Below are 287,568 nucleotides of genomic sequence, written 5' to 3'. Positions count from 1 at the left end.
TACTGGGTTTGTTCTTTATGATCGCCTTTCCCACACAAACACATTCTGTGTGTAAGTTGATGTTTTGCTTGATAATCTGAAAATCAAAGTTGTGTTCTCTGATTGGTCCCATTTTCTGCTGCTCATCTCGAGATTTTTTAGGCTCTTGCTCGTTCTAGCTTTGCTTTAAACTGTTTCCCATGTTCTTCTAATAATGTTTGCTACCTATGTGTATGTAAACTTGTGGTTTTAACTGTATTTTTGGTTCACCAAATAACCAAAGATCGTGTTGCTTATGTGAAATGGAAAAGTGCTGCATTTTTTACATGTTTGTATTTCTGTATGTTGTCTGTCAGATTCCCAGGAGCTATTTGATCCTACAGGAGGCAGTGATAGCAGAGAAGAAGAGAAGACATGCTGAAGGAGAGGTCCAGTACATGACTGAAGCTCAGTTACTCAGCATCATTGAACAGAACCCAGAGAGTGACATCAGAGATTATGAGGACCTGCAAACTGGTACGCAGACTGGAATGGAAACCCATTTCATGTTCTAACACTTGAATAATGTCTTAACTCATAAATGTTTTCAGGAGACCAGAGTGTTTATCCCATTTTACAGAGAAAGGACCTGGCTATGACTCTCTGCTTTTCTCTTCTTTGTACTTTGTCTAGCCATCAGTTTCCTGATTGAAACTGGAACCTTGCTGCACTTCCCTGACACCAGCCATGGCCTGTGTACTCTGTACTTCCTGTGTCCTGTGTGGCTGTCAGACTGCTTAGAGAGGATCGTGCATCTGAACTCCTGTCGGCCTGTCCCCAGGAATGGAGTGATCAAAGTGGAAGACCTCAGGGTGAGCCTTCAGTGTCTGTTGATGTGTTTAATGCTGATCTGAAGCTTCTGCAGACTCTCCTGCTGTGATCTCTGCTGTACAGAAGCTGCTGGCTGGAACAGGGTTCACCCAGGAGACAGAGGAGCAGTACTTCCAGTTTCTGGCAAAGTTTGAGATAGCTCTGCCTGTTGCCAATGACAGGTAAAACTGAGCAAATTTATTGGAAAGAGAATTTTTTTCCTATATTTTACTTGTCAATATAAAAAGTAGTAATGGAGACTTTTATTCCAGAGTTTATAATTTTTTCATCACATTTTAATCAAAAACAAAACATCAACAAAATAAGCAATATTTTCAATTCAATTCCTTTTTGCTGCTAAATTATTTAATAAACAGACATATGAGGTCAACAACAGATATTTATAGTTTAATATGTTATTCAGGTTCTTCAACCATCATGTTGGTGCAAAGGGTTTTTCTACCCCTTCATCTTTCCAGAGTTTCAGGAACTCCTGATCGTTCATGGAACTTCTGTAGAATGTTCAATGAGATACTGATATTAGCATCGGGGAAGTCTGTGCTACTACATGTTTAGCATTAAGATAATATTTTAGGCTTGAATAACTTCGCTGATAGGCTAACTACTTTTAGTGCAACTTGCACATGACAGGTTTTTTTCCAACCTTTCATCAGATTGTTTTTTTTAAGCAAAAAGAGAATGCCAAGTGTGCCAAGAGAGAAACAGCCTCGTCGTCCATTGATGTTATTTGCTGATGTCACTTGAGCATCAGATTTATTCGGGTATCAGAAGCACAACACAAAGGTTCTGGCAGAGAGGAACAGCTCAATTTAAACAGGAAGTAAACATAAATCTGATCCATCTGCCTTGACTGAACCAAACAATAACAATAGTTTAAAAGCTGGAGTCAGCATTCAATATGCTCACCGTTATAAACTGAATCATCTAGAAGAAGAACGGCGCCTGATAATGGAGTGAATAAATATACATTTTCCTGTTCATCTGCATTCTTGTTGTGTCTCTTCCTCTAGATACTTGCTGCCACATCTCCTTCCTCCAAAGCCAGCCATGGATATCCACAGCTTCCACCGGCACACCAACAACACGCTGCAGCGTCTCTTTAAGATGAGCTTCGTTCCCGCTGGCTTCTGGGAGCGCTTCATTGCCAGGATGCTCATCAGCCTCACAGAGATGGACCTTCAGGTGAGTGCTCCACTAGAGCCGCAGTAACCACTGTGTCACTGTAGGGACTTCTTCACGATTGACACATATTGTGGTATTCCTGCAGTCGTTTGATTCAGCCATAAACAGGAGCCTGAACCGCAGGAGTTCCCTGATCTATAGCTTCGCTGGCAGCCAGCAGAGGAACCGCTGCAGCACCTTCAGGGTCCGACGCAGCCAGACTATCTACTGGAAGGAGGGGCTTCTGGTCACTTTTGATGGAGGTTACCTCAGGTCAGAATGGGGGATGCATGAACGCTGACATTTACAGAGGAATGGTAGAGCACAGCTGGGCAGAAGGACAAAGTTGTTCATCAGAATTCAGAAAGATATGTCAACATTTGTCAAAAGAATTTTGACAAAGAAGAAATTTTTCACAAATCTCAATAAAGAACTGTTTCCTCAATCCATGGAGCGACCTTTAACCTCATCTCCAGCCAAAACCCAGAACTTCTTAAAGATTTGCACACCATTGGAGCATCAGCTGTCAAACATTAGCTGTTTACAGTCAGGTGGAAAACTTACAACACCGCATAAAAGCATGTGGATATATGGATATTTAATAATAATTCAACAAAACAGATTCAAGTAATAAGTCTTTATTTAAACTTAAAAACCATTTCAAACTTTACCCAGCACTGCGAAAGAGGTTTGTCCTGTTTAGAACCAGTTAGCCTGCTGTGCTCCTGTCTGTTGGACTGAAAGCAGACTGCTAGAGCTGTCTGCCGTGTTTTTATTGATTTGGTATTTGGTGTAGAACAAATTCTCATTTTCAACAAAAATAACCTCAAAACATGAAACAGAATCTCATACAGCAGAAAAGAATATCATAAAATACACAAACAAAAAATACAGCCATGTATTTGGTATATTTGGAGTAAAATCCCAGATGTTGTTCTCAGTGGGATTCTGTGGACTAAATGGAAGACTGCAAATAACTCACAACTGAAAGTGACGTGTGGGGCAAACTTTCCTCAGAGAATATCATAGTCTTACTGTTATTTACAAGAAGACAGGGTGTCCTAACTTTTTATATTTTAGAATACAGATTATTTTTGTTTGAGTAAAGCAGGGTAATATTTATGCTTAATTTAAACCACTTTCTTGTTCCAGTTGTAAATAACGAGCTTAGTCATCGACATGATAATATTATTTGTTAGAGAACAAAAATAAAATAAGGTGTTCTTGTTTTTCAGCATATTCTATTGGACTAATATAAATAAAATGTAAAAAAATACACACCAAAAAACAGCACTTTCAGCTACTCTGCTAGAGCTCATTTATTAAAAAGACTGATTGAATTTCTAAGACCTTGGCTGACGGAGGCCATGTGCTCATGTTTGCAGTGTGGAGTCGTCGGATGTTAACTGGAAGAAGATGAAGAGTGGAGGCATAAAGATCCTCTGTCAGTCAGACATCAGAGACTTCTCTGCCATGGCCTTCATCACTGACCATGTCAACTCTCTGATGGAACAGTGGTTTCCTGGTCAGCGCTCCTTTCTTCTCATACTTGTAGTTGAAAAGGAGGACAACTTCTTTTCACTTTAGGATGCTGTCCTGCTCTCATTTAAAATTTACACAGAAAGAAAATTAGTGCTGCTTGCACGTGTGATGTTTCCTAACAAAACACTTCTCGCTCTCAGATTTAATGCTTCTCACATGGAACCGTTCTGCTTCTGTCTGAGAGCCAGGAGAGAAATGTCCAGTGATTAGCTCACTCTCTGGTCTCTTCTCGATGCTGATCTTCACTGAATCGTAGTGTTGATCCCAGCATGTGTGAACTCCAGCCAGTGCTGAAGGTGTACAAATGCCACTGACTAGTAGGATTCACCTAAACCTTGTGTGAAGAACTACCTGGCAGCAATCCATTTCATGCAAGACCTTGTTCTGTTTTTACATATTTTTTTAGCTTTCTTGATGCTAATCAGCTGCTTCTAGTAGTAAAAGCCTTACCTTGTTGCCACGGTTACACACCATAACGATTCTCCTGGTTATTTAGCTTAGTGTTGCTTTTGCATCCATTAAAACAAGTAAATATTACTTTGTCTCCCTGTCCCTGCTCTAGCTTTGACAGGCACCCAGAGTGATGGGAGTCTCCTCATTGAGCAGTATGTGCCCTGCTCCCTGTGTGCCCCGAGGGACCAGCAGCAGCAGCAGGAGCAGGCGGAGGACGGCAGAAGAAGAGAAGCTGAGGTTCATTATTTCAACATGGAGGACTGTGTGCTGGCGGCTGTGGAACAGGAACACGTCGTCTGTCCTCAGCATCCGGAGCAGCCGATCCCTCTGCAGGAATTGGTCCCAGAACTGTTCATGACCGACTTCCCGGCACGGTAAACCGCTCTCATTAAACAAACCATACACTGCAGACTTATGGACTGTTGATCCTATGTTGAGGGAAGTCACTAAACATAGCATCAGGACTTTAAATGAGTCAAATATAAAGTCTCTTATTAGTAACAGTATTAAATGAGTTTATTGATTTTCAGTGGAAGACGGGTTGTTGCAGTGAGAGGTTCTATGATCAATAAAAGTTGACATAAATAGATTGTATTTCTTCTGTTCTCCTAATGCTTTTTACAGGGTTGTAGTAGATTGACACATTTAATATTTATTTACTTTAAACAGCACAATACTGACTGAGTAATTATGGCCTCATCCATAACAGAAACATCATCCCTGACCATCGCAACTTGATTCAAGTCAAAGTTTAGTTGCACCTAAAGTGCTAAAGGTACCATTAATGTTGGCTTGATGAACATCATGACTCACAGCTCAGCCAGGTGTTAATGGGTAAAGGGAAATGCCCATTAGCACATGCATGAGTGGCCCAGACAAACAGCACACATTTCTGGTTCTACAATCACTGCAGCATGTTCTGAAAGCATGCACAGCAGAGCTACAGCTAAGCATTACTTTAGAAAGTGATTATTCTGACGATTAATCAATAAATTAGATTTATAAAGTATTAAAAAATGGCATTGCATACATAAAATGGTAATAAACAAATACTTCCATTTTTTTCTTATATAAGAAAAGAAACACTTTATTGCCTAAAATATAATAACAGAATTTCTTTAGTAAGCACTTTGTAGCAAAGGAAGCATCTGCAGCTTACACATCCTCCTGACATCAACATGAGAAGTTCAGGTGTTTCTGGACTGAACATCAGTACAGAGCAGGGCTGACATGTTGAGTAGTTTTTGGATCGACCAGTCATAACTGGACCACAAAAGGTGCTTGATAGTATTTTTTAAGCTAAAATTGACACTTGAAAAATTCTAGTTAGATCATGTATACAAAGTTTTTTTTCTTTTTTTAATGGAAAATGTATAGGGTTTTTTTTATAAAGTTTGGCATAATTACTGCTCTGAGTGTGTTCTTTCAGCGAAATTTTCTTTTTTAAGTCTTAGCAGTTAATCAGTTACTAAATTGATGATTATTTCAATAATTGATCTATCATGATTAATCCGATTAATCATATCACCCCCAATGCGGACTCCTGTAATCTGCCCAGATGGACATGCACTATGGACATAACACAGTTATGTGTAAAGGAGGGTTTCTGGTTCTATTTGTGCAACATGTGGTCATTGCACATTATACATAATATTATAATGCAGAACTAAACACTGAAGGAATTTCCCAAGGGATGTCTATAGTTTAGGCATGCAGCTTATTAATTGGGATACTTACGTGTGTGTGTGTGTGCGTGTGTGTGTGTGTGTGTGTGTGTTAGGCTGTTTCTGGAGAAGGCTCAGCTGGAGCTGTGTGAGGAGGAACAGAACATCCTTGGTCAGGGTGGCAGTGGGACCATCATCTACAGAGCCAGATACAGAGACCAGCCGGTTGCTGTGAAGCTCTTCCACTTTAAGAGATGTCGTCAGCTGTCAGCCACCAGCGATACAGGTGCAATAGCTTTCTGTGATAGCTTTGTTTATGAAAGAACCCATCTGTTTGGAGAATAATTTTACATAAAAATAGCAAATTTACATGTTTAATATAAACTTAGCTGTATTGACCATAGGGCTAGTAGAGCAACTTCAGGTTTAGACATGCTGATTACTTCACAACCATTATATAAAACCCAGCATATGTTCAGTTACAAATATGTTGTCTCATTTTAATACAGTAATCCAGTGTTCCCCAACCCTGGTCCTCCAGGCACACTGACCTGCATGTTTTAGATGTTCCCCTGCTTCAACACACCCCATTCAGATGATTGCAATTCAGCAAAACCCTGTTAATCAGCCAACAATTGAAATCATGTGTGCTGAAGCAGGGGAACATCTAAAACATGCAGGTCAGTGTGCCTTGAGGACCAGGGTTGGGAAACAGTGCAGTAATCTATGTTCTGTTGACCTTTGACCTCCTTCCCATGAATGAGTAGAAATAACAGTCGATACAGAATCCAATACATAAAGCACTTAGTTGTTTATTTTTTTTTTCAGATTTTTTTCAGTTCCTAATGTTTTCATCAAACTTAATGTTTAGATTATCCAACAAATTTTAATTTTAATTTCAGAAATTCAGTGTCACATTTACAACATCAAAGATTTTATTTATTAAAGGGGACATGTCATGCAAATTCCACCTTTCCAGCCCTTAAATATTTTTTTTTTGTACTTTTGACTGTTCTCCCGGTGCTGCGTAGATATTTTTATACTCATTTTGGGTTATAGTTTTCAGTGTGTTCATTTTTCTCTCTTCATTACAATGTTTTTCTTGTTTATAGCATCACCACATTTGCTGCGGAACTACTAAGTAAGTAGTTCCGCAGCATAAAAGGTTATGATTTTAGAGTAATCAGTTTTGTGAATCCGCCATTCTTTTTTCTCGCATCAGTTTTGTAATCCAAGTTCGGTTCTGCCAAAGTTGCAAGTTAACAAGTCAAAACGTTCAGTTTTAGCATGGATTAGCACACGGGATTCTTTGCATCGCCCCCCGGTATCAGAGCCTCACAGTGTCTGGTTAAATTAGATTTTTCTCTGCAATGTATCCACTACAGAGAGGAAAATCCATTTGCACGGATCCCTCAAGGACGATTGCTTTAGCAGCTTGTGCCAGTATCAAAGAATTTTCCAAAATACTTTGTCTGAATGAGGCCTCAATGGCCTTAGTTTAGGTCAGAGTTCATTCAATTAAATTCAAAAAGTACTTTTTTTTATGCCAAAGAAAAACTAAATGTTGTCATAATTCAATTCGTCCAATTAGCTGGTGATGAAGATGCTGTGAGCAGAAAAGATCTGCAGTAGCAGTCCTTTGAATCTGAAGATGCCTCTGACTGAAGACTGTTGGTGTATGACAACCTGTCATGATATGCTAACAGCTTGTCATGAGTGGGTAAAGGACATCTTTCTTTGCAGAAAGAAAGATGTCCTTTACCCACATCTTTCTGCAAAGATGTGGGTAAAGGAAGTCTAAGAATGAGAGTTAACCCTTATAGTGTTAACTTTTTTTATATGGTGGAAATATGGATAAAACATGTTAGCTGCTGCTGCTATCTTTTATAATATCCCTTAGTTTATTAAACACATGACAGTAACAAGCACTTGTTTGGCTCTCAGACACCATGGTAAAGCACCTGCAGTTCGTTAAGGCGTGTTGCAGCTTCTCTGAGTTCCGTCAGGAGGCCAGCATGTTGCATTCTCTGCAGCATCCCTGCATCGTGGCTCTGGTGGGCATCAGCATTCATCCCCTGTGCTTCGCGCTGCAGCTAGCGCCTCTGGGCAGCCTCAACACAGTGCTGGAGAAGAGGCACAAAGGCAAATGCTCTTACAACCATCTGTCTGCTCATTTCCTCAGAATGCCTCCAACATTTTCTCACTTGAACACTTTGTGTCTCTTGCCTAGGCTCAGAGTACATGCCTCTTGGTCACATGTTAACCTTTAAGGTAGCGTATCAGGTTGCAGCAGGACTGGCCTACCTCCACAGAAAGAACATCATCTTCTGTGACCTGAAGTCGGACAACATTCTGGTGTGGTCCCTGGAGGTGTGTATGCGGCTTCCTGCGCCAGCAGTCTGGAGGCTTGAGGGCTTCTGCTCATTAAACTTTGCTGCTCCAGGTTCAGGATCCCATCAACGTTAAGCTGTCTGATTATGGAATCTCTCGGCAATCCTTCCATGAGGGGGCGCTGGGAGTGGAGGGAACCCCAGGATACCAGGCTCCCGAGGTCCGACCGGGCATTGTATACGACGAGAAGGTATTTATTACTTCCCTTACAGCTCTTACAGATCTTTACAGCTTATAATGTAGTTATGCCAAGCTGCTGGTCTTATTGTTCTGTAGTGCTTGAATGGACAATTCATTTAGACTTTCAGTCTCTATAGCTGGTAGAAGCAAACTGCAACGAACATCTGCTAAAGATGCTTTATTAAACATGGATTATAGGCTGGGGGTATACATGTACCACACACTGTTCAGATTTTTATTTGCATGAAAATAATTTTAAATAATGGGATCATACATTATTTCGCAGAAATTTAAAACATGTTGGTCTATCTATCACAAGAAACACCTCCATCCATCCATCCATCCATTTTCTTCCGCTTATCCGGGGTCGGGTCGCGGGGCCAGCAGCTTCAGAAGGGAGGCCCAGACTTCCCTCTCCCCAGCCACTTCTTCCAGCTCCTCTGGGGGAACCCCAAGGCGATCCCAGGCCAGCCGAGAGACATAGTCCCTCTAGTGTGTCCTGGGTCTTCCCCGAGGCCTCCTCCCGGTGGGACGTGCCCGGAACACCTCACCAGGGAGGCTTCCAGGAGGCATCCTGACCAGATGCCCAAGCCACCTCAACTGGCTCCTTTCAAAGTGGAGGAGCAGCGGCTCTACTCTGAGTCCCTCCCGGATTACCGAGCTTCTCACCTTAGAGAAGGGAGAGCCCAGCCACCCTGCAGAGGAAACCCATTTCGGCCGCTTGTATCCGTGATCTTGTTCTTTCGGTCATGACCCAAAACTCATGATCATAGATGAGGGTGGGAACGTAGATCGACCGGTAAATCGAGAGCTTTACTTTTTGACTCAGCTCTCTTTTCACCACGACGGACCGGAACAGCGCCCGTTTCACGGCAGACGCTGCCCCAATCCGCCTGTCGATCTCCCACTCCCTTCTTCCCTCATTCGTGAACAAGATCACCAGATACTTGAACTTCTCCACTTGAGGCAGGACGACCCCCCTGACCTGGAGAAGGAAGTCTACCCTTTCCCGGCTCAAGACCATGGCCTCGGATTTGGAGGCACTGAGCCTCATCCCGGCCGCTTCACACTCTGCCGCGAACCGCTCCAGCGAGAGCTGCTGATCACGATCTGATGAAGCCAACAGGACCACATCATCCGCAAAAAGCAGAGATGCGATCCTAAGGCCACCAAAACGGATCCCCTCAACACCTCGGCTGCGAATAGAAATTCTGTACATGCAGGTAATGAACAGAATCGGTGACAAAGGGCAGCCATTGGCGGAGTCCAACTCTCACCGGAAACGAGCCCGACTTACTGCCGGCAATGCGGACCAGACTCTGACACCGGTCATACAGGGACCTGACAGCCCGTATCAAAGGGCCCGGTACCCCATACTCCCGGAGAACCCCCCACAAGGGCCCCCTGGGGACACGGTCGAACGCCTTCTCCAAGTCTGCAAAACACACGTAGACTGGTTGGGCGAACTCCCATGCACCCTCCAGGACCCTGCTGAGGGTGTAGAGCTGGTCCAGTGTTCCACGACCAGGACAAATACCACACTGCTCTTCCTGAATCCGAGGTTCGACTGTCCGATGGACCCTCCTCTCCAGGACCCCTGAATAGACCTTTCCAGGGAGGCTTAAGAGTGTGACCCCCTCTGTAATTGGAGTACACCCTCCGGTCCCCCTTTTTAAACAGGGGGACCACCACCCCAGTCTGCCAATCCAGGGGAACTGCCCCCGATGTCCATGCGATATTGCAGAGTCGCGTGAACCAACACAACCCTACAACATCCAGAGCCTTAAGAAACTCCGGGTGGATCTCATCCACCCCCGGGGCCCTGCCACCGAGGAGCTTTTTGACCACCTCGGCAACCTCGTCCCCAGAGACTGGAGAGCCCAACCCAGAGTCCCCAGGCTCAGCTTTCTCAACAGACGGCATGTTGGTGGGATTGAGGAGGTCTTCGAAGTATTCCGCCCACCAGCCCACAACGTCCCGAGTTGAGGTCAGCAGCACACCATTCCCACTATAAACAGTGTTGGTGCTGCATTGCTTCCCCCTCCTGAGACGCCGGATGGTGGACCAGAATCACCTCGAAGCCGAACGGAAGTCTTTCTCCATGGCCTCTCCAAACTCCTCCCACGCCCGAGTTTTTGCCTCTGCAACCACCCAAGCTGCATGCCGCTTCGCCCACCGGTACCCATCAGCTGCTTCTGGAGTCCCACAGGCCAAAAAGGCCCAATAGGACTCCTTCTTCAGCTTGACAGCATCCCTCACCGAAGGTGTCCACCTACTGGTTCAAGGGTTGCCGCCGCGACAGGCATCAACAACCTTGCGCCCGCAGCTCCGATAAACCACCTCGGCAATGGAGGCACGGTGCATGGTCCACTCAGACTCAATGTCCCCAACCTCCCCCGGAACGTGTTCGAAGTTCTGCCGGAGATCGGAGTGAAAGCTCCGTCTCACAGGGGACTCCGCCAAATGTTCCCAGCAGACCCTCACTACACGTTTGGGCCTGCCAGGTCTGACCGGCTTCCTCCCCCACCACCGGAGCCAACTCAAGGTAGTGGTCAGTGGACAGCTCCGCACCTCTCTTCACCTGAGTGTCCAAGACATTTGGCCGCAGATCCGATGAAACGATGACAAAATCGATCATCGAACTGCGGCCTAGTGTGTCCTGGTGCCAAGTGCACATATGGACACCCTTATGCTTGAACATGGTGTTGGTGATGGACAATCCGTGACGAGCACAGAAGTCCAACAACAGAACACCACTCGAGTTCAGATCGGGGGGGCCGTTCCTCCCAACCACGCCCCTCCAGGTCTCACTGTCATTGCCAACGTGAGCGTTGAAGTCCCCCAGTAGAACAAGGGAGTCCCCAGGAGGGGCACTCTCCAGTACCCCCTCTAAGGACTCCAAAAAGGGTGGGTAATCTGAACTGTTGTTCGGCCCGTAAGCACAGACAACAGTCAGAACCCGTCCCCCCACTCGTAGGCGGAGGGAGGCTACCCTCTCGTTCACCGGGGTAAACCCCAACTTACAGGCGCCGAGATGGGGGGGCAACAAGTATGTCCACTCCTGCCTGGCGCCTGTCACAGTGGGCAACTCCAGAGTGGAAGTACGTCCAGCCCCTCTCAAGGAGACTGGTTCCAGAACCAGAGCCATGCGTCGAGGTGAGGCCAACTATTTCTAGCCGGAACCTCTCAGCCTCGCACACTAGCTCCGGTTTCTTCCCCACCAGAGAGGTGAAGTTCCACGTCCCAAGAGCCAGCTTCTGCAGCCGAGGTTCAGACCGCCAGGGTCCCCTCCCTCGGCTGCCGCCCGTTACACACTGCACCCGACCCCTTTGGCCCCTCTGACAGGTGATGAGCCCATTGGAAGGGGTACCCACGTCTCCTCTTCGGGCTGAGCCCGGCCGGGCTCCGTGGGTAAAAGCCTGGCCACCAGGCGCTCGCCATCGTGCCCCACCTCCAGGCCTGGCTCCAGAGTGGGGTCCCGGTGACCCGCGTCCGGGCGAAGGAACGCTAGATCCAAGGTTGTTGTACATCATAAGGGGGTCTTCGGGCTGCGCTTTGTCTGGTTCCTCACCTAGGACCTGTCTGCCTTGGGTGACCCTACCAGGGGCATAAAGCCCCAGACAGCATAGCTCCTAGGATCATTGGAACACTCAAACTCCTCCACCACAATAAGGACAAGAAAAACGAGAGGACAAGAAAAACCTGTACAACACATAATGATATTTAGATATTTTTCATACCTGTGGCAGATTCAGGCTTAGTTTTAGCAAAATGTTTCTTCTGATTATTTTTTTGGAACCCAGACTTATAGCTCATGCAGAATCAGAGGAGGGAGCTAAACATTAGGGTGATGGCTTTTCGACTTGGAGCTCATGAATGAATTTGGATAAACCAATAATATTTTATCTGCTTATTGTTGATAAATCTACATCGCATTTTTATAATGAAAGTAAATGAACAAGGGTAAAATATGTTCCTCTTTTTTGCTTGACTGAAATGATTTTAAATCTGAATCTGCCAGAAGTTTGGATCATTTTTGGGTGGAGTTGTGATATTCTGTTCCTAGAGCAGCTACTCTTGTTCCTGGGCCTGTGTTTGGACATTTCCACTGTAACGCTGCTGAATGCTTTCTGCTCTCTCCCGTCCATCCAGGTGGACATGTTCTCCTATGGAATGGTTCTGTATGAGCTGTTGTCTGGGCTGAGGCCGGCTCTGGGGAACCACCAGCTCCAGATAGCCAGGAAGCTCTCCAGAGGCATCCGGCCGGTGCTGGGCGGTCTGGAGCAGGTCCAGTTCTACAGCCTCCACACCCTGATGACTGAGTGCTGGGACACCAAGCCTGAGAAGGTGAGTCCATCAGCAAAACGCTGAAGGTTTTTGTCTTGTTGTCTTCATGGATCCTGTGATGTCACATCATATTACTGACATGTCATTTCATGGACACACCAGGTCATTTCTAATATCTAGACAGTTTCCGAATTTGTTACGTAATGCTACAGTATGTCATTTTGATTAAAAATCATGTGTTTTATACATATTTGTTAAAATTGTCACTATGATGTGACAGTTTGATATGAGAAAATCTATGAAAAAAAGTCAAGCAAGTCTAGCTCCTACTGCCATTTGCAGAAATAGACCACTCAGTCAGAAACAACCAATCAGAGCCAGGAGGCATGTTTTAGCGCTGTCAATCTTCCTCTTATACACATTGCTCACATCCTCCCCCTTGCTTTCTGCTACGCTGCAGCTGGTTCTACACAACTGGAGCTTCCCACAAATGCTAAGGCTAATTAGCATGGTCAGTGAAGATGGCAGATAAGTGATTTTCCTGGAATGGTAAATTGCTTCTCTGCCATTAGCACATTGAGCAACAAGTACATGAGGTTGATTGACAACACTAAGCCCCTCGTCTTGGCTCTGATTGGTTGCTTTGGACTGAGCATCTGGCAGCTGGACCACAGGGAGAAAGCAGACGAGACTCATTTTTTCACAGAATATCTGTCTCATATTCTATTGTCACAACATAGTGACAGATGTAAAAAAAAAAATTCAAAAAAGTTACTTATTGTGGCTTTAAGGAGCATGCCATGTTTTATTGGTTTTATTTTAAAGTATCACTTATTTTATTCTCATTTTCTGGCGTTTGATTTTTGGATCATACAAAACAGACTCTATGTTACAAACTGAATCCAGATCTTCTTCTCACTCTTTCTCTCTTCAGTTTTATATGTTGAATTCTCAGCCCCACTTACCCTGTTCCCCTAAACACAAATTCCAACTCTAGCCCACAGTAGACTTGGTAGACCATAACGGAGTGGGACCTCTCTGGTTGCCTGTCAGATCAAGAGACCAGAGAGGAACTGACCATGATCAGGACCGCCCGTCCTGAAGAACTTTCATAAAACCTGCTAACTGTGATCCTACAGCACCTCTGTTATGCTGAAAGTATTATATTGTTTTTTCTTCGTAATATAATATGTCACTATTAAGGCATTTACTGCCCAGCGGTAAACTGTGGTGTAATTATGTAAACTAAAATATCTACATGTGGTGCATGCAAAAATGAGGAAGTAAAGCAGGAAGAGTTCCAAAATGTGCAATACTTCTGAGGAACTAACACTTAATGTCACTCCCTGCTAATTAGGAGCTACTTTTATTTGTAACTGTAAAACTATAAAAGTTATTAATCATGAGAACCGTAATTTTTAGTAAGCATAGAGCCAGATATAGTCAGTTTTTCCAAGGGGAGTATCACGAGAACTTCAGTGTACCAATCCTCTACTTTAGGACAGTTCCTAGAAGTCCAGTATTTGAGGATCATTTTTCTTACACATATAAAAGGATTTCAATCAGCTTAGCGTTGTCGTCGTTTCTTTTGCCATCTACTGTAGCTGTGAGAATGCATGAATGAGCTTGGATGTAAACCAAAACCGTTCGGTCCATGTGTGGGCTGTACCAGGGATGTACAGTAGAGTAATTGTGCAAACTATTTTAAAAACAGAGGTTCCTGGAAATATCTAATATCTCGATTTTATTTTGTTTTTATCCTATAAAGCATTCATGGGTGTTCTGAAAGCACTAACAGATAAAATGCATAAATTAATATGTTCAACCATATTGCATGTGTGTGTTTAGAGGCCAGTGGCACTGCGGTGTGTGAGACAGATGGAGGAGCCCAGCTTCCCCTGCCTTAGGTATCTGTTGTCCTGCGACAGCCAGTCACAGCTCTTCTTGTCCCAGCTGCAGGGATGCAGTGCTGTCTTCTGGCACGGAGACAACGAGGACAGGTTTGTCTCCATTTAGATGTCTCCTCTTCACTGCTCTGGAAATCAAATGTTCACTCCGTCCTTTTAATCAAGCAAAGCATTAAATCGTTAAAGAACAACATGGTGATGCCAAACTCTCAAAAATATTGGCCTTGTACTGAGTCTTCTAACCTGACAACAATATTATTATGAAATGACATATTTTAATTTAATCCTTATATTTTAAATACTGACCCAACAGTGAGCATGGTATGACTGAAGCCAAACACACTCATTACATTTTATTCCCTCATTTAACAGATGGAGACAGCAACATGATGAGATTTACCAAGAAATTAATCTTTCTATCGACTACACTGGAAAGTGTGTCCATGTACATATATGGTCAAAGGTTTTGGCTGCAGAATAAACTTTTTTGGCTTCTAGTAAGGGTTCACTGATTGGTCGACACATTTCCGTAGTTTTGGGAGATCAGCGATCAGCCGATAATTCGATGAGAAACCGATCTCATCTTCCTCCAAAAAGCTCTGACAGTCAGCCGCTGTCCCCTCCTGCTCTGCCTTACAGAGGGCCGCCTGTCAGAGCCGCCCTTCAGGTCACATCTGAACATATGTGGCTAACAAAAATCCTCTCACTGATCCTCTCACTTACCAATTTTGTTGCTTTTCTTAGCAACTTTTCAGACCTCTCTAGCAACTTTTTTATTTTCAAAATGGCAACTAGCGACAAACTTCTTTCTGTTATTGGAGAGCAACGCTCTGAACTCTTTCTTTATGTTAGAAAGCAGTTAAAATGTGTTTGTGTTGTTTCACAGGTATTGCTCAGGTTTGACAGTATCTGCAGGTCAGGCTTTTAAAGTTTGGTGAGCCAGAAGATTTTTAACACAATTTACACTGAAGAACATCCAATAAGCTTAAAATACATGAAATTCCTGTAAAGAGGGAACATTTCCCAAAATGACTGTTTTTCATCATAACACTTTTTTGTCTCACTTGGTGGCTATAGATAAAATCCTGACTGATGATTTTCATTGTGAAAATTGTGTTTTGTTGGCTGCTATTGAGAATTTAAAATGTGCAATGAAAGCAGCTTTATGCCCACATGCAGTTGTCCGTTGTCCCCTCACTATCATCATCCTGGATAAAGAAAGGAGTAAAAACTAGATTGTTGTCTACTATCTGTAACCTCAAGTAGGTTCATTCTGAGCTTCTGGAACTCCACAGTGTGATCAGTGGTAGTCTGGTTCCTCACTACAGACTCAAGGTGACTGGGCAAGTCTTTATTTTGGGGCAGAAAACCTTTTCGGTCTCTCAATAAGCTGCAGTGTTTTGCTAGCTCTAGGAGTGTGTGTTCACCAAACACACAGCTGGTACCAACGTGTCGAATGGATCAAACTCTGGATTATATTTGGTGCTTCTGATTGTTTGGTCTTACGTTCTTGTTGGTTTCCCATGCATTGTGCAGAAACTACAGTGTGGTGAATGTGGAGAAGGGCCAGGTGGATGTAAAGAGGATGTGTTGTCCTGGCAACAGGATCAGCTGCCAGATAAAAATGCAAAATTCTCTATGGATAGCTACTGAGGTATGAACAATAATAACACTAATATTTATATGTGTTTTGGAGTATAATCAATGTAGGGTTTGGGCTGATTCTTTCTGTTCTTATCTGAAAGGAGCAGGAGGTGTTTGTCCACAGCCTGAAGGACATGTGTCCCCTCAGTCAGCCTCAGAAACGCCTGTCCTGTCCAGCTGTGGTCACCTGTCTGTTCCACGTTCCAGCTGCAGAGCAAGTCAGTTCCAAAGGCAGCAGACACAAACATACACAAATACACACAAACACACACAAATACACAGCTCATCTGTGTTCCTCTTAGCTGGCCCAAACATGTTGGCCAAATGGCCCATAATAAGCAAACCAGTGGTCTCCAACCTGCGGCTCCAGAGCCACAAGTGGGTCTTTGGACACACCACAGTGACTCAGATGATCTTTGCTAAAAGTGATAAAGAACCATTTTCTGACATATTTTATATATAGATATCATAAAAAAGTGACAATTTAAGTAGTTCTTCAGATGCATTTGGTTTTACTGGAAATCTTTCTTAGAGCAAGTCTTTTTGTCGTTGGAAACTGACGTTTTTTTTCTCCACAAATATCAAAATACCACCCCATTTTTGCCAAAAAAAAAAAGTTTTTCTTTCTTTGCCTGCATAAGAAAGCTTCGGAGCTTCTTACTGCTGTAAGATACTAACATGAGACTCTAGAAGTAGTAAACTCTTTCCAAGCTGGAGAGGTTTGCCCTCTGAAAAGACCAGAATTGCTCATTGGCCACCTGGATTTATTTTTAGCCAATAAACCATTGCTGTACAACCTGCCTGGTTTTTAAGACAACAAAAAAGGAAAAAAAAAAAAAAAATTAGCCATGTTTTCATCTACTGGTTAGAACAGAATCAACTTTCATAATTTGCCTGGCCTACTTCCTAAACAAACAGGAAGTAGAGGTTGAGGACACTTGAAAACAACAGAAAGAGTCTTTCCCTCCAAACTGAAGGTTTACAGTCAGATATTTTTCAGAGATGAAAAATGTTTGACTGTAAGGCAAAATGTCTATGCCTTACCAGGTCTGTGCCTGGTAAGGCATAGACCCAGCAGTGTATGTGAAGATTTGCTACAGCAGAACTTATTTGGCTGATATGTTTCATCTCTCCTTTGGTGCATTAACTCTTTATTGGAAAATCCAAAACTACCTCAGCTAGCATAAAAATTGTTTTATGAAATGTAGGATGTTTGAATTTTATTTTGAAGTTCATCATTTCCATCAAACTTTCCTAATGCAATACTTCAAAATGCACATTTAGAAAAGTTTATGGAAACACTCCTTGTGACAAAACTGTTAAAATGGAAAGAAACTGCTGCATTACCCTGTCTGTGCTGAGGTGATGATAACAGGACACGACAACCAAACACCCACAGGCGGTCTGTCCTGGTGCCCATGCAGAAGCTCTGTTCATGAAAAACGCTCTTGGAAGTTCATACTTATTTTATATATAAGACTTTCTGACATTAATGAGTTAGAGCTCCAAAGGACAGGAAGGAGAGCTTAGCTGCCAAAGATAGTAAACATAAACCCACTATTATGAACAATGAGTTGGTTACACTTTACTGCTGACTTTAGAACAGAATGTAACCAAAGTGAAACAATCTGTTGTTCATCATGAGTGCTTGATGTTGAATGTTGTGTGCACTAAGATATATGTTCCTGTTTGACATAAATAAAGTGAATGCCCTAAATACCCAACTGATCAGAATACCTTAGCCCCTCCCACCTTCCTTAAAGGGTCATAGTAATGTCACACACACACACACACACACACACACACACACACACACACACACACACACACACACACACACACACACACACACACACACACACACACACACACACACACACCACCACCTCCTTCTCATATTTTTACGGGTTTGTATTCTGGTTTGACCAAGGCTCATTCATTTGACACAACAAATGTGAATCCAAACAGCAAAGTTCCTGATCCTAATTTTTGTTTTAGACTATTTAATGAGACTATAAAAACCTTATTATGATGTAATTATGAGAAACATATCACTTTAAAATTGCGACAGATCTGCTTTTTCCCATTGCTCAATATTCATCAAAGCAACCTGCTTAACTCCAGGAGTGGAGTTCTTACAAGCCATATTAGAGCTTGCAAGAATTTACAAGCTCTAATATGGCAGTCTGCCTAATTATCCTGAATGTGTGCTGGTTATGCAGAGCAGTATTTACCTTCTTGGATGTTTTATCCTTTCGTTACATTTACAAATAAACGTTAATGAACAAAATGTGGCTTTTTGACAATTACTGTAAAAAAACAACAAACCTTTAATGTTAAATAGAAACTTGATACAGATTTGACTCTACTCGGTTTGGCTGCGACTTATTTAAATTCTCTCTGACAACAATCGATTACTGACCGTTGTTTACGCTCCGCAACATTTTTCTCTTGCATGGTCCACGTGTTCAAACAGAAAAAGGGAATCACTCATTCAGTGTTGTGACTCCGACAGCATGGAATCAGTTCCAGTCTGAACTAAAATGTTGGATCTTATTTCATTGGAATTTTTTCAAGCGGTTCTTAAAAACACTCAACGTGATTGTATTCATCAATGTCATTGCTTTTAATCTGTTTTGAAATTTGTTTTAAACTTATGTATTTGTTTTAATTTTCTTACTTTTGTGTAACCAGGTCGTTGTGTGCTGCTGGTTAAATAAATGAAGAAATGGCAAGGAAAGAAACTGATTTCTGCAAAATAATGAGAATTAGATCAAAATATTTAACATAACATAACATTCACTATTTAACATGTGATTCCATAAATATCCACCTTTTTAAGGTGACTGACTTATTTTAATAAGACAGTCAAAAACAAACAGGAAGATAACACAGAAATAACAAATTTAAAAATGACGTATTTCCCTAAAAGTACTAGACAGTGTGCATGAATATATTTCCTAATATGGTAAACAGAGATGTTTTCCTTCTCTACCCAGAGCCTGGCCAAGGTGTTTGCTGGGATGTCTGACGGTTTGGTGGCTGTCTATACCTTGGTGGACGACCTTCCTCTGGACGGAGAGATGTACCTTTGTTCACACACCTTAAACAAGACCGTATTTGGCTTGAAGGACTCTGACCCGAGGCAGAGGCCCTACCCCGTCCAGAGCATGGCTCTGCTCAGCAGCGGCTCTCAGGTGACCATGAAGCCACATTTTCCCTCTTTATCATGGTTCAGATCCCAGAGCTCATCATATAGTTTGTGTTTTCCACTCCTGGAGTTAAACTGATAGTTTGTTGTGTGTGTTTTCCAGCTCTGGTTCTCTAACGGACCGGGCCTGCTGGTCATTGACACCAGCAGTCTCCAGGCAGTGCGAAGGCTGGAACCGTACAAGGCTCCATCGTCCGTAGTGAGCATGACCACTAGCTTCAGTCTGTGTGGAGAGGAAGCCGTGTGGACGCTGGATGACCATAGCAACACGCTCAAGCTGTACTACGCCGCCTCATATGAGCTGTGTGCCACCTACTGGTAGGTGTTTATCAACCCATTTGGGTCACAGAGGCAGCAACCAGTGGTCAACAAAATGTCCTTTTAAGCTACATTAATCTAAGCAGACGGATAGCTTTTGATGGTCATTTCTTGCTGAAATAGACTCTTGAAATTTACTTTGGAGTTCTGTTTTTTGTGAATTCAGACTCTGTTGGGTTTTACTTTCTCATTTACAATAATGGGTTGCCAGTGTAAGAGAACTATTGTAAGCATACAGCACATCATAAATATCTGAAATTGTGCTAAAATTAAACATAATTGCATAAAACAACCTCTTCAGAAATTATAAGTAATTTTTAATGATTTATGGTTGGAATGGTTCACGTCAATAAATCACAGGATTCTGTACTGATTACATTAACTTCCAGATGAGCCTAGAAACTACATGCTAGAGGTGTATCCATATGAAAATGGATCCACCTCTGGGTCCATTTCAATATGCAACATTTATAATGCTGATAACTGATATTTATTGATATTATAGAGGTAATGGGTATTACACTACCATTTCAATATCTTCAAAAGAAAAACGACCGCACTTCTGACTTCACCAGCCCTTCCCTGCTTCAGTTAAACTCCCACAATTCTGTGCTGGATCATTGTCACATGACACCAACAGCAACCAGATGGAATTAAATATCGGTTGTTAATATAGGCCCACTTTTATCAGCTTGATAATGATATGTTAAAAAATGACTAATATCAGACTAATACCGATGTTGGTGTCGATATATCATGGAACACATGCTACTATTGAAAATTAGTATCATTGTCCGCTTCTTGGATTGACATTTACCAGAGGAGTAAAGCTACACTAAAAATGTTTGTCTTCATTGTGTTAATTCTATGTTTAACTGCTGTTTAGTTAGGAATATAACAAAGTTCTGCTCTCCTTTGGATTAAAAGATCCATTTAAAGACAGTTAACATGTTTAAAGCTAAAAACTGTCTGCTGCATTATACAGGAAATGATAGTGAAACATGTTCCACTGTCAGATTTATTCTCCAGTGGAGGTGTGGAGCCTCCGGTTTACCAGGGGGATTATTGATCAGGAATGTAGCACTCATCTCTATGTTGAAACATAATAGAGTTTTGTTTTGATTGCTTTTTTTTTCCTACATTGAGCTGTGGAGACAGAAACCCCTTACGGGACGTGTTTGCCGTGCAGCGTCCTGCTGGGATGGCCGCGGCGGCAGGTGATGACATCAACACTACGGACCAGAATGGGAAGCTGGAATGGTCTAACGGAGATGTGACGCTGATTTTTAGTGAGGAGGCAGGCACACAAATCATCCAGCACCAGGATTCTGTGACAGACTACTGCTCCCTGTCGTCTACCTGCTCTCTGGAACCGCCACAGTCAAACTGTCTGAGCGCCACAGACTGCAGCTCACTTGAGAGAAGAAGCTGTTCACCGTTGGCCCAGAACCTACAGGCCCAACTGGAATCCATAACTACTAACCTAGACTGTGCAGGGGAAATAAACTCTGTAGTCCCTGAACTGCAGGCCTTTAATCTGCTGCCAGTGAATGGGACGGTGTGGATCCCCAGGTAAGAGCGGTTCACACACCTGGAGGCCTTGTGATGCGTCTGATCCAGCTGAGAGGAAAACTGTTTCTATGGCCTTCACTTTTCTAAATGTTAAATATAAAATTAAACAACACATAGCATAGATCTTTCCACTATTAGCTACACTGCAAAAAAAACAAAATCTTGCCAATTATTTTTGTTCTAGTTTCTAGAGCAAATATCTTAGTAAACTTCAAATAAGACAAACTAACTTACAAGTAATTTTTCAGCAAGATATAGAGGCCTGTTTTAAGTAAATAATTCCTTAACATTGATGAAAAACTACTACTTCCATTGGTAGATTAATTCACTTATAACGAGGTGTTATAAGTATGATAATAATACTAATGATAATCTGCCAATGGAACAAGTAGTTCTTCAAGATATAGAAAACAAATTGTCTTCAGTTTCTCCCTTTCTTCCTGGCTAGTGACTGTCTGCTGCAGGGAGACAGTTGGTACTTCTATGAAAGAAGCAGAAAATTTCAACACTCAACTTTGGAAAGAAACTGAATTGTTCTCCAATCTAACCTGATGCTGAATGTGTGTGTTTGACAGGCGTGGAGGTGATTTGATAATCATTGAAATCCAGTCCTGTGGAAATCAACTCAGGGGACGTGTCTCTGCTGTCCTCAGTCCACCAGGACTGTCCTCTCTGGGGTGAGTTATTCAGCTATTGTCCCTTCCTGTAGGAATCAGGGTGTTGTGATGGGTCGGTTCCATCACTGTGGAAAAAACTCTTCAGCAGTAACCAGGCCTGGTGAACGGCAAGCACCTCAGAGTCCTCTGGACCTCCAAGGTGGGCTTGGTGATGGTATTGAAGGAACATGCTGAAATCTCTGAATGTTGGAGTTTTCCTAGCAATTTATTTTCCCTTTTTTTTTCTTTGTTATTTTAGGATAATGTCTGCTCCTTAATTTTGCGGTTTCAGAGGACAGCTCACTGCCAGCTCCAGTTAGTTTAGGAGCAGATCTGCATTTTGAATCACATGGCATCAAAAATGAATTTAATTACATGTTTAGAAACTATAAGAATTTCCATAATAAATAAATTAAAACTCATTGTTTTGTTTTGATGCCTAAAGGAGTTTTCTCTGCAGGTTCTTGGTTCCCTGTGTGTTTACAGTGACTCATAAAACAATCTGTCGGTGGGGGATGGGAGTTGAAGGGGATGGGGGGACCATACTTTGAAGCTGTGTTTCATAGAAACATTTCTGTCTGTTAGACAAATTAGAACTGAAGCTCAGTTCATTTCAGAACTTTTAGTCCCATGCAGCATGTTGTGTGGACTTTTGAAAGTTTTTTTGCTGCAGCCTGCTGCCCCCCCAGGCCTCCTCCTCTGCAGTGATCCTCCTTGGGTTCCCATGGTCTGGGGGTATGGGGGTTAGGAGGAGGGGGGGTTGGATGTCTGTAGCTCCTCACAGCTGCTATTGAACATTCCTATGAAGAAACCTTCTATTAACTAACACACACACACACACACACACACACACACACACACACACACACACACACACACACAGACAGGTGTTTACAGAATCACTCTATGCTGAGTTGTGGTTGCCACTAAATACATCTGGTGTTGATCAGTTGCATGGCTCTTCAGTGTCGTTGCTGTTATATGTTGTAAATCTGTTGGGCTTCTCTTTGGCTCTTGCTTAACAATACACATAAAAAAACAGAAAGGAACTTTTCTGTATTAAAGCTGTAGTAGTAACTTTTATAAGCAATATGTTTATAAAAGTTAAACTGTCATGTCATGGCAGATAATCTGTGAAAAAAATCAAACTCCTCTACCTCCTTCCTGTGGTCCTACTGCCATCTGCAGTACAACCAGTCAGAGCCAGGAGGAAGGGCTAAACGCTCTCAGTCAGGCTTGTGAATGTGCTGCTCATACCCTGCCCCTTCCTCTCCATTAGTTCCGCACAGCAGAACTCAGGCTAGTTAGCTTAGACACCGATGTTGGCGGATAAACAGTTTTCCGCCATCATGGTGATTTCCTTTTTTTTATACCATTTGCACATCAACACACTAACATAAGCTGAGGTGGAAACATTTATTTTACAAGACACATGTAAGAATCTGTCTAAAATCAATGTTTCATGTAAATTAAAAGCAGTGTTTCCTGATGGAAAGTTTAGATTTAAATTATGTTCATAAGAGCTACTTGTACAGACATCGTTTCTGGGCGTCGCTATGTTGAAATTGCGACTTCTTTACTAGAACGCTGTTATGTCGGGTCTGACTCCAAACCCAGGTAACTGGAATGATGAATGACAGATCAGTCCTGATACTCTCTCCTCATCTTTTAGTGCCTTTAAACCCTGAGAAGCACATGATCCTCATCCTGTACAAGCACTTGGCTACCACAGGCTGTAAATCTAGTGCACTGATGGCTTTTAAATGAGCTGCCTGTGAGTTTCTAGGAAAGGCAAATGACGTTCCACCGGCTCCTCACCCCCATCTATTTCTCCCCCCCACCTCAGGACCCTGGAGGAGGCAGCGCTGGTGGCTAAGGACATGGTTGTGTGTGGCTTCCAGCAGAAGGAAAACACGGAGTGGTGCCTGGTCGTCTGGAGGGCCTGGGGCAACCAGGAGCTGGACGTTTTCTACCAGTCCTGGGAGGAGCTGCACCGTTCTGAGAGCAGCAGCAGGAGGAGGAGGTAGCTGCTCAGCGTAGGGTGGGGGCACTGAGCAGGACGGACACCTTACCCCCCCTCCCTCCATATACTTGAAAAAAGACATAACATTTCTGTCTGACATTACAGAACAGTCATCGTTTTTATTTTAAGCTAGTCAGATAAATTACTAAAAATCATTTCTTTTTGCTAAATGTCAGAATAATGAGAAATATAATTTGTTGTATTCAGATGGTTACATATAACATCATCACTACTCTTTTAACAATTTGGGAAAGCCTCATCTTGATGGTTAGTTCTTCATATCTGATATGGATTATTATAAGGTCGAACTCTGCCTCCATGTGAGGCTTCATGGGACAATCAGAAAACATGAGATAAGATCCAGGAAGATGCGGTGGGCCTTCCTGATTCCTGACAGAGTCATGAAGGGAATGGAGGGAATGTCCCCCATGACCGCAGACAGGAAGCAGACGCTGCAGTCTCAGCCCAGCACGCATTGAGGTTCATGGTGAGGCGTCAACTCCTTGAATCACATCAATGAATCTGAGCTCCAATAAAGAAGCTAATGTTTCAGTTTTGACCTTAACTGAAGTTTTTTATTCTGTTTTAATCAAGTCCATATAATTCTACAGTACCATGGCAAGAAAAATACAAAGTCATTTCATATGAGGTCAAATTAGATTTATTTAGGATTTAAATATTTGGCTTTTTTCTTATTAAAATTGAAGCTTATGTATGATCAAATCATCAGGGTGCATAACCTCCACAAACATATGTCAGTCTGCTGTAAAAGGTTTTTCTTCATATCTAAAACTGGCAGCTTTAACAGAGATGACCACCAGGGCTATTACCACTGTAAGTTACTGTATTTATTCCTGATTTCTTTTCAATGCACAGAAGAAGACAGCTGTTGGCCTCTGTGTCTGTTTGGCTCCACACTGCCCCCTATTGGTGAGGCTGGGGTCTTTGCCAGACTTTAGAAAGGACTGACAAGGGCAGCAGTTCAGGGCCAAAAATATATCTTTTCTTCAACAAATGCATGTTCAACAAACATTATATTTTATATAAAACTATATTATATATAGTATACAATATTTAATTATCTTAAAATTCTTTAGTAAATTTCTTTGGGAACAACATGGAGCTGCTGGCTGGGTGACATATTAAACCCACCATGCATCAGTTCATACACACTGATATATAATACAATCTATTAATATATTGTAATTTTGCCATTCATCACCAAATCTGGTTTTAGCCCAGCAGCCCACATGGTGCTTTCTGTCTCACTGAATCAGAACCAAAGCAAAAGACCTGCTGACTGTGTAAAAGTATAACTTTCCCAGCAAAACATGTTCTGTCCAGACATGGAGTGAAAGGTCACTCAGGGAGGAAGAAGCCTTGCCCCTTACAGAAATGGTAAAGGCAGATTACACTCTGCACATGCACACAGGAACAAAGACCTGACGACACTAAAAAACAACCATGGATCAGCAAAATGAAAGGGAGGATACCTGAACACCATCCTGACTGATATATGGCAGCATCATGCTATGTGGGTGATTTTCTGCAGGAGGAACTGGTGCACTTTAGTGGACATTGTGGGACGGCTTCCTCTGGTCCCTCAGTGGACCAGCTGCCGTGTTTCAGTAATCGTAATGCAGCCTGATGTGACTGCGAGGCAAACTGATCCAGACCTGAAACACATTCTACCCAACACACTCTGAGAGCTCAAGAAAACCTCTCGTTATTTTGACATATAGTAAACGGAAATATGTTTGGTAAACATGAAATGTTTCATCTGATTCCATGTCTGACAGAGCGGAATAAAAACGTGTGTGTGTTTTAATGTGTGTATGTGACCTGAACCAAAGCACATTAGAGGCCATGGAGCAGACCCCGGCCCCCCAGTCTGCCTCCAGCTGCTCGGCTCCCTCTGTTTACTCCTCACATATTTCTGTCTACTAGAATCCATCCAAACTGAGATGGTGGAGCTTCACAGGAACATTCCGGTCCTCAAACACAGACTGAGCTCTGTCCTGCTGGGTGGGTGGATCGCTCTAGGAACAAGATCCAGGATCCTCTTTGGACCTGAGCGCTGCCAGATGCAGATTCATCTGGACCTGAGGCTGAGGACAGGAGCTGCTCCCTGTCCAGCTGCTGCTCTGTAAACGCATCTGGAGGCCGACTGCAGCTCACTCCCAGATATTAGGCAGAAATAAACAACGAAGTGCAGCAGCAGAAAAACAAGCTGTCAGACACTGCAGCATCTCCAAACATCCCGACACTCTCATACAGTTTGAATTATTGACCAAAGGAGCCAGGAGTTATTCATTTACTAGAACTGCATAATGGAAAATATGCAGATGCTCAACATTGTTATTGTATGAAATTATGTTCAATACATTTTTTGTAAATAAAAGTTCAGTGTTTTTCTCAGACTTGTTTTTAATCACTTGGTGAGACGAATCTTAAAACGACATTCACTCACATTGACCTTTTTTATATTTTAAACTTTAATAATTTTTTTAAAGGATCTTAATCCACCAAACATAGCAGCTGAGGAAGAACACTGCACCGTTTGGAGACGGACAGACTAAAACAGCACTTTCAGCTTTGAGCTAAGGAGTAAGATGACTTTAAGTCGTTTCTTATCCTGAAGGTGTCAAGTGTCATTTTAATATGGCAGAAGCGGAGATGATACATGGAGTCGTGTTAGGAATGTCTGGGATTCCCAGATGCCCAGTAAACAATCTGCTGTAATAAATAATGGTGATGCGTTGTTTTCCTGTGTAAAAATGAGCCAGCGCGTCTCCATGACGTCCTCCATGGACTCCAGATGGGAACAAAGCAGGCTGCAGGCTCCTGGCTGAAGAGCTCTGCACACTTCATCAGTGATGCTCTTGTCACTTTCAGATAGTTCTGATGTTCTCTGTATGTGACTGATGTGAGTAAATCCTACCACTGACTGACCTGTTCAGGTCAGAACATTCTGACCTCGCTGCCTGAAGCGCAGGGTGGATGGGTGTGTGTGAAGGGGAGCTTAGGAGTCACGTGACCTCCGATAGGTGGATGCAGTTGAAGCTTGTTTTTAGTCAGTCTCTCATCAAACACTAGAAAGCAGTAGAGATACAGCTTTAATAAGAACTACTTCAGGCCGAACTGTATTGATTATTTTTATTTTATAGATTACTTCCTGTTTCTATATAACGCTGCTCCTAATGTGATTCTGCAATAGATTTTTATTTACAGACATGTTCCTGTAGGGGGCGCCAAATACAGACTCCAGTCGGCGTTCTCTCTTGTCCAGCAGTTACTAATAAATAAAGGCCACTAGTGCCAATAAAACTTAAAAAAGCAAGAAGTTCTTAAAGGGACGGTTCAGGCTTCTCTTGGGTTTGTTTAAAATGGATTTCTGTCTTAGAAAAGTCATAACTAATATTCATGGATTTCATTCAGTTTTGTGATGCATGACTATCTGATGCAGGAAACTGCAGTGTGTTGAAGTGACTCCATGCACTGCTAGAATAACATCAGGGTCACATTATGTCTGTGACTTTTAAACATACTCTAGCCCATTGTTAGCACTGCTGCTTAGCAACAAGGTCCTTGGTTCAAATCCTGGCCTGTGGACTTTTTTGATATGGCTATTTAATGGTCCCTAAAATTGCTCCTGTGTGTGTGTGTGTGTGTGTGTGTGTGTGTGTGTGTGTGTGTGCGTGCGTGCGTGCGTGCGTGCGCGCGCGCGCGCGTGCGTGAGTGAGTGAGTGGTGACGACGACGACCTGTCCCAGGTATTCCCTTCTAACCCAGTGATAATAGCTGGAGAATGTTATGGACAACAGATGGAGGCTCCATTCTGCTAAAAGATGCTTCATCCATTAAAGATGTGGATTAATGAACTGCGTCTTTGTTTTGTTGAAATGACTAAATGTTGGTTTGAAGCTTTCAGCTAAAAAGAGTTCAGGTATGTTTGGACTGGAATATTTTGTCTTCCTGGAACTCATCTTCCCAGAATATTAACTGGATATGTTTCCCCTGTGAACCCAGCGGAAACATGTCCGCTGAGGGGCGGCAGAGGCAGTGACAGAAACTATCTTTAATAGAAGTCAGGAACATCAGACAATACATCTGTTCCAATTGATCCCAGTTATATTCCTCCTAGTTCAGATTATTCAAATTTGTTTAAAAAGTTTTCTATAGTCATTGACTTGCAGCCTCCACTCCTAGATGAGCATAAAGTGACAACCGCTTACATTGCTGTTGACTTTACAGCAACGCCTCATACAGAGCATGCATGTAGCAACAGTGGAGAGGAAAAACTTCCCTTTAACAGGAAGAAACCTCCAGCAGAACCAGAACCTGGATCAGAATAAGCAGTAAGTTAGAGAAGGCAGAGCAGAAACAAAAACACAACAGCTGTGATCCAGAGGAGTGAAAAAGTATCAGCTGCAGTCGCTTCTTTTGTGGCTTCATGAAGGAAACAACAAAGCAGAAAGTCAGAGTTGGTTTCCATGAACTCAGGATGAAACAGAGCATTTACACTAGCAACTAAAGCTCAGTCAGGGGCTTTTCATTTTGCCAGGTACATCATCTCTAGGATCTAACCTCTAATGATTTAGAGAAAGTTAACACTGACAAATATTTCATAAAGTCTGAGAGCCTTAACACCAGTATCAGGATCAGCTATTTGTTTCTTAATCTTAACAATAATGATTCACATGGATTGTAACTGTTTTGTGGCAAAAAAAGAAAAACAAATATACTAATTTAAAGATTTATTTCCTCCTTTGTTCTGTTTTGTCCCTCTGCAAAACCCTCTTTAAAAGTTCCAAGTGAAATTTCAGGTAAATGAAGAGCTGCAACGTTTTTATCGGGGTGTTGCAGTGCTGAGTTCACCTTTTTTATATGAAATGAACAGTTTTAGCTGTCCAAATTCATCTTTGGCCATAATTCAATTATTTTTTATATTAGTTTTGAAAAGACCGCAAAAATAAATCATACAAATAAACTTTGGACTGAATCTCAGCAAAACTGTTCAATGTCAGGTTGATGGCAGCTTAGAGATAAAATATCGTTTGGTACCAAATGATATTTTTATATAAATCAGAGCTGATTAAAGTGGTAGGAATCTGACTCTCTTTATCCAGTGGTTAGAACAACATTTCCATCTCATCAATTCTAGCTCTTCTAAAAGTTTTACCTCCCAGGAAAAAAAGCAAACAGGAAGTAAATAGATACGATGTCACACCTCTGATTTCCTCTTATCTTATACTGCCTTTAATTAGAAGTCAAACACATGAGCAGAAAACACCAGCACTTCTTCACTGATGTTCAGTCAGTGCTTCTGTCAGGTACACAGTTTGGCTGAAAATGGAAAATAAATTCACAGATTCTGACAACCTGGCGGCCATGAAAAGACCAGAAGTTTGCACACACACCCACAATTTCTCTGTAGGACAGAGATCATGGCTTTGTAACAGAACGTTGACCTATTGACCTGTTGACCTGCAGCCTCTCTCTCTCTCCTGAGGGACATCGTCCTTCTGGACTGGTTTGAACTTCCTGGTTGATGTCTTTAGATGTTACAATATTTTCCACATAATGTTCTTTCCTCATGATGCCATATATTTAATAAAGTGGGCCAGTTTCTCAAACAGCAAAACAACCCCACAGCATAACACTACCACCCCCATACTTCACAGTTAGGATGGTACAACAACAGTCATTATGTCCAAATAGTTCCACTTTAGTTTCATCAGATGACAGGACATGTCATCTGATGAATGAACAGGACATGGTTCGGTGTCACTGTGGACATTTGTAAACTATAATCTAACTTTTCAGGTTCCATTTGCAGTAATGGCCTCCTGCTCTCTTGCCTTTCAGCCCATGTTGCTTTAGAATATGTTTCTCTGTGGATAATGTCTGCCTCACCGGCTTCTGCAGCATTTTTTTAATCTATGTGGTTTCAACTGTAAATGATTTGTAATAGAGAAAGAAACTAATCTGACGCAGACAAAACAGCAAAACCAGCTCTCTTTCTTGTAAATTTCTATTCATTTCCACATTCTCATCACCTCGTCTACTGACCATCATCACTTATGGACAAAGTTGTTCCTTGTTCAGTTTAACAGCTGTAGCAAATCTTAGGATTTCGTCAGATAAGAGCATAATACTTCATTAATGGCTACTTTAGAAAAAAAATTTTTTTGTTCATGATTTTTTTTGACAGTATAGAACAGATTGTGGTGCCTGTCAGGATGCGGTGGTCGGATCATCTGAATGTGCTTGAGCCGCAGCAGAGAGGAAAACATTTAATCTCAGTGTTCTTCTCTTTAGACGCCATCATGCTCAGCAGGTTCTGCATCCGTTCTGCAGACCACAGAGATGATCGACTGAATATCAATTTTCAAATCCATAAGCTGATAAATTCACTCAGATTGCATGAAAAGGATCCCAGATACAGTGTCAGTGAATTGAAGGCTTTTGTGGGACTCAACATGAAGAACCTGACCTGACGGTAACTGAACCCCCAGATGAAGCTCAACTCTGCACATCGGCTGTACAACAGCTGAACGTCGTTTTACAACAATATAATGCAGATGTATTCAGCTGGAACCTACTGCCAGAAAAACAACCACATGATCTCTGTGTCCCTGTTTGAGGGTCACAGAAGTGGACTTCCTGCAGAACAGAAATCCTCTCTGATCCCTGCTGGTGAGGAACAACGTGTCTCTCCCTCAGCTTGAAGCTCCTCCGGCCTTTTCTCCGATTTATGCTCTTCTGTAAAGGGTCACAGGATGACTGCTTTAGCTCTTTGGAACATTTAGCTTCCATATTCAGGAACCAATGCTCTGCAGTGTCAGGGCCTGAGCTTTAAAAAGCAGCAGTGAATCTACCAGAACAGACATTATTTACATACTGAAGGTGTGCTGCTGACTTAGATGCACATTTCTAATCAGGCCAGTCTGAATCCTAGGAGCAGCTGTATTGGTAGCATCAGTGTGTTGGAGGAATGTGTTGGTCCTGAAGGTTTAGCAGGATCCTGTCCTGTTACCTGAAGAGCTTCAGCTGCATCATGCTGCGTTCTCTCACCAGCTGCCAGCAGACGGATTGCTGAATGCTGCCATGCTGCCTGTTCCTCTTTTTTAAAGAAAACTACAAAGAACTCAGAGATCACATGAGTTCTGTGGTCAGTTTCTGTTCCTGAGTTTGTCCTTGAAACGATCAGCGACAAGGTTAAACTACCCATCACTCCACTTTCATTTCCCCATTTTATTATTGCTGCACATACCAGGAATAACTTAGTTTATAAAGTTTTTAAAGCCATATAGATTCTACACTGTCATTATTAAAGGTGGAGCCACACCTGAAAAGCTGTCAAACTTAATTCACTGAGTAAAAAACATTATAGGTGAATTCCAATAAGATTCTGTTTATTTTTATAACACCAATTCTCAACAGGTCATCTCAGTTGATCCTAGTTATCAACTGAGTTAATGCTGCCATCAGCTAATCGTTCTCACTCTCCTGCTTTCAACTTTTTACTTTCATAAATGTAGAAAATAATCCAACATGTTAATCTGTTTTTGCTCTTTCTTCTCAACCCTCCAGTCAACTGATCCTGGCTCTGGTTCTGCTGGACGTTTCTTCCTGTTAAATGGGCGATTTTCCTCTCCACTGTCGCCCCCTGCTGATCAGGAGAAATGAATGCTACAGGTCCATGACGCAAAAGAACCTAGTGCAAAACATTTGTGAAGTGATTCAAGTCATAATACAATTATATTCGATTTACTTTATTTAATGACATGAATTGATACTAAAACTACTTTTTGAAAGACATTGTTAGCACACAGTCACAGAGGTGTGAAAAGTTTAAGTTCAGTTTAAAGGTGTAATCCCCTCTTTCTGAGTGGAAGTAATCTCTTTGTTTCTTTATTTAAACTTACCGTATTTTCCGCACTCTAAGGCGCACCTTGAATGAATGGCCTATTTTAAAACTTTTTTCATGCATAAGGTGCAACGCATTATAAGGCGCATAGAATAGACCAGGGGTGTCAAACTCCAGTCCTCGAGGGCCGGTGTCCTGCAACTTTTAGAAGTGCCTCTGCTGCACCACACCTGAATAGAATAATTAGGTCATTAGCAAGGCTCTGGAGAACTGAGGAGGTAATTAAGCCATTTGATATAGGTGTTTTGTACCTGTGGCACATCTAAAAACTGCAGGACAGCGGCCCTTCAGGACTGGAGTTTGACACCCCTGGAATAGACGCTGCAGAAGAGGCTGGAGTTATGTTATGCATCCACTAGATGGAGCTGCACTAAAGTGAATATCAACAAATAGGCCGGTCACGATGTTGTCATGTGTGTCAATGTTATAATTTAATTTGGCTAAGAATAATTATTGCACTGTCAATGAATGACTTCTAATAGATGTTCTATATTTACCAGAGGAACACAGTAACGCCCTTCATGAGCTCAAACTGATAAAAAAAAAGAGGATGGATGCTCTAAACAGTTTAGACAGAGTTGTTTTTGGTTTCACCGCTGTTTACCTACTATTTTTCCTGCTATTCCAAGTATTCTTAAAAGATTGTCTGTTAGTCTGCAGCTCATGTGACCAAAACAACCGAGGAGATGAAAAGCTAAAGAACTCAACAGTTAAAACTTGAGATGACTTAAAACTTAAGTTAAATTTTTAAGTTGTAACATTTTAACTCATTTTAAAATTAGTTAAATGAGTTAAAATTGTTAAAATTGTAATGTTAACAATTTTAACTCATTGTTAAAATGTTAACATTACTTAACTAGAGGTAATGTTAGTCAATGTTACCTCTAGCTAACTAGAGGTTTTGCACGAGTTGCACTTGTTAGGTAATCCCAAGATCACTGGGTCTTCTTAAAAGATAGAGTGACATTTCTTAAAAAATGTAGCCAGTGTTTTCAGCAAATTTGGGCTGACTGTCCAGGAATGATCCAAGGTATTTAAAATTTGCCATCGTTTCAACAAGTTGGCCAACGAGTGAAACTGGAACCACTTTCTGGTATTGTTTATGTCATTTAATTAGCTCTACTTCCTTAAGAAAATTAAAAGGCTTGGTGTTTTGTGAGGGACTTTATCTTTTGCGGTTCCAGTTATGCGAGAATTAATAATAAATAATAAAGACTTTGGTATTCTGATTTAGTAATGTATTTATATTAGTTGTGCTACCACCCCCACCCCACTAGAGGCACTAGCAGGCCCGAAAAGATGTGCAAAAGAAGCAGATTTAGAAGTACACAGAATGCAACGCAAATTGTTTAAAAACTGAGTTGCGCTGAAGTAAATAAAAGAGAGAAGTTCAAATACATGCTGAGAGAGAAACCCCTTCCTAAAGATAAAGATACATCACAGATTTAAAAAAGAAAATTAAACCCCGGATAATATAGGAAATAGCGCCCCATTCACTTCCGAAGTGCAATGGTCCCATTTCCAAATAAGGTAAGAGACCGACAGTGGTCCGTCCCCGCCACTTTCTATTTGCTGCAGCGAGGTCCTTCTCGGTAGATAGGTCAGTCAAACTTTATTAACAAACCAGAGTTCTGACAACTATCCCAGCATGCACCACGCGCTTCTTCTTCTACGGGCGAAAATGAAGTCGGCGGCCACAACAGGTCTAGATGCTAGACCGGCTCAATATTGGTCCATAAGGCGCACTGTCGGCTTTTGAGGAAATTGAAGGTTTTTAGGTGCGCCTTATTGTGCGGAAAATACGGTACTTCAGGCTTTCGCCATCTTGTCTTCAGGAGGTCCAAATAATTTTCAGTTGTGTTTAAAGGTTTTCAAACCCAGGGAGACTGACATTTTAGCATTTTCAAAGAAAAATAAACAACATGGAACAAGGTCTGACATAAGTTTTACCTGATAACTTACACAAAGGCTGCATCATGGGGTTAAAATGTCTGCCAACACTAACCATCCATCAGACTTTAATCAAAAAGAGGGAAATTAGGGATCCTGTTGAAAGCAAGGGTGTGTTCAAGTTCAGGGTCTGCATCCTTCGGAGGCTGCCTTTGATCACTGCGATGCAACGAAGGCTTTCTAAATTACAAGGCTCTTCCAAACGCGGTTCACAACTACTTCCTTCATTTCTCTGGATTCGAAGGAGGGGTCTGGTGTACTCTGAACAGAAATACAGCGGGAGAGGAGTACAGTTTTAAATATTAGTATTGGAATGTGATGGAAAGGAAATTAAAAGCTTGAAGTGGTTTTTGTAGCTCCTTTTTGTGGTCATTAAAGGATGTGGCCCATGCCAACAGGCTCTTAAAAGGACATAGCCCTGAATTTAGACACAAAGAAGAAATAAAGATCCAAAATTTCAGCCACATCTATCAGAATTAAGTATCTTCACTTGATACAGAACTCCATGAAAAACAGTTTGGCTTTTTTTTTTATTTTTTTAAATTGTACAAGGAGGAACATGAAAAAAGTGAGGTTGATGCTGGAGTCACCAGAAGAAAGGCGCCTGCTTGGACTATACCAACCAGCAGAGATAAGCCAGAAACCTGGTGAGAGCAAAGTCAAACTTTAAGGGTCAACAAGGCTTGTGATGGGAGGCACCATGTTCCTACCATACATCTCAGAGCTGGAACGCAGACAGACGGGGTGAAAACATTCAGCAGTGGAGGATGTTTGTCATGAAGAGTTAGAAGCTTCAGAATCAAAAAATAAATCCTTCCACCCAAACAAGATTTCAGGGTGTTGAAGGGGACAATACTACAATTTAAGAACACAAGTATGTCCGTTTTAGTTTGGGTCATGATTTACAATAAATAGCTTTACCAAACTATTTATCATGAGACACTCTAGTATTTGTATTAATCTTTTGAGAAGTGCTTTATAAAGCTAAGTTGAATGTTGTCCTGTTCCATCTCGCCCTCCCCCCTCCTTCGGGTGGCTGGAGGAGGTGGGTGGAAATCCCAACATTGGTTCTCTCTTTCTGTAAAGGAAAGAAGCCACCCTGGACCAGCCCTCCCTTAAGCCATGGCCAGACGTGATTTACATTTTCATTAAGCGCACAAGGAAGCAAATGCTTGGGTGCATCTGCATCTAGAACTTGTTGTGAAATAATTCCAGACTAATAATGATGGAGGAGCCCAGGAATGTCCCCAAGGCTGGATTCCTCAGCAGGAACTGCAGCTGCATCATTGTGGGCATGGTTTTCCCACACCACCAGCCTCATTAGGCATTCATGGAGCAACGAGTCTGATGACAGTCATGAAAACCTGGGAGACAAGATCAAACAGGCCTTATTTCCTATTGCAACACTACAAAAACTGCAGACACACCCACATCACTGAGCCACAACACTTTATTCAATAAAGTCATTTAGAAAAAGGAACAGCAACATGTGACTTAAGATGGCCGACAAGAGAGCTGCTCCCATTTTATGACGCTGCTATGACGACCTGAGCGGCTTCAGTCTGTTAGAAAGGCCTGAAACACACAGCCTTTACACCATCACACACCTGAAGGACGCTACCCACACACACACACACACACACACACACACACACACACACACAGTTCTTTCTCTCTATTTCTCTCTCTCTCGCACACACACGCCCACGCACACACATACACACACACACACAGAACAAGGGGAACATCTAAAGCAGACTGCAGATCTATCTTTGGTGAGAAGTTTAAAAATAGGTTTGCAAAACTGAAGAAACAAAGGGCTATGTCATTACTACTGATGCGGTTATACAATCTTTTCAATATACATTGTTCAAAAATCAGAAGGTAGAAAAGAGAGCCTGCAAATTCAATAAATTAGAAAACAAATTGTGAATTGCAGATATCAAATCCAGCAGTAGAGTTTTTTAAAAAATCATAAAAAACTGAAATATATAAAAAAAGGAAAAAATGGTAACAGTGTAACAACATCTAACCAAAAAACAAAGAAGGTAAAAAAGACACTGGAAGTCTAACAGAGAACAGCTCTGATTGGACGTTTGGCTGGGATCATGTTCAGGCTCTGCCTTGTGTAAACATTCCCAATCAGGAGGGGAATTCTGCTCCGAGTAATCTTGGTTGGTAAAGTACACACACCAAACAAACAGAATGCATTACAAGCATGACTGTGTACTTCCTGAGGTACACACAACCAACCGCTGCGTCCTCAGCACTGATGGAACCCATCAGTGGAGAAGAGCCTCAGGTTCTGGTTAGCACCCACCAACGCTCCTCCTATGATCAACAACATGAGTCCAGGCTGCCTATGTGAAAAACAGTCAAACAACGCCGAACAGGAAGTCTTTCACTGCAGTAAAAATAAATAGATGAAAAGTGAGTTGTAAAGCGGAAGTGAACGGCCATGGTGTGTTTTCATCATGCTGTCCTGACCGAGGCATTGCTGCTGGCCAGCCTCCCAAAGCCGTGGTCGTTCTTCTCCAGCCAGAGCTCAGACAGCTGTTGGGTGGAGCCATACGATGAGGCCTTGGAGCCCAGGCACATCTTGTACTGCTTCGCCTCCAGGTTGGGGTCACATATGACCGGGTGGTGGACATGCACGATCCCTGTGTCCGTACTTCTGAACAGCTTGATCCCTGACTGGACAAATTTATTATAAAGGTCGACGTCCTCTAGCCCCCATCCCTGTATGGAGGTGTCGAAGCCCCCGGCTCGGATCAAGTCCCCCTTATAGACGCAGACGATCCCAAAGCCGTAGGTCCTCCATAGCCCTGTCTTGGAGGTGAAGACATAGTGGTTGTTGCTGGGGACCTTCCCAGAATACACCACTTTGGGGTCATACTGGCTGAAGATGATGGGAAAATAGGCCTGCTCCCCCAAGGCGGTGTTGGTCCGGCAGCGCTTCAGGAAGTCGCTGGAGAAGAGTAGATCTACGTCACAGTAGAAGAGCAAGGAGTCGTTGGAGAAATGCAGGGAGCCCACTTCCAGAGCCAGAGCCCTGGAGAAGGAGCCGGCGACAGGCTTTATCTCCATGTCAGCTCTGGGGTACTTCAGGTGGTACTCCCTCATCAGCTCCACCTGCTTGACCCGCTCGGTGTTATTGTCCGTGCTGAACAGCAGAATCAGCAGCTTTACATTCAGGTTGGGGATCAAGCAAACTTTCTCAAAGTTAGCCATGAAGCGCACAAAGATGTCGTAGCGGCCCGACAACGGCACCAGGATGTTAACTTTGCTTTCTTTGGGCTCCCTCTGATCCTGTCCTGAACTAGTGAGCTTGAAAGGCACCAGCATTTTCAGAGAGTTGGACAGAAAGGACAGCGAGTCGGACTCCTGGTTGATGTGGCTAGCGAGAGCCCTGGCATCCATCTCATCCTCTTCCCTGAACTGGATCTGGCTGAAGGTCTGCTGAAGGTAAGCATGTCTCCTCACAGGAACCGTCATGGTCTTCCCTTTGTGCTTCTTGTACAGCAAAAGCAGATCCAGCACGTATTCTGCCCCATACAGCGGGTTCACCCGTCGGTAGCCGTACTGGATTTCTTTGAAATCGATGACCCTGCCTCGAGTTTTGGCATTGGCATTGATCATCTCCATCACCTGCATGATGATGTCGTCCAGAGCCTGCCTCTGAGAGGAGTCCATCCCGCGGCGGGGTGGCTGGCTGTCCGAGGAAGAGAACAGGTACTTCCCCGTCAGGAACTCCCATTCCAGGACTTCCTCTCGTTGATGGGGATGAAAGCGCATGAAGGACGGAGGAATGCCCAGCTGGAGGTCCTCTCGGGTGGGCTCAGCTGCTCCATAGCGCCCCATCTGGACGATCTCTCGGTGCAACTGAATAGTTCTGTGGCGCAGGTCTGCAATCTTGCGGCTGAGCAGGTAGCTGTGCAGGCGGTACTGGTAGGGTGGGTTCTTGTTGGGGTGCAGAGTGATGGCTCGATGGATCTTGCTGTTATGGAGATCTCGTATGTAGCCCTTCTTGTTTGGTTCATAGTTCTCATAGAAGAGTTGCTGCATCTGTAAAGACAGGAGACAGTTTGCTGTCAGAACACTCGAGGTTCAAATTCAGGTCACATTGCAACAGTCTCCATCTGTCCACATAGACCACTGAACATGAGGAGACAGAGAACTAATTCTCTCCTTACTGTCTCCAGACCAGTTACCAGACATGAATAATGCAGCTGGCAGTGGAACATGAAAAATTAACTTAAGGAAACCAGGGCAAGTACAAACATACACTGAAAATACACTTCATTAGGAGAGCAGTGAACCAGCAGGGACTAAAGTGTTGAAAACAGATTTTACTGCTTAAATAAGGAGTGTCAATACTTCTGGAATTTTGCACCAAATCCAGATCCAAAATGTATCAATATAACCTATCCAACCGTTAAATAGATGCCTCTTCGTTGAATAAATTCTTCTTTTCACATTGATTACTCCCTCCAGGATTTCATGATTGTTTTTCAACATTTTTGCAACCAAAATCTAAATTTTCAAGGAATTTTGTAATATTTACACTGGTATGACTTTGTTACGTTTATCATATTGATCACAGAGTATAATCTCACAAGCCAGGCCAGTGTAGTAGAAGTAAGAAACACTGCCACCAGCAGGTGGGAGTTAGCATCACTCAAATCCAATGTTTCTGACCATTTTTGGGGAAAATTTGCAATACAGTAAACTCAAAATTATGAATTTGTGTGGAAAAAAACCAACAATCTAATGAAAACAGAAGCACCAGACCATTGGTACTCCAGCTGTGTGTGGTTCCCTGCAGTGAGCTGATAGATGTGCAGGTGACAGTAGAAGCTGCGCTGTAAACGCTGTCGTCAACACAAAGTCAGAGATGATGGATGGTTACAGACGGCCACAGCAGCAGACAGCCTAAACAGAAAGAAGCTCTCCTCTAGACATGTTACCATGGTTTCATGAAAGCTCCAAGCAGCTTCCAGCTGCGGTCCAGGCTGAGGTCACACCCATGACCTTGTCCGGCCGTGTAGACTCACAGACTAGACACAAGCTCTATGTTGCCAATGTTTGCATTAAATTTTTACAGTGCCATGTTTTTCCTGATGTATCTGAGTTGATAGTGATGTTGGATGAAAGCCCAGATGGCACCCAGCAGGTTCATCAGCTGGCAGCCAGCTGGTCACAACCCCCACGTCCCTCCCCCCATAGCTTTAGTCATGAGGCTGATTCTTCACTGCTGCAGTCATTAGTTTCATTTCTTCACACCCATTAATCTCACATCATTTCTTCACTATTCGTCACTTTTCTAATCTGAGGGAAAACTGTTCCACAAAGCTGAAGATTGAACTTTTTATTTCAGATGTTAAAACACCTTAAAGGCTTAGCTTGTTTATTTTATGTGGGCTTGTGTGGAGTAGATGATAGTAAAAAATATCATGCTCGCAGAAGCCAGCAGACTCAACACGACCTCAGCAGACAGCTAGTGCAACAACAAAGACATGAGGCTTTATTTCTGAGGAAACAGAAATAAAGCCTCATGTCATTCAGTGTGCGTCATTTATAATGTTTGAAGATTTCTGTTTATTAGGCCGACTTCTGAGCAGTGGTCGGTAAACCCCCCAATGAAAATTCCTCCCAGGTTCCCCAGACTGAAAAAGGTCTACATCACTCTGCTTTGGTTCAATTCAGACGCACTGGAGGGTTTTCAAGCACAAACCTCCTGATTGGGGTCATGGAACCCTAATCAGATTTAAGGGTGCCTTCACACCAGACCTGTTTGGTCCGCTTTAACCCAAGTCTGGTTGGTTTGGGGAGATGTGAATGTGGAATCAAACTTTGATGTGGACCAAAAAAGTGACTCTGGTCTGCCAACAAACCTTGGTGTGGGTTCGGCTGAAGTGAACTCTAGTGCAGTTTGAATGCACATGTCAACACCATGACCACTCCAAAAGTAGAAAGTGGACAATTCTTACAGGGCATTCTGGGTAAATACAACCCAAACAAACACACAGGTTTGGCACTAGTGGGAGAAATGGCTTGTAGACTTTTATCAAAGACAAAAGATAAATCTGACGCCACTTCACTGTTTACGTCTCATGAAAAATGAAGTTGTGTTCAGTGTTGTCTTCAGGGGTTTTTGTGTTGTTTCCTTCAGTGGTTCTTGGTGCAGCGCCACCACAGGTGAGGAGTGGCATATTTTGCTCAAAGGATTTGGTGGGTTTGACAGATTATTGTGGAAAAGAACCACAGCAGCTGGAAATGGAACAAATGATGCAGCTTTGGTCCCAGTTGAACTGAGGGGTCCACTATCATGTGGGAAAACACCAGTTCTGTGTTCTAGGTGTGAGTTGGATAATATTTTGGTGCTAAAAGAAAAACTAAACTACCTAACTCTGGGGTTGTAGCTCCACCAGCTGGGTCAGAGGCCTCACACATTCTGTAGCTAGGTTTAATCTGCAGGACAAAAAGCAGGAAGTCCCCCCCTAAAACACCCCTCCACCATCCAAACCTAATTGGAGACTGGCCGTCTACTAAACGCTGGTGATGTGTCCAAATTCATTTTCCGCTCCAGGAAAAGTTTCTCCCAGCAGGACAGCTCCACAGTGGGACTGGGATTGACCCGCTTGGTGGGCAGCAAGACAGCATGTGACTAGATCTAATTCAGACAGACACCCTGTGACTGTGACACCCAGTGGATCAACAGGACACACGAGATCTTTGATTGCCTTATAAAGGCTTATAGGGTCAAATAATTCATAACACACAGATGCACCACTTCATACCACAGAAGCAGCAGCTCATCAATGTCCACAGCTACAGAAAGTAGATAAGTCTGCAGATGAGAAATAGATGTGCATACTGACCACTCCAGAACCACACACACAGATCAGTAGACAACCTGGATAAAGCGCCATGCCCAGGGGCACATGGACAAGCGGCAGGAGAGATCTGGACTCAAACCCCCAACCTGGATTCAAAAACAACTCTTCCCACTGAGAAGAGTTGTTTTTCTCAGTGGGAAGAAAACAACTTCCCACTGAGTTGGGAAGTTGGGAGCTGCCAATAGGTGGCAGCTCCCACAGTTGCCACCTATCAACAGTTACTGTCAACACAGCAACTAGGGGCATTTTTCATACAATTTATTATTTATTGTAGAAAATTTTGATTAATGACACTGAATGAAAAACAAAATTGACAGTATTTTCGGAAAAGTTAGCTTTACCATTTTCTCCAGTGTTCCACAAGAGCACCAATAAATATCAATAAGTTTGAAAATATGAATAAATGAAGTCTCTATATGCAGTTTAGTGATATAAATCTGTAACAAGCGGCATCAAGAATTAAAAGGCATTGTGTTTGAACATTTTCTTATATTTTATTTTTAGTAAGCTGCAAATAACAAGTAAAAAAGAAATTGGTGGATGATCCCCAAAGGACAAACTGAGGAAGCAAAGCTTCACATCCTCAGGACGAAGTATTCCACTGGTTCCAACATGTTCCTGTCAGGCCTGTAGCAATAAATCAATAAATCAATTTATCACACGGCAAATTTAAACAACTTCAGTAATTTCTATTTATGAGTTATTGTGTTTCTTTCTCTCTTTCTACTAAACACTGGATGATAAAAGTCTTCCGTCTGATGCTTTGGTCTCAATCAGTCCTTTTTTGAAGGACAGTTTTGTTTACAGAGATTTTACTTCATAATTCATTTTATTTATTGTTTTGTTTATTTATTTTGGATATCTAGTATATATTCCAGTTCCAGTGTTAAAGTTCATAAGAATTTAAAGTTTATTGATCTTTGACAATATGTTGTTGCATTATTATGTCTTTGCCATTATATTACTTTAAAATGGTCTCAAAATGACAATATTATTATTCATAGCAAAAACTTCTGGGACAATTGATCATCTAGCAAAATGTGTTATTGTGGGGAAAACAGCTTGTTATAGTGGGCTCAGCAGGAGAGATCTGCCTGGTACCTTTACAAGCCAGAGACTGATGGAGGACAGGTTTGGTTTACTGTGACTCATATTTTGACCAACTCCAGGTAGAACAGAGAAGAAGACAGGAAGTTAGAAACATGCTCTCTGATCAGAACCATCTAACTCAACAAACCAGTCCCAGAAAGACAGCTCATAGCTCAGCTTGCTATGAACTAAGCAAACATAATGCTTTGCTTAGTTCATAGTTTATTCAAAACAAATCTGAACAACTCAATGAAAAGCGCAACACAGGGGTGCTGAGGTGGTGCAGGAGTTAAGCACAACCCACATATGAAGGCCTTTGTCCTTGATGTGGCGTTGCAGGTTCGACTCCCTGCCGCATGTCTTCCCCTTTCTCTCATTACCCATTTTCCTGTCAATTCACTATCAAATAAAGGCCACTAGAACTAACAAAAACTTTTAAAGAAAAACAACAGTAAAGTGACACAATCATGTTTGTCAGAGTTCCCGTCGTAGCTGAAACCTAAACCCTAAATTATAGAGGGAGAAGCTCTCCATTCATCTGTTTCATCCCACAATACAAGGGTCATTATCTTGATTTATGTCATTATTACTCAGTTTTGCACTGGATATCTTATTACCCCAGAATTAATAAAAGCAGGTTCTTTGGGTTTGTGTGTTGTGTAAATATTAAAATAGTCTTGATGGTAGAAAAGAGCCTTTGTTCCTTAAAGCCACCTGGTTTTATCTGCACATGTTCCCAGGGAGAGATGGGAGATAAGCTCCATTAATGGACTCAAGAACCAAAGAGAGCAACGCCTGCAAGAACAAAAGCCTCTCTCACATTACCACCCAAAGCTCTGGCAAAGTCTGCAGCACTGAAATCAGGCTGGACAGTGCAGAGGCCTCACTGCTGCAGCACGCATACAATTAGAACCTAGGGATGGACAATAAATCAATAATAATCATCATAACAGACATCATCAATATCAATAGGTAATCTGATTTTACTGATCTCCGATCCAGAACCACAAAGCCTTCTGGGGGATGTAGGCATAGGAAAGACTTTAGCTGCTCAGCCTCTCACAGCTAGCTAAGGAAAGTAGATAGCATCAACTAATTCACTCTCTCTTTGGTTACCTAGCAACAACCTATTGAGTAACTTGTGCAGCAGCAGTTCCAGGTTTTGATGCTATGGCTCAAAATTGCTTTAAAAAAAAAAACGGCGTGGAATGAAAGGAGAAAATGAGAACAGCAGCTGGAGAGGAAGCTGAGGATAAAACAGGGGCAGGAGAAAAAGCAGTCCCTTCCTAAAACACCCCTTCAGCATCCAAATATCTGACAGAATATCTGGCAGAATTTCAGATACTTAAAACAAAAAAACGTATTATTGTTATTGACTGATATTAAACCCCTTATATTGTGATATCGTCCAAAATAATGAAATAACATGTCAGAGCATGTTCTTTCATTATCGAATTAAAATATTCCAGAAAAATGTCAAAAAGAAAAAAAGGGGAAACCTCTAGTTTGTGAATTAGTCGAGCCTGGTGCAACTGCTGCGTAACTGCAGCAGGTTTGTGGAGCTGCTGCAGCCCAGAGAGCAACCAGATAGTGAGAGTTGCCAAGGGAGGTAAATACATGGTGTAGCAACATTTGGTGACAACTCTTTTCACACATGTACACAAAGATCAATGAGTCAAAGCCTACAATCTTGAGCCGAGGCCCCGCCCAGCATTACCCTCCACTGCAAAAAAAATCAGCTCTTTCTGAGGTCCACTCTTTCATTTCAGCATGCAGTTACAGAGCTGGAGCCAGAGCGTGTGTAAACAGGTGCAGGGTGTGTGAAGCAGGTAAAACACAGCCTCCAGTCCTCACAACCTCACTGGAATGTAGAAGCCTGGTTCATATGTTACCGATTACATCCGACTGTTCCAGAACCCGCTGATGGTGGAGGCAGTGGAGGTTTATCAGTCGGTTCAATTCCTGCTCCGTCCGCCTCTGACATTGTGTCCTTGGGCAAGACACTCCACCCATGTTGCCTGCTGGTGGTGGTTGGTGCATGGCAGCCCCACCTCTGTCAAACTGTGGCTACCATCAATTAGCTTGATAAAGCACTATACAAGTACAAGAGCTATTTACAGGTCATGGAAGGCAGTGTGCTGCATTAATGCCTCAGCTCCACTGCATTGTTGTTTTTGGTAATGCCAAAAAGTCGGCTTCATAAAAAGTTTCAATATAAAAACAGATCTTAAGAAATAGCAGACAAAAATCTACAATTGATGTCATCCAGAAAATGTTTCTGTGAAACATGGTCTCTGGTGGCCAGATGATAATCTGTTAACATGACTTGAAGGTCATGTCTGTGATACAGCAACAGACTTCAGTCAGAGGCTTCTTCAGATTAGCTGCAAGACTGACTACTACCAGAGACCCTCCCTGACCACAATGACTCTTTAAGATACTTGGATGATATGAGTAATGGCATTTAATTTCCCTTTGAGATCAATAAAGTATTTTTGAACTGAATCATCATCATTTTACTGTGAACATTTCACAACATTGCAATCCTCACTTCTTTATTCCAAAACACAGCAAACAGTAGCGTTACACTGGAGAAAAACTGATTTTCTTATTGCTGATTAAACGTTTTAAGCCGGCTTGAATTAGTGAATTAGTCAGGCATCCACAGGTCTCCATCAGGTGCTTGATTTTGCAGTGGTAGCCCCCAGGCTCTGGTATTGGCCCTCTGCTGTGGGGCCTCCACGCTCTTCAACAAACTGGTTTTGATTTAAAATATGTTTTATTGATGGGTGGTTTAGTGTTTTTCTCTGGTTGAGAAGAATTTTGTAGTTTTCATTTTGAGAGGCTCAGTAGGTGTAAACATACCGTGCATCATTTATCTGCCTGTCTGTCAGGGAGGACACACAGAGGAGACTCGGTCTGTTCAGTGTGAGTGTGTCGAAGAATGCAGAGAGGTGTGTTTAGCGATGCCTTTGCTTTATAAGGCCATGACACCAGCAGGTTTGCTCTGTGGTGTTCTTGCTTATCAGACCAGCTAATAATAGCAATACAAGTGGACCACTGCCTCTTCACCATGCAAGCTAGTTTTCCACTAACCACCCACTAAGCCAGTCACAGTAAGCTTTAATTATTTAATTGCACAATAAATTAAAATAAGCTTGACTATTTCCATTTGGAGAGCAGGCATTAAACAGATGCTCCCCTTTAAAGCTATAGCATGCAACTTTTATTTAAAAAAAAAAGTTTTACATATTTGTTAAAGCTGTCACCATGCTGAGACAGTTTGTAAATATTGTTTTATTATTATTTTTAACTCCCGTCTTGCCTTTCTAAGCTGAATTATGAATATTTTATTGAATACAATTGTGGTTTCAGAGACTTCATAATCCATTTTAATTATTGTCGTTTATACATTTTGGACATTTAAATTGTTTTATGGTCTCTGTTAAATGGTCTTTAGAAGGTAATGCTTTTTTTATCTTTGAGATAGTGTATTTGCATTAATATGGCATTATTATTAAATTAGCTGAAAATGGTCTCAAAATTATGGAAGCCCACTTCTGCCATGAAAAAAAAGACCAACAGGAAGTCATAATTTTGACTTTCAAAGTCATAATTATGAGATTCAAAGTCATAATTTCGACTTTCCAGGTCATAATTATGAGATTCAAAGTCATAATTTCGACTTTCAAAGTCATAATTATGAGATTCAAAGTCATAATTTTGACTTTCAAAGTCATAATTATGAGATTCGAAATTATGACCTTGAAAGTCAAAATTATGACTGAATCTCATAATTATGACCTTGAAAGTCGAAATTATGACTGAATCTCATAATTATGACCTTGAAAGTCGAAATTATGACTTTCAAAGTCGAAATTGTGACTTTGAAAGACAACCTTATGACTTCGAATCTCATAATTATGACTTTGAATCTCATGACTTTGAAAGTCAAAATTATGACTTCCTGTTGGTCTTCTATTTTGTCTTCCATGGCGGAAATGGGCTTCCATACAAAATGACATCCAGGAAAATGCTTCATCAGGACAGGCCTAAGGGGCATTGACAAAGCTTTGTGCCTCTGATTTATTAAATCTCAAATAATTTCTGCAGCTATCAGCTTTTTGTTGGTGCAGCATGCAAACTGAATGCTGAAACTCAGAACTGGTGCATATAGTAATCAGTTCCACGCCTAAAACAGCAGCAGCCTGCCAGAGGACATGCTGGGTGTGGAACTCTAATTACAACCCTGTCCCCGTTTGATCCCACCGACCTCACATCCACCCAGGCCCCAGGTTAGCACAGCTCCAGCTGTGTGCTGGGGTTAAAGCTACTGCTCCAGATGTGACCTGCAGCTGGCCTGGGGAATTATCTGCAGGTTCCTTCCAGCAGCCATGTCACAGCCACAGATTGGAAAGAAATATCTTCTAACCCCAAAAAGATGAAAGATCTCATTGTCTTGCTTGGTGGAGAGCTGGAGAACAGCTGCAAACATCTTCATCTGATCAAACTGTTCCCGTCATGGCTGGTTTAGGTGGAGGAGGGATGGTGTTGATGGACAGCAGATGCCAGTTGAAGGTCCCATCCAGCAAAGTTCTGGAAGTCTTCCTCCAGAACCAAAGCCATCTACTGAGTTTTCTGGTTCTGAAGGGCTTTAACAGAACCCTGGGTGGGGCTTTACGTCAGGGCCTGGTGACGGGCAGCAGGTGTCCTGAAGTTCAGCTAGGCTGGAGTGGGGGGAGGGGCAAACAGTGTTAACTGGATTTACACAGCTTTGTACCATCTTGACGGCACAGTCCAGACAGAGTCCAATACCAACACACACACAAACCCACATGGTACCGCAGAGAACTTCAGCTGCTTCCCTCTGTCTAATACAGCTGGGACTGCTGGGTGAACAACACTCCTTCTGTTCTCCATCAGTCTATAAACATTGTGTCATGGTTTGTGCCCAGAATAAACCCAACAGGACCAAACAACCTTAGTGATGGAAAACCACATTCAGACAGAAACCACATTCAGACAAAATGTCTGAATGTGGCTCTTGTTAGCCAGTGATCAGGATGTGATCACTGGCTAACAATTCAATTCAAGAATACTTTATTGATCCAAAGGGAATCTGAATGTTGTTGTAACTCATATCATCAAAGTTCTTCAAAGAGTTGTTGTGGATGATGATGGCTGTGAGCAGGAAAGACCTCCAGTAGCAGTCTGAGTTACAGCAGATCTGAAGCAGCCTCTGACCGAAGCCAATGTTGTATCAGTGTGAGAAAGCAGAAGCTCAGGGTTTTATGAAATATCATTGTTTGCACACAAATGAATTCCTCCAGGAAGTTGCAATGGTAAATGGACTGAACTTGTATAGCACTTTTTCTGATCATTTTGACCACTCAAAGCGCTTTACACTGGAATCACATTCACCCACTCGCACTGACAAACGCAGATCGGTAGGCAATTTGGGGTTAGGTGCCTTGCCCAAGGGCACATCGACATGAGGCAGGAGGAAGCTGGAATCGAACCTACAACCTTCCGATCGGAAGACGACTACTCTACCCATACAGCCCCAGTCGCCCCAGTCACAACTATTCATGCAAATTCATAATTTGCTAATTTTGCATAGACTTAAAATTTTCACCAGTCATCGCAACTTTTCTGCAAATCTGACCAATCACCTCAATGCTTTATTATATATTCCATTCTTTCAACACTAAAAGTCAGCTGAACTTTGACCAGTCACAACTTCCTTCTTATTTAACTTTGTGTTTTATGAAAATAGAACCTGCCAGATGAAAGCATGTGATGCTACCCTCTTACATTTGTCTTTTTTTTTCAGTGCAAGTGGTTTATGTTAACTTGAATGACCAATATAGAATTCTTCTTTTGTCCTTTGACAACTCCTCTGGACATGATTCTATTTAATTAAGGCTGCCATTTCTGCCTTAATTACTGAAATGTTATTTGGATTTTAAATACTATGTTAAAATCTTGTTTATATTGGGAAGGTTATGTGCAGCAATTCCAACTTTTTTGTGAGATCATGTGGCAAAAAAAAATAAAAAAAAAAAATTTAAAGAATTTGCGACTGACTACATCACTCTGAAAAAGATTCAACTATCACAAAAACGTCATCACCTCCAGGAGGGACTGATTGGCACATTACTCAAATCTAATGTTTCAAAGGTAAAATGGAGCTGGAGGAGCCCGTTCAGAAACAAACTGTCCTAAGGTCAACAAGGCTTTTACATGACCTTTTTTGTAGTGTATGTAAAGTACTTGAATTGACTTGTTGTGTTACACAAATAAAACTTCCCTGCCTTTTATTTGCCAAGCAGAACTTCAACAGTTTACACACAACACAGCAAACAGATTCTTTTGGATGGTGTAGATATGAACACAGAAATCACACCAACCTGAGACCAAACTCTACAGAGACCACCTCCAAATGCTCTCAGTAACGTCCAGAGTTCTTCCTCTAGCCAGGTTTGTGTTGCTTTACGGGATGCGATAGAGTAGAGAAACTTTCAAGACATTTTCTCAAAATCTTTTGGTATTCTGTTCTTTTGCTTGAAATAGTCCCCAGAATCCCACTAATTGTTTGATTAAACTGTGTTTTCTACTTCTTTAGAAGTTGGTTCTCCTGACCTGGACATATCTGACCAATAAACAGACTGAACATTGTCACACGGTGTGTAGTGAGAGGGTTGGTTTTGCTTGGAGTTTTCTGTGGGTAAAGAAAACACAAACCAACAGAAAAAGTTACGGGTTAATTGATTTAAACCGCAGCGAGCCAACAGTTCTCCAAGAACTGCATCCCAGAACCTTCAAAAAGCAGCAGCTAATACTCAATTACCCATTAAACAAAGTTTGTCCTGGTGAGGCAGCTGTAGTGGGTCAACAGAGTTTTATATGAAATAAAGAGGTGGATGGGAAACAAGGAACTGAGAGTTAATGGAGGTCAAGGTTTAACACAAAAAGCAAGAAAAGGTGACTGAAAAATCCTGAATCTTTCCTGATTGGACTGGAAGCAGAGGAACGGTTTCTCTTCTGTGAGCCTTTAGTTTTCAATTGGTTACTGATGCAAATACACTTAAAAACCAGCAACATATTTCAATGTAATTCCCAGCAACTGGCAACATGACTATTTCCTGTAAGGTCTCATGAGGTTACAGTGGAGGAACCTCAAACAGACAACAGTTCAGCTGAAATAATCAGTTTTGGCAACTATTTATTATTGAGTATCATTATTAGCATTAATAACCCTACTAATGACAACATATAGTTTGTCTGTTAGTGTTTGCACAATCTGAAGTGAAAAACAGTGATTCCCTTGTTAAGAGCCCAATTCTGTTTGGAAGCCATGAATCCTACAATACTTCGACATGTACCACCCACCTAAACATTGCTGCAGACAAAGCACATCTCACTATGGCAACCACACTCTCCAACAGCCGTCGCCTCTCTCACCAGGACAATGTGCTCTGCCACTCTGTGAAACTTGCTAAATAACAGCACAAAGAGAGCCATAAGGCCTGCAGGCTGGACAGATTCTGGACAGAATCTGTAGGAAATGCTAGAACAAGCTTCCCGACATAAACCCAACCCATTCTGGTACAGCAAGTCAAGCCCTGCATGGTCCTAAGTCTCAGCAGGTGCTTCTAATGTTCTGGATAATCAGAACCCTGCTAACCCTACTGCCGCTACAGATCCTACAGCAGACTCCATGCTAGCAAATAGCAAAGTCTCAAAGGTCCAACATACTGAACCTTAGAGTATGTTGACTGGGTTTCGGACAGTTGACACCCAGTCATCTGGTTGCTGAACATTTGTATTCACTCGCACCTTTCAAAGAACAGCGCATCCCACAAACCTCAGTACACATCACGCCACTGCCCACCGGGGTTCCCCCTCTCTCCCTGCATTCTCAGTTTTGCATTTATGAAACGATCACAGAGCTAAGGCCACACTTTTCGGCAGACAGCCTCCTCTGTGAACCATCCATCCATCCATTTTCTGCCGCTAATCCAGGGTCGGGTCGCGGGGGAAGGGAGGCGCAGACTTCCCTCTCCCCAGCCACTTCTTCCAGCTCCTCCGGGGTAACCCCAAGGCGTTCCCAGGCCAGCTGAGAGACATAGTCCCTCCAGCGTGTCCTGGGTCTTCCCCGAGGACTCGTCCCGGTGGGACGTGCCCGAAACACCTCACCAGGGAGGCGTCCAGGAGGCATCCTTACCAGATGCCCGAGCCACCTCAACTGGCTCCTCTCGACGTGGAGGAGCAGCAGCTCTACTCTGAGTCCCTCCCGGATGACCAAGCTTCTCACCCTATGTCTAACTCTACACTTTTCCGGCTCAAGACCATGGCCTCAGATTTGGAGGCACTGAGCCTCATCCCGGCCGCTTCACACTCGGCCGCGAACCGCTCCAGCGAGAGCTGCAAATCACGGTCTGATGAAGCCAACAGGACCACATTATCTGCAAAAAGCAGAGATGTGATCCTAAGGCCACCAAAACGGATTCCCTCAACACCTCGGCTGCGCCTAGAAATTCTGTCCACTGAACAGAATCCGCGACAAAGGGCAGCCTTGGCGGAGTCCAACTCTCACCGGAAACGAGCCCGATTTACTGCCGGTAATGCGGGCGAGACTCTGACACCGGTCATACAGGGACCTGACAGCCCGTATCAAAGGGCCCGGTACCCCATACTCCCGGAGAACCCCACACAAGGCCCCCTGGGGACACGGTCGAACGCCTTCTCCAAGTCCACAAAACACATGTAGACTGGTTGGGCGAACTCCCATGCACCCTCCGGGACCCTGCTGAGGGTGTAGAGCTGGTCCAGTGTTCCACGACCAGGACGAAAACCACACTGCTCTTCCTGAATCCGAGGTTCGACTATCCGACAGACCGTCCTCTCCAGGACCCCTGAATAGACCATACCAGGGAGGTTTAAGAGTGTGACCCCTCTGTAATTGGAGCACACCCTCCGGTCCCCCTTTTTGAACAGGGGGACCACCACCCCAGTCTGCCAATCCAGGGGAACTGCCCCCGATGTCCATGCGATATTGCAGAGTCGCGTGAGCCAACACAACCCTACAACATCCAGAGCCTTAAGGAACTCCGGGCAGATCTCATCCACCCCCGGGGCCCTGCCACCGAGGAGCTTTTTGACCACCTCTGCAACCTCGTCCCCAGAGACTGGAGAGCCCAACCCAGAGTCCCCAGGCTCAGCTTTCTCAACAGACGGCATGTTGGTGGGATTGAGGAGGTCTTTGAAGTATTCCGCCCACCAGCCCACAACGTCCCGAGTTGAGGTCAGCAGCACACCATTCCCACTATAAACAGTGTTGGTGCTGCATTGCTTCCCCCTCCTGAGACGCCGGATGGTGGACCAGAATCGCCTCGAAGCCGTACGGAAGTCTTTCTCCATGGCCTCTCCAAACTCCTCCCACGCCCGAGTTTTTGCCTTAGCGACCACCCAAGCCGCGTGCCGCTTCGCCTGCCGGTATCCATCAGCTGTGTCTGGAGTCCCACAGGCCAAAAAGGCCCGATAGGACTCCTTCTTCAGCTCGACAGAATCCCTCACCAAAGGTGTTCATAAAACGGGATCAAAGGTTCCCGCCGCGACAGTCACCAACAACCTTGCGGCCGCAGCTCCGATAAGCCGCCTCGGCAATGGAGGTACGGAACATGGTCCACTCAGACTCAATGTCCCCCACCTCCCCCGGAACATGTTCGAATTTCTGCCGGAGATGGGAGTTAAAGCTCCGTCTCACAGGGGACTCCGCCAGACGTTCCCAGCAGACCCTCACTACACATTTGGGCCTGCCAGGTCTGACCAGCTTCCTCCCCCACCACCGGAACCAACTCACCACCAGGTAGTGGTCAGTGGACAGCTCCGCACCTCTCTTCATCCGAGTGTCCAAGACATACAGCCGCAGATAAGATGAAACGATGACAAAATCGATCATCGAACTGCGGCCTAGGGTCTCCTGGTGCCAAGTGCACATATGGACACCCTTATGCTTGAACATGGTGTTGGTGATGGACAATCTGTGACGAGCACAGAAGTCCAACAACAGAACACCACTCGAGTTCAGATCGGGGGGGGGCGTTCCTCCCAACCACGACCCTCCAGGTCTCACCGTCATTGCCCACGTGAGCGTTGAAGTCCCCCAGTAGAACAAGGGAGTTCCCAGGAGGGGCACTCTCCAGTACCCCTCTAAGGACTCCAAGAAGGGTGGGTAATCTGAACTGCTGTTCGGCCCGTAAACACAGACAACAGTCAGAACCCGTCCGCCCACTCATAGGCGGAGGGAGGCTACCCTCTCGTTCACCAGGGTAAACCCCAACGTACAAGTATGCCGACTCCTGCCCAGTGCCTCTCACCGTGGGCAACTCCAGAGTGGAAGTACGTCCAGCCCCTCTCAAGGAGATTGGTTCCAGAACCAGAGCCATGCGTCGAGGTGAGGCCGACTATTTCTATCCGGAACCTCTCAGCCTCGCACACTAGCTCCGGTTCCTTCCCCACCAGAAAGGTGACATTCCACGTCCCAAGAGCCAGCTTCTGCAGCCGAGGATCAGACCGCCAGGGTCCCCTCCCTCGGCTGCCGCCCGTAACACAATGCACCCGACACCTTTGGCCCCTCTGACAGGTGATGAGCCCATTGGAAGGGGGACCCACATCTCCTTTTCGGGCTGAACCCAGCCGGGCTCTGTGGGTAAAAGTCCGGCCACCAGGCACTCACCATTGTGCCCCCCCTCCAGGCCTGGCTCCAGAGTGGGGCCCCGGTGACCCGCGTCCGGGCGAGGGGACGCCAGATCCAGTGTTCATCTCCATCATAAGGGGGTCTTCGGGCTGCGCTTTGTCTGGTTCCTCACCTAGGACCTGTCTGCCTTGGGTGGCCCTACCAGGGGCATAAAGCCCCAGACAGCATACCTCCTAGGATCATTGGGACACTCAAACCCCTCCACCACGATAAGGTGGCAGCCCAAGGAGGAGCCTCTGTGAGGAGCCTCTGTGAACCACAATGAACAATTTCCATCCAGGAGCTTTAAACCAAGTGACATTTTTAAAATCATCTATATACATCAAATATGTTGATCAATTACACTGAATCAAAAGCAACTCTAAACAGCTGGTTTTTTAGTCTTAATTTAAAGGAACCCAGTGTTTCAGTAGTTTTCTGGAAGTTTGCCCCAAATTTGTTGTGTATAGAAACTGAATGCTATTTTTACATGTTTGGTTGTGGTTCACTCACATCATGTTTCATACCAACCTTGGATGTGGGTTGTATTTAATGGTCGTCCAGTATTTGCTGCGACTCCAACACCGACTAGGAGTTTCATCTTCCTATTATATATATATATATATATATATATATATATATATATATATATATAAAATCAGTGACGTGCGGTCAGTGACTGTTATCATGGAAAATAATATATAATAATAAAATCATTTATATATTGCTATTTTCACCCTGTGGTTTGTACTCTAAAGTATCTATTTTTTACTTAGCTTAACCAATTCTGATTAGTTTTTTCTTAAAAATTGCTGAATTGTCGCATTTTCCCATTCAAATGCTCAGAAGCGAAGCCGGTGAGGCAGCAGCGAGCTGAGCCTCACCTGAGATTGCGCAACCTCTCGCTAACTGCACTGGTTGCCAGTCTATGGGAGCATGTTCCTCCTGTCTGTACGCCGGCAATAAAATCGCTAAGAAACATTTAAGATATGGACTGATTTTTCATAATTTCGCTTATGTATATAATGTACAGTGTTTTTTGCCACTAACTGTGTGTGTATCGTGTTTTGTGTGCGGAGGAGCGATCAGAAACGGCAGAGAACAGACTCGAGGTGAGGCAGGCAGTTCTCTTGCCTCATGGCAGGGGGCGCTCATGATCCCAGATATTGTGACTGCACAACTGCAGAGTAAGACACAGTGAGCTAGCCATACAGTAAATAAGTAAAGTACAGCGATATATTTGTTTTCTTCTCTCTTCCGACGTCAACATGAAAGACTACATTTCTACACTTAAACAGTTTTCTAAAGTGGATTTTCAATTGAAGCAGGAGATAATAACTAAAGGAAGACCAACACCGGAGCTGAAAGTTTTACTTCGAGACAGTTTGATGATTCTCAAACAGAGTAAGACATGCCGATCGACTTGGCTTTGGATGAACGGATATTTTTGTGCAGAATTAGCGGTGCATGGATTTCATTGATAAGTAAAGGTAAGACAGCAATAAGATGTTTTTGTTTAGTTTTTTAATGAAATGTGCGTTTTGTGGGCTACAGTTTACGTTTAAATAATTCAGTAAAGTGGAAGCGGTAGCTAATCTACCACAGCAATTATTTATTAATAAAACATTAAGCCGAAAACGTACTACAACAACAACTGGTCTGTGTGCAAAATTCTTGAATGTTTTTTGGTGTTAAATCCTAAAACATGAAGTGGCATTGTTGTCAGTTGCTATGGCAACGAGTCTGCGTAGCTTGGCGAATACAGATCACGTTGCTATGGATCATAGCACGAAATTAATACCTACATTTGTAAGTTTCACTGAGTTAACGCGGCTATGGATGACATGTAAAAGATTAGTCTTTTTTGCCCCCACAGCGTTGTTTGCATGCACGAAATTTCCGTAGGTCCAATAACATGTGTGGGTAATCTGAACTGCTGTTCGGCCCGTAAGCACAGACGACAGTCAGAACCCGTCCCCCCACCCGTAGGCGGAAGGAGGCTACCCTCTCGTTCACCGGGGTAAAACCCAACGTACAGGCGCCAAGATGGGGGGCAACAAGTACGCCCACTCCTGCCCGGCGCCTCTCACCCTGGGCAACTCCAGAGTGGAAGTGCCAGCCAGGGGCTGGACGTACGGTGAGGTTCATTCACCAGCAATGAACCTCACCGCACGTCACTGATATATATATATATATATATAATATATATACACACACACACACACACACACACACGCACACAATATATTTGATATTGAGCATATCCAATATACTTTAGCATACCACTCTGTGACAATATGAAGAGTGAGCCTGCAAGCTAATTCCCCCTGAGCCAATCAGATTGGATCATGAGAAGGAGGAAGTGCTACAGTTGCCTCAATTTTATTGAGATGACACGTTTCCTCCACAGAGGTTGACTTGTTGACTTTTTCCATAGTACAGAATGTTTTTGAAGTGCAGCTTATGGCTGATGACTGCACAGGAAGAGATGTCACACGGCAAACAATTTACTTGGTGTCTGCATTTTTGGGATTCCGTGATCACCAGCAAGTATAAAGTAAACCTTAGTGACTGCTATGTCTCCTCTAGTCTCTGCTCAGCAACATGAGCCCAACACGACGGTGGAACCTGCTAAGGCTCTCTAACAAAGGCTGCTTTCTACAGCCCAAATCCACACTCAGCACTCTCTACCAGACACAAAGGATTCCTTCTTCATCCTGTTCATCCTGCGCGTTCAGCTTCTCGCTCATATTTAAGAAGTGAGGACACACAGAGGCCAAGGAGGGTTTCTGGACATACAGGATCATTATGCTTCTGTCACTCAACTCTGTTATGGACATTTATACAGAAAACCCAAAGACAGCTGTGACGCCCCTTATAACTGTCCCTTAAAGATGAAAGCACTGAAAGAATAAAAAATTAAGCCAAACTAATTGTAATATTTGCTGCAGTTTTTGTGGAACATAAAGAATATTATACATTTAGTTTCAGAACAATATTCAGATGTAAATGATAAAAAAACAATATTCTTTATAAATTGATCATATGAAAGGCTTTGGATGTTTTGCATTTTTCTCGCAGCAGAGTTTGTGTAGAAGGATGTCAGTAGGTGGCCATCAACAAAACTCAAGCTTTGATTTTATTTAGCCATTTTTATTTGAGCAACTGTTTCAGAGCGAGCTCCACAAGAACCATTAGAAGGTCCTTGCTTTCGTTCTAAGCCGGGGGCTTCAGGTGTGGAAGAGGAAACAGAGGAGCCGTTTGTCAGGAGGCTGATCCAGAGAAAAACATGTTTCCCCGTTCTGCATTCTTTGGTGTGTTTATCACCGAAAAAAAGCACAGAGCGGGTGGCAACACGTATTCAGATCATGAGACAAGATGATTCAAGATATTTAGGTGACAATAATAATATAAAATAATTAAATATTTTTATTCAGATCATCTTCAAAGAGTTATTGTGGATGGTGATGCTGTGGGCAGGAAAGGTCTCTACTGGCAGTCAGTCTTGTAATGAAACTTCTGACTGAAGCCTCTTCCTGTATGACAGTCTTATGATTGTCATGACATGCTGACTTGTTAGGTTATTGGCAGCAGAGACGATATCCCTGAGGACACACTGTTGGTGTCTTGGGTGACACCAAATGTCTCTCTGGGTTAGCAGAGCAACCAAGAGATTTAGAGTCCTATAAACCTCTGTCTGCCTGAATGGTTAAAAAGCCGGGCAGAGAGATGTTGGAGTAGAAGGTATGATCCTTGATCATCATGATGGATGGAAGAGTTGGTTGGAACTTCCTCTTCCTGCTCAAAAGTCTACAAAAAGAACAAACCAGAAGCAACACAACAGAGCCACACCAACATGCTGCCACCACGATGCACCAATCCAACTGGATTTTAAAGATGCTTTAAACAGTACAATCTTATACTTCAAGGTATTTTAGATTTAGAAATAGAAAACGTTGAAACACCCCTTTACTATAGCACCAAAAGGAAGCTCCAATGCAGATGAATGTTTTATTGTGTCCCAGTGGATAAAAATCACTAAAATCAATTTCTTACTTAGGGCAACATTTTCTTGTTACCAACTGCCCCAGTACTGTTTAATGCTTTTTAAGCCCAGTGGAGTGAATCACTTTTCCTACCAATTCTTATTAATCAACTCTATCTATTTAAAACAACTCAAGAGCTACTTTCTATTTTCCTACAAAATTAAAGCCTGTGCATAAATTCAGGGACACATTTTTAAACCACTCAGCTTCATGTTTGTGGCTCCTGACAGTTGAGTTTTTTTCTACTGACAGTTATGGTGACAGAGCAACTGGACAGGCTTTTGCAACACAGACTTCCTTTTACCTAGAAATAATACCTACACAGGGCGGTGCAGTTTTTTGATAAAAATGAAAACATTTGTTACTGACCAAGAAAATCCTCATCTGCACTATTATATATAACAATACAACGGATTAAACAACACTTAACTCTAAACATTAACCACACCATGACTTCTCCTCTCTCCTGCTTCATGAGGAGACATGCATCAGCGTCACAGCCAGGTCACACACTGTGCTGCACACTTTGCCATGACACGTGATGAAAGCAAACTATGAGCAATGAGCATGTACTCTGTGTGCCTTTACCTCCACTCTTTTCTTGTATTACATTTATTCACAAATATAATTTTAAATTTAATAAAAATGTCTGTTGCAGTGCATTATAAGCGAGCAAAGCTGTAAAAAACAAACAATTCCCACCAACAGACTATTGTTCAGGGTAAAGAGCCATTCAAAAGAATGGGATCATTTGTGAACGTCACATAACTTTTTTTAGCAGATTGTTTCACCAAAGGGCTTTCATAAAGTAACTCATGTTTTAACTGCATCTTGCTTGGATTACTAAACTCTGTATGCTGGACTCAATAAATCCTCAGCTCAGAGGAATGAAAGCTGTTCAAAGTGCCACTGCACACCTTCTGACAAGACTAATGAGCTGGACTGAGAAGCAGGTCTTTATATTGGGATTTCAAAACTTGACTACCAGGACAGAATGACAACAAGAAAAGATTTAAATGTACGAAGATGTTATTCCATCTGCATATGAATAATGTACGGTTCCTCACTCAGCTGCATCCATGTCTCTTAAGTGTAAGAGCTTCAGGCCCTTCAGCTGAAATAGATTCCATTTTATGGAAGATTGGAGCCATGTAGGTTTTATTTTAATCTACTTCTAAGAACCTCAATATGAAATTATGTCCATGAAAAAATAAATGGCATAGATTTTAGTTGCAGTTATTAAGCCCCACAAAGTGAAAAAACTAGTTATGTAATCTCTATCAGCCAAGGACAGCTATGAGATTCTGATGGTATGAAAACTTTACACTTCACTTTCTAGATTTAAACTACATTTACAACACGTGTGTAATGAAACGACCGTAACAACATTCTTTGCTTTTCATGCCATTAATAATACCAATGTGTTTAGTGTGGAAGGTCCTGGTGAGTGTGGTTGGACATCAGCCTCAAACCTCTTAAAGGTCAAGCGTCCACAGTAAATCAACCACCAACCCCTATTATGCACCAGAGTCACATTATACAAGTGAATCCACTGAGATCATTGGCTATGTGAGCTTTCAGAACGTGAAGCTGGTTGTAGAAACAAACAGGCATGAAGCAGAGCTCTGTCTAGTTTCTTATACAGACTGGATGTCCTAATGTATTCAGAGCTTTAAAGGTAAAGTTGTTGAGTTGCAACGTCAGTAAGTGACTGACTGCATCCGATTCTGCTGATCATCACATCTCAGATCATAAGGACACTGGATGATGATGATGATTTTTAGAACAGCACTACTCTCAGTGATTCTCTCTGGTTCTGGGTGCTGCGTAGCTAAAAGGTTTTTTGGTGCTACTTTGTTACTTTCGGCCAGTTGTTATGATATATAACCATGGCAACAGGGTATTGCTTTTACTACCAGGGGCAGCTCAAATCATACCCGAACTATGACCCCAAATCCGAGGAGGTGGAATGGAGGCTTCGTGAATACAAAAAGAGATGAAGGAAGTTCAAAACATCTCTTCCATTTATCGTAACGACCAAGGATCATTTCCCAGACTCTCTCTGCCCCGCCTTCTAACCATACAATCAGACAGATTTACATAGCAGCAGCAAAGCAAAAGACATGGATTAGCCGAGCCGCCAACAACAATATTATATCCAGGACATAATATTGTGGAACATCATCTCTGCTGCCAAGCTGAAGATCTGTTAACATGACAGTAATTAGACATGAGATCTTTCCTGCCACCCACAATGACTCTGAACATATTTGGATGATGTTTTATGACATTTAATTTTCCTTTAGGATCAATAAAGTACACCTGAATTGGGTGGCTGTTAGGTGTACTAGATATTTCCCTTAAAAGAGCAGCTGTAGACGTGGTAGGAAACAAATGCCTTCTTCTGATGACCAGAGGATTCCTCCCAACATGAGAACATGTAGTCCTACAAAAAAGTAGTTGGGTTAAGATGTTCAACTTGACTGAACCCCTGAATTCTGTGCTAGGATATCAGAGTTTTAATCCACCAGAATGAACAAATTATTTAGCAGACATAAGAAGTATTCAAATAAATCAATGACTGCTCCTCAGGGGTTCATCTATAAAGAGGAAACACATGGTGACAACCTGTATGGTCATTGTAAGACTCTTAGACTCTAATCTCCTTTAATTGGATAGTGAAGGCTTAGAATCAGTGCTGTGACTGACTGTGATGAGCGTCATTATAGTGCACAGAGAATGGCGCCACCTGAGGACCTCACTACTTTTCGTATCCCACATACAAATCATAGAGAAACAGTCTGATATGATTACATTACTGATTAGAAACACATTGTACACCTTTAGTAAGAAGATTCAGTTCAGTTTAACCATATACAATATATACATAATTTTTAGGCATTTTATGAAAACAGCTCAATTCAATCCAGACCCAGAATGCTGTGCAGTTCTGGATCGAATTTCAGTGAAATGATCAACATTTTATTTTCTATTGATATTGATTTATCACAATAGAAATTATCTTTTTATTGTCCAGCCCTAGATGAGCACCAGCAGTGGAACATGTCTGGAGTTAGCACTGTCACAATAAGCATTAACTCAATAAGTCACATGATAATATAAATAATTTTAATAATTTCCATTATTTATTGTTCTCTTTTTCTCTCTCTCTTTCTACCAAAACCAGATGACAAAGTCTTCAGTCTGGTGCTTCGGTCTCATATAGCCCTTTTTTTGCAGGACGATTGTTTCCAGAGATTCAGTTTTCATTTTATTTGTTGTTTCTGTTTCATTTATTTTGGATATTTAAAATGTCTTCCAGTTCCAGTGTTAAATGTTTGTTAGGATTTAAAGTCTCTTGATCTTTGAGATTGTGTTCTTACATTATTATACTGTTACCATTATATTGATTGAAAATATTGTAATTTATCGCAATAACTTCTGGGATAATTTATTGCTCAGTAAAATTTGTCACCATAACAGGCCTACTGGGAGTTAATGACATGGAAAACACACAGGCTCAGCATGACTGTGGTACCTCCACATGGTACACTCAGGGTCGTCCACATGTTTGTATCCAGACTCAACATGCCGACTGGAGGCAGTAGGAATTTGACATGCAAGTCATCCTATTTCTGCTGCTGCCTCACGCAGACACCCCTGAGCAGAGCACAAACCCTGACTGCTGACGTCAGAGACAGGTTAGCAGGAGTAATCCTTTGGTCAGGCTGGTTTCTAAAGACTGGGCTCAGGTACCGTAATTCTTCATGTTAGACCCTGAAAGGTTATGGTTCATCAAATGTTCTCTTGCTGTCTCCTTACACCACATAGCTGCTAACACATTTCCTACCACTATTACCAAATGTAGGCAAGCAGCAGGTCCAGGAGCCCCCGGACTGATCTGCTGAACACTGAGTCATTCCTCTGACCGTTTATTGCACATCACCTGAAAGTAACAATACTTCCAGTCACTGCTGTCCCCGTGGTTACCCTCCAGCAAATCAAATGGTGAAGTCAAAGCATTTTTAGCTGCAAATAGTTGTTGAGGAATCCAGAAACACTCCGTTTCTACCTGAAACATCTAGCTGAATTAAACAGCTGCTCTGAAGCAGTCTGTTTTGTGGCAGTTTCCACACAGGGTAGCACACAGCACACTGGTCCATTTCAAACCAGCATTCAAAATCACACTTCTAATAAAATAGACCATTTAACAGAATTATTCAAAAAGCAGTTTCTCAGTGGTGGACTGCGCAGAATCAGAGGAGCTAAAAGAGAATGCAAATGACCAGAGAGTGGCTGCCAGGCGCAGGAAAGCTTAGAGAGCTCTGAAAGGCCCAGCTACTCTGGCTGCTCCGGCTACTCTGCACGCCACTGAGGAGACTTCAGGATTAGGACGTTGACTCAGCAATGCAGCCTTGTGATTCCCATTAACTGAGTTAGAACTGCAGATTGGAGCTGGCGCTCTTTCAGTGCTCCTTAAAATAAAAGGCTATTGTTAACCCCCCCACCCTTCTGGATATTAAACTGCAAAGAGTGTGGAGGCCACACGGTTAAAGCACTGTTAATGTCATGTGTGCCATGATCATCGAGAGCCAATAAAAATGATAGTTGGTAGAGAAACGTTTGACTCATTTATGGCCTGCACCACTAATGGAGAAGTCAGCTGACTGCGATGGCCTACAGTTCTCCAGTGGACGATCACAGACATCCTCAACAAGGAGGGTGACAACAAAGGTCACTGATAAAACAAGATGGTTCTGGCTATAGACTGGTGTATCCAACGATTTTAAAAGAGAAGCTTTGATTCAGTAAATCATGTCAAAGGATCCCAGACCAAGTCCAGATACACTAGTGTGAAGGCATCCTATATGAACAGAAGTAAAATCTTGACGTATATAGCCCTGTGTCCTGGATCTGTTTAGTATAGAAACTTTATAAGTTTGTATATTACATGGGTACTTTTTCAATGATATCCCAAAGTATTGATGTGCATGTATCAGATGCTGCTTCTAGCCCTCAGGTCTCTCTGCTGAATCATCACAGACAGAGTCAGGAAGCAAACCAACATTTCCTTTTCCAGTTCAAGCCAAGAAGGAGGAAAAAATGAGCATTCTGCACATTCTGTATCCAAGTGACCTGCTAGCAGAGGCACAAGCTGTCTGTTCTTTATGCTGCAGAGCTATAATTCCCACTAATTCACCACTCTCGCCTCCACTTTCTGTTTATTTTTGAACTGTGAGCAGAAACATTCATTGGCGAGCCATTTCACAGCCGTAAGTGACAGGAGACGGGTTTTGGACGTGGTGGCCACAGGATGTCTGAAAATAGCCGAGGCTGACCACATACTGAGCTCTTTGAAAGGCCTCTACAACCTCCACTGCTGCTCAACCTTCAGGCTTTGGCCTTCCTTTCCAGGAAGGCCAAAGCCACCCCAGATTCAGCGGCCATGACAGCATGTTTTCCCAGCCGCAGCGAACTGAGCACAGCTGTTCTCCGACAATCACAGAAACTGTCACCAGTTGGGATTTTAGGGAAGCAAACACACACCGGCCTTCAACATTTTGGGTGGAAACGGTTCCTGCATCGCCTGCTGAAATCCCTAAAGTCATTTCCACCCATGAACACTGGAGACGATGAGAAGGATGTCCAGATGATCTGCTGTGGATGCTTCAGTCACTGATTCCCCGACAACAGCTGGAGATTTCCTGATACAAATGAGCTCTCCCAGCAGGAATGTGGAGAGAGCCGTCGGTCTAACCTTGATCCTCCCACACCGGTGGGAAGAAATGATGCTGAACTCTAAAACCTTCTATCTCAATAATTCAGACCTTTAATAACTCATATCCTGATATTTGATCATAGATGCCATCTAAATGATGTGCTGCAGGCAGAGCAGAGTGAGGCTACAATTCACATACAAAAAACGAGCATGGAACTTTAAGTCAATTAATTTGATTAATTTAACTTTATTAATTTATTTAATAATCGATTAATCGCCAACTACAGTGAGCTAACTAAAAAAAAAGGTAATTTGCTGAAAGATCAACACATCGAGGCAATTAAGCCAAAACTGTACAAAAATATTTACATCTTGCATTTAATATGAAAAGAATCTTCAATGTCTGTAAATATGTTCTGCACAGAATTCAAATGGCAGCTTAGCTTCATCTGGTTCAGATTCTGTAAAAAAATAAAGTCTTACTGACCACCTATTCCAATATTAACTGTTTAACATCAAGATAGTCACCAGATTATCCCCTCTCAGTTCAGTTCAGCAGCCTGAGCTTTTCATGTTGGCGTTAGGATTGTTCAGCTGCAGATGCTTTGCTACAAATGATCAAGAGTTCATTAAAGAAATGCTTGTTAGTGACTTCTAGGAAGTAAATGTTTATTTGCATTTTAAAATGCATTTCTAACACTCTATAAATGCGGCTAAATAAAAAATTTGCAGAAACTGCTAATTTTTCTTTAACCAATTAATCTTCAGAATAATTGTTTACTAAAATGATCGTTAGCTGCAGCCCTAGTAGTGTATGCTAAAAAAAATGTAGAAATTAAACTGCATCTTCCCTTCATTATATTTGTAACAAAAAACCTAAGAAAATCTACTTTAGTCAAGCATGTGAAAACCAGAGAGGAGAGGAGGATGTCACTGATAAACGGCAGAGCGAGCAGACGGATGAGGAGCTCCTCTCTTCCTGCCAGAAAAGTCTCTCTCTACAGTTACACTTTTCTTCATAGGCTTCGGTGAGAGCTCTCTTCAGATTCACTGCTACACTGACTGGTACTGGAACCTCCAGCCCACAGCATCACCATTCACGACTCTTTGAAGATACATGTATGACATGATTGTGACATTTAATTTCTCTTTTGGGGTAACTATAGCCAACAATCTGACCTGCAGCCCACTCCTGTCATTCATGACAGTAATTACAAAGTGCCTGGGTGCTTAACAAAGAGGTACAGCAGAAAACGTTAGTCAGGATTTCTAGACTCAGTTCATGAGAAAATTTATCATCAATATGAGAAATGAAAGCTGAGACTTCAGTCTCCCATGGAGACGCAGGTGAGGAGAGCCAGGGAGGATGTCAGCAGGATGAACCCACAGACAAGAGCGTGTTGAGGCATCGCTCATCAGTGTGTGGGTGGATGACTTTATCCGCCGTGTCGGTGGCTATGCTAACTAGCCTGGCTGTGTTGTGGTAAAACTGTAGCTTAGCAGAGAAAAAAGTGGTGGATGATCGCTAAGCCCCACCTCCTGCCTCTGATTGGTTGTTTCTGAGCGAGTGGTGTATTTCTGCAGACTGCAGTAGGAGAACTGGGAGGAGGCAGAAGAACTGGATTTTTTTTTTACAAATGATTTGTTTTATGACGAAATAGCAATTTAAACAAATATGTAAAAAAAACAACAACACAAAAACACATATTGTGTATAAAAGATGCATCCTGCAGCATTAGCCAAAAAGTGTGGGTGAAAGGTTTTGATTGGTTCCCAGCAGAGCGTTCCCAGCCACTGGTGTGAACTTCCTCTCTGGATGCTCTGGTGATGTTCAGCAGGGAATCAAGTTTCCACAACGATCTCTGACGTCAGGCGGATGACGTGTGGTGAGCCTCAACTGAGTACTGATGGCAAAGCTCCAAGACTCTGTGTTGTAATGTCAGCATTATCTCCATGGAAACAAAATGGTAAATATTGTTAACGACGTGAAAGCAGCGGGGGCTAAGCGGTGGCGCTGCAGTATGGCAGAAACTGAGTTTTTCCTGGAGAGCAGTCATCACTCACACACTGCAGCTCTGTTCCCCAGTCATTAGCTCATATGTCGGGCCATTAATACTTTTTTACAAACTAAACTACTTCTCTGGAAATGAACAACTGTAAATATTAGTTTAGAAGATAAGGATGGAGAGAGTGAACAGTGAGGGATAAGTAGTTGAGTTAAAAAGGTTCAACATCTGAAATACAAAACCTCCAGATCCTCCAGGACAGAGTTACAGCCTTAGGAAGAAGTATTCACCCCTTTCACTTTTACCATCATCACTCCTAAATGTTTAAGATCAATTCAATTCTAATTTCAGACAAAGAGAAGCCAGGTTATGTCTTAAAATGATGATTTCATTCAAGTAAAAAAAGTTCCCCAAACCAACCCAGGTCTATGAGAAAGATGAACAATTATATTAGTAATCCATTATTCTGATGATTACTTAGATAAAATTTGGGCAAATTCAGCAGATTTTTCATTTTACCACTTAGGTTTATTTCTGCAACATTAGAAATGCATTGAAAGATGTAAATAAACAAATAATTGAATCCCATTTTTAACTAACAAAAGCAACATTTTATTGCCTGAAATACAGTAAAGAATTCCTTTCTTTGAACGCTTGATAAGAAAAGGATGAATTTGTAGCAAAGGATGAATCTGCAGCTACACGATCCTAACATCATCATGTGAAAAGCTCAAACCTTTCATCACAGCGTAGGGCTGATCTGGACTAACAGATGAATCGTTCAAAAGCAAAAGGTGAGTGAAAAGCTCTATAGAAAAAACTCTACTGGATGGAGGTAAAAGTATTCCTACCTCATAGGACCAAACACACTGGACTTTGGCGAACCTCCTCACACACCGGCCCACCTCCACATCCTCATGGGTGGTGTACATCTCCTGCAAGCATTCACGGATGTGTGGCACCATCCTCCTCAAAACCTCACGGCTCATGATGACACCCGGACCTCCCATGCAGAAGTTCTCTCCAGGTTCCAGAGCCAGCTTTCCGAGCTCATCCCGGGCTCCCATCCCAGTCTGGCCCAGAAAGATGGCCTCACTGCTGTTGAGGCTCCGCAGAAAGCTCTCCAGCCGCTCGCTCTTGATGTACACATCGTCGTCGGCCCTCATGAACCACTCGTACTTGTCCAGGTAGTGGTCGTGCATGTACTTTAGCATCATGAAGGACTTCTTCTGAGGTGGGTAGGAATCATCCACATTCCTCAAAGCCACAATCGGGATGGGGATAGATGTGTCAGAGCCCTCGCTGGAGAAGAACTCCACCCTACCTGGGATGGTCTGGGCCCAAGTTCTGGAAACAAGATAAAACACAGACACAAAGTGAGACAGAGCTCAGAGAGCAAGAGCTAACATTAAGATGTTTGACTTCATGTGGGGGTGACAGAGACTAAATGGCTAAAACTTGAAGTTTACGTATCAAATGAAGGCTATACGTAAACTTCAATGGTTACGTATAACCTTCAAGTTCAGTTGCATAGCACATTTCAGCAACAAGGCAATTCAAAGTGTTTACATCATAAAAACATCATTCATCAAAACAGACCTGACCAGAACCAGAAGACCTGAAAGATCTGGAATGTTGACACAACAACAACAGATCTTTATTGTATTATAGTGCTAAACCGTTAAGTGATTTATAAACCAACAGCAGTATTTTAAAATCTATTCTCTCAGTGAAGGACTGTAGAACTGGGTGATGTACTCAGTCTTTCTGGATTTAGTGATTTTTTTAGGCAGACGTATGAAGACATCGTTTCAGTAATCAATGTGACTAAAGATAAACGCATCAATGAGTTTCTCTAGACCTTGCTGGGACATTAGTCCTTTAATCCTGGAAATATTCTTCAGGTGATAGAAGGCTGATTTTGTAACAATATTTATGTGGCTCTGAATGCTCAGGTCAGATTTCAGGCCTGATCTCTAGTTTCAACTGTGGAAACTAGTTTAACTCTAGATTGTCAAGCGCAGAACTTGCTGATCCACTTTGCGATAACTCTGGATCGTCCCTCTGATGGCCAAAGATAATAACTTCAAACTCAATCACTCCAATTTCCTCCTATTTCAGGTCACTTAGAATGCCCTAAACCAAGGCTTTTTAAAGTGTGGTCTAAAATTAGCAGGACAAGCCCCTGAAGACTGGAGCTGGAGACCCCTGTTCTAAAGTCTTGCCTCTTCAGGAGAGAAGGAGTTCACCTACAGGCTGATACTATCCACATTCCACCAGCAGCATCAGCAGGTTCATTCAGTTCTCCTCGGGGTGTTGAGATGTGGTGACCAACTGGCCTCCTTTTTATCAAACTTTAATTAGCCTATTAATTCTTTATCAAGCAGCCAGGTGCTGCAGGCATTCACATATCAGATAGACTTCAGAAGCTGGAATCAGGAACTGCTCTTGTTCCTGTGAGACAAACTGTAGCTCACACTCTTCACTTTCTACAACTCTGGTTTGTCCACAACAGTGGATCAGTCCAGGTCTGGTGATTCTGTAGCACAGAAAACTCAAATCCGCCTGAATGGCAGAGATCAAACTCCCACCAGAAGGTGGCGCCAACAACACAAAGGAGAAAAGCAAAGAAGACTCATCCTCATTCACATTTTACCAATGAGGGCTTCCATGGTCCACCGACCCCAGAAATGATAACCTCACAGCATTAAACATGCCAACTGAACAATGAGTGGGAATTCAGTTCACTTCTAATAAAGACACGTAACAAACAATAAACGAGGTCATAACAGATGTGTTTCATTACACACACTACAAACCATTAGAAGTTCAAGTAAACGCTTTAACTGTGGATCTGAGTAGGGCTGAAACTATTAACCTCGATGAGTCAGTTATTGAAATAATCATCAACTAATTTAGTATTTAGTAAATTGATTAATCATTAACTTGTGCACACAGACTCAATAAAGGGCTGTTTGCTAAAAGAACAGCACGCTCAGAGCAAACCAAAACTGTACAAAATATATAACTTTGTATTTAATTTGAAAAATATGTTTCACTCAGAACAGAACACCTCAAGTTGCAGTTTCAGCTTCTCCTGGTTCATATTCTAAATATAACACATTTTGCTATCCAATTATTAATCTGTTAATTGAAAAAACACTCAGCAGATCAGCCACACTATGTGTTCAGTCCACTAGCAAGGCCTGATGTTGAATTTAGAAGGATGTTTTTAGCTGAAGATGCTTCCTTTGCTACAAATGATGATGTTCACTAAAGGAATGCCATTTCTGCTTTTTAGGAAATTAAAGCTTTGCTTTATTTAAAAAATGATCTAAATTTGTCTATTTTCATCTTTTAATGTATTTATAACCATGTATTAAAAAGGCGCAAGTTTGTTAAATGAAAAAGCTGCAGAATGTGCCAATTTTTTTTATCTGATTAATTGATTGATCAGCAGAATCAACAGAATTATTTAATATAATTTGGTTACTGACTTGGATCTAAGCTCATTGTTGCTTTCTTGTCAACTTCCAGCCAGTGTTTATTCCAGTGTTTATTAATATCATCCCATTTTCAGGAAGAATTTCCAACTCAGATCTTTGAAATTCCAACATTTGAGTTTAAATGGAGCCCAGCATGTGAGCTGGTAGAGAGAGTGAGTGGATGTGTTCTGGGCCTTAATGTGTTGTGCAAGAAGACATTGGAAAAACAGTTAAGGCCTTAAAGGGCCACTATTATGCAAAAATCACTTTTTGCATTTTTCTGTACTTCCATTTTGGCATCTCCTGCTTCTAGAAACAGTCCAAGAGCAGGAAAAATAAAATAAAATAAACACCCCGTTGATGGGAATAAGTAAATGTCCTGCTGGTGTTTGCAAAACAGCTGGTTTCAAAAACCTCTAAACCGTTGTGTCACAATTTGTTACCTTGCAGGAGTCCTAACAAAACTACCAACCTGTGCCTGTTCTAGGCAGGATTTACCAAAAGACTTGGACTGTTCAACACAAATCTGGAAACGATGGTTAACTGTTGCCGATCACACAAACTGATCACCTGCGTCTTATTTCTCAGCCTGCCTGTACAGCTGGTCTCTTTCCTTCACACTGCGCAAACGCGCAGCAACAAATCCTAAGACATGTCGTGTGGAACTATAACGCACTGAATGAATGGGGAAGTTTGCATGTTGCGGCGGAAACACGCAAACTTTGTGCGTTTCCACAAAGTTTGCGTGTTTCCGCAAACTTTATGGCATCTAATATGCCATAAAATAACAATGCCATACTTGACGGCGTTTGGCTACATCGAGGCTCACTTCAGTAAAAAAGACATATGGAGGATCAGATAGCAGGTAAAGCAGCGCACAACTACAAACACTCACCCGGATTAGCATGACGGTCAGAAAGCCAAACAAATAACCCGCAAAATTATTTAAGTCTTCGAGCTGCGATGTAAGACGCTGGTTCTGCTCTCGCTGTTGAACCGCTGCTACGCGCTACAGGTAGTAATATTTCACAGACAGAGCGCCGCTTCTGCTCCACCTGGTAGTGACTCTCACACCGAACCTCTGTTTAAAGCTGCATCATCTAACTTAAAAAATACATTTTACATACATATTAAAACCTTCTCTGTCCTAACATGAGACAGATAATCTCTGAAAAAATAATCGATATCCTCCCTGTTCTGCATAATTATTCTGCTCAGTCAGAAACAGCCAATCAGAACTAGCAGTAATCAGCTAGCTGCCATGCTATCAGGAAAGTTTCATTCAGTAACTCAGGATTGTTTATTGTAATGGATCCTGCCTTTGAATGTTAAGTTTTATACTTGAATTTTTTTGGCAACGTTGAGAGGTTTTATTTCGACTTTTTGCATTATTTAGCCTCTTTACAGCCTTCATATGTTTTCAGTCTGTTAAAGATAGTATTACCGATAGCAGGACAATTTGCACAATGCCCGTTTTGTTTTTTTTCTTGGAAAAAGTTATTAAAAACAAGTTTTTGTCTAAATTAAGATGAATTCATGGTTCCTTTTTCCACATAATGTAACCGGTAGTGCTTATGATTAAAAAAAATAATTATGTGATTGGTATCTGTGATCGGCCGTGATCGGCCCTCATGGGTGATCGGAATCGGCAGGAAAAAACCTGATCGGCACATCTCTATAAATAACCCTTGAATGATTTGAAATGTCCTCCAAGCCTGTAAATGGTGGTTCCATTTTATTATTACCCATCTTATTTAATCATCCCCCTCATCTGTTCAGCCATCTGTGCACCTTTGTTTCAAAAAGCTAAATATTAAACCTCGACAATAAAACTAGTTTTTAGCAAATAAACAGTGCCACTTGCTTTTGAAGATGTTGCTGAGAACTCTGTGAGCTGAGATCATCCAGTCCTTTCACATTCTTTTCTACAGTGATGATGTGGAGTTTATCAGTTGCTTTATTCTAGTACAAGCCAGTAAACACATGCTGCCAATCAGCCACTGACAACTGAGAGTTGAAATTGCACCAGAAACCATATGCAAATTATGCAACAGCAAAAATGTTGAGTTCATGTTGCAATATGACATGAAGTCATTGTGTCGAAACGCCTGTAGCTCAGTATGTTACATAGAATCAGGAGTTTGAATTAACAAATACAAAACAATCCCATCTAATTTACATTATGTAAAAAGGGGAATACAAATGATTAAGAAAACAAAGCATTGTGGTCCAGTAACAACTCATGAAATCAGCTGGAAGACTTCAGGATTAGTAGCTTCTTGGATGACCAATTAAACAACAGGAAGTGTTCCATATTAAGAGTAACAGTACGGAATTGATTAAAGCATAAAGTTCTTATTTAATTTGATTAAAATCAAGATATATTAGCATCTATTTTGGACTACACATTTGAACATCCAACTCCAGACAGGAGGAGTCAGTGCCTCAGCAGTCATGAACCTCGCTGTCAGATGGAGACTCTAGACTAGTTGAATGATCTCAAACTGCTTTGCTGGAGCGCCAGAATACAACTTTTAGAAGTGTCTCTTGTCCAACACACAGGAATTAAATGGTGAAACTGCCTCACCAGCATGCAGTCAGGCGCTACAGAGCTCTGCTAATGAGCTGATATTGGACCCAGGTGTGCTGAAGCAGACAGAGTTCCAGACACCGACCCTGGAGGACTGGAGTGCGAGACCACTGCTTTACAAATTATAAATAATAATAATCATAATAATAATTTTGATTTTCTTTATTTTGTAAGTGTTTGGATTCTGTTGAAAAATTGCTGGTTTAACAACTTTTGAGTTTGATTTCAATGCTTGGATTTATTCTTTTTGATGACAAATGACCAAACTAAATAACTAAAATACAGCAAATATGATGGTGCTTTAAATGGTGTCTCCAACCAGAAGGGTGGTCCACTAAGTCTAATGGTTTGGGGTCCCTGCAATCTAGGGTCGCTCCTGTTTGGAAAAAGTTGAAATATTCCATGTAAGTTTAAGAATAAGGATGACCAGCATCTGTATCATCCTCATCCTCTGTTTAAGCCCGTCAGCCAGCCAGAGTGCTGGCTCATCAGCCCTCTCCGTACCTGTGTGCTGCCACGGCCCGGCTGTTCAGGTATTTCTGAGCCGTCATCACACCCACGAATAGGAAATTCTTGGAGCTGGAATGCGGCTTCACCGTCGTGGGGGAGCCGTCCGCCTGCGATGCCCACAGAACTCCTCCGTGTTCGTTCCTGAGCCCCCCGTGGAGCCCGCAGGCGGCGGGGTTGGCTTTGCGCTTCTGCCCGGCTCTTTTCAGCTCGGTCGCCTTGGGTAAGATGAGCCTGGAAGCCAGCGTGAAGCCGACCACCAGTCCCAGCAGAACACTAAACCATGCTCTTCGGCTTCGACCTGCCATTCCCCCAAAACTTAACCAGCTCGTCGGAAAATGCTGTCTGGTTCTAAAACAGCGGTTCTCGAAGAAAAATGTCTAGGAAATGAAACCCAGGCAGTAAAAGACGGCAGCTAAAAGTGGCTCGGTGGGGTTCCAGTGGCTCACACACACAGTCTAGGAGCAGAAAAGCGCTTTTCTTCCAGATGCCCACGTAGCATCTCAGCAGACTCCTCGAAGCCGCTACCTGAAGCTCCGAGCCCCGCCGCTGCCCGCCCCAACCAGCCAGCAGCCCTCCACCGTCCACCGCAGGGGAATCACTGCCGAGCGACGAATGTAGCGGCTTGCATTGCAGCGCGGATCCTGTCAGGTTTGTCCCCCGCACGGTAGCTGGAATGTCTGACAATCCAGATCGCTGATCTCGAAGGGTTTAACACTGGTTTGACCCAAGTGCGTTTCCGTAGAAATGTTCCGACGCAGCGTACCACGTTTTACCGGAAATCCTTTCTTAACCACCAGAGTTATGTGCAGTACATCTAATGTGGGGTTTTAACTGTGTCGATGATTATTAAAATGTGAGCAGAACCCCACAGGGTTGCTTAAATCTGTGGTTAATATGCTGCTGCGGGCTCCAGCTGCGACTGAAAATTACCGCTTTAATATTTAGTGCCAACCCTTTTATTAAAATGTTTCTTAGGTTATTTTTACGTTGTCGTTTAAGTCAGGACATAAAGCTAAAAAGAATAAAGAGTAGCACAGCTTATCTCGTGCGCCACCTAGCGACTAAATTAATGTGAATCGCGCTTTGGTTTTGCATTGAGGGAACTGAAACAATCTTGTTTCGCATCTTCTGTATTTTTAGATAATAGTCCATGTCTCAATGATAACAGAATAAAAATAAAAATATTTAAGATGTTCTTAATTATTTAACTTTGTTTGAAAAGTTCTTAACCCCTACAGCTCTTTGTGGAAACTAACATTTGCATCAAACCCTGACTGTGACCCATTCCTGCTTCTGATTTTCCTTCTGCTTCTTAAAAACTCACCACAAGTTTTAAATGTGGTTCAAATTTGGGGCCACAGTTCCAAACCTCAATATTAAATTTTAACCATATTTTATATTTATATTGTGAAACAGACAAACACTTCTAGCACATTTGCCCGTTTCATCATAATCGGTCTTCTGGTTAGGAAGAGTTTCACCTGTGCTGATGTGACTCAAAAGAAGTTTGGGGCAAAAAAAAGACAGTGTTTTTGTTCTATATAAAGTAAACCCCTTTAGTCAATAAAGTTATTTGTAATAAAAAGTATTCGCCTGGTCACTTTGAACAAAATCTATAAACAGGATGAATTATTACCAAGAAAACTGAAATTAAGAACTCTGTTAAAAGCACAAGATTTGTGCCACTGCCAACTATTGGTAGAGTGTTTCTATTTAGACATGGCAGCAGTAATAACACCAATATATATTTGAAGCTAAACTGAATTAGTCATTTACAAACAACCTCTTGCAGAGCTGTCCAGATTTTCCTGGGAAGACCTGAGTGGATACATGAAAAGGTACATTCCTTTACATGGATAGGAAGCGTTTCCTTTGTACAACTTGTACATGATGTGCCTAAATAACAGTGTCACATTGGCCTGGTTCCACAGGATTCCTTCATTCTGTGGATTAGGCCTCAGTGGTATGCCGATTTACCCTCACGAAAACGAGACTGTTCAAAGAAGCATTTTCACTTTTTTTTCCCACATCATTTTACTCTAAATTGTCTTTTGTTTATTTTCAATATCTTCATTTTTGTGAGGTGACCTTGAGTGCTCCGAAATATTATTAGAAATGGTTCAAAAGCATCTCATCTTTTGGGGGATGCTGTACTGTACCAAATTGGTCACTCTGCCAACATGCAGGGGGAAAGCTAAGAAAGCTATGCATTTTTTTTATACATGACTTTGACTGGGCCATTCTAAAACAAATGGAATAAAAATACACAACCTTAACATCAGCATTCAAAATAAATACAATTCCCCATGTTAGTTAATATAAAGATGAACAGTTTACCTGCTGGTCAAACCCAGCTCTCCCAGCTCAATGAATGGAGTTGGGCAGAGAAACAGACACAAGGTTTCTTACACTTTAATTTGTTTAGAATCACACAGTCAGACAGAATATAAATATGTACTAGACACAACTGCTGCTATGACTTTTCCTCAAATCTTTCAGAAATACACAACTACCATGAAAAAGCACCCTGACTGGGACAGATCAGCCAGACCTTCTGGTTAGAGTCCATTTCAAGGAACGGCTTCATGTCAAGCTTCCAATGACACCAAGAACTGAGTCCATGATCTGCTGTCATCTTAACAAAAGAGCTACTGAGGAAAGGAAAAGTGTAGTACACCCATTAAAATACACTTTTATAATGTTCCTTCTGAAATAATTAAAGCTGCAGTATGCAATTTTTACAAAAAATATGTTTTAATATTTGTTGAAACTGTCACTACTTCATGACAGTATGATATGAGACAGATGTTCTGTGAAAAGAAATTGACCTATTCTGCTCCCAGTGTGAGCTAGTAACAACCAATCAGAGCCAGGAACAATATTAGTGCTGTCAATCACAATTTTGTGTGGTGCTGCTCACCCTCTTTTTCCTCTCCTTCCTTTCTGCTATGCTGCAGCTAGCATAGCATGTTGTAAATGCTCATGCCAGATAGCATGATCACAGATGACGACACATAAAGGGTTTTCCTATAACAGTAATTACAAGCACATTTAGCAGCAAGTACATGAAGGATGACTGACAGCACTGAGACCCTCCTCTGGACTCCAATTGGTTGTCTTTCGTTTGGAGTGATGCATTTCTTCAGGTGGTAATAACAGCTCAGGGAGGAGGTGAAGGAGATCAAGCTTTACATAAATAATCTGTTACAAACTACACAACACTGATAGTTTTAGCAAATTTGTAAAAACATATTTTTTATAAAAGTTATATACAGCAGCTGTAAAGCTTATGTACTATGTTAAAAAATTTGGACCCAAAGGAAGAAGGAATTGTAATTGGAACATTTTTACTGCAAGACAAAAATATTTGTAGTTTTGTTAGATTGTGCAGTGAAATCATGTTAATGATTATGTTTCTCAACAGTCTCTTGTGTGATTTTTTAAATGGGTGTACCAACTTCACCAGTATTGATGTTTAAGCAGTGATCTGGAAGCAGGAGCTCTGTTTCATTGTCAGCTTGGTCCCAGCAGTTAGGGTGCAAGTTAGTCTGGAGGCGGTCAGAGCACCTCCACCCTTTAACCTCATCCGCCCGCGGAGGGTCCCCTCCTCCCTGGCCGCCAGCTACAGGAGCCTCCTTGTCCCATCAGGGGATTGTAGTCTGAAACACAGAGACAAAAAAAATTAATTCTGAGTTTATTTTACAGATACAGAAGTGAAATGTGTATTTTTATCCAGCAATCAGGCTGAGTAGAACCAACATTCACTACACTTCAGCTGCAGCTTCCGTCTCTACACACTTAGTGCTTCTAGACACCAAAGTCTAGCGACTCAGTCGGATTCAGGCATGGATTCTGGACCGGGTTCAGATGGACCCTCACGACTCAATATGTTTGAGCTCTGGGAGACGTTAAAGCTTGGGATGTTTCTGTAGAACCTAACCCAGCTTTAAACCGAACCAGAACCTCCTCCCTGACCTGCTGCTGGGTTTCTTGGTCTCCATGGTGTTGGCTGTTCTCTGAGGTCAGAGAACCAGAACATCTGGATTCATACTGACAATAAATTTAATGGTTTACTATTAGCTGCCTTCTGACTGCATTTAATTAATTGAGCTAACTTGTTTTGAGGGTATATGAGTAAAGGGGGCACACTTTTAAATTATGATTTGTTAATTAATTTTATTACCATGGATCATTTTCCTTCCTGTTTGGGAAGAAACTGCTTCACACACACAAACAAAAAATACTGCATCAATGTAATCCTTGGCAGTTCCAGTGCCGATTAAACACCATTTGCTTACATATTCTAAACCTAATAATGCATGTTGTGGTTCTGCTGCAGCACACACAGTCTGATGATGAAGGCTGCAGGTGGTGAGGTTCTTACCGCTGGAGCGCAGTGGCTTCTTATCCATCTTTGGTTTGAGCCCAGCTGCTGCTGCACTCGCCTCCTCTGTGTTCTGCAGGAATCACACACACAGTGAAACTAAAGCAACATGAATGCAGCTGGTTTATTCCAACATTTACTGCTCACTTGTTCTCTCACAGCAGAAACCCAGGTTCCTGACCTCAGCCTAATATTCTGTCCTGAGTCGAGACAAGGTTAGCTCACCCCAGATAGCTTGTGTCCTTTGGAGCTCTTCCCCTGCTTCATGCTCTCCCATTCCTCAATCTTCTGCCTTCTCTTCTCTTCTTCTTGCTGTTGATAAAACACCGTGAGTATAAGTCTACCCTGGTTCAGGTGGCCCACCATGCAGCCCCCACTGCACCTCTCTCTGCTTCTCCTTAAAGGCAACAGCTTTGGCATCCAGCTCCTTCTGCATCCTCAGCCGAGCTGCCTCCATGGCCTCCTGTCTCTTTGTCACTAGAGATGCATCTTCCGGAATAAACAAGGAAAATCATGTTTGCAACAAATTCCCTTCATATTTTTCACTGACATGCCAGATAAAGGAGTCACAATAACGTTGTATTTCCCCCGGCCCCTCCAGCCGTTGCTGTGCACTGATGGCCAGCTGGCTGAAAGTTGGCCAAATTTAGCTTTAAAAGTATTTTTAGTTGTGAGAAATTGAAGTAATCTTGAGTGAAATTCAAAGCTGTAGCACATAACATTTTGTTCTAAAGCTAGAGTCAGTAAGGCAGGAGCAATTGCCTGTCTAATTAAGCAGCTAACATTAGCTTTTTATACTTTCATAACTCTATAAAGAGGAGAACAGCTAAAGGTGGAATATCTTGTACAACAGTTGCTAAAAAGAAACTATGACTGACATTAAGCAGGTGTTGTTCAACGTTTCTGCCTTTGTGCATTAAAACCAAAGCAACTATAAGGAATTGTTCCTACATGCTGCCACCAGGAGCAGTGCCGTTCTAAAGGTCCGATTACATCAGCTACAGGAAGAAAATTAAACTCCTCATTTCCGTCTCAACAAAATCAGGAGAGCATTTAACAAGAACATGCTGGTCCTCCCTCAACATTTATGCTGCATGGAACCAAAATATAACCAAATATTTGGTTATATTTTAGCATGTATGCTAAATGAGCATGTATGCTTATTTAGCATTAATATTTGTTGAAACTGTCACTACTTCATGACAGTATGATATGAGACAGATGTTCTGTGAAAAAAAATTGACCTATTCTGCTCCCAGTGTGAACTAGAAACAACCAATCAGAGCCAGGAACAATACCAGTGCTGTATGCTCATTTAGCAATGCATGCCAATATCTATTGCAGTCCTTCTCAATATTAATATAAAATGGGGTTTTATTGTGAAAATGTTAAGAATTACAATGTACTTTATTGATCCATGGGGAAATAGCTTATTTGTTGACAAGCTACTCCCATCCAAAGTGTTAAATATTAGCAAATTAGCATTACATATGACATATGACATTATAGCAATTAGTGACATAATTATTGAAGTTGATCACCGTGACTTACAGCCAGAATGGCTCCGTTATTATTATTTTTTGTTGTTAAATTCTAAGAAACTATAAGTAGAAATGCTTTTAGAAAAATGTCTCCACTTGAACGTTGTTACGGAGCTGATACTGACCTTGCAGGTTGTGTGGAACGGAGTCCTGACGGCTCTGGCCGGTCCTCCTCTTCCTCAGATGCTGAATGAGCAGCAGCACTGTGACGGTGACAGCCAGCAGGTACCACCCGTACAGGGACAGGAACTCCCCAACTGCCGGGGGACAGGGAGGAAGTGTTTCAACTATGCCGTGTGCTTCCCAACAACAATCCACTCAACTTATTACTGTCTAATTTCCTGACGTGTGTTTCAAGTAGAAAGACTTAACACTGTTAAACAGCCCTTCTTAGCCAGTTTCATACTTTACACGTCATGAAGCCGAGACCGGAAGTGTTGTTGCTAGTTACCTGTGAAGCTCAGCTGACTCAAGTCCTGGTTCTTCAGAGGAACCTGAGAGTTGTCATCGTCGACGTCTAATATTTCCACATCATCATCCATTTTACCCACCCACACACACGCAAACACACACCGTGTTGTTAAAGGCACAAATCACACAGAGAGTCTGTTTTAAGCTTCCTGCTGCGGTGCAAACGTCCTTATATCAGCTCCATCTAAGCGGAATCCCAACTAACTGACACAAAACCAAAAACTATCTACTCTCTCAATCCAGGACATTCACGGTGACGTGTTTGTTTTCGCAGCAATCTCTTCTTCATCTGGACAGTTACTTCTGTACTGGCGCCGCCACCTGACGCGGAGGCTCAATGATGACGCTTGGCTGAAGTTGAAAACGGAGACTGCTTGTTTTGGGAGCTATAACAGTCTCATTCTTCACAAATACACGGAACGCGACTTATAAATGCACAGAACAAGATTCACACTTGTATTTTTGATACAAACACAAATATATCTTGATTTAATTAATGTTTATGACATCCACTAGCAATTTCACAGATCCGTCTAATATAATTCATACTAAAACAAAAATAGCTAGTTTCTGTATTGTTCTAAGAATCAGATACAATGAAAGCCCGTCCTGGTAGATTTCCTTTATTCATCTTTATAAGTTTATCAAACCCTTCAAATGATACCACAAACCAGTTTCGATTTAGCAGAGATGATTTTAAAAAAAAAAAGTGGACAAATTTTTAATCCTATTTTGTTAGAGGGAACAAATGCTGTTATGCTGAAATTACAAACTGGAAGCGGAAGGTTCCTGTGTTCTTATGGCAAGCTGTTTTAACATAAATTCGGTTTCGTCTGACTATCCGCAATTACATTCCAGATATCTAAAAATGCATTTTGACTAGACAAAACTGCATTTTGACTATCCGGAATGGTAATTTAAAATATCTGTATTTACATTCTGACTAGTAAGATTAATAATTCAAGACATCTTGAATTACATTTTGACTAGTCAAAATTCTTTAAAGATATCTCAAATAGCGTCACTGGATCTGTCATTTGACGGGACACATATCCGTTAGATGACGTGGAAGCCCCTTTGTGGTGTTCAAACAGTTGCCTACAGAATTTTATTTTTTCCTGCACAAAATTGTCAGTAAATGTCACAAATTAGAAAGAGCTCGACAACAATGTTGGAAATGCGAAGATAGCAAAACTTCATAAACTATAAGACTGCAAAGAATTTCCTGTTTATTCATTTCCGACGAACCGAATGCACTTAAAAACAGCGTTGAAACGCTAAATCTGTTATTGTCAAAGCATTTTCAACATGAAAGTGGCGCATTTTCAAACATCTTTTTCCGTATTTTCTATTTTTTATTGTTTTATTAAACTTTCAAATTGCTACGTAGGTCAGGGACATTTTGAGTAGACAGAATACTAATTCAAGATATCACTAATGTCATTCTGACTAGTCGGAATGTCAATTTAAGATAAATAGAAAAGCTGTGTAATTCAAGATATCTCTAATTGATTTGGAGATTTCTGAAAAGGAATTTTGACTAGTCAAAATTACAATTCAAGATATCTTTAATTTAGTTTTGGCTAGTCATTATTTGCTGTTAAGATATCTATAACTTAGTTTTCACTAGTCAAAACTACATTTCTCCTATCCAAAAATACATTTAAGACTAAAATTGAGATATCTTGAATTTACTTTATGACTAGTCATAATTTAATAATATCTGAAATGTGTATTTCAGATAGTCAGTAATTCATTTTAGATATCTTGAATTGAAGTCTCCATACAAGTCAATGGTAAATCTGACGTCATTTCGACTAGTCAGAATGTAATTGGAGATATCCATCCATCCATCCATCCATCCATCCATCCATCCATCCATCCATCCATCCATCCATCCATCCATCCATCCATCCATCCATCCATCCATCCATCCATCCATCCATCCATCCATCCATCCATCCATCCATCCATCCATTTTCTTACACCCTTGTCCCTAATGGGGTCGGGAGGGTTGCTGGTGCCCATCTCCAGCTAACGTTCCAGGCGAGAGGCGGGGGTACACCCTGGACAGGTCGTCAGTAGATATCTTAAATCGCTAAAACGTCTAGTCACAAAACAATTTGAGATATCTGGAATGTAAGGGCGGTAAAACTGAATTTATCATCTGATGGCTGCTGGAGATGGACACCACCAACCCCCCTCACCACCCTGCAAGGATCAGTGTGTTCAGATCATGGATGGAAAGATTTTAAGGTAGTTTGTCTCCTGAAGTCCACACTTAAAACAGCTTCATAGTTAATGCCAACATCAACTGACTCTATGACATTGCTGACTATTTCTTTACTACTTCTAACATAAACAGGCAAAGAAGACACCCAGAAATGTTTTTCCACCCCAGGCATCACCGGATGCCAGGGGATGATGATTGGGACCGCCCAATCATCATCAGTTCTGATGATGTCACATCACAACGTCTTAAAATTGTATTATTTTTTTATTTGCCATTTTTCTGTTCTCTTTTAATACAAATACTTTCTCTGTTTAATTGCTCTATTGTTCTTTTTTGTAGGTTTCTGTAAGTTTCAGTGAACGGGAATGTTCTGTCGTTGATCCTCACTTTCATGTTTTATTGTCACACTGAAATTTTCATGTTCATGTGTTCACTTTTGACCTGAAAACTTATAATTTATGTTAAGTTTATAATGTTTTAATTCAAATTAGACAGTTTTAAAATGTCTGTAATAAAACAATATTTGAATTACCTTGAACATCTTGTGTAATTAATCTTCCCATGTAATTTTAGCCTAAAACAATGTAAGTACTGTAGTGTAGTTATGCATGTCATGTACAAAATAGGTACGTTTCTTTTGTTTGTCTCAACTCTCCTTGTTGCTCTGCCATCTCTGCTGGTAGCTGCTTCCTCCTGAAGGAGATCCAGGTGTTCTGACGGTTCTCCATCATGTCAGCCTATTTGCTCTACTTCTGCTCCCTGGTAATCAGATGTTATAGCTTATAGCACATAAATGTAGATAAATAACAGAGTTACTAACGAGGACGGTACATACACATAAGGAATTATTTAAAACAGAAATGTTACTTTATAAATACATAAACAGTTTTCTTTTTACCACCCAGCTATACAGAATTATAAATAACTGGAATAGTTGTGTAAATTAAAGACAAAATGTAATTACTTGTAAGTTTTAGACCTATGCAGGCTTACAGCCATGGATAAAATATCACTATCGTTTTCTTCAGGTTTATTGTTCATTCTACAATTAATAATTCATAACAATTTGATTAGAGAACTGATATTTAGCCATTTTACAATAGGATGTCATATGACATGTTTTATTATCTCACAATGAGGGAAACAGATGCAACAGCAAAATGAGAAACAATCGAACCACGTAGATTCACACAAAGATAAACAAATGACGGTAACATGCTGTACAATACTGAGTTATTTATAACTGTAATGTGCAACTGAGTGTCTTCAGAAAATGCGCATGTTGTGTTTGAGCAATAAAAATACAGCAGGCTTTGTGTTTTAAATGTCGTCCATGACTGTATGTATGCAACCTTAAATGTAGTAAAAACCAGACAGATATATCTACAAACTGCTCACCTGGCTGGAGAGCAGCAGCGGCGTTAGCTGCGTCTGAGTCGGTGTTCACCGTGGGGCTCCGAAGCCTCTAACGAGGCTTTCCATTCTCTCCACTACGGTGACAAAAGCGACTCATTCCTCACGGCTCCATCGAGCTGCCACTGAATATTGAAATCAGAAGCAAAGAAAAAAGCCGGCATCTTTTAGTTCACCGCTTGTTTGTATCTTCCATCACTTCCGTGTTGCAGCGAGTTTCAAACTTTGCGCCTTCATTTTTCTTCTCTCTTCGCCTCGATCTTCTGACCATGCCCTCCGCCAATCAGTGAACAGCAGCGAAGTTTGCGTCACCTACCAAACCCGGGCTGGCCCTGCTGACCCTGCTCTGAAGCAGGACCCAAAAAAGCAGCGCCAGCCCCGTTGAAAAGGCCGGTGGAAACACAAGAAAAGCGAGAGGAGCCGAGCCGGGCGGGCCGGTGGAAAAGGGGCGTAAGTACACTTGAAGTTGTTCCAAAAAAGTACGCATAGTATACTAAGATATACTATTAGTTGTAATTTAATACTATTTAAATACTACTAAAGTATATTAAGCACAACATTAGTTGTTCCAAAATAGTACAGTTTAAGTACATCGATAAAAGTATACTAAAATATATTAAAATTTATTATACTAAAGTATACTTTTTTTCACCTGGGTGGGTAGTTCTTGAATTGCTACAAAATAAAGCTGTATTCCTTCAGCCCACTGGCTGCAATGTTGACACCTTGAGATTCCATGAGACCTAAATTCTGAACATCATGGCATGGAGTGTATCCCAGTTTTCCATGTCTGGCATATAACCATTCAGTTTAGCTTTTAAACTTGTTATATTGATCCTGTGTCCAGACAGAGGGATAATCAGTAGGCAGCACCATGACCTGTTTGTGCTGAAGATCCTCCAGCTTCCACTTTGTCTTCCTAACATGGCGCCTCCTCACCCTGACTCTCATACTGATAGGAGGGACCACAGAGCTCTGCTAGGTAGTGATGGGTCCAGCAACACCGACGCGCCGGCGCATGCATCAAGTCCATAGACCAACACCAGTGTCGGTGCGCATATTGGTTTCAGCAAGTCACGTGACCAACACAGGAACTGTTTCGAAATGACACTGGATGCTGTTAAGGAAGAATTTTTATATTACTGTTAAATTTAGCAAAACTCTGGCTCTGATACTTCCTTTTGATCCCGGGTTTTCTCGCGTGGCCACGTGCGGGGACAAAAACACAACAATGCGTGTTGACGTCACAGAATTACAGGATTTAATCCAATCAGAAGAAAATATAAGATAGTACAGGAAACTGAAGAAACACAGATACAAACATTGTTACCTGAGACAAGAAGACAAAGAAATATCAAGGACGTCCTTGGAGAAAGAGCTGGTGCAGAAGTAAAATAAATCAGCTTTTTTTTCTGAATTCTTTCCCTTGTGCACAAACTTTTATACCTGTAGGTGTGTTTTCCTCTTTAATGTATTCAAATAAGGCGTATCTCTACTTGACCAATTGGAAGACATCTCTGGCCCTTTTAAATTTAGAAAAAAGTCCTGCAATTTGTTCACAAGATCAAACACCTTTTGTTAAATAAGGTGGAAGCAGACTCTCCGAATTCATGGTGGTTTATGGCTTTCACAGATCAGTGTGAAAAGCTAGAACTTCCTACTGATTGTTTCCCAACAGACAAAGAGCAGATCGGAGATCTTGACAAACCATCTGCTTTAACTACAGTAAAATATATCAATAGGTCAGAATATGTTATAAATTTTAAAACTATAATTATGGTATTTCAATCAAGTCATGATAAATTCTAAAACTAACTTATTTTAAATTTATTTTCTTAACACTATCCGGCCTCCTGCGGCTCTACAGCCATCTGGGCAAAGAGAAACAGATGCAGGAACCTCAGGTAGCTGTGAAATTCTGGTTTCTCTTCTGCTCTGCCAGGAACAAACCTTTAATACTGTACTTTTAATTCAATGAAAAGTTCTCCAAAAACCCAATTTGTTCTTCTGCACTCAGCATCTCCAAAGTTTAGTCCTGATATCAAACCAAAAGCAATAGATAATAAACAGAAAATAATGAAGTACAATTCCTGTTTCTAATTAGGAATTAGAAACAAATAAGAATTAAGACATTCATTCACCATAAACCTAAGTATTTTCTAATACTAAACAAATCATTTTCATGTGATTCTAATATAGTCAGAAATAATACAATTTCAAATACATTCATCATTAACTAAATTAATTCTAAAACAAGATAATAGAATTTTTAGTCAAAACATGTTATTAATAACTAAGAAAAATGTCTTAAATTAAATGTTAGTGATTTAAAACATTTTATGTTCAGTTTTTTTGCACCATGTCAGATGTTGGTTTTGGAAGACTACTCATCCTGGTTACGTGAACCGACCAAAGTTCCCTTTCTCAGAGTAATTCAAGTGATTCTGTCCTCCACCTTCCTGCATATGTTAATTTATGACCTCCTGTCTTTAATGATAAGACCCCAGGGGTCTGAGCCGAAATTCTCTTGCAGATTCTCTATTCTCCTTTGTACTTTAAATACTTCGGGTTTTAAATCACTCACACAAACCTGTTCAAACTTAAGAAATTCGTTCTAAAAGGTTTAAACTGTGTTAAACACTCAAAATAATAATTTTTCTCAACAATGCCAAACTGTGTTTATAAGGAAGCGAGTCTGTCAAAAGCATTTTTTACATCGTCATCTATGGAGCAGCTTCAAAGGAAATGTTTCTGCAGTGTGGGACCATTTTGATTGGAAAATATTGGAAAATAAATTTGTTTTCATTTTTATCGTTTCATCCGGTTCTTGTCAGTTTCTACTTAATCTATCTGAATCCAAATTCAGCTGCAACTGACTTTTAGTTAACCTGCAGAACATAATATGAAAGTAAAGTGTCGCATGTGTTTAACTATTTAAATAAATCCACCTTTTCAATTCAAAGCAGCTTGGAGTAGACGCTTTAATGACATGACTGCGGATCACATTAATAAGGCCCGATTGATGCACACGCACATCCGCTGACCTGAAAACAGGTTTTGTTCTTTGGTTTCAATGTAGAGTTTTTATTTATTTTCTGTGTAATAACTGTAAAAAATAAAGGTAACTACTTCACGGATTTCGCTTATCAGGGGTTATTTTTAGAACGCAACCCCTAAGAAAAACAAGGGTTCGCTGTAAATGTAGTTTACTTAATTTTTTTCTACAGCAGTTTTGTCAAAAAAGCGTAACAGGCTTAATTTCAAAAGGTTGTAAAAACTTTTTTTTTTTTATAAAAATTTGTGGAAAAAGAAACAGTCCATGCATCCTCATTCCAAACACATTCACTTAAATTTTCACTTTATGGTACATGTTCACATTCTTTATTGACTGTATATCAAATATATTTTAAATGTAACTGAAGATATGACATAATACAACATATAATATTCAATAAAATACAAAGACTTAAATCTTATTGTACAGACTTGATCAAATCACTACGTTGCCTGTAGGAATTTTTAATGTCCAGAAGGTGTCAGTATTGAGTGACACAGTATTGACACAGTATCAATACAGTGTTGCTATGAGTCGAAACGCCTCATGACGCCTCATTTACCCATCACTACTGTTAGGTTAAAAGCACATCTGTCATGATTAGTGGATGAGGTGAGTGGTGAGGAAGGACGCAGGCAGACCCAGGTAAAGATGATGAATATAATGATAATTGTCCACGGGACAGAACAATGGAGAGCACAAAGAACACACGACGGCCCAGAGAAACAGACTGGTAAACACAACGAGGATCCGACGAGGAACACAAGACAACAGGTGGGACTAAATACACAGGGAGGGTAATCAAGGAACGAGACACAGCTGGGATCAATCAACGGGAAGACGCAGAGACTCACAGGACAGAAACTGAACACAGAAAACCCTAAAAATAAACACAGAAACACGGATCACGACAACATCTTCTGAAGTTGGGATATTTTTCCTCCAACAGGTTCCAGAGGAATCACCTCAAACCAGATGTTGGACTGGATTTTATTTCAATGATATATGATATTTATTTTGCAATTATTATTAAGCGCTCTTATGAACACAGCGGTTGATTAGTTGATTTTAAACTTCTGATCTGTTAGTTATTTTGATAATGGAATCGAAACGCACAGAATTGTGCAACACCTTGTTGAAACAATAATCATTGGGATTATTATTGTTGTTGGGTCATTAATTTGAACACATTTTGTTGATTTTTTTTTTTATAAGGATAAAAGCCCAGCCACCTTCTTAAGCAGTTCTCCACTGACCCCCTCTAGCTCCGCCCCTGAATAAAGACTTTCATATTGTTTTGTCTACACCTCAGACCAGTAGGTGGCGGTAAAAGTGCTTTAGGACTGTTTGCCAACCCCCACTTATTACCGCCGAAGAAGACAATAAAAACACGAAGAAGAAATCTTTGTTCTGGCGGCAGTGTGTGACACGTTCTGATTAGTTTGGTGAAAAAAACTTGTTCCGCCTAAAGCCTGGCTTTGTTGTCGACATGGTGAAGTTATCTGCGGAGCTCATAGAGCAGGCTGCTCAGTACACCAACCCGGTGAGAGACCGAGAGTTGGACCTACGAGGTAAGTCTGAGCGCCTCCCTCAGAGCGGCATCGGGCCTCGTTGCTTTTGACTTCATTCAGTCGGAGAACACCAGGATAGGAAGTAGCTGTGTCTGCGGACTCCCAGTACCAGGCTTTGCAAGGCGTCCAGAACGGCTGCTTCACTTTCTGCCTTTTTAATTATGCTGCCTGACCCGGAGAAGCTAGGCTGCTAACTGCTAGCATGGTAGGAAGTCAGAGTCAAACTACAAGGAGGACACTTTCTGGAGTTTCCAAAACGGCTCTGAATGCTAAGTGAAAAAGCAGCTGAGGACCTGGTGTGTTTGCATATAAATTATTCACGTACTTTAACCTTTCCTGTGTTTTACTCTAAAGGTTATAAGATCCCGGTTCTGGAGAACCTGGGAGCGACTCTGGACCAGTTTGATACCATTGATTTCTCTGATAATGAAGTGAGGAAACTGGACGGCTTCCCTTTGCTCAAAAGACTTAAGACGTTGCTGATGAACAACAACAGAATCTGGTAAGATTTCAGATCCAGATCGAAATGATCAGATGCTGATTGGAAGTAACTGGATCCTGCCTGGTTAGTGTTAGACCCGACTGGTGGTGCCAGTGATCCGAGGCTGTGGCCAGGGTTTCCAGCCCAAACACAAAGAAAATCCAGACAAAAAAGGGCTCAATCTCATATAGTCTTATGGGTTTTATTTATTGTTGTTGTGTTTTAATTTTGGATAGTTAAAATGTCTTCCAGTTCCAATGATAAATGTTCTTTACAGAGTTAGTTTCTTGTTTTTTGACAGGGTGCATTATTATGCCATCATCTATGAATTACTTGAAAATAGTCTCAAAACAATATTATCGTCATCATAATAATTACTGAGACAACTTGTTGTCCAGTGTAAGTTGCTATTGTGACAGGGCTCGGTTATGTGAGGTGTTAATGTGGCTGTTGTCTCTCATGCTGCTGTTGTTCCACCAGTCGGATTGGAGAGAACCTGGAGCAGTCCCTGCCAGATCTCAGAGAGCTGGTGCTCACCAACAACAACATCCAGGAGCTGGTGAGTAATGTTACCATGGAGCCCCAGTTCTGCTGTTTGGAATGCCTGCATGGATGAAGGGTATAAAGTCAGAGCAAACACAAGAGACTGTTGAATGAAAATTCTGACCAGAACTAGGGCTGCACCAATTGCAGTTTTCTAGCCTATCACCGATTATGATCTTTAAAAGGCCTAACCTGCTGGTTCCAGTTCTGGCCAATACTGACTTTTTTTACAACAACAAAGTTTCTGAGTTGGCAACAGTGGGATCACTATTGTTAACTGCAAACGTGCAGACATGACCTGGTGGGTGGGCTGTCAGTCAAACCTCTCACAGCAAAGCAATAGAAGACAGTGGCTGATTTTTAGACCTTTACTGAGAAAGATGAGATCAGTGGATAAGATTAGCTTCACATTCAAGTATCAACTGATCACCAATCTCCCAAAATTAGGGAAGGATATCGGGGCACCAGAACAGATGAGACTTCAGTGGATCAGCAGCTTATCAGGCTGAATTGGAGGATCAAGGGTTGCTGCTGTTTGGGTCATTTGCAGCGTAGAGTGTTCAGCTGGGAGGGAGCAGAGGACAGATCCTTGGATCCACGGATCACTTTGGATTCTCTACTCAGGAAATTAGAACATCCTGAAAAAGTACAGTATTTTCCTGTCTGTCATTCCAGAAAATGAAATTCATATTATATAGATTCATAACATACAAAGTGAAATATTTCAAGTCTTCATTTTTTCCAGAACTAAAGTGCTGCTCAGTGGTCCAGGACCACAGCTGATTTAAACTGAGTCCTCCAGCTCTAATCAGTTACTGAACCTTGAGGTCTGACCTCTTGAGTTGTTGGGTTCCTGAAAGATCATTCAGGAACATCACAGTTTGAGCTCATCAATACATTGTCGTTGTTGGATTGTTCTGGTTTCTCTTATACCAGCATTATGATGCAAGTTAAAAAGTCTATGCTTATTTTGTCTCCATCCTGCCTTAAAGGCCACATTTAGGCAGCTATTAGGAAAGGCTGCTTAGACTCAGAGCTGTTAAGTTGTATGGAAGAGGACTAGGGCAGCTAAAAATAACTTTTTTCTGAGATTCCGAGTGGCCCTAAGCCTTTTCCTTACTGGTTAGAAGTACATCCTGTTGAAAGTATGATCTGATGCTGCTCACACATCTGGGCAATTTGGGGTCTAATTAAAGTAAAGTTGAAACCTGTCTATATTCATCTCCATCAGACTTAGTTCTCCTTCTGCTCTCCTTTCCCATCAGGGAGACTTGGATCCGCTGGCCTCTGTGAAGACGTTAACCCTCCTTAGGTAACGCTCTCACACACATGTTCAGCTCTATATAGTGCTATCTGAAGATTTAACTATCTGAAGAGATTTATTTTTTTGTGCTTGAAATAAGAAAATTTTACTTAGATAAAATAAGTTATAGACTTGAAGTTTGCTTGGTAAATATTGATATTCTAGTTTCTAGCAGATATTTACTCTTAAGTAATATTTTCTTAATATCAAGCCTTTATATCTTAATGAGATAATTAAGTACAAAAAACACTTAAGATAAGAAAAATATTCTAACATAAACCCTCTTGGTGAGAAAAATTATCTTGTCAGAAAGAAAACAAGCATAAATCTCCTTAAGTAAAACATTTAATCTTACTAAGATTTCAGTTTTTGCAGTGAATGGGTCTGAGTGTCTGACCCCTCTTGGCCATCACCTCCAGACATGCAGCTCTGTCCTTTCTGCCTGCAGCTTGTTGAAGAATCCTGTGACAAACAAGAAGCACTACAGGCTTTACGTCATCAATAAAGTCCCACAGATCCGTGTGCTCGATTTTCAGAAAGTGAAGCTCAAGGTAAGGTCTGGCAAACCCAAAATACCAATGTATGTTAATAAAGATGAACATGTTCCTCTGACTGTGTTGTTCCAGGAACGGCAGGAGGCAGAAAAAATGTTCCGAGGCAAACGAGGCGTTCAGCTCGCCAAGGACATGGCCAGGCGAACAAAAACGTGAGTCTGATTCGACAGCAATGTCTCAGGACCCCTGATGAACTGCTTCCTTTCAGCAAACCTGAACTACTGTTATACATTGAAATACATGTAGCGAAGAGGACAACAGTTGATTCCGTCCCAGTCTCACAGAGGAGTAGAAGGTTGCCTAAATGAACCGTGTCCCTTTCAGGTTTACTCCTGGGGTTGTTCAGCCCGAGAAGAGAAGGACGGGGCCGTCTCAAGCTGATGTGGAGGCCATCAAGGTCAGTTTGTCAAGTGGGATCTCTGACCCCTTCTAGTCACACAAAAATAGAAGTTTTTCCCACTTTTCCCCTTCGTTCTTCTGTCCTTTTATAAAAGGACTGATAACTACATTATCTATCAGTAAACACCATCTATATTGATAATCTAGATAATGACTCTGGGTCATTATCTAGCTCTAGTAGGCTCCATTTGGAAGGCCTCACTGCTGCGAACATATCTGTAATCAGGGTCATAGTTTGTGTTCACTTTTTAAAAAAATATATTGCAACTGCACAGCCAGCATGAGGTTCTGATTCATTTGAGTAGAACACAGGTTGTGCTTTAGCTTCCTTTCTCTGTGTTAATGATCTGCATCGACTCCAGCCTAGATTGTAATAACATTTCAATAGTAGTTTTATCTGATCCCAGTGCAGAATTGGACACAATTGATCGTGACATTTTAATGTCCTCTTTAGCAAATTGGGTTGGTATTTCTGGCATAGTGCTCAGCTACCTTTCAATGTGAATGAAATTATCTGTGGAGTTTCCCAAGGTTCCATCCTCATCCTCTCCTCTTCAACATTTACAAGCGTCATTGAAATTCTATGCAACAATCAGACAGAGTATCACATATATGCTGATGACACACAATTGTACTTTAGTCTTTCACCAGCACATTAAAGTTTGGTGCAAATACTCACTAAATGCAGTGAACAGATTAATACAGTTGGATGTGTCAAAATCTTCAACTAAAAAATGATTAATCCTAAGTTTTAGTCTTTGAACCAAACAAGCATTGACTAAAACCAGCCCCCTCCTTCTGTTGGTTTAAAAAGCTTTGACAGAACCAGGAGTTTGGGGTGATCATGGATCTGAATCTGAATCTCGACAATTGCATCTAATTTCTGAAAAAGACAACATATGACTACCTAAAAATATTTCCAAAACTAGATGACATGTTCCAACAGGACTCTGAAAAATGAGTTCATGCTTTTGGTTTTAGCAGACTCAATAATTGCAGCACAGAAGGATCTGCATTTCAGTCCAGTTCTGATATCTTCACACTGCCTGCTTATTGCTCACAGAATAGTTTTAAAATCTGTTAACAAACCACTTAGTAGTAAAAGCCCAGATTACATTCCTGATCTTCATCTGCTGTAAACCATGAAGATTTTAATATTTGAATCAAACCTACTCTGCATTACAAGAGTCAAACCAAAACATGCTGATCAGCGCTCTGGATTCACCGCAGGAAGCTGGAGGAACTGACAGTCAGTTGGAGGGTTGGATGGTGCTGAAGTTGTGTAAATGTGTGTTTCAGAATGCCATCGCCAACGCTACATCATTGGCAGAGGTGGAGAGGTTGAAAGGCATGCTGCAGGCCGGACAGATCCCAGGACGAGATCTCAGACAAGGTGGGTTCCAACCTGCTGTTGCTGTCCTGTGTGCTTCTACTGACAGACCCGCTCAGGAGGATGTGTGGAGGTTCTGAAGAGGCAGGATTGTTCCCTCAGAGAACTACTTCAGCACTGTTTCAGAACCACCAAACAAGTGACTGAAAGGTCAATTTGAGCAAATAATCTGCTTCCAAAGACAACAAACCAAGTCTGTCCTGGTTTATTAGCTTTGGTCTCCAGGACTCTTTCCCTCAAACATGGAATTATTTTTTCTTTTCAGTATGAAGTTTTGTCTGCTGAAGTCTTAGAGGGAGTTAACAGTCTGAAGAGTAAACCTGCTAGGAAAGAATTTCTTCTTCTTTTTTTTTTTTTTGACATCTCGGCTTCTGTTTACTGCTCAATTATAATCTTCTGTTTACTGCTCCAAATATAATAGAATATAAAGAACCCAGCTGTTTACACAATCCATCAATGATAGAATGTGGAGCTGCATTCTGTTGTCACAGGCCTGAAGTTTCACATTTCTCCATCACAATTGAATATGCTTTCCAGACCCAACGAGGTCTCAGCATCACAGCAGTTTGATATGGTTTCTATGTGATGGTGAGATATAATCTCATGTCTCTTTATTTGTTGAATTAGATCCCAGTGGGATGGAGGAGGAGGAGGAAGAAGAAGACTATAATGGTGCAGAGGCGCATATGGAGGAAGGTTACGGAGACGGCATAAACAACGGGGACCAAGCAGAGGATGAAGACATGGAGGATGAGCCTCATGAAAACGGCTCCTGAACCTGCTAGGTTTTTTTTTTTCTTTCTCAGATTTCTGGTGTCGCACTGCAGTGTGCTGTTTTTATTTTGTATATTGACTCATTAAACAGATTTCTTGTACTCTCTGAGATTGCATTCTTTTGTCAAATAAAATCTCACTTTGTTTTTTTTTTCTGCAACCTTTGCTGCATTCTGTTGAACTTTTCAGCAACATCAGAACTTTTCAGGTAGTTGAGGTCCAGCCTCCTGACAGGAGGGTTCAGAAGCTGAAGCAGAGCAGCTTAGTGGTGCAGAGCTCCAGTTGGTTCAGACAGTGGATGAATAGATCACAGGACTTGGTTTTTATATATTTTGTTCATTCTTTTTTTCTAAAATAGAAGAGTATGAAAGTAATCAAACCCCATGAGATTTTTCACATTACCAAAATAAGCTATCATGGATTTGTTTACAATTGATCAGAACAAAGTAGCAACATTCTGAATCAGGAGAAAAGTACTTTTGTTTGTGCTTATTTATATTTTTTTGCATTTAATTTATTTGACTGGGATAGTGCACATTAATTAACTTTGTCAAGTTTTGGCAGTGTAAATATGCAGGAATTGGAACAATGTAATAAGACGACACAAAAAACACCTCACTATACAATTCACAGGACAGAACAAATGTAGTTGTAAAGAGCAAAAACATCAAAAGATTTACACAAGAAAATAACCAACAAACAGGATACAAACCCTCCGCTATGAGCAGTGGAAGACATGCTCATAGCAAGTCTTCCACATGATTAGCTAACCAGCTAATCAAGCATTGGTTGATTAGCTGGTTAGCTGTCAACCAATGCTTGGAGTTTCTGTAGCTTCCATTGCCTCTGACCAGCATCAGAGGTAGTTCCCTGAATGTGAGGCTCTGATAGATGCCACCTTCTGGCTTCAGAGTGGTTTAGCACCCATTTCTATTAATTCCTCAGTCTACTTCAGAACCATATGTTTATACTCTTAAGTATTTTTGAGTTATTTGTTTACCGGTTTTACAAATTCTTTTGATCAAAATGGCTAAAACTCAATCGGGTTAAACAAAGAGCATCTGAAAACAGAAATCTTCAAATCCTACTAGAGATGCTCAACTGGATTTACATCTGGACTTTGTCTGGACCATTAAAACACATTATTTTCTCTGATCTAACCCATTCCATAATATCTCAGGCTGAATGTACAGGGCTGTGGTCCTGCTGGAGGATGAACCTTCATCCCAGTCTCATTTTGTGCTTCTAGTCTTCCATCATTGTTGAAGGAAAGCATCCCCGCAGCACCATGTTGCCACCACCATGATACTGGGGATGTTCAGTAAGATCAGTGAGATGTGGAGTGTTTTCAGCCAAAAAGTTTCACGTTGGTCCACAATGCTTGAACAAAAATTATACAATTGAATATGTCATTATTATTATGACTGGTCAAAATGACAGACAACAAAAGAGTCTAGTTTAATCCCTAGTTCAGTCCACAGTGACATGTCCTGATGACAGTCATTTGTTGGCAACTCTGCTAATCCACCTCATTTGCTTTTGCTGTTCCTCTTTAAATCTCCATCTGATCAGAACTCCTTTTTCTGGATATTTAAAAATTGTAAGCAGTGAAACAGAATGGTTGTCAGAATTTTATGTTGCTTCCAAAATGTGAGATCACATTAAAATATTAAGCAAACTATCAAAGTGTCTCCAACAAGTTTATTATAGTAAAGGAAATGTTGTTCAAATGCCAACCATCCAAAGTAAGAGACTTTTGTGCAGGTATCTGTTTCTGTGTCCGATTCTCCCAGCTTGGTTTGAGGAGGTTCTTGACATCAAGATGAATCCCATCAGTCAAGCATTTTCCCCGGACACCTGCTGTGTCTTTACTCAGTGGCTCCAGCCACATCCTGCTCTCAGTTGATCTATTAACTTTCGGTATTTGCCCAGGACTTTAGAGATAAAGCTCTCAAAGAAACAGCAGGGCACTGCTAAGAAACCAAACACAACATGGCGCTGAACAGAACACAGTACCTTTGGGCAAGGCGGTACCACACAGCAAACATCCCCAAGTCAGCTCTTTCATGAACTAAAGGGTGGAGAGAAAAAGGATTCATGAAATCCCTGTTAAACAAGGATGTTTACAATGCAGATTTAATCCAGTCTGATATGTTAGGAATAGTTTTGTGATCTGTCTCTCAGAAAGAAATAGAAAGAGAAAAAATCCTTAATAAAGTGTCTATATTATTAATATTTATTGAAATGAGGAAAATTAGAGGTTTTAAAACAGTCCAAAGCCATCTCCTAACTGTTTGTCTCAAAGATTAGTTAATGTTGGAGATTTTCCTTCTCAGAAGAATTACTCTGCTGTGTGGAGATGGTAAGTTATGAGGTACAGCTGTAAAACATTAAAGTTGATGCTACATTTATATTGTTTATATGAAACCCCAAAGGAGAGAAAAGGATGTGACCTGACAGCTTAACTCATGACGTCATTTATTCAAGACTGATGACGCAGAACCTTTTCTAATGGATCAAAACAGCCGTAGACGCATTGCATGCACCTAATGTACTTTATAAAATCAGCGTGTTCAAAAAATAATTACTCTTAAATTAGAACTTCTAGGGCTAAGTACAACTCCGTCATTCAGACTGTAGAGGAAGTCAAAATGTTAGAAACAGTATAAATCAAATATCACATATTGATAAATGTAATCCCTCCAGGTTAACAGGGGTAGGTGATTAAATGTGTGCCACAGGATGAATATCCTGCACTGAGGGAGCTGAGTCACTCACTGACGCAGGCTCCCACAAGCCAAGTTGAGTTCAGTTCCAACATGGCAAATGTAGACCATGATACAATACCTGAGAAATTCTAGCAAATAACTTCAAACTATTATCTGTACCTTTTTATCCCTGCAGTGGTCATTGGGTAAGAGTCAGTGTTCACCCTGGAGAGGTTAGGGGTTGAGGTTAGGACAACACAGAAGGTCAGCCATGCAGACACACACTCATACCCTAACAGGTATATCTCTGGACTGGAGTACCCAGAGACAAGGGTGTAGATCCCATCTCATTATTGGGGGAAGACCATAAACAAGGACATTTTTTAAGAGCAATTTTGGGGGGGTCAGCAAAGTTATAGTAAAATGTGCTTTAAATTTTTTTTTGTGTTTTCAAGCTGCACCATCAAAAATGACTAGTGAATAACAAAAGTGTTTTTCTCAGTAAACAACCTGTTGAAACCCATAGAAGTAAAACTAAGATTCAAATGTTGCTTAGATATGAGTTTGGTTCAGAGTCACAGATCTAATCTCTGATACACCTTTACAAAACTTAAAGCTCTGACTAAAAACAAGTTTTAATAAGTAGCTCTACTTAATAAAATTCCTCATAAATATTGATTTATTGCTGTGGTTCTCAATACAAGTCATGTGTTATTTAAATTATAAGTTGCTTTAAACTTTTATTATTATTATTTCATGTTAAAACTTATAAATATGTAGGAATTGAATATTTTGGAAGTATCATAACCGGAAAAGGGTAGAGTGCCTTCTCCGGGTCAGGGGGGTCGTCCTGCCTCAAGTGGAGGAGTTTAAGTATCTGGGGATCTTGTTCATGAATGAGGGAAGAAGGGAGCGGGAGATCGACAGGCGGACTGGGGCATCGTCTGCCGTGAAACGGGCGCTGTACCGATCTGTCGTGGTGAAGAGAGAGCTGAGTCAAAAAGCGAAGCTCTCGATTTACCGATCAATCTACGTTCCCACCCTCATCTATGGTCATGAGCTTTGGGTCGTGACCGAAAGAACGAGATCACGGATACAAGCGGCCGAAATGGGTTTCCTCTGCAGGGTGGCTGGGCTCTCCCTTAGAGATAGGGTGAGAAGCTCAGTCATCCGGGAGGGACTCAGAATAGAGCCGCTGCTCCTCCACGTCGAGAGGAGCCAGTTGAGGTGGCTCGGGCATCTGGTCAGAATGCCTCCTGGACGCCTCCTTGGTGAGGGCACGTCCCACCGGGAGGAGGCCCCGGGGAAGACCCAGGACACGCTGGAGGGATTTACGTCTCTCAGCTGGCCTGTGAACGTCTTGGGGTTCCCCCGGAGGAGCTGGAAGAAGTGACTGGGGAGAGGGAAGTCTGGGCCTCCCTTCTGAAGCTGCTGCCCTGGCAACCCGATCCCGGATAAGCGGAAGAAAATGGATGGATGGATGGATGGATGGATGGATGGATGGATGGATGGATGGATGGATGGATGGCATAACTTAAATTTAAAGGTTAGCACCAGAGTTTTCTAGAAAAATATTTATATTTTATTTTGTGGTTTTAAATGCTCCACGTTGAAGATGGTAAGAAATAAAGGCATACTTTTTTTTTTTACTGTCAGCTCTTGTAGCCCCTCTGCTGTCGGCACCCATATAGAACTGTCGGCTTGTGGTAATGTTCAGCCGCTCCCTCCCAATTCAAACTCTCTAAGAGTTAGAGAGCTAAATATATTTGAAATATTGGCTACCTTCGACAGAAAAAGGAGCTAAGTCTATGAAAGCAACGTAGCAGTTTAGCTAGATTTCCAGGGCATAACATGGCAGTTTATTATGACTCAGCCAAAGTAATAAAATAACTAACTGCACTCTGATTTTTATTAATGTGTTTCACTCTATTGAGCAGTGAAAGTAAATAAAACGTGTTACATGTATTTTGCTTTAAGTATTTATTTACTGGAGGGTTTTTAATGTTAGCGCTACAGAGCCACAGCTAACAGCCAGCTCCCCACTTCAGCAGCGCAGCTTCTTTTTTTAATGGCGGTTGGCAAACAAGGTGCATTACCGCCACCTTCCAGGTTGGAGTATGGATCAGAAGCTCATAGCCTCCTCATAACAGCAGCGCAGCTCTTCTTCCTCCTACACTTTGAACTGAACCATTGTTCTAACAATGGTGGGGGGAACCTAAAAATTATTTCTTAGATGAATGGCAGATTTACTTCTTTGTTTCTATTGCCTTTATTCTATTGACATTGTTTAAGTACAAGGGTTTCTTTCATGATTTCTTTGGGGGGGGGGGACCATTCTAGACTTTTCCAAGATTGGGGAGGTCCGGGCCCCCCCTGGCCCCCTCCTTGGAATTACTCCTATGCCCAGAGAGGACCATCATATGCACAGAGAGAACAAGCATTGGAACAGTGCAAACACTAAGGAAAGCATGTATCCCAACGTAGTTTCTAAATCAACAAATAGGTTCAAAACAGAAGTAATTGCTGTTCTCTCTCAGTGGTTGAACATAGATTAATGACATAAGCAGGAGGAAAGGTACACCATGTCCACGTCAGCAGTCCACCACAGACAACATGGTCTGTAATATAGATATATTACTGCTGAAATATTGTGCATTCTATTTATTCCTTCATTTCTGCCACTCGTGACAAAAACAAATTTATCAAATTGATCATAGACCTAAAAGACAGAAACTGTGTAGCATCTTTGATTTTGTTTCATTCCTCGTGTTTTTGAAAATTGAGCTGTCCAAGCATTTAGATATGGTAAATTTTATTTAGGTAACAAAGCAAAACAAACAAACAAAAACAGACCCAGACAGCATCAGTTCTGGTTTCTTTTTTTTAATCGAAGGTAAAGATCAGCAGCTATTACTCAGATGTTACTCGATGTGTAGAAGGAGCTGGGAGAAGAAACATGCTTCCTGAGTAAACAGTTTGTAATCTTGTGCGCGTCCAGCTCCACCTTTGCTGGAATATTATAAAAGGACTTGTTCTCCCATTGAGTTCTGTCATTGAGTCAACCCGTAGGACCAACATGGGCTCCCAACGGTTGCAGCCCAGATCATGGCTTGTCTTCCTGACTCTGCTGGTCGGCTCTCTGTCTCAGACTGGTAACACATTTCACAGCTTCACTAACAACTCAAGTAATTCTACATAAAATTTTTTGGGTGTCTGATGTAAATGTTTTATCCTGAGAATTTTCTTCTACTTTTAATACTTTAGTGTCTAATTCACATGTTTTTATAGAAAGGACAAATATTTTAAACTGAAAAATGGAAATTAAAATCTTGTCTAACTGATTTGGTGACCTCGCAGATACCCAGGTTTTATTTACTGAGATTTGATGATGAAGCATAAATATTTGATATTTAAAATATATAATAATGTGTTCAACTAGTCAGTTATAATTTCTTGTTTTCACCACAGTAACGATCGTCCCTTCTCTTCAGACACTGGATCTGACTTCAGGTAACCATGCAAACACCAGCATTTTGGGGTTTGACTACTACTATCAGTATTTATCAACTTGTTTGTCAATTCTTTTCTTTCTAACGTTCTCATTCAACAGCCAACATGTCTCACCTTGACCAAGTCTGCACAACTTGGGGAAACTATCACTTCAAGACCTTCGATGGGCATTTCTTCCAGCTGGGCTCCACCTGTAACCATGTGTTGGTCTCCCACTGCGGGGGAAGCTATGAGAGTTTCATCATCCAGATGAGGCGGGGCCTGGTCAACAACACCGCCACCATCAGCAGCATCACCATGAAGCTGGATGGCTCAGTGGTGGAGCTCTCCAACAGCTCCGTCATATTCAACGACCAGATGTGAGTTCAGTCCAGATCTCGTCTCTGGTTCATGTCATGTTTGCCACAGACTGAATCTCTGCAGGAAGAGTTACAGCTACGGTTAAGTTACAACTTCATATTTACATTCATTGCTGTTTATCATTCTCATTGTTTGATATATATATATATTAAGAGTTTAATCATAAACTTGTGTCAAAGTTATTGGAAAGCTTAGCTTTTCAGATCAGTTTAAGGTTTAGTTTAGGGGTGTTTTTTTATTTAATGGAAAATGTTTGGTACAACAGCTGGAGATAGGCACCAGCACCCCTCCCGACCCCACTCAGGGACAAGGGTGTAAGAAAATGGATGGATGGATGGATGGATGTTTGGTACAACACACAGTAATTATGATTTTAATATCATTAAATTCAGGCCACAAACATCCAGCTCATTTTTACTCAACAGACTCTAAGTACTCAGTCTTTGACCAAAAACATGAACTCCTTTCTTTTTTTGTAAGGAAAACATCTGAGAAAATTTCCACAACTTAATGTTTATAATCCCAAAATAAAATATTTACAATAAAATCATTTTGAATTTTAAAGTGGAAAAAAATATGGCCACTGAATGCTTTCAACTTGGTGATTTTGGCCCACAGCTCAAACAGTTTGGATACCTCTGATTTAGGCAAATAGAGAACTGAGTTAACTTAGAGCTGGAATATCTGACATGAAATCCTATGTTTTTCTCTAAGCCAGCTCTTTGCACATCATCTCTATGTTTGCTTCTGCCCTACAGTCTCACTGCTCACATACGCCTCATACCAAGATCTCTGATCTACCTATGGCATTACTGTTGTTAATTTATGTTTTTAAGTTGTTAATTTACGTTTTTAAGTTTAGAAGGTGAAAAAATATCTCAGCCAGTTAAAAATGCAGGATCCTTTTGAAACAAAGATGGAGAAAGTGACAGAGTTGTTTTCAGCTGCTCACCTTCTGTCTAATGCACCTGCACAGTAAAACCTCTGCAGAGTTCATGTAAAATGCTGTAAGCAGACACAACGCAGTATGTTGTGTGCATTGCTTAGAAAGGAGCAAAAAAAGCTCCATTAATAAGACAGAAGAAAAAGTGTTTGTGTTTTATTTTCTTTTCTCTTCTTTTCTTTTCTTTTTTTCTTTTCTTTTCTCTTTTCTTTTCTTTATTATTTCTTTTCCAGTGTTGTTCCTAAAGTTTGTGGGTTCTCAGAACTTGTTTTAAAATGTTAAAGTTCTTCAATTAAAAGATCTTGAAGTCAAAATGGAAGGGTTTACTGAACATGTTTTCTGACTGATGTTGCTTATGTCTAATGTTGAATTATTTTGCCTCAAAATGTTTCCTCAGTTTTTAGCTTCTGCTCTGTGGCTCATCTTGTTCCTGTGTGTTTGCTGCAGGGTGTCTCTGCCACTTGTTGCCTTTGGAGTGACAATCAAAAGGACCACATCCAGCATCTTTGTTGAAGCCAATCTTGGAATCAAGGCTATTTGGAATTTGGATGACTCCTTAGATGTATGAAGGACACAAACAGACTAAGCACATCATTAAGTCTTTCCAAGCTAAAGTTATTCAATCTTTTACAATTAACACAAATATCTCAGACGTAAAAACAAAACAATTAATTCTTTTATGTGACTACATTTCACAGAAAAAGTAAGAAAACTTGTGTTTGAGGGATTACTTCTTTGAAAGCCTATGCCACATGTTGAATGAAAATGTGTTTTCTGGCTGAGCAGCAGTGACTCGTTTTATCAGACTGGAGGTGAGGACTCCAGGTAGGCCTGTCTGTCCTCAACATTCCCAGATTCCAGAGGTCGTTTCTAATAAACCCAGCCATGTGGAGGACATGTTAGAAGACAGAGTTTGCTCCCAACTAATGGGGATATGGAATTTCCTCCAAGCACGGCCAGAGAGGCAATTACTGCATGAGAGCAATCCACGAAAAATAATTCAGAGCTAAACTCACAAACTGATAAACTCTATATTTAAGGTAAAATTGACAGGTTTTTCAGTGGTGTAAAATTATAATTTCAACAAATAAAAACAAATTCAAAACAAATTTATTTCTTCACTTTTTGTACTAAATGTAATTATGTTGGAGCATATATAGCTCTGCCCTTTGTTGTTATGAAACTAAATGTCTGCATTATATAGTACACCTTTACTAGGAAGACTGTTTATAATAAACTCTGATACGTATATTCCTCCATGAACATGTTTTAGTGCTCACACGTCATATAACTTCATCTCTTTATGTGTCATGTCTTTACAGATTGAGCTGGATAGCAAATATCAGAACCAGACCTGCGGACTGTGTGGAAACTTTGATGGGATAGCTAATGATTTTATGAAAGATGGTAAGGTCATTTAATGGTAACTCAGCATGGATGCTGGTAAGGGTGACTGTGGCTCTGTAGAAAGAGTAGTTGTCCTGTGATCGGAAGACTGTAGGTTCAATTCCAGCTTCCTCATGTCAATGTGCCCTTGGGCAAAGATTCTTAACCCCAACTTGTATGTGAATGTGACTCTAGTGTAAAGCGCTTTGAGTGGTCAAAATGATTGGAAAAAGCGCTATATAGGTTCAGTCCATTTAAAATATTGCAATTAATTTAGCTTCTACATTCTATGAGAAACTCTGTACTTTTCCCAATGACAGACTTTAGGATTGAGAACGTAACACCAGATTTCAAAAGAAACCACTTTAAGCTTTCCTTGGCTGTGGGCTGAAGTTTCTGGGGAAAAAGTTAATGTTTTCTGCAGCTCTGAGTTTATTTTTGATAGATTTTGATTAACTTGTCTGTAAAATAATGTGCTTCAATGTCTTTGTGCTTTATAAAAGATGATGAGAAAATACTGTAAACCCTCTGTTGTTCTGTCAGTTATTTAAGAAATCTGGATAAGTAGCTCAGTTTCAGAAAGACATGGAAATTATATCCATTTATGTTTTTCCTTAGTTTGCTGAATTCATTTACTTATTGATACACACCAAGTTTGGGTTGTCTTTGCTAAATATTCTACAATGACATCTAATGTGAGAGTAGTTGCTGGTTTGTGACAGGATGGTTACTGTGTGACTGATTGTAGGGGCTGTGCTGTCTGTAGTGGACTTGGCTGAGACTTACAAGGTAAACGGGCCCACTGAGACGTGTGTGGAACCCGACCTCAGCCCGATCCGGAGCTGTGGGGATAAGGTAATGATCCATATCATCATCAGTCACATATTAATATCAGAACACTTCATTACTTTATTACTTTACCTTAGCAACAGCAGACCCACATACTGAGCTGTGACGCTGAAGTTAGCGTCTGATTTAGAGTTCCAATTCTGCGGTTGAATGAATGAAACAGTTTACATTCAACCCCTAATTGACCAGAAGCCTCTATGGACTGAGTTGACCACAGACTGAAAGTGTTTATAATTTTTACCCCCAGCTGCTTTGTGAGAAGACCTTCACCAACGATCCGTTCAGCAGCTGCCAGAACCTCCTGGATGTGGAATCATTTACCAAGGCGTGCATGGCAGACATGTGTAACTCAGAAGAGAACACAGAGTCCATCTTGTGCAAAACCATCTCAGAGTTCTCCAGACAGTGCGTCCATGCAGGTGGAAGACCCCAGCCTTGGAGGAACGAAACCTTTTGCTGTAAGCTCAACACACGTAGTCTGAAGATTAGAGTCCTTCTTTGCTATTTTGTTTTAAGATTAGCTTCCTGCAGTTGATACCACAAAATGAAACAAACCGTCTTCACAGACAAGCGATGCCCATACAACATGGAGTTTCTGGAATGTAGCCGGCCATGTCAGGACTCCTGCTCCAACCCACAGGCCAGTCAGACCTGTGACAACCATTGCCACGATGGCTGCAGCTGCCCTGCAGGTAAAGACACACTCATGTTCTAATACAAGCATCCATGCTGAGTTATTTATTGTTCAGGCAAATTAATGATCATCTTTCCTGCCTTCAGGAATGGTGTTTGACGACATTGGTAACACAGGATGTGTCACAGCTGATCAGTGCCCATGTCTCCATGGCAACCAGATCTACCAGTCAGGAGAGTCCTACTCATTCAACTGTAGATCCTGGTAAGCTGGGAACATATGTAACTCTACCAGGTCCATATATGGAAAGAAAATCTGAGTTAGCCAGTAGCATGTTCCTATGTGACGGGTACATAGTTTGAATAATTAATTTGAAATGCATTTTATACTTTCATGCTAATGTTTACAAGGTCGTTTAAAAAAGTATGTGTCATAGCTTCACATTAAATATGTACTTTCATAGTGAGTATCTATTTGCCAAACAAAACGTTTAACTTTTAAAATTATTTTCAAACAAAATATTTATTTTCCAAATAAAATATTTAACTGGCCCTAAAAGTTTTGCTTTCTAACTAAATAGATTTAGTTAGTAACAAATATTTAGATTTCTAGCTAGATAATTACCTTGTAAATATATAGCTAAATTAGTAGGGCTGTAGCGATACAATAATCTCACGATACAATACGATACACGATATTCAACTCACGATACAATATATATTGCGATATTCAGCAAATGCTACAATTCAATACACTTTTGCGATTTTCTGAAAGATTTTAGAGGGACAGAGTGATTTTGGTGACATTTTGTGACTGTTGGAGTTGGACTGAATTAATTTAACTGAAAACTGATTAAAATCACCAACTACACAATACCTGGCTCTGGTTGGACATGGACACAGACTTAAAGTCGATAGCTGGACAAAATGAATTACAGAAGTGGTGAGGAAACATGTTTCTTTTAATTGAAACAGTACAAACTGAAGCTTATGTGCATTTGTAAAGTAAATAATACCTTTTTTTAACCTTGACACAACATCTGAAGGAATCACTCTAAACCTGATAACCTAATCACTCTCCCGGCGAAGCAAGCAGTGAGTGAACAAGGTGACAGATGGATGTTACGATACTTGTGGATGAATATTGATTTTTTTCTAGGAAAGAAAATATCGATATATATTGCAAAATCGATATTACACAGCCCTATAAATTAGCGGAAGTGGATTATCAAAATGAAAGCCGGACTTTGCGGACCCCATAGTTAACCACAGCAAAATCAGTACTGTTTTTAACACCAACACCTTTCAAGTCAATTAACTAAATTTTGTGTATGAATTTAACAGTGTTTGTGAGAGAGGCCACTGGACGTGTACGGAGGAAAACTGCTCGGGAACCTGTTCGGTGGAGGGAGGAGCTCACGTTACCACCTTTGATGGGAAAAGCTACACCTTCCACGGAGACTGCTCCTATGTTCTGGCTAAGGTATAAAGAGCTTTATACCTCTGTATACTTGGACAATGATTAAATTCATTTTGTAATGAACATATTTAGTGCTTAACTACACAAGTGTAACATCAGCATCAAGGCATGCTGGTTCACCAAAAGATACTTAAAAAACAAATGAAGGATAACAAACCAGCTTATGTTGTCTTAACTATAGTTTTAAAAATTAAAGTAATGGGGGTGCCCAGAGGACACCCCCAATACCTGTCACTGTTAGAAGACAGGTATTGTTGCCTTGCAGCAATAAGGTCCTGGGTTCAAATCCAGGGTGTACCTACCCTGGTCTCCCAATGACAAGACTGCTGCCAATAGCAGCGCCTCTTCCACCCTGCCAGGATTAGGAGACAGAGCCAACGCCTGGATGGATACCCTTAAGGCTTCTGTGTTAGAGATCAAAGATCCCGGTGTCTAATTGTTTTTTTCTGTAACTAGAAGAAAATACAGATAGCAGCAGGCAGCCATCTTTCAGTCAGCTAAGCAACAGTGTGCAGTAGTGTGTGTTGCCCTCTTAGCTATTTGCAGTCAGAAACAACCTTTTAAACTCACTATATATCTTGATGCTGGTAACCAGTCAATGCTCACACTAAAATGGGTGTGTTCTAACTGGGATTCCCATTTGGGCTGACAGGTTTTGTGTCACTGTGTTGCAGCAGAGTGATGGCTCCCTGTACACTGTGTTGGTGGACCTGGTCAAATGTGGTCTGACAGACAGCAGGACGTGTCTCAGAGCTGTTACTTTGGCCCTGGGCAGTAATGCCGTGGTAAGACACCGACACATTAATTCCCCGGGTTATATTTCTGTTGTTTTTCATGACATGTACGTAGGCACAATGCTAAGACTTTCAGATCATTGGATTGTGCCCACAAGCATCTACTCAAACTTGGGATAGAACTTGTAAGAACTAGTTCTAACATTGTCACTTTAAAGTTAAAATACATAAATATATAAATATTAAGACCACAGATTTTTGAGAAAACTAATAGAAAACAATAGCTGAAGCTAAACAAAAAGATCTGGAACAACATATATATATATATATATATATATATATATATATATATAATCTGCTGTCTTTCCACTTAATACCAGGTCATCAAAATTCAAGCATCTGGGCAAGTCTATGTCAACAATATTCTTTCTCAGCTTCCATTGTTTACATGTAAGTGAATATTATTATTACTGTCCATCTAACACACCCACACACAATGTCCATATACATCTACTTGTAGTATTTTATTCTGCTAAGGTTGCAGACTTTTTAAGCTGACATTCAGTGTGCAGCATCATGGACTAAAACATATGACATCTATGATCAGTTTTTGAAGATAATTAATGAAAGAAAATGGAGGAAAATTAGAGAACTCGGACACAACAGACATGTAGGCACAACACCAGAGAAAGAGTGAGACAGAAACCCACAGGCTGTTAGAAGACAGTTTATCGCCATAACACACCATATGAACTGTGATAAACATGTTGATGAAATGAAACTTGTAGGACATGTTGCTTCAATATTGACAGCTCACTGAATGCTATGTGTCTATGTGTTCTGATCTCTACAGCTGAGCTGAGCGCCTTTTGGCCATCCTCCTTTTATGTTGTAATCAGCACCAAAGTGGGAATCCAAGTGATGGTCCAGCTCTCTCCTGTGATGCAAGTCTTCGTTTCAGCTGATGTGTCACTCAAAGGAGCCACATCCGGTACATCTCCATGTATTTAGCTGGATGTAAACATGCATCTTTCAGGTTACCAAAAGCTCATCTCTGTCCCACAATGCTCCACAGGGTTATGTGGGAACTTCAATAACATAATGAGTGATGACTTCCGGGTCATCAGTGGACTTGTGGAGGGAACCGCTGCAGCATTTGCCAACACATGGAAAACCAGAGTCAGCTGTCCTGACATCGTGCCACGCTTTGGAGATCCTTGCAGCCAGGACATTAGCAGAGGTACAGATGATCTCCTGCACACAATGTTATGTTGAATGTTTTAAAGACAACCCAAATTCAGAGAGGTAGGCAACAGGTGATGTTTGAATATTTAATAAAAAAAGATGAACCAGCAAACTTGCAAATATACAAAATTCCAGAACCGAACAAAAATAAACCATAGCAGAAAGCCAGCCAGGAGGCACGAGAAGAATGGAGGGAAACCAGAGCAGCAGTGGAGAGGTTACAGGGAATAAAAGGAGGAACCAGCAAGGAGTAACTGAGAAAGAGGTGCTTAAGTACTGGGAGCTTGAATGCTGGAACAAAGGAACTGGGCTGATAGCTAATGGGTTGCAGGTGTGAATGGCAAGAACAGGAGGCAGACTGAGGAGAGAGAGAGAAAGTGGCATTGGAGGCGAGAGAGTAAGCAGGGGACAAGGAAATGAATCTAGCAATTAAGCAAATATTATAAAACTAGAGTAACTAAAAATAACTAGACACAAGAAATAAACATAACTAGAATCACTGCGAAAGGACTGAATTAAAGAAAAATTGAAACTGAACAAAATAAGAAACACAAAATAATGACACTAGAATGAAATCAAACTACAAAACAACCTAACAACCCGGGATCCTAACACACAATGTATCATCACAGCTTACCACAGGCCCTCCAGGATGTTGGGTTATGCTTTTGTGATTGTTGTGGCCTAAAATTACTACTTTTGCAGCACTGTTTCCAAAAAGTTACAGTCAATGTTTAATCTTAAATTTTGCCATAACATGATCTTACAAAAAAGGTTGAACATAACCTTCCCAATAAAGACAGAATTTTAACATAGTTAATATTTAAAGTGCAAACAACATTTTCAAGTACTTTCTTGAAATAGAAGTCTTAAAACAAATAGAACCATGTCCTGAGGAGTTGCCGAAATGCAAAAGAAAGATTTCATAGTGATCATTCAAGTTAAGAGTCTGATTACACAGCATATGCAAATCCTAGTAGAGAAATTAGTAGAGAAATAGAATATTTCAAAAATGTTTTTGGCAGAAAAGCAAGACACATGCTTTCATCTTGCAAGTTCAGCTTTCAAGAAACAGGAAGCTAAATTAGAAGGCAAAAATCAGTAAATGAGATCTTGGCCAATAATTTTAAAATAATAAGCAATGACAAGTAAGTAAGTAAATTTTATGTATATCACCATTCAAAGATCAAAATCACAAAGTGCAGATTAAACAAAGTAAAACAAAGATACACAGATAAAACATGATGCCAAAATAAAAAACCAAATTAATCAGTAGAAAGGTTTTCTGGACAAAATCTACTTTCACATTGGTACCATCAGCGGCAGCTCGAGTTTGAGCTTTAGTCCCAAAATCTCAGAAACATGTCTATGTGTGAAGTGACATCAGCCTGGATGCCTTTCATCAGAGAAACACTACTGTTTTTTTTCAAGATACACATTTTGTTATGACTTCTTTTATATTTGTGTGTTTCAGAGAACTATGCACAGTACTGGTGTTCCAAATTGACTGATCCACTGGGAGTGTTTGCCCCTTGCCACTCTGTTGTCAGCCCCAGCTCATACAAAGACGTAGGTTTGCAAATGTGAAGCATTGAGCGTGTATAAAACTCTTCTACTGTCATAGCCTTCTCCATGTCCGCTTTGTGTTTGAGCAGAACTGCATGTACGACGGCTGTAACTGTGAAAAAAGCGAGGACTGCATGTGTGCTGCGGTCTCCTCATATGTCTACGCCTGCTCAGCAGCAGGAGTCCACATCAGTGGCTGGAGGGAAACCACCTGCGGTGAGCAAAAATTAGTGAACATCTTTTCACTATTCGGAAACATATCCTTCTGCTGGGTAGATCGGAGTGTTTGATGAACCTTTTCACATTTTTTTCAATAGGAAAATTTAGCGAATCATGTCCGTCAGAAACAGTTTATGAGTACAACATGACCTCCTGTGGTCGGACGTGTCGTTCCCTCAGCCAGGCTGATTACTCCTGCCAGGTCAACTTCACTTCCGTGGACGGCTGCGGCTGTGCTGAGGGAACCTACATGAATGAAGGGGGACAGTGTGTGTCCAGTGCGAGCTGCCCCTGCTACGATAAGGACACCTTTATTCCTGCTGGACAGGCCATCATCAAAGATGGAGTAACATGGTAACGACTCACAGATGCTCATTGGAGATTTTCATATTCACATAAATATGAACCGTTTTATCATCAAAGAACATGTGGTTTAAAAATAAATTGTAAGCAAATCCCCTAATCTTGCCCCCTATGCCAGTCCAAGTCCTTTAAGTCCCAGTAGATTGTTTACTAAGTTGTCATGTTAAGCAAACGTAAATACATTTAATTTGACAAACTTTATTTGACTACATGTAACAAATAAATTTTTTTTTGTAAAGTTGGTGCTCCATTTTCTTCTGTTCAGTAAACTGACAGAGAGTAGGGCAAAAACATGGAGTTTAATGCAGTCAGCTTGTAATGCCTTGTCAAGGCTGTTTGGGGTCAGATCACTACATCCCCACATGACTCATATGATTCATATCGATTCTGTTTGTTTCATCCACAGTGTCTGCAGACATGGGGCCCTCAGCTGCTCAGGAGGAGCCAGACTACAAAGTAGGTTTCTATACATTACATCTATCTATGGGAGGGTAATTTTGTGATGTTTATACAATTAACACCTAATTGCAACCTATAATGAGGTTTGTAAACAGTGCAATGTTTCATTCTTTAGCAAAGGATGTCTTAGTCCATAATCTAATAATCATAATTTAACAATCTGCACTCAATTTCAATCTTCAGCCTCCACATCATGTGTCGCCCCCATGATTTATTTTGATTGCTCCACTGCTCAGCCTGGCACCACTGGAGCCGAGTGTCAGAGGAGCTGCAGCACGGTAGACATGCCTTGTGTAAGTACAGCAAAGCATTTCAGTTCAAAAAAGCATTTTGATGTAAATCCACGCGCCTTGTTCAGCCTAACATCTCTTCGTTCTTGCCGGGAGCAGATCAGTACAGGCTGTACATCTGGATGTGTGTGCCCAGAAGGCCTGCTGTCAGACGGAGCAGGAGGCTGCATCAATGAGACAAGCTGTCCATGTGTCCACAATGGACACGTCTACCAGCCAGGACAGACTCTCACAGTGGACTGTAACACCTGGTATTTGAGGCATTTCTGACCTTTGACTTTAAAAACTGTAGCACAGATATTAACTCTTTCATGCCAATTCTCTCCCTTCCAGCACTCACATCTGACATTCATATATTTGTTTGATTTATTTCTGTTTGTATGTCACCACAGCTCATGCAGCGGACGAACGTTCACTTGTACCAACAATGTTTGCAATGCAGTTTGTGGGATCTATGGAGATGGTCATTATATTACGTTTGATGAGAAAAGGTTTGACTTCAGTGGAGAATGCGAATACACACTCCTACAGGTAAGAAGGTTACTGGACAAATCAACATTGTTTATTTGTCAGAATTAAAATCTTTAAATGTGATGTATGTTGATGTACAAACCTGTCACTAATACACACTGGCCCAATAAATAAACATCCTTGGACACTCACCTTTTAGACATATTGAGGAGTTGAAATTAATCTTTCTCTAGCAATAGAAGTGAATTCTGGAGCCTGTTAGCGGAGAAAACTATCAGCTGTATCAATAATTGGCTTTTTTTTTATTATAAAAACACAAAGGAAATCCTATGACTGTATTACTGTCTGTTCTCACTCAGGATTATTGCAGCCCTGGTCAGGGAAACAGAAGCTTCAGTATTATCACTGAGAATGTTCCATGTGGAACCACTGGGACCACCTGCTCCAAGACCATTAAGATCTTCCTGGAGGTAAACACACCACACTCATTCCATCTACACCTGTGATCTAGTTGTTAATATCTTCCAACTGCTGGACAAGGAGACAAGATTCTAACAGCATGACAACCTGTAGCAAAAATACCACTGCCTCATCTTAGCATAGTCCTAATCTTTCTTCAAAAACCAGAGTTTATTTGTAAAGTTTTTAGAATGCTATGTATTAGTATGTAGGGAGTTGGGAAAAACATAAACCCTGTCAATCTTTGACTTGTGGAACAAAATATATACAAGGAGAAATAGAAGTTTCATATAGAGTCTTTGCAGTGTTTAACATTTTATGTGTTTTTTGTTTGCTTTGTAATCTTCATGTGTACAGGATAATGAATTCCATCTTAAGGATGACAGTTTTCAGGTGATAAAAGGAAACATCAATGTTCTCCCTGCTTCTGTACAAAAAATGGGTATTTACCTGGTGGTGACCATCCAATCAGGGCTGGTAGTCATGTGGGACCAGAAAACCAGCTTTTTCATTTCTCTCAGTCCACAGTTCCAGGTAAACCATTAAGTGTGTGTGTTGTGATTAACTAAATCTCAGCTTGGTTCTTTAGGTTTTATTTTAGATGACTGCAAGCTGGCCGAATACAAGAACACACTATCTTGCACATGAACACAAATCCTTGTATCATTTTGTTTGATATTTAGACCAACACTGATCAATGCTGGATATTTTTACTGAACTGGTAATGTACTTGATGATGATAAGTTCAAATCATATCAAATTTGTGACTGTTCTGTTTTCACCATGCCAGGGTGAAGTGTGTGGCCTTTGTGGGAACTACGATGGCAATAGTAAAAATGATTTTACCACACGCTCTCAAGAGACTGTGACAGATGTTTTAGAGTTTGGGAACAGCTGGAAAGTGTCATCTAGCTGCTCTAACGCCCAGCTTCTCAGTGATCCCTGTGCCTCCAACCGCTACCGGGCAGCCTGGTCTCAGAAGCAGTGCAGCATCATTACCAGCGCCACCTTCCACAGCTGTCATGCAAAAGTAACATGCACACAGCACAGCTACACCTAAATGGATCCATGTTTACATAAATTAAAAACTCCTTGGGAGATTAGATAGTTTTTTCTTCTCTTCATCTTTATCACTACATGCACAGATTGATTCTTTCTTTGCGTGGTGATCCAACTACTGTTTATCTATCTAAAACATCCTGTTTTAGAAAAAAAAATTACCAGGCACTGTTAGATGAAATTCCACTCAGTCAATGTTATGTTATAACATGCTTAAGAATATAAAGCATTCATAAACAGGACAGAGTAAAAGCTTTGAATAAGGCTCATAGTAGAGTCTGTTAGAGTCCACGTATTTGTTTTGTACCAAGGATAAGGGATCCTGAACAGTGGAGAGACAGTCTGGCTTCTAACCTTTGGTGTATATCTTAACTTTACCGCATGATAAAATTTCCACCACAAGCCTAACAAACCTTATTTTAGAATGTTTTAAACATGAAAAAATTGATGGGAGAATATTTGTAGTTATTCTACAAAGTCTTCTATTTATTGGCCTCTTTTGAACTTCTTTCAAAATATGTAACAGTATAGCTTACATGAGTATAATTAGAATGAGAAAGACAACATGTTTGATGTAACTGCTTTGTGTTTAAGGTCGATCCTGGCCCATACTATGATTCTTGTGTGAGAGACTCCTGTGCTTGTGACACTGGAGGTGACTGTGAGTGTTTCTGCACCGCTGTGGCTGCGTATGCCAAAGCTTGCAGCACAGCTGGAGCCTGCATCAGCTGGAGAACTCCAAAGTTGTGCCGTAAGTTTGATCATCACAACGGCTGTCATGGTGATGGAGCTATTTGATGATGTAACAAAATCAAAAATTGGATTTTGTTTAATTTTAAGTTAATTTCAGCTTTACAAAGCACCAGTTCAAAACTTTAGTAATCTCAAAATGCAAACAAATAAATCACATATAAATCAAATTAAATACATATTTCAATATAACTGACTTTTTAAATACCAATGAAATTATTCCAATTTGAATGAAGTAAGCCCTTAGACAGTGTAACAGGGAGTTTCCAGTTATATCATGCGAAACTTCATTTTATATCAAAGAAATGATATAAAATGTCCATATTTTGTGTCTGCTAGCTATTTTCTGTGACTACTATAACTCCCCTGGTGGCTGTGAATGGCATTACAAGCCTTGTGGAGCTGACTGCATGAAGACATGTAGGAATCCCTCAGGAAACTGTACCAAACTCATCACTCACATGGAAGGTAAACATGTGTTCAGCATGCTAGTTAAAGGACTTGTAACTTTACTTACATCACATTTTATTAAACAGTATTTCAGATAAGACAAAGTATTTTGAACATAAGCTAAATAAAGTTGGGTTACCGTTACTAAATAATATTCATACCACAACATAATTTCCCTATTATGTATAGTAATCAAATCATTAAGAGTGAAAAATTAAGATGCCAGGAAGCCAATGTTTAGTAAAAAGTGACTTGTTTTTCCACATTGCAGGAGGCATGTGTTATGTTTTCACCGAGTGAGTTGTAAAAACATCATGATGGAAAAGTCAACTCTTCACTTTACACCTATATTGGACATTTCATTCCCCATTAATTAACATATGTATTTTTGTATTACATAGGTTGCTATCCACAGTGTTCTAACACCAAGCCATTCTTTGATGAAGACACAATGAAATGTGTGAACTGGGACCAGTGTGGATGCTATGATGACAAAGGCATCCATTACAGCACAGGCGAGAAGGTTCCATCCAACAGCTGTTACACTTGGTATGTCTCATATAACATTGATCATTGTATTAGCATAACTGGTTCAGTAAACAGTAATAGATTGGTGATTATGTGTATGCTATCTGATTCATACATGCATTGTCATACTATATAAGGTTATATAACTAGACTTTGTGGGTTTGTGTGGTCTTTATTTTGGGCTATGTTCCATTTGGGGTCTCACACAATGCGAATACACATCTTAGTTAACTAAAATTAACTAAGATTCACACAATGTGAATCTTAGTTAAGGATTTGTATTTTGCCCCAACTGTAATTTAGCATTTATGTTTGTTATTAATTGGACAATTCCTTGAACTGTCTTCTCTGCTGAACCTAATGTTTGTTATTTGGGGTTATTTTTTGCCTATGACAAAAGCTAAGGCAAAAAGGTATGTAACTTAAGTATTTATTTATTTACTTATTTATTTTTTACATATTTGTTAAACTTTCACTTTTTTGTGGCAGTTTGACAGAAAAAAATGAGCTCCTCTGCCTTCTCCAAGTGCTATCAGTAATTATTAAGAAATAAACTGCACATTCAGAAACACCCAATAACAGCCAGGAGGAAGTTCTTAATCTTATTTAGTAACAGTAACCCAGCCTTGGTCTGGGCCTCCTTACTTTGGCTGCTACCCCTGCGACCTCCCTCCAGATAAGCGGATGGAGGGAGGGAGGGAGGGAGGGAGGGAGGGAGGGAGGGAGGGATGGATGGATGGATGGATGGATGGATGGATGGATGGATGGATGGATGGATGGATGGATGGATGGATGGATGGATGGATGGATGGATGGATGGATGGATGGATGGATGGATGGATGGATGGATGGATGGATGGATGGATGGATGGATGGAGGGAGGGAGGGAGGGAGGGAGGGAGGGAGGATGGATGGATGGATGGATGGATGGATGGATGGATGGATGGATGGATGGATGGATGGATGGATGGATGGATGGATGGATGGATGGATGGATGGAAAAAAGAAAGGAAAGATGTTCTTTGTACTGTTGATCAAGCTTGTGTATTCACAGCCGAGGCAATAGCATTATCCCAAGAGTAGAAACTATCATGAATGATAGGCTCTACAGCAATGATGGCCCATGAAGAACTCATGAGCAATTTTTCTGTAACAGTAAGATATTTCTCTGCCATTAGTAGATTAACAAAAGTTGTTGAATCCACAACTGGAGTACCAGGAATCATGTCAACATTAGTACATAGAATTTTAATGTGTGAATATCTTCTTCCTGGCACTGACAGGTTGTTTTGACAGGGAGTGGTGCAATTATGCACATTGCAATAGTTGCTAAAGGAGGAAGTGGAGGAACGTGATTTTTTTCCGTCTGTATCATACCACATAATGACAGTTTTAATAAAAATGTAAAAAAAAACAAATTTTTAAAGGTAAAAATTACGTATTGCAGTTACATTGTGGAACCTTTATTTGTGTGAGATATATTTTTAGAGAAAATTTGAAAAAAAAAATACAAAAGAAAATATTCTGTTTTTAATCAGTTAATAAAAAAAATTGTGGGATTAACACAATGTTCTATTTTTCAAAGCTCCTGTACATTATCTGGGATAATATGCATCTACAGTGTTGATTGTGAGTATATGTTGTAATTTACAGTAATCAGGATATCTAATAAATGTCAATACTGAAATTATTTTGTTTAGATTAACAATGTAAAATATCTACCTACAGCATGTACATGCACAATTAATGGAAAAACTTTCAGCTACGGTGCCACAATATACAACACTTCGGATGGTCTGGGAAACTGCATTACAGCTGAATGTGGCGCTAATGGAACTATATCAAGAAGCATGTACATATGCATGAATACTACAACCGTTGGGCCTACAACAACTCCATTTACATTTAGCACAGGTTGGAGACTGACAATAATTACTGAAAAATGCTATGATATTGTTTGATTTTGAAAAGTTTGCCATAAATGTTTTATTATATGTTGGTCTTTTTTCTTAAGCTTTAAGATCTACGTTAACAATAAACATCACATCAAGAACAAAAGAAACAACTAAGCTGAAAGATGAAACTACACCACAAATAACATATGCCACAACAACAATAATGACAGCTAGGCAAAAAACAACTCTTGTTACATCGAAACCCTCTGTTGTTACTAAAACCACAACAACTTCCAGAACCACCGGAGCAATTACAACAAAAGCTTCTAAAGCATCTACAACCCAAGCTCTCTCAACAAATGTAACTACAAGAAAGGCTGTTGAAGAACTTGTTGAATCCACAACTTCAGTACCAGGAATCATGTCAACAAGCCAAGAAACAACACTTGTTATGTCAAAACCCTCTGTTGTTACCAAAACCACAAGAACAACTTCCAGAACCGCTGGAGCAATTACAACAAAATCTTCTGAAGCATCTACAACCCATCTTCACTCAACGAATGTAGGTACAAAAAAACCTGTTGAAGCAACCTCTGATCAATTAACATTCTCCACCACAGCAAATGTTGAAACCACAATTTCAGTGACAGAGGCAGCAAGCAGAAGGAGTGAAACTACAACTGAATCATCAAAGCCATCTCTTCTTACAACCACTACAGAAGGCCCTATAACATCCACCCAGAGAGCCACAACTGAATCTCTGGAAACTACGCTCTCAGAAACAACAACAGTGAAGATTGGAAAAACAACCCCCTCGGATGTTGGCACAACAGGTCCAGTGACTGGCTCCATAACAGAAGTTGCTGAATCCACAACTTTATTACCAGGAATCATGTCAACAAGCCAAGAAACAACACTTGTTACGTCAAAGCCCTCTGTTGTTACCAAAACCACAACAACACCTTCCAGAACCACTGGAGCAATTACAACAAAATCTTCTGAAGCATCTACAACTCATGGTCACTCAACAAATATAGGTACAAGAAAACCTGTTGAAGCAACCTCTGGCCAAATAACATTCTCCACCACAGCAATTGTTGAAACCACAACTTCAGTGCAAGAGGCAACAAGCAGAAGGAGTGAAACTACAACCGTATCATCAAAGCCATCTCTTCTTACAACCACTACAGAAGGCCCTATAACATCCACCCAGAGAGCCACAACTGAATCTCTGGAAACTACATTCTCAGAAACAACAACAGTGAAGATTTTAACAACAAACCCCTCGGCTGTTGGCACAACAGGCCCAGTGACTGGCTCCATAACAGAAGTTGCTGAATCCACAACTTTAGTACCAGGAATCATGTCAACAAGCCAAGAAACAACACTTGTTACGTCAAAGCCCTCTGTTGTTACCAAAACCACAACAACACCTTTCAGAACCACTGGAGCAATTACAACAAAATCTTCTGAAGCATCTACAACTCATGGTCACTCAACAAATATAGGTACAAGAAAACCTGTTGAAGCAACCTCTGGCCAATTAACATTCTCCACCACAGCAATTGTTGAAACCACAACTTCAGTGCCAGACGCAACAAGCAGAAGGAGTGAAACTACAACCACATCATCAAAGCCCTCTATTTATACAACGAGTACAGAAGGCCCTACAACATACACCAAGAGAGCCACAACTGGTTCTGTCGAAACTGCCTTCTCAGAAACAACAACAGTGAAGATTGGAACAACAAACCCCTCAAACGTTGGCACAACAGGCCCAGTGACTGGCTCCATAACAGAAGTTGCTGAATCCACAACTTTAGTACCAGGAATCATGTCAACAAGCCAAGAAACAACACTTGTTACGTCAAAGCCCTCTGTTGTTACCAAAACCACAACAACACCTTCCAGAACCACTGGAGCAATTACAACAAAATCTTCTGAAGCATCTACAACTCATGGTCACTCAACAAATATAGGTACAAGAAAACCCGTTGAAGCAACCTCTGGCCAATTAACATTCTCCACCACAGCAATTGTTGAAACCACAACTTCAGTGCCAGACGCAACAAGCAGAAGGAGTGAAACTACAACCACATCATCAAAGCCCTCTATTTATACAATGAGTACAGAAGGCCCTACAACATACACCAAGAGAGCCACAACTGGTTCTGTCGAAACTGCCTTCTCAGAAACAACAACAGTGAAGATTGGAACAACAAACCCCTCGGATGTTGGCACAACAGGCACAGTGACTGGCTCCATAACAGAAGTTGCTGAATCCACAACTTTAGTACCAGGAATCATGTCAACAAGCCAAGAAACAACACTTGTTACGTCAAAGCCCTCTGTTGTTACCAAAACCACAACAACTCCTTCCAGAACCACTGGAACAATTACAACAAAATCTTCTGAAGCATCTACGACTCATGGTCACTCAACGAATATAGGTACAAGAAAACCCGTTGAAGCAACCTCTGGCCAAATAACATTCTCCACCACAGCAATTGTTGAAACCACAACTTCAGTGCAAGAAGCAACAAGCAGAAGGAGTGAAACTACAACCGTATCATCAAAGCCATCTCTTCTTACAACCACTACAGAAGGCCCTATAACATCCACCCAGAGAGCAACAACTGAATCTCTTGAAACTACATTCTCAGAAAGAACAACAGTGAAGATTTTAACAACAAACCACTCAAACGTTGGCACAACAGGCCCAGTGACTGGCTCCATAACAGAAGTTGCTGAATCCACAACTTTAGTACCAGGAATCATGTCAACAAGCCAAGAAACAACACTTGTTACGTCAAAGCCCTCTGTTGTTACCAAAACCACAACAACTCCTTCCAGAACCACTGGAACAATTACAACAAAATCTTCTGAAGCATCTACGACTCATGGTCAATCAACAAATATAGGTACAAGAAAACCGGTTGAAGCAACCTCTGGCAAAATAACATTCTCCACCACAGCAATTGTTGAAACCACAACTTCAGTGCAAGAGGCAACAAGCAGAAGGAGTGAAACTACAACCGTATCATCAAAGCCATCTCTTCTTACAACCACTACAGAAGGCCCTATAACATCCACCCAGAGAGCCACATCTGAATCTCTGGAAACTACATTCTCAGAAACAACAACAGTGAAGATTGGAACAACAAACCCCTCGGATGTTGGCACAACAGGCCCAGTGACTGGCTCCATAACAGAAGTTGCTGAATCCACAACTTTAGTACCAGGAATCATGTCAACAAGCCAAGAAACAACACTTGTTACGTCAAAGCCCTCTGTTGTTACCAAAACCACAACAACTCCTTCCAGAACCACTGGAACAATTACAACAAAATCTTCTGAAGCATCTACGACTCATGGTCACTCAACGAATATACGTACAAGAAAACCCGTTGAAGCAACCTCTGGCCAAATAACATTCTCCACCACAGCAATTGTTGAAACCACAACTTCAGTGCAAGAAGCAACAAGCAGAAGGAGTGAAACTACAACCACATCATCAAAGCCATCTCTTCTTACAACCACTATAGAAGGCCCTATAACATCCACCCAGAGAGCCACAACTGAATCTCTTGAAACTACATTCTCAGAAACAACAACAGTGAAGATTTTAACAACAAACCACTCAAACGTTGGCACAACAGGCCCAGTGACTGGCTCCATAACAGAAGTTGCTGAATCCACAACTTTAGTACCAGGAATCATGTCAACAAGCCAAGAAACAACCCTTGTTATGTCAAAGCCCTCTGTTGTTACCAAAACCACAACAACTCCTTCCAGAACCACTGGAACAATTACAACAAAATCTTCTGAAGCATCTACGACTCATGGTCACTCAACAAATATAGGTACAAGAAAACCGGTTGAAGCAACCTCTGGCCAAATAACATTCTCCACCACAGCAATTGTTGAAACCACAACTTCAGTGCAAGAGGCAACAAGCAGAACGAGTGAAACTACAACCGTATCATCAAAGCCATCTCTTCTTACAACCACTACAGAAGGCCCTATAACATCCACACAGAGAGCCACATCTGAATCTCTGGAAACTACATTCTCAGAAACAACAACAGTGAAGATTGGAACAACAAACCCCTCGGATGTTGGCACAACAGGCCCAGTGACTGGCTCCATTACAGAAGTTGCTGAATCCACAACTTTAGTACCAGGAATCATATCAACAAGCCAAGAAACAACACTTGTTACGTCAAAGCCCTCTGTTGTTACCAAAACCACAACAACTCCTTCCAGAACCACTGGAACAATTACAACAAAATCTTCTGAAGCATCTACGACTCATGGTCACTCAACGAATATAGGTACAAGAAAACCCGTTGAAGCAACCTCTGGCCAAATAACATTCTCCACCACAGCAATTGTTGAAACCACAACTTCAGTGCAAGAAGCAACAAGCAGAAGGAGTGAAACTACAACCGTATCATCAAAGCCATCTCTTCTTACAACCACTACAGAAGGCCCTATAACATCCACCCAGAGAGCCACAACTGAATCTCTGGAAACTACATTCTCAGAAACAACAACAGTGAAGATTTTAACAACAAACCCCTCGGCTGTTGGCACAACAGGCCCAGTGACTGGCTCCATAACAGAAGTTGCTGAATCCACAACTTTAGTACCAGGAATCATGTCAACAAGCCAAGAAACAACACTTGTTACGTCAAAGCCCTCTGTTGTTACCAAAACCACAACAACTCCTTCCAGAACCACTGGAACAATTACAACAAAATCTTCTGAAGCATCTACGACTCATGGTCACTCAACGAATATAGGTACAAGAAAACCCGTTGAAGCAACCTCTGGCCAAATAACATTCTCCACCACAGCAATTGTTGAAACCACAACTTCAGTGCAAGAGGCAACAAGCAGAAGGAGTGAAACTACAACCGTATCATCAAAGCCATCTCTTCTTACAACCACTACAGAAGGCCCTATAACATCCACCCAGAGAGCCACAACTGAATCTCTGGAAACTACATTCTCAGAAACAACAACAGTGAAGATTTTAACAACAAACCCCTCAAACGTTGGCACAACAGGCCCAGTGACTGGCTCCATAACAGAAGTTGCTGAATCCACAACTTTAGTACCAGGAATCATGTCAACAAGCCAAGAAACAACACTTGTTACGTCAAAGCCCTCTGTTGTTACCAAAACCACAACAACACCTTCCAGAACCACTGGAGCAATTACAACAAAATCTTCTGAAGCATCTACAACTCATGGTCACTCAACAAATATAGGTACAAGAAAACCTGTTGAAGCAACCTCTGGCCAATTAACATTCTCCACCACAGCAATTGTTGAAACCACAACTTCAGTGCCAGACGCAACAAGCAGAAGGAGTGAAACTACAACCACATCATCAAAGCCCTCTATTTATACAACGAGTACAGAAGGCCCTACAACATACACCAAGAGAGCCACAACTGGTTCTGTCGAAACTGCCTTCTCAGAAACAACAACAGTGAAGATTGGAACAACAAACCCCTCGGATGTTGGCACAACAGGCCCAGTGACTGGCTCCATAACAGAAGTTGCTGAATCCACAACTTTAGTACCAGGAATCATGTCAACAAGCCAAGAAACAACACTTGTTACGTCAAAGCCCTCTGTTGTTACCAAAACCACAACAACTCCTTCCAGAACCACTGGAACAATTACAACAAAATCTTCTGAAGCATCTACGACTCATGGTCACTCAACGAATATAGGTACAAGAAAACCCGTTGAAGCAACCTCTGGCCAAATAACATTCTCCACCACAGCAATTGTTGAAACCACAACTTCAGTGCAAGAAGCAACAAGCAGAAGGAGTGAAACTACAACCGTATCATCAAAGCCATCTCTTCTTACAACCACTACAGAAGGCCCTATAACATCCACCCAGAGAGCCACAACTGAATCTCTGGAAACTACATTCTCAGAAACAACAACAGTGAAGATTGGAACAACAAACCACTCAAACGTTGGCACAACAGGCCCAGTGACTGGCTCCATAACAGAAGTTGCTGAATCCACAACTTTAGTACCAGGAATCATGTCAACAAGCCAAGAAACAACACTTGTTACGTCAAAGCCCTCTGTTGTTACCAAAACCACAACAACTCCTTCCAGAACCACTGGAACAATTACAACAAAATCTTCTGAAGCATCTACAACTCATGGTCACTCAACAAATATAGGTACAAGAAAACCTGTTGAAGCAACCTCTGGCCAATTAACATTCTCCACCACAGCAATTGTTGAAACCACAACTTCAGTGCCAGACGCAACAAGCAGAAGGAGTGAAACTACAACCACATCATCAAAGCCATCTCTTCTTACAACCACTACAGAAGGCCCTATAACATCCACACAGAGAGCCACATCTGAATCTCTGGAAACTACATTCTCAGAAACAACAACAGTGAAGATTGGAACAACAAACCCCTCGGATGTTGGCACAACAGGCCCAGTGACTGGCTCCATAACAGAAGTTGCTGAATCCACAACTTTAGTACCAGGAATCATGTCAACAAGCCAAGAAACAACACTTGTTGCGTCAAAGCCCTCTGTTGTTACCAAAACCACAACAACACATTCCAGAACCACTGAAGCAATTACAACACAATCTTCTGAAGCATCTACAACTCATGGTCACTCAACAAATATAGGTACAAGAAAACCTGTTGAAGCAACCTCTGGCCAATTAACATTCTCCACCACAGCAATTGTTGAAACCACAACTTCAGTGCCAGACGCAACAAGCAGAAGGAGTGAAACTACAACCACATCATCAAAGCCCTCTATTTATACAACGAGTACAGAAGGCCCTACAACATACACCAAGAGAGCCACAACTGGTTCTGTCGAAACTGCCTTCTCAGAAACAACAACAGTGAAGATTGGAACAACAAACCCCTCGGATGTTGGCACAACAGGCCCAGTGACTGGCTCCATAACAGAAGTTGCTGAATCCACAACTTTAGTACCAGGAATCATATCAACAAGCCAAGAAACAACACTTGTTACGTCAAAGCCCTCTGTTGTTACCAAAACCACAACAACTCCTTCCAGAACCACTGGAACAATTACAACAAAATCTTCTGAAGCATCTACGACTCATGGTCACTCAACGAATATACGTACAAGAAAACCCGTTGAAGCAACCTCTGGCCAAATAACATTCTCCACCACAGCAATTGTTGAAACCACAACTTCAGTGCAAGAAGCAACAAGCAGAAGGAGTGAAACTACAACCACATCATCAAAGCCATCTCTTCTTACAACCACTACAGAAGGCCCTATAACATCCACCCAGAGAGCCACAACTGAATCTCTTGAAACTACATTCTCAGAAACAACAACAGTGAAGATTTTAACAACAAACCACTCAAACGTTGGCACAACAGGCCCAGTGACTGGCTCCATAACAGAAGTTGCTGAATCCACAACTTTAGTACCAGGAATCATGTCAACAAGCCAAGAAACAACCCTTGTTATGTCAAAGCCCTCTGTTGTTACCAAAACCACAACAACTCCTTCCAGAACCACTGGAACAATTACAACAAAATCTTCTGAAGCATCTACGACTCATGGTCACTCAACAAATATAGGTACAAGAAAACCGGTTGAAGCAACCTCTGGCCAAATAACATTCTCCACCACAGCAATTGTTGAAACCACAACTTCAGTGCAAGAGGCAACAAGCAGAAGGAGTGAAACTACAACCGTATCATCAAAGCCATCTCTTCTTACAACCACTACAGAAGGCCCTATAACATCCACACAGAGAGCCACAACTGAATCTCTGGAAACTACATTCTCAGAAACAACAACAGTGAAGATTTTAACAACAAACCCCTCGGCTGTTGGCACAACAGGCCCAGTGACTGGCTCCATAACAGAAGTTGCTGAATCCACAACTTTAGTACCAGGAATCATGTCAACAAGCCAAGAAACAACACTTGTTACGTCAAAGCCCTCTGTTGTTACCAAAACCACAACAACTCCTTCCAGAACCACTGGAACAATTACAACAAAATCTTCTGAAGCATCTACGACTCATGGTCACTCAACAAATATAGGTACAAGAAAACCCGTTGAAGCAACCTCTGGCCAAATAACATTCTCCACCACAGCAATTGTTGAAACCACAACTTCAGTGCAAGAGGCAACAAGCAGAAGGAGTGAAACTACAACCGTATCATCAAAGCCATCTCTTCTTACAACCACTACAGAAGGCCCTATAACATCCACCCAGAGAGCCACAACTGAATCTCTGGAAACTACATTCTCAGAAACAACAACAGTGAAGATTTTAACAACAAACCCCTCAAACGTTGGCACAACAGGCCCAGTGACTGGCTCCATAACAGAAGTTGCTGAATCCACAACTTTAGTACCAGGAATCATGTCAACAAGCCAAGAAACAACACTTGTTACGTCAAAGCCCTCTGTTGTTACCAAAACCACAACAACACCTTCCAGAACCACTGGAGCAATTACAACAAAATCTTCTGAAGCATCTACAACTCATGGTCACTCAACAAATATAGGTACAAGAAAACCTGTTGAAGCAACCTCTGGCCAATTAACATTCTCCACCACAGCAATTGTTGAAACCACAACTTCAGTGCCAGACGCAACAAGCAGAAGGAGTGAAACTACAACCACATCATCAAAGCCCTCTATTTATACAACGAGTACAGAAGGCCCTACAACATACACCAAGAGAGCCACAACTGGTTCTGTCGAAACTGCCTTCTCAGAAACAACAACAGTGAAGATTGGAACAACAAACCCCTCGGATGTTGGCACAACAGGCCCAGTGACTGGCTCCATAACAGAAGTTGCTGAATCCACAACTTTAGTACCAGGAATCATGTCAACAAGCCAAGAAACAACACTTGTTACGTCAAAGCCCTCTGTTGTTACCAAAACCACAACAACTCCTTCCAGAACCACTGGAACAATTACAACAAAATCTTCTGAAGCATCTACGACTCATGGTCACTCAACGAATATAGGTACAAGAAAACCCGTTGAAGCAACCTCTGGCCAAATAACATTCTCCACCACAGCAATTGTTGAAACCACAACTTCAGTGCAAGAAGCAACAAGCAGAAGGAGTGAAACTACAACCGTATCATCAAAGCCATCTCTTCTTACAACCACTACAGAAGGCCCTATAACATCCACCCAGAGAGCCACAACTGAATCTCTGGAAACTACATTCTCAGAAACAACAACAGTGAAGATTGGAACAACAAACCACTCAAACGTTGGCACAACAGGCCCAGTGACTGGCTCCATAACAGAAGTTGCTGAATCCACAACTTTAGTACCAGGAATCATGTCAACAAGCCAAGAAACAACACTTGTTACGTCAAAGCCCTCTGTTGTTACCAAAACCACAACAACTCCTTCCAGAACCACTGGAACAATTACAACAAAATCTTCTGAAGCATCTACAACTCATGGTCACTCAACAAATATAGGTACAAGAAAACCTGTTGAAGCAACCTCTGGCCAATTAACATTCTCCACCACAGCAATTGTTGAAACCACAACTTCAGTGCCAGACGCAACAAGCAGAAGGAGTGAAACTACAACCACATCATCAAAGCCATCTCTTCTTACAACCACTACAGAAGGCCCTATAACATCCACACAGAGAGCCACATCTGAATCTCTGGAAACTACATTCTCAGAAACAACAACAGTGAAGATTGGAACAACAAACCCCTCGGATGTTGGCACAACAGGCCCAGTGACTGGCTCCATAACAGAAGTTGCTGAATCCACAACTTTAGTACCAGGAATCATGTCAACAAGCCAAGAAACAACACTTGTTGCGTCAAAGCCCTCTGTTGTTACCAAAACCACAACAACACATTCCAGAACCACTGAAGCAATTACAACACAATCTTCTGAAGCATCTACAACTCATGGTCACTCAACACATATAGGTACAAGAAAACCTGTTGAAGCAACCTCTGGCCAATTAACATTCTCCACCACAGCAATTGTTGAAACCACAACTTCAGTGCCAGACGCAACAAGCAGAAGGAGTGAAACTACAACCACATCATCAAAGCCCTCTATTTATACAACGAGTACAGAAGGCCCTACAACATACACCAAGAGAGCCACAACTGGTTCTGTCGAAACTGCCTTCTCAGAAACAACAACAGTGAAGATTGGAACAACAAACCCCTCGGATGTTGGCACAACAGGCCCAGTGACTGGCTCCATAACAGAAGTTGTTGAATCCACAACTTTAGTACCAGGAATCATATCAACAAGCCAAGAAACAACACTTGTTACGTCAAAGCCCTCTGTTGTTACCAAAACCACAACAACTCCTTCCAGAACCACTGGAACAATTACAACAAAATCTTCTGAAGCATCTACGACTCATGGTCACTCAACGAATATAGGTACAAGAAAACCAGTTGAAGCAACCTCTGGCCAAATAACATTCTCCACCACAGCAATTGTTGAAACCACAACTTCAGTGCAAGAGGCAACAAGCAGAAGGAGTGAAACTACAACCGTATCATCAAAGCCATCTCTTCTTACAACCACTACAGAAGGCCCTATAACATCCACCAAGAGAGCCACACCTGGTTCTTTCGAAACTGCCTTCTCAGAAACAACAACAGTGAAGATCGGAACAACAAACCCCTCGGATGTTGGCACAACAGGCCCAGTGACTGGCTCCATAACAGAAGTTGCTGAATCCACAACTTTAGTACCAGGAATCATGTCAACAAGCCAAGAAACAACACTTGTTACGTCAAAGCCCTCTGTTGTTACCAATACCACAACAACTCCTTCCAGAACCACTGGAACAATTACAACAAAATCTTCTGAAGCATCTACGACTCATGGTCACTCAACGAATATAGGTACAAGAAAACCGGTTGAAGCAACCTCTGGCCAAATAACATTCTCCACCACAGCAATTGTTGAAACCACAACTTCAGTGCAAGAGGCAACAAGCAGAAGGAGTGAAACTACAACCGTATCATCAAAGCCATCTCTTCTTACAACCACTACAGAAGGCCCTATAACATCCACACAGAGAGCCACATCTGAATCTCTTGAAACTACATTCTCAGAAACAACAACAGTGAAGATTGGAACAACAAACCCCTCGGATGTTGGCACAACAGGCCCAGTGACTGGCTCCATAACAGAAGTTGCTGAATCCACAACTTTAGTACCAGGAATCATGTCAACAAGCCAAGAAACAACACTTGTTACGTCAAAGCCCTCTGTTGTTACCAAAACCACAACAACTCCTTCCAGAACCACTGGAACAATTACAACAAAATCTTCTGAAGCATCTACGACTCATGGTCACTCAACGAATATAGGTACAAGAAAACCCGTTGAAGCAACCTCTGGCCAAATAACATTCTCCACCACAGCAATTGTTGAAACCACAACTTCAGTGCAAGAAGCAACAAGCAGAAGGAGTGAAACTACAACCGTATCATCAAAGCCATCTCTTCTTACAACCACTACAGAAGGCCCTATAACATCCACCCAGAGAGCCACAACTGAATCTCTGGAAACTACATTCTCAGAAACAACAACAGTGAAGATTTTAACAACAAACCACTCAAACGTTGGCACAACAGGCCCAGTGACTGGCTCCATAACAGAAGTTGCTGAATCCACAACTTTAGTACCAGGAATCATGTCAACAAGCCAAGAAACAACACTTGTTACGTCAAAGCCCTCTGTTGTTACCAAAACCACAACAACTCCTTCCAGAACCACTGGAACAATTACAACAAAATCTTCTGAAGCATCTACGACTCATGGTCACTCAACAAATATAGGTACAAGAAAACCGGTTGAAGCAACCTCTGGCCAAATAACATTCTCCACCACAGCAATTGTTGAAACCACAACTTCAGTGCAAGAGGCAACAAGCAGAAGGAGTGAAACTACAACCGTATCATCAAAGCCATCTCTTCTTACAACCACTACAGAAGGCCCTATAACATCCACACAGAGAGCCACATCTGAATCTCTGGAAACTACATTCTCAGAAACAACAACAGTGAAGATTGGAACAACAAACCCCTCGGATGTTGGCACAACAGGCCCAGTGACTGGCTCCATAACAGAAGTTGCTGAATCCACAACTTTAGTACCAGGAATCATGTCAACAAGCCAAGAAACAACACTTGTTACGTCAAAGCCCTCTGTTGTTACCAAAACCACAACAACTCCTTCCAGAACCACTGGAACAATTACAACAAAATCTTCTGAAGCATCTACGACTCATGGTCAATCAACGAATGTAGGTACAAGAAAACCCGTTGAAGCAACCTCTGGCCAAATAACATTCTCCACCACAGCAATTGTTGAAACCACAACTTCAGTGCAAGAGGCAACAAGCAGAAGGAGTGAAACTACAACCGTATCATCAAAGCCATCTCTTCTTACAACCACTACAGAAGGCCCTATAACATCCACCCAGAGAGCCACATCTGAATCTCTGGAAACTACATTCTCAGAAACAACAGTTAAGAGTGGAACTACAAACCCCTCGATAGTTGGCACAACAGGTCCAATCAATGTAACTGTTCCACTCACAACCACTCGTACTTCAACTCCTACACCTACAACTAGCTCAATATTTGAGTCTTTCCCGACACATCATGGAAGTACAACATATTTTTTTCCTTCAGTATCAACACAAAAATCTCCCCTCCGTACAACAAGGGTTACAATTCAGACAGAGTCTACAAGAATATCACCCTTTAATACACACTCTGAAACAACTTTTTCTGTAATAACCGGACAGTTACACACAACAAGCATACTTACAAACCCATCCATAAAAAACACATCAGCCTTAACCACTGAAAACGCAGTGAGTGCTACAACTGTCATTGCACCCATTACACAGACACTCCCAGGAAGTACAACAGTTTATCCACCTACATCAACTACGCAGACAACCGGAGCCACTTTTCCTTCATCTTCACAATTTACCACAGCTTCTTGTGTGTGTAATGTTAACGGAACATCTCATCATCCTGGTATGTTCTTTTGCATCTTAATGTTGTTTTTCTTTATTTTTATAATATTTTCAACATTTAGCATTTTCAGATATGTGTAATTAATATATCCCGACCCCACTAGGGACAAAGGTGTTTAGAAAATGGATGGATGGATCTATTTAATATAAAAAATATGAATAATCCTTTATAAATTAACAGTTTCATACATGAAATTACAAATCCCTGATAAAATCACAAAATTTTATAGATAATACAGGGTGGCCCACGAAAAAGTAGCTGCCACTTTGGCAGAAAGGCAGGCTACTTTTTTTTAACTTTTTCGTACACTTTTCAGAGTGTACGCTAATAACCCGAAAACTTTACAGCTGTTGAAAGACAATATTCGTAATGCAATTCAGATCATTGGTGCCCCAGAGTTGCGTCGCATATATGACAATATGTTAAGGCGTGCCCAAAACTGCATTGATGCATAAGGGGATCATTTCCAGCACTTTCTGTAAAGACTGAGTAAAGATTTTGGCATTTCAAGTTCTTTCTTTACGGAAGGCCGCCAGTAATACTATAGTAAGGCGGGCTACTTTTTTGTGGGCTACCCTGTACAAGTAGACACACTACTGGAAGGCAATAGTGTGTGCCTATCTATCATTTGTTTTTTATCTGCTACATAAACAATTTCGTCATTAGTGACTTTTTCATTACAGAATTTAAAACAAACTTGTCAGATTTATCTGGCACTGAATCCTGTCGTCTTGTAGTTTTTTTAGGGAATCAGATTTACAGACGACTTTTGAAGACTTTATATAAGGCTGCCAAAACAGTTTTATAAAATTACATTATATGGGTAATTATTACAGGAATAGAGAGTACAGATATGTTCTCAAACTTATCTACATTTCATGATACTCTGTACAGCTTTTAGATTGATAAGACTATTTTTGTTTAAATTAAGTAATACATTTCTAAATTCTGAGTACAACAGCTAAATCTTTCAAGGTTGTAATATTTATCTTAATATAATAAATCTTCAGTATTCACATTTTTGATCCTTATTTCATTATTACCCTTGCATTTAAAATGTAATGAATCCATTTTTTATTTAATGTTCTAAACTTTGCTCTATAATCTTTTATTCACAGGAGACTTGTTATACAATGTTACTGATGGCCTTGGGTGGTGTTACAGTGCATATTGCAATGCATCCTGTGAAGTTGAAACCCAATCTAGCCCATGTCCAACCACGTCAATGTCTAGCACTACTGCACATTCTTCTACTTCATTACTGAGCTCATCAACAAAGGCCCCAACTTCAAGCTCTGGAGACCTGACCACAGTAACAACATTAGCATCTGCAGTTACTCTAGAGTGCTCTGATGTGTATCCACCAAGACAAGTAAGGCATTATAATGTCATCAGCTAAGGTATGCAATTCATCAATAATTGGTTCCGACACAGACAGATATTTTTGGAATAGTCAGAGCACAAAGTACGACCAAAGATATCCAGATCCCGATCAACTGAGGGAATATTACAAATAATCTATGCGTCAAGATATATACATTTCACAAGTCAATTCTGCAGTATACTTTTCATCATATTGGATTACGATGACAAATGTTCTGACTTGATCTATGCAAAATAATTGGTATTTCCAGTCCCAGACAACACTGGAATTTGTAAGAACAAAGCCCTTCAGTGATAAATGATAACTCACTGCTGTATTTGACTTTTGATTTATTTTTTTCCTATTAGAATGGAGAGTCCTGGAATACTAGCAATTGTACCACATCTACTTGCATCGAAGGCAAGGTAACGGTCACAGCTACAGTCTGTCCAAATGTAACCCTACCCATCTGTACCAATGGGAGGAAACCTGTCAAGATTTATGAACAAAATGGATGTTGTTTCCACTATGAATGTGAATGTAAGTTTAAAATTGAATTGTTATGTAATACTTTGTCTGCTTTATATCTTTATATCTTTGCATTTAGTGTTCCATTTGAACCAGATGAAATACCTTTGTAGCATTAAATTATCATTTCATATATTCTTATTAATTAATAACATTTCACAAAAATACAATCATATTGGCAGCACTTGCTAATGTCATGTTTTTTAATTTTTGAGCATTTTTCTTTCTCTTCCTGAAGGTGTATGTAATGTGTGGAGTGGATCCAACTACATGACATTTGATGGACAAATGTATAATTTTCAACAGAATTGCTCTTATTACTTGGTTAAGGAGATTATTTCAAAATATAACTTAACGATTACTAGAAGCAATAACTGTGACCCTTCAGACAGCACATTCTGCCCTCTGGCTCTAAGTGTCACATATCAATCAGTAAAGGCAGTTTTGACTCAAGTGAAAACTTCAGGAACACCAACCAATGTGGTAAGCAGCAGTCTAACTGGAACAATTTCAGCTTGTGATATTTTTTGTATAGATAAGATGTAATAAATATTCTGCATAATATGACGTAATTGACAGTTGTTACGACTTCACAACCTTCCTTAACTTGATATTTTTGTTGTTTTTGGGGTTCTACAGGTGTATGTGAATCAGAAACGTGTCTATCCAGCATATAGAAATTCTGTCATGCTACTTTATGGCACAGATATGGAGATCACAGCAGTGATACAGGATATCAACACAAAAATTGTCTATAGGGGCTCCTCCTTCAGTATTGACCTTCCTTATTCTCTGTTTGGGGGAAACACTGAGGGACAATGTGGTGAGTTATCAGAGAGCTTACTATCAGTCATGTTTAGTGATGATTATTTGGACATATGAAACAAAAGATAATGGATTGGATGGGAAAATTATCTCACTTGGAAAGTTAGGGGTGCATTTATATTTACACTTATTTAGGATGACAGTATCTGAGAATGATCCAAAGGTCAGTGAATGAAGCAAGACCCAAATCAGACATGACCTCATTTTGATTCCAACCCAAATCAAGTAGGTAGAAAAATTTTAAACAACCTTTGTTTGTTTTGTGTAAACTAGACAGTCCCTGCCTATTTCTTTTCTGTACATTTTCTGTTTTAGAATGAATATCAACTGGTTAGATGGTCTTTATTTACACTAAGAGGTTTAAGAATATTTCACGCTTACAATTGTGCAATTTTACTGTAAATATTGAAATGGATGTAATGGATATTTTCCTTCTATTGTGACAAATAAAATGAAACATATTTATTCCATATATTAAGGATGGAATATTTATGTCCTTCCACAGGACGAAAGAAACAAGCCGACATGTTGTCTGAATTGCTTGTAAATTTCCAGGGAATGACCAGAGAATGACTTCTTTGAGTTTTCTAGCTCTGCCACTAACTGCTTTCTTTGTTGGTAGGTACCTGTGACAACTCGCAGGCCAATGACTGCCGTTCTCCAAATGGCCAGATAGAAAGCTGCTCAGAATCTGCAGGACTCTGGACTCTCCCCGGGACCAGCTGTGTCTCCCCAAGCCTCCCTTCAGTTACTGCAACAACACAACCTCCAACTTCACAGCACCCAAATCCAATAACACAACCAACCTGCAAACCTGCCATCTGTGAGCTACTTATGAGCAGGTCAGAAAAACGCAAAACATGCAATTTATTTTTCATAAATCTTGTAAAATTCAGCTTGATTTAAAGCAGAACTCACAATATTCTCAAGGGGGATCTGTCACAGGAATGTGGTAAAATATGTTAAGCCATTTAATTTGACAAGAAAACAAATATCCAACCACTCGATATGAAATTTGTTGACTTTTAGCAACATTGATTTATTACAAAAACCACAAACTAAAAAAAAAAAAAAAAGTTATTCTGACAAATAGATCAGTAACCAAAAGTCCCTGCAAAATAATATTAGGTTAGATTTAAATCACTCAGTTTCAGTAAAGAAAACCAAATGGTTAAATGTCCAAAAATTCCTGTTCCTTTAAAGAGAATAATGTCCACAAGAGAGTTCCATATCCTCAAAAAACTAAAAGTCCTGGAAGAATTTCTCAATTTAATCCAAAGTTCCGATCCAAAATGAAAAATACAAAGCGTTAACTCCCCTCCCCCCAAAAAATGAGAAAAAAAAAGAGTGGTACTACCAAAAATCCCCAAAAAGAAAAGTCCAGATCTCACCGGGAGTGTCTTTCTTTCCCCCCCCGGTGGCGTCCTCTCGCAAACTGGCTTCCTCTTGCATCTTGCAGCGTTTCCTGGGTGCAAGCTCCGATCCAGCTTCTAAAGCCCACGATCTGCGGCGCTGGGGCAAACTTTGATTGCTGTTTTATATCTTTCCTTTCATTTGTTACTTATCAGTCAAATCAAGTCTCCCGCTGCACAGATCTGACGGTGAGCGTCTTCCTCTCCGGTTGCGCCGCTGCGCGCCGACGCACACGCCCCTTTTTATACACTAATTTCAGCCACACCTAAAACCAGCATGACCCTGCCCAAAATCAGTTTTAAAAGTGGATATTCGGAATAATTTTACAATGAAATAACAGTAACTGTTATACAAACCAGATGATACATTTACTCTTTAATGTATTTATTAAAAAAACAGAAACATAGTGGTTATGTTAAAATCTGTCTTTATGTTTATTATATTTCAAGTGATATTTGCAAAAACTTGAGATTAATTCCAGTCGTTTTTTCTGCATCTCCTAGCTTCATATGAATGGAACTAAGTCTTAACAGACAGGAAGGGTGGAGCTGTTTTGATTCTTTCATGTATGTTTGAGAAATCCCTTAATTTGATCTGACACAGAGAATCAGAATCAGGGTAAGTCTCTTACCCTCCTTTGGGTAAGAGACTGGTCAAATTACAAACATGTCATATTTCAAAGTCAAATTTATTTATACGTTTGATATGTACAGTGTTTTTATAATAACTGAAGGTAACATAATTACTTGATTGTGCTATAAAAAATGGAACCTTGTGCCTGGAAAATACACAATGCTCTTTAAGGGTCATGCAACACTTGCTCTAAGACGGGGGTTGTTATTACGCAATAGTCAGCCACACCAATACCTCCTCTCAGACTCCTACTGACTGACTACTGACCAACTCTTCATCTAATGAGTCCGTGAAGCCTCTACCTCCTGAGTATTATCACAGATGAGTTTATAGAGGGCATTCTGTTTAAGCTGGAAGTGAGAAAGATGCGTTTAGACTCTAACTACCTTCAGATCCTGAGATTATGACCTTTTACAGTTAATGGACCAGACGTCCAAATAGCCGTTGGTAGCCCAACTCCAGAAACCACCCCAGTTAACGGTAGCTCTTTCTCTATCAATAACGTGCACTTGTTACAGTCTAGATGATTTTAGAGACTCGGCACGAGTCCCAAGGTCATTATTCATCATAACTAAAAAAACGTCTGAAGCCCCCCCATTTCACTAGGATCATGAACATTGATTTTATATTAACCAGAAGAATTGTTATCCCTATGACTTAATTCATTTAACTGTCCAGAACATCAAGTAGACTTTAATATTTTATTTGCAAGCTTTAGCAGGGGAAAATGATGTACAGCTACTTCAATCAAAGTCAAAAAATCAAAATATAAAAGAATTTTAGAAAACACACTTCCATGTGGTCCCTATACTGTGTCACTAAACCTTAAGAGAGGCTTTGGGATGCAGTTCCATTCTTCCCCAGATGCTGAGTTGATCTTGGCAGCAGAAAACTTTAAGTTCCATGGTCAGGGACCCATCTTGCCGTAGCAGAGTCCTCTTTCAGAATAAATCCAAAGTTGAACTGGTGAATGTTCTTCATGAGCTCAGTTCTTTATCCATAGGTGAGCTTTGTCTATCCTCCATGTCCGCTGCAGCATCGTTGAGATGTTTCTTGGGTTGATAGGCAGATGTCGAATCAGAACCCCGGGTTGTGGATTATCGGATCTTGTTCCTTTCTAGAGCAGCGCGAAGTCTTCACCTGCTTATATTGAATTACAGTTTTAAGAAATTTGTGCCTGCAACTGTTTTAGCTATTTTCTGCTGTTCTAATATGCAACTATGGTCTTTCTAGTTTATTCACCCCATGCCACTCATTCATATCCCCTGCACCGTTTGTGAGCTCTTGCACCTATGGAATTTGTAATGGTGGTAATGACACGTGCTCCAGCCTGGAGGCGTATGCTGTTGAGTGTTCCAATGCAGGAGTCTGTATTGACTGGAGGAGTGACACCAACGGAATGTGTGGTGAGACATTTAGTCATTATCACATATATCATCTTTTGGAGATCTGGAATATATTAAAGTTAACATGATTATATTTTGTAGAGCACAGATGTCCAAACAACAAAGTGTACATGGCTTGTGGCCCGTCAGTAGAGCCCACATGCAATGACAGGTCCAGTAAACATTTTCTCACTCTACTACATTTGTATTATTTGTTGCAGGTTCCTTATTGTTCTTTGTAGATGGTAAAATTCAGAGATAAATAAACCCACACTTACACTTACTTAAACTTGCACAACAGCTACAAATCTCAGCATGTCCAATATAGGATTTCATTTTGCATCAGAAAGTAGTGCATAACTGTGAAGTGAAATAAAATGTCCAAGTCTTGCTTTTATTTCTCAATTGAATTTAAGTTTGGACTTTGACAGGACCATCCCAAAATTTGACCATGTTTTGATCTAATCATTTAGCAATGTCTCTTTTCAATCAATGATGAATTGAACAGAGCCTTACGAGATGCATTGTGTCCAAACGTTTTGTAACATAGACCAAAAATTGTTGTACTTGCAAGCCAAAAAAAAAGAACTAAGCTAAAAAGTAATTTTTTTGTCTTTTTTTGTAGGAAAATTATGTTATTCTCTACAGATCCAAAACTTCAAAAGGGTTTTACACGTTTGCTATATAAAAAGAAAGACATCTAATTTCCAAATTATTTTATCTCAGTTTAATGTATTGATTCTCTGGTATAAAAACAGGACTTGGGTCAATTTTTTTCAAATCATTTGCACCATTTGGTTTAATAAATTAGATAAAAGTTGATTTGGGTGCAGCAAAGTTTGCTTTTTGGTTAAAGTATCTAGATAAATGTAGTTCTACTTAGAAATGTTTGGTTGTAAAAATACTAACACTCTGTATTGTACTTAACATTTTCTATTGTAAGAAAAATTTGTCTGTAATTATTTTCCTACAAAATGTGAAAAAGTTCAAAGGGTGTGATGGGTGAAGATTAAAAATGTAATCAGACCCCAGCAGTGACCCACCTTTCCATTAATCCCATCAGATACAACAGGAAGTTTCAGGCAGATGTGACATCATCTGCCAACTACACACAGGAAGGCTGCTTCTGTCCTCAGGGCACCATGTTGTTCAACACAGTCTATGACACATGTGTTGCCTCCTGCGGTAAGATGATTGAGAAAAAAAGCTTGGAGTGAGTCTTCAGAGAATTTTAGGTTCAGACTGACTGAACAGTCTTAGTGTTTTGATGGGAGATCCATTTTTATCATCCTTTTCTCATAAAGTTCAGGAAATTACACATAAATTAACAGCTTTTAAAACACTTGTTTATACAACTTACTTTCTTATGATGTTGTAAAGGACTTTGTTTTTATGCTTTTTTTATGAACAAGGTTTTTATGAAGCACTTTGAACTCCCTTGCTGCTGAAATGTGCTCTATGATGAAACTTGATAGATAGATAGATAGATAGATAGATAGATAGATAGATAGATAGATAGATAGATAGATAGATAGATAGATAGATAGATAGATAGATAGATAGATAGATAGATAGATAGATAGATAGATAGATAGATAGATAGATAGATAGATAGATAGATAGATAGATAGATAGATAGATAGATAGATAGATAGATAGATAGATAGATAGATAGATAGATAGATAGATAGATAGATAGATAGATAGATAGATAGATAGATAGATAGATAGATTCCCTACTAGTTGAATAAAACAGCTGGTAATAGCTGTAGAAAATAGAGCTGAGAACACATTTTGTTCAAGTTACTGACTTATTTCAGAGTTTTGAAGAAATGAGCCAGTCAATGGAGCTCAGTCAGATATATTCCCCAGTTATTTTACTTGATTCCTCCGAGCTGGGCCCTGCCCTCACACCCAATAAAGCAGCAAATTATTTGTTAATCATAAATACTCTCTGTTCCCCTTTCTGTGGTTTGATTGCAGACTGTGTTGGACCAGATGGAAAACCCAAACAGGTGAAAACTGCGCCCAATCACATATCTACATGTACTCCATTAAATCATAACCGGTGGGTCTAAATGAGCTCATCTGTACCCACCAGCCAGGGGAAACATGGACCAGTGAATGCAGCAGCTGTGAGTGTGACCAGGACTCCATGAGTGTCCGCTGTGAGCCGGTCATCTGTCCTGAGGTCCAGAAGCCCAACTGCAGTGAGCCCGGCCAGCAGCTGACCAACTCAACCCAAGGCTGCTGCACCACGCATAGCTGTGGTCAGTTATGTTACATGATATCATGTAAACACATCACTGCTAACTGAACCTGGTAACCGATAAATAAGGCTGTAAGCTTAAACTTCCATTAATAAAAAAATATTGTATATAATAGAATCAATGATCACCTAAAACAGAGTTAATACTTAGTTAACTCCAAAATTATTCAAGATTTAGCTTCAATTTAATCATTTTGTTTTTACTGAAAAGTTTTTTTTCTGACTGGATGTGATATTACTATTTTGCAACAGAGTCCAGACGTAAACAGGGAGTCTGTGAAGAGATGAGGATGATATGAAGACCTGACTCATGTCTGTGTCCTGTTATCAGGAGTTTAAAATGCTAAATAACCTAATCTCTTTTCACTGTGTAGCCGTTGTGACCTCAATGATAAACTCTGATAATGATCCTGATGTTCTTTATGTTTTTGAGTTAGGTGCTGCTGTGAGCAGCTGATTGGTTGTTATTGTGAGCTCAGACTTCCTGGACAAGGTCCAGCAATAAGAGCAAACAATACGAATCAAAACTTCAGAACTTCTGCTTTGATACTTGTTGTTTGTGATGACAAAGTTTAATGCAGTTTTACAGCAGCATGTCTTGCCATTGCCTCCAATAGAATGCAACCTGAACCTGTGTGCTGGTCCTGTGGCCTGTCCTCTGGGCTTCCAGCTTCATGTGTCCAACAGGAGCTGCTGCCCATCCTACGAGTGTGGTGAGTGACTCCAGTCTGGACCAGTTACTGCATCAGTTCTGGATGCCGGGAGAGGATTTACCTCCTGAGTAACAAACAAAAAGGTCCAACATGATGAAAGACGTGACGAAGCAGGCAGCCCCGTTCTCCCTACAGTCTAACTACCTCCTGCTTTTCTTAACTTCCCTTATTAATGACAGTGAAATCTGCAGTGTATCTTCTATGTATTCAATGTTTGATTTAAATCAGTTTACAACCTGCTAACGATCTGATTCTTCACATGTTAAACCACAAAACTGATGCAACTAATTCATATTGAGGAAAGTAATTAAACATCTATGGTTTTTCATAAACTGTACGTATGTATATGAAGAACTTTGTTAAACATCAATGTTCATATAGTCGTTTTAAATACAGATTTCTGCTCACTTGAAATAGAACTGGATCATTTATTTTACATAATCATATTAAAACCCAACTTGTCTCCTTTCTGTCTCTAGTTCCTAAAGGTGTGTGTGTCTATGACATGACTGAGTTCAAGGTGAGGAAACTAATCTTATTGAATGATTAGGTCAGACTGTTCAGTTTGCTATCAAAGGATTTATTTTCTCTATTAAAACCTGACACGTTCTGTTCTGTTCATAACCATAATAAGCCTTTTCTTTTATTTCATCTTTACCACAAAAGAACGATGTACGGTGTCTCAGTCATGCCCACATCCACTCCTGCTGGCCTGTTTGGTTAGTTCCTTTAGGATCCACATTGAGCCTTAGCAATGCTGCTACTCTTCTTACAGTGGTTCCATCACTTCATTACATCACTAAAACAATTATTAGGAATTAAATAAACACAAGATTAAAAGACACGGAAGACAAAAAAAACTGCCTCACTTGTCAGCCTGTGACATGGTCACAACTAAAATGTTGTAATCTGAACTTTCAATTGAGATGATTTGGATCCTAAGGTTGTTTTAAGTCAATAATTAATAGATAAAATAGTATTTAGATTTTTTTTCACTTAAAACCAGAAAAATGTCTTATTAGCGAAAACAAATCAGCCAGTGAAACTATTTTATCTATATTCAAACATTATTGATGTTTATTTATCTTGGTAAAAAGCTACTTAGTTATTTGTGTCTTATGTCATGTATTTTACATATTTGCAGTAGAAACTAGATGGAAACACTTTGTACAATTTTGTGTTTTTGCTGTAGCATCCAATATCTTTTTACATTTTTTGGACTTTACCTGTCAGACTGTTCAAGCTCAGTCGCTGTAAAAAGAAGCAAATCTCTGGAAGAGCTTCTTTAGAGTTTAACACCTGAGGAAAGTAACTAAAGCTGTGTGGCTTTACAGCCTGGTGCCAAGATACCGACACCGCAGACAGTAACAGAAGCTCCACTGGAGGCATCAGGAGCTGCAGCGCCACCAGGGACAGGAGGAGATGGACAGGAGTCGTCTTTCATTCCTGCAGCCTGCCAGGAGTGTTACTGCGGCCTCGACACACACCCCACCACCAAACTCAATGTCATCACATGCAGACCTGTTGTCTGCCGCACAAACTGCTCTGAAGTAAGAGAATTCACCGAACATCACTCAGGATGCTGCTGCACGCATTATTATAGTGGATCTGGTACCAATCAAGCTCCTACAGGTTACCATGGATGTATTCATTCTGTCTGTCTGTCTGCAGGGGTTTGAGTATCAGCCTGCAGCAGGTCAGTGCTGTGGTTCATGTGTACAGAAAAGCTGCATTCTCACCACTTCTGGGAACAACACAGTCCACATCATTGAGGTCAGTAAACATACTGTGTTTACTGTACGTGCTGTGAAAATAAGAATTGACCTATTAATCACAGCAGTATGAAGCTATGTAGCCTTTAGCGGTACAGAGCAGATCTTTCATTCCTGACCTTACTGTACATGCTGTGTGTGTTTTAAACACGTTCAGGCCTGCTGCTTTTAGCTGACTGCTCTTCATTTCTACTCAGGTCAACAACACGTTTGTCCCACCTGGTGATAAGTGTGTGCAATACACATGTGAGGAGATCAGCGGACAGAGTGTGATGAAGGAAACAAGGACCAGTTGTCCTCCTTTCAACCCCCTGGACTGTGAACCTGTGAGTTCCTCAAATGTAGACAAAAATGTGGACATCAAAAACCCTAAACTAAACTCTCATGTTTGATTTAATTTGAAACTATGGTAAGATGGTGGCAAAGGAAGAAAAAGAGAAAAATCTTATTCAACAAAAGAAAACTTGGACTGATGGATTCCTTGTTGTAGACACAAAAAGACATACACAACATCTCACACTGCTTGGGACACTGAGTGTGTATGCTGTATTTATTTACATGACTTTCAGTTAGCAGTTGGCATTGCTTTTTGGGGTGAAGCCACTAAAGTTTGTGTGAGAGAATCATCACTTTTCCTTCTATTCTAAAACCTCAAACAAATTGAATATTAGGTGATTCTTCAATGTTTCTAGTCAGTCATCTCAGAAAATGAAACAGTCATTTTACAGAAATTTATTATACATAGAGTAAAGAATTTCAAGCTTTTATTTTTTGCACTTTAATGGATGACAGGTAAAACAAAAATCTGTTTCATAAAATCAAAATATCACATTACACCAAACAAAAGCAGATGTTTTAAGCACAAATGCCAAGTCTATACATTTCTATGCACTTGATTGTTCCTCTGGCATGAATTACTGCTTCAACGCAGCGTGACATGGAGGCCGTCAGCCTGTGTAGGTAATGTAGGCTCAGCATGTTCTAGCAAACTGAGGAAGATCATAAACCAGCAACACCTTTCATAACTGACCCAAACTGACCAGCTCATTGGAGGAGTTAAACTTCCAGAACCTTCCAATCACTTTGTGGTAATACTGCAGTTCTCACCACAATGTCAGATCCCAAGGTCAAATATTTTAACATTAATCAACTCAGTGTGCTGCAGAATAGTAAAGTGGAAGTGAAAGGATTTTAATGTGTAAAATAAAAGTCTTGCATGCATTCATGTTCAGCTTCTTTTACTGTTGAGCCCTTAAAACCTGAATCATGGAATCACCACAAAGCACAGTGATTGCTGTATTATGCAGTAGTGTTAATGCTTTTTCAAGAGACTGTGAATTAGCTAAACTGATCCAGATGGACATAAACTCCCCACCGCTTCCATAAAGCTCTGCTGCCCTCTGCTAACCCGCCTTGTTGTCCTGCAGGGAACTGAGACGACCGATGCCTCTGGCTGCTGCACAACCTGTAAGTTTCCACATCCTGCATGGAGGCACAGCTGCAACACAGAACACACAACACAGAACACACAGCATACAGCACACAACACAGAACACACAACACAGAACACACAGCATACAGCACACAACACAGAACACACAACATACAGCACACAACACAGAACACACAACATACAGCACACAACACAGAACACACAACATACAGCACACAACACAGAACACACAACATACAGCACACAACACAGAACACACAACATACAGCACACAACACAGAACACACAACACAGAACACACGGCACACAACACAGAACACACAGCACACAACACACGACACACAACACACAACACACGACACACAACACAGAACACACAGCACACAACACAGAACACACGGCACACAACACAGAACACACAACACAGAACACACAGCACACAACACAGAACACACGGCACACAACACAGAACACACAGCACACAACACAGAACACACAGCACACAACACAGAACACACAGCACACAACACAGAAGACACGGCACACAACACAGAACACACAGCACACAACACACAACACACGACACACAACACAGAACACACAGCACACAACACAGAAGACACGGCACACAACACAGAACACACAGCACACAACACACAACACACGACACACAACACAGAACACACAGCACACAACACAGAACACACAGCACACAACACAGAAGACACGGCACACAACACAGAACACACAGCACACAACACACAACACACGACACACAACACAGAACACACAGCACACAACACAGAAGACACGGCACACAACACAGAACACACAGCACACAACACAGAAGACACGGCACACAACACAGAACACACAACACACGGTGTATGACGAGCTGTGGTGTGTTCCAGGTCGGCTCCAGAGTGTCTGCCAGGTGGAGAGTCAGCAGATCATAGTTGAGGTGAACCACTGTGTCAGTGCTGCGCCGGTCAATGTTACATCATGTGTGGGACACTGCAGGAGCTCATCTATGTAAGAATGTTTGGCAATATTTCTGGAGTTCCTAATCTTACACTGATGCATAGAAGATGTTAGGCATGAAAACAGAGAAATGTTTTGTAAATACCTTAAGGTAAAATGAGAATAACTGCAGTTAGTTTGTGACTCCACTCTATGAATGGAAGGATTTTACATTGTATCTTGCAGAACCTGGATAACCAGACTTAACTGTTGAGTTTGCATTTTATTTGCATGTCTAAATGTATTTGTCATTTGTCAGCAAACTGAAATACTCTATACCCCTATCATGTCAAAATTTGTGAAAAATGTTTTTACTAAACAAACATCTATTCACATTCAAATGCTAAATTTAGTCTAAAGAACAAGTTTGGGGGAAGAGGAGCCATTTTAAATAGAGAACAGGTAGAAACCATGCGGTTAGAGGCTGACGCTGTCATTGTCTGTGTGAATTTCTGCAGGTACTCACCTGCAACAAACTCCATGACGCACCAATGTGAGTGTTGCCATGAAGCCACAACCAGCATGAAGCAGGTGGAGCTGATCTGTGCTGACGGCTCCACGCTGCAGCACAGCTACAGCCAGGTGGAAAGCTGCCGCTGCAGGATGGAGACATGCTCAGCGGGCGCCACAACCAGAGCCCAGCGCCGCAGGAGGCGCTGACCTGCTCCTCATTCAAACCACGGAACTACTTTTTCACACTTTATAGCACAATATGCTCTTCTTCAGAGTCTGTTAGAATTAAACTATGTCTGTATTTCTCACTGGTAAGAAATAAAATATGTCTGCAAAATAATGTTTTGTATGCAGAACCTTTGTGGCACATGGGGAACATTACTGAATGAAAACACAGTGAAGATTGGAGGAGCTCAGGCTCCTCCAGGGGGGGTGGGGCATCACTACAGGCTGATGTAGCTAAACAATCTAAATAAAATGTGTGAACCAGAAATTTAGCACACTGATTTATGCAGTTATAATGAAACAAAGAGATTTTTAAAATAGTTTTATTGAAGAAGCTGTTGTTGTATGCACTGTTCATATAATCACAGTGGTTGTAAATACAGTCATGGCCAAAAGTTTTGAGTATGACACAAATATGAAATTTTCACATGATCTGCTGCCCTCTGGTTTTCATGTGTGTATGTCAGATGTTTTCATCACATACAGAAATACTCACAATATGATTGCAATTGTAACAAAATCTTTTATTGACAGTTAGAATGACTTAATGCAGCAAGTCAATATTTGCAGTGTTGACCTCTCTTCTTCAGGACCTCTGCAATTCTCCCTGGCATGCTCTCAATCAACTTCTGGACCAAATCCTGACTGATAGCCGTCCATTCTTGCACAATCAATGCTTGCATTTTGTCAGAATTCCTAGGCTTTTGTTTGTCCACTCGTCTCTTGATGATTGACCACAAGTTTTCAATGGGATTAAGATCTGGGGAGTTTCCAGGCCATGGACCCAAAATCTCTGTTTTGTTCCCTGAGCCAGTTAGTTATCACCTTTGCTTTATGGCAAGGTGCTCCATCATGCTGGAAAAGGCTTTGTTCATCACCAAACTGCTCTTGGACGGTTGGGAGAAGTTGCTCTCGGAGGACATTCTGGTACCATTCTTTATTCATGGCTGTGTTTTTAGGCCAGACTGTGAGAGAGCCGACTCCCTTGGCTGAGAAGCAACCATGAATGGTTTGATGATGCTTTACAGTTGGCATGAGACAAGACTGGTGGTAGCGCTCACCTCATCTTCTCCCAACAAGCTGTTTTCCAGATGTCCCAAACAATCAGAAAGGGGATTCATCAGAGAAAATGACTTTACCCCAGTCCTCAGCAGTCCACTCCCTGTACCTTTTGCAGAATATCAGTCTGTCCCTGATGGTTTCCTGGAGAGAAGTGGCTTCTTTGCTGCCCTCCTTGAGACCAGGCCTTGCTCCAAGAGTCTCCGCCTCTCAGTGCGTGCAGATGCACTCACACCTGCCTGCTGCCATTCCTGAGCAAGCTCTGCACTGCTGGTAGCCCGATCCCGCAGCTGAAACACTTAAGAGACGGTCCTGGCGCTTGCTGGTCTTTCTTGGGCGCCCTGGAGGCTTTTTGGCAACAATGGAACCTCTCTCCTTGAAGTTTCTTGATGATGCGATAGATTGTTGACTGAGGTGCAATCTTTCTAGCTGCGATACTCTTCCCTGTTAGGTACAGTGGCCGACAAGTGCAAATATGCAGCAACAGAGAAAACATGCAAACAAAAAAAAAGACGCGCACAAATGAAACGCAGAAAACATAAAAATAGACGCAAACAAAAAGCAAATAAAATGCAGTAAAAAAAAAAGACGCAAACAAAAAAGAATACAACCACAAATGAAATGCAGCAAACAAAAAAGAGAGACGCAAAAAAAAGAAATGCAGCAAGACTTAGTTTTAATCAGTCAAACTACTGGGAAACAGTTTGCAAGCTCTTGACGAAGGGAAATAAAATTTAAAAACAGAACGAGCCGCCTTAAGATTAACTAGTGACAGTCAAACAGGGTCCTCAACGCAGATGTTTGTAAAAAATTAGGTGGCTTTGTCGTTTCCTGATCAAAACGCGACAAACGTAAATAAACAAATATGAAAATGTCTCTACTTTCTCTAAGAGCTCTTCAAAACATAATGGTATGAAGGAATATTGAAGAATACATTAAAAGGTCACTAAAATATATCCCACTTCAAAAGGAGACTGTACTAAACAGTCAGAATTTGTACTACCACCCAGCATGACGATCATTTTAAGTCTTTTCAGTCTTATGTTGACTGACATGCTCTGCAAACATATTAATAAATATAAACAGTTATAATATCATGCAAACTAATTCATTGCTCATTTTAATGGAAGCCACATTATTTCGTTTTCACTTTAAGACTTCACTCGGCTGCAGAAGCAAAGCTGTGCAATTTGGTAATCTGACAATATTCTCATAGTTAAAGTTTGTCTGGCAAACCTGTTAAACAACATTACCTCCAAAATGTTGGCAACAAGTGAATTATATTGTGTATTTTTGTAGACAATAAAATAAACTGGTCCAAAAAGTGAAACAGACGATGGCGCTGCTAACTAAACTCGTACCAGCGGTCACTGAGTTCAGAGCAGGCGCCGTTTTAACCACTAACCTATGACGTCAGCGGAGAGTCCGACGTTCCTGCCCGTCATTGATCGTCATCTAACGACACCCCGCGCTTTAGGAACAAACCTGGATTAACTGGTGACACTTTCAGAAACTCAGTTCGAGTGAAGATTTAACCTGTTTCTGATGGAAAAGTATATAAGACAATTATTTTTTCAGCGATGTCTCATATGGTTGAGAATTACGGTCACTTGATGAAAAGAATAAAGACGTTTAGTTAAATTACGAGAAAAAATATTAACAATAAGGAAGAAATGACACTGCCACATAGATCTGCGGTAGCCATGTCTTCTGTAAATGAGCTATGAAATAAAGTGTAACATTACAGAAACAGTTAAGATTTTGCTATAGTTTCTGTGGATACCTATTTGAAATATCACAATATTAGGAATGTGTGGAAAAACTACACAGCCAGTCGATCTTTTTAAACATTTCATTTTTAATCCCAAGGCTTTCAGGCATTAATCTTTGCTTTGAGATCTGGTCATGTCCAGTGGCGGAGCTAGACCTTTAAAGTTGGGGGGGCCAAGGGGGGGCCAGGACTGCCTCTGAGGGGGCAAAATTTAATATGTGTGTATATATATATATATATATATATATATATATATATATATATATATATATATATATATATATATATATATATATACACAACACAATATAACTCCAAGTAAATCAAACTTCTGTGAAATCAAACTGTCCACTTAGGAAGCAACACTGATTGACCCCACAAGGGTCCCCGTTGTCAATCAGTGTTGCTTCCTAAGTGGACAGTTTGATTTCACAGAAGTTTGATTTACTTGGAGTTATATTGTGTTGTTTTATTGTTCCCTTTATTTTTTTGAGCAGTGTATATAATTAAAAAAAATAACCAAACTGAATATTTGGTTATTTTTTAAGCCCCTCTGTCATTTGACATGTTATAATTAGCACCTTTGACTGGCGCACATGGAAACATGATAGACTTTACGCTAAAAGTTCATCGCAGAGGAAACTAAAATCAATCAAATAAAAGATCCTTTCTGAATATCATCTCATGGACACTGAACTAAATGCGTCTTTCTGACCGGGAGCTGACAGCGTGTTGAAGAGTTATGGACACCTTGGTTAGGAAGCTCTGCTTTGACAGGTAATTTGACAGGTAAAAATAGTTCTGGTCGGACCAGAATTATTTGCCTGATGGTGGCTCGGGCTTCTAATGAGTTTACATTTAATGAGTTTTGAGCACACAGAGAAAACCTAAAGAGAATGTTATGATCTACTTATTGTAGTTTAAATAGAGGAATAACAGCTGACTGTTGAGAGAGGAAAGAAATTAAAGTGCAGATCCGTTTGGCAGAAACAAGCGCAGAGCGCTGGGCAATAAATGCGCTTAAATGCTCCACCGTTAAACTCCAATTACTCACACACGAGATGACAAACGCCAAATATACAATATATAGTTACACTGCTTACGTTAATGGTGTTTTAAAAACAAAACCAGTAAAAACTTAACTGAGTTAATATGTCAGATTTCCTCCTCAGCCTCATCTTGATAAGAACAGAGAGCAGTCCGCTGGTTTCTGTCCAGACTGTGATCAGCTGACCACTTGGTGCGCAGACAGTTTCAACTTTACGCACAGAGAACATCGTGGAGCTCATTATCAATCATTATAAGAACAATATCTGTCAGAGAATCATCTCTGATCTGGACGCTTTAACGGACCAGAGACTTTGGAGCGTCTAGCGCAGCTGATCCGCTTCTGCTGGTTTTTCTCCCGCTGAGGGATCAGGAAACGATCAGAGTTCTGCCGTCTTCTAATCACGTCATTTCGTGAAATGTTACCTGATTTCAAAAACGTTCTTGCAGAGAAATAATAAATGTTTCGTTTGATGACTACAAATTGGAAATAAAATTATTTTTTTCTTTGACGGACAACGAAAAAACTCCAGCGCCACCTCTGCTCCAAACTACGAACATTGTCGGCCCCTCTTCGGTTTTTTTCTCTTTTTTGCGGAGGATCAATAAATAACTTATTGGTGTTTTACCATCACCACCAGGTATGAAGTGCTTTAGCCATCGAGTTGCACCACAGCGCAACAACTGAAACACCCAGGAGAAGAATTTCAGCTTGTTTTTACGAGTATAAAGGAGGCTGGTATCGCGCCTGATATAAATCTATTTATGTCACATGGACTTAAATAAAGTTTTATACATTTTCTTTCATATATTTATTATTGTTTTTCTTCTTTAGATATTAGGTTGACTTAGAATGATTCCAAATAATGTACAGGAATAACCTGGTGCCGTTACATGTCAATCATCAGGGGGGGCCAATCAGATGACAGGGGGGGCACTGGCCCCCCCTCTGGCTCCGCCACTGGTCATGCCACATTGAGATCTATTTCAATCTTCCTTTGACGAGTAAGTGAGGAGTGAGCGTCGCTCCTTCACCCTGACGTACTTATAGTGAGGTGCGGTATAGTCCGGAAAATATGATAGTAACCATGTTACATATCTAGTCAGTTTAGTTTCAAAACTGGGAATCCAGTTTTGAAACTAAACTAGTTATGAGACTTGCTTATACTTACACTAGTTTCCCAATATTCAGATCAGTAAACTCAGTGGCTTTTTCAAAGGTCAGCAAAAAATTATTTAGATCTGTTTTTACTTAAATTTGTTTTGTGTATTTGTTATTTCGTTGAAGTACTTTGTGATTTTTATCTTGAAATGTGCTATAAAAGTAAAAAGTTTTACTTTGATCCTGCAAGGAAAATTTATCTCTACTTGTACAAAATGAAGATGTTCTGTTACCTACAAAATCTCATCTCAAAAAGTTAGAACTACAACTTTAAAATCCTGGAGATTGTTTAACAGGTGCTGCTACATGGGTACTGGTATCCATGTATCCTTGTGTCTGTGGTGTGTGTTTGTGTGTCAGTCCTGTCAAACTGTGTTAAGTTCTATATGAAACTGATGAAGATAAAACTAATGATTGTTTCAACTTCAAATGAACAAAGAAAAACTTCAAAGTATTTTGGCCTCAGAAGCTTTATTGGCAAGCTAATCATGGAACAAAGCAACATCGTCACGCTGCATTTCAGACACTACGGTTCATTAACAAGCCACTGCACAGACACTTTTAGATTTTATATCAAAATAACTTTAAAATACTTTTCTTAGTGTTTTTAAAGATACATAGACAGTTGTGTAATATTTCATAATTTCCTTATGATGGATCATTTACCCCAAATTTTGTATTGTATAGATTTCTATATAATTTATAGATTTTTCATATAGCTGACATTTTATGGCTAAATGTGAAGGAGGAGCTGTACAACACAGAGACACAAACACTATTCAGCTAAAAATGCCAAAACAACCAGCAGATTGACTCGATCAGTGCAAATCGAACCCTGAAGTCGGCAAACCTTCAACAACTCAAACCAAACATCTACACACTCCACCGCCGAGTCCAACCTGTACACACCTGGCTGCTTCATCAATGCAGCAACTCAGAGTGTGCATCTACACAAACTCTTCTAGGCTAATTGAACTGAGAGGAAACGGACCTCTGACCAGCAGCCGGTGGATCAATCTCAGGGTTAAAGTTCTTTGGGAGAAGTGTGTGTACATGTGGAAAGCTGCAGTAGTCTCTCTGTGGGCGATAGCTGACTGGTCATGGCCTCCCTGCTGCATCATGCATGTATCTGTTGGAATGTCTGCTGCCCGCTGCGCCCTGCTGCAGCTGCAGCTACAGCTCCTCGGTCATCTGCAGGAGGGAGTTGATGGCGGCGTCCTTGTTGCCCTGCTGCGCCTCCAGCACCGTGCGGACCACCTCCTTGTCCAGGTTGGGAAACATGTCCTGAAGAGCCTGCAGATCCTCCTCACTGCACGCCGGGCCCTGGCCCCCCATAGCTGGCATGCTGCTTGGTACGGCCATGGGCACCACACCCTGGTTATAGACTCCTGGCACCCCTTAGGATACCAAACAAACAGTGAGGCAGCAGCCATTGTGTGTGTGTGTGTGTGCGTGTGTGTGTCTTACCTGCAATAGGCACATAGCCTACTCCTTCCTGATAGACAGAGGGCATTAGAACGACAGGCTGCGTCATCATTGCTGCTGGTAGGGACTGGAATAAAGAGACAATCACCATTAGAACAGACGGTTGCTATGGATACTTGTGATACTCATTGTAGTGAACTTGTTAGCTTTCTCACTCAATCTAAGCTCCATTATGTGGAAATAATGCAAGGCTGGTCTTTAGGCAGCAGCTTCTATTGGGTTTATGTTTATGCACCATCAGAGGAAGGAGTTATGATTTTATCACAGCAGCAAAATACAAACATCTGGAGTATCTAGAGCGACGCGTCACTGCTGGGCTTTCCTCAACGTGTTAGCACCGAGTGTGGGACTAGAAAATATCTATCACTATAGAAATGTGATGATCAATATCAATAAAAAATACGTCCAATAGAATGTTCAATAATTTTACTGAACTCCTGATCCAGAATCGCATGGCATTCTGGGAGATGCACGTAAAGGAAAGGGTCACTCTTTTTTTTTTACCTAGCAACAACCTGAATCTGCTGCGCAGCAGATTCACCACTGTGATCCCCAGAAGGCCCTGAAGCCCCCAGTAACAAATAGTGTTTACTGTTACTGGCATTAAACAACTCTTAGTACAGTGTGTGTGTGTGTGTGTGTGTGTGTGTGTGTGTGTGTGTGTGTGTGTGAGGGGGGGGGCAGAGTAAAGCCTGGTGGTCTACCCGGGAACCTGCAGTTACCTCAACTAAAAGTTCTATTTAAGTCCCATCAATAATACTGACAATGCTGTTGACTCAGTTTACTTGAGATCTTACAGAATCATTCATAGACTAGAAATATGTTTTGGCCAAAGATCTGAGCTGAAACATTCTGACTGTAACCATGGGAGCAGCAACTGCAACAACAGCAATTCATAAAACTATCTAAAATCAAAACTTTACCATGAAATATCAATACTGTCACAAAGTTTCCTGGAGTTCTAGTTAGTTAACCTATAGTATTGTTAGAGTAAATCTGTAGAACAGCAGGTTTATGTTTTATTCATCTTCTGTCAGATTTATAACAGACATGGAAATCATTCAGAATATCAACCAAGTCTTCAGACTTCTGACTATTACAGTTTCCTAAAATCTGATCTCAAGTCATAAGAAACAACAGTTAGTGCGTTACCTAAACATGCCTCCATCTCTAATACACATACACGCATACACACACACACACACACACACGCACAGACACACACACCGGTCACTACTGCTGATCTAGTTTAGATTTTATTTTAATTCCTGGAGAAGTTGGAAATAAAACTGTTAGCGTGGTTCACCTGTAACACTAACATCTTTATTTCATCATGTTGGATTAGAAAATGTGTGTCAGTTGTTAGACTGTGTGTGTGCGTGTGTGTGTGTGTGTGCGATTGCACTCACAGCAAATGACATGACCAGGTTAATCATGCCCTCTTTGTCGTCTCCCTGCCTCCCACTGAGGCTGAACCACTCGTCCACCACGTTCCCGTCCCTCAGGCCCTCAGGAATGGTGACGTGTGTCCAGGCGATCCTGTCATCCATGGAGAACGCTCTCTGCACACACACACACACACACCCACACACACACACAATCTTCTCAGACCAGTTCAGCCAATTTAGGATCTTTTCACTAGAACACACAGCTCCCATTTCAAATATTTATTCATATTTTCAGAGACAGACATTAAATAAATTTTGAAAACATAAACTTGAACTGTTTTATTTATTTAAACTGAATTTATTTGTTCAGATGGTTGAACTACAGTTCAGCCCATCAGCAGTGTCCACCTACAAGTTCCAGTTTCATCTCTGTACTTTAAGGTTTAGTTTTTTTGTTGGTTATTTTTCATCAATTCTTGGTTAATATTTGGATTGTATAGATGATTAACAATATACCACAGACCTAGACCGTCTAGACTCCAGATCAATAAATTAAGGATCTAATTTATTGTGCAGTGATCCACTTTTTTCAGTTTCGATACCAGAGGTTTAGTATCAGACGATACAGAAAATCAGCTGAATTGACTTCAAACATTTTTTTATATACTGATGTGCTGCCCCAGTACAGCACACGTAAATACACCGATAGATTCACAGGTTTGGTCAAGCATGTAAAAACAAGATAACTTTAATTTGTTCAGTCAGTGAAATAAGCAATATAACAGCAAATATATAATGTATAATAAGGAAACTAAAATTAATAAAAACATTTTGTTGACTGTCTTGGTCAAACAATAAATATAAACTGCAACAAACCTTTTTTCAAATTGTTCAGAAAGGCCAATTAGGCATTCTAAATATAATGCCAAATAAAGCATGATGTCACCAATACCTGATCCAGAATTGTTTTTAATTTTGGGACAGATTCAGATATTAATATTGGATCAGTGCATTGCTATAATAAAATCAACACAAAATATTTTCTTCAGGTAGATATTTTAAAAAATAGAGTAGTATTCATATGATCCAGGACTCCACAAAGCAGGAGTGCTGCTCTCTCCTGCTGCTAGCTCCACATTTGTGAAAAAAGATTACAGCTATAGGACTTTAGTTTGTCTTACAGGGGTGGATGCTCAGCTGTGCCCCCTGCTGGCCAAAGCTCCTCACCTCATCAAAGATCTCCAGGTAGAAGGAGTCGACCCCTGGTGGTACCGTACACTGGATCACTTTGTTCCAGCGTGGGTTCTTTGCTCCGTTATGAGCAGTCGGAGTCTCGTAGACCGCATAGCCCAGCCTGACCCTGCAGTACGGATCCATCCGGGTCATCCCGTAGTTTTTAGCCAGCTTGGCCTGCACAGGTAAACACATAGCAGCGTTAGTAAGGAAGTAAATACAAGCTGGCTTCAATAATTTAAAACTGTATAATGGAGTAAGTGTGTCCAATGGATGGGAAAAAACGGGTTCAAATCTATGATGAGGACATAACGCAAAACACTTTGATATGTTCAGCCTAATAAATGCAATTTACATGAAGAATAACAAATTGTAGAGACATTAACATACCCAGCTAAATACACTAAGTTGCCGCTTGAACAGTCCATCTTACCTGGACTACAGTGATGCTGAGGCGGCCCACGGTGTTCACCGAGCCTCCGTATTGCAGCTGGTGGGCCGTCTGGGCGTCCAGCTGGACCTGCTGCTGCTGCTGGGTGGGAGCGATACGCAGGAAGTCCTGCGGCAGCTCCCCAATATACACCTGGAGACACGACACACTGCTGAGGACGAGGCAAGGCCGGCACCAAACACGACTAACAAGAAGGCCTGGCACCAGAACTAATTCTGCTGGATGATAAATTGTCCAAAATTATTGCAATTTATGCCCCAGTTGATTTATTGGATTCAATTTCCTGCATTTTGGGAGATTGGTGATCAGCTGATACTTACATGTTAAGCCAATCTCATCTCCAATCTTATTTACAGCAGCAAAGGTCTAAAAATCAACCACTGTCCTTTTCTGCTCTCCCATGAGAGAGGTTTGACTGACCGACTGACACCACAAGGTCATGTCCACCACCCCACTGTTGCAAAGTCAGCTGTATTTAAAAACATTTCAATAAAAAAAAAATTAATTATAATCTGCCAAAATCACCAGGTTATGTTTTATAAAGATCTGTAATCGGCAATCGCCCAGAAAATCAGTGCACGCCTAGTGCAATAAATAACACTGTTGTTTTGTGATAAATTTAATATAATATAATGGTAATCACATTACAAATACACCCTCTGGTGTTGGTTGTTAGCTAGTATAACAATCCCTTAGTCACTTCACAATGTTAGGAAAGTTATCCTAGCCTGCTGCAATTACTCTGCTGCATTAAGCTGCTTGTCAACAACAATTTTACAACCTATTACATAGGGATGCTCTGATATAAAAATTCAATCAATATTGATAGCCAATATTAATACTGCTGTTACGTACTGTAGGAGCCATTTCTCCATTTTCAGTTAAATCTTAGAATTTAGATTATTTAGTTCATTTTTATTTGCTTATTTTCTAGTTGATTTATAATTATAATTTTGTTTAATTTTTTATTTAGAGTAAGTTCTTTGGTTAGTAATTCACTTAATTAGTTAATTTCAGCTGGGATGTGGGTGTTTCACAGTATAAATAGGTGAGCTTTAGGTAGCTTATTGTGCATGTGGGTGGCCATAAGTTTTTTTTTACCAGTCTATGGAGTCGGTCTACCAGTCTCAGTCTCAGTCATCAGTCTGTCAGTCAGTCAGAGAACAGGTGCCGGAGTCAGAGCAGGAGTAGCAGAATCCTGTGAAGCCTGTAACTTTTTGTCTGAAGAGTGGAATAAAACAAACAAAGAACTACATTTTGACTTTTTGGACTGCGTAAGCCAGAATCCACAATGCATGAGGTGACTATTTGAGTTGGATTTACCTTTTGTTTCGATCACCTTTAATTCTTGAGTTCTTTGATTTTTGAACTTTCGACAAATAGTCACTACCTGGGCGATAATGGACATTTACCAATATCATACTGATTATATTCCTTACACTTACGACGCTGTAAAAGAGATCACACCGACTTCATTATCTGCTTCAGTTGAATACTCCATAAACTTGCACTGCATCACACTTCCATGCTTTCCAAACAAGATTCTAAATTACATTTGCAGCATGTCTGTTGGTAAATGGAAATTTAAATGATGTGTCATGTTTAGTTGAACTAAATGTTGTTTGCCCAGCCCAGGGCACCACACAGGCTAGGAAAGCCCATGCCTGAGTCATCTGGAAGGTTGATGGTCAACAGCTCTTTAATGTATTTTATCCTGATTTTAACTTATGTTTAGCACATCCACTAGTCTGAATCTGTTGTGAGCAAGGAAACGCAGTGATTAAGGAATCTGAGCGCGGCTCAGCCTGAAAGCTAATCCATCATTGAGGTTAAAAACAAAAAGCAGACATGATGCGATTTGATGAATCCCTAAACGTGGTAGAAGAAAACCATTTGTCGGTGTGTCTGTGTGTCATGATGTGACCGCAGCAGCTCAGATCTGACAGGGAACTGAGCAGAGAAATGAGAAGCTGTCCAAGATGCGGAAAACATTCAACAAGAAGATGAAGCTAGCTCCGACAGGACAGAGGCTAGCTGACCAACAGCTAACTAGCGGGCAATTAGACGATAAATCCGAGTAAATTGAGTCTGTCAGAGGCTGAGGCTGAGCTGGGAGCCCGGCTGGCTGTCTGTCAGTCAGTGAGAGACGGAAATCATTACACAAGTTGCACCTAGCTGTCTGTCAGTCAGTCAGTCCTGGAGTTAACGCAGTCCGTTACCTGTCCCCGCTGGGTGCTGATGGTAGTCGCCATGTCGTTCCTCCAAGAACTGGACTCAGACACTGTCGAGTCGTGACGCTTCTTGAAACTATTTCAAAAGTGACTCATTAAAAACAACCGAGCTTGTTTTTGGCCTGAAACTGAGTCCGGAAATGTCTTGCTATTGAAGATAATGGTGCAGTGCTGCCCCTAGTGACCGGCGGTCTGCTTCCTGCTTGTTCTCGCTTTGTAGCGCAGTACCGCCGCTAACCAGCAGAGTGGGCCAGAATCAACTATTTTCCCCAGTCAAAAATGCAAAACAGAACAAATTTACTAAGTTCGTCTCCTGTAGCTATCTCTACAAAATACTTACCTCCTCCTTTTCAATGCAAATTGTAAGATGCTACTTTTATTTACTTTTAAAACCTGATAGAAAACATTGCTTATTAAACATCATCTTTCTATGGTGTATTCCTCACAATTTAGAACAACTTAGGTAAGTTTCAAATAAATCTTGTTCGGTCACCAAGCAAGATTTTTATATTAGATATTTTCTTAAATTTGTTTCTTTCAATCCCTTTTTCAATATGGACACTATTGGGTAATACAGACAGCTTCCTGTCACCCAGTGACGTTGCTACCAGAGTAACAATTTTTTTCATATGCTTCACACCATATCTACCATTTTCAGAGCCTGCATTGCCAGAGCATCTACTGCTTCATTGCCTGTATTCCCATCTGAGAAGGGATCCACATAAATCTCAGTTGGATGTTTCATTCCATGAAGTTATGTTCAGAATTCCAGCAAGCCTCTGGGGGAAGCTTGTGGGAAGAAACCCAGAACCTTTGGGTAATACAGTTCAAAAGCAATGACTGAGGAAATGTATGTTTGATTTTGAGGACATTAATAAATAAGTTGCCATTTAGCAAATAAAAATAATTTTGGTCATTCTAACTGACCCAAAACAAGAAAGGGTAGGTCTGATTTCACTTCAGACTGGGAAAAAAAAGGACATGTCATTATGCAGTGGTCATAAATGTCAAGTTTCAACTGATTGTCATTGACCCGATTGTCATTGTCGGGTCCTTGAGATAGATATGAACAAGCTTTATGTTCACATCTATGGACCCACTCATCCAGGGTCAGAGTCTCTCAGGGCAAAACAGAGTCTTACAGACCTAACAAGCACCCACTCATATTCAGTCATGTTTTTGGACTGTCAGGAGAAGCTGGAGTACCTGAAGAGAACGCAAGCATACAATGGGAGGACATGCAAAATAAATGCAGAAAAACTCCAGAATCCAGGACCCTGTTTGCTGCAAAGTATCACTACTAGGAACTACCGTATGAAGATTGCCATTTTCATAACATGTTGAGATTATGCTTCAAACTATTTTCTTACTTCTTTGAGATTAGATAAAAGTGAATATATGTCTTGGGAACAGACATGACATTGGTCAACTCAAAGAGTTGGATCATTCATTTTAACATTAAAATTTAGTTACATCCATCGTCTCCCCGGTTGTCTGAGGAGGTTAGCACGGATGGTGCTTCTAGTACTTGAAGCACTAAAAATTTGTTGGAAAAAAAAAGACAAAAGCCAATAAAATATGAAATCAAAAAGAAAAACTGTATTCCAAAAAAACAAAATTCATATTGGTAAATTACACAAACGTTTAGACGTACAGTGTGTCTTTGTATATCCAGTGTGTTCAATATTCTGTTAACAGCTGGCACAATCTACTACAATTTCTCTTTCAAACAGATGTGAACACACCATTCAGGCAGCTTATGAGTGCAAGAATCATTCCACATAAGGCAATGTGTTGTGTATGGTTTCCAGAGCAAAGCAGCGGTAATGTACCACACGACAATATGAAAATATTGCTTCATCTGACAAATAAAAACATTCTTAGTTGAATTTTTGATTGAATGTTAGACTCCACAGAAAAGTCCCTGGAGCCCGGTGTGAAATGAGTTCAGGAATCAATGTGTCCTGGTGAGCCAGACTGCAGGGAAATGTCGGCTCATTGGTTGTCCTCAGAGTCCTGATTGTAGCTCAGGTGGCTCCGCTGAACCTCCAGCTCCTCTGCGCTTACCATGGCAGGATCTATGGCAGCATATCTGGTTCCATGGAACTGACGCAAGTGAATCTGAAAAGTAGTAGAAACCAAAATGCCATCATTTAAAATTTACATCACATCAAATAGGTACTGTTTTGTGGACAGATTTCTGTCTGCAGGGAAGAGGACTTTGTCTAAAGTAGAGTCACTCTCATTACTTTTGTGAAAAAGTCACAATATATCATAGACATGATGTGATACTCATAAACCTGTCTGGTCCTCTTGTAAACACAATCTGCTTTAGAATAAATTTCTTAATTACATTTCATCTTAAATGAAATATAGCCGAGGATCAGACCGCCGAGGTTCCCGCCTTCGGCTACCACCCATCCCACATTTCACCCGAACCCTTCAACCTCTCCCACAGGTGCTGAGCCCATGTGAAGGGGTACCTCATCTCCTCTTCAATGACCCCACTCTGTTTCCATTGATGCTCCCTCACACAGACAAAGTGCATCTTTGGGTTGCACTTTGTCTGATCCCTCACCTAGAATCTTTTGTCTTGGGTGACCCTACCAGAGGCATGAAGCCCCTGACAACATAGTTATTAGAAGCTCTGGACGCTCAAAGCCCTCCATCACAGAAATGTGGGAACCCATGGTGGGTTCCCACAGTTCTATTCTGTTATGAATAGAACTGATTCTATTCATAACAGAATGAGTGAACAGAATTTCTAAGCGCAGCCAAGGTGTTGATGAGATCCGTTTTGGTGTTCTCAGGATCATGTCTCTGCTCTTTGCAGATGATATGGTCCTATTGGCTTCATCAAATCCGGATTTACATCTTTAGCTTGAGCAGTTCACAGCTAAGTGTGAAGTGGTTGCAATGAGGATCAGTGCCTCCAAATACGTGGTTGTGAATCAGAAAAGGATAGACTGCCTTCTGCAAGTCAGAGATGAGCTCCTGCCCCAAGTGCAAGAGTTTAAGTATCTTGGGATTTTGTTCAAGAATGACGCAAAAATGGAGCAACCAGGACACACTGTGGGGAAAAGAGAGCTGAGTCAAAAGGCAAAACTCAATTTACTGGTCGGTTTACGTTCCCACCCTCATCTACAGTCACATCTCTGAAGCTCTGGGTAAAGACCAAAAGAGCATGATTGCTGATATAAGCGACCGAGATGAATTTTCCCTGTAAGGTGTCTAGGCTCTCCCTTAGAGACAGACTGAGAAGCTCAGTCATCTGTGAGGGACTCAGAGTAGAGCTGTTGCTCCTCCATGTCAAGAGGAGGCAGTTGAGGTGGCTCAGGTGTCTGATTAGAATGCCTCCCTAACTAACAGAGGATGACCTGGGACATACTGGAGGGACTATATTTCTCAAATGGCCTGGGAACATCTTGGTATTACCCTGGAAGAGCTGGAACAAGTGACTGGGAAGAGGGAAGTCTGGGCCTCACTGCTCGGGCTGCTACCCAACCCCCACATAGGTGGAAGATGATGGATGGATAAAGTCACAAGATATCGGTCCTTTAAATAGAAAATAGTTCTCAAATCGCAAAAAGACTCACCTTTCAGATTGATCCTTGTAATAAATGACAGATTAATATTTACTAAAGATGATACATTTTTGAAACATTAATAGAGTTTAGCAACCTATTACTCTGTAAGGTGTAATAGGTTCAGCTTGTCCAGGTATGTTCCTGCCTGAACAGGGTTTAAGTCAGGAGCCCAGTTAAGGTCAAGATCAACTTTGAGGTATTTGCAGATAATTCATCCAGTAAATGACCAAAACAGTCCGTCTTTTGGGCAGGTGATAAAAATGCTTCCCAAAGATTGAGAATACTCCCAGTAAAAAACCTTCTCTGCATCCTAAGTTACAGATCTTCCTCGGTACTCAAAACAATGAAAGCTTCCTGGCATACACGCAGGGTGTTGGTCAATTTCTGGTTGCAAAAAATAACTTTACTCACTTCAGAGAGAATGCAAATATTGTAGATTAGTGGGTTAAACATTGTGAATCAGAACCAACCTGTATGTAAAGATTGACCTCAGCGCTCCTGCACAGATATGGGAAGTTTCCTCCGGTTTTCAGATGTGCCCGTCTAGCATTGGGATACAGTTTATACATCTCTTCTTTGGCTTCCAGTGAGAGGGCGCTCTGATCAAACACCTCAACATCAACAACATAGCTAGGTCAGACATGCTTGGAATACACAGGATAGAATCAAATAAAGAAGATAAAAAAAAAACAACAAAACTTACATCTATGATGGTCACAGCAACATCTTTTATTTTGTGAGGCTCAACGTAGGAGTTCTGACAGTTAAGTGTTAGCCTTGAAGCTAGCTCGCTTTGGCTCAGACTCTCCAGCTGTATTAGGAAAACACTGACTGATGTGGTTAACACATAAACACAAGCATGAAGACAGGATTCAACTGTTAATGTCATTATTAAAGCTGACTGACATCCATGGTTACATACCCTATCTACCATGAAGTCGATTGCATCTGCCATCTTAGGGTCTACAGGTCCTTTAGCAAAGTTTCCCAGGACGATCTTCTTCAGTAGGAAAGCTGGCATGAGCCAGAAACTGGCAGCAACACAGAAGGAGCATGAATAAAGAGACTCTAAAATGAAACCATCATGTGAGAGTGAGTCAGTGGCACCTGTTTGCAGTCCATGTCTGGTGAAATATGGACGTGTCACTGAATGAGTTACACAGGATCAAAGAGTGCACTCTGGGAGACTTGTGAGTATACTCTGCAAACTTCTGAGCCAAGAATCCTCCCAAAGACGCCCCGAACAGGTGGACCTGAGAGTGACATGGGGTCAGCGTTACACAGACGTCATACACACGTCACACACATAAACCAGCCATATCAGGCCATGTCACTTCCAAATGCATAACCAAACACAACAAAAGGTGTGATACCACCAATGATCATGGGGACGGTGTGGCACACCTCATGCATGACTAGTGCAAGGAACCAAGGAGAAGAAGACGGAAAAAAACAGTTAATGTTCTCCATCCACATACCTTGATGGCTGCACAGAAAACTGCTGTCTACTGAAAGCCTCTTCTGAAGTTTTTTCAGAGAATGTGAATTATCAAAATGTCCACCTTTATTTTCCTCTGAATGAACTGTGTTATGATGGCTATACTGCCTAACACAATGGCAACCTAACAATACATTAAAAGCATGAGGCTGTCTTTTACTCGACACGGTAACAGACAGGGGGACTTATTATTGTGCATCAGGAGACATAAATGGGCCGCAAGGGATCTATGAAAACAAAGTTGGACCTTGTCCAGTTGAAGGTGATCCAGAAGCTTCCGGAAGCCATCACAAAACTCCATGAGGTCCCAGTATACCGGATACTGCAGCTAAAACAGAATAACATATGATTATAACAAATATTGGTAAGCAGCCAATATTTCTGATCACTTATCAATAAATTTGAGATTTGATACAAAAACAAATGTAAGGCATCAGGAATGGCTGAAAAGAGTCACAACAGCTTAATCTAGAACAGGAACAGGTTTTGCACTGAATTGGCTCTGTAAGAAGATATGGTAACCGCGGCGGAGGGGTCAGTTATTTAACCAGTGGGTTGCTGGTTCAAACCCCAGCTCCATCCATCTTAGCCGTTGTGTTCTTGGGCAAGACACTAAAACTTTAGATTGTGAAAAGTTTATGTTTGTGTATTTCTACATAATGTCAGAGGTAAGATATGAGTGAAGCAGAGATGATTTATCCTCTTGTAGATGCCAGTGATCACATGAGCACTCCTGCTGTGGTGAACTCACCGAGATGACCCTGTACCCCCAGCTAGTCAGGGCCTGCACCTGCTGGAAGAACACCTCCGCAGTCCCACTGACTGGAGGAAGGAAGATGATTGGACACCTGATACTTTTTGGGCCGGCATCATACAGAGACCACACCTTGCTGTCGTCATCGTCAACAATAATCTGGAAAACACACACACGCACGCAGACAAATACACACACTTGTTCTGTAAACCTGATGGTTGCATTTATCTTAAAAATTATGTATCATACACTATTACACCATATTGGAAAGAAACAATTTTTATTAAATGCCCATAAAAGTAATAAAAATTCCACATCATGCATTACTATTCTACCTGGTCGCTGCTGTACACACATTTCAAGACATGATGGTCCTGACAGCTTAAAGCAGTAGTCTCAAACTCCAGTCCTGAAGGACCAGTGTACTACTGTTAGAAGTCTCTCTGCTTCAGCACACCTACAGTGGGGCAAAAAAGTATTTAGTCAGCCACCAATTGTGCAAGTTCTCCCACTTAAAAAGATGAGAGAGGCCTGTAATTTTCATCATAGATGTACCTCAACTATGAGAGACAAAAGGAGAAAAAAAATCCAGAAAATCACATTTTCTGATTTTTAAAGAATTTATTGGCAATATATGGTGGAAAATAAGTATTTGGTCAGCTACAAACAAGCAAGATTTCAGGCTCTCACAGCCGTGTAACTTCTTCTGTAAGAGGCTCCTCTGTCCTCCACTTGTTACCTGTATTAATGGCACCTATTTGAACTCGTTATCAGTATAAAACACACCTGTCCACAACCTCAAACAGTCACACTCTAAACTCCACCATGGCCAAAACTAGAGAGCTGTCAAAGGACACCCGAAACAAAATGATAGACCTGCACCAGGCTGTGAATACTGAATCTGCAATAGGTAAACAGCTTGGTGTAAAGAAATCAATTGTGGGATCAATTATTAGAAAATGGAACACTTACAAGACCACTGATAATCTCCCTCGATCTGGGGCTCCACGCAAGATCACACCCCGTGGGGTCAAAATGATCACAAGAACGGTGAGCAAAAATCCAGAACCACATGGGGGAACCTAGTGAATGACCTGCAGAGAGCTGGGACCAAAGTAACAAAGGCTACCATCAGTAACACACTACGCCGCCAGGGACTCAAACCTGCAGTGCCAGACGTGTCCCCCTGCTTAAGCCAGTACATGTCAAGGCCCGTCTCAAGTTTGCTAGAGAGCATTTGGATGATCCAGAAGATGACTGGGAGAATATCATATGGTCAGATGAAACCAAAGTAGAACTTTTTGGTCAAAACTCTACTCGTCGTGTTTGGAGGAGAATGAATGCTGAGTTGCATCCAAAGAACACCATGCCTACTGTGAAGCATGGGGGTGGAAACATCATGCTTTAGGGCTGTTTTTCTGCCAAGGGACCAGGACGACTGATCCGTGTAAAGGAAAGAATGAATGGGGCCATGTATCGTCACATTTTGAGTGAAAACCTCCTTCCATCAACAAGGGCATTGAAGGTGAAACGTGGCTGGGTCTTTCAGCAGGACGATGATCCCAAACACACCACCCGGGTAACGAAGGAGTGGCTTCGTAAGAAGCATTTCAAGGTCCTGGAGTGGCCTAGCCAGTCTCCAGATGTCAACCCCATAGAAAATCTGTGGAGGGAGTTGAAAGTCTGTGTTGTCCAGGGACAGCCCCAGAACATCACAGCTCTAGAGAAGATCTGCATGGAGGAATGGGCCAAAATACCACCAACAGTGTGTGAGAACCTTGTGAAGACTTACAGAAAACGTTTGATCTCTGTCATTGCCAACAAATGGTATGTAACAAAGTATTGAGATGAACTTTTGTTATTGACCAAATACTTATTTTCCACCATATTTTGCAAATAAATTCTTTATTTTTTCTCCTTTTGTCTCTCATAGTTGAGGTACATCTATGATGAAAATTACAGGCCTCTCTCATCTTTTTAAGTGGGAGAACTTGCACAATTGGTGGCTGACTAAATACTTTTTTGCCCCACTGTATCTCTGATTGGCTCATCAGCATAAAGTCAAGTTTGATGGTGAGGCAGTTTCACCATTTAATTCCAGTGTGTAGGACGATGCACACATCTAAAAGTTGCAGGACTCTGGCTTTTGAGAACTGCAGTTTGAGACGGCTAGCTAAAGCAGGTGGTCATGATTATTAAGAAAGTTTTTCCTCTCTTCAAAAAGACTTCTTCAGTTCTGAACATATGGGAGCCCAAATAGGTTAAAGTTAAAGAACACTCACAATAATAAGGTTAGTAAGGTTACTGATGAGACAATTAGGACACAGGAGTTACTGGTTTTTCCCTCTATTGAGCTCAATGTTCAGGTCTTGTTGCTTGAAAGTGGCCAAACCATGGCACTTTCTAAGCACAATGTACCAGTGCATTTAAAAAATAACAACACCCTCAAACAGAAAGTAATTCACCCCAAGGACAAAACATCCAAACACAAACTCAGCGGTGGGGCCCGGTCCAGTGAGGAATGTTTAAACCTCTACGCGGGAGAAACTAAACAGCAGCTACACAAAAGAACAGCAAAACACTGAAGAATCAGCACTTCACTTACATCTTAGGGACAATTTCTTGAAGACAGCAATGTGGACATTTCACACAGGAATACAGGCGGTTTGAGAGGAATGAAAGAAGTCATCTGTGTTAAATATGAAAAACCAACACTAAACTTAACAGACGGCATCAGATTTCATCTTTCTAACCTACTCTTTGTAAGGAGTAGGGCTGTATCGATACACTAATCTCACGATACAGTATGATATGTGATATTCTGCTCACAATACAATATATATCACGATATTCAGCATTTGATGCAATTCGCTACACTTGTAAGATTTTCTGAGAGATTTTAGAGGGACAGAGTGATTTTGGTAACATTTTGTGACTGTTACATAGATTTGGATTGAATTAATTGAACTAATGGTGTAATACTGGTGTAACAAATGTTTTTGTTATACATTTACTTGATTTAAATGTTGTGTATTTGGTTATGCATTAAAGGTACCTTTTTTGTCTTATGTACTTATATTATATAATGTAATTTATCTATTTAATTTCATTATTTAATTAATTGTAACTGGCTGTTTCATTACATGTCATTTTTAATGTACATGTGCAACTGGGTAAAACATTTCATGTGTGATAGCTGTCATTTAATTCCTGTGGATCTGAAATAAAATTCAAAGTAGGATTTAACGTATCAATACTTGGATAAATGGATACTTTCTGAGTAAAAGAAATTTGATAAATATTTTAGAACCAATAAAATTACACAACCTTAGTCAGGAGGCTGCTGTAAACCTCCCTCGGGGAGTTTACAGCAGCGTTAATGGAACTATGCTCAGTCATGCAGTTGGTTTTGGAGAGCAAGACGCTGAGGGGTTATTCTGCCCACCACTCTGGAGATCTTAGCAACAGAACCTTCACTGAAAATATCATCAAGGTTGTTCACATAAGTATCTTGGTGTCTTGCTCGTTGACTTAAGCACAAATTGGGATTTTCCTTTCAAAACAAATTTTACTTTTCTCTTAAAATGAAAAAACAGCTTACCCCAGCAACATTTTTATCCATCTTTTTGTAAGACTATTGTATGGCAAAAATAAAGATGTTTAAAATGTGTAACTTTAACTGCTAAAAAAAAAAGGTTTCTCAAAAACCAGTCATTTTAGGCTGCAACAATTACAAAAAAACATTGTAGCATCCTGGATGTAGCAGTGGGAATAATTAAAGTCCCTCTACAGCTGGTTTGTCAGATGTAACAGAGCATTTAGAGGCTCACCCCAGGATTAACATAAGAAGCATTTTTATTCAATGTAAGGGCTAGTGAGCGTCGCTCCTTCACCCTGACGGTCCTTCCCTCGGGGGGAGGGGGGGCGCTGATCCGTTTTCGCATCCACCTGAATAATGTGTAGTTGCGCCACTGGGTTGATGTAAATGTCCATAACGGTCAGCCTGTGTCCACTTCGAGTGAAAGGAGGAGCGTGATCCGCGCTGAGATTAACTTTAGACATCCAGCTGCTGCAGCGCGAGGCAACGCGCAGAGGCCAGCAGTGTGATTGGTCCGGCTTTAAATGCATAAACTATAAACATATCTTCTATAAACATATATTTTAGGAATAAATCTGCTCTGATAGTGAAATGCTCGGAGCAACAGAAACACTTGCAATCCAGCTTAAGTAAAAAGGCAATTTTTTTATTTTATTTTAAAAAAATAATTAAAAAAAAAACCAAAAAAAAAACCAAAAGGCTTAGCCTGGCGGTGGCCCTAGTAAAGCATGGCGGGCCACCAGGCCTATAATACACTGGGGGAAACCCTGCAGATCATAAAGTGTCATAGTGTATTCTCCAAGAGGCTTCATGGAGAATACACTCATTTATTGTCCTGATATCAACTTCAAGACAATTACTAGTCAGTGGTTCAAGTGAGCGACTTGGTTAAACTAGTTTCCCAGTGTTCTGTCAAGCCCCCCGAGTGCCTCTGTGTTCACAGTATAGTCACGCCAATAAACAAGTTTACAGGTTTACAGGTTCAAATGCCTCAGTCTCTTCCCTTCCCACGCTCTCTTCCAGCAACAGCGTGTCAGTCCATGTGGGTGCAATAAAACAATAACAGGACAGGTTGATGCTCCTGTTAACAGCCTCTTGCTTCATAAGGACCATCTCTAAACAGATTCTCCTCTCTTTTCTTCATGTGTGGAGATGATATTGGGTCATTCAAAAAGAGAATGGAGACATGTTGAAAAGGAAGACGAACTCCCTCGTTGAACTGAACTGAGAGTGTATCAAAAGAGGAAGCTTATATTCCTTTCTCCACACTTCAGCCCATAAAGTAAAGATGCTTGGATTTACGTGTTCACTCTTTCACACATTCTCCAACTTAAATTATGACATACATCAACAGGACACCTCAGATGTTTCAGATATTGTGGCCTGATGTGTACAATCTTAAAAATGACACAGTGCGGCTTTACGTTTTCTTTTTTTAAATACGACATGTTCAAAAATTGCAGCTAGACTTTGATATTTTAACATTTCCTCACAATATTCAGAAAAAAACCTCATACCACATTGATGCTTACCTTCAGATTTTCCAGTGAAAATCATGCCTCTCTCACAGCTTAGATGCAACAGTGAGCAGCATGTGATCCAAAGGCCCCTCTGAGTAGAATCATGTGACCATGACTGAATGAGCTCAGTGCTGCTGGACAAACACTTTCAGTCCTCATTCAGGGCAGAAAGCTGTGAGTTTCCACCAGTGAGGCCAAATAGATTCTTTGATTAGCAAACAACCCACTCCTGATAAGCTGCTGATGCACCACAGCTCAACACAGAGCCACTGTGAAAACCTCACATCTGAGTGGAACCGCAGCGACACAGAGTGAGTGGCTGACTATTTAACACTGACAGTGGCCTGGAGTACAGTGTAAAACTACTGAAGAAATGGCTGTGCTAAATCCAACAGGAGAAGGTTAGTGGACTAGTCAAAGTCCAGTCCCAGATCAGCAGGATTTACATTGTAGCTCTTTAAAAAGGAAGGTTTTAGCAACTGAGCTGCTCAGAGTTGGTTGGACGGAGCTGAATGTTTGGGAGGGTTTGACTGGATGCTGAAGTCTTTAGATCGACATACACCAGCTGACTGCATTCATTTCAATTGTTCAAGTTTATTATATCAGAATAGCAGGTGACATTCTCAAACTATGAACTTACTTTTTTCAACTCACACTTCTTTATCTATTAGAAGCTGTAAACAGACCAAGCGGTCTTTACAATGTCCCCCGCCCCATGCAGGGAGCTGTGGCCGAGCTGATGAGATGCATCCTGGGTGCTGTAAGCAGGGTTACCACAGATCCTTCCTCCCAGCAGCGGTCAGACCCTAGAACCATCCCTGCTGTTATTTACAGTTTTGCCATGCCTTGTAAATAGCTTGTTTCTTTCTGCAACAAATATAAATGCAAAATTTTTTTCCACTGTGTAAATCTGAGTAGCCATTTTAATAACTGCAGTATTTCTTTCATGTGCTATAAATTTGCCTTTCCTCTACAGTATCTTTTCTTACTTCCTGTTTTTATATTTTTGTCTTGGTGTGAATCTACATGTTTTGCTTTGCCTTTGGTTATTTCTAGTCTCTTTTCTATGATTTATATCCCAAAGATCCCACTTGTTAAAACCAGACTGACTTCAGCAGCAGCTGCAGTCAGTATGGAACTACATCATTTTTGTCCCTTCTTTCTCTTGAACTTCCTGGCTGTCAGTTTGCCTACATACCATCATAACAATGGCAGAAAACACAAGTTCATCAATGTGACGTCCAGCTTCCTAAAGGGCAGTATTATGTATTTTCCAGGCCATAGTGTCATTTTATAGCACAATCAAATAACTATGCTACCACCAGTTGTTATAAAAATGCTATATGTAAGAATTTTGACTTTGTAATTGAAATTGGGTCTCTGATTTTTTAAGAAGCCATTCCATCTTCAGCACATCATCACAACAATGTTCCTCCATTGTACAATTATTCTTAGGAGCATTGAACTCAGAAGTAGTTGATTTGATGAGCTCACAAGATTTGCAGTTCCACCAGGTGTTTGCTAATTGCTGCTGCCACTAGTCTGGAGGAGCAGGGGGAGGAACGACTCTGGAGATTGCAGCTTCAAGGAGGAGCCTTGTGGAAATAGGCAGGGCTTTGTGAGAGGAAGAGTTTAGGCACTCCTGAATGGTTGCCACGGGAGATAAAAGGATTTTCCAAGCATACATGAAAGAATCAAAGCAACACTCTAGGTATGTTTATGATGAGGGAATATTATAATATGATGTGAAACTAGATTTTACATAACACTTCCATTTTAATATTCAAATGCAGACATTTCCAGATGTTTTAATCAAATCATGGGAAGCCTCTGGTTTAAGCAACTTGCATGTACACTGACATATAGCAGCCAATTACAACCTTACATAAGAAAATATACTGATCAATTATACATAGAGCTCTGAAATGGCATTTAGCCTGACAGGATCAGCATGAGCAATATCATAATCGCAAAGGACGGCTTGGGTGCAATATATGGTAGACCTCAACATCTCACGTTCAAAGCAATAAAACTCTGTTAATTGTTCATCAGACTGACGCAGAAGATCCGTTTTCCCAACAGCCAATACTTTCCTAAAGCCTTTGGGATTAATAAAACATTTCTGAATCAAATTTAGCCATTAAAAAGGTCTTTCAGTCCCCGTTGTCTTTGTTTTTCTCCCCGATATCACTTGCTAATGAAGAACCTAAAGCTCCAAGAGAAGCAGTGAGGACCGTGATATGATGGAGAGAAGTATAGAGTTGTGTGTTCAATGTGGTTAACTGATAGTATTTCCTGTTATTGTAACATGCAGGCATCAGCCCACCAACCCTTCTTCAGTAACTACCATCCACGCCATTAGGAGGGCCAGTCTGGACCGAACCTGGCACCACACTGTCAGTAAGGACGGCTGGGATCTGCATTGACTGGATCCGTTCATAAATCTGGAAATTCTGGAGCTCCAGTCAACATTTCTGATCTGACGGTAGTACACCTTATTAACAGGCACATGGGCGCATCCAGTTATGCTTCATAATACAAAAAACACGAGTGTTTAATCAACCTTGAAATGCCGTCTCCGGATAACTTGATGGATCTAAACACCAGGAGGTGGGTGTACTTACTCTCTTCAGGGGTACTGTGCTTCTGAACCAGTTGTAGTCAGGAGACACTTTGATCTCCTCCATCTGAGCTGTCACATGCAGGCGGGACTGAATCAGCTCGGAAAGCGCTCCCTCTCCTCCGGACAGCCAGCCGAACAAAACCCGCTGCTAGCTGCTAACGCTGCCCACAAATTCAAAGGGGTCGAGCCGCCACTTCACGCCGCTGCTGCCGTCCTGCTACGGGTGGCGGTGAGTCACGGTGCCCGAAGGTGTTCATCCATGTCACGGTTGCTTGTTTTTTCTATCTTGAGGCTGGTCTTATGGTCTTATGACTCTTTTTGTACCTACTTCCGCAAAGCGTCTACCGCGACTCACGCAAAAAGGTGCGTTTTGATACGACCGGAAGTCGGAAAACATAGTTGTTTTTTTTGGCTGCATCAACCAACCACGGAATATTATCTTCATTGTTTTGCTATTTAAAATCAAAAGATTTTCGGCTGTGTTGCAGTTCTATTGAACGATTACAACTGCCCACACGTATTGCAATATTTTACAACTAAAAGAACCATTATATTTACATTTACATTTATATGTCGTCACTAGCTATTTTTTTAAAATTATTTTTTTACATAGAATGTCGAAACCGGGAGCAATCCGGTTATGTTTGAAATTCACTTCAAGTATGTGGCATTAATTTATAACTGGCGCTACCTGAAGAAACTGGAAGACGTATAAGTCCACATATTTACGAAAAACACTTCACATTTTTTATTTTAAACGCTCAGATATTCTGATGTCACTGAATGCAACAAACTTTTCTAGTATTTGCATGTGGCCATCTTTGAAAGCCATCAGAAATCTGACTACGTCTGTTAAACAAAAATGAACAGTACTTCAAACCATAGACACAATAAAAGTTATTATGGATATGCTTCAAACTTCATTTAGCCTTTTTTGTGTTAGTTTGACAGGGCTGATCTTATACCGCCCTCTATTACTCTGGAGCACTTCACTGTCCAACAAAAAAGGATTTTTTAAAAATGTTCTGTTACACCGCAGTCCAGATGGTGGCAGTAAATGCACCAAAAGCTAGTTTGTCTGCCGCCAATCGGCAACAGAAGAAGCGGATAATCATGGCTGTATGAAGGTAGTAATGGTCAGTCAGCATGGAGGGTTCATATCAGCGCGGACAGGCAGAGGCTCCCCATTTTCATCATGTCTTCGAAGGAGGAATACAACAGCCCGCCTCAGAGCAGCCGAACCACACCGCTCCACCATGGATTCCTCCTACGGCTAACTTCCTCGCACCTCCTCCTGGGGGAGCAGGTTTCGGTGCATCTCAGTTTCCCCTTCCTTATGGATTCGACCCATCTGTCCCTCCGCCTAATTTTGTCTGTCCTCCACCGGGACACTTCCCGGGAATGGCGTCTCCCGCCCCTGGAAACACGCCCAGTAGCCCTGGAGTCCCTACGTTTCAGGCGGCGTCCCAGCAGCTCGGCGCCGCTCCTTTCCGGGCAAACTGCGGACTCAGGCAGCGGGAGGATTACCGCGATGGAGACCTCTCCTACCGGGGCTCATCGCCCCCCCAACCTCATCCTCTGCAACGGGACAGCAGCTGGGAAACTGCAGCACACCCAGAGGATGAGGAGGAGCTGCAGAGGTGGCAGGACCGGCAGTGGTTAACCCGGTTCCTCCAGAGCCGAGGTGGACCTCCCGACAACCCGCAGGAGCAGCGGTCAGACCTCGGCTCTGTCCACGTCTTCAAAGAGGCTCTGTACAGCGCAGCTCGGCTGCTCTCCGGACTGAAGGAGCTCTGCCTCCCTCTACAGCACAATCTTCACTCAGGCAGCGGCTGGTCTGAGTCCTATCAGATGGCTTTGCACATAAAGAGAGAAGTTCAGGCCAAAGTTCAGAAACTCACTGACTCCCAGAATTTAGATCTACTTAAAGTTAAAGTTGCCCGCATAGCGGAGAGGAGGGCCAGGGGCCTGAGGGCCAAGAAGGACCGGCAGGTGGAGCAGGTGCTGGCAGAAGAACTCAGCACTGAGAAAGAGGCCTCCATAGACAAATGGCGGATGAGACAGATACAAAAAGTAGAAGAAAAGAAGAAGGTAATACTTTATGTAGAGAAGGATGAAGATGTTTATGTAGAGAAGGATGAAGATGTTTATGTAGAGAAGGATGAAGATGAGGGTTTTTCTGAATGCCTTTGGTTCTCAGGAGCAGGAGCTGAAGCTGTCTGCAGACGCCGTCCTGTGTGAGGTGAGGAGGAAGCAGGCCGATGTGAAGAGGATGCAGGACATAATGAGATCTCTGGAGAAACTGCGCCGGCTCAGGAAGGAGGCAGCGTCCAGGAAAGGTCTGGTTAATGCTGTTCTGCTGTTTATTTGGGACAGAAGTTTAAGCCATTTTTCTCAGAAATAATTCAGTTGTTGAACCAGTGATGGAAACTCACTGGTATTAAGTCAACTAGCAGATGATAGAGCCAGTTTTTAAGAGACGGCACAAATCTGAGATCTGCAGAGGGACAAGCCTCCACCATCATTCCCCAGACTCTTCATGTCCCAGTTAGAAAAGAAGTAAAGTATCAGGAATTAGTCATATGAAAGACAAGAGAAACATCAAAAATAGATAAAAGTGAAGTTGTTCTCAACGTTCTGCTCCAAATTTATCTAAGTTTTTAATGGTTTCTACTCCCTAAAATGGAACTTTTATCTCAGCTTACTTACCCAGATTAGTCCTCATATTTATCTGATCAAATGATCAAAAAAATAAGTCAGGTCAGCTGTCATTTTATTTGGAAACTAGATGCCATTAGGCTACATGATGTAATTAAATCTGTGGAGGTTTAAATCTAATTGGTTCTGATCCAATTGGTTCCATCAAACTCAGATGGTTATAAAAATGTACAAAAGTTTACTTTCATTTTCTATGTCAGATCTTTAAAGATATTGTTGAATATATATATGTGATAAAACTCTGACTTTCATAAACAGGTTCTGTAATATTGGAAATTTTGTTTTTAGGTTTTTGCACCGTTAACCCGAAGAGGCCAGCAGTGAGACTGTTTTAGGCAAAATAATGCAAAACTAAGCAAATTTACATAAAAATGTTCAGGTTCACACAACCATATTTATGGTTGTAAAGATAGAAGCATAAATAACATTTAGACATTTTATCAGCAAAACAAAAGTTGATTTGGGCATTAACGTAGTAACTCTCCTGTAAAATGATCTCCATTTCAGAACCATCCATAAACTTTAACATAATACCACTTCCTGTTATAAATGTTTTTTGGAAGCATTTTCAAAGCTGAATCTTAAATAAGAATCTTTACTTCTTCCACTTTAAACGTTTGATCTGGTAGAAGTTGGTCTTCTAGCAGGGACCAATAATCAAACTGCAATAATAAGTTAATATTCTAACTACATTTTTGTTGTTTTATAATGCACCCCCAGTTCCAACAGTTCTTTTTTAAAGGGATCTTATTGTATTTAAGGAAGCACTAAATTGTTGCAGCAACACAAAATCTCAGTCAATATCATATACCAATTCACTTTAACAACTGAAAGTTGTTGTGATGATTTCTACTCTTTATACCAAGTTACTTGTTTTAGATTTGAATCATCCTTTATTTGCTTTTCTGTTCAGTTACTATGTATTAAATTTCCCTTTTATGTTATGAAGTATGCCTTATTGTTCAGAAAATAAATAAATAAAAGCAGAGATGGTTTGTTCCTCCAGATCAGCAAAAGCAAAGCAATCAAAACATTAAAAAAAATCTTTCTTGATGATGACATTCTGGATCAAGTGGCTTAAAGGCTAACTCAGCATAGCTGCTGCTGTTCTAATGAGCTGACTACAGAGCTGAAAGCACAGCCATAACTCTGTAAGCCGTGTCGTTTAAGGGATCGGCACGGAGCTGGAGTGTGACGAGGCGTTCAGCGGTCAGCTGGAGCAGCTGAGGGGTGTGATGAAGAGGAGGACGGAGCTGTACTCGGCCGAGGAGAAGGCTCTGATGGTGATGCTGGAAGGAGAGCAGCAGAAGGAGCGGAGGAGGGAGCAGGAGATGCAAATCAGGAAGGAGAGGGAGCGGCAGCTGGAGAGGAAGCGTAGGGTGGACTCCATGTTGTTTGGAGGTAGCGGCTTTTCCAGCCAGGCTGTCAGATTCCTCCAGGTTGGCTTTGGATCTTCATCGTCCTCCTCCTCATGGCTGTGTTTGTCTTGCAGATGAGTCTCCAGCTGACAGCATCCTGCAGCCCTTCGCTGACTACTACAGCCAGGCAGAGCACTCCCTGCAGGCGCTCGTACACATCAGGTTGGTCTGCACCAGCATCAACACAACATTGATGCTTTATCAATGTGGTGTTGTCCAGATGATAAAGCATCTGATTAACACCAGAGGCTTTATCATTCCTAAAGCCACTCTGTATGTCAGGTGTTATTATGGCTATTGATTTTAACCTTACAAGAGTAGCAAACTGAAAAAAAAAAGGATTTTGAAATGGGTAGTTATTCAACCGTAATACTATTTATTTAAAAGTAACATCTAGGCCTGTCACGATAACAAATTTTGTCTAAAATATTGCGATAAACGATAATATTGTTTACTGTTTACTGGGGTGGTGGTCCCTCTGTTTAAAAAGGGAGGCCGGAGGGTATGCTCCAATTTGCCCCTATTTTCCCCTTATGACAATCTTAGATCGTTGGCCGATCTAAGATTTTCGCTGGTGATTTCGTAACCGATCATCCTGCAGTGTGTGGTGTGTTACGGTAGATCGTCGTGGCCGCTCCGATCTAAATCAGGGGTTTTCCCTGACTGGGTGTTTAACGCTGAATGTGACAGGTAGCCAATCAAAAAGCGTTTTTTGTTCTTTGTTTTAGTTTTCCATCAGCAAAAATTGTGAGCTCTGTGTTGAGAGAAGGTCCTGATAAGGTGTGTTGTTGTTTCAGGAGGGACTGGGACGTGTTCCTGGTGGCAGCAGATCATCCTGATGGATCCGGGGTTCCTCGGGGCTGGGTCCTGCCTGACTCCCCGTCCGACCAGAACTGGGCCTCGGCCCTGCAGGCTGCTGATCCTGATGGTCTCTGACTCACATCCAGTCAGCTGGATCAGACAATGAACTCGCTTTATAGTGAACCCGTCTTCTTTAAAGATGGTATTTTCATTATGTGAATTCTAATTTAATGTTGCAGTCATCCTTGGGATGGGTTTAGGGTTTTTTTTTTTACACCAAAATGTATATTTTGGACATGTAGTTTGATATTTTTGTGGAGGGGGGACATCCGGCATAAAATGTCTGCCAATTCCATGTTCACTCAGCTGTGGAGTGGGACAGGCTGGTGGCTTTGGAGCGATATTTCAAAACAACAATGTTCATTTTCCTTTTTGCCAGTCTATGCATTTGAAAATAAAGCTAAATGAAAACAATGTATTTGTCAGTTTGAGTCAGTGGAAGTGGAAGTAAACTCCAAATTTTAAGTTTTTACAAATAAAAAAAAAAGAACCCTGGTGCTCAAAGTGGCTGGATTAGAAAGAGAGATGAACGGTGTCTGGTTTTGCTGGTTTTGAACCTGGCCTGCAGACCTGACTGGAAACGAGCCATTCTCCTCAGAGGTTTACATGTCCTGTTGTATACCTTCAATTAGGTTTCAGAAATTAATGTCTTTTTCTGGTAGAGGTAACATATGATTATGTAAACGTTTTAGTTTTTAATAATTGCAGAATTATGGCTGAAATCTTTTAATATGGTTCTGAAGGTTATAGGATCCCATTGATGGCAGTTATAGAGTGTAGCTAATAGTTTGTCACTACCCAAAACTTCCTCAGCATCATCTTGAATCAACTTGGTGGTTTATATTTGGACACATTTGGGTGTTTCAATAGGATAATGACCACCCAGACAGGTTTTGGATGGATTAAACTGCATATCAGGTGAATGAAAGGGCCAAGATCTCAACCCTTGTTAAAATTTGCGACTTAATAGATTCATCAGTGCCAAGAAACCTACAAACCTACCAATTCAGTAATTCACATAAGAGAAAACGGAACAGCAAAGCATAAAGTTTCCATGAAGACCAACATCCTCTTCTGTGCACGTCGTTGGACTAAAGCAGTTGCCACTTTCTGCCAGAAGGGGGCATTCTATTATAAAAGTGTTTTGGAACTCAGCACGTTCTACTGCCTGGCAGTGATGCACTTCTGCCAGGCAGATTAGTTTCTTCTATTTGAAGTGACTGTTAACAACGAAAATGTAAACTTGCATGGAAATAAATGTGGTGCTGTAAGCTGGATGTGTTTTCAAATCTTTTATAGGTTTTATAGAGTTTACCATGCAGCATAAAGTCAGGAAATTACAGAAACTTGATTCTTGGCACCTAATCACCCAAATTCTAATTAATACAATGAACTAAGCCTTATAGCGCGAGCTCTGAGTGCCAAGACGTTAGCAGTGTGGCAAAATGTTATCAAACGTGGGATGTTGTCTGATACGCACTCAACTAATGGGGTTAACTGAGGTTAATGGATTAGAGTTTCAGCTGCTTCTGACAGAACCTTCAGAGGGAGGTTTCACTCCAGCTTCACACAGCATTTCACTGAGGCACAGATAAATCACAGGTAGGTTCCCTCTTCATGCTGGCTTTGGTTCATGTGTAACTGATTATTTTTAAGGATTATTGTTACTATGAAATTTCTGTGTGTAATCGTCTTTTACATCTATTTTCTTTGGTCGCTTCAGAATAAAAGCTCACAAGAAATTAGAAAGTAATGTTACAAAACTCCTGTGTCTCAAAGTCTTGGAATACTTTGAGACAATACCTCTGCACTGTCTCTACCTCTGACAGTGCAGAGGTAGAGAAATAAGTTCTTCCATCAAATGACTGCTGAATCTGGAAAATATTGTTGGGATTTTTCTGTTAAGTTCAACGCTGAGGCGAAGTGAAACATTCCTTCATCAAAACCTGATGTCTCCTGGGAGTCTCAAAGAACCCTAAATAGAATTACTGTAGAAAAGTACAGAAGTGTATCACTGCACATACACTTTAGGATGAGTTATATTTTTATAATGACATATGAAAATATATCCCTCTAAAAGATTACTACTTCTTAAAAAGGCACAGAGATTTAAGTCTCATTAAAACAAGAGCATTTCTTGTTATCACGAGATGCTGCTCTATTTGTTTCCTAGCTCTGATAGTAAGATTCCATAGAAAAGCACTTTGTCGTGAAAAATAGTGGTGAGGATTTATCAAGCTTTGCGTAATGCCTGCTGGAAGAACTAAAATTTCATTAAAACCTATTTGAAGAAATAGCGTAATGCCTGCTGGAAGAACTAAAATTTCATTAAAACCTATTTGAAGAAATAGCGTAATGCCTGCTGGAAGAACTAAAATTTCATTAAAACCTATTTGAAGAAATAGCGTAATGCCTGCTGGAAGAACTAAAATTTCATTAAAACCTATTTGAAGAAAAAAACAACATTATGTCAGGTGTTAGAGTGAAGTGCTGTGTAAAAGTGGTTAGTTTCATGTAGAATGTTTTGTACAGACCATTAAAGAAAGTCTTGTTCTGGTTTAGCTTTATATGAGCTTCTTTACTAGCACCAGGATACACAACAAGCTCAAGAAACATGTTTCCTCTGCTGCTTGAAGTCCTGCACCATCTGCTCTGGCTTTTATTCTCACTGCAGCACATGTCTGATTAACTTTCAGTGGACAGAAGGAGCAGAAGCTGAGCATCTGCTCTGACATCACGTGCGAAATGTTTATCTGGTGTCCTGTCTATTCACGGATCCAATGCCACAAACTTGCATAGTATCTAACAGGAGAGCATGTGGCTTTTATTCATTGTGTTACACTCTTCACCAAGCCAATAAAGGAATGTATGAGTGTGAAGTCAGTCAGGGTTCCTGTGAAGGAAACAGCTACACTGTATTTTTCTTTTCCCTGGGGAGGGTGGTGGGAGGATTGCCATCTTTTAACCTGAACATTTCTGCTGAACTGAAAAATAACTTCTAAACATCTCTTTCAGGGACTTAAATATTTGCTCAAGCTGTAAACATCTATTTCCTTGATAGAGCAAGGTTAGAGAGGACAAGTTTGCTTGGTCAGGAACAGATTGGACTCATCAGAATCCTCCCAGCTTTAAGGTTCACAACACAAGCAGAGCACAAGCTGCCTGTTTACAAAATATGGCCGAGCAAATCTCACCCCCATCCTACATAACACCCCCCCCCCCCCCCCCAGGGACTATTAGGAAAATAGTCCCTGCAATGTATTAAATAAATAATACACACACAAACAAACTGTTAAAATGGTGACAAGTGTTTTGGAGATATAGGTTTTAAAACAATGCCAGTCAACTGTTTACAAGATGGGTGTACTCTTTACACATCCTGTGTGTGTGTGCGTGCGTGTGTGTCTCTCAGTGAACCGAATAGGATGGAAGGTCTTCCACTGAAGATGCCCCAGGCTGTCGTCTTACAAGTCAAAGATGACGTCAAAGTGACGATGCCTGACCTCAGCATATTACGGAAAACAGCAGTACGGATGCTTTCCTTCCTTACTCTGTGTCTTTATGTGTTTTATTTGTTTGTGTGTTCAGTGTTTCATGCAGCTCTTAGCATGCTAGAAAACAGAATTTTATTTAGCCTCTGAGGTAAATTTAGCTTACATGACATGGCCCATGTCATCAGAATGTGAACCAAATTTCAATACATTTTACACTAAGAATGGATAAAATTTTGCTAAACAATGAAAATAAAGACAGAAGCCACATCATTTCCCTTAATGAGGTTAACAAAAAGTCAGTTAATTTTAAAAGTTCTTTGCTCCAGTAAAACAGGTAGTAAAAGGTTGCATATTGTTTCTTGATATTACAGTACGAGTTCAGCTTGGAGAACTGGGTGTTAACCGGCTTACAGAATGGTCCCACCCACCATCAGCGACCTCAGCCATTCACCCCTCCATCTGAACTTTTACCATCTTGTCCTCCGTACTGGATGATGTTCAGCAGCCCACAGCAGAGTCGTCTAGCCAGCCGCCACAGCTCTGACTTATGGGAACCAAATCCTCGCCAACGCTCCCACAGCCTCAACCCTGCTGTACTTCGCACCACCTTCACCATCTCAGACTTGGAGGATGAAGGAGGAAATACTGTGCAGGAAGCCAACGAAAACCTGACAGCTAAAGCTTGTTTGAAGGAAGAGCACCCAGCTGCATCATGTCAGAGCGGTCAAAGAAAAGCACAGAGAGCCTTCATCCCTGACCTGCTGAATCCTCCATCCTGCCTGAGCAGCCTCCCCCACAAGCGCAGGAAGAACCTGCGGCAGTGTTCTGTCTCTGGGACAGACATGTCCAAAAAACAAGAGTCCAACATGGACTGTCAGCCTCTGAGCTCATTCTCATACAAAGCTCCCAACACCAGGACCTATGCCACCGACAAATCCACTGGCAACCATAAAACAGCAGATATGGTAAGACATATTCTTCATATTACAGCTTAACAACTTGATAATTTGTGAGAAAAAGTACTTCTATTTGTCTTTTTCTTTCATCTGAGACAATCGTTATTATGTGTGTGGAGTAGGACATAAACATACATGCAACTGAGTTGTATTCTTTACAGTATAATTTGCTATGCCCTTAAACATTGTCCATCATTACGACTAATTCAGCTAGAAGTGAGTCTCAGAGCTCATTTTCAAATGTCCTCATTTGAAAATCCTCATTCAAATGAGGATTTTTATTATTGCTTTTTTGCACAATATGAGAACATAAAGATACTATAAAGCACTTCACACCAAGTCAATGCAGAAATGGTTGATGATGACATGGCCTACTTTTTCAATAATTTTTAGTAACAGTAGAGATTAATGGATATAGGGAAAGTTAAAAGTCTCACAATATGCTTTGCAAAGACTTCAAATAAACTTAAAACCAGACATTGCGCCACTAGATACTAGACACTTAAATATTTACATTGTGTCAGATGCCTTTCAGCCAGTAGTGTCATACTGTTTAATTTAGTTTCTGTGTTTATGTAACTGTGCTGAACTTAGGCAAAGTCTAACTTGGTCCAGTTCAGATGTAAACCCGTTCGGTTCTTATGTCTTCATATTGCTTCTCTCTGTTTTGTGTTTAATAATGTCCAGGAGTTTTTGATAATTGTTTAATCTGTATGGAGCAAAATATGCACTGGTCAACAATCATGGATTCACTGCAGTGGGTACAGCATCTTATGAACACAGCTTTTTACGTTAGCATCAAACCAGTGGATATTTTTAAAGTCTGTATTAATCCATTGGAATGTTACTAAATCCGCAAATTTACAACATGCAATTCATTAGGATCTTGACTGACATCATTACATCTAACAGTGACCCAATGACCAAATTTACCAGGTAGGCCAGGGTAAGAGGGCCAGTGCTTTTTTATGAGAGCATACAACAAAAGAATAAAACAAACAAGAAAAAGAACAGACAATATTTCATAGTTTAATATATCAATTGAACCACTTGCATGTCTGCAGCTGCAGGTTGCAGACCCCTGATACATCACATGAAAACTGTGATCCTGTCTCAATACGGCTGAGGTTAAAAGTGCAATTCATCTTTAAAGTAAAGCTCTGAAGGCAAAAATGGTCCAATCCTTTCAGTACACGACCAGTCCTACAGGGACCTGGCCCCTGTGGCCCCTGCGTAGAACCGCCCATGCCAGGAATAATAAAAGAATAATAAAAGAGGAAGGACAGTTACAATGCTTTACCATCAGTGAACCCACTTCTTGCCTATCTCTCTCAGAATGGCAACGAGACCCCTGTGCCCTCTGCCCTTGTCACAACCAACTACCAACAGGGAGTGCTGTTTCCACCATAACACAGAAACCCAAATGAAAAGTACTGACAGGTGAAATCATGACTTTAAAGCAGGGGTGTCCAAAGTCGGTCCTCGAGGGCCGGCATCCTGCACGTTTTAGTTCTCTCCCTCGTGGTAGTAACAACCTTTTCAGCTTGTCAATATTCCTCTTAGGGCTTCTAACGAGCCATCATTTGATCCAGGTGTGTAAAACCAGAGAGAGAACTAAAACTTGCAGGATGCCGGCCCTCGAGGACCGACTTTGGACACCCCTGCTTTAAACCTTGTTTCATTTACTCTGGCAGAAGTAAATCAGCTCATAATTCCGCAGCTTGTTGTATGAACACAACTAAAGCTATTAGCTTCTGATCTCTGAGAGCTGGCATCAACAAACTCATTCAGATTCTGTTTTAAATACATATTCAGTTCTTTGAGAACAAATCAGAACAGTTCAATGTAGAGAAAATTTCTGTCAGTGAGGTTTTTCTCCTCTACACAACAGATTTGCAAAAATGATAACGGTTTCACCTGTTTTTGTCAAATGAGCAGCTGAGACTCATCGTTACAGGTCCGTGGGCCTTTACAGGTTAGCATAAATCTGCTCTATTAACAGAGTTACTATTAATATCTTCATTAGATGACCCTTTGAATTTTCTTAGAGCTGCAATTTAAATTCAGTCTTAAAGAATTCTGTTTTCTTCAGTTTCAAATGCTGGAAAAAGTCTGCTTGGATATCATCACTTAATATTTAATCGTTTAAAGATTAAATCAGTTCTCAGCATCTATTTTTTATTTTTCTTAGCAACTTTAATATACTTCCATAGTGTATAAATAGACTTGGTAAAGCCTGAGAGCAGACAGGTTAGCACCTTGATCAGGATTACAGTGTGTGACTTGTCTCCTTCCACCGCTGTGTGACACTCTGGCCTGCACTCAGCGTTCTGGAGAATATGAGCCGTCAAAGCCATGTTTTAATAACGGACTGCTGTCTGCTGTGTCTTCCAGATGCATCTCAGACCAAACTGCTGCAGAGCTCACCACAGAGCCTCGCTGTGCGGGAGCCTGAGCTCTGCTCTGGACTCGTCTGTGGAGCTCTTGTCAGCTCTGAGCCCAGAGGAGAGGGAGCTGCTCAGGGCCATCACTGCCCGGGGATACCCCCTCCGCACTGCCATCATAGCCCTGCAGAGGGCAGGACAACAGACCCCAGATCAGGTTAGTGTCGCATTCACCAGAAATGATGTTACCAGGTAACTAATCAACCACTGAGGCTGAAACAGAGATTCTATCGACCTATATCAGACACATTACCAATTCATGATGTCTGTTCATACAGTACCTTTTAAAAGTCCTGACTCTATATTTAGAACCAAATCAGCAAGACATCTGGTAATCTTTAAAGTGGTCTTGATCAGCAAGTGTCCAGGATTCCTGCAAGTCCTTTCAAATCTGGAAATAGAAAACAGAAGAGCACAAAGCAGTAGTGGGTATGGGGTTGTAGGAGGTGAAACAGAAATACTGTATACTAAGCCACTTTAAGCCAGTTTAAAAATAGAGCCAAGACACCACAGCTTGTGGTGCATTATGTGTTTTCCCATGACATGAAAAGCTCTTTGCTCTGAGAGGAGAGAAAGCCAAACTGCAGAACATCCTGGGACAACAGGACAGGAACTTATGGGAGACATGGAAACTTATACCATAAAACTGTTTCATAAATGAAGTTTAATTGAAACATGTTTATTATTTTACTACATTATGAAATACATTACAAAAAAAAGCACACCATTCATGCTAATATATTTGAATGTGTTTCTGCAGATCCTGAATTACCTCTTTGCATGTGAGCACCTGTGTCAGCTGGGCTATGACATGGCTCAGGTGGAAGAAGCCCTGGAGATGTTTCAGAACTGCGAAACAAAGGTGGTAAGCAGCAGCGTATGAATCCCGGAGACTTGACTCATTTCAAGACTTGACTCATTTCAACTTCTTCCTGTTTAGGCAGAGGAGTTCCTCCACCTCCTGACTCAGTTCAATGAGATGGGCTTCCAGCCACACACCATCAAAGAAGTGCTGCTTGTCCATGAGAATCACAGAGAGCGGGCGCTTGAGGAGCTGATGATGCATGTGGCGTGATGGTGCGGCCACATGCAGTTCGGTTCAAACTGGAGAGTGGGTTTTAGGCAGTGGGTTTTAGTTGTGTTCAGTAATGCTATATTCATGATTTTCATATTATTTTTTTGTATTAAAGCACTCCAGTTAAACTCTCAGCATATGTCATAGTGAGTTTTAGGACAGTTCTATTTTCGTAGAAGTTATTTTTGGAAGCATAAAAACTAAACCAGTAATTATTGTGTTGCATCTAAAAGCAAATAAGGTTCAGATGTCATTTTATTTGTCTCCATTTAGCTCCTCTGCCTGAGTTTGACAAGACATTGATGTTCATTGGTCTGACCTACTGCAGAGTGAGGGGTCTGGAATGTTCAATCAAAGTGGATTTTCAGCTGCATCCAGCAGCCGCAATGATTTCCATTTTAAATTCTCTGGTTTATGCTACAGATCAGCACTACACTACAAAATGTAGCTCATTAATGAAGTCCACTACAAAGAAGCCCACCTGATGGGGCCACGCTCTAGAGACAGCTTATACAGGCAGGAGCCCAGGGCCCCATTTTTGGGTGGTCCCTAAAGAGTTTTCTTTTCTTTTTCATGTTTTTCTTTTTTATTTAATGAATGGGTCTTTTGCAACATTTCACTTTATATAAAAGTCATGTGAGTTGTATTATTTTAGGATGTTTAGACTATAAACAATGACCAAGGAGTTATTGTCTGGAGGACGTATTTAACCGAGCAAGCATCAGTTCATACCTGTTGATGTATGTAGGATTATATTATTTACTGTAATTTGCATTAGCAAAATATTTCTTACTTAGAGGATAAGACACCAAAGCTGGCTGCACCCCAGGGCCCACATCCTTTTATATCCGGCCCTGGTCATTAATGTCTTTCCACATCTACAGTCACAGTAAACAGAAAATACAAACTCCATCAGCTCAAGAGTCAGAATGATCTAGTTTATACCAGCCTTTAAGTGATTATTATAGATGAATTATTACCACCACAGCAATGAGGGGGTGCAAAGAGAAAGCTGCTTAAATATTTGTTCAGTCTTTTTCTCTTTGGTTTGCTCTGATCAGTTGCTCTCAAAGGTGTCTGCAGGATGTAGGCTAAGAGTGTTTTATCATTTCTTTGAGTACTGAACCATTGCTGATGTCTTTCCTACTTGGCATTGCTGGAACACACACCTGTTTGCTCCTGAACAGCAAACTCCCAGAAGCACAGTGGGAGACCACACAGCACCAAGAAAGCACCCAGGGTCAACTTTTCCAGTTTTACTTCTTCTTTGTGTAATAAATAACAGTGCAGAACCTGTCAAATCTGAATCATTTTCAAACCTGATAAATACCAGATATCTGTCATATGCTCTGATATGGAAAATCCAAACTTTCTTTTTATCAAGACTATCTGTGCTGGATGGTGTGCTCAGAGTTCCCAAATTGCTTCAAATGTAATTTAGAATCACAACAAAAACATGTTTCAATATAAAAACTTACATCTTCATCTTCTGATTGAATTTAATGACTTATTTCTTTTTGCTTTTTTCATGCTTATATACTAAATCATGTATTTATACAAAATAAATACATAAAGAAATAAAATGTTGCTACTGTAGCTGCTTTACTTTAACAGACAGAAAAGCAAGTGCTTTTCTGGGAGTCTGGCGTTTAGGCATCCCTAATGGTTGCCATGGAATATTCAAGGATTTCTCAAACATGCATGAAGGAATCAAAGCAAAACTCCAAGTATATTTTTGATGAGGGAATAACATTATAACATGACATAAAACTGAACTCAACACAACACATTTTAAGCGGGGAAGGAGAAAGCACCCAACACAGAAATCCATGATCATCTGCCATATCGGTTCAGTCTTTTTCTCATTGTTCAGCTATGAACATGAATATAATCTAATATATTATCTAATACCTGCAGTCTGAAACAGACTTTTTGTTTGTTTTTCTCTGAGTATTTACGGACGGTGGAATTTACTAGGATGTCCACTCCTGGGGAGACTGAAATCTGGGTTGCTTTCCACTCATGAATAACTTAGTTCTCTGTGGAATGATGAACTTTACATAGATCAGAAATTGTTTTTCACAAAGCTAAAATGTTCCACATGAAACATTCTTCAAAACGTGTTCAGTGTAACTAACATGACTAAGTACCTTATTCAAAAATGTGATATGAAAACTTACAACTATCAACAAGCTTCAAATATTATTTAACTGTTTTTCTATCAGAAAGTTTCTTTTGGCTGCACTTAATAAAAAAAAAATCCATTTTGCGATTCATGTTTCACATCATACTACTCTGGAGAAATCCTACTCCAACAAGTTTTTCACTTCTATGGGGAAGATACTGACTGCTTATTAGTGCTCCACAAAAGCCAACTTCAGAATTTACCTTCAGAAGTTATAGGAGCACTGTAAAGGAAAGGTGGGAACAATATGTTTGTCTCTAAAGCTTTCTTCTGAAGTTTGATCCAAACATCTATCCCCGAGAGAGACGGTGTGCTTAGGAAGCCTCATCTGGAACGTGTAGATGGATCCAACCCGACCGAAACCTTCCATCTCACGCTTTCGCCTCCACTGGGTCTTCTCCACCCTGTACTCAGTGGTAACATGTCTACTAAGGGTGAACACCGAATCACCTTTGACCACAGCGGTGAACAGAGAGCCTTTGCTGTTGCTATAGTGACCGGACATGGCTGTCCACTGACCTGAGGTCAGGTTGTAGCAGTCCATCACGCACAGCAAGAAGTCCTCACCCGGTCCGTTCCGCATCATGTACAGATTATCCCTGTGGCCCACCATGCAAAGTCCATAGCTCTGCTGGCGGATGAGCGTTGTGACCAAAAGCCAGCGGTCGTCCTCTGGGACGTACTTGTGGACATCTGTGGCCCCCCTCCCTCTCCATAGACAGATGAAGATCCTGTTCATGGCTACAGCTGACACCACAGACGCTGCCTGGCAGGGCAGGGCCGAGACGAAGCCCCAGGTCCCCTCAGACATCTGAAGTCTCTCCACCGATGACAGATCCTTCATGTTGAACTTCCCCCCTAAGGCATAGAGACATCCCTCAAGACCAATCAGTGTGAAGCTGTAGCGCAGCTGCTGGGGACCACAGATTGTGGACCAAGTGTCATCTGTAGGGTTGTAGCAGAACCCGGTCTCCACAACCCTCTTACTGACATCGTGCACTCCTCCAATGATGTACAGTTTGTTGTCAAGGACAGCTACCCCTGCCATGGTGGTGCTGGTGCTCAGTGGCAGCTGAGTGAGGGTTCTCCACCTGTGTTCCTCATCCAGATAGCAAACTGTTCTCTGGACATCGTGCAGCAGCTCTGAGGATGGAGAGTGGCTGCACACGGCCATGTAGCTGCTTGGGGAAACAGACTCCAAGTACTCCACCATCTGCCTGGGTAAGGCGTGCACGTCCTCCTTCAGATCAGCATACATGTCCCTGATGAATAAGGCCGAGTGGTGGGACAGCTCCCACACCCCGTAGACAGCAGCTGTGTGATACATAAGCAAACAGTTTTCCGAGCTGATGATGTTCATCATGTGTTTGGTGAGAGCTGGTACCTGGAGAAAAGCCGTGCATTCAATAGATTCAACAATCTGGTCACTGTTGAGCATGGGCTGCTCCCCCTGCAGCACCCGCAGCAGCACCAGGAATCCCTGAACGCCAACGCTTTGCAGCTGTACCTCCTCCTGCTGGCATTCTCTCATTCCAGACTGGAACAACGCTCTGAAGTACTCACAGTTGTCTGCCATGACGGTTCTGTCCACGCTGAAAATATTGCCGTTGACATTGACCTTCAACCTGTCTGCTGCCTCACTGTGTCCGGACCCCTGGCAGCTGCTGGCCGCCATCAGTTTCTGCTGCAGCTCCCTACCAAACGCTCATTCATTAAAAGCATTTCAATCCGTTTTGAAATCCCACTACATGCACTACTTGTTGAACTGCCAATGACAGTATTCTCCTCCCTGTATCTGTTGGTGCAGCTCTGAGAGCACACTCTATACATAGCAGCAGCAGATGCAGAGGTGTGACACAGTCCAAGACCAAATGTAACCTGAGTGGAGAGGTGAGCTGGATGATGGAATGGTGACTTTAAATCAACAATTCCCTCTTTGTTTGTGGAACAGCTGAAGATCCGACCTTGAGCATGCCAAGTCAATGGCTTAGTGACAATGGTTGACTCATCTGGGGAAGTGCCACACATGCCACCATTTCAACACCCAATCTGTTCACAGGACAACTGTGCTGTCAAGTTTATGGCTCATCTACTGGGTCACAGAGAGATGTGGTGGAACATTTTATTATAAGGTTTTACATTATGACTTTGATCATCTGATCTGCTGGTCATGTTATGTTACTCTGATTATAAACTCTCACCAAATCAACCTGTCTGGGTGATAATTGAAGATGTATAATATGTCCATCTTACTTGTGAAATGTTGTTTGTGGAGCCCTCACGTCAATAGTCATCGATCCGAACAACAATATCCCTCAGTGCTGAGGCATTTTCTGCCGTTTTGATTGAGCAAAGGAGGGACGACCGCTCCAAGATGGCCGCCGTATTTCCTGCGCCGGAGCAGCCAATGCGGGGTCTACTCTTATATTATGTCTGGATGGACCGCTCTCGCCTATTGTCGTTGACGAGATTTAGGGCGGCCATCTTGGAGCGGTCCACCACTCCCCTCAGCGTTATGTGTTTAGCAGGCACAATGACGTATCAGCACACTTAATTGATCATAACACGATTTTTTATTAGTGGAAACCACAGGCACGTGCAGAGGGGGATCTGGGGGTGCTTGAGCACCTGCCCTTTTTGCTCCTTGCCCCCAATGCCCTTTTGGTCAATTTTTATTTTTTTGTATTATTATTTTTAAGCAATCTTCTGGCACATGACATGCACTAAAAATATCATTATTATTATTATTTTTTTGTACAACATAATAAACCCTCCGGTAACCTTGTTACCTTTGCCCGTGACGCATGACGCAGTTGCCTCTCGCGCAGTGAAATGAGGCGGCTAACTGGAGCCCAACGTTCAAGATTATAAAACAGTTTTTGGTGAATTAAAAAAAACGTTTTTGGTGAATAAAGTGGAGTAGACTTGCTACTTATAAGATGACGGAAAAGGTTGAAGTATCGTTTCTGCTTCAGCATGGAGTAGCGGCCTTTCTCTGAAGAACTACTGAGCGGGAGGAGACAGCCAGGTGAGGAAAACTGTTCTTATCTGTCGATTCAGTATTTCTATCATACAGACATTAGGCTGTTGTTGTTTTGCTATTAGCTAGCTGCTAGCTAACGATTTTGCTAGCAAAGCAAGATTACTAAAAGCTTCTTCCTTGTACCGTTAATGACAGCAGTCATTCTTCAGTATCGCTTTAGCAATAAGGGCACATCGCCTGTCCAAAACCGATCATCTCCATGGAGATATGCAGAAAATTTCCTTTGTAGTTCTGACGGCATTTTTTGGGGACTTTGAAAGACGTGTGTCCAAAACCAAGAACTGCGTTAAGCTTTGATTTAACTTGAGAGGAGAAACAGCAAATGTGAAAACAAGGATGTCTAACATATCTATGTCACATGAATGACGGAACACAAGCACTGAACTGTATGGAATTATTGAGTCTGACAAGGAAACTTTGACTCAGCCGTTGTTTCCATTAAGTTTAGTTTTTATTGTTTTTCTTTGAAGCTTTTTTTACTTAAAATGGCCAGATGAATGAACAAGCTTCACACAGCCCTGCTCGTTCTGGACTGTGACCACAGGTCTGAATCATCATCATCATCATCATCATCATCATCATCATCATCATCATCATCATCATCATCATCCCTCCCTCCTCAGTGTCAGCTTGGGGCTTCTGCCCCAAAGGAGCGCACATCTTTCCTGTCCCTGCTCGTCTGTAAGGACATGATCCCTTACAGACGAGAATCAGAATCAGCGTGCAGCAGTCTGGACCCGACCATGACTGGGATGTTTGGAAAGGTAAAGCCATGTGCTGAGTGCAACCTGGTTCTGCTTGGAGCAATGGGCTGTGGAAAATCAGGTCTGTGTTCCTTTTTAACAACTTGTTAGGAAAACATTGTAAATGAGGCACAATCATTTCTTTGTTGTAAAGGTTCTGATTAGGATTTTAGACTCTATTTTTAGTTCTGAGAGAATCCGAATGACTTTCTGTCAACTATTATTTTTGCAGCATAGAGAAATTGTTTTCAGGGTGGTCCATCAGAAAAGTTCCACCATTTCTCCTGGTAAATGGGACAGTTTATGAAGCTCTGACTTTCCCAGGACTCTGACTGACCCCCCGGCCCCATGGGGTCCAGATTCACTTACGCAACTTGTTTTATGCTCCTTTTCTCATTTTACAGCTCTCACTGTCAAGTTTCTCACAAAGCGCTTCATCAGTGAATATGATCCTTATCTTGGTGAGTCTTTTCTTCCTCACTGATTAAAAAAGTTAGTTAAAGTTAGTACATTTACTGCAGTGATTACATTACACATGCTAACATGGGAATACAATGTGAAACCAGTAGGTGGGTGAGAGACCACAAAGAACTTTGAAATACAGTAAAAATTTCATTATACAGTTATATTTAATAATAAATAATATTACGCTACATTACCAGTAAGTCAATTCATTGAGTGAAACATTGTATAGATCAATTCCAAACTACAAGCAGATTTTGTGTTTGTCATAAATTGTATATCCACTGTATATTTTATTCAATTGATCTCTACAGATGGTGGGAGAAAAAAAATCCTCATCTCAGATACTGGAGCATAATAATTTGATGGGATGTGTTTGGTTTGAACATTTGGGTCCAAACTTTTGATCGACATTTTGACAAACATCAGAGGATTCCAAACAAGAAGTTTAATTTTCTGACTGGAGGAGATTTAATAAATTGTTTCTACAGGAACAAAATGAGGGTTGGTCTACAGCACCATGCTGTGCACATCACACAAAATCATGAAATCAAACAGATATTTGACCATTAGCAAACTTAGCTTCATTCAGCTATGACACAAGACATTTGGAAATATCTCAGCTCTTCTGCTGTGTTTTTTCAGAGGATATCTATTCATCAGATGAGCTTGTGGACCATCAGCCTGTTACAGTTCAAGTGATGGACACCTGCGACCAGGTATGAGCCTCAGCAATAGGCTCCATATTTACCAGAGTAGCATCAGATCTGCAGTGTCGTTCTGAGCCATCAGTTGATTCTACTGCAGGGACAAGTTAGCTCTGAAAGTTCATAGAAAAGACGTTACAGACGGTCAGTAGCAAGTATGTGGGTAAGGCGCTCCCTCTAGTGGTGAAGCACAGGAACAGTCAGCTACTGATTCCAGAACTTCTTGAAACATTCCAGGGGCCTCATGCATAAGATTTGCCAGTTTTGACACTAAAACGTGTAGTACGGACAAATTAAGAAAAGTACGACGCACAAGAAAAAATCGGATGCATAAAGCCGTGCTCAAGCACGTGGCCGCGCACCTTTCATTTATAAATCCTAATTTGCGGGAAATAGAGCCCAGCTGCTGGTCCGTCCTGTCGCCACCCACAAATACATATGTAAATTAGTATAAATACCCGGAAGTCAGCCACCACGTGAAGCAATAACAATGTCAACGTCCTTGTTTGAAGAAGTATAAGTATTTACAATAATAATAATTATATATTTTATTTAAAAGATGCTTTCAGGGCACATAATGCCACCTCACAAAAATAAAATACATTTTAAAGAAAAAAATTTTTTTATTAAAAAAATAAAAAATAAAGAAATCGTGCAACTACCTGTCTGAACAGTAGCGCGTTCAGCCGGGATTTAAAGACTGAGTCAGAGAGTCCTTTGAGTGGGGAAAGTGGACGTTTATTCTAAATAGTAGAATCGTGTGTATAAGTTGTACATTTACAGAATAAAGATGCTTTATGTCCATAAGGCACTTTCACAAAGCAGGCGGCTCGACTGAAGGATGGCTGCAGCTGGCCGGTACCGGTACCGCACGCCTTCTTTAAGTTTTGCTCTGAGATCCCGGATTATCAGTCTGGGCAATCTAAACGCTAATAAACCTTCATCAACATTTCCCTGCAGATCAATATGATCTCTGAACAATCGCTCTCTCTGAATTCTCATGTTCCCCATCAGAGCCAAAGGGCTGCACAATTACGCGGCTCACCTTTGCGCAGCTACTTATATACATGTGATTGCATACACACCTTGATCATCTTAAAAATAATCAAACCTGTTGATTATTTTTAATCAGCAGGTTTGAGTTAATCTGATGATTAATCTGAACCAACCCTGTTTTCTTTTTTTAATGAGAATGAAATTACCCCGCAGATGCAATTCATGCGCTTCGGCTCACGGACCAATGTGTTACATCTTTATGAGACAAAAACTAGAAAAGAAAAGTACTATTTACATTCGAGTGAGGTTTTCACATACTTCTATTTTTATTTTCTTTATTTTGTGTGTGTGTTAGCTTATTGTCTGAGGATAAATGCGGTTCAGTTTCATTGTTTACCTTTAAGCAATAAAATATTAAAATCATGAAAAACATCGGTTTGGTGCTTCTTGGTCTAAATAACCGAATGTAGTCAGACTTAAGTGTATTTAGGTGAGTTTTGACGCTTTGTAGTTTGATATTGTCCACAGAAAAAGTTTGTGTGGCTGTCACACATTTTCACGCCAGTGAAAAAGTGTGCGTATATTTACGCAAACTTTGATGAAAGTTAATTTTTATACATTCCGACTTGTGCGTAAAATATGGCGCCGTACATTTTTTGTGCGCACGCACGCTTTATGCATGAGGCCCCAGATCATCTGAAAGCCACGCGGAGGAGGATTTGTTTTAAGAGTAAATGTAACGCTGATCTGAAGTTCATGTAAACAATACTTTAATTTCAGTGCCACCATATAAATGCAGCCAGTTTAATGACATCATGTTTTCCCATGATGGTCTATAATGTGTGAAAATTGCATGTATTAAGTATTTATTAGCACTTCTGGAAGTTTTTATCATACTAAGCTGTTGTAACAGATGATGTTTGTGACCTTGTTAGCACGTTCCTTTAGCGTTTCAACATATTAAATAAAGAGAAATACAATAATATCATCTTCTTGCCAGTAATAACCAAAATTATTAGCAAATTCAACAATTTTCCAGCTTGCAAAACAAATTGTTCTGAATAATTTCATGAATGTTGTGCCACTTCAGCCAAGTTCAGAGGAATTAATCCTGGAAGTCATTCTCAGCTGTTTATTTATTCGAGCGGAAAAAAACAGTTTTGGCTTAATGGTAAAAAAATTAATTGTCGTGTGTGTGCGTGTGTGTGTGTGTGTGTGTGTGTGTGTGTGTGTGTGTGTGTGCGTGTGCGTGTGCGTGTGTGTAGGAGGGTCCAGTGAATTGTGAGCGCTATCTGTCATGGGCCAATGCCTTCCTGGTCGTCTACAGCATCAACAACATGGAGAGTTTTAAAGGCTGCCAGCTGTACCTGCAGACTCTCTCCATCCATAAAAACACCTTCAGCTCCAGGACTCCCATCATCCTGGTGGGCAACAAGCTGGACATGGACAGATACAGGCATGTAATCTTTCTGTGGGTCTTTTTTATACCTGGCGTTGCTTGATTTGTGTTATATGGGTCTGCATATAACACAAGGCTGAAGAAAGCTCAGCTTTGAAGTTTGTGTTAGCAGGTCTAGGTTGAACACCTTATGCATGTAATATTTCAATAACTGATTTAAAAGTTATTTATTTGTAACAGTGACTACATTAAGATAACAGCTCTTTCATTACATGGTGGCCCCAGTAAGTATCATTGAAACAGCTTTGAACACTGCCTGAGGTAAACCTAGAGGATTTTGGCAACATAACAGTACACTGCAGACATAAATGCGTTGAACTGTAATGTATTACAGTTCAACAGGAGAGAAAACCTGTGAAGGAAATCAAAGAAACATAAAAGTAGAGCTCAAGAAAACAAAACAAACTTTGTTTTCCTGAGAATCATTCATTATCTCAAAAAATCCATTGGGAAAAAGTAAATGCAGCAGATGTCTGCTCTTGGTTTTCATACAAAATAAATCAAAATCTTGTTGGTAATTTTTTTGCTGTGTAATTGTGCAAACGGCACACACAAAAGTGTGGCTGAAATGCTCAGAGAGAGATGACTGTCTCCCTGAGAGTTAGATGACCAAAGCTGATTTCTCAAGAAACATCAGGTGAAGGTTAGGGTGATCCACAGTGATCCACTTTTTTCACTTCTGGCACCGATACAAATGTCTGAGGTTTAGTATCAGCAGATATCAATCCAATACAGAAAAACAGCTGAATTGATATTAATGAGGGATTGGTGCATCTTTAGTTGATGTTGTAAAAACAAAGTCTGATCTTCTGTCAGACAATGAAGAATTAAAGGTTATGTGTTTAACCTTTAAACACATAAAGGTTAAACGTTTAAAGGTTTAAACCTTTGAATGTTTGCAATTTATAGAAATTTATATAAATCTGATGTATAAAGCCGTGCGCACGCACGTGGCTGTGCATCTTTGCAGGACACTGGCCCTCGAGGACCAGGATTGCCCACCCCTGGTCTAAAGGCTGATTTGTCCTTTCAGGCAGGTGAGTCAGAGTGATGGTGAGGCTGTGGCAACTCGCTTTGACTGCTCCTTCTTCGAGGTGTCCGCCTGTTGGGACTTCCTGTCTGTGCAGCACATCTTCCACGAGGCAGTCCGGAGGGCCAAGCGAGGTGGCGAGCACAGCAACTTGCTCAATGCTGCCTACGTCAGCGAGGACAAAGGTTTGCTGGGTGTCCACTCCTTCTCCACTCTATGCTACAAGGAGCTGCCAGCGCCTGCCACCGCCAAGCTGGTCACAGTGAAGACATCCAGAGCTCAGAGCAAACGGAGGGCCGCCACACTCACCCTGCTCAAGGGCTTTAAGATCTTCTGACACGTCTGTCATCCAACTGTAACTTTAGAATTCTTTAAGACTGACGGCTCGATGCAACACAGCAGAGAACAGAGTAGAAAGAAGAGCTGGTATACTAATAGAGTATATTTTTCCTTTGTAAGGAAATAAAAAATTCTGATTCATAAAAGCCTTTAAACAGCTCCTGCTGGGTTGTACTTCTAAACGTTCTGGCTGTATGTTTCAGTTGTTTGCAGGCATGTGCAGAGGGGGGAGAGGGGGGTGCTTGAGCACCTGCCCTTTTGGTCAATTTTTATTTTTATTTATTTTTTTTGTATTATTATTTTCTAAGTCCTCTTCTTGTCAGGGTCTGTTTGTCCTCCCCTCGTCCTAGTTTCTTAGTTTGTTTTCCTTTAGTTAGTTTTATTTCCACCTGTCCCTGGAACCACCACTTCTCAAGACATCCAGCAGATGTCACCCATGCTCCACCCCTGAGAAGTGTCCTGGTTCAACCCGGACACACACCTGCAGCTGGTTAAGAGGGCGTGGACCGGCGATATAAGCAACAGCTACACTCCGTCTCACCGCCTGAGTGTTTGCCTACTACGGTAACCAGCGTTCCAGAAAGAGGCCTTCTGTGATTACTCTCGTCTAACCCTTGTTGTCTCCCTCGCCAGATTCTCCCGCCGTCTCCTAGTTGTTTCCCGGAAACCAGCTGCCCCGCGTTCGTGTAAGTCTGTCTCCCCGCTGTGGATCACCTCCCTCCTGTGTGATTTCCCGACCCTGCCGGTGTTCCCGGTCAGAGGCCACTCCCTGTGTGTGTGAGCGTTATCCCCCCTCGTCGATCCCTCTCCGGGATTTCCCCTTCGGGACGCTACGGGCCAGGAGGCCCACGCCCGAACTTCCCGGAGGACCGCCTGGACGGATCAGGCTCCAGGCCGTGCCCGACATCAGAGCTACTATCGCTCGTCAACGGACTCTTGGCTCGCGCTCCGCTTCGCCCCATATACCTCCACCCAAAGTAAGCTCACCTCAGTCATTTCCCGGAGAAACTCCGCTGAGTTCCCGCTAACCCTGCTTTCTCCCGTTGGCAGTAGAAGAACCGGTCCGCCGATTCGGCTTCGCCACCAGCTCCCTGACTCTTCAATAAACATCATTGTTTCTGACTCGCTCTGTCTGATTGTGTTCTTGCATGTGGGTTCGCAACCTTAAAGCCAACATGACAGAACACTCAGGCCAGTTCGTAACCTCAGCAGACGCAATCAGACGAGCGCTGTCCGAACAACACGCGCTAGTCCAGTCACATGACTCCGCATTACGGGAGTTAGCTAGTCGTCAAGCCGAGACTAACGATAAACTAACAGAATTAACCACTTTCCTACGGAATTCAGTTCAGCAGGCTCCCAGCTCTCAACCTTCCCCGACTGAGGCTCCGGATCCACCATCCCGCTCCATGTTTCGGACGTCCGACCCTCAGCGCCAGAGAAATTTTCAGGTGACGTCAGGAAGGTCAAGGGGTTTATTCTGCAATGCAATATCATCTTTAATCATTCACCGCAGAGTTTTTTGCATGACAGTGCTAAGATTTCCTACGTGTTATCCCTGTTGACGGGTCGAGCCCTAGAGTGGGCCGAAGCCCGGTTCTCTTCAGCCTCTGACTATGGGTGTACCTTCCCCGAGTTTTTGAAGGAGTTACAGCAGGTGTTTTGTCAAGAGGCTGAAAAGACTTCAGCCTCCCGTGAACTACACGGATTGAAGCAAGGCCAGAAGACTGTGTCAGACTTTTCCATCGATTTTAGAATCTTGGCCGCTGCTTCAGGCTGGAACCCTGCTGCGCTTAAAAGCGCATTCTTTCATGGATTAAATGAGCAGATAAAGGACCAACTGGCTACTCTAGATGAACCAGAGTCTCTGGATGAATTTATTAACTTGGCCATAAGACTAGACAACCGGATTCGGTCAAGGATGAGTGAGCGATCCCGCCGCACCGCCCTTCCGCGCTCCGCACAGGTCAGTAACCAGTCGACTGTCCAACCTCCACCCACCTTTCCCTCATCTACAGGACCAGAACCCATGCAACTGGGACACGCTAAGCTAACCCCAGAGGAGCGGCAGAGGAGGATGCGATCCCGGCTTTGCCTTTACTGTGGTGAACCCAATCATGTCATCGCTAACTGTCCAGTACGTTTAAACCCGCAGGTCCGGCAGTAAGGACGGGGAGACTGCCGGAGACTAAAACAGTAAGATCTCGCTTCATCATCCCTGTCTCCATAATCATTAACGAACCATATTCTTTATCAGCCCTCATTGACTCAGGGTGTGAACAGAACCTCATTAATTCAGACATCGTCGAGCAACTGTCTATTGAAATCGAGCCGCTTCCAGTTCCTCTCCGGGTATCAGCCCTCGACGGAGGGAACCTGCCACAGATCACCCATCAAACCAAGTCAGTGCGTCTACTCACTTCAGGTAATCACACAGAGGAGATTACTTTCCTTGTGTTTCCTGCCGCTAGTGCCTCCATCATCCTTGGTTTCGACTGGTTATACAAGCACAACCCGCACATAGACTGGGCCGAGACCAAGATTGAGTCGTGGTCCACTAAGTGTCACAGTACCTGCCTTCATTCCGCCTTTCCAGTCGTCACTACGCCTACAGAGCCAGCTGTGATCGACCCATCCGACGTCTCCTCCATTCCCCGTGAGTACCATGATCTAGCTCCTGTTTTCAGTAAGGACAAAGCCCTGTCTCTGCCACCCCACAGACCGTATGACTGTGCCATCGATCTACTGCCTGGCGCCCCATTACCCAACAGTAAGCTATACAACATTTCTAGAGCAGAAAGGCAAACCATGGAGGAGTACATAAACAAGTCTCTAGCCGCAGGGATTATCCGCACCTCGTCCTCTCCCCTCGGAGCAGGGTTCTTCTTCGTGGGAAAAAAAGATGGCTCTCTCCGGCCCTGTATTGACTACCGTGGACTCAACCAGATCACCATCAAGAATAAGTACCCGTTGCCATTATTATCCTCAGCCTTTGAGCCCGTCCAAGAGGCAACCATATTCACAAAACTAGATCTCAGGAACGCTTACCACCTCCTTCGCATAAGGGAGGGTGATGAGTGGAAGACGGCGTTTAAAACCCCCATGGGCCACTATGAATATTTGGTCATGCCGTTTGGGTTGTCTAACGCACCTGCTTTCTTCCAGGCCCTGGTGAACGACGTCCTGAGGGATCTCATCAATGTCTTTGTGTTCATCTACCTGGATGATATCCTGATATATTCCAAATCCCTCGCGGAGCACAAACAACATGTCCGTCTGGTTCTCCAACGCCTTCTGGAGAATAAGCTGTATGTAAAAGCGGAAAAGTGTGAGTTTCACCGCCCTTCAGTAACCTTCCTAGGGTACATCCTCGAAAGGGGACAGGTTAGAGCATCCGAGGACAAGATCAAGGCAGTACTCGACTGGCCTAAACCCGAAAACCGCAAACAACTACAGCGCTTTTTGGGGTTTGCAAACTTCTACAGGAGGTTCATACGCAATTACAGTCAGACTGCTTCACCCCTCACCGCTCTCACTTCCAGCAAGAGAGAATACGTCTGGACCCCTCAAGCAGAAGCCGCCTTCGAGGAGCTCAAGTCCCGGTTTGCACGCGCTCCCATTCTGGTCCAGCCTGACCCCAAGAAGCAATTCATTCTGGAAGTTGACGCCTCCGACACCGGGGTCGGCGCGGTTCTTTCCCAGATGTCTACCCACGACCATAAGCTCCATCCATGCGCCTTCTTTTCCCGTAGACTCTCGCCAGCTGAGAGGAATTATGACGTGGGCGACAGAGAGCTCCTCGCGATTAAACTCGCCTTGGAGGAGTGGCGCCACTGGCTGGAGGGTGCCGAACACCCCGTACTGGTCTGGACCGATCACAAGAACCTGACATACTTGCAAGCAGCCAAGAAATCCAATCCCCGCCAGTCTCGTTGGTCTCTGTTCTTTTCTCGATTTAACCTGTCTATCACATTTCGCCCAGGTTCAAGGAATGTTAAACCCGATGCCCTATCTCGAGTTTATTCCCCAGATGACGCTGAGGTGGTCCCAGCTCCCATCCTGCCTCCCAGTTGCACCGTGGGAATGGTCACCTGGGAGATCGAAGACATCGTCCATCAAGCTCAGCAAACAGAACCAGCCCCAGAGTCCTGCCCACCGGGTAAGGTGTATGTTCCATCCTCTGTCCGATCCCGTTTTCTCCAGTGGATACACAATTCTAAGTTCTCAGGTCACCCCGGCGTTAGCCGCACGATTGGGCTAATAAACAGACGGTTTTGGTGGGCTTCCGTACACAAGGATGTCAAGGAGTTTGTTTCAGCCTGCCCAATCTGTGCCCGGAACAAGTCCTCCAATCAACCCCCCGCAGGACTCCTACAACCACTACCCATACCTAAGCGCCCTTGGTCCCACGTGGCCATAGATTTCGTTACCGGACTCCCAACCAGTAAAGGTATGACCACCATCCTCACCATCGTCGACCGTTTCTCCAAGGCATGTCACCTTGTTCCCCTACGTAAGCTGCCCACGGCTGCCCAGACTGCCCTGTTATTAATTAAACATGTCTTTAAGCTACATGGCATCCCGCAGGAAATCCTCTCGGATCGCGGCCCCCAGTTCATATCACAGGTCTGGCGTCAGTTCTGCTCGGCTCTGGGGGCTAAGGTATCCCTCACTTCTGGCTACCATCCACAAACCAATGGCCAGACAGAACGTATGAACCAAGAGCTAGAGACGACTCTGCGATGCCTGACCTCCACGAACCCCGACGATTGGGCCCAATACCTCCCATGGGTCGAGTATGCACATAACAGCCACATTTCTGCAGCCACAGGTCTCTCTCCGTTTGAAGTGGTCCTGGGGTACCAACCACCACTCCTCCCCTCCAACGAGGAGGACCTCTCGATCACGTCTGTACAACACCACATCCGACGAAGCCATAAGATTTGGAAGGACACCATCACTGCCCTCAACAACACCTCCGCTACCAATAAACGCCTGGCTGACCGTCGTAGAACCCCTGCTCCTGCTTATACAGTGGGACAAAAGGTATGGTTGTCCACACACAACATTCCCCTCAAATCTATGTCTAGAAAATTGTCTCCAAGGTTCATTGGCCCCTTTGAAGTGCTGGCAGTCATTAGCCCCTCAGCTGTACGCCTCCACCTTCCCCCGTCTCTGCGTGTCCACCCAACCTTCCACGTGTCCCAAATTAAGCCAGTGCTCTCCAGTGAACTTTGCCCTCCGGCCGAACCCCCTCCACCCGCCCGGGTCATCGATGGCCATCCGGCCTTCTCCGTCCGCCGGATTGTCGCCACTCGGCGACGAGGTCGGGGTCACCAGTTCCTTGTCGACTGGGAGGGTTATGGCCCTGAGGAACGTTCCTGGGTTCCTGGATCATTCATTTTAGACCCCTCCCTTATTAGAGACTTTAGGGACTCCCAGACCCCGTCCTCTGTTCGGCCGCCAGGTGGCGTCCGTTGAGGGGGGGGTACTGTCAGGGGCTGTTTGCCCTCCCTCGTCCTAGTTTCTTAGTTTGTTTTCCTTTAGTTAGTTTTATTTCCACCTGTCCCTGGAACCACCACTTCTCAAGACATCCAGCAGATGTCACCCATGCTCCACCCCTGAGAAGTGTCCTGGTTCAACCCGGACACACACCTGCAGCTGGTTAAGAGGGCGTGGACCGGCGATATAAGCAACAGCTACACTCCGTCTCACCGCCTGAGTGTTTGCCTACTACGGTAACCAGCGTTCCAGAAAGAGGCCTTCTGTGATTACTCTCGTCTAACCCTTGTTGTCTCCCTCGCCAGATTCTCCCGCCGTCTCCTAGTTGTTTCCCGGAAACCAGCTGCCCCGCGTTCGTGCAAGTCTGTCTCCCCGCTGTGGATCACCTCCCTCCTGTGTGATTTCCCGACCCTGCCGGTGTTCCCGGTCAGAGGCCACTCCCTGTGTGTGTGAGCGTTATCCCCCTCGTCGATCCCTCTCCGGGATTTCCCCTTCGGGACGCTACGGGCCAGGAGGCCCACGCCCGAACTTCCCGGAGGACCGCCTGGACGGATCAGGCTCCAGGCCGTGCCCGACATCAGAGCTACTATCGCTCGTCAACGGACTCTTGGCTCGCGCTCCGCTTCGCCCCATATACCTCCACCCAAAGTAAGCTCACCTCAGTCATTTCCCGGAGAAACTCCGCTGAGTTCCCGCTAACCCTGCTTTCTCCCGTTGGCAGTAGAAGAACCGGTCCGCCGATTCGGCTTCGCCACCAGCTCCCTGACTCTTCAATAAACATCATTGTTTCTGACTCGCTCTGTCTGATTGTGTTCTTGCATGTGGGTTCGCAACCTTAAAGCCAACATGACACTTCTGACACATAACATGTAGTACAATTATTATTATTATTATTATTATTATTATTATTATTATTATTTTTTGTACAACATAATAAACCCTCCGGTAACCTTGCTGCCTTTGACCTTTTGCCAGTGACGCATGACGCAGTTGCCTCTCGCGCAGTGAGATAAGGCGGCCAACTGCAGAGCTCAACGTAGCGAACGTTCAACATTATAAAACTCCACTTTATTTTTGGTGAATAAAGTGGAGTAGACTTGCTACTTATCAGATGGTGGAAAACGTTGAAGTAGGTACCAGTAACCAATTTTTTTTCTTTATATTTTTTGTACTCTGAATGCATTTTTCTATTAAGTGTATTACCAGAGAAGAGCAGAAAAAAATTTCAGCCCATTATCTCTAACGGTTTCCGAGATTTTGGGGGGTAGGTGTACCTTGCCACAAACCCACCTTTGAGTAGAAAAAGATGGGATTTTTGAAAGCCGATTACTTAAAAAATAAAGTTGACATTTATTTGTAATGACATCCTTTAAATATAAATAAATCATATTGAAAAACATGAATATGTACAGTATAAATAGTTTACTTTTAAAATAATGAAGGTTCTTTAAAAAATGTAATTTTTAAAAATAAAACAAATTTCAATATTTACCCTGACAGCAGAGATGGCATGTTTGGCATACGATATGAAAAAATATATGCTGAAACCAAGCCCCAAAAGCTATTTTCCCCATCCTGATGTGTGGTCTTAATATGCTCAATTTTTTGTAGGGGTCTGGGACTGTTCAATAAAGATTTATTAGACCGCAGAACTGCTTCCAAAGCCAATTTGACCGACGGAAAATTTTTTCAAAAATTGACAAAATTAAGTATTTTTTGACCACTCCCCAAACTTGTACTTTTCATCAGATTTCAATAAAACTTCTCTACTACAGATACATTACGCTGCTGAATAACATAAAAGCATCCATTTTTGGCCACCTTTAATAGTTTCCTTTATATTATTGTTAGGAAATAGGGATTTTTTTTGTGTTTTTAAAAAAATCTAATTTTAGAGAAGTTTTGACTTGCACCAAAATGTTTATTTTTTTATGCATTTCATTGAAACTTCCTTCCTAGATGTCAATTAGACTGCAGCATCATATAAAAACATTTATTTATGGCTATCTTTAGTAGTTTTTTCTATATTGTTGGCAGAAAATAGAGATTGTTTTTTTAAGATTTGTTTTTTTATGGAAAATTTCCTACTACCGACCATCTGAAAAAGTGCCAAAGAAAGTACAGTTTTTCATAAGTGTCTAGAATTTATCATTTTAATATAGATACAGTCACTTCATCATGCTGCCACCCACATAATGATGCCCTGGGCGGTTGCCCATGCCTCCCATATCAGCTCTATATAGAGATTTTCCTTAGCTTTGATTGTATATCTCACAATTTTGTAATTTATCATTGTTTATTAAACTCTGAAAGCTGAGAGGCTTTGTTAATATTCTGTCCTAAAATACAGTTGGATGTGCCCTTTTTTTGTGAGCACCTGCTCCTTTAGTGGTCTCTGCATGGCCCTGGTTGTTTGTGTCTGATTCTGATTTACCCTACCGTACCTACCGAACGTCACAATAAAATTGATAAAATAATTATTTATGAAACCAACGTAAGTTACATATCTTTACTGCACTGTTTATAATTAAACGAAGATAATTAATAAGCAAACTTACCATCAGCTAGCAACACTTAGCAGCCTTCATCCCCCCGTGCTCCTTTTGTGACACACATTTCATTTCCATCGGTTGTTGTCCCGTTGTGTTGTCGTCTAACTCGGACTAGGACGACACCAGCTTGAATTTATCAAAATTACTAACCATTGTCAAGGCCCTCTCTACTTTGAAGGCAATATTATGCGAGTAAAAATGACGAATTTGAACAGCGCTTGTTATCTTCCCCATAAACATAATATAAGACATAATATGAAGACATAATACCTTATATTATGTCAGTAATATAAGGTATTATGTCTTATAATACCTTATATTATAAGACATCATAATGTCTTGTAATATAAGACATATAACACATTATATGTCTTATAATGTCTTATTAACCTGCGTGCTGCTATGCTAATGGCTGAGAAGAGCACCAGTGCAGAGCAGAAACACCAATGTGACCAGTACAACAAGAGAGTCAAGGGTCACCCTCTGTCAGTTGGAGATCAGGTACTGGTGGCGAACAAGGGAGCCAGAGGAAAGCAGAAGCTTTCTGATAAATGGGAGCCTGTCATGTACACGGTGGTTGCATCCAAACCTGCTCTCCACATTTATCGTACTAGAGATCGTCATGGCAATGAGCATGTGGTGCATCGCAACCTCCTGCTTGATGTGAACTTTTTACCTGTGGGACTGACCATGGATGGCAGTGTGGACCGCCATGCTGACAGTGTGGTTAGAGTCCCCTCGGCTTCTGATCTACGTGGAACAGAAACTTTTAGCGAGGCTCCTAGTGTCCTGCAGTGATGGGGAGGACCGCACTGCTTCATGAGTTCAGGATGTGTCCTCAGCTCCATCAGTTGGAAAACACGGTTGTTTTGTCTTTGTATTCTCGTCAGAAATAAACCGAGAATCATCTGTTCGAAAGATAAACTGTGTCACGGTCCATTCACTTGATAACCAGCACAATGCAGAAAAGGATTCGGTTACATAATAATATTATATATTGCAACTACATTCAAGAATTTTTTGTTTTTCAAACCATGTGCCATATTTATTTGCTCTCTATACAAATGTTGATTTTTAGACCTCTAGAGTATTCTCTGGAATGTTGCTTTTATTTTGATACCAGAACTAGTCAAAAACACTTTGTAGTTCCTGAGATATATTGAAATCATTTCGGGGATGTAATTTTTGAGAACTCTCCAAAAAATTTCCAAAAAAGAGATGTTAGGTACAGGTGCAAGGGGTTAAGGGCTAAAGATGTTTTGCTTGTCATGTCCCCTTTGAAGGAACTAAACAGGGCTGGTGTGAGTGTAGCCATAGTCTTATCAACAATAGAAGAAACAAAAAACTATAACTATCTTTTGTTGCTTGCATATGGTTGTTGAGTTTGTTGACTGATCTTTTCACTGTCATTATTACAAAGTTCTTTTGCCATAACAAAAAAACTACCTGAACAGTGACAGAGGTCCAACCCAGTCCATTACAATCTGCAACACAGATAACACTTGACAATTTAGATAACTTTAGATAGGCACTTTGGATAGCACGTCAATAAATGGTTATATGGACCAGGACCAGGTCTGAATTCAGCTTCAGACATGGTCCCTTCTTATCATTTAGTGGCCTCATTGCAAAACTAGAGGTTTGATTCTCTGGCAGAGCAAGACTTAGATTTAGGGATTTCTCTCTTGTGCACAGTTTTAGTCTCCAAGAAAAGGATGACAGGTTAAGGCTTCAGATGCCATGTTTCACACAAAATGATTAAACCCAATTCTTCTCACTAGACCAGACTTTGGAAGACTGTGGCTCTATGGATAGAATAGTCTTCTTATGATTGGAAGGTTGTAGGTTTCAACTTCCTCCCATCACATGTCAATGGGAAAGGCACATAACCTCAAGTTGCCTACCGGTCTGCATTCTGATGTATAAATGTGTGTGTGAATGAGTAAATGTGACTCTACTGTAAAGTGCTTTGAGGGAATAAAATGACTGGAAAATCAGTTCAGTCCATTTACCTCTTAGGTATAACCTTGTTCCATTTTGGAAAATGTTTCAACAAAACAAGATGGAAAATTTATTTAACAACACATTACAGTAAAGACAGATATATTCTAGATGGAGACTTTAACCACTTACTGCTGATGCTGTGGTTTTACTGTCAAGAAGATTGTAAATTGATTTTGAATATAGCACACACAAGTTACCTTATACAGCATTCAAAGTTGTGAAATTAGACATACTTTACCTGACTCAGTCCACTAAACGGCAGCAAAGTGCTTTCAATATGACCCTTGGTGTGTGTGAAATGTGCATCAACTGGCATTAAACTAGTGACTTGCAGTCAGAGAAAACAGGTCCTCACCTGTTATCATGGCAAGTTAAGTACTAACAATGCAACTGAAGCCCAAGTCATGTTGGCAAATTGATTATTTGATTGTTTTATGAATAATTTCAACAATTTTATTATCAAAATTGCTGAATTGAAGCATTGTTTGTTCAAACACATGGAGGAAGAGAAGGAAGGGTGAGGCACTGTGTCACAGAGTGAATGAAGCAGGCAGCGGATGCATGGACATTACTGTCTATATATTATCAACATACATGTTTAATTCTACATGCTGGTGTTTCACAGTCTAGCATATTGAACACATAAGAGTGGCATATTTAATCCTTCTGATCAGCCACAAATGAGCAGTGAAAATGAATAAGATGAGGCAGAAAGTACAATGTCGCACTGATGGTGGTGAGGTGCTGAACCAAATAGACACAAAGGGCAGCAGGTGTTCTATAAATTAAAAAACTGAAAACAATAAGAAAAGCACAAGAACATTCAGTGAGAATAGAACTGTTCCTGAACGATTCTCCTCTGTGCTGATCAGCTCCGTTACAGCTGCCGGATTTTTAAAAATGAAGGCAAATGAGCAATTTTTACTAAAGTGACACAAATATTTGTGGGCATGGACTTTATATTAAAAACATAGTGAGATCATTTTAAATTTCAGTTAAAAGGGAATCAGCCAAAAAAAAAAAAAAAAAATCTAATTTCAGTTTACATTAAATAGTATTCTGTTGTTCTTGCTATATTGTTGTTAATTGATTAAAGCACAATTGAAAGCTTTTAATACAGCTAAATGTTTAAGTTAAGGCCAAAATATGAGCTAAATTTAAATCTAAGCTTCTATTTTGGGTTTTAAATATTTGTACGCCTGCTCCAGAGGAGTCATGAACCTCACCGGATGACACTGATGCATACAACACCTTGGCTGCATTAAGACCCGCTGTGGTTTCAGGTGAGCCTGTTGCAGCAGTTATCATTGGGTCAAGATTACACAAGACAGAAACAGAAGAGGTTGAAGGGATTTAAAGGTTTGTTAAGTTAACAGTTCACATCAAAGAGTACTTAGCATTTAGTCAGTCACATGATTGTTGAAAAAACATTGTTTCAACAATTTTAGAGCTTTGTAGTTCATTAAATCTAAATGAAAGGAAACGTTAAAGTGATCCACGATTAGTTGAACATGTCCTACATTTGCTGCATTTTCCTATTAACTCAAAAATTGTAGTTTGTGATATGTAAAAAGCCATAATTACTTCAAAAATGATAGATCTTTCATTATATTTTTCACCCATGGAGGTCGCCATTTTTTCACCTTGCTGGGTTGATGATGCGGTTGGTCCATTTTGTACCGAGTAAGAGTAAACACAGGAAGGTTAACTTAATCCAAGCTGTTGTTTATCATATTGCATTTGACTGGTGTCATTTCAGACAGTGCAACACTGTATCGCAGTTGGCTGTAATTAAAAAAAAAGAAGTGAGTTGAGTCTGCTTTGCTTCCCACATGAAAAAAAGAGCACAGTGGAAAACAGCCAAATACAACTTCTGAAGGACACATTTGTGCCCACAACATCCAGAAGACTGAATCATTTGTAAGAGCAAAACTGATGAAGGATCTAGCAGGTTACCTTCACAAGCTTAAACCAAATGTAGTGCCAACAGTTTTTATCCACAAAGCACCTAAATCCCGCTGCCAGCTAGCGAGCAAAAAGACCCTGGGAGAAACATGAGGCAAGCAGCGCTGGAAGCTATTTGAAATGATAAGGAAGCTATTGCTACTGCTGCCGGTACTAAATGTGAAACCACAGACCTGACACCAGACCAAAGACCAGACCTGATACAGAGCACATCAACTGCTTATTGGATCACACAGTCTGAGCAGCAGTAGGTGTCATTTATTGTTTAATTTATGAAGCTGAAGGTGGCAGCAGCATAAAGACCAGCTTCTTCAGCCAACCCTGTCCTCTTCCGTTTGTTTCTCCTCCTTTTCATTATTTCTTGTGATTTCTACATTCCCATCCATTTCAACGCACTCCAATTCAAATTAAAAAGTCTTATGTTACTCATTGCAGTTTTAGCCGGATGGAGTTAGCACAACTGGATCAACCAAAAGTCATTTACCCAGAATGCATTGCAGCTTAAACAATATGGCAACATCCATGTGACAATATTTTATTTAAATGTATAAAAACTGTATTTTTACTGTATTGTTTATATATCTAAATACATATTTCTCAAATAAAGTCTATTGTTCCAACTAATGGCGGATAACTTAACTTAAAAGCTGAGGGACAGACCAATATTCACTCTGTCATCCTCCCCTCATCATGAGCCTCTTGTTCCTGCCACACTTCCTCTCTTTTCTCCTGTTGCTCCTTCTCCAGCTCCTCCTGTCTCTCCTCTACAACATGATCTGGATACAAGCAGGAAGTGTTGCCGTCTTTCCATGTGACCACAATGTCCCCTGCTTTCAGTTCCTTTGTGTCTCCTTCAGACATGGACGGCGTGTGACAATGGGGCAGCGGAGATGTTCCGTTATCCCGAAGAGCAGAAACGACTTGAAGCTCTTCGCCTTCATGCTTCTTAACAAGGGATGCCTGGGCTTTGTATTTAGCTATCTTTTTTCTGCTCCTGTTGGAGATGAACCAGAAAACCTTTAAAATAGAACATTGCATCTTTTCCTTTGTTGCTAAGATTTGATGTGTAATTTCCTACTTGTTGGCCATGGCTCCCATTCCCAGCAGCAAAAACCCAACGAGCAAACAGACAAAAGCCAGAACCAGAAGCACAAATGTCCAAATAGTTGCTGCAAGACAGAAAAGAACATAATCACAAAGTTATGCCATATGTACACTGAATAGAGACCTAGCTATGCTAGAACCTTCTGAAATAATGTTGGTCCACAGAAATTACACACGCCGCTGCTCTCAGTTGCTAAATCTTTCCCCCTGCCTCTCACTGGGTTCTGTAGGGAAATGAGTAGCTGCGGGATGGTGCTGGCAGGACCCAGAACTCCAATAAGCTGCAGACATGATCTGCTGCTGACTGTGTTTCTATGCTGGCAAATAGCTGGGAAAATATCATGCTCTGTGACTCAAAGTGAGACGCCACTGTAGGTGTGGTCAAAATTAGTTTTTTTAAAATATCAATTTATTACAATAAAATTCTCTTCTTTATAAGGACTGACCTTATGTTAAAGCTGCAGTTGTAACTTTTAATTAAAAAATATGACTTTTACAGAACTGCACAGTGGCACAGTTGGTAGCTGTTGCCTTGCAAAGAAGGTCCTGGTTTAAAATGCAGTTTGTATTTTATCCCTGTGTTCCTCTTGCTTGTTGTCTGCTGGAGATGGGCACCAGCATCCCTTGTGGACCCACTAGGGATAAGCATGTAAGATAATGGATGTTTTACACTTTTGCTAAAACTGTCACCATGTTGTGACAGTTCAACATGAAAAATACAATCTGTGAAAAATTCAAGCTGCTCTGCCTCCTCCATATGGTCCACAACAGTGGAGCCACCATGAACGCTCTGGCTACTTAGAATGGCCACTGATGACAGCAGATAAACAGTTTTCCTGTAACAGTTGTTTCTCTGCCGTTAGCACATTGCATGTACACGAGCTTGACTGACAGCACTGAGACCCACCTCCTGGCTCTGATTGGTTGTTTCTGACTGAGCGGTGTCTTTCTACAGATGGACTGTAGGAGCACTAAAAGGAGATTGAGGAGGTTGAGTCTTTCAGATTATCTGTCTCATAATATGCTGTCATAATATTGTGACAGTTTAAACAAATATATAAAAGCACTTTTTTCTATAAAAGTTAAATACTGTAGCTTTAGTAGTATGCTTTTATGTGTGAAAGACTCAGATTCAGCTTCTAATTTCACCAAACATTTTAACTTGAAACACGTTCAGCTGAAGGATTTTATAACCTTTATGATAAGCGACGGTGCTTACGGTTCTCGGTACGGTAGAACCAGCGGTAATACTCTCTCTTCTCCTCCATCTTGCCTTTCATCAGGTCTGCTGCCTCCTCCGGATCCTCTAACAGGTCCTGGTCCTCAGACGCTCTCCGGAGCCCTGAGAACACAGGAACAAGGCAAATCCTTCGGTTTTCAGAAACAGATCAATTACTGTGCTGTTGCATCAAATTCTGCAAAACATTGAATACACAAACAATTTTTATTGACATCACTTTTACATGTGATAAAGTATTACTGGATTACTTTGCTGTTTAGTTGTTGAAAGTGCTACAAAGAAATGATGTTGCTGCCTTTATATTATAGATATTTCTGAGATCAACTGCACTGGATCTACTTCGGTTCATTCAGACTTACGGAGGCTCGTCTTACAGACGTCCACCTCATCAAGAGACTTCCACTCAAAGTGCTTGAGGCGGTTTGTGAGAATCACACGCTGGCCGTCGGTGGACAGCAGTAAGGACGTTTTTTTGCTGCTGAGTCTGTTACTACTACAGTCCCACATCAGCTCTGGAGCTTCCTGGTCTGACTTTGGACAGGCCTGGGTTTGGACCGGATGGTCCTGCTGAGCTGACAGACATCTGGAGGTTCCGACACACATCAAAATGCCCTGGTTGATCCAGTGCCACTGCTGAGCCTGAGAGTCCAGGTTACACTGTTTCAGGAGAACTTGACCTGTGTCAGCCGACTCCTCCAGACACAGGCCATGCTGCGTGTTATGGATCATAAACATCTGCCCCCCTGCAGAGGTCAAAAGGTTGACTTTATTAAAAGCATAGATGCCAACTCAGTTAGTCAGTGTCTACTTTGTTTTACAAAGTGATCATTTACCTGGGACAAGGAGAAGCAGGAATACCCAAGAGTCAAGCATTTCTGAAATGGATAAAGAACTGTAAGAACACACAGAAATTAAGGAACTTTTTCTACCATCTTTTACAGTTTTGGATTTTCACATTTAAAGAACAGCCAAAGCAGCTGCAGTTCTAACAGAGATGGTAATCTATATCTCCATCTCATCTAAGAATTTATGGTGCTATGATCTTTATCATAGTTGGTGGTCATATGACTTTTCACTGAATGAAGATCAATAAAGATACTGATCTACTCTCTCTGCATATCCAACCTGCATGACAATGCTAAGCTCACTGTTTTATTCCCTGTTTTATTGTGAAATAAAATATCTAAAAAAGAGTAAAATATTTACTAGATATGACTTAGACCTTTGATTGTGTAAACTGTAAAATCTTATGGATTCAACTTCTCATCTGGTGCCAAAAATTAATAGAAACTTATTTATCTAATTGATCATAATCTGTTAAAATCAGTAGCTGCACACCTCCCCTTTATTTGTCCACAGGTGTCCCACTAGAATGTATTTTGGAACCATTACTCCTTTCCCTTTGCATAAATTATCTTTCACCTCAGTGTCCTAATAACAAAACATGTGCAGATGATGGAGTATTTTCCATACGTTTACAATAAGACACAAGTTGTGGAAAGACTAACATAATTATTAGATTAAGGTTGTTAATGCTTCATGTAACTAATACAGAACATATGTTTTTAAACCAGATCCAGCATAACTGGAATCAGTCAGAATATCTGCATGATTGGACTGAAATGACTATTTTGTCTAAGTCGATATTTTGTGACTTGGTGCAATAGAAATAAACTGAACTGAATCCAGTGTTGAATTTTGATGTTTCACAATCATTGGGTTTAGATTTAATCTAAATGAATTTTTAAATCCCAGGTAAAAAGTCCATTGTCTGGTCAGACTGTGGATATTACATTACATTATTTTCACAAAATAATTTGTGAAAATAATCACAAATTATTTTCGCCTGGTCACATTTATCAATGCAGGCAGCCAAATTATGCAAGAATGGACAGTTCACATTTCAGTTACTTGGCATTAAAGTATCTGGAAGTACCTGACAGTATCACCACTGTGCAACATTACGAAACTGTAACCTACTGAGTTATGAGACTGCTAGAATATACAATTGCAAATTTGTTCATGGTGTGTCAACTCTTGCCCTTATTTTGTTAATATTAGCATTAACTCGTATTGAAAAAACAACACTGTATTGTTTGTCATTGTTTGTAATCTATCACTTCCTTATTTTCAGTAGCAGGTAAAATCTGTGCTAACCTGACTGTTGCTTATGATGGATTTTCAAAAGAAATGCCATATCTTCTCATGGCTGCCAATTATTATTGGACTTACAATTTTACCAAGTGGTTCAATTTAATTCAGTTTATTTAAATAGCGCCAATTCACAGTAAATGACGTCTCAAGGCACTTCACAAAAGACAGAGACAGTAGAGAGGAAAAACTCCTCTTTAACAAGAAGAAACCTCCAGCAGAATCAGAACCAGAACCTGGCTCAGTACAAGTGGCTATCTGCCACGACTAACTGGAGGTTTGAGAAGAAAGAGCAGAGACACAAGAAGAAACAGATGAACTGATGTAGGATGGTTTTCAATGTCCAATCCTTCCAACCCTTTCCTCCTGCATTATGAAAAGCAAAACCCACTACCCTGTTAGTGTAAACCAGAAATGATATTCACAGTTAATGAGCAGCAGTTTAAAACTGGAGCTGGATCAAATCTGCCTCTCTGGATGAATCCTAAACTGAACAGATGAACAAAAACATCCCATAATACACAGAAAATAGCAAATATTTCCTTCCCGGGAGGTCTGATCTGCTTTGAATTGACATGTTTTTTTTTTGTACTCACTGTGGATTGACTTCTGCTGCGTCTGTGGCTGAGATGAGGAGAATGGAACATGTAACTCAGCAGGTGCTCAACAGAATTAACAACTTTGGAAGATTTTCCAAAGGTCACGGGGAGGAGTCTGCACTCTGCTTGATTTCCTGATGAGGGAGTGAAGATTCAGAAACGCAGAAGGAGGCTACATTTAGTTATTTAGCTCCAAAAAGTCTTCTCTGTTCACTTAGCTGCTCAAAGATGTTCACTGTCTCAACTTTTACATTTTTGTCTAACAAGCTCATAGAAAACTACATGTTTGCTTTACCAATTCAGTTCTCCTTGTCATATTGAGAATATCTACACGTGATATGAAACATAAACTCACCCTAACAAATGTGTTCCTGCAGAGCCTGTAAAACAAAGTTCAGTGAGATCCTTCAGGTCTTTGACCTTGTTATATGGTTACTGTTTACACAGCCTCATAGTAGCCTTGGTTCCTGTGTGTGTGAAGGTAAATGACTCATCGGTCAAATCCCTGCCTGCAGAGCACGAAATGTACAATTAACTGCTAAGGGATTAGATTTTTATGTCATTGAGGTTGGGCTGTGGCTGAAGTCTGTGCTGTTAAAAATTAATCTGAAACCTTAAATTAATCTGTGGATATGGAGGTGAAAGCTGGAAGGAAGTGAGCTGAGAAGGCTTACTTCTTTAGAGTGGAGATTCAGTATGGAGGAGGGAGGATGATCCTGATCAGATCAGAGTTGCTGCTGTGAGGTAAAGTGTGAGGCCTGTGTGAGGGGATTCAATCTGTGTTTCTGCTCTGTCTTCTCAAACATCCAGTAAGCCATGGCAGATGGCCACTTGTACTGAACCAGGTTCTGGTTCTGCTTTAAGTTTCTTCCTGTTAGAGGTGAGTGTTTCCTCTCCACTGTCACTACATGCATGCTCTGTGTGAGGCATGGCTGTGCTGATTGTTACTGTATGTTGGTCCAGAAGGACACAGCAACCAACACACAGCAACAATCAGCTATGTGTTGTTTATTGCTGCAGGTCACAAATGGCTGCAGGTCACTGACTCAATGCAATCTGCTGGGTTTCCTTAGATAGGAACTTTTTAACTCATGTGAATAATAAACTGAACTTAAAGTACTGTTTGATAACTAGGATCAAATGGAATATATGGGTGATTGGATTACATCAAACACAGAGTTAGAACTAACTCAGCCTCCAGGGTGAGCAGCATCAGCTGTGTAGCATCATTACTTGAACCATCTGCCTTAATATACAGAACAGAAACTACACCAAAAACATTTGCTAGATCCTTTTAGATTTTGATGAATATAATTCTCCTAAAAAAATACTAACAATAATAAAAAACGTTGTGCTGTAGCTTGGGCTGCACAGTGGCGCAGTTGGTAGAGCTGTTGCCTTGCAGCAAGAAGGTTCTGGGTTCAATTCCCAGCCTGGGGTCTTTCTGCATGGAGTTTGCATGTTATTTTTGCATGTGCGTGCGTGGGTTTTCTCCGGGTACTCCGGTTTCCTCCCACAGTCCAAAAACATGACTGTCAGGTTAATTGGCCTCTCTAAATTGCCCCTAGGTGTGAGTGTGTGTGTGCATGGTTGTGTGTCCTGTGTGTCTCTGTGTTGCCCTGCGACAGACTGGCGACCTGTCCAGGGTGTACCCCGCCTCTCGCCTGAAACGTTGGCTGGAGATGGGCACCAGCACCCCTCCCGACCCCACTGAGGGAAAAAGGGTGCAAGAAAATGGATGGATGGATGTGCTTTAGCTTCTTCTTCTTCTTCTTTTTTTTTTTTGCAAGGTGCTGTAACCTTCAATGGCCACAAGAAGGCGCTGCAGATATCACACACACACACGCGCGCACACGCACACACACACACACACACACACACACACGCACGCACACGCACACACGCACACACACACACGCACGCACACACGCACGCACACACACACACACACACACACGCACCCCCCCACACACACACACACATGCCCACTGTCCTGCACAGCAGACTGTGGATGAAACAATCTATGGTGTTGTTAACAGAAAAGACCCTGATAAATAAAGAGCTGAAAAACCAGAAGAAAACCAGAAGTTACTCATTTCCATGACAACAATGTTTGAGATTTACTGTGGCTTTTGACAATAACAAACATGCATTATGTGCATAATGTGTAGCAAAAACAGGTTGTGTGTTATGGGCTGACCTAACAAACCAAAGCAGCAGACAGTCCTTCCTCTGTTAGCCACTGAGCTGTTAGCTTTATTCTGTTGAGTCACTCATTCACTTGTTTGTTTGGGATGTGAAGCTTCATATGTACTAATCAGGCTGAGGAGGGTGAAGGACAATATGAGGCTGCTGAAATGACTCCACACTACTCTGAGTGTTTAATGTATAATTCATGGAAAGCTTTCACATTAAACACACTTTGGTCGGCTGTTTGACACAAAACAACCAACCAGCCAGGGTTCTTGTTGCTCCTTTGAAACCTTGGCAGAGAACCTCATTTCTATAGGAAATGAAGTATATTTGGTCAAAAATAAATATTCTTACATTTTGTTTGTGTTTATAACCCAATGACAGCGAGACCACAGTAGGGAGGCTTTGAATGTTTTAAACACTTTCACAGCAGCTAGCCTGGCATCTCAGCAGTTCAGGCTAGCTGCTGGGAAAGATGGATCTGATGTAATGGACTCACTCATCATCAGATGGATTGATGGAGCTACATTCAGTAAGCGTACCACACATCTTGATAAGACCTGACTAGCCAGTCTGTTTCACTTGTACCTGTGGAGTCTGCAGCAGGACAGTCTTGTTTCATTTCCCATGTCAGAGACTCAACTGTCCACTAGCAGCTTCTACCTCTTCAGAACATTATGCTGTTTTCTTAAACTTCCCAGATTACAGTTTCAATATTTATTAATATTTGAGATTTCGTTGCTCTAAGAGCTTTGTACAGTGTTTAATAAGGGTCAGGGCAGAGGGAGGTTGGAGGTCACAGCCAGGGTGACTGGCTCAGGGATACCCAGCCTCTGTGGATCACCTGGTCTGCAGCTGCGCATCGCAGCACAGATAGTAATTATCCTCCATGTGTTTTGCTGCATTTATTTTACTTTCTGTATTTAACCGAAAGCTGGGTGTCGCATGGGCCAAAATGATCGAGTCAAATGGACCGGAGGGCCAAAATTAAAAACGTTGTTTTACACACTCAACAATAAACTAAATATGCAATACTTAAATTAAACAAATAAAGTACTCAGATTTGTTGCTGGAAAAGGATGTAATTATTCTAGATCCAAAACTTAAAAAGAGTTCTGCAGATTTACCTTATTAAGAATAATTTTTTTAGGTATCAACTGGAAAAAAATAGAACACAATTTAATCAATCCCGATGAATAAAATCAAAAATTATGTCACTCTTTCTTTGAAAATGCTTACTGTATTTACCAAGTTTATTAAATTCATTAAATGCAGATTTGGGTGAAGCAAAGTTTGCTTTTGAGTAAAAGTCACTGGTTTTTCAAAAGAATGCAAAAAGCAAAAAGATTATTTAAAGACAAATCTTTGTGTTATAGCCAATATTTTCTATTGAAAGAAGATTTTACTTGTTTGTGATAATCTTGTCCTAATTAAAGACAGAAAGTCTCTATTCATATAAAATACTTGTACTAGGGGCCCAAATTTGTATTTTTCTTCAACTGAAGTTAGGGGCCACACACTTTCACAAATGGCCACAAATGGCCCCAGGCTGCACTTTGGACACTCCTGATCCAAAGAGTGAAAAAAGAGTGGAGAAGCAGAACATTTGACACAAAATAAGGAAACTGAATTTTATTTGTGGCTGTAAATCATTTTAAAAGCAGCTCCACATGCAACCTCATTGAGTAAGTAAGATTTTTTTTTAAATGTGTCCAGAGGAATTCATGAAATAAAATAAAACTGAAAGCAGGAAGCAAAAGTTGAATTGATGGGGAACAGGTTACATAAGAGAGCTGCATGCCAACAGGGCGGCTCAGCCGTTGGGAACCTCCTGGCATAACCCACTCACCTTAAACAGTGGCGTCTGTCCTGAAAGCCATGACAAGTGAAAAGCTCTGTAGTGGAGCAGAGATGACAAGAGATGTCACAGAGAAGCAGAAGAATCCCAGAGAAAAAGGAGTTGGGTCAGACTGCCCGGCTCTCTGCCCTGGAGCAAAGCTGTCACTGTGGATTCAAGTGTGAAGCTTCCACTCTGCTCTTCCTCAAGTGATGGGAGCAATTACCCCCTTCCACAGTCACACCTGACTGCTTTCTAAAGCTCTAAGGGCAGCCATGAGGAAAGCGCTACAGCGCTCTGCTGCAGCAGACGGAAACACATCCATCCATCCATCCATCCATCCATCCATCCATCCATCCATCCATCCATCCATCCATCCATCCATCCATCCATCCATCCATCCATCCATCCATCCATCCATCCATCCATCCATCCATCCATCCATCCATCCATCCATCCTTTCTCTGTTCAAAGCTAACCTTAAGACATTTATTTAGAATGGGTTTTAGTACATTGAAGTAGTTTGTCATTTCTGTTTCTACTAATGTTATTTTATTTATTTTATTTTATTTTGTTTCTTTTCTCATTTTCATCCCTGAACTACTGGAAAAGCACTTTGGTGCAGTTCTCACTGTTATAAAATGCAACATAAATAAAATGTGATTGACTGATTGAAAAAATACTGAAGATCTTCTCAAATTGATGTAATCTGGAGCAATGCAGAAAAAAACTGCTTTGATTTGATTGATAAAATAATGTTTAGGCACACAACGTTTTTTTTTAAGATTCTTTATATATGTACCTTGTAGATTTCATATTGAGCCTGGGGTCAGTTTTCTGCAGCCCATCCATCATGGCTACTTTCACTTCTTACTTGTGGAATATTTTTCCATGGAGATTTCTTCATGCCAGATACAACATTTTCTTTATTGAGATCAATGATGTCTGAAATTTTAAAAAGGAAACCATTGACCAGCTGAGCTGAATTATGAAGGAACATGGTAGAGTTAACCTGATTGAAGGTGTCAAGTGTGTCCTTGGTTGTGTGTTGGGTGTCCAAAATGGTGAGTTAAACCAAAGTTTTGCAATACATCAGACAATTTAGCCATTCTTCTGTGTTCCTAGCTGTGTGCCTTGGGCTGTTATCTTATTGGAAGACCCATGAGCAAGCTTTCTGACACTAGGCAGCACATTTCTCTCTGGAACGCCTTGATAGTGTCGAGATAGAGTGGATGAATGGGACGTAACTGTAAAAGTTATAGGAGAATAAAAGCTGCACAGGGAGGAATATTACAGAGAGCTCAGTTGACTGAAGGAAACCCAACCACTTCCTTCTGGGTCCAACATTTTCTAGCCATCAAGCTTGTCATGCAACACAGACATGTCACACAACATGTCCCGTTTTTTATTTTGCACATGATTAAACTAAGGTTATGTTCCAATCACAGCAACTTTTGGTCAGATCACGTCTCTTTAGTGTGTTCTGTAAGTACTTTTATAGGATAAGAAATATTTTTTTCTGTCACCATGAGGCCAGAGGCATCAGAGGCGTGAATGAACATGATTAAAAAGTGATTACACTTTGAGAAACATGGTGAATCTGTCATGCTTCCAGGCTGATTAGTGGTTCTGACTGGCAGCATGAATGAGACTGCTGGAGCTTTGCACGTCATCAGCTGCTGCTTGTGTGAGAATGAAAAGGCTGTAACCACAGAGAGCCATCATCAGATAACTGCTCCCAGAAAAGAACCCTGGATTCTTCTTAAACTCAGCTCCATCCTCAGTAAGACTTGAAACTCCATCTGAACTCCAGCTGTCACCCTGAAAAACATCGTCAGTTTCTGCTTCTTCCACAGTGAAGAGCTTTAATGGAGGAACTCTCTGCTACAGGCTTAGGCTGCTGGAGGACAAACTCACCACTTTCTCACTTTCTTCTATTTTTTTGTAATTTCAACTGTTGACTTTGTTTTCTCTTCGTTCTTTTTTTTTATCTCCATAGAAGCTACACCTGGTCTGGCATTCTATTTGCCTGACATGCCTTCAGTTAGAAGTCTCCAACATTGCAAACACACCATGTTTTTTATTTTTTTGGTCACCTTAAGGGGAAGTATTGTTTTCCAGCCACATAGCGTAATTTTATAGAAGTATCAAGAAGCTATGTCACCATCAGTTGTGATACAAATGCTGTCAAATATGACTTAGACATTTGACTTTTCAATCTAATGTGTTGAAATTGGGCCTCCGTCTCTTTAAAAACTCCAGCTCTTTCTGAATCGCCACCTTCAGGAAGTTATTGCATCTTTCTTCTATTAACCCTCAAAGTTTTTACTAGAGTTGCACCGAGAAGTAGAATATAAGATGAATATATGATGAGCTCAGCAGACCAGTTCCACTAAGTGTTTGCCGATTGCTGCTGACTAGTCTGAGGAGCCAAGTAAAGTAACCATGAGAGATTAAAGGATTTCTCAAGAATGCATGAAAAAAAAGAAACTGAAGGTAACAATCCAGGTTACGTTTTTGATGAGGGAATAACTTTATAACTTCATAAAATTGTTGATTTTACATAACACTGGCCCTTTAACTCGTGGTGTGTGAACAGAACCACGTGGCTCTGAAGCAGCTGAAGTTTCTCTTTTCTGAAGAAGGCTCAGCAGACTCTGAGGTCAAATAAAATAGAAATCTTTATTGAGCACACTTGAGCACAACAGGAGATGGAGCAAGACATGTGATAAGCTATGGTTTAATTTACATTTACATCATATTCAACTAATGAGAAAAAGCAGACAGGATGGCATCTTCCAAGTGTCCAGCTGCACAACCAGAGCTAAGGTCAGAGCAGCTTCAGCCTCCACATCTTAACATAACTGGAGATGATTTATAGTTATGAAATTAAAGACAAATGTTGCCATGGAGAACTGAAGTCTTGTTGCTCCCAGTTGGGTTAGCTCAGCCTTTCTCTGACTGGAAACGTTTATCCCACAATCACTGTGTTGTCATCTGGAAACTCGTAGTATGGGACCTCCAAGTTGAGAGGGGCGGGGCCTTTCCTGATGCGGCCGGAGGCGTCGTAGTGCGAGCCGTGGCAGGGGCAGTAGTAACCTCCATAATCTCCAGCGTTGGCGATGGGCACGCAGCCCAGGTGTGTGCATACGCCGATGACGATCACCCACTTGGGCTTGACCACCCGGTCCTTGTCGAGCTCCGGGTGCCGCAGCTCCGAGAGGTTGACGCCGGCTTCGGTTTCGATCTCCTTCTCGGTGCGGTGGCGGACGAACAGCGGCTTGCCTCGCCACTTGAAGGTCATGTTCTTCCCTTCAGGGATGTCGCCCAGCTTGATCTCGATCTTGGACATGGCCAGAACGTCGGCGGAGGCGCTCATGGAGGAGACGAACTGAGTCACCACGGTCTTTGCAGCGTAGACGCCGACCACGGCAGTGACCCCAGTGAACAGGTAGGAGAAGGTCCTCCGGGACTCGCTGCTCTCCTGGGATGACTTGTAGGGGTCCAGCACCTCTTGACGTCTGTAGTCAGAGAAGTCTGGGACTTTGATGTCGGTGTGGGCGTACCGGACTCCGGCACATCCTGCAAAAACAGTCTGTCATTAGTTCAGCAGGCCAACACATCCAGCATCCTTACTTCAGCTGCAGATTGAATGTCCTCTGTTTAGGAACACTTTAAAAAATAAAAACATAATGGAATAACTTTCCACAACATGAGATCAACATGGATTATTTTCTAGTGCATTTCTGTGAGACTACGGCTGCATCAACTGCAGTTTTATGGCCAATCACCGATTATATATGAGATATGTACGTGAAAGTGGCAGTATGTTTAATGCAATCTTTCTCAAACTGTGGTCCGCGAAGTACTGCATGTAAACGACCATTTATTTGACGTGACTCAAAGTGCAACGATATGCGAGTTAAGAAGCTAATATTTTTATTTCAGGTTGCATCATATATTAAGATGCGTTATCGCTGGACAATTTCAGGTTAGGTCAGGGGTGGGCAATCCTGGTCCTCGAGTGTCAGTGTCCTGCAACTCTTAGATGTCTCCTTGGCCCAACACTTGAATCCAACAGCTGAATCACCTCCTAAGTGGAGTCAAGTTCTCCAGAGTCCTGCTAACGACCTCATTATTTCACTCAGGTGTGTTGAAGTTGAGACGCATCTAAAAGTTGCAGGAGACCGGCCCTCCAGGCCTGGAGTTGCTCATCCCTGGGTTAGGTGGTTCGTGACTGTTAAATGGGTTAAGTGGTCGTCGGCATGAAAATGTTTGAGAAACACTGGGCTTATGTGTACTATTGACATGTTGCTACAGTGAATGCATCCAGAATATCCACAGAAACAACTTACTCAATAACTATTAATGTGCTACTATTACAGAGAGGAAAGAACATTGGGTCACATCAAGCTAAACTGGTATAGCCTAACTGTTCTCCCAGAAGTGAAGCTGCTCAGAGCGCTGATGCTAACCGGTGGCTAGCTACAAACACAGCAAAGCCAGCTTTCAACTTGAAATAAAGCCAATCAATATTTGGTTGTTATCAACTGATTATGATGTCACTTAATCTTTTTCTCATCCAACACACACCTGAATTTACCTTTTAAACTCTGAGCCAGCTAAGCTAAAGCAAATGATAGCACTCACCGTTGATGCTAACAGTTACAGCAGGGCCCGTCTTTGGGCTTTGACCGCTCAGCGTCTCTCGGCACAGGAACGGCTTCTTTGGGTCCATCAGAAACTTTTCTGCTTTTACAACAACACCAGGGACCAGAGGCTTCAGAGGCCCCGCCACAGCAAAGGCTGTAGCCTGCATATACGGGAAAAATGCCCCCGATCGGGCAGCTAGGGACATCATGCTTACACTACTGCTGAGACGACCTTGTGCGCCGCGCATGCGCACTCTGCTAGCTAACGTGACCAAATACGTAACACTGAGCAAAAAAGAAGACGACTGCGGTGAAGATTACAGACATCATGTACGTAGACGCCTCATGGAGCTGGTCGACCAGTTGCTGCGATACGTAACAGCGTCCGCCATATTGAATGTGGAATATTTAATATGGCGGTAGAAGTGCAAAATATTTAAAGTTGACACATTTTCTCACACACATTAATATATTTGGCAATCAATGAAATGACTAAGGACAGAGTTTCTAACTTTTGATGTGATTATTTAATTGTTTTGGGGCATTTCTGAATAAAGAGCACAATGTTTTTGTTTAATATAAATTATTCTGATAATTTTTATATTGACATTGATGAACAGATACACCTTTACAGTGTTTTATTAAAAAACATATTTGCATAATTCCATAATTCAATGTACATTTAACGTTTCAAGACAAGAAACAAATTATTGTATTTTAATTATCGTATTTATTTTTTATACATTATTGAGAAATTATTTTTGACTTATAAATCAGTCATTGTCAAATATTAAACTACATATTTTTCTTACTTTTTTTCCAGAGAATAAATATTTATTACAGTATGTCAACTATGCTATTGACAGCAAAGAGTTAAAATAATTCTAACAGAATAAATTATTTTTATTACATTACATTACATAAGCTGCATTAATACACTAATACTTCAGTTTGATATACTTAAAAATACACAAAAAGTGAAAGAATAAAACATTTATTTATTATACTGGGAACACAGGCAGGGCTTCAGTCTGCCTGTCACACTGGGAGAACTCCAATGACTTCTGAGACTTCCTGGTTTACAGGCTAAAGCCAAGAATAAAAGAGAAATTATCCAAAGGTGTAATAGAAAATACATATATGATTTCTTCACATTGAGGAAAAAGTCATTTTCAGCATGTTGGGCTCTGACTCGTAGCATCTAAATACCAGGGATGAAAGTAGTTTTAAATTCTTGGGGGTACTATGATAAAAAAAAAAAATGTGTTCAGGGGGCCGGACCAAATGTGGAGGCGGGCCGGATCCGGCCTGCGGGCCGTAGTTTGGGGACCCCTGGGTTAGGTGGTCCCCAAACTAAAGCTTTGTGTGCTTTGGAGTTTCTGTGCTGATTAATTTTTTTTAAAGTGATAAAAGCTGGTAGCTCTTGAATTGCTACAAAATAAAGCTGTATTTCCTCCCTCAACCCACTGGCTGCAATGCTGACACCTTGAGAAGCCATGAGACCTAAATTCTGAACATCATGGCATGAACTGCATCCCAGTTTTCCATGTCTGGCATATAACCATTCATTTTAGCTTTTAAACTGGTTCTATTGATCCTGTGTCCAGACAGAGGGATGATAGCCCAGCATCATGACCTGTTTGTTCTGAAGATCCTGCAGCTCCTCATCCTGACTCTCATACTGACAGGAGGAACCACAGAGCTCTGTTATGTTAAAGCTCATCTTCTGAAGTTGGGATATTTTTCCTCCAACAGGTTCCAGAGGAATCACCTCAAACCAGATGTTGGACTGGATTTTATTTCAATGTCATTTGTGAATGTTAGAGCCTCATTTTCAACAGTGGAGCTATAAAGGTTGAAAAAGGTTATCATTTTGGGGAAAATCTCATCAACATCAATATTTCCAATAAATAAGAGGCAAAAAAATTTTTTTATAGAGGAAAAGCCTCTCAGACTCTGAGCTCAAAGCACCAAACTATTTTTATATCAGACAATTAATTTAATTTCACATAATTATTGCGGTAGAAGCCATTTGTTTGTTAGATACTTAATGAAACATATTTACCGTTTGATGTTTGTTGTAAATGACTTATACTCACAAAGAACGAGGTAATTAGTCCAAGTTTGTCGTTTATTGAACGTTCAGAAACTACAGCGGCTGTGATGCGCCAATGCAAAAGTAAAAAAAGGTAAAACAACCCGAACAGGTGATCAACTCTAAACCACTCGCACCTTTTTACTCTCCGTCTCTGTCATTTAAGCACAGGAGGTTACTATGGCAACCTCCTGCGCCCCACAAGCCGACCCGAGATTATGTTAAAGACATAACATTCAGTCCGTTACAATATAAGGTTTGCAGGCTTGATATTTATTATTAATAAGCGCTATCTCGAACACAGCAGTGGGTGATTAGTTAATTTTAAACTCCTACTCTGCTCGTTATTTTGGTAATGGAACCGAAACGCACAGAATTGCGCAACACCTTGTTGACACAATAATCACTGAGATTATTGTTATCAGGGCCGTGCAGAGACCACTAAAGGGGCAGGTGCTCAAAAAAAAAGGGGCACATTCAACCGTATTTTAGGACAGAATATTAACAAAGCCTCTCAGCTTTCAAAGTTGAATAAACAATGGTAAATTACAAAATTGTGAGATATACAATCAAAGCTAAGGAGAATCTCTACATAGAGCATACAACTATGCATATGTAAGATATTTTATTAGTAATTTCTTTCTGCAGGTCTATTTTGTTATAAGAAAGTATTGCAATATTCAAACCCGCAATTTAGCAAGATATGTAAATAAGAGCTAGACCACCAGACATATTTTATCTTTACAGAATTACACTATTAAAAATATAAATAAGGGCACAATGCAACCTTTTAGTGGACTGTGATCTATAAAAAAGAGCTGCCTGTTTGCTGCAGTGGAGATGAAGATGGTACATTCAGGAAAGCAGAGCTGCATCAAACTTTAACGTGGAACTGCAGAAAAAAAACAAAAGCAAATATTTAATTGTTAATGCATGTCACCACGAGAAAAGCCTACAGAGTTTTGCTTAAAAAACTTTTTTTAACATTTAAATCACACATTTGTCTCATGAAGTGATTTTTTTTTTTTGCAAAACAAACTTATTTGTGCATGTCAGAAATCTTTTCTTGCTATTCTAAGTTTTTGTTTGTGACTCAAAGTTTTGCTTGTGATTCTCACATGACGTCTTGAGTAGGGCCCAAAATCACAACAAAAGATTTCTGATGTGTGCAAATAAAAGTTTATGTTTGGCAAATAACTTTTAATGTTCACAAGACAAAAATTAGTTATTAAAAAGATTTTTAAACAAAATGATTGGTTTTTAAAAAAAGAAATCCTTACAATTCCAAAAGTTTTGATTACAATTTTATTTTACCTTACTGAGGTTAGTTTTTTCCCCCGAATTGAATAATTGGGAAAAAAATTTAATCTCATACTCTGCGAACCAGACCCTAAACTTATCTGAGGACGGCAGGGGGCGCTGGCGGACATTTTTACAAAAGGGGGGCGCTGGGATGCCTTTGGGGGGCGTTTGGTCGAAGGTAAACTTTACACCTTAAATGCACAACAATGCCAGTTTAGACTTTGAGCAACTTGGTAAAACTGTATTGTGTAACATTAAATCATGCTTGGCTGCAATGGTATCGATGGCAGCTCTTCTTCTTCTTCTTTTATTCAGTGTCTGTTAGCTTCTTGGCGCAGCTCCGTTCTCCTGCTACTGGTAGCTAAAATCACGATATCCTCACTGTGTATCCCTCTGAAAAATGAACCCATTTAAATAAAGAAATAAATCCCTCCATGGGTGATACCACGATAGAGAGCGTTCATTGTATAGCGTTAACACCGGTGCTGTAAGTGGTTCGGTATGAAACGGGGGTGATAGAACAACACAGCACTTTTAAATTTCAATAATTAGAATGCAGAAATTGTTTCCGTTGTTTTAAAAGGTTTGTGTCGGTCTGGCTTCAACCCATCGATACGCTTCCCGACGCCCTGCACCTTAGGGGGTTAAAAAAAAGACGTTCACATTGCGCAAAACTCTGAAACAGGAGAAGAGGGACATAAAACGGAGCGACGAACTAGATGTGAATTATGGCATAAAAACAGAGAATCCGACGTTGAACAGTGAAAAAAATCAACACATGATGTGAAACACATCATGTGTTGATTAGGCGGCACAGCAGGTGATGAGATTACTGATGATGGCCGTCAATAAACGATAAAATAAATCTAGCAACAGGAAAAAGACTAAAGTAGACATAGCAATAAACCAAGAGAGGATAAAACTAGTCAAATAAAACTAAATGGAAATGAATGAAGAACAAAATTCAAGAATAAACTAAGAAACTGAAGTAAATGCAGAGGAATAAACTGGTATGGCAAGACCTTTCGAGCAATAATTAATACAGAGGACAGTATGGCAAGAATAAACAGACACTATTTCCAGATAAAAGGTAAAATAATATTGTTGAAGTGCCATGGGTTTAAGACCATATACTGAGACCGCTCTGAGAATAAATATATCTTATAGACCGTAACAGTGAAGAACTGATCACTTATTTATGTTTTTAATTAGATTTGATATATTTATTTCTTCAATATAATTTTTCATGTCAGTGTTAATGTCATGAGGGTGATGACTCCATGATACTTTGAATTTGAATTTGATTAAGAACCAGATTTGTTCTTTGTAATTTCTGTCCAGTAAAACTATCAATCTAAAAATCAATAGACAGGTCTATATAAAGATATAATCCATGTTTCTGTCTCATATTTGTATGGCATTAAAAGGATCTGGAACTTTTGTTTTTCCACTGAAAGCTCTGGTTTGAACAATAAATGCCATGTGGGTGAAGTTTTATGGATGATACTCTGATGTCCTATTCTCCTGAAGGCAGCACAGAGCTGCACCACCAGAAACCGACAGAAACACTGAAGAGAAGAAGAGTTATGATTAATGTAGTTACAGTTCTATCCATGTTTTAATGTTGCAGAGCTCAGTCGTTTTGCAAATAGTTCAAAGTTTAAACTGGCATGTTGAACATCTTTTATCTGGTCATTTTGTGGAATATTTAACAACTAGAAAATGGCACAAAATAAGAATATTTTTCCACTCTGATTGGCTGCTGTTAGGCCTACCGATTTTAACTTGAATGTTCATTGCATTTTTCGTAGACGCCTGTGAAAATAATTTCTATGACTTTTTTGTTCTCTGGGAAATAATTTTTGATGATAAATACAGAAACAAGTATAAAACTCAAAACATCTACAATAGCGATAGTAATATTAATAATATAATAATAGTCAGTGCAAAGTAGCCTGCAAATCCTTTGGTATTGTTTAGAAGCGAATTTCTAGATGCAAAGTCAAGTAATTCTGATCTTTCACCCTTACCTGTGAAAGGTAATGGCAATGATTCCAGTTTGTTTCGTAAAACGATTGAAACAAGTCCACACAGCACAGGACTTAAGGAGCTCTGATCGCTCTACTGCCACATAGAAGATGGCGGTGACGTTAACGTAGGACTTAGCGCTCCATGAGGCGTCTACGTATTAATATCTATGCACTGGATGACCTTTAATTTATTTTTTTGGTTTGTATGCAAATTATTATTACTGAGGGAACCATATTTGGAAGAACAAAAAACCAGAGCTGAGATAAACTACTGCTTCATAAACACATCTGTTCTCACTGTTGTTCTTCCTGTTTTTCTCATACTTGTTTTCTCTTTCCTTTCTTTCCCGTTTAAAATATCTGTGCTATATTTTTATTGTTTTAATTTTTATTTATGTTGTGATGGTTGGTGTAAACTCTGGAGCACTTTGGTCAACTAGGATTGTTTTAAATGTACTATACAAATAACATTGACATTGTTAGCTCTACTTCGTGATTAAGCCAGTCTCATGAAATCATATAGTAAGCTCAGTGGTTGGTACTTTTTCAGTGTTACCCCAGTCCTCAAATTTCAATTACCGTAATCTAGTTTAATGTGGAAAGAATAGTAACTACTGTATTTGTTTGTATTTCCTTTTAACTCATGTAAAGCACTTTGAATTGCCTTGTTGCTGAAAACGTGCTATATAAATAAAATTACCTTAAATCAATGACTTGATGGAATCTGCTGGGCTTCCTTAGATTAAATAAATTAATTAACCTATTTGAATAATAAACAGAACTTCAGTGCATTGATTGATAATCTGGAAATTTTGTACTTGATTTGGAATCTGTTTGAAACTGTCTGAAGTCATTAAATTTGTGACTTGATTCATTCCAACTCACATGCTCCACACTTCTGGATAATGTGGTATAATTCTGTTTGCAAGTAGATCAACTACATGAAGTGGCTTCTTCTGTTTAACTCAGATTCTAACTGTCTGTTTTTGTTATTTTATCAGTGGTTTTGTTGTTCTGTACCATCTATTGGCTGACTTTAGGTGAATAAAAGTACTGTCATAGATGTGTAATTCCATGTGTCAATTTTTAGTTTTTCTTTATTATTTACTGTCATTTTGACAGACTATAGTAAATTCTCCCACAATTCAAGCACCATTAACGAGGCAGTGGTTCATTAATGATTCATCTGAGTCTAGCGGATGTTCAACGGTGAAGTGTTTGATGGAGCTTATTCCATTTAAACTTAACGTTCCATGTAACAATGGCTGCTGTGTTCTACATGCATGAAGCAATGCTGTTTTTGATTAATGACTGTCGCGTATTTGACTCCAAATTTTATCCTCATTTACTTGATGAAACACACACACCTACACACACGCACATACACACACACACACACACACACACTTACTTTCCTCCACTGTCCCCGGGCAATACATCCATATCAATTTAATGCAAGCTGACTTTCTAATTACACTAATGGCCTCAGCCAGAGCCACAAGAAATTTATTATACAGACAAAATGTATTTTTCAACATTTCCTTAAGTGACTGATTATCTCCTGAGTGGCTGAGCAGTTGCTCAAAAGCAGTTCCTGATACGATCTGTGACTTTAAGACAAACTTACTTTAGTGCATGTTTTATTGTGCTTATGATCAGTTTCAGAAAATACAGGTCTTCTTTATTGTTTTATTTAAATGTAAAAATTTGAAACAGAAAATAATTAAATTTCCCTTTGGGATTAATAAAGTATTTTTGAATTTGAATTGAAATTTGAATTGAAGTCACTTTTCAGTATGTTCCAGTATTAGTTTTTCCTTTTACCTTAAAATGTACTTTCTAGATGAAATGGTCAGACGCACTTTTTTGAACAGTTTAACATCAGCCAATCATACAGCTGCAATCAGGGGTGCCGCCAGGAATCGTGGGCACCCTGACAAAAAATGTGTTTGGGCCCCCCGTGCAGCTGCTGTTACAATTTTTTGAATCTATTTAACCCATAAAAAGCGTCACAATTTTAAAGTCTTCATCTGCCTCGCTTTCTTTGGTTCAATACTGATAATTAGCACAATATTTACTGCTCATGAATTTAACATCCGACAGTCCACATCCAGTATGTAAGTAGATTGCTTAAAATTTGTCTTAGTTTTAGATACTGAAATGTCTCTCCCCACAAGCAACAGTCAAAAGCAACGTGCAACTACACATAAAGCAATCCAGACTTCTGAAAAATGCTATGTAGTTGCATTTTATTCAAGCGGCAGTACATAACTTTAATAAAAAATATGTTTTCTCCATATTTGCTAAAGCTGTCACAATGTCGTAGCAGTTTGTTATGAGACAGATAATCTGTGAAAACAATCAATCTCCTCCAGCTCCTTCCTGAACTATGACTGGTTAAAGTAATGCACCGTTCTGACCAAAACAGCCAATCAGAACTAGCAGGACACTCTTAGCAATGTCAATTAGCCTCAGTCACTCACTGCTAAATGTGCTAATGGTGGAGAAACAACTTATCAATACAAGTGTGGTATGTTGGTGCAGATTCACCTTTAAGGTGAGTGGTGGGCGGCACCAACGTAGCCTTTAAAACCAGGTGTGTGTGGCGCTCACATACAATTGTTCTGGGCTGTGGAGATGGCGTTGTGTGAGCTCCCATGATGCTGTCCTTCCTCAAGCATCAAATAATGGTCTCCAGGTTAGTTTTGTGATTTTCCTTCTGTTGGGTTTTAGATTAGTTTGTGGTGATTGTGCTTCCTTTGGGTTTAGGATTGTGGTTGTGTTGATGGTCCCGTTTTGCTCTCTGGGAGTGCGTGTGGTCAGGCACGCGTCGTGGGCGTGGAGTTCTTAACCGAGGTAGGTGGGTTCATTGTCAGCTTGTTGGGCTCGGTGCCATAGTTCGCCTTAAATTAAATTTTTAGATCCTGAGGTGTTCGGGACTTGGCGGTGGATTGCTGTGTGGTTTCCCCGCTCTCTCCTCCTGCCGCTTCCTGGTGCGCACCTGGCCTAATTGTCCGTGGCGCGAGGGGAGCGCAGCCACGCCAACGCCGTTGTTTTGTCCATGCTTTTGTTTTGTCTTTTCAGCTGGGTGTCATTTACCCAACTGGTGATTTATTCTTTATTTTGGCCAGGGTTCAACCGTTTCTGGTGAGTCCCCCTATTATTTTTCAGTACGTTTATTTATAATTTTCCTTTTTTTGTTTTGTTTGCATGAGTTGTGTTGTTGTTTAGCCTGTTCGTTGCTTTGCTCGTTTTTTTTTTTTTTTTTTGATGTTCATCTGCTTTGCATGTTTTTCTTGATTAATTTCTTGTTTAGTTATTAATTGGGTTGGAAAACAACTCTCCGCTGAAGAGCTAACGTGCAATAGGTATTTTGTGAAGTTTGTAAACTGTCTCTTTTAAAGTATCTATTCCATTGTAGGCCTATTTTAAACTTTTGGAAGAAAATAAATCATTCATTTTTTTAAAACATTATGATCCGCCTCTTTGTTGTCCCGACCTGGCGTGGCCTTTTTGTAGATATTTGAAGCTGATTAGTTCTGGTTCTAAGATATCAGGTGGGGTTGTTGGTTGCAATATTTAAAAATTTTAATGGCAGACACCGCTATCGCCACACAAGAACAGTTTATCTGCCGTCATTGGTAGCTATGCTAACTAAACTGAGCATTCAGTTTGAAACTGCACAGCTCTGTGCTATGCTAGCTGCAGCACGGCACAAATCGAGGGGGAGGAAGGATGAGCAGCACCACATGAGATAGTGATTGACAGCACTGGAACTCTCCTGTTACTGACTGTTTTTCTCTAGCACTGGGAGAAAGCAGAGGAAATAGATTTTTCACAGATTACCTCTTATACCATACTGTCACAACATAATGACAGTTTAAAAAAAATATGTGAAAAAAAATATTTATATAAAAGTGACATACTGCAGCTCAGGGGCGGAGCTGCAGTATGTCACCGCTGTTGGTCAGGGCCCCAGACGAAGCAAAACGCAAGGATCACAATGGATAAGAAAACACTTTATATATGTATTTCACAAACGCCAAGATGATTTATTGTGATTTTCATGCACAATCATTCTATTGAGTTTCCAAATATGTTAAAATAAAAAGGAAATATGCAGCAAACAGGAAGTTGTATGGACATAAATACTTTCTTAATATCAGGGATCTGAAGAGATGAAATGGCAAAAGTAGCTTCTGTCACTGTTGTCATTTTGACTGTTGTCATTACGTGGTTTGGCATGAGGGGCCGTACATGTTCCTCATGCCAAACCATGAGGGACACTTTCACACACACATATTTCATCACATACACATTCTTCTCTCATATACATATATTCTTCCATATACACACATACATTCTCCACAAATTAAATCTGCAATATGTGAGATATAAAATATATATGTGAGCGGCAGTATGTTTTATGACTGTAGTACAGTCCCTCATATTAAAAGCATATTTGGCAAACATGACATAATAAATTAAGGTGACATTATCTAGCCAACAGGCTAATTTGTACACCTGAGGATTAGATCTTTGTTTTAGGATTTTAAAGAATTGTAAATCCACTATTCCACAAATATTTTATGTGAAAGACTGAAGTTGGCATGGCATGTTTCTCTCTCTCCCTTACTGAACACACTGTTCTGTATTTTTTTCCACTCTCTGGTTTTAAAGACATAAACGTCTCTGCAGACTGCAGAAACAGTGAAGCGGCTATGATTAGAGGCTGTTGTGGCTCTTTTCCGCCTCTGCGAGCCGGGGCAACGGGAGGAGAGCTGGCAGGAACCTTAGCTGACTGAATGGGGTCACAATGAAGGGATCACAGGTAAAGTCCCATGGCAAGTGAGATCAATGACGTCAGGTAACTCTGCAGACTTTGGAGCAGAGGGAAACGTGCTAATGACGCACCTATAACTACAACCAACTAAAAACCCCAGGAAGGCTGTTTTATTTGATCAAATATATATTTAGCAGGAGATTTTCAGATGCCTTTGAATACTGATTCAACTGACAAATATTCTTTTTATATCTTCTAACATTTATAGTAAACTTTGCATTGTAAGAACAAGAACACATAACAATGCTAGTTTACAGGTAACAGGCAGTGAAGTTATGTCCTTTTGTTTTTTTACATTTGGAGAATATGAAACAATTTTGCCCACATTTGTAATGGAAACACAGTTACTAATGCTCCAACCCTACAAGGTTTCCTGCTTCTCCAGGTCTGAGCCCCACTGAGGCCTACCTGCCACCCTCCAATGCTCTGTACCACTACACAGATCAGAGCTTTCTGGCGTCTTCCAAGCACGTGAACACGAACCCCTAACAAAGTGCAAGACCCCGACTCGGGCAGTGTCCCACAGAGCGGTCACACTGAGTGACCTAACCAGGGAGGATGAAGCGCTGAACATTTTCCCAGAAACCTCTTACATCACTTGGATAGCTTTTGTAAAGGGAAGCTTAACAGGCAATAAGCTATGTGAAAGGCTCTTTATCAAGCAGCGCTCCACAGACAGGTCCAGCTAGAATATCAAAGATTTCAGTCACCTAATAATATTTCACTTAGATTTCTGTATTGAGGCTGCAGATTATTTACACGAGTCACTTGGTTTCAAAGTCACGGTTTTTAATAACTTAATACTATTGTGGTCACTATCTTCCAAATAAAATCAAATGGCTTTTCAATGTGATTTATTGATATATTTTAATTACTGTAATTAAAATGTAAATAAGGTAGGTTATTTAGATAAATGTAATCAAATATTAACTCCAGTTGACAAATTGATCACAGAAATTGCTTTCAGGGAAAACTAAACAACTGAAAATCGTCTATCATGTGATGAAAGTAGAGACTAATGAAGCTTATGAGTATTCCTTCAGATTTGATAGAGATTACAACTCTGCTCTTTCTTATGTTTCTGGGCTTTGTGTGTCTTTTTTTAGATTAAGGAGATTAGAGGGTAGAGAACGATGGACCTTCTCAACCACTGCAGCAGCTGCAACTAACAGTGTGCGAAACGCATCCAGTTAACAACATCCTTACTGCTATGTCAGATTGTCAGGGTTGTTTTTAAGACTATCTTTTATTTTTAATTATCTGTGTCCTGGAACTCTCTAAAAAGTTACAAAAATGATTCCTTTTGATTGTTCTTTTGGCATAAGATGTCAAATACTTACTTTATTGACGTGTTCTTTCTGTAATCGGGAGGGTCAGAGCTTGGTTTTATTTGAATACTGTTCTTGTTTTGTATAAAACTATCTTATGATGGTGTGTTAGGTTACGATGGTGTCTTTCTCCTTGATTGCTGTATTTTCATGTTTTCTATTCAGTTTCACTGAATCTTGCTTTATTTCCCTGCTCATCAACCAAAATAACCTAATTTTGTTGCTCCAATGCTCCAATTTTTGCTATGCAACATAAATTTTGTTGCTGTAGTTCACCTTTCTCTGGAATTTTATCATTTGAATCTCCATATCCAAATACTGGATATGTATGAACTTTTTCAGTTCATGCTAGTTGGGCCAGGCCAACCCATTCGTTGATCAATAAGACAGATGTCCATCTGTAGATATTAGATATAGTAGATATTTTCAGATATCAGAAAATAGTTGTACCCTCAAATCAACAGAGAAAAATTAATTCTCTTTAAATTAATCAAATGCTCCTTACAATTGCTAATGAGCCTTTTTGAAGCTTCGTCTTGTATTTAGTCTACATTGTGTGACAATAATCTGGATTGGTTAGGAATAATTCTTACTTGATGCCAAGGTAAAGTAAAAAGCAAAATTAGGGTATTTAATCAAAGCTAACAAGTTGGGTCACTACTTACTTATCAGAATTCAATAGACAAACGGCTCTCAGTTTGTAAGTTATTGTTCTGTGACAATCTGGTGACTTGTGTTATAGAACAATGGGATTTGCTCAGTGGCGTTCTCAAACGGCAAATACTCCACACATATAGCCTATCATTGTCCAAAGTCGGTCATGAAGTACCCGCCAGGCCTGATGACACCATCATTCAGGTCTGTTGAACCAGGGAAATGCTAAAACAACCTGACGTTGGACGTCCTGTACCTGCAGAATAAACATCTTTCCAAATTATAAGACTTTAACAAATTACTTAAACTTCCAGTTTGACAGAATACTGAGACATGTAGGTCCGGACAAAGATAAAGGTATATGGGTATATAAAATAACTGCAACATAAACAGTATGGGCAAAATTCCAACATAAAATACTGTGCAGTTATTGAAAATGGTGTACCCCAATCCACAGGAATGAGCAACTGAGTAACATTTTCAGTTGAAATACTCTTTGACTTGGCAAAAAATAAGAAAAAACTAACTCTGAATACCTCCAAATAATACCAGTAAAGAGGACAAAATGGAAAAAGAATAAAACTGAAAGAATGAACTAATGAAATAAAAATGTAGTTCAGCTTTTATATGTAGAATATCTGTCAGACGGGGATGGAGGAAAGGTTATGAGAAATTGTAAATAAGGCTAAATTAGCTATAAAGCCAACAAAGAACAGATTGTGGATTGGTTGAAATAACCAATTAACAATGCAAAATAAGATGGAAAGTACAACAGTATTTTTAAAATACATTATATTTCAAAAATCATTTGTTAAATTAGAACTCTAACAAGATATATGACAAAACTATGTTCAAGCAAGGAAGGTTGATGGACTGATGAAAGGCTGAAACTAGAGGCTCAGCAATTGATTGCATTGTCAGCTGTTTAGCGCTAGCAGCCGAGATAAACAAATGAGCATCTCACCAGTTTTTTCCTGGTTAGTGAGAGGTGAAAGCGAAGAAATGCAGACAAAACAGAGCAACCTCAGGCTACCAGACAACCAGTACTCCAAGCACAGCCTAGGGTTGGCAGCGATGGGCCCGATTCAGGCAAGTATAAAACTAGATGGCTGGATGGATAAAAGGTTTAGAACTTTAACATTCATGCCATCAAAGTATAGCGAAAATGTACTTAGTATAACATAAAATAATATTTAACATGAAATTATGGACTTTATATAATTTTTCCTAGAAATAAACTTTTTTTTCACTTATTTTTCATATTTTACTTTTAAAAAGTGACCAAAAATAAAATAGATCCTATCGAAATTGTTGTGCTTTACTTATGTTTGAGTTCCTTCATTTATACGAAGATGTTTTTTTCTCTCACCAATGGCAGAGCTTGTGATAGAGATTATCTTGTTGTCTGTTGTAAGAAGACCGAGTATAATCTGGTCTTGGTGAAGTCAAAATCAAGAACAAGTGCAAATGGATCACATGTCCGCCGCGTGGCACAGGACTGTTCTAACAAGCCACTGAAGTAAACCGGTGATGGAAGGAAACAGACGTTTCACTGATGGTGCAAGCTTCACCAGTGGGAGGAATATACTGAATGGTTCAAGTCAAACTATAACATTACCCTCTTTTACATAAATCCACACAAAGGAATAATAACAATTATAATAATTGGATGATATAACTGTACATAAAAATAAACATACTTACCCACTTCAATTTTTTGGGTCATAAATACATTCTCAAGTTAAAGAGCATAAATACTGAGTTGTATTGGAATTACTATTTAGGTGAAGGATCAGTCCACTTTATATATTGTTGGTGTGTTTATGCATTTGCTCCAGCCTTCCACTCTGTTATCCTTTCTGACCTTCTGTGACCTGGAATCCAATCAGATTAGTGAAAAGACTAAGAGGCCCTGCCTGAAATGTGAGCTGCAGCTCACCATGTGCTTGAGTGCCAGATGTTCACTGCAGCATCATCATTGTGCTTAAACTATCCCACAGTTTCCTCTACACACACACACACACACGTATATATATATATATATATATATATATATATATATATATATATATATATATATATTGCTATACTATAATACAATAATAACAGGAATAAGAAGACCCTTGTCAAGTCTACAGTGAACCCTTGGCAGCTTAGATAGGGTTTTTTTTTTCAGAGGCTGGCTGCACATAACACACTGAAAGCTTCCTCAGGCACTGGTTATTGGATATGCTTGATGACATATCATTCTGGGTTATGTAAGACGCAGGTTAGTCCTATTCTAACTGCTTGGCTCAGCTTCCATGAGATGAGATTAGTTCAGTGGTGAGTCTGCAGCTTCTGACTCAGTCTGACATGATATTTGCTCTCTGGCCCTGTGGTAATCTGAAAAGCTGCATCTCAGGACATGCAAATTGAGTCGCCTCCTGACAACCCTATCTGTCTTATTAAGTCTCCTAATCTCCCAACAAGGATGCTTAATGTCACCCTTTTAGCATATGCAGAACATACAATATTATGAACTGATTTTTTCCCTTCACAAAATCTTTGAAATTTAAAACTATTTGACATTGAGCGTTCAGCAAGGGCACAAACCTTTAAAATAGCTACTTTGAAAACATATTGTTACCTTTGGTGATAACAGAAAATACATTAGCTGATTATTATCCACTAGGGTGTGTCTAATGTAACTGCGATTAGCTGAAATGGGAAATAGAACTTCAGAGGAAAGAGCAGGGATATGGTTAGGGGCGGGCTAAGGAGGACTGAGGTGTTTCATTGGAGAAGTCCAATGCCTGTTATTAAAATTGACCAGTGGGCTGTCGCGGGCGATTAATATATTTAATATACTTTTTTTTTTTGTTAAATTGTGGCAGTTTGGGGCCACTCCATTTATTTGTATCAGTCTATTCGCCAGATGGCCACTCCTCCCCTGAATGGGAGTTCAAACTGAACTGTTTTTTTTTCTGTTCAATTTGCCAACTGCCACTGTGGGATTTGAACCCAAATTGCTCAAATTTACACGCCACTTCATACTTTTACCCACATTTTGCCAATGGCACTAATTTCCACCCCTGGTCCAGACGCTCTGTAGGAACCAAAGCATTGAGCAAGGGTCTGGTTTTTACCAGGGTAGTAGCCCTTTAAGATACGTCAAGTATTCAGTGATCACACATACTAATGCACTGTTCAGTTGTATGGATTCAAGTATGGATCAATTGCAATGTATGACTGACTGAATTGAAATTATGTTTTTGTGCCTTGAGACATTTGTTGTGAATTGGTGCCACATCAACAAATAGAATTCAATTGTTCTCTACTTACCACCTCACTGACTCTGCAATTTACATATCTCCTTCCAGAAGCCCAACTTCATTGCAGTTCCCTTTACAACCTGTCCAGATCAGTGGCATAGTCCATGGAAGATGACATCAGCAACTCTCTTGTTGCTTTATCATCCACCAGTCTCCATCTTTCTTGGATTCTTTTGAGGTTAAAACAGATGGCTCTCTTCACCCATGCTTTGGGTTGGAACTCTGGGTATTTGAATGCTCGATCTACTCCACACTGCATGTGAAACATTGGATTGCAAAGTGTGGGTACACTAATGGTCCTAGACTGGCCCCCAGGTTGCTTAGGGTGTTGGACCCTGTGCAGATAATAATCTTTTTAACCCCATCATTGAGATACAGTAGATCTACACTGGTTTTGTTGGGAAACATTTGATGAACTAGTCAGGCCACAGGAGGAGCAACACATCATGCAGGATGTCCAGACAAAATTTGACTGTTTCTGGAAAATCAATTTCTGGCTAAGAAATTGTAACAAGAAATTGTCTTAGGAATGAGGTGTGCAAGTACCTCCCGTTGGGACACATTCCATGATCTATGATAATGCATGATGAAATGTTATGCACTCATAATGCACCACTCATCAGTCCATGCCTCTGGATTATGGCATTACTCCAGATGCTGCCATCTCTGATGTTCTGTGAATCAGTCAGTCCATAAAACACTAAACCAAAGTTGCTGAAGACTTTGTGCAAGGAGACACAAAGTGTTGCAAAGAGTTCAGTATCTATGCCTAAATGGCAGGCATAGATACTGATAATGCTTGGCACACAATCAAACAATCTTTGGACAAACCGTGGTCTACTCATGCTGAGCAACTGGACAAAACGACTGAATGACATCATGACAAGGCAACCTGTTCAAGCGCTAGTGAAGCTGTTTAATGGATCTATGAGATATCTGATATGTCTGAAGTCAATTCATTGTTTTGAAGGGCTGTTTGATGCTTTTCATTCCAATTCTGGTGTTGTAACCTATCTGTTCCACTAACCTTTTCACCGCTGGCAGCTCCTTGGAATACATGTTCAGTGGCAAGCTTGTGTACCTAATTAAATCAAAACTGAACTTAACTCATTTCTGAATGTCATGACAATGCCAGATGTTCACTGAAAACTGAGGCACAATCACAAAGTTTCTCTCATATAACATGGTTACTGCAGAAAAGTACTGAGGTAAAGGCAACACCAAAGAAAGAACGGCCGGCATCTCATTTTGTGATACAAGGAAAGACAAAAACTTAACATGTTTGTAATCTTTTATTATATTAACCTTCATCTAAATAGCTGGTGCAAGTTATCAATAGATCTATGTGTCAAAGAGGTGAAATGTGTCACTGATCACCATAAATTCAATAAAAAAAAGACATTGTAGGAAGTATTTGATAACAATACTAAGGTGCATTTTGCTGAAAATATATTATCACAAATTTGTTTTCATAATGGAACAGAGTAATGGGAAGACTAGTGCAAATGTATTTGTGGAGAAATGGGTGGACGTTAAACTCAAACATATTTTGAACAGTAGGAGGTGTGATGAAGCTGTGGAGAAATAGACATCGGAAATGATATGCCATGCTAATTAGACTTGTCTTTAAAGACAATAAGAACAAAGAATGTTGGAAGTCTCTTGTCCCTGAAACAACGAAACTGAACATCCCCTTACAAATGAAGAGCTGGCTTTCAGTCCTCTGATGGTCACACAGTGGAGAGGCTGACAAGAACATGAGAAAGTGTGAAGCAGAACTCATCCATTCTGCTGCTCTGGCTCTTTGGGGAACTGTACTGATGCTCTCTTATATTCTCTAAGCTAGTTTCTCTTGTCCACATTCTTAGCAGTCACTGGTCCTGCTGCTACACGTCCATGGCAGATCTGTTTCCCATCTGTGAGTTGCATTTCTCCCACAGCTGGATTTTTGCTTGGTTTCAGTTTGGTTTTGAAAGTGAAAACCTGCAAGCCCAACTGCATTCTATAGAGTTTCTTCAATAGCCCAACAGTATAAATATGAGTTTATGCAAGAAAAGAAGAGTGATGAAGCAGAGAGGGACCATAGTGCTCATCATGCTGCAGGCTGAATGAAAGACAGAGAGAGGGGAAAAGCATTAGAACACACTGGAATGATGTGAGTCAACACCCAAAAGTTGTGTATGTGTGTTCAAATCAGCTGGTGTTAAAAGTAACACTTTTGAAAGTGTTAAAAGAATGACACACATTTTTTTGTTGTTAAATTAACACGGGACACTGTTAATATTCAACAATACCAAGTGTCACATTCAGGGGTGAAAGTAAGGGGGGACGGCAGGGTACTGCGTACCCCTAAAAGATTTAGCGGGGGTACGCAGTACCTGCAAGGGAGGAGCGGCAGTCTGCTGTAAAAAATCAATAGATTCTCTGTGCAGCTGTGAGTTCACCCAATAATAGACCCTTTTCACATGACGTCAGACAACATCCGTTTTGACTCGATGCAGCATATCTTCAGTTCCTGTGTGTGGAATTAACGCTGTTTCTGGACTCTAAAGCAGCTGCCACAAATATGATTTGAAGATACATCACTATTGGCAAACAGTTTTTCTTCATCAACATCATCTAAACTGGACAAACGAAGTGCATGAAGTTTGTGCTCAGCTGGGAAAACCCTGTGGATCACATGGTGGGACTTCTTCAAACTGCTCACTACAGTATACTGTTGCCTCTATCATGCACCAGTTCACTGCAGACTGGCACCCGCCAAGGACCCTACATGGATGTCTTCTTAAGTTGTAAACTTAAGAAGACAACATTATTATTTCAATAATGTTGAAATAAAATTGATATGCCTTTTCTAAATGCATTTTCTCTATCAATGACTTAAATAGTTAACTGTCGTAATTATGTTTGTGTAATGTAGTAACCATGTACAGTGTTTAATATAATTATTACATAGATGTTTGCAAGAAACGGCCACAAACCTTATGTCTTTGGTCCACAATGGCAGCTTTAATTTTAGCATTTCCTCTCCTCCACATACTTTGCTGCCAGATGTGTAAAATTTACAAAAAGAAGCAATTTAAATGTAAAAGTTGCACATATGTAGATTACTCAAGAGAAGCTATTTACAATAGTTTTTACAGAACTCTACACAACATCAATTCATTTATTAATAGATACATATAGATATTAATTACAGAATAGATGCACAAAGATTTTATTTCTAACAGCTGCTTGCAGTAGTGAGTGTTCAACCAAGAAGTGTGACTTGCAGGAGCAGGGAGGCTCTGTACTGGTGTCTTCTTTTAAATCAAGAGGCCCATGATAGTTTGACTAGGCAGCAGATGTCCCACAGCTGATTGACTGAACCTGCCATGGACAGAGGAACAAGATCGTCCCAGATATGGTAGGTTGTTAGGTCGGCTACTGTTGAGAAAGATGGACAACAAATGGAGAAATTATGAATCACATCAGAATAGGTAAATTATTTGGCATATGGCTAGGCCTGTCACGATAACAAATTTTGCTGGACAATTAATTGTCTAAAAAATTATTGCGATAAACGATAATATTGTTTCAAGACCTTTTGACACTGATTTAGTGGAAATGACGTAATAATGCATGTGATTTCCTGCCATAGATTGATACACTTTATTTTCAAAAGAACACATAACACTGGAACTGATAAACTAAACAAACAAAACAACCAGAAACAAAAATAAAATGTATTCTCAGTCTCCATTAACAAAAAACGTACTTGAATAAAAACTAAACAACATAAAACCAAAGTGGAAATAAATACTGCACTCAACCAAAAGAGTGCAGATTATGAAGTCTGTATACTATATTGCCCTTCAGTAATCACTAGATTTAAATAGAGAAGATGGGCACATCCGACTACCTAATGCAGTAGTTCATACTACACAATTCTTTGCCCCCATTTTTCCTTTACGAAAATCTTAGAACATTGGCCGATCTAAGATTGTCGCTGGTGATTTCGTAACCGATCATCCTGCAGTGTGTGGTGGGTTACGGTAGATCGTCGTGGCCTCTCTGATCTAAATCAGGGTTTTTCCCCGACTGGGAGCTTAACGCTAAATGTGACAGATAGCCAATCAGAAAGCGCGGATTCTTCTTCGTTTATCGCGACTGGCCTACATATGGCGCTTAAATCAGTATTTAAAATGCTTCTCTAAACAACAGTGTTGGAAGATGTAAGTAATTTTAGTTAAACTTTTAACAACACAGAACTGACAGGCAGCGGTGTATGTGTATGTTTCCTAACTGGCTAAAGCTGCTGCTAGTTGGTTTACTCTCCGATCGGAAGCTGTTTATTTTATACACAGTTAAGCCGCGTTCGCACTGCACAGAACGGAACGGAACGGTTCCAGCCCTGTTGTGTTCGCATTACACTGAGGGCGCCATTGAAGCGGTACCGGACGTTATTTTTTGTAACTAAACAATGGTTTCGATGTAGCGGCCGGTTGTACTCGTTCATCAGCAAGTAAGCGGAGGGAAAAAAAACCCTCGTCATTAGACCAGGTGATTGCACTATATTGAGACGAATCCATTGCTAATTAAAACTAATAATACACATATTGAAAAGAGCACTCTTTACAAAATAAAATACAGTTTAGTGAGAGCCAGCTGTCAACGGAAAATCAATGTCTGACTCTATAACAACCAGCGGCCAATCAGCTGCTGGTTCTAAGCAGAATCGCTTGGCCGGCACGATCGGAACCACAGCTTTTGTGGTGCCATGGGGCCGGGTGGAACCGGTCGCAAGTTGTAATGCGAACACGCTCTGAACGGTTCCGTTCCGTGCAGTGCGAAAGCGCCTTCAGAGAATGGTGGATTTACAATGAGTAATAACAGCTATCTAACACATAGTTGTTATTAACCTTACCTTTTATTATATCCTTAAGATAATGAGTATCCGTGAATTTTTCAGTCAGGTTTCCGAGGGAAAATGACACTGGAAGTAAAGATACACCTCTTCGAGTACTTGAGGGCAGCAAGATGGCGGAGAGAGCGGATGCATAGTAATGAGCTCCGGTTAGCAAGCTCCTAAATAAATAATTGAACATTTATGAAGTCCGGATTTGACACCAAGGAGTATCATCGTGAACTAATAACTTAAAACATCCAGTGATAACCGGAAAATTAATTACAAGCAAGAGTTAAACAATAACGATAATGGTTAACTACAAAGCTAACAGCAAAGCTCTGCTAACTCACGATTACTGCTTGGACGCAGATGCCAAAGGGACTAAAAATGCCCTAACTTCACCGTGTAAGACCCCAGTACCACATAAGAAAACAAAGGGAGACGAGGAGGTTAGTTCCAATGCATCAAATGCCAAGAAGCAGTTGAAAATCTACAGAAAATTATGCTGAACTTTGGAGGAGAACTGAAACAAAACACGCTCTCTATTGCAAACATTGCTATAGCGGTGGAGTTCAATAGGGCTGAAATCCAAGACTGTAAAAATAGAAATAAAAAGGCACGTCAAGATCAGCAAGGGTCGCTATTCTGTTAAAAAACTTCCAGGGTCAAATTTTCTCAAATAAAATGGATGAAAATGGCCACTGGTTATCTCTCACTGTCTGTTTAGATAACTTAATGCTTATTTTATTAAACATATGTGGTTACAATAATCTAAACCAAAACAAATTATTGCTAGAAGAAATAACCTTACATCTAGACCAGCTAAAATCATTTTGCTCAACAAACAGTGTTATAATTGGTGGAGATCTCAACCTTGTTCCAGATGAATTTTATGATAAGTGGCCTTCTAAACATAACTCAAGTTACCCAAACAAAACATTTAACAATTTTTTTTAACGAACAAAATCTAGTTGACGTGTGGCATCATCTTAACCCCAATTATATAAAATTTTCACGGTCTGGTTCAAATAGCAAATCAAGACAACTGAACACTCAATCAATGGGAAAATAAAAAAAATTTCAAACAAATGTTAAATGAAAAATATATTAAAGAAAAATGGGTAAATAAAAAAGGCATATATGAGAAATTGATTAATGAAACTGGGAAATAGAAAATCGGCTTAATGGAAAAAGGAAATTGAAAAATGGTTAAATTAAAAGATAGATTATGGAAAAATGGGCAAATAGATAAAGGGCTAAATGAAAAATGGACAAATGAAAAAGAGATGAATGAAAAAGAAATTTATAATCTGAAAAATAAATAAATGAAAAAATTAATGAAAAATAGATAAAATGAAAAAAGGGAAATTGAGAAATTGGTAATATAAAAAAATAAATTAATGAAAAATTGGGTTAATGAAAAAGCTAAATTATTTATTTAACTAATTTTGTATTTGTTTCACTCATTTTCTTCATTTATTGATTTATTTTACTCATTTTTTATTTATTTCACCCTTTTATTTATTTATTTATTTAATTTTGGCTGAAATGGCTCTCCATAGACTTTGGGCCGGGATGGTGTCAGGAAAAAGAGCAAACTCTCCATCACTTGGTTTTTCAGTGAAGCGTGATCTGCTAGTTTCTATTAAATAATGACAAGCCTCCTGATTAAAGTAGCAGACAGATTTCAACTTGTCTGCTACAATTAATAATTGACAATTTATTAATTATTACTTAATTATTAATTAGGAAATTATTAATTCTTTATAAACTAGGAAAATGAAGAAAAAAAATTAGAATAGAGTATCTTTCTGGAATGAGTAAATTCTCAATTCATGAGGAACATTGATTATTAACAGCACGGTTCACAATCAGCACTCTATTTGGGTAGTCTGGGTTCATCACAGGGCAACTTAAAAACGCAGTACAACAAACCTGCAGGCACATAGCCACACCTAGTAGCAAATTAGACTGGCTACTTGAACTAAAATGCAGAGTCCTGAATGACAGGGAAACTAGAGTCCCTGGCAGAAATCACACATGCATGCAGAGACAGGCCCTGGTTGGGATCTTCTTGTTACCAGGCAACTGGTCAAATATCTGCATTATCAGAGGAATTTTTCATTCTTGTCTAAGTTTAGCAAAGGAAAAGCTGTGTTTTGGAAAGAGAATTGGCATAGTTTGAACTTTGGCTGACAAAGTCCAGCAGATATTCAGGTACTACTACACACGACAGAATAGATGTTGGCTGGTATGAAATGAGGGGAAATTATTTCAAGATTTCACACTCCTAAAATATTACTAGAAAAATTTGATACAACAAATCCGTACGTTGAAAAGTAAGATTTTGTAATGAGTGGGAGCTTAATAAACCTATGTGCTCAACTAAGAAGTGGATGTGTCAGTAGCAGGAATGTCATCCAGACACTCCCTGACTCATCCATGTAATATATAAAACACATGGCTTGATCATAATTCCTCTTATGTTTCAGATGAAGTGTCCCAGAGAGCACATCAAAGCATTGCCTTATAATTTCAGACAGACAGTTAAGGTAAATGTTTCTCCCTCATCCATAGACGCACAAACACACGCACAGACAGAGGACTGAAGCAGCTGCCAAGTGAGATTCAACACAGCAACTAAACACAGCGTGACTGCTGTCAGTCTGATTGTGTCTCTCTGTGCAACATTTGTCCCCTTCCAAGAATATAAAATCTTCACTAATGCATTATGGTAAAAGTTTTTTTTAAATGATATTCATAGATCTAGTGTCTAACTATAATAATGCTATAAAAACACTCATCAAGCTCTTTTAACCACAATGAATTTAAATGCTAACTTTGTCTTTGATATTAAAGTTTTAATTTTGGTTGTGTTAAAATTAAAAAGGAAGGATTTCTTGAAAAAAAAAAAAAAGGAAAATACCCTGTTACTTGATTGGTTTTAAACAAAATTATTCTCCAAAGTACATATTTGGTCGTTCTGATTTTGTTCAAATTGAAAGTAGCAAATGCACAATTCTTGAACATTGCAATGTGACTTTCTGTTAATTAAATAATGCTTAACAGGTTGAGTTATTAAGCTGATGTATTAAAATCAGCTTTTTTTTATGTCTCTGATCATTCATTTTGTGTTGCAGTTATAAATATCTACATTACTTCAGAAATATATGTATTTCTGAAGTAATCTACATTTTGGTGTTCCTCAGGGATCTATTTTGGGGCCCTTATTATGGTTTACATGCTCCCTGTTCTGAGCACATTTAAATATGCTCCTCACTATGCAGATGATATTCATTTATGCATTTCTTTTAAGCCTCATGAAGTATTGAAACTGTGGGGCTGCATGTGCTTAGACTGTGTAAAAAGCTGAATGGCATACTTTTTCTCCAGCTTAATAAAAAAATATTTTTTTCTTTTTGCTTCAGAAAAACTTACACCTTTAATAATGGGACTGTGGTTTTTCTTTATGGTCATGTTCAGTCTCTGGTTCCAGGCACAAAATAACAACATTTGAATTTTAATGAAATATCTAAATGAACACTTCGGCTTTTCTTATTCACGTTTGACAATTTGATCAGATTTGAATATTATTGGTCCTAAGATGCATTAAGTTATTTTTTTACACATTCAAACTTCCCTGAGCAGAAAACATTGAGTTGATCAAATCAAAAGCCTACAGTGAGGCAGACATTGTTACATGTTTTTCTGCTGTTAAGGTGAGAACTAAACTAAGGTCAAAGTTAGGGATGAATCATTAGTCATGCCTTCAGGTGTGTTACCTACAGGAACACTGTTAGGGAAAATGATATTTGGAGCTATTCCTATATAAATTTCCAAATACTTAATTTCCTATTGAGCAATTCAACTGAAAGGAACGTTCAATGAGGTTTGATGGGTTTCTTAAGCAACTGATTAGAATCAATACAGGTAAATGTTCCTGAAATAGTAATTAGTTGTGTTTGCGCACAGTCTGGTTTTGTCATTTATCTTATTTGTCCAAATAGTTGAATCTTAATATATTTATTATCAGTTTTCCAGCATGTCTGGTTTTTCGGGGGGAAAAAAAACAAAAAAAAACCTACCCTTTCTACATCTTGACTTTTACAGCCAATATAAAGTGTGTAAGAACACTGAAATGTGTTCTCTCCTCCAGGAATGTAAATCTCTTTCTGTTTTTGCATCCTGATTGGGAGTTGTTGAAGCTATTTACTGACACAACATCTAAGCCCAAACCTTTTTTTCTTGAGTGCCTTCCGACAACTTTAATATATAAATACTGCAGTTGGATGGCTCTATGAGAATGTGTTGAGTTCTACATTTGAGTTCTTCTGAAGCATGAAACATCATGGACAGAACAAACTTTCTTTTTGCCGCCTGGGTAAAAGAACAAACTTTTCTGTTGGAGCAGAAAATTGTCCTGTTCATTAAATTAGAAAATATTTATTTCAGCTAATAAATGAAGCATGATTCTAATGACTAGATATGTACATCCACAACACCACGTCAGGATTGAATGTCATAGTTAACTTTACATAACAATAGTTACTTAATCATGAAAGTTGACATTAAGAATGAAGAAATTAAAAGTAACCGATAAAAATAGCAGTCCAAAGAAGGCTGGTATTTTACCTCAGAAGCAGGTCAGCTGTCAGGAACAAACACTCAAATGTAATGGCATTCATCTGTACAACTATTGCCACTTAAAGTACAGTGAAATGGGGATGATAGATGGCAAAGACTATTGGGCTAACATCAGCATGCTGAAACTGAGAATATGTTGAGTTCAGCTTGATCAGTGAGCAGACTGTCCTATATGTTTCCACCAGATCATTTTGTTAATCTGTCAACTAAAAACTCTGAATCAGGACCTCTGGGACTCTCTCTGTGAAGCTAATGCTAATGTTAGCATAAAATGTGCTCTAGTCTTGTGGAGAATGTGTCATTTGAGCCTGCAAGTCCACTCAGTGTTTTTTATTCTGCCTTAGCATTGTAGTCAGTCAGCAGTTGTTTCTAAATTCACTTGAGTGCTTTGTGTTCTTAAAATACCAGGACTAGTTGACAACTTAGGTGAAGCTATTAATTTTACAGAGATAAATGATTCACCATGTTGCCCTGACTGACGTGGATCTTCATGGAGACAGACAACTTGCTCTCCAGATGTTTGGCAGCGGAGAGATAAAAATGTGACAGGTACTTTGAAGCACACAGCAGCGTATCTCTCCTACACTGTATCCACCCAGCACTTTTGTGACAAGCAGATGACATTGCAGAAAAGTAACAGTTCCTGTATTTTTTGAGCAGAACCTTCCATGATTGCTCACTGTGTCAGAGGTTATTTTCCGGGGACCTGCGAGCTGAAATAACCCTTCAGTTTTGTCAGGTGATCTGATGATAAATGCTTCCAAATCACCATTCAGAGGAAAAACTGAAGACACTTCTCCTGACCAATCAAAACAGTCACAGAGGAAGTTTACCTGTTTTTCATTCAGGTTGTGCTACTGGCTGTCCTCATGAAGTGTGTCGAAGAGCGGTGGTAATAACAAAAAGATGAAGCTTAAAATCACTATGCTGGAGGCATAAAAGTAATGAGTACATTTCAATGTGGAACAACTCAACAATAAACATTTAAATATCACTCAGATAACTCTCTAAACAGCTGTATTTAACTCTCATCCCTCCACATGCTTTCCATCTTAACTCCAATCTTGCATGACATTTTGGAAATAAGTGACATTACTGTCCTGACCAAACATTGTACACTAGGGTACGTCCATTATCATTTATTACAATGTTAATGCGCCCTTCTAAAAGGGACGTCGAGTCCGTGGGGAACTCTTCCTCACAGGACGCCCAAGTAAAAAAAAAGTATGCTTTAGTATACTAAATTTTAAAATACTTTAGCATACTTGGATTGATGTACTTAAACTGTACTATTTTGGAAAACTTTTTTTGTGCTTAGTATACTTTAGTAGTATTTAAATAGTATTAAATTACAACTTCTAGTATACTTTAGTATACTCAACGTACATTTTTGGAACAACTTAAAGTTGTACTTAGTATACTTTAAGTATACGTTTTTATGTAGTATTCACAAGGAATATTCCAAAAATACTCCATATTGAGTGTACTAATTCTGTCATAGAATTATATTAAAAATATACTTAATATATTTTTAATATACTACTAATATATTAGTAATGTATTTAAATTACACTTAATTTTTATTTTTGATTTACTGCTATTGCTAATAAAGTACAATTTTAATTACTCATAAGTCTTTATTCATACTTTGTACATGACATGCATTACTACACTATAATACTTACATTGTTTTAGGCTACAATTACATGGAAAGATTAATTACACAAGATGCCCAAGGTAATTCAAATATTTAGTTTTATTACCGACATTTTAAAATTGTCCAATTTTACTCACAACTTTATGAACTTTACATAAATTATCAGTTTACACATCAAAAGTGAACACAACATGAACATTTAAGTGTGACAATAAAACATAAAGTGAGGATCAACGACAGAACATTCCCGTTCACTGCACCTTACAGAAACCTACAAAAAAGAACAATAGAGCAATTAAACAGAGAAAGCATTTGTATTTTAAAGAAGATAGAAAAATGGCAAATAAAAAAATAAAACTTACAATTTTAAGACGTTGTGGACTCGCCATGTATGTGACATCATCAGAACTTATGAGGATTGGGACCAGATGCCTGGGGTGGAAAAACATTTCTGGGTGTCTTCTTTCCCTGTTTATGTTAGAAGTAGAAAAAAAAGTCAGTAATGTCATAGAATCAGTTAATGCCAACATCAACATCAATCAGTTGATGTTGGCATTAACTATGAAGCTGTTTTAAGTGTGGACTTAAGACGACAAACTCAGGGCTTAAAGTAAAAAAAAATCCTGAGCCTGAAACTTATAGTTATGATATAAATTAACTATACCGTTGCTATTGCCACAGTTTAATAAAAAGTGTATTTGAATAGTGCAAACAATTGCTTCTAACAATACAAGGTAAACACTCAAATAGGACTTCAGTACATTTCAACTCAAAACAAAATGTAAAATGTCTGTCCCCAAAAGGTTTACCTTACAGGCAAAAATCCCTCAACATTAAATAAGAATCCTTTCAGTCAATGTTTTTACAAGTAATTTAGAACATGCAACATTACCAACTAAATCAGTTTCTCAACCATTTTTGGGCCAGCGCCCCCCCTAGCCTTTATCCAGGTCCCTCACTGCCCCCCAACAAAGAATTTGTAGGCTACTTTGCACTGACTATTATATTATTATTAATATTACTATCACTATTGTAGATGTTTTGATTTTTATGCTTGTTTCTGTATTTATCATCAAGATAATTTACCAGGGAACAAAAAAGCCATGGGGATAGAAATTATTTTCACAGGCGTCTACGAAAAATGCAATGAACATTCAACTTAAAATTAGTAGGCCTAGCAGCAGCCAATCAGAGTGGAAAAAATATTCTTGTTCTTTGCCATTTTCTGGTTGTTAAATATTCCACAAAATGACCAGATAAAAGATGTACAACAATAGCAGTTTAAACTTTTAACTATTTGCAAAACAACTGAGCTCCGCAACATTAAAACATGGATAGAACTGTAACACTGAAAAAATGAGAATTTAGGGTTCTTTCATTTTGCACAAACAAAATAAGTTAATACTACACAAGACAATCATGTCTCTTGTATTTACACGATTGAATAAAGAACCATTTACTTAATTATCAACAATAATGAAACTACACATTTTCCTTATGTTGGTTTAACGTAATTATATTACATTACTAAAACCATTGTAATCATGTTTTATCATCACCGGAAATGATGCAATATATCAAAAGACACTATCAAATATGATTGGACAATAATAAGAGCGGTCTTTTGAATCTTAACCAATCAGAAGCCAAACAAGATATTTGTAAAGATATCGCGATTGCCACCCAGTTTCTTCCGACTACTCAGCGACAAGAACGTTTAAGACAAATCTTTAGAGGAATATCGATTAGGTAAGTGATCTAAATATATATTTTTTTGTAGTTCAGAATGTTTCCACATGATTATTGTCTTGTATAATAGCTCATTGTTAAACTATCTGCATGTTCTTTGGTTTTCATTTTGCTAGCTATTCTTATTAGTATAGCTAATAGCTGTAGCTAAATACAGTAGTACAGAACAGTATGCTATAGTCCATCAAAGTTGTCCACAGAAGACGGTTGTTACCGATATTTGTAATTTGTGTGCTTGGGATAGATCAACGAGGTGGTTTCGATAGTTTCCAAGCAGTGAAATGCCACCAGGAGAAGTGTCCGTTACTTTATTTCCCTTATGGCTACTGTGGCGATTTAGAACCGACTGGCTTTTTTTGTTCTTTCATATTAGCACTGTCAAGCTAATGACCCACCTCTTCTGGGATTATACCCTTGTGGAAACATGATACACTAACAGAACCGATATTCGTTATTATGGTAACGAGTCTGCATGTAGCATCGCTGACAGAACGACAAAAGAATATGAGGGATTTTGAGTACTTTGACGGGTTTCTGGGTTATTTTCCCTTATCTGTGGTGCACTGCACAACATTAATGATCCCCTCCATCTTCATATTTCAATTTGCTAACGTAATGGTTCGACTGCAGCAGCGCCGCTGTATGGATGCAAAGGCCATCCAGCACAGTTCGCTGGGGGTGCAATGGTCCAGCGCAGTGCTGGAGCACAGTATTCGGTATGAGTAAAAATCCGAATGTTTTCCAAATTCTCAAGACTTATGCAAAGTGTCCTTTGTAAATATCTACTGATAACTGCAATATATGGTAACACATTTTTTTCTTTAAAAAAATTTTATAGAAATATTAGAAAAATAGTGTGCTAGGAACATTTTTGACAGATTTATGAACCACCTGCATCGGAACAGTACTGTTTTGTGAATGTGACATGCTTATTAATGACAGGTAGAATGTTTGTCATGTAGATGTTAACTCTTAAAAATACACCCTTTTTTCAAAAGCTTAAGGGAAGACTCAATGTAAAGTGTTTACAAATTTGGGTTGTAGAACAGATGTAAAGTAATTATGGCTCCTAGATAGGAATTGCTTTTTTAATTCATTTTTGTAAGCCAAGATGATTTAGTATAAAAAAACAAATTTAAGTTTCAAATGTGCCTTCCAAACTTTAGCACCCATGAATTTTATGCTGATGGCAGATATTTGTCAGGACATTGAGTTTTGGTAATCTGGTGAAGAGCTTAGATCTTTTTTATGTAAAGTTACCTGCTGGATTTTCAGTTATCTCACTCAAGGTTATCTTTGTGTGCTACAGGTTTAGGTGGTGCTGGTAATGTGGAGTTGTAAGGGGTGCTCAGAAAAAGTGTCAAGTAGGTCCAAGCTTTTGCATCACTACAAATTAAAACATCCACATTTTGGACGTCATTGCCACTTTCCATGTACATACCTGCATTGTCCATGCACCTTTAAAACATGGAATGCACTTATTGTCCATCAAAATAAATGCCACAAAACAGTGTTGACCACTACAACAAAAGCTATTTTCTGTTGTCACCTTTGTGAATGCAATGATTTGGCATCAGTGCGGGACTATTTTGCTCACATATATTCACATCTAAAAAGAAATGAGACACTTACTTGTATGTTCCTAGGTTGTAACTTTAAAACAAACGTTTACTCTACATTTACGTCACACAAAAACCGTACAGTCACTACACTGTGTTTGATTTTAAACAAGGCATAGTTAAAAAAGAGACCCCTTCTGCAAATGAATTTGAGGGAAATAGTCAGTTTGTAGAGCAGTTGGATGCCATTGTTCCTTCACACAGCCCGTGTCATACTGAGGACTTGGAAAAACTCATAGAGCAAAGATTTGCAGCTGCTTTGCTAAAACTCGAGCATTTGGTCCATGTTCCAAGCACAGCTACTGATGCATTTCTAGAGGAGCTGTATCATTTGATTTGTACTGCACCCATACCATTGTCCTGTGACATTGTAACAAACATATTGAATCAAAGAAACCTACATGTAGATAATGTGGTTGTCACAGAGACTGTTAGTGCAGTTTGTTCAGGCAATCCTGTGCCACAATGCATACAAAAGGGTGGTCTTCTAAGCACAGAGTATCTGCGTAAGAAGTATTACAAGAATAATTTCTGTGTTGTAGAACCAGTTGAATATATCCTTGATGTTAAAAATAAACAAAGCTTCCAATATGTACCATTACTGAAGTTGTTACAGCAGCTTTTGAATAGAAGTGATATTGTTGATGAAGTAGTTGAATGCCACAAAAAACAGAAGGAAACAAATACTACTGGTTCATATTGTTATCGGAAATCAAGTGATGGTTCCTTATTTAAGGAAAATACTTTCCTTACTGGAGAGAAGCTAAGGCTTTCTTTACGTTTTTATGTGGATGACTTTGAAGTGTGTAACCCACTTGGTACCTCACGGAAGAAACACAAGCTTTGTGCCATTTATTGGGTTTTAGCTAACTTGCCTCCTGAATCTCATTCTTCCTTATCCTCCATCTACTTAGCAGTGTTATGCAAAACCACAGATGTTAAAACCTACGGTTATGACAAAATATTGGAACCTCTTCTACATGATCTGAAAAATCTTGAAGAACATGGCATTTATGTTCCACTTTTAGGAGAGTTGGTTAAAAGTACAGTCATAAGTGTAGTTCCAGATAACCTTGGTGCACACAGTGTTGCAGGATTTATGCAAAGTTTTTCTGTGGAATATTATTGCAGATTTTGCACAGGTAGAAGCAGTGACATTCAGCTACATTCTGTAGCATATGGTGTTTTCCAGCTAAGAAACAAAGAGCTTCAGCAGGTCCATGTAAAAGAAGCTCAAGAGACAGGTACAAGCTGTTATGGCGTTAAAAGAGAATGTGTCTTCTCAAAAAATCTGTTGCACTTTCATGTAATTTTTGGTTATCCACCAGATCTTGCCCATGATGTTTTTGAGGGTATAATCCCAGTAGAGTTGGCTCATTGCTTGACAGTCCTCATATCAAAGAAGTTTTTCACATTAGCTGACTTGAACAATGCGATTCTGAAGTTCCCCTACAAATGGGCAGATAAGACAAACAGACCTCATGTAGTGTCACAAACCTTCTGTAGCACAAAAACTGTTGGAGGAAATGCACACAAAAATTGGAGTTTGCTTAGGTTCTTGCCTTTTTTAGTTGGATCACTTGTGCCTGAGGATGAGACTGCGTGGCTTGTTCTCATGGATCTGAAGGATATAACCAAACTTGTTGTTTCTCCTGCTCATAGTGATGACTCACTGGCCTTTTTGGAAAGCAAAATCATAGAGCACAGACAGAGATATCAGGCACTGTTCCCTGATATCAAGCTACTACCCAAACACCATTATTTGGAGCATTATCCACAGATGATCAGGCTTTTCGGTCCAGTAGTTGGGCAGTGGACAATGCGTTTTGAAGCTAAGCATAGCTTTTTCAAGCAGGTCATCAGACACACAAGCTGCTTCAAAAATGTACCTCTCTCATTGGCCTCAAAGCATCAGATGATGATAGCATACCATCTAAGCTCCCCATCTCTTGGTAAGTCTAAACTCGAGGTCTCAGCTATAACAACATTTCCAGTGGATTTGCTTAAAGAAGAGATGGCAAACATCATTAGGCATAGATTCCCAGACATACTAGAGGTCAACCTTGCACAGTGTGTGACAATAAAGGGCATAACTTACAGAAATGGAATGGTACTTTCCTACAGGGCAACAGGAGGATTGCCAGAATTCTGTGAAATAAAACACATCTGTATTGTAAACCACAGCATATTCTACATGGTTCTCTGTACCAGCTGGGTGGCTGGTACAGAGAACATTTCAGAGCTTTTGAGCTCAAGTCAGTATTCACAAGAGTATTCACTCTTGTGAATACTCTTGTGTCAAGGAGTTCACTTAAGCTGTGTGAAGCTGACACCCCACCCACGTCAAAAAATCCAGCAAATAGTCTGAATGGTTAGTGCTCCGTTTGTGCAGGTTTGTGCCGTTAAAATTTTCGTTTGTGCAGCTTTCGTCTTTGAGATATTAAAAGTTATAATTTTGAGCTGAAAATCTGAACATTGACCAGGAGAAGCAGTGTCTGAGTCAAACTCTGTGTCCACAGGGCTTTCAGGATCACTTCCTTGATTAACTTCCAAGCATGACCAGATGTTGTGTCTGTTCAGCTTTACAAATGTGTACAGACTTTTTGCAGACATTTTATTTCCCAACTGCTGACTTATCTCTGTCCAGACAGCGGCAGCTGGAGTGGCTATATGGCCGTTTTCTAGAATGGCCTCTTTTGAGTTGCAGAGAACTGCGAAAAGAGACTCTCTGTCCACTCCTGGTTGTCGAGGCATCTAGTTAAAAAATAAAAAGGCTTTGATTAGCATTGCTTAAAATAATTATTGCCTACATGATTTCAAAGAAGCCACAAATTGTATTCTAGCAGTTTCTGCACACTTAAAACAGTCTTGAATTTAAAAAATATATATATAATTCAATAATGCATCGTTACTTGAAAATGTAAGTACCTGTTAAATTTTTATTTTTTTTTGGAATACATTTTTTAATTGAATTCAGAAGATGTGCCCTTTGTGCATATGCTTAAGTGTTAATGATTCAATATAAATGTAAAGGCTGCAAGATGATGCCTCGCTATGTTTCAGAAGGTTTGAAATATCCACTTAATACAAGTTGTGAATTTAAATAAATGCATATATAAGCTAGCTCTGCATACATCCTCTCTGCTTTTATGGGGATGGATTGCATTGAGTCAATATTTTATGTGAAACCCCGATTTTTTCAACAAAATTGGGGTTGATAAAAATTCCAAAAATGACTTATTCAAAACGATTTGAGACCGCTAGAATATTAACGAGAGGTTGAAATTACACTTGCTCTGCCGCCAAAACAAGATTGGGGGTGGTGGGGGAGGGGGCTCACTACAGTGTGGGTGGAGCCAATCCCAGTTGTGTGAGAACTATGTCAAAGTTCGCAAAACATGTGGAGCTTTTCAAAATCCTTGAAGCCCATACACATTTAATGTAAGAAATTGGATGAAATGAAAGTTGTTGCATTGAAAATATATTTACTAAATATTAAGTACATTACTTGGATGAACTTTGAAATAATGACACATTTCCATTTTACTATGCAAAAACTTTGCTCAAGCAACTAGCAAATTGGCCGTTATAGGCTCATGTAATTTTTTTACATGTTTGCTGCATAATCAGCAGACAGTACATCAACAATGTGAATATAATTCTTCAGACCACCTCCGAAATCAAAGCACAGTTGAACAGGTTATACACATTACATTAGGGTCAGGCTGCATGTCCTTTATTAGCAGGATTCAATTATTGTGGAGAGAACGCTACGTTCGTGAAAAAACATTGCTATCTTAAAACATTTCTTGAAATGAGACACATTTTTTCTTGTTCTAAGTCTTTATTGAAGTTCAAAACAAAATGTACACATTGTACAACAGCTGAAAATCTGAAGAATTAAAAGAAGTAGCCCACACTTAGGTTTGATTTGGAACATGATGGGGTGACGGTGACGTCATCGGCCAAAATTATAACTTTTAATATCTCAAAGACGAAAGCTGCACAAACAAAAATTTTAACGGCACAAACGGAGCACTAACGAACTAGCCCACTTTGGTTTGTTTTGGAGCGATATGGGGGGATGGTGAACTCTAGATGACCTAAAAAAATAATGTTTAATATCTCAGAAACCAAAACTGCACAAACGAAAAATTTTAACGGCACAAACCTGCACAAACGGAGCACTAACCATTCAGACTATTTGCTGGATTTTTTGACGTGGGTGGGGTGTCAGCTTCACACAGCTGTTCACTTAGTGAACTCCTTGACACTTATCCACTTGTTGACTACAAGATTGGGTGAGTCCGCATGGTGACTTTGAAAAGGCATATAGAAATAAAAGGTATGCAGAAAGTGTGATGTTATGACTTGTAATTCAATCAATTAATTGATCACATGTATATAATTTATTTGCTATATTAATGTCTTATTTTTAAAACTATCCTTTCTAGATGTCTGATTTTTATTTTCTGTCCACAGAATAACTGCACGAAATGGGGTCTCCGCTGATCCTTAAGATCATCTTGACTGACGGAACAAGTCAAAGGCTCACTCTGTCCAGTGGGCCGCCAGAATCAATTGAGGACCTCATTGTTGAAGTAAAGAGACAGTGTTGTCTTGAGGGCAATTTCAGACTTCAGTTCATGGACTCCTTATTTGGGAACGAGTTCCTAAACCTCACCTCAATTTCGGAAATAGAAGACAAGGGGACAATTAAAGTCATTGATATTTCAAGGCCCACTATTATTCAGCAGAGTAATTCTATAGTTCTTGATTGTGTCCAAGACTCTGAGAACCCCAGTACTTCTTTTGATTACAACTCTTCCTTCATGACTGACAGATCTATTGATACAGATGTGTTGCCAAGCGAGTCAACAAGCTCGAGGTCTGCTTGGCCCGCTGTCTTTAAAGTGCCCAAGTTTCCCTATGATGCTGAATTAAAACTTCAGCAGGCAAGTATGTTATACAATCAGAATGGAACTGTACTTATTCCAGATCCAAAGTTGAAGTCAGCCATTCTTGATGGTTTGGTTCAGGAAATTCTGCTGTACAAAGTGTATGTCAGTGATAAAGTGCTCAGAGTTTGATCAAGAAGCATCCCTGTCTAACTGAGAGAGGCTCCAGCACTGGTTATGGAGCATGGAAAATGAGCTTAAAATATAAGCTCTCCAACTATCGAACCCATCTACGAAAACTGGGATGCCCAGAAGTGACTGTGAACTCTTTAAAGAACAAACCTGCTGGAAGATGCAGTTCAGCCTTTGGTGTCAAAAAGGCAAAGAGAGCAGAAGTGAATTTTTGTCCACCATACCCAACAGAAGAAACTCAGGAAAGTTTAGAAGCGATGCGGAATGCTTTACTCTTGGAGACAAAGAAGAGGAACAACAGAGACTTGGTGAAACGCCAGATGGAAAAAACATTTGCATACAAAAGACATGAAGTTGTTCGTGATGCACCGATGGTGGAGGCTTTCATGTCAAGATGGCCTGGTCTATTTGACATTAGAGAGGTATGACCTGTCTCATACATGTTTTTTTGGATACTGTGTTAATCTAAGATGTCTAGGCACATTTACTTCACTGTTCACTTTGGCAACACGAGTGATTGTGGCCTTCTTCCAGATGTTTATAATTTGAAAATCATTCCTTTGTGCTCATTTTTTCAGATAAATGCTGAGTTTAAGAGAATTACGACCATACCGCTTGATTCAAAGTTCTTCTCTCAACTGGATCTCCACTGTGACAACCTGAGGAAGCTCTTCAAAAGAAGAGGAGGACAGCTTGGACAAAAGCTTAGACAAATTGTTGCACAAATGGATGATGTAAGTGATGTAGCCATAACACAACTAATAATATAGAAAATTACATTTTTCTTGTTTTAAATGTTGTCAACTTGGACTTTTACTCTTGCTTATTTTCATTTAAAACTTTACTTTTAACTTTATTAGTTTCTATCTCTTCACTATAAAAAACATTTGGGTAAAGTACATTATTAAACTTCATTGTGAAGCACAAGGCTTGAAAAAAATTCTAATTTTTTCATACTGAATTTCCTTCAGTGTGAAGATGTTGATGTTGCACAGGAGTGTGTCATTAAGGGAGTCTGGATATATATGGGAGAAGATCCAGCCAAGCTCATCCATGAATATGTGGTATGTATCTTAGTGATAGATAAATCAATCTAAATATAGAAATAGATTTAGATCTGCATATAGTTGTATCTATATAAACTTAGATGTCTCTAGATATCTAGAGATAGATCTATCTTTACATGAATAGACACATAGATCTGTCTATATCTACATGTAGGTATACTTAGCGATATCTATCTCTATCTAAAACTATCTATTTCTCTAAATCTATCTCTAAAACTGTCGATCTCTAAGTCATTTCTCTTTATCTATCTAAATCTCTCTAAATCTATATCTAAAACTATCCATCTATATAAATCTATCTATACATTTCTTTCTTTCTCTATGTTACGTTAACTATATCTATATATATCAAGAACTAGATACAGCTAGGTCTAGAGAAAGAGAGATTAATTTGTCATTTCTTCACATGGGGTGTGGATGAAGCTACTATTGAAGAGGGTATTGGAGCCACCACCATCGGTGTTTTCATCTTAAAGACTGTTCTTCAGCAGATGAAGACATCGAGGTCGTTCTTGAAGGCATCAGAGTGGTGTCCAATTTGGATAGTGTGCCAACAGCTGTTGTAATGCTTTTTGGACTGATATATGCAATGAACCTCGCCTACCCTGCTGACCTCCGGTACACTTTTGAGGTATTACAGAAAATAGTAATGGAACTGGATGGAGGTAAGCTGTCAAACAAGGCATTGTCCCTTAAAAACCACCTCTATAAGTGAATAGAGATTTTCTCATGTTTAATTTAGTAATGTTCAGTTTTTGTATTTCTTGTATTCTTTATTGGAGGACACAAATGTATTTTTTTAATGAGGAACGTTCACCTGAAAGACTGGGCTTCAGCAGCTTTTATGTTCCAGTATGTAGTGCTACTTATAACACTACTGCTACTTAGTGTTACAAATATGTTAAAGAAATTTGCTATAAAAGTTACATTACACTGATTTATTGTCATGCAAATACATGTTCAAAATTGTTTTAGAAATTTTACATACTTTTCTAAATCATTTTGTCTTTCATATTAATATCTTAAAGATAAACTTTTAAGCTGTATTGTTTCCCTTGTAAATTTTTTTTCTTGTTTTTACACATTTGTTTAGACTATCACTATGGTATTACATAGTAATCAGTAAGACATGTGACAGATAATTGGTGTAAAAAATTTAGCTTTGTCTCATATTGACATAACATACTGATAGTTGTAACAAATATGTTAAAAAAGTCTGTAAAGTTATGTACTGCAGCATTAATTAATGTCATTTGAATACATGTTCAAAAACAGTTTGTAGAAATTTGACATACTTTTCATAATCTTGTACATCTTTTATAGAAATATGTTCCAGGTTTTCCTTCATGTTCATAAAAATTGTATTTACAAAATTTTAAAAAATGTATGTCTAAATATGTTTAAAATATGTTAAGTACAAAATGATGTGATTTAAATTTTCTTTTAAATAAAACTAATTTGTTCAGTAGCACTCGCTTTCTTTGTCTTTCTTGTCAAATATCAGTCTTTAATTTTTTACAGTAGAACAGCATATAGATAACTTGGAAAAAATTAAGTAGGATTTAAAGCTGTAACATGTTCCATTAACATGATAGAATTGTGTTCGCCCAACACAATTTCATTGAGTAATACAGGCAATGAAAAATAAGCTGGTGTTATTCATTACAATAGTGTTGCTGAGACATAAAAAACTTATTGATAATACATAATATATTTACATTATGGTAAGAGATAAAATGTTTATAGTTTCAACTTAATATTTTCAAGTAATCTCATGTAAATAAAATATGTTGATTTGACAAGCTTTAAGTATTTGAGGGAAAGAGGGAAAATATGTCTGTTCTACTTATTTGCATTGTGTGGGACGGATGTACACAATAAAATTAAGTAAAATGAACAGCTTTTTTCTTTCAGTTTACATTAATCATAACTGCTCTTCTCTTCAGTGTTTTTGTCAGTTTCTGGTGGTGCAGCTCTGTGCGTTTTAACTCTTCGAGCTGCGATGTAAGACGCTGGTTCTGCTCTCGCTGTTGAACCGCTGCTACGCGCTACAGGTAGTAATATTTCACAGACGGAGCGCCGCTTCTGCTCCACCTGGTAGTGACTCTCACACCGAACCTCTGTTTAAAGCTGCAGCATCTAACCTAAAAAAATACATTTTACATACATATTAAAACTTTCGCTGTCCTAACATGAGACAAATAATCCCTGAAAAAATAATCAATCTCCTCTGCCTCCTCCCTGCTCTGCATAATTACTCCGCTCAGTCAGAAACAGCCACTCAGAACTAGCAGTAATCAGCTAGCAGCCATGCTATCAGGAAGTTTTCATTCAGTAACTCTGGATTGTTTATTGTAATGGAACCTGTATTTGCCTTTGAATGTTAAGTTTTATACTTGAATTTCTTTGGCAATGTTGAGAGGTTTTATTTTGACTTTTTGCATTATTTAGCCTCTTCAGAGCCTTCATATGTTATCAGTCTGTTAAAGATAGTATTACAGATAGCAGTACAATTTGCACAATGCCTGTTTTCTTTAGTTTTCTTCTTGGAAAAAGTTATTAAAAAGTTTTTGTCTAAATTAAGGTGAATTTATGGTTCATTTTCCCACATAATGTAACCGGTAGTGCTTATGATTAAAAAAAATAATAATTATGTGATCGGTATCGGTGTTCTGCCTTCATGGGTGATCGGAATCGGCAAGAAAAAACCTGATCGGCACATCTCTACTTTATATAGACCTCTCTATTGATTTATAGATTAATAGTTTTACTGGACAGAAATTACAAAGAACAAATCTGGTTCTTAATCAAATCCTAATGAGTCAAATTGCAAGTGTCATGGAGTCATCAGCCTCATGACATTAACACTGAGATGAAAAATAATACTGAATAAATAAATATATCAAATCTAATTAAAAACATAAATAAGTGAGAAGTTCTTTACTGTTATGGTCTGTAAGATATATTTATTCTCAGTACTAGATATGGTCTTAAACCCATGGCACTTCAACAATATTATTTTACCTTTTATCTGGAAATAATGTGTTTATTCTTGCCATACAGTCCTCTGATTAAGTATTGCTCTAAAGGTCTTGCCATACCAGTTTATTCCTCTGTATTTACTTTGGTTTCTTAGTTTATTCTTGCATTTTGTTCTTCATTCATTTCCATTTAGTTTCATTTGACTAGTTTTATCCTCTCTTGGTTTATTGCTATGTCCACTTTAGTTTCTTTCCTGTTGCTAGATTTATTTTATTGTTTATTGACGCTCACCATCAGTAATCTCATCACCTGCTGTGCCGCCTAATCGTCATGTGTTTCATATCATGTGTTGATTTTTTCCACTGTTCAGCGTCGGATTCTCTGTTTTTATGCCATAATTCACATCTAGTTCGTCGCTCCGTTTTATGTTCCGCTTCTCCTGTTTCAGAGTTTTGCGCAATGTGAACGTCTTTTTTTTTTAAGCCCTTAAGGTGCAGGGCGGTCGTGAAGCGCGTCGATGGGGAAAAGGCAGACTGACATAAACTTTTTAAAACAACGAAAACAATTTCTGCATTCTGATAATTGAAAATTAAAAGTGCTGTGTTGTTCTATCACCACCGTTTCATACCGGACCACTTACAGCTTCGGTGTTAACGCTATAAAATGAACACTCTCTATTGTGGTATCACCCATGGAGGGATTTGTTTTTCAGAGGGATACAAAGTGAGGGTATCGTAATTTTAGCAATTACATGTTTATAAGAGCGATTTTCTGTTGTCCTTCCATGGAAGCGTGCAGCCTTCAAACGGAAATAAAACACTTTTTAATGTAAGTTACTGCTTTGAAATGATCAGAGAACTGCCAAAACATATGTACAAAAATCCTCAATAAAACATAAAATATTAGAAAATCAGACACCAGACAAAGTGAATCACAGCAGCGTCATCAGCTGGTGTAACGTTGACCTGATGCGGTGAAGCTACTAGCAGGAGCGGAGCTGAGCCAAAAGCTACAAACACTTAATAGAAGTAGAGCTTCCATCCATACAGTTGCAGCCAGGCATGATTTAATGTTACGAAATACAGTTTTAGCAAGTTGCTCAAAGTCTAAACTGGTATTGTTGTGATTGTAAGGTGTAAAGTTTACCTTCGACCAAACGCCCCCCAAAGGAATCCCAGCGCCCCCCTTTTGTAAAAATTTCCGCCAACTTCCTGTCCCCTTTCCTCTAGCCATGCCCAGCGCCACTTGTTTTTAATTCCTTTCTCAAGTAAACGTGTTTCTTTACCGGGTGAGACAAACTCCATCTTCTTTCATATTTGATTTAATCGCTGAACCGAACGCATTCGCTTCTTTTCTACAAACCGTTTTACAGTCATTGGTCAAGAACACGGGAGCTAGAATTCTAATTGGCAGACATCTTTGTCTATTATCTACAGTTTAGCTGAGGGGGGCCGTTTGGTCCAATGCTCGCTTTGCTTGAAAGTCTGGCCCCCAGATGGAGCTCTTAAAGCCAGGAGACTACAGTTTGGTTGATGCGGACCAAACGGTCAAAAGCCGGAAATCCGGCCCCCGGCCAGAGCTCTTTAAGCCCTGCAAACTTAAAATCTTTCCATCAATTATCTGAACACTCTGATCCTTGCAGGATAGCGAGGGGGGCTGGTGGTGCCCATCTCCAGCAGCCATCAGATGAGAGGCGGGGTTCACGCTGGACAGGTCACAAGTCCATCACAGGGCCCTGAAAGCCAACAATAAATAAAATGTATGAAAGATAAATGTTAGATTAACAAGGAGAAAAAATCTTTCCAGTTATCTTTAAATCAAATCAAATCTTTAAATCAGTCCTTAATAAATCATGTTTATTAAGGACTTGGTGTTGGTAACACAGCAGTTTTTGTGGTTGAAAATATAGCTAGCTCCTCATTGAAAAAACAAACACAAACTTACATCATGAAGACAATGTGAAGGTTCATCTTCAGAGTTGGTGATCAGAGTCAGAGCTTCTTCTGAGACAAAAAAGTCTTTAGTTTCCTGACACCTGATTTCTCTGGCTTCCTCTTTCATCTTCATTTGCTTAGACTGCAAACATATGTTGAAGATAAAAACATTGATGAACGAGTTAGAACAACAACCTCAGAATATCAAAGTCTCTCTGTCTTATGGAGCTTAATTAAAATCAAGTTAAGTTTATGAATAAAAGTATAAGTCGCAACAAACAACCTCCATGCAGTTATAACATGAAGCTGAATGATTCCTATTGTAATAATCATACAAGTCACAATAAAATTGATAAAATAATTATTTATGAAACCAACGTAAGTTATATAACTTTACTGCACTGTTTATAATTAAATGAAGATAATTAATAAGCAAACTTACCACCAGCTAGCAACACTTAGCAGCCTTCATCCCTCCGGGCTCCTTTTGTGACACACATTTCATTTCCATCGGTTGTTGTCCCGTTGTGTTGTCGTCTAACTCGGACTAGGACGACACCAGCTTGAATTTACCAAAAATTAGTAACTATTGTCAAGGCCCTCTCTACTTTGAAGGTCTTCCCTGCGTTCAAGTTTTTTCTTTTCTTTGTGGCGGTTTTTAAATAAATGAAAGTGTGCAATACCGCCACCATCTGGTCTGGAGTATGAACTGGAGCTAATACCGTTGATTATAAGGTTTTACATCACACATCTGAAAATGGATTGGGTGCTTTCTTAAAAATTACATCATGATTATCATTTTTTTTATTGTATGCAATTTTAATAAATAGTAAAAGATTATTAAGGCACTTAAAAATTCATACATTTTAGGTACTTAAAAAGTATGCCTACATATTACATTAAACTCACTTTAAAGGTGCCTAAAAGACATACTTCTGCATATGTATTAATTAGTTTTATTTTGTAACCAGGTTGCTGCGTGATGCAGATTTCTGCCCAGGTCCTTCTTGAAAATGAGATCTGGATCTCAATGGGGTTCACCCGGTTAAATAAAGAAAATTAAAAAAACAAGGCATACTTTATTAGCCTAAAATTTACACTGAGATGTAATTTAAAACATACTGAAATTAATAATCTAAAGTAGTGTTAAGTGAATTTCAAGTGCACTGCTGTAGGATATTTTTAATCTGTATTTTAATATGTTTACTTTATATTCTCTAAATGTTAGAAATATTTGCCTTTTATAACTGTATTTATGCCTTTCATTTTGATGTGTTTGTGTCCCAGTTTGCACCTGTTTTTCAAACATTCTCAATGTAGATGCAAAACAGCAACGCAATCTGGTTAGGTTTAATACATTGTGGATGGTAAATCATTATATTTGCACCTCCCTCTCCCAGTGTTTTGAACGTTTTGCTTTCTCTTTAGTTTGTTGATGCAGTTCTGTATGCGTATTGATCAGGTTTGCACCTGTTTTTGTACACGTAAACCTTCTGAAAAATAAAAAGGGTTAGAGTTCTAGCAACGTCTCAATACCAAACGGCTGCTGCTGTACGCTGTGAGGTAACAGCTCTCTACAGCTCCAAGGAAACTTCAGTGGGAAGACCCACATTAAAAAAATTAAACATTCACATGCAAATGAGTTGTTCTCTGATTGTGATTAATGGATGCTGATAGAGGAGCAATTCAGTTCATTAAATAAGAATTCAAATGACAAGGAAACCTAATGATGTCTTCTGATCCAAACAGAGAATAATGGATTTCTTATCCATAAAAATCTGCAATTAGTGGCAAAGCCAACAGGTGAACTGCCATGTTCATGCAGCACATAGTAAAAACAGTAAAAAAAGAGAAGTGGGAGGAAACTACTGATTCATAAGCCACAATAATTCATGTGGATCAGAGGGCAGCGCAGGATCAACTGGATAAGGATTAAAGCAAAGACCATGATCAGCCATTTTGGTTCAGTTGCCTACAAAGCTGTGCTCCAAGTTACTTCTGTATTGACCGATATTTGCCAGAATATACAGTATGCATGCAAATGTTAGAGATGCAGCTGCCTGGAAACAAAGAGGAGATGTGGATGAAGTCAGAGGACATGGAGGAGAAGCCAGAGTTAGATGGAGGAGGATGACTCACTTTGGTGATCCCTGAAAAGGGATATGAAATTTGCTGCTATCTAAATAGCTGGAAAGTTGAGTTTTCTCTATTGTTGTTGACCAATCACTTTATCATAGATTGTAATATTTTTAAAGATGCATAATAGCCACTAATTTAATATTTTTTATGATGTTCGACCAGTATCACCTGGGATAGGGGTAAGTATTGGAAACCAGCCTTCTCCTGTACTTGGATGCATTTTATCCCTGCATACTGTCCATCTTTAGCTAATTAAATTAAACAAATACATTTTGCAAATAGATTACATCCCATCATTCTTCATAGCACACTAAATCAATACACATTGATGAGGCAGTAAAGGTTCCATCAATCCCGAAACTTAAGGCCACAACTGTTGGGGCTGTGAGTGTTTATGTACCGCTTCAAGTAATCATCCAGAGCACAAATAACAGATGCAGGTTACATAAATGAACAGTGATCACATGGAATTATAGCTGTACAGTCTTATTTTGGCACAGAGTTCACCATAGAGTTCAAATGTACAAAAGATGATTTTTGTTCTGAGAAAAAAAACCTTAGTATTTTTTTCTGAAGCCTAGATTTAAATAAAATTTTATTCCCAACGAAGGGGGAGGTTTGATTGTTGGAGACCAATCTGATGAATTGAAAACACAAGTATTTAACAATAAGATATTCTCCATTTGCTGACTGAAACAGAGAATACCTACAACAAGTTCCAGGTTGCACAAAACACCAATATCCTAAAAGTGCCTTGGATGTTAAACTTTTTTGTCAGAAATGATCAAATGTGCCGAGTATGGAGAGAAAGATTAGTATCCTTTCAATCCTATTCCTCACCTTTGCAATAAAATATTTCCCCCAGAGCTGTTTCTAGTGCTTCTTCTGAGTAGCAACAGAAGCAGTATCTTATAACTATTTCTGATACCGATAGCAACCTACTGCACAGCATACTCCAACAATAAACAAAGTGAACCACTAGTGCAGCCTGCTGAAAACTGGACAAGCTAACATCAGTCCCACTAACATCTAACAATAGCTTGCTTGCATCAAGAGGTGACAGAACCTTCCGGTTTAATAGTGCTACTGCTAACGGTACAGTTGGAAGTAACGGCAAGAACTGAATTGAACTGCAGACCTGTGTAAAGCGTCTTTTCTGGAATGAAGTCAAATAGAGGCAGATGTTGATGTTTTTCAAAATAAAAGTAGTTTTTTAAAAATAAAACTCTCCACAAACCAGTTAAAATGAGAACTAGTTGTGTCAGTGGGAGCTGCCACTCCTGCTCTGACCCCTGGAAGGGCTTCAGCACACAGGGCAGCACCTTTCACTGGCCTCAGTCATCCAGCAACACACACAGACAAGATGGACTCATGCACACCTGAGTGAGTCAAAGCTGGATCCATCATGACAATTTACAGCAGTGGTGCACAAAGTTTTTGTCCCTGGGGCCACACTGGCAAATTCCAGCACCTCACAGGTCACACAATTCATTTAATCAAAACAGCAAAAAGGGCTGCACAGTGGCGCAGTTGGTAGAGCTGTTGCCTTGCAGCAAGAAGGTTCTGGGTTCGATTCCCGGCCTGGGGTCTTTCTGCATGGAGTTTGCATGTTCTCCCTGTGCATGCGTGGGTTTTCTCCGGGTACTCCAGTTTCCTCCCACAGTCGAAAAAAAACATGACTGTCAGGTTAATTGGCCTCTCCAAATTGCCCCTAGGTGTGAGTGTGTGTGTGCATGGTTGTTTGTCCTGTGTGTCTCTGTGTTGCCCTGTGACAAACTGGCGACCTGTCCAGGGTGTACCCCACCTCTTGCCCGAAACGTTAGCTGGAGATGGGCACCAGCACCCCTCCTGACCCCACTAAGGGACAAGGGTGCAAGAAAATGGATGGATGGAAAACTGCAAAAAATGTGTTCATTGTAATTTTTCTGTTTTGTTTTACCTGCTAATAACGTTTAACCTATAAATTAACCTATAAATTATTAAAGATCCAAATCATATAAAAGGCTGTGTCCTTATTTAAAGAAAAACAGACAATATCAACAATTGTGGGGGTTATTAGTTATCTTCTACTTTGTTGGCTACATTTTTAATGTTCTTGACTTGTGGCTGAGGGACTGATCAAAATCATTTCAAGGGCCACACATGGCCCCCGGGCCACACTTTGCACACTCCTGACCTACAGTATTTAAATGTCTGTTTGATTTTTCTTCCAGACTGGTGGCTCTTTGCCTCAGCAGCCTGCCGGACAAAAATCTACAAGCCTGCTTAGAGTTTTAATTATTTGTGAGCATGCTCCAACAAACAGAAGTAGGGCAGGAGAAAGCAATGAGGTGGTAGATTACAACCCTCATCCTCATACCATGTGATTTTCTGTTGGCACAGGTGGATAGAAATAGGTTGCAAACATCTATATATGAGTGAACTAGAGCTTTCCTCCTTAACCAAAAGGTTTGGAATGTGACAGAGTTCTGGAAAAGGTCTGGATGAAGAAAGATTCATGCAGATTTAGCGATGCGTTTCACAACAACTCAAAGCTAACAAGCTCTTATCAGAATAACAAAGGCACACATTAAGTTTTATTTTCTACAATAGAACAAGAGCAGACAGAGCAACATAATCACAGTATTTGTTGAGTTGAGTGTGTGTGTGGCCTTGAATTTGATACATTGCAAGGACCATTTTTCCAACAAATATGACATTATGGGGACCAAAAGCCTCTCATGGGGCCCAAAGCCTGGGACCCAAGGACTAAGGTGTGAATTGAGTTTAGGTTAGGTCTAGGATTAGGCATGTACTGGTAATGGATGGGTCCCCAAATTTTTCCATGCTATGGCCCCCGAAAGTGGAGTAGTGTCTGGCCTGGGACCCCCTTTCTTTACAAACGCACAGACAATGCTTCAAAATAGGTAAAGAAACATCAACTTTTTAATTTTTTTTCTCACTTTTACTAACTATTCAATAATTATTACATTTGTTTAGCAGATGCTGCCTCAGACTTTCTGATTTTAGTTGAACATGAGGTTTCAGGGGTTTCTGTCTTGTCCAGAAGCTATGCTAGCTTGATAAGTACACTAAAAAAAGTCAGTAAATTAACGGTAAAAAATGGTAAAAGACCAACAGTTTTTGACCGTCATATCCAAAAACATTTCATTGGTAAATTTTATGTTATGTTTTATGTTTATGTTAGTATTTGAGAAATACGGTAAAATACTGGCAGTTTTGGTTGCCAGAATTTTACAGTATTTTTTAAAAAACAGTAAAATACCGCATTTTAAAAATACAGTAAAATACTGGCAGTTTTGGTTGCCAGTATTTTGAAAACACAGTAAAAAACTGGCTTTTTGGTTGCCAGGATTTTACCGTATAAAGACGGTAAAATTCTGGCAACCACAGCTGCCAGTTTTTTACCGTAAATTGAGGCCGTTTTACAGTGTAAAGCAGCTGGATACAATTGACTAGCTGCCAATCAGAAAGATGAGAATGGCAAATAATATTTGAATAAATCATCTTAACTCATATTTTATAATAATGATTGAAAAACAGATGAGTTTATGATAAAAAAGAGGATAAAAAATTATGATTAAAATTGATTAGATTACATTTCTTTCCATATCTTTCTTCATATTTTAAAGACCTCATTGTGGCCCCCAAAGGGTATGCTGCACCTACTTTGGAAAAAACCGATTGAGTGTAAGGCTCAGGGTTTGGTTTTAGAAATGAATGAAAAATTAATGAGAGCCAACACAAAGTCCTTGTGAAAATACAGAGATGAACTGTGTGTGTGTGTGTGTTTCTGGTTATCCAGATATCTGGTGATACTCTTGGTACTGCGGCTCCGTTTCAGGCCCAATCGACCTTCCAGTACTCACCAGCTCTGTGCCAGAGGACTGCTGCGCTCTCCGGCAGCTGCGAGGCGGCGGACTTGGCCACTGAGGTAGTGGCCAAGTCCGTGGTGGACGACACGGAGGGCAGGAGGTCAGACTGGGCCAGCTGAGGAACCCGCTGCTTCTCCTGCCCTTCCCTGGATCCTCCTGTCAGTCCTTGGCTGGGTTTAGAAGTGGCTCCTCCCAGTTGGCCCCCTCCCAGAGCTGCGTTGGCATTCCTTAGCGACCAGCAGTTCTGAATGTGTGACACAGCCTCCTCTGCCACCATGCCGCCTCCTGCAGTGATGGTCAGTGTAGCATGAACTGTAAAGTCCTGATCCTCTTCAGCCCACAAATCAGACACACGGCACTCATACACCCCCCCGTCCTCCTTCTTCACTTTAGACAGGCTAAGGCGGTGGGAGATGGCGTTCCCCTGAACACGCACAGTCTGAAAGCCCAAGGCAGAGACATGTGGAAGTATTACAAAACTAGCTAACGTTTGGATAAAAGCTGGCTTTAGGAGCCATTAATCATCGGCTTAATGAGGCTGGCTGGGGGCGAGGGAGGCTACAGCTCCAGCACCAAATCATACTTTGTTGACTGTCAGTCATTCTTACAAAACTTCAGAATGAACCTTTTCCTTGACTAAACTGTGACAACTGAAACTGAGCAAGTTTAAAAGTAGAAGGAGGAAAGTTATGTTAGCAGAAATGGGTAGATAAAGAATAAAATGAGGCACTGATGCCAATGCTCAAACTCATCTCTTTAATAATATAGTTACTGTTTACTTGGAGCTGTATTTTTCTAGCATGTTTTGCTCAGTTTTGTAAAAGTGATCACTTACACTTATTTTTGTAGCTTCTCTTAAGCTGCCCTGAAACGACAGAAGCATATTGAGTTAAACAGACACAGTTCGTACATAAATAAAAACAAACAAAAAACTGAACACTTTATTGAAGGAATTTCAAACAGGATTTGTAATTTGTTCACTGGAAACAGCAACAGAAGAAATGTTGCAGATGTGACTGTATCACCCACACTGTAAAAAAGTCAGTAAATTAACGGTAAAAAACTGTAAAAGACCAACAGTTTTTGACCGTCATATCCAAAAACATTTCATTACCGTAGAAATTACATGGAACTACAGTAAGTCAAAACTGCAAAAAAAGTCAGTAAATTTACGGTAGAAAATTGTCAAACACCAACAGTTACTGACTGTAATATCCAAAACATTTTGTTACAGTAGAAAATACATGGAGTTACAGTAAGTCAACACTGCAAAAAAATCCGTAAATTTATGGTAAAAAAATGGTAAAATACCAACAGTTACTGACCGTAATATTCAAAGCATTATATTACCGTAGAAAATACATGGAATTATCATAACTCAATCAACATATATCCTAAGTAATTTTGACAGTCATGAATGTAGAAAATACACAAATATATTGTAAAAATATAAGTAATTGTAAAGTTCATAAAAAAAATATTATAATGTTGCCAGTAGTTAATTACCCTAAACTTAACAGTACTAATCAGCCAAAATTACAAATTTTGCTGATAGTTATATCTACAATGTAAAACCGTAAACAAGACTGCAAAAGTAATTTTTACAAAGAACAGAATGCTGGTGTGATATTTTGGTTTCTTTTTTAATAATGCCTTTAATTTTCCCAGATGCAACACTTCCATTAATGTTTCTGTAGGAACGACTGCATAGATTATATTTCTGGTCTACTTTAGACTGCATGTGCTTAAAGTTATTGTTAATGGCAGAAGCAACCTGTCTCAGTTCAAACAGATGCAGCAACAGTGGAACATATGACAATGTTAGGATGAAGATAAAATGGAAAGGTTGTTGTCTTGGAACAACTGCTTATGTATTTTCCAGGGTCATAGTGCCATCTTATAGCACAATCGAGTAACTATGTTACCTTCAGTTAGCATAAAAATATTTTATCAAATATGACTTAAAAGAAATTTGACGTTATAATTTCATGCCTTGACATCGGACCTTTGTCTCTTTCAAAACTCCTGCACTTTCTGAAACTCCGCCATCAGGAAGTCCTTACAACATGGCTGCTTTATTAAGCCTTTAACAATGATTTTCCCAGTGTTGCTCTGAGAAGCAGCTCGTATAATGAGATCAGCAGATACGCAGTTCCACCAGGTGTTTGATAATAGATGCTGGTTAGAAGGAGCTGAATGCGAGAGTCGCAAAGGCGGGGTGGCCTGTGAGGCAGAAGCTCAGTAGCTTGGAAATGTTTTGCACAACTGAATGGTTGCCATGGAGATTATAGGATTTCTCAAACATGCATGAAAGAATCAAAGCAACACTCCAGGTATGTTTATAATGAGGGAATAACATTATAGCATGACATAAAACAAAAAAAAATAAATCAATCTTACATAATCCTGCCCCTTTAAACAGGTTAAACTTCAAACACTAAAAACTGTCTGGAATTTCTTAATGGATAGAGACACTGTATATTTTGTGTTAGGGGGCATTCTGTTGCTGAAGATATGTTTAAAAAATATCTAAATGCTCCATAGTTATGAAAGCTAAAACTGGTAGCTATTTGGTCTATTTTCCATATTTTTAGAAGATTGTCAGAAGTCTAAAAGGAGACCTGTTATTGGGGAACACGTTTCTTGGGACATGTCTGACTGGGACATGTCTGACATGTCTGACATGTCTTAGGAATGTCTGACAGACCAGGTGGGGCTGCAGGTACCTTGACCCTGTTCTGCAGCTCATCAGGTCCTTCTTTGGGGCTGTCCAGCTTGTTGTACCACCACTGAATTTCCAAAGACATAGGAGCAGAGCTGAGGGCTTTGAAGGCACAGGGCATCTCCACATCCTCTCCTTCCCCAACACTCACATCCTCCGGGACTTCAGTGAACGCGGCTTTGAGGAAAGAGGAAAACAGTAGATTTTAGAGGTGTGCCGATCGATCGGTCACCGATCATAATCGGGCCGATTTTCGTGAAAAAGTGCATGATCGTGATCGGCGATCATTGGCTCTTGTTGCCGATACCGATCACCTGCATCTCATTTCACAGCCTGTCTGTGCAGCTGGTCTCCTCTTTCCTTCACACTGCGCAAACGCGCAGCAACAAATCCTAAGTGATGTGGAACTATAACGCACTGAGTGAATGGGGAAGTTTGGGTGTTGAGGCAGAAAATTGAAGCACGTCAAAATGCATCAACACAACGAAGCTAATACGACATAAAAACAATGCCATACTTGACGGAGTTTGGCTACATCGAGGCTCACTGCAGTAAAAAAGACATATGGAGGATCAGATAGCAGGTAAAGCAGCGCACAGCTACAAACCCTCACCCGGATTAGCATGACGGTCAGAAAGCTAAACAAATAATCCGCAAAATTATTTAACTCTTCGAGCTGCGATGTAAGACGCTGGTTCTGCTCTCGCTGTTGAACCGCTGCTACGCGCTACAGGTAGTAATATTTCACAGACAGAGCGCCGCTTCTGCTCCACCTGGTAGTGACTCTCACACCAAACCTCTGTTTAAAGCTGCAGCATCTAACCTAAAAAAATACATTTTACATACGTATTAAAACTTTCGCTGTCCTAACATGAGACAAATAATCTCTAAAAAAATAATCAATCTCCTCTGCCTCCTCCCTGCTCTGCATAATTACTCCGCTCAGTCAGAAACAGCCACTCAGAACTAGCAGTAATCAGCTAGCCGCCATGCTATCAGGAAGTTTTCATTCAGTAACTCTGGATTGTTTATTGTAATGGAACCTGTATTTGCCTTTGAATGTTAAGTTTTATACTTGAATTTTTTTGGCAATGTTGAGAGGTTTTATTTTGGCTCTTTGCATTATTTAGCCTCTTCAGAGCCTTTATATGTTATCAGTCTGTTAAAGATAGTATTACCGATAGCAGTACAATTTGCAGAATGTCTGTTTTGTTTAGTTTTCTTCTTGGAAAAAATGTTTTTGTCTAAATTAAGGTGAATTCAAGGTTTTTCCACATAATGTAACCGGTAGTGTTTACATTATGACGCTCCAGCAGGCTGTACCGGCTAATTTATAATAATAATAATTATGTGATCGGTATCTGTGATCGGTATCGGCGATCAGCCCTCATTTGTGATTGGTATCGGTATTGGCAGGAAAAAACCTGATCGGCACATCTCTAGTAGATTTATAAATGACTTTTAACTGAAACTGGATCTATTTACTTTCTGAAAATCTAACATTATAACCCTACTTCTCCTGACTTTGCTATTCTTAAACATCATTATCACAATAAATGTGACTCTATCAAATCAAGTCATTAGAACAAAAGCAATTTGATGTGCTTTGACGCTTCAGCAGGCTGTACCGGCTAAGTTTTACCATTAGAAAGAGAAGCGCTGGCTGGTGCAGGTTGTTCTACTGTCTGCTTCAGGTTACTCACCATCTGCATAAATCACCAAGGGGGAATTGAGAATGAAGTAGTAGAAGAGTCTGTAGAGTCTGGACTTTTCCATCTCACAGGGAGGCTGGCACTTTCACGGCAGACATGAAAAGGTCATGGTGTGAACCCGGAAGCGATGGGATAAGTCAGCTCCAATAAGTGGGAATGCAGACTGAAGCCCAGGAGCAACATATAGCTGCTCCGACACCCGGAGCTGGACACTCAGTCTGCCCACACTTCAGCTTGGCAGCAGAGGGGCAGGAAGTAGCGGTGCAGGGAGGCGGCTTTAATCTCCTGCTGATCCAGTGGCTGAGTTATTCCCCAACGAGCCTCTGGGAGGACTGAGACAAGTTCCCTGCGGTCAGCGGCACTCCATCATCAGCCCGACAACCCGCTGTAGGGAAGCCTCTCCTGGGCTGGGCTCAGATCCAAACCCCATCACATCCCTGGCTCCAGATAGAGCAGGGTGAGGCGGCAGCGTGGTGCTGCAGCAGGCTGTGACCGGGGAGGAGAACTTCACCCTGGTGTTAATCTGAGTGTGTCCTCACTGCTGCTGTCACGGCGCTGGAGTCCTCCCACTGCACTGAGCTGAGCTCTCTCTCCTCTGCAGGCAGCCTGTGGTCTAAGCACACTGCTCTTCTCCTCCTGACTTAGTTCAGACTCTAGCAGTTCTGATGACATCTGATCACTCACAGCTCATGCCAACAAATAAGAATATTTCAGATTATGTACACTATTCGAAAAGCTGTATTTTTAGGGACTATTATGAAAAAAACTAGAGTTCTCAGCCAATGAAAAATGTTAATAAACCTCAGACTTGACATGTATCGAAGTTAAAAAGTAAGATTATAGCTTTACTGTCTTTGTGCACAATTATTGAACAAGTGTGTATAATTACTATGCAAGACTGTAGCTCTTGAGGAAACTTAGATCCATCAAGGTTTGCAGTCTGTTGTTGAGAGTTTTGTCTCTTCTGCTGATCAGCAGCATCAGAATCAGAGATTTAAAACAGCTGAACAACCTGATAGAAAAGGCTGGTTCTGATCTGGTTCTGTTCTGGTTTGGGGACAACTCGGAACCTCTGGAGATGATGATGCAAAGAAGGATTTTACATAAAATCAAGAAAATTATGGGCAACCCTGACCATCCTCTACATGAGACTGTCTTAGAAAAACAGAGGGTCTTCAGTGAGTGTCATCTGGGCTTTCTCCCACTAACTCAGATTCATCAGGTAGAATTTCAACCAAGCCAATGAGTGAACAGAAAGAGAACTATAAATAATGACATTGATTTTCTGTGTAGTTTTAGTCTGCCTGTAGTTTGAGCAATGGCAGCAGAGCAAGTGAATGAAGCCATCCAGTCCGTGTTGGTCACACTTCCAAATATTAACAGCCATCTGGTTCGAATCGGCACTAGTATCTCTGACGGTGGAGGTTGGTTGTTTACATCACAGGCATTTTCCTATAAGCGTCATAACATTGAACTGGAGCTTTTCACATATCACCAACAAATATTAGCAGTTGGGTAAAATGTAAAACTTCAACACAGTCTACATCTCCAGAAAGTGACTACTTCAAGGAGCTGGTTTCTACCAGGCTAAGGTCAGGGCAGAGTTTCTGGAAGAAAACTAAAAACTGCCTTGCATTGTTTCTTTACTTTGAAATACTCAGAATAAATTATTGTGGAGAATTGATGAGGTTGCCTGGCAATGTGATGTTAAATTATACTCAAATGTTATATACAGAGCTGAAGGATTCTTAAATGCTTCTAATAATTATTCTGATACAATGAGCCAAAGGGCTACATGAGTAAAACTACATTAGCATTAATAATCAAGTCTACAAGATGTCTTGTATGTGGGAGTATCACTTATCTGGTGACAGCGACAGAAAAGTGGCACGCATCGAGACTTTTCTACACCTTTAAATCAGCTTTGACGCAAGGGGAATCAGTTCATGACAAACTGGTATAAATTATATGGCAAGAATTCATGCCACAAGACTTGAAGAAAATACTATAACTATTACTATAACAGACCAGACTGGATTAATTAAAAATCAGAATGCTATAAGAGGAACCAACCGTGTTTTGGGTACAATGCCTTTCTTTTGCATTAATCCTCCTGTACCTGCCCTCATCTTTTGGGAAACAGTTGTGAACATGATTTAAGGGGACTCTCTCATTCTGTAGAATCATTGCCTTTTTATAAGATTTTACTTCAGATCTTCAAAGCCCCAGCTCTCATCTGCAGCCTTGCAACTTTCTCTGAGACAAATGTATTATTAACATGATAAAAGCAGCGTGGCCTTTCACTGCCCTGCCATCATTAGCATTTATATAGACCTTGGACAGCAGGGCAGACTGGTGTACTGTACAATTCAGTCCAGCATGCTACAACAGGAACGTCAGTATAGCATTATGTATTCATATCTGGTGGATATGCAGTCCAAGAACTTCTTTACTTTCTGCTCCAGGAATGATACAGGAGCTGATTGCATAGGAAATTAATCCTGCTAAAATCAATGCAGCTTCATAATGACAGTTGTGATACATTTTGGTTTTAATACCAGGACACTGGGCAGGCGGCACAAACAGCGCACAGTAAAATCAGTCCTCAGTTCAGACTAGTTCAACTTGAATGTCTAAATGTTGCCGTTAACTTCACATGGCTTCTTTAAGCATGCCCAGTATTTTTTGTTCGTTCTGTGGCAGTTTTGCAGCGCCACCGATTGGCCCACCATACCTACTACAGCCTTTTCTGTGGTGATGAATTGGACACATTTTTTCTTAATTGTTCACAAAAAATTACTGTTTGTCTCTGGGAGTTCCAATAACTCTAGAAACCATGAATCCATGTTTCCATATTCAGTTCATCATTGATACGTGTGTAAAAAAGGTGTTTAATACATTTTGTAGTTTGTCCCCTTCATACATGAGGCTCCAGGGTTGTTATTTGTTTTCTTCATCCCTGAGCATTATAAGCTTAATATATGTAGACTTGTAGTTTTTTTTTTCAATTCCTTCACCAGAAACATGTTTTTGTCCTACAGATATTTGCAAGTCCAACAATTTGCTCACACTGTAAATGAGGATACAATGATTTCAACTGAGATGGCAGTGATGTCAGCGCCGTGCATGTTCAAAATGAAAGTAGTTTAAATGAACAGGACAAACCCAGGTCTATCTGCCAGAACGTATAATGTTTTGATTCTTTTGAGATTGGAAAAAAACAACTAAATAAAAACATTTATTTGACAGAAACAAAATAAAAATCTGTGTATGCCAGTGTGACCTGAATGCTCACGCGCTACTGTCACCTCAAAGCAATGAATACATTTCAGTGTCAGATCAGAAAGACTGCAGCGTCACACAGAATAACGTCAAGGTCACATGCAGCACATTCCTTATTGATATGATGAGGTATTTATTTAGAGCTTTTGTTGGCAAATTCAAAATTTTCTTTATTAAGGTGGTATGGTGACACTGACAATTGTGGTAGGAGTTCATCCTGTAACAGTTGGGTTGCTGGTTCAAATCCCTGCTCTGTGTTTCTCTGTCTTGGTCAAACATTAGGCCTCCCAGGCTTTAGCTCAAAATGTTTGTCTGCTGTTCAGATTCAGCTTAAAAAATGATGAAGTTGTATGCCGATTTTTCTGTAGCTTCTTGAGAGTCGCTTTTTTTCTGTCAACATCCGTATACCATCCCTGCTAGTACACATTGATAAAATCAGACACTAACACTATATAAGTAAAACTATTACGTAAGTTACCACAGTCATTGTAATCATTTTTGACTTCAACATTTATATTTTATGTTTAAATATTTTTTGACAATTTATTCTAAAACCTAGAAGAGCTCAATTTCAACCACTTCTAAACAAAATGAAAAGCAAAGAATAACAATTAAATCTTAATAGCTACTTTAAATGTACTAAATGTATGATAGTGAACTGATAGTGAACAGTCATGTTTAAATCATTCGTATTTGATTTAAACTGTGCACAACAGCTGCAAGCAAATTCCAGGCAACCTTTCTCCCTAGTCCTTTAACTGAAAATAAACCAAATTAATCATACAGTATGAGTCAGTTTGGGACTTCTCAATTATTTACTTAAGCTTTAATTAGCTGCTGTTTAAACACATATAAATACATGCGCACACACACCAAAGGTTTAATGGGTGAGTTCTTTAGTTTTGTACTGTTTCCATTGTACTCTTTTCCCCAAACAGAAAAAATTCCTTAGTCGTTCCCTTGACACTTTAACACAAAAGTCACAGATCACATCTCTAATTCCATTTGCTTTAGAGATATTCCCCTTTTCAAAAGCTTTCCTCCAGAGAGAATGGAGGAAAGCTTGTTGAAGACAAATGTGCTTATTTTAACCCATTTAATCCCAAAATTTTCCCAAAAATACAAATATTAAAATCAGATGTAATTGATAGCCCTTTCAACTAATCAAGGGGAAATAATTTTAAAAATTGTGGAAAAATATATAAAAGTGTGTTTTATGATCAGTCACAATTGTGACTGGTGGTATAATATGGTGTTCTTATACTAAGATGAGCTAAAAGTGCTTTTTCCATATAGACATGATCATAATATGTGAACATTGTTTCTTTATTGGAATATATCTTGTCACAGCATTACTTTAGTGCAACATTTGATCTGTAAAATACAAATTTGACTATCAACATATTCTAAACCAAGGTAAATTTGAGTGCTTTTACATAATTATATTGAACTTTAGTCAGTTGTGTCATCACAGTAACATAGATCATAAAGAAAACATCAGTAGAGGTTTTCATTTATATTTCTGAAAATTATGAACATTTGTCACACTGTTGTGACCAGCAGGTGGAGATATTTTAAAAGTGACAAGATGCACCTGAACACAGACTTATCAGTGCACAATATTTTATTAAACAATTCTTTAAAACATTAAAAAAACGAGGCTTCAGGCCTACTACTCGGTCCCTGGAACAAAAGGAAAAGGGACAGACAAGTTCAATTATTCCAAACAAAATGAACAAACATGCAAAAGAAAAACCATGCAATGCAAAAGAAAATAATAAATAAAAACAAAAAAACAAATTAGTACTGCAATAACACAACAAAACGGTAAGAAAATGCTTCAAACAGTGGAACAAATCGTTGTCATCCGCTTCCAAATGCCCTTCTATGGGGCCAGAGGAGTAATGCCCCGCCCACACAGCCTTGAGGGCCGGTGCCATGCATCTTTTCCATCCGCCTCTGCTTCAACACACCTGAATCAGGCGATTAGCAGGACTCTGGAGAACTGGACTGCATACTGAGGAAGTGATCCATTTAATTCAGGTGTGTTGGACCACGGACCCACCTGAAAGTTGCAGGATACTGGACCCCAAGGCCTGGAATCAAAGGCCAGTTGTTTGGCTCCTTCTCACCATTTGGTGACTATGTTATTCTTCAATTTTTGGGTTATTTCATCCCCTCCTTACTTTCCATGTTCTTTCTTGAAGCACTCAATGCGCAATAAAACCTTGAATTTCTCCAAGGCATGGGTGGTGCAAAAGCAACATCTCAGAAAACGATTCTTGCATTGACTGACCAGTAAGTGTCTTGGTCACATCTTGTCATAACTTGAAGAGAAGAGTCCATTTGAGATCTATTTCCATGACCTACTGGCCTTGTACCAAACCCTTTCATAAGATAATAAGCCACAACCCATGATGAGCAAATCTATCGTTCCTCCTACGACACATTTGTAAAATAATATCTGAAAGGTAAATGGCCTGTACTTGTATAGTTCTGTATCAAGTCCAAATGACCTGAAAATGGTTTTCACCACATTTAGATTTTGTCACTAATAGCAGTTAGTTACCATATTGGAGCTACAGCTTTCCTGGCACAGTTTGACAGTAGTAAGTACACAGGCACCATCGGGTCCTCTGACTACCACCAGCTGGCATGGTGGGTGAATCGTCCTCTTGATCACGGTCACAACTGACACAGACAAAGTGGGGGTCCCAGCAGGCAACCCATCGGGTACAAGATAAACTCCAACCTCCTAAACTACAGTCATCCTATTTTCAAGTGTGCTTTTGAGATGGGCCACCATCACTTCTTGGACCTGATCATGACTCTGTACCTTGAGGGGTTTTGGTCATGAAAGTCTACACTTCTCATATGCTCATTGATCTAGTTGACATCAGTCTCTGTATAGTTCTTTCTCATCTTTGTTTCTACTATGAAAATATTGCTGTTTTTCTAGTGGATCAGCGGTTTCTCATCTTGTGTCGGAACCTCATTAGGATCCTGTTTATTTTTAAAGGGTTAAAGGGACAAAGAGACAGTTGTCCCTTCATCATAAACTTTTGCAGGTGGCAACAGAGTGCCAGATGACTGTTGAAGGGGGAGATCATCCTCTAGTCCCATGAACGATCATATGCATTCAAAATCAGGCATGGAAAATGGCCCATCTTCCCCTTATAGTCCATGTCTAAGCCACCACTATCAAAGTAAGGATTCAATTTTTCTCGCAACTACATTGTTATATACTTTGTCTGGCTATCACTCAGTCTAACAGATCATGAACCACACTTAAAATTAATCTTAAAAAGGAAGAAGTTAGGAATTTGAAGAATAAGGTATGCATTTAAATAAACTCACCTAGGTCGAATGTATTATCCCCAGGGGTGAAAGTAGTTTTAAATTTTTGGCGGTACTATGACAAAAGTATGTATAATTGCTTCTTTGTGTGTTTTGGAGTTTCTGTGATGATAAAAAAATTTTGCGAAGCGATAAAAGCTGGGTACAAAGTAAAGCTGTGTTTCCCTCAGCCCACTGGCTGCAATGTTGACACCTTGAGAAGCCATGAGACCTAAATTCTGAACAACATGGCATGGAGTGCATCCCAGTTTTCCATGTCTTGCATATAACCATTCATTTTAGCTTTTAAACTGGTTATATTGATCCTGTGTCCAGACAGAGGGATAAACAGTAGGCCTAGCATCATAACCTGTTTGTTCTGAAGATCCTGCAGCTTCCACTTCTATTCCTAACATGATGCATCCTCACCCTGACTCTCATACTGATGGGAGGAACCAGAGCTCTGTTAAGTTAAAAGCACATTTTCTGAAGTTGGGATGTTTTTCCTCCAACAGGTTCCAGAGGAATCACCTCAAACCAGATGTTGAACTGGATTTTATTTCAATGTTATTTGTGAACGTTAGAGCCTGATTTTCAACAGTTTAGCTACAAAGGTTGAAAAAGGTTATAATTTTTTGGAGAAAATCTCATCAACATCAATATTTCCACTAAAGAGGCAAAAAAATTAGTTTGATAGAGGAAAAACCTCTGACTGAGCTCAAAGCAAGATGACCAAACTATATTTTTTAAATATTAGACAATTTAATTTCACATAATTATTGCGGTAGTATTGTGTATTTGTTTGTTAAATACTTAATGAAACATATTTACCATGTTTGATGTTTGTTGTGAATGAGTATACTCACAAACAAGATAATTAGTTCTAGTTTGTCGTTAATTGAATGTTCAGAAACTACAGCAGCTGTAAAGCGCCAAAGCAAAGGGACACAAAGGTAAAACAACCCGAACACTAAACCACTCATCTTTTTATTCTCCGTTTCCCTTTGTCATTTAAGCACACCCGTTGCCGTGGCAACCTCCTGCGTTCCGCAAGCCGAGCAGAGATTATGTTAAAAATACAACATTCGGTCCTTATGATATCAAGTTTTCAGGCTTGATATTTATTTTGCGATTATTAACACAGCGGTGGTTGATTAGTTAATTTTAAACTCCTGCTCTGCTAGTTATTTTTGTAATGGAAGCGAAACCACAAATTTGCACAACACCTTGTTGAAACAATAATTACTGAGATTATTTTTTTTGGGTCATTAATTTGAACACGTTTTGTTGACTTTTTTTGTTCTTTAATAACGTTACGAACGTTTTGATAAGGAGTCAGAGGAGGACATGGTGGTCTCAGCGGAGGACGTGCTAGTGGCGTTCAGTTTGCCACCTAATGCTGAGATCGACTCAAAACCTTCGCGATATTGCAGCCCTGCTCTAGCACTGTAAAAAAAAAATTTAAAAAAACGGGTAAATGTACAGTAGAAATTTGAAGGTATTTTTCCGTTTTTAGTTTTACAAGTATTTGTACTGTATTTTCCATTTTACGCATTGCATCATGGGAACAAGAACCTTTGCGAAGCGTGAAAACTGGTCAGACGACATTTCAAGCTCGCTAACCGGACCCTGGAACATATATATTTTGGATTTCGGTTGGATTAAGAGCTGGCGTTACCTTTCTGGCACCTCCCTGGTAAAGTAAAGTAAGCAAGAACACATTCTTTTCTGTGAATAATGTTTTGAAATATTTGTAGTTGACTTCGTTTGACTTTGTGAGAGTCCTGGCACAGTCTATAATTGCAAACTATTTTGCATTTTTTTTTTTTTACAAAAAAGGTATATATTATTTTTACAATACTGTGTTTGCTTGTGTATTATAAAAGTAAAACGCGGTGATTGCTGTATTACTATTCATAGGCCTGTCGCGATAAACGATAAATCAATTAATCGCACGATAAATTAAACCTATCGACCTCATTTTAATTATCGGCTTTATCGTCTCTCCCTGCCTTTTTTTCTTTCTATTGATGACACTGAGTGAAAAAGGCTCACCTCCGGTGCTCTCCACTGACCCTCCCTTCCTCATTTCCTTAATGTTCAGCGCACACTACATGAGTTGTCGACCGACTGTCGGCCCATTTTGAAAACCTGAGACCACACATTAGCCGACAGAAATCCTAGGTATAACGGTTCGATCGGGTTCGATCGTGCCCTGTGGTGTCCAGGCACAAAATAATGGCTACAAGTCCAGTTAACTAATTTTAAAACCAGGCATTAATCAATGCTTTACTAGAATCTACCTGCAATGCATGTGGCTAGAGTCAGCGTAAAGTCCTGACTGAATGAAAATAATTATAACCTATTTATGTCACGTTAACTTAGAACAACTGAAAACTTACCGGGTTTATCAACTGCAGTAGCAATTTGGCTCAAACTCCTCTCCTTGTCATTTCTATATTCTTTGCACGAAATGTTGAATAAACATTAATGTTGTTTCCACAAATCATCTCCGATGTCCGCTGGACTTCGGGTTGCGCCGTGTCAGCTGTTTGGGATTCCCTTCGTAATTTCCCTTCAGAAAGCACGAAGGAGAATCCGCGCTTTCTGATTGGCTACCTGTCACATTTAGCGTTAAGCTCCCAGTCGAGGAAAAACCCTGATTTATATCAGAGAGGACACGACGATCTACCGTAACCCACCACACACTGCAGGATGATCGGTTACGAAATCACCAGCGACAATCTTAGATCGGCCAATGTTCTAAGATTTTCGTAAAGGGAAAATAGGGGCAAAGAATTGTGTAGTATGAACTACTGCATTAGGTAGTCGGATGTGCCCATCTTCTCTATTTAAATCTAGTGATTACTGAAGGGCAATATAATATACAGACTTCATAATCTGCACTCTTTTGGTTGAGTGCAGTATTTATTTCCACTTTGGTTTTATGTTGTTTAGTTTTTATTCAAGTACGTTTTTTGTTCATGGAGACTGAGAATACATTTTATTTTCGTTTCTGGTTGTTTTGTTTGTTTAGTTTATCAGTTCCAGTGTTATGTGTTCTTTTGAAAATAAAGTGTATCAATCTATGGCAGGAAATCGCATGCATTATTACGTCATTTCCACTAAATCAGTGTCAAAAGGTCTTCAAACAATATTATCGTTTATCGCAATAACTTTTTAGACAATTAATCGTCCAGCAAAATTTGTTATCGTGACAGGCCTAACTATTCATGTATTTTACCGAACTCAAAGTACCGGCCATTTTTTCAAGTCAAACTGAACTGGGCGCGTGAAAGCTAACCGTTCATGGCGTCATGCTACTTATGTCTCAATCCTGCTTTTTAAAAATATCAAGCTGCAGTTGTCTTATTTGCTAAACATGATTTGATGTCCCGGTTGTTAACATAAAAACAGGTGGCAATTTAACTTCGGTAAATATACTTTCAACGTCAAGTTTGGGGTTTTAGAATATGGGAAATGTCGCCTGGAGTGGGGGGTAGTTAGAGGTGGTGGTGGGGAGTATGGGGGGATCCAACGACGAACGAACGTAAACTTGGGGGGAGCGGGAGCAGCCATTAGACTAGGGGACAGAAGAATGAACGTAATGTGGGGGCGGAGGGAAACCGTTAGACCAGGGGACGACGGTAAGACTGGCGTGGGGACGGCTCGTGTTTCAGCGTTAAATTTGTTGCATGTTTAGTGCTCTAATCAGGCATGTTGAGGTTAGGTTAGGTTGATAAACTTAAAATGGGTCAGAAGCTTCTTGCCTCATATAAATTGTAAGTCAGTGGATTGTACATACAGATAGTTAATTTTCCCATTTCTAAAATAGGAACAAACATCACTGAGAGTAAATAAAAGTGACGTTTGCAAAAAAAATTATTCCAATTGGGAGTTTTTACTCAAATGCCTGCTTGAAAACTCATTATTGGTTATATCTTAGCTTAAAAACTATAGAAATAGTACTGTTCAAAATTTGTTGTCAGAACAAATGATTTTATTTTATTGTAAATAAATCCCAACAACTAATTGATTTAATTATTGGAAGACTTGCCTGTTTTGGTGTTTATATTTATTTCTCCTTATATGGTTATTTTGTTTTCTCTCCTCATCAGCTGAATCCAGACACTTCTGAACTTTTCCTGGAAAGCAACTAGGCATCTTTATAATAGGTGTGTACATTTGTTTTTGTTTTACTCAACCTGTTAACCCTTTAGTTTAAATTAAGAAGTGTGTGGTGTTTTCTACAATAACATAAGCATAATGTTTTGTTATGTGTCTTTCTAATAATGTCAAATGCAGCACTATATAAACTGTGATTTTTTTTTACATATTTGTTGAAGCTGTCACTGTGTCGTGATATTGCATGAGAGATAATCTGAAAAAAAATGTAGCTCTTCTGTTAGCCAGTGCTAACTGAATTCAGTCAGAGCCACGAGGCAGGTCTTAGCGTGTCAATCACAAACTTTTGTGGTGCTGCTCATCCCACTTCTCCCTGATCTCTTGCGTTTGGCTACGCTGCAGTTTAAATCACTAACAGGTTTCTGTTAGTGATTTAAACCTGAAAACTATTGCTGGGTAAGTATTGAAATAATGGAAAAGTAAAATAGAGATCTGCAGGAGAGATTCTGCTCAGACCCCTGGGGTCTTATCATTGTAAAGACAGGAGGTCATAAATTAACATATGCAGGAAGGTGGAGGACAGTATCACTTGAATTACTGTGAGAAAGGGAACTTTGGTCGGTTCACGTAACCAGGATGAGAAGTCTTCCAAAACTAACATCTGACATGGTGCAAAAAACTGAATATAACATAAAATGTTTTAAATCACTAACATTTAATTTGTAAGATACTTTTCTTAGTTATTAATAACATGCTTTGACTGAAAATTGTATTATCTTGTTTTAGAATTAATTTAGTCAATGATGAATGTATGTGAAATTGTATTATTTCTGGTTATATTAGAATCAAATGAAAATGTTTTGTTTAGTATTAGAAAAATACTTAGGTTTATGGTGAATGAATGTCTTAATTCTTATTTGTTTCTAATTCCTAATTAGAAACAGAAATTTTACTCCATTATTTTCTGTTGATATTATCTATTGCTTTTGTTTGATATCAGGACTAAACTTTGGAGATGCTGAGTGCAGAAGAACAAATTGGGTTTTTGGAGATAACTTTTCATTGAATTAAAATACAGTTTTAAAGGTTTGTTCCTGGCAGAGCGGGATAGAAACCAGAATTTCACAGCTACCTGTGAGGTTCCTTCATCTGTTTCTCTTTGCCCAGATGGCTGTAGAGCCGCAGGAGGCCGGCTAGTGTTAAGAAAATAAATTTAAAATAAGTTAGTTTTAGAATTTTTCATGACTTGATTGAAATACCCTAATTATAGTTTTAATATTTATAACATATTCTGGCCTATAATCTTTATTTTACCTGTAGTTAAAGCAGATGGTTTGTCAAGATCTCTGATCTGCCCTTTGTCTGTCAGGAAACAATCAGTAGGAAGTTCTAGCTTTTCACACTGATCTGTGAAAGCCATAAACCACCATGAATTCGGAGAGTCTGCTTCTACCTTATTTAACAAAAGGAGGAACTGATGTTTGATCTTGTGAACAAATCGCAGGGATTTTCTAAATTCAAAAAGGGCCAGAGATGCCTTCCAGTTGGTCAAGTAGAGATACGCCTTATTTGAATACATTAAAGAGGAAAACACACCTACAGGTATAAAAGTTTGTACACAAGGGAAATAATTCAGAAAAAGCTGATTTTAGGTTTACATCTGCACCAGCTTTTTCTCCAAGGACATCCTTGATATTTCTCTTCTTCTTGTCTCAGGTAACAATATTTGTATCTGTGTTTCTCCAGTTTCCTGTTCTATCTTATACTTTCTTCTGATTGGATTAAATTCTGTAATTCTGTGACGTCAACACGCATTGTTGTGTTTCTGTGTCCACACGTAGCCACGCGAGAGAACCCGGGATCAACAGGAAGAAGCAGAGCCAAAGTTTTTTCCTAAATTTAATTATATAAATAATTCTTCCTTAACATTAGTTAGCATGGACACCCATGACAGTGGATAAACGGTTTTCCTGTAATGGTAAGATGATTGACAGCATGAAGAAGTTGATTGACAGTGCTAAGACTATCCTCCTGTCTCTGATTGGTTGGGAGTGATGGATTTCTTCAGATGGAAATAGTAGCTCTGGGGGAGTGGAGGAATTTGTTATTTTCACAAATTATATGTCTCATAACATAAAATCATAACATGGTGACTTTATTTTAACATATGCAAAAATCAGTGTATGTTTTTATTTTCTTAAGAAAATATTTGTGTATTGTGTATGTTAGGGATGCACCAAATCCTTAATTTTGATGATTGGTGATCTGCCAATACATGTGAAAGTGATTTCATCCACTGATCTTATCTACCTCAGCAAAGATCTAAAAATCAACTGCTTTCCCCTCCTGTTAGAGACGTTTGACTGATAGACCAGCCCACCAGGTCATGTCTCCATGTTTGCAGTTATCAATAGTCACCCCACTGTTGCCAACCCACTGACGTTTTCTGCATTTAGCAATATTCAGACAAGACAATCAGTATAGGCCAAAATCAGAATTGACAAGTCAGATTTTTAAAGATTGGCCAGAAATCTCCAATTGACGTGTAGATTTTTTATCTGTCAGAATTCATCAAAATTACTCAATGTTGTTTGTGAAAGAGGTATTAGCAATTGGTGAGACGCTGATGAGCAAGGTGATGTGCTGCTGTAATGTAATTTAGAAGCATTTTGTAAAAAGTACGTTTATAACATTTAGTATTTCTGTGTTAAACTTGAATGTCCATTCTCTTTGTTTAGAGATTTTCTGGGGTCAAACCCTGAATGAGGTCGACTGACATGACGCAGACGAAGGTGAAGAAGCAGTTTTGCATTCCACCCAGATGGTTCAAGTCCCTTAATGAACTGAATGACTGGGAGTCCATGGAAAATTTAAGCCTTTTGAAGTTTAAACATGATTGATCATCTCATCAAACCTGGTGCACCAAGAACCTTTGCGACGCACAAGAACTGGTCACAGAACATTTCAAGCTCTTGGTAACTGGACCTAAGATTTGGATTAACCTTTTTTTGCAGAACATAAACATAAAATGGACTTTTGTTTTATGTTCACAGCGACTAGAGGCAATGAGAGCACACTCATAAATCCAGTGTCTTCCACTGTTGTTGGTATTAGGCTGGGTTTATGTAGCATTTGATTTTTAACTAAATATTTATACCTGTATTTCATTTATTTTTCTGCATTTATTTTAAAGTATGTTGGTCCTGTTTACAACTATGATTTTCATGTTCCAGAGCAATTTTTGTATGTTCCATCTTATAGTACTCAACAAAATTGTTTGACTACAAAGACTAGAGTCAAGACTGCTTTACATTTAATTTATACGGTGAAATTTGTATAGTAAAATGCAATAAATTAGTTGTGATGTGCAGAAGATAAACATTAGCAAGCTCAAGAATATGTTTAACTCTTAATATATAATAGCAAAGGTTAGTTATAAATACTAGATGACGTCAATTTATGGTCTTAAATTGCAAAATAAAATCTGCTGATTGTTTGTCGAATGGTTTTATTTTTAACTCACTTTGCATGAGCTACTTTCAAACTAAGTGTTTTGTGTTCTACAACTACATTTCCTGTAGACTTAGAATTTAAGTTAAAATTATGCTAAGAATATATTAAATACATTAACTTTAATATATTTTACACTATAATTAATATAGAATACAGACTTCAATGGTTTGGAAGACAAAAGTATTTGGAAATATCCAAGGTATTTTTTTTTAAGTGTGTGAATATATCACAAAAGACAGAGTAAAAAGACAGAGAATTTCGGTTTTGGGTTAACAAAATATTGGTATATTTGACATAAACTGTTAAATTATGGAAAATATTTTGATGGAAATTCTGGAAGAAAAAAAACAGAAAATGTCCTGGTAACTTTTTGCCTGGATATTTTCATTTTTTTTTTTTACAGAATTTCCATCAAAAGTTTGCCGTAATTTAACAGTACTTTAGTTCAAATTTTTCCTTAAAAAAAACGGAAAATGTCCTGGTAATTTTCTGCCATTTTCCTTTTTTTTTACGGAATTTCCAGTTTAATTTTTTCCGTAATTTAACAGGTTTTTTCTGTAATTTAACAGTTTTCAGTCACGGCTGATTAGTTTCACTCACGGCTGCACAGTGAACCCATTGATTTATTTACAGCAGACAGCCGCTCCCCTCTCTTGCAGGTACTACCTCCGCTAAATATTTTAGGGGTACGCGGTACCCTACCGTACCCGCCTACTTTTCACCCCTGACTATCCCACCGGCAACTATTGTGACCGTCACACACCAAACTAATTTTTGTAAATGCAAAGGTGTGTATCATAACTAGACACTTTAAAGATGATGTGCACCAAAAATCTTTGTTGTATGTTTATTTAAACGTACATTGCAAGCCTCTTCTTTGGGAGGTTTGTGTCAGTCTTCTTCTCGCCAAGGTGCAACCAAGATATACTAATCAGCACTATTTATGTGATAATTTACTCAAAACATGTGATACAACATAAGCATTATCCAAACACTCTAAACTTTCAATGTTTGCTGAACATTAACTGACAATTTAATCAGGAAGCTTTTTGGAGTACTTGAAAGTGAAAAAAAATTCTTGGTCACTATTGTGACCGGTGGGGTTAAATGACTTAAAACAGTGGTCCCCAACCTTTTTATTACCGCGGACCGGTCAAGACTTAGAAATGTTGCTGCGGCCCGGGGAGGGGGATGTTTTAACTTTCAGATAAGGCTTCTGCATGTTGGTGTTTCCGCTAAAGCCTGAATATACCCAATTTGGGTTGTCTTGGCCCTTTTCTCCCAGCTGTGGGGTTTTCCCTGACTGGGAACGAGAATACAACCTGTTGAATGTGACAGGTAGCCAATCAGAAAGCGCGGTGACGTAGAACAGAGGGGAATCCTAAACAGCTGACATATCGCGCAACAGTGAGTCCGGTGGATATCGGAGATGATATGTGGAAATGTTTATTATTATATGTAACTGAATATGTTTATTCAGTTAAAAATGTTAACTATGAAAAAATAGTCACCTCCAAATCATAGTGCAGCAAATAGAGCGGTTGCTCTTATCGTCTTTTATCCACCGTTACGTCTTTTATCTCTTAAAATGAGTCCACAAACTATCACTATTGCTTCTACATCGTCATCCGTGTTAGGTTATTCTAAATTCCCGCTATGTTGGGGGTTTTACTGGATTATCCTCTGGAATCGGGATGTTCATGTATGGTGTGTTGGTCCTGCCTTGGACACACGAACTGATCGAACATGTTGTTCTTTTATCAGCTCTGTGGTCACAGAGGTTTGGAGAATCGGCCGACAATTCTTAAATCTTGCCGTCTAAACCAGACTTGAGACTAACAAGCTCTACTCATCTCCTCTCTACCACTGCCCAAACACTCTGACTCTGGTCGCTATGGTAACGTTTACACATCCCTTCAAAATAAGATACAGATGCGACACAAAAACGAACATTTTACTTTCGTGAAAATTTTAACTCACGATACTGACTAACGGGAGCCCTGAGCTTGTTTCTCTGCAACGAGACGGTCCCATCTGGGTGTTATGAGAGACGATGACTCCCAAGGCGTGTTGCTTGAGCACAGCGTTGGTCTCTATGTGGCGAAGCAGTTTGAAGCTTCATTGCCTCATTAAGCGAGCCGGTCGCCGCATGTTACGCAGAACGGGCTTGTAATGTGGGACTCACCTACAGGTACGGCATAAATCCATTCTCCTGTCTCTTCTCTGGGCCTTTTTCCCTTTGCAAAGAAGCTTTCCAAAGAATCTGATCTGTTTCTTACTCATTTTGCTGCCTGTGGGCTCAATGTTGGTGCGCAAGTAACCGAGAAAATTTGGTTAAAGGATTTTCAAAATAAAAGATCCTCCAGACTCAAATAATACATAAAACGGAAATATTTAATTTGTTGCGCAGCCCGGTACTAATTGGACTGGGGGTTGGGGACCACTGAGTTAAAACACTGCTTAATCTTGACTGTATTGTTGACCTGGGTATGCGTTACCTTGTCCTCATTTCAGATTGACACAACAAAAAGCATCTAATAAAATGGAACAAACAAATTAAGATTTGAAATTCAATTTTCAACTTCTGTTTTCAAAATATGCTGGTGAAAATAAACTGGCATTGCAGGACAAAGCTGGTCCTGCGATGCTTCACAGATAAAGAGCAAAGGAGGAAGAGAGCCGAACTGTAGCTCCTCTAATATCAGTCCTGGAGAAAATCTGCTACTTGAAAATGTCCTCACTTTCAGGGGCTGCTTCTACAATACATCCACCACTGTTATAACAGTTGGTGTATGTATGAATTCTGCACAAAAAGAAAAAACACAATTTGTACAGTACATTTTATTATTAATCGCAATATTAGTAGTAGTAGTGTAATTACTGTCATAACAGGAATTCTATTCCTGCTTAAAGCTAATTTTCACCACTAGATGGTGACACAGACCACATAATTTTTCTCTCAAAGCTGAAGTCACAGTTTTGTTACAAGCAATGTCATCCCTCGTCATAGCTCCCAAAAAACAATCAGATATGACTTTCAGTGTGCTGGACTTAATGTCAGGGAACAGTGTATTCAAATATTAAAACTCATATTATACAACTGAATATAGACAAAACCCTAAGGTTGATATAAAAACAAACACAAAGCTTCTCCTGTACCTTTGGATGCTCTATCAATATTCTTGGTATTCTCTGGTTAAAAGATTTCAGGGTCTTAGTTGGGAAGCCTGAGTTTATAACAGTTCAGAAATATACAGATGGTGAATTAAAAGCCATATAAACATTTGACACTGCAGAGATTAGCATAATCTGCTTCTTTTTCTGCAGCACACAGATTATTTCACAACATATGTCTTTACATCCAGACAAACGTTTGCACAGACTTTTGGACTAATATCTAGAACTTATCCAACTTATCTAGCTATGACAAAGCAATAGGGCATTAACCTTTAAGCATATGATATAATGATGATTATACGAACATGTTGTTGTGTTGCTGTAATACTGTAGTATTCCACTGTTGATTAGATCGGCCACAGACATTTATCCATCTTTTACATTTTTCTAGACTCCAGTTTTGGAAATGGAATAAACAACAGAGCCACCAGATTGACTGACAGGTGCCATCATGTCAACTGAACACTAGAGATGTGCCGATCAGGTTTTTTTCTTGCCGATACCGATACCGATCACCCATGAGGGCCGATCACCGATACCGATCACCAATACCGATCACATAATTTAAAAAAAAAATCATAAACACTACCACATTATGTGGAAAAAGGAACCATGAATTCACCTTAATTTAGAGAAAAACTTGTTTCTAATAACTTTTTCCAAGAAGAAAACTAAACAAAACAGGCATTGTGCAAATTATATTGCTATTGACAATACTATCTTTAACAGACTGATAACATATGAAGGCTCTGAAGAGGCAAAATAATGCAAAGAGCCAAAATAAAACCTCTCAACATTGCCAAAAAAATTCAAGTATAAAACTTAACATTCAAAGGCAAATACAGGATCCATTACAATAAACAATCCTGAGTTACTGAATGAAAACTTCCTGATAGCATGGCTGCTAGCTGGTTACTGCTAGTTCTGAATTGCTGCTTCTGACTGAGCGGAGTAATTATGCAGAGCAGAGAAGAGATCGATTATTTTTTTTAGAAATTATCTGTCTCATGTTAGGACAGCGAAAGTTTTAATACGTATGTAAAATGTTTCTTTTAAGTTAGATGCTGCAGCTTTAAGCAGAGGTTCGGTGTGAGAGTCACTACCAGGTGAAGCAGAAGCCGCGCTCCGTCTGTGAAATATTACTACCTGTAGCGCGTAGCAGCGGTTCAACAGCGAGAGCAGAACAAGCGTCTTACATCGCAGCTTGAAGAGTTAAATAATTTTGCGGGTTATTTGTTTAGCTTTCTGACCGTCATGCTAATCCGGGTGAGTGTTTGTAGCTGTGCGGTGCTTTACCTGCTGTCTGATCCTCCATATGTCTCCAGCACTGTTATGGACCCACCCCCAACTCAAAAATGAATCCGGCACGGCTGCTCTAGTGATTGCTTTAAGAACTCTCTGTGTGAACCTTTATCTTTGACGCTGCTGCTACACCTGAATTTCCCCTTTGCAGGACAATAAGGGCTGTTTCTATTCTATTCTATAAAGAAAGAATTGGTTTTACAGCTAATATCCAGACATAGTAATATACTTTAGTGTCATCACATCAAGTTATCAATGAAAGGAACTTCCAGTTTCCTCTGGATAACCCATGGGTATAAATTATACATTTAGATAATCTTTTCAGTTTGGGATTGATATGTTATCTATGGCTATGGACTAGGGGTTGAACGACTAGATATTTTTTAAGATCGACTACATCATGATAATAGTCGAGTCGATGTCGACTAGTCGCGATGACGTCGTAGTGACGTAAGCGCAAAACCCCTTCACAACTACTTGGAGGCTTTATCAGCTATTTTCACGGCAAATATTGACACCCCTCTCCCCTTCTCCCGCTTTTACTAAGTCTATTATGCAGAATTAAAAGAGCAATAAACAGATCATTCTTTGTGAGCAGCAGAGAAAAGTTCGTTCCACAAAGTCGGGTCTGACTTTTTTCCTTTTTTCCAAACACCGGCTCATACTGATGATCTCTGGATAGATACTCGTATAAGGAGTCAAATTATCACACTGACCACAATGGCGCTTTTGGAACATCACAAACCAAACGTATTATGAACGGATTCCGTTTGGTTACAGTTGAATTCAACGAAACCACCTGCTGCTTTTCCGCCCGATGCGCAGCAGGAAGCTCTGCTGACTCAGCAGCGGCTCTCTGAACCGACATGCAGACGGCGGCCGAGATCGCCTCTATCAGACCCTCCGAATGAAGCTTGGACTTAGTTTCCAGATGTAGTCAAACCATATTTTTATAAGAGCGTAAAGCTGCCAGGTTAAACACTTCAATAAGCAGGAACCGGTGACGCTGATCATTTGGGGGGATAAAAAAGCCTGACTTCATGACGCGCTGTCGCACGTTACTCCGGTAGTTTTTTTTTTTTTTAAGGATTTTTTCGGCACTAGTTTATTTGACAGCAATCTGACTGCAAGGGGGCAGAGAGAGCGAAGCAGGCGGAGAGAGGCCTGGGCCCAGCGAATGGAGGACGGGAGTCGGACTCCTGACTACCGCGGGCTAAAGTCTCTATATGCGAGGCGCCGCGCTAACCACCGCGCCGCGCAACGCCCCTATTGCGGGAGCCTATGCTGTAATTTACAGTTTCTCTTTGTTAAATTATTTACATTTTTATACAATTTGAGCTTTCCGACGAACTCACCTAGTCCACCTTCTTTCATTTCCTTGGAAAAATCTGTTTTGTCATCTGATTGACTAGTTGACTGGCCCAGAAAAAAGTCATTGCAGAAAAAAAGAATAGACTAGTCGACTAATCGGTGCAATCCCTACTATGGACGTCTTCTCTATAGAGTGACATGCATTAGAGTGTGTGTTTTATATATGTGTGTTTTTCCTACCTTCATTACAGGGTAAGACTGGCAGCTGTGGACTCCAGCTGGGGCTTATCAAGAGCTTAAATATGAGAGCTTAA

At 40.4% G+C, this 287,568-nt stretch overlaps 15 protein-coding genes and 6 long non-coding RNA genes across 34 annotated transcripts in view; 12 read left to right on the top strand and 9 right to left on the bottom strand.

The window, feature by feature from the left end:
• The window catches only part of lrrk1 (leucine-rich repeat kinase 1), a 63,981-nt gene extending 37,703 nt beyond the window's left edge, over window positions 1–26,278 (top strand). The window contains exons 19-39 of one of the 2 annotated variants that reach the window (XM_081604898.1): window positions 336–495; window positions 652–830; window positions 913–1,010; window positions 1,860–2,031; window positions 2,117–2,283; window positions 3,396–3,535; window positions 4,115–4,379; window positions 5,786–5,955; window positions 7,614–7,811; window positions 7,900–8,039; window positions 8,113–8,250; window positions 12,393–12,587; window positions 14,376–14,527; window positions 15,971–16,088; window positions 16,180–16,296; window positions 19,078–19,275; window positions 19,393–19,607; window positions 20,754–21,179; window positions 21,755–21,856; window positions 23,682–23,858; window positions 25,806–26,278. In XM_081604898.1, the coding sequence (XP_081461024.1) occupies window positions 336–495; window positions 652–830; window positions 913–1,010; window positions 1,860–2,031; window positions 2,117–2,283; window positions 3,396–3,535; window positions 4,115–4,379; window positions 5,786–5,955; window positions 7,614–7,811; window positions 7,900–8,039; window positions 8,113–8,250; window positions 12,393–12,587; window positions 14,376–14,527; window positions 15,971–16,088; window positions 16,180–16,296; window positions 19,078–19,275; window positions 19,393–19,607; window positions 20,754–21,179; window positions 21,755–21,856; window positions 23,682–23,858; window positions 25,806–25,821 (3,543 nt within the window). In that variant the 3' untranslated portion in view covers window positions 25,822–26,278. Of the gene's footprint in view, window positions 1–335; window positions 496–651; window positions 831–912; window positions 1,011–1,859; window positions 2,032–2,116; window positions 2,284–3,395; window positions 3,536–4,114; window positions 4,380–5,785; window positions 5,956–7,613; window positions 7,812–7,899; window positions 8,040–8,112; window positions 8,251–12,392; window positions 12,588–14,375; window positions 14,528–15,970; window positions 16,089–16,179; window positions 16,297–19,077; window positions 19,276–19,392; window positions 19,608–20,753; window positions 21,180–21,754; window positions 21,857–23,681 lie in introns of both variants that reach the window. The other variant, XM_081604899.1, reaches the window with a different exon arrangement.
• An 8,894-nt stretch (window positions 26,279–35,172) lies between these two features.
• Window positions 35,173–71,667, bottom strand: chsy1 (chondroitin sulfate synthase 1). Its single transcript, XM_008404950.3, has 3 exons — window positions 70,820–71,667; window positions 65,092–65,587; window positions 35,173–37,805 (listed from the first exon to the last, which is right to left on the bottom strand). Exons 1-3 carry the CDS (start codon window positions 71,128–71,130, stop codon window positions 36,213–36,215), a joined length of 2,400 nt encoding a protein of 799 aa, XP_008403172.1. The 5' UTR covers window positions 71,131–71,667; the 3' UTR covers window positions 35,173–36,212.
• Window positions 71,668–73,221: 1,554 nt separating this feature from the next.
• On the bottom strand, window positions 73,222–77,534 carry selenos (selenoprotein S). The gene is made up of 6 exons (XM_008404952.3): window positions 77,202–77,534; window positions 76,876–77,007; window positions 75,592–75,698; window positions 75,435–75,521; window positions 75,210–75,282; window positions 73,222–74,484 (listed from the first exon to the last, which is right to left on the bottom strand). The coding sequence occupies exons 1-6, from the start codon at window positions 77,290–77,292 to the stop codon at window positions 74,408–74,410; spliced, it is 567 nt and encodes a 188-aa protein (XP_008403174.2). The 5' UTR covers window positions 77,293–77,534; the 3' UTR covers window positions 73,222–74,407.
• Window positions 77,535–77,822: 288 nt separating this feature from the next.
• Window positions 77,823–79,985, top strand: LOC145551030 (uncharacterized). Its single transcript, XR_014086785.1, has 2 exons — window positions 77,823–79,477; window positions 79,587–79,985. It is a non-coding gene; the product is annotated as an uncharacterized LOC145551030 (long non-coding RNA).
• A 5,271-nt stretch (window positions 79,986–85,256) lies between these two features.
• On the top strand, window positions 85,257–91,043 carry snrpa1 (small nuclear ribonucleoprotein polypeptide A'). The gene is made up of 9 exons (XM_008404953.3): window positions 85,257–85,493; window positions 85,848–85,995; window positions 86,455–86,533; window positions 87,783–87,829; window positions 88,269–88,371; window positions 88,447–88,526; window positions 88,699–88,771; window positions 90,073–90,166; window positions 90,791–91,043. The coding sequence occupies exons 1-9, from the start codon at window positions 85,412–85,414 to the stop codon at window positions 90,937–90,939; spliced, it is 855 nt and encodes a 284-aa protein (XP_008403175.2). The 5' UTR covers window positions 85,257–85,411; the 3' UTR covers window positions 90,940–91,043.
• Window positions 91,044–95,685: 4,642 nt separating this feature from the next.
• LOC103462314 (uncharacterized) lies at window positions 95,686–140,543 on the top strand. Its single transcript, XM_081604865.1, has 46 exons — window positions 95,686–96,830; window positions 97,256–97,514; window positions 98,906–99,020; window positions 99,781–99,865; window positions 100,593–100,699; window positions 100,941–101,151; window positions 101,260–101,385; window positions 101,474–101,591; window positions 102,671–102,809; window positions 103,481–103,591; window positions 103,921–103,990; window positions 104,394–104,531; window positions 104,616–104,780; window positions 106,260–106,354; window positions 106,441–106,567; window positions 106,669–106,924; window positions 107,340–107,389; window positions 107,576–107,933; window positions 108,075–108,213; window positions 108,513–108,623; window positions 108,970–109,146; window positions 109,403–109,642; window positions 110,266–110,422; window positions 110,761–110,889; window positions 111,273–111,420; window positions 112,985–113,028; window positions 113,128–113,313; window positions 118,751–126,376; window positions 127,495–127,748; window positions 128,108–128,279; window positions 128,506–128,750; window positions 128,907–129,090; window positions 129,715–129,934; window positions 132,372–132,544; window positions 132,626–132,695; window positions 133,587–133,708; window positions 134,507–134,538; window positions 134,625–134,793; window positions 135,410–135,505; window positions 135,985–136,025; window positions 136,840–137,055; window positions 137,177–137,278; window positions 137,475–137,603; window positions 138,705–138,744; window positions 139,642–139,762; window positions 140,209–140,543. The coding sequence occupies exons 1-46, from the start codon at window positions 96,722–96,724 to the stop codon at window positions 140,408–140,410; spliced, it is 14,184 nt and encodes a 4,727-aa protein (XP_081460991.1). The 5' UTR covers window positions 95,686–96,721; the 3' UTR covers window positions 140,411–140,543.
• Window positions 115,584–116,876, top strand: LOC145551009 (uncharacterized). The gene is made up of 2 exons (XM_081604861.1): window positions 115,584–116,686; window positions 116,863–116,876. Exons 1-2 carry the CDS (start codon window positions 115,600–115,602, stop codon window positions 116,874–116,876), a joined length of 1,101 nt encoding a protein of 366 aa, XP_081460987.1. The 5' UTR covers window positions 115,584–115,599.
• A 5,376-nt stretch (window positions 140,544–145,919) lies between the features above and the next one.
• On the bottom strand, window positions 145,920–152,423 carry tollip (toll interacting protein). Its single transcript, XM_008404954.2, has 6 exons — window positions 152,244–152,423; window positions 150,007–150,156; window positions 149,568–149,750; window positions 148,362–148,514; window positions 146,935–147,019; window positions 145,920–146,864 (listed from the first exon to the last, which is right to left on the bottom strand). The coding sequence occupies exons 1-6, from the start codon at window positions 152,274–152,276 to the stop codon at window positions 146,641–146,643; spliced, it is 828 nt and encodes a 275-aa protein (XP_008403176.1). The 5' UTR covers window positions 152,277–152,423; the 3' UTR covers window positions 145,920–146,640.
• A 1,411-nt stretch (window positions 152,424–153,834) lies between these two features.
• spg21 (SPG21 abhydrolase domain containing, maspardin) lies at window positions 153,835–166,165 on the bottom strand. Its single transcript, XM_008404955.3, has 8 exons — window positions 165,837–166,165; window positions 158,092–158,253; window positions 157,588–157,668; window positions 156,950–157,095; window positions 156,765–156,873; window positions 156,546–156,653; window positions 156,313–156,453; window positions 153,835–154,376 (listed from the first exon to the last, which is right to left on the bottom strand). The coding sequence occupies exons 1-8, from the start codon at window positions 165,897–165,899 to the stop codon at window positions 154,251–154,253; spliced, it is 936 nt and encodes a 311-aa protein (XP_008403177.1). The 5' UTR covers window positions 165,900–166,165; the 3' UTR covers window positions 153,835–154,250.
• Window positions 166,166–166,268: 103 nt separating this feature from the next.
• On the top strand, window positions 166,269–171,246 carry pdcd7 (programmed cell death 7). Its single transcript, XM_008404956.3, has 5 exons — window positions 166,269–167,926; window positions 168,036–168,174; window positions 169,724–169,954; window positions 170,046–170,133; window positions 170,769–171,246. The coding sequence occupies exons 1-5, from the start codon at window positions 166,982–166,984 to the stop codon at window positions 170,905–170,907; spliced, it is 1,542 nt and encodes a 513-aa protein (XP_008403178.2). The 5' UTR covers window positions 166,269–166,981; the 3' UTR covers window positions 170,908–171,246.
• A 1,133-nt stretch (window positions 171,247–172,379) lies between these two features.
• On the top strand, window positions 172,380–180,286 carry ubap1lb (ubiquitin associated protein 1-like b). The gene is made up of 6 exons (XM_008404960.2): window positions 172,380–172,434; window positions 174,245–174,359; window positions 174,698–175,291; window positions 177,677–177,883; window positions 178,487–178,588; window positions 178,667–180,286. The coding sequence occupies exons 2-6, from the start codon at window positions 174,258–174,260 to the stop codon at window positions 178,799–178,801; spliced, it is 1,140 nt and encodes a 379-aa protein (XP_008403182.2). The 5' UTR covers window positions 172,380–172,434; window positions 174,245–174,257; the 3' UTR covers window positions 178,802–180,286.
• On the bottom strand, window positions 177,739–182,782 carry kbtbd13a (kelch repeat and BTB domain containing 13a). Of its 2 annotated transcripts, XR_001776435.2 has the most exons (3): window positions 181,506–182,782; window positions 178,008–178,117; window positions 177,739–177,850 (listed from the first exon to the last, which is right to left on the bottom strand). XR_001776435.2 is itself a non-coding variant. In XM_017303899.2 (1 exon), exon 1 carries the CDS (start codon window positions 182,659–182,661, stop codon window positions 181,192–181,194), a length of 1,470 nt encoding a protein of 489 aa, XP_017159388.2. In that variant the 5' UTR covers window positions 182,662–182,782; the 3' UTR covers window positions 179,406–181,191. The 2 variants fall into 2 exon arrangements, 1 of the variants encoding a protein (XP_017159388.2); XM_017303899.2 differs by lacking the exons at window positions 177,739–177,850; window positions 178,008–178,117 and having other exon boundaries at window positions 179,406–182,782.
• A 1,013-nt stretch (window positions 182,783–183,795) lies between these two features.
• rasl12 (RAS-like, family 12) lies at window positions 183,796–189,925 on the top strand. 4 transcript variants are annotated; one of them, XM_081604895.1, is made up of 6 exons: window positions 183,796–184,014; window positions 184,574–184,854; window positions 185,177–185,233; window positions 185,880–185,953; window positions 188,203–188,397; window positions 189,434–189,925. In XM_081604895.1, the coding sequence occupies exons 2-6, from the start codon at window positions 184,719–184,721 to the stop codon at window positions 189,761–189,763; spliced, it is 792 nt and encodes a 263-aa protein (XP_081461021.1). In that variant the 5' UTR covers window positions 183,796–184,014; window positions 184,574–184,718; the 3' UTR covers window positions 189,764–189,925. The 4 variants fall into 4 exon arrangements, with proteins under 4 accessions (XP_081461021.1, XP_081461022.1, XP_008403186.2 ...); XM_081604896.1 differs by lacking the exon at window positions 183,796–184,014 and adding an exon at window positions 184,258–184,573 and having other exon boundaries at window positions 184,653–184,854; XM_008404964.2 differs by lacking the exon at window positions 183,796–184,014 and having other exon boundaries at window positions 184,258–184,854; window positions 189,524–189,925.
• A 158-nt stretch (window positions 189,926–190,083) lies between these two features.
• LOC145551028 (uncharacterized) lies at window positions 190,084–190,887 on the top strand. Its single transcript, XR_014086783.1, has 2 exons — window positions 190,084–190,742; window positions 190,816–190,887. It is a non-coding gene; the product is annotated as an uncharacterized LOC145551028 (long non-coding RNA).
• A 4,846-nt stretch (window positions 190,888–195,733) lies between these two features.
• On the top strand, window positions 195,734–196,060 carry LOC145551029 (uncharacterized). Its single transcript, XR_014086784.1, has 2 exons — window positions 195,734–195,915; window positions 195,989–196,060. It is a non-coding gene; the product is annotated as an uncharacterized LOC145551029 (long non-coding RNA).
• Window positions 196,061–199,877: 3,817 nt separating this feature from the next.
• LOC103462282 (uncharacterized) lies at window positions 199,878–207,870 on the bottom strand. Of its 2 annotated transcripts, none has more exons than XM_008404965.3 (6): window positions 206,880–207,870; window positions 204,966–205,007; window positions 204,492–204,875; window positions 204,112–204,234; window positions 202,867–202,957; window positions 199,878–202,782 (listed from the first exon to the last, which is right to left on the bottom strand). In XM_008404965.3, the coding sequence occupies exons 2-6, from the start codon at window positions 205,003–205,005 to the stop codon at window positions 202,455–202,457; spliced, it is 966 nt and encodes a 321-aa protein (XP_008403187.1). In that variant the 5' UTR covers window positions 205,006–205,007; window positions 206,880–207,870; the 3' UTR covers window positions 199,878–202,454. The 2 variants fall into 2 exon arrangements, with proteins under 2 accessions (XP_008403187.1, XP_008403189.1); XM_008404967.3 differs by lacking the exon at window positions 206,880–207,870 and adding an exon at window positions 206,709–206,863.
• A 5,705-nt stretch (window positions 207,871–213,575) lies between these two features.
• Window positions 213,576–215,839, bottom strand: uqcrfs1 (ubiquinol-cytochrome c reductase, Rieske iron-sulfur polypeptide 1). The gene is made up of 2 exons (XM_008404968.2): window positions 215,563–215,839; window positions 213,576–214,494 (listed from the first exon to the last, which is right to left on the bottom strand). The coding sequence occupies exons 1-2, from the start codon at window positions 215,810–215,812 to the stop codon at window positions 213,884–213,886; spliced, it is 861 nt and encodes a 286-aa protein (XP_008403190.1). The 5' UTR covers window positions 215,813–215,839; the 3' UTR covers window positions 213,576–213,883.
• A 1,838-nt stretch (window positions 215,840–217,677) lies between these two features.
• On the bottom strand, window positions 217,678–267,889 carry vstm2b (V-set and transmembrane domain containing 2B). Of its 6 annotated transcripts, XR_014086778.1 has the most exons (7): window positions 267,200–267,889; window positions 265,501–265,673; window positions 263,610–263,639; window positions 262,769–263,213; window positions 247,786–247,835; window positions 247,250–247,689; window positions 242,701–242,787 (listed from the first exon to the last, which is right to left on the bottom strand). XR_014086778.1 is itself a non-coding variant. In XM_081604891.1 (6 exons), exons 1-5 carry the CDS (start codon window positions 267,270–267,272, stop codon window positions 242,729–242,731), a joined length of 780 nt encoding a protein of 259 aa, XP_081461017.1. In that variant the 5' UTR covers window positions 267,273–267,883; the 3' UTR covers window positions 242,400–242,590; window positions 242,682–242,728. The 6 variants fall into 6 exon arrangements, 4 of the variants coding, with proteins under 4 accessions (XP_081461018.1, XP_008403193.1, XP_081461017.1 ...); XM_081604891.1 differs by lacking the exons at window positions 247,250–247,689; window positions 247,786–247,835 and adding an exon at window positions 242,400–242,590 and having other exon boundaries at window positions 242,682–242,787; window positions 267,200–267,883; XR_014086777.1 differs by having other exon boundaries at window positions 247,250–247,835.
• On the top strand, window positions 235,115–242,069 carry LOC103462286 (uncharacterized). Of its 2 annotated transcripts, none has more exons than XR_014086781.1 (4): window positions 235,115–235,344; window positions 238,511–238,752; window positions 241,110–241,211; window positions 241,323–242,069. It is a non-coding gene; the product is annotated as an uncharacterized LOC103462286 (long non-coding RNA). The 2 variants fall into 2 exon arrangements; XR_533318.3 differs by having other exon boundaries at window positions 235,120–235,344; window positions 238,511–238,570; window positions 241,323–242,062.
• Window positions 242,796–253,312, top strand: LOC145551026 (uncharacterized). Of its 2 annotated transcripts, XR_014086780.1 has the most exons (6): window positions 242,796–244,068; window positions 245,378–245,432; window positions 250,170–251,199; window positions 251,356–251,511; window positions 251,749–251,841; window positions 252,268–253,312. It is a non-coding gene; the product is annotated as an uncharacterized LOC145551026 (long non-coding RNA). The 2 variants fall into 2 exon arrangements; XR_014086779.1 differs by lacking the exon at window positions 245,378–245,432.
• Window positions 253,416–257,673, bottom strand: LOC145551027 (uncharacterized). Its single transcript, XR_014086782.1, has 3 exons — window positions 257,203–257,673; window positions 256,771–256,902; window positions 253,416–256,561 (listed from the first exon to the last, which is right to left on the bottom strand). It is a non-coding gene; the product is annotated as an uncharacterized LOC145551027 (long non-coding RNA).
• Window positions 267,890–287,568: the final 19,679 nt, after the last annotated feature.

Source organism: Poecilia reticulata, chromosome 3, assembly GCF_904066995.2.
Source record: "Poecilia reticulata chromosome 3, P_reticulata-male-v2, whole genome shotgun sequence".
NCBI lineage: Eukaryota > Metazoa > Chordata > Actinopteri > Cyprinodontiformes > Poeciliidae > Poecilia > Poecilia reticulata.
The sequence above is the reverse complement of the archived record's forward strand: the minus strand, read 5'-3'. Positions and strand labels throughout refer to the sequence as shown.

Excerpts from the sequence above, each read along its gene's own strand:
- LOC103462314 (XM_081604865.1), top strand. The coding sequence starts at position 96,722 with ATGGGCTCCCAACGGTTGCAGCCCAGATCATGGCTTGTCTTCCTGACT. Across the intron at positions 97,515-98,905 it reads GTCATATTCAACGACCAGAT|GGTGTCTCTGCCACTTGTTG; the intron begins GTGAGTTCAGTC and ends TGTTTGCTGCAG. Across the intron at positions 106,925-107,339 it reads ATCAAAGATGGAGTAACATG|TGTCTGCAGACATGGGGCCC; the intron begins GTAACGACTCAC and ends TTTCATCCACAG.
- vstm2b (XM_008404970.3), bottom strand. The coding sequence starts at position 267,272 with ATGGAAAAGTCCAGACTCTACAGACTCTTCTACTACTTCATTCTCAAT. Across the intron at positions 263,640-265,500 it reads AGCTGCAGAACAGGGTCAAG|GGCAGCTTAAGAGAAGCTAC; the intron begins GTACCTGCAGCC and ends CTGTCGTTTCAG. Across the intron at positions 263,214-263,609 it reads GAGAAGCTACAAAAATAAGT|ACTGTGCGTGTTCAGGGGAA; the intron begins GTAAGTGATCAC and ends TTGGGCTTTCAG.
- kbtbd13a (XM_017303899.2), bottom strand. The coding sequence starts at position 182,661 with ATGGCGGCCAGCAGCTGCCAGGGGTCCGGACACAGTGAGGCAGCAGAC.
- uqcrfs1 (XM_008404968.2), bottom strand. The coding sequence starts at position 215,812 with ATGCGCGGCGCACAAGGTCGTCTCAGCAGTAGTGTAAGCATGATGTCC. Across the intron at positions 214,495-215,562 it reads TGTAACTGTTAGCATCAACG|GATGTGCCGGAGTCCGGTAC; the intron begins GTGAGTGCTATC and ends CTGTTTTTGCAG.
- pdcd7 (XM_008404956.3), top strand. The coding sequence starts at position 166,982 with ATGGAGGGTTCATATCAGCGCGGACAGGCAGAGGCTCCCCATTTTCAT. Across the intron at positions 169,955-170,045 it reads GGACTCCATGTTGTTTGGAG|ATGAGTCTCCAGCTGACAGC; the intron begins GTAGCGGCTTTT and ends TTTGTCTTGCAG. Across the intron at positions 170,134-170,768 it reads CAGGCGCTCGTACACATCAG|GAGGGACTGGGACGTGTTCC; the intron begins GTTGGTCTGCAC and ends TTGTTGTTTCAG.
- snrpa1 (XM_008404953.3), top strand. The coding sequence starts at position 85,412 with ATGGTGAAGTTATCTGCGGAGCTCATAGAGCAGGCTGCTCAGTACACC. Across the intron at positions 86,534-87,782 it reads ACAACAACATCCAGGAGCTG|GGAGACTTGGATCCGCTGGC; the intron begins GTGAGTAATGTT and ends CTTTCCCATCAG. Across the intron at positions 88,527-88,698 it reads ATGGCCAGGCGAACAAAAAC|GTTTACTCCTGGGGTTGTTC; the intron begins GTGAGTCTGATT and ends TGTCCCTTTCAG.
- LOC145551009 (XM_081604861.1), top strand. The coding sequence starts at position 115,600 with ATGTCAACAAGCCAAGAAACAACACTTGTTACGTCAAAGCCCTCTGTT.
- tollip (XM_008404954.2), bottom strand. The coding sequence starts at position 152,276 with ATGGCGACTACCATCAGCACCCAGCGGGGACAG. Across the intron at positions 150,157-152,243 it reads TCAGCACCCAGCGGGGACAG|GTGTATATTGGGGAGCTGCC; the intron begins GTAACGGACTGC and ends TCGTGTCTCCAG. Across the intron at positions 147,020-148,361 it reads ACCTGGTCATGTCATTTGCT|TCCCTACCAGCAGCAATGAT; the intron begins GTGAGTGCAATC and ends TCTTTATTCCAG.
- chsy1 (XM_008404950.3), bottom strand. The coding sequence starts at position 71,130 with ATGGCAGGTCGAAGCCGAAGAGCATGGTTTAGTGTTCTGCTGGGACTG. Across the intron at positions 65,588-70,819 it reads CGGGCCGTGGCAGCACACAG|AACTTGGGCCCAGACCATCC; the intron begins GTACGGAGAGGG and ends TCTTGTTTCCAG. Across the intron at positions 37,806-65,091 it reads AGTGTGTTTGGTCCTATGAG|ATGCAGCAACTCTTCTATGA; the intron begins GTAGGAATACTT and ends CTGTCTTTACAG.
- selenos (XM_008404952.3), bottom strand. The coding sequence starts at position 77,292 with ATGGATGATGATGTGGAAATATTAGACGTCGACGATGACAACTCTCAG. Across the intron at positions 77,008-77,201 it reads GAGTCAGCTGAGCTTCACAG|TTGGGGAGTTCCTGTCCCTG; the intron begins GTAACTAGCAAC and ends GTCCCCCGGCAG. Across the intron at positions 75,522-75,591 it reads TTAAGGAGAAGCAGAGAGAG|CAAGAAGAAGAGAAGAGAAG; the intron begins GTGCAGTGGGGG and ends TTTTATCAACAG.
- LOC103462282 (XM_008404965.3), bottom strand. The coding sequence starts at position 205,005 with ATGCTTGACTCTTGGGTATTCCTGCTTCTCCTTGTCCCAG. Across the intron at positions 204,235-204,491 it reads CGTCTGTAAGACGAGCCTCC|GGCTCCGGAGAGCGTCTGAG; the intron begins GTAAGTCTGAAT and ends CTGTGTTCTCAG. Across the intron at positions 202,958-204,111 it reads GTTCTACCGTACCGAGAACC|CAACTATTTGGACATTTGTG; the intron begins GTAAGCACCGTC and ends TCTGTCTTGCAG.
- spg21 (XM_008404955.3), bottom strand. The coding sequence starts at position 165,899 with ATGGAGGAGATCAAAGTGTCTCCTGACTACAACTGGTTCAGAAGCACA. Across the intron at positions 156,654-156,764 it reads TCGACTTCATGGTAGATAGG|CTGGAGAGTCTGAGCCAAAG; the intron begins GTATGTAACCAT and ends TTCCTAATACAG. Across the intron at positions 154,377-156,312 it reads AGGTCAATCTTTACATACAG|ATTCACTTGCGTCAGTTCCA; the intron begins GTTGGTTCTGAT and ends ACTACTTTTCAG.
- rasl12 (XM_081604894.1), top strand. The coding sequence starts at position 184,527 with ATGAACAAGCTTCACACAGCCCTGCTCGTTCTGGACTGTGACCACAGG. Across the intron at positions 184,855-185,176 it reads AATGGGCTGTGGAAAATCAG|CTCTCACTGTCAAGTTTCTC; the intron begins GTCTGTGTTCCT and ends CTCATTTTACAG. Across the intron at positions 185,954-188,202 it reads TGATGGACACCTGCGACCAG|GAGGGTCCAGTGAATTGTGA; the intron begins GTATGAGCCTCA and ends GCGTGTGTGTAG.
- ubap1lb (XM_008404960.2), top strand. The coding sequence starts at position 174,258 with ATGGAAGGTCTTCCACTGAAGATGCCCCAGGCTGTCGTCTTACAAGTC. Across the intron at positions 175,292-177,676 it reads ACCATAAAACAGCAGATATG|ATGCATCTCAGACCAAACTG; the intron begins GTAAGACATATT and ends TGTGTCTTCCAG. Across the intron at positions 178,589-178,666 it reads TTCAGAACTGCGAAACAAAG|GCAGAGGAGTTCCTCCACCT; the intron begins GTGGTAAGCAGC and ends CTTCCTGTTTAG.